The sequence below is a fragment of the Nyctereutes procyonoides genome, unplaced genomic scaffold (genome assembly GCF_905146905.1).
Source record: "Nyctereutes procyonoides isolate TBG_1078 unplaced genomic scaffold, NYPRO_anot_genome, whole genome shotgun sequence".
In the NCBI taxonomy this organism is placed as follows: Eukaryota; Metazoa; Chordata; class Mammalia; order Carnivora; family Canidae; genus Nyctereutes; species Nyctereutes procyonoides.
The window spans coordinates 71818123-72102742 of NW_026575051.1; the positions used below are offsets into that span (position 1 = coordinate 71818123).

Here is a 284620-nt window from a genome sequence, read left to right on the forward strand (position 1 = left end):
GCCCCACGGCCCGGGAGCCCCCCCGCACTTCCTGGTTCCCCCCCCCGTCGGGGATCCGCAGGGGCCCCCCACCTGCCCACCCCAGGGACACCCGCGCCCCCGCCGGGAGCCAGACCCCCAGGCAGCCCCACCGCTGCACAAGCTGGCTCCCCGGGGACCCTGCTCGCCCCACCTGCCCAGCACAGATTTCCTCTGTGGAGTGGGGTCATTTTGCCCCCACTAGGGGCAGTTAACAGGGGACCTAAAGTGGCCGGATATCTGCTCCTGGACCAACGGCACCTGGGGAAGAACCCCTGGGCTCCTTTTTTCATCACTACACATGATTTTTTTTTAATGGCTTCAAAATATATTTACGGTCTGGAGAAATACGAGAGCAGCTGATGAAAACGCTGAGAACCTGAAATGCTGCTTTTTCCCAGAGACATTTCGTTTCCCATCTCTCCCGGACTATTCCTGAGGCGCGCACAGGGACACAGACCAGGGGACTGTGCGGAGGACAGGAAGGGCTCCTTGGCTCCCTCTGGCCTCCAGGTCTAGGGGATGCTCATGACCCCACCCTAGGACCTCAGGAGCTTGGCTCTCCTCGCCCCACTTGCCACCGCTGTCTCCCACAAATGTGCACTCTGGACCCCAAGAGCCACCAGGCCCAGGTTTGGACAGACCCACAGGCTGCCGCTTTCCCTCGTAGAGACGGCTCCCGGCCCGTGTACGAGGTGTCACTTGTTTCTGTAGAAGACATTTATTATTACAACTCCCCTTCCTAAACCCGACCTCCCTGTGTGTTGGTGGAGGCATGAACCCGGCTAACCAAGCCCCAGCACAACATCCAAATTCCCGTTCTCTGACAAACAGTAAGGCCTTTTTAGCGGTCAGAATAATCAAACTGAAGGAAAGGGGGCAAAAACCCCCAGAGAACCGTGGCTTTAGCCCCATCCGCTCCCTCCTACCTTGTACTAAAATCAGTTATTTACAGTGGACAGATGACTTGGCTGGAACAAGATCTCGTGCCAAATTCCCAGGTTTTTCCACTGTCTTCGGAGTTAGAGCAGAAGTACCAATTTAGCAGGAAAAGAAAAGCCAAAAGCCGAGCCAGTTTTGGACGTCTGTTTGTCTGTGACATGGGACCTAAAATAGAATTCTCTACATAAGAGATAAATGGCAATTATATAATATTGAGAAGCCATAAGAATATTTTGTTTCAGACACAGTATTAATTGTAAAACTGTGGGATTCTATTAACACCCCTGCACAGACATGTAGGCTGCTAGTCTTTCCAGAAACAGCTACAGGATATAAAGATGAAAGGAAATTTGGGAGCAACTGGAGACATGGATTCAAGGCCAATTTGTCAGGGCACCTGAGTGGCTCAGGAGGTGAGTTCCAGGTGTGACCCCGGGGTCCTGGGATCGAGTCCCGTGTTGGGCTCCCTGCGTGGAGCCTGCTTCTCCCTCTGCCTGGGTCTCTGCCTCTCTCTCTCTCTCTCTCTCTCTCTCTCTCTCTCTCTGTGTGTGTGTGTGTGTGTGTCTCATGAATAAATAAATACAATCTTTAAAAAAACAAAAAGACCCATTTGTAAGTGGAGCTTGGGACTTCAAGAATTCAAGGTCTTTAAATTCAAATACGCCTCCATTATGGTCACGACAGGCATTCCAGAAAAAGACAGTGGCCGACGTGCCCAGCACATCACCAAGCTAGTGAGTGACACTGAGGGAGCGGGGGACTGTGTCGGTCTGAGAGCTGAGCCACGGACGGGAGGGAAAGGGCTTCTCTGTGTCACCAGCCCCAGAACTGCGCAGCCACCCAAGCTTGAAGGCTTGAACACGTCTTTTACTCTCCCCCTGCTTCCTCTGAGCTAATCAATCACTAAATTCTGCTCACTCTTCCTTTTCATTTATTCCACAAACATTTTTTTTTATTCCTTCTGAATGACAGCTGGGCACTGGGCCAAAAAATTAAAATAGAATATCCTTCCCTAGATTATTCCAGAGGCGTCCTGAGCAGTCTCCCTTCCTCCAGCTTACCCCCCGCTCCCCAAAGCCACTTTCACAATAGTAATAAGGATGCACCTGCTGGTAAAGAGTAGCCGTCAGGCGTGGAGGGCTTTCTACGTGCCGGGCCCCGTGTTAAGAATGTCACAGATGGAATTCATTTAATTCTCAGAAAATAAAAACAGTAATACCTATGAGGAAGGTAGGGGTTTTGTTTTCAATTTCAAAGAAGAAACCAAGGTTTAGGGAGATTGAGTAACTTGTCACACAGCCACCATGTGGCTGAGCCGTGAGTAACACCCTGGTCTCATTCCAGCTCCAGAGCCCGAGATGGTTGACTTCTTAGCTTTGAGGCCTCTCAAAAGAAGCTGATGTCATTTTCCTGGGCGATACCCTTCAGGATCGTCCCAAGTATTTGGAATCAAATCTAAATTCTTTATCAGGACACATAAGGCCCTGCTCACCTCTGAACACAAGGCCCTTCCCTGTTGCACACACGGCCTTGATGCAGCTTCCCCAAGCAACAGAAGCAAAGCAAAGAAGCCCCCCTCCTGCCCATTTGCTTCCCCCCTCCCCGCGCTCCCACCCCACCCTATGACTTCCTTGTGATTTTTCCAGGCTGAGTTCAATTGATACTTTCTCTGTCATAGATCAGAGGCCCCTGCTCTGGGTGCCCTAAAACCTAACACACACTTCTACTCGGTCACCTGTTGAATGGCACTTGGTTCTCTTACTTGTTTCCTTTCCCCACAAGAATCAAATTTCCTCCTCTGAATCTTCAGTGCTTTGTACAACACCCAGTAGGTAGGCGGTAACACTCCACAAGTATTGAGGAAGGGAGGGAGGGAGGGAAGGTAGGGAGGGAAGAACGAAGGAAGGAAGGGAGGGAGGGAGGGAGGGAGGGAGGAAGGAAGGAAGGAAGGAAGGAAGGAAGGAAGGAAGGAAGGAAGGAAGGGGCGGGAGGGAGGGAGGGAAGGAAAGGAAGGAAGAAAGGATGGAAGGAAAGAAGGAGAGAAGAGAGAAAAGAGAAAAGGAAAAAGAAAGGAAAAGAGGGGGCCCGGGGGCCCCGGTGGCTCAAGTGTCCCACCCTTGATTTCAACTCAGGTCATGATCCCAGGGTTGGGAGGCAGAGCCCCTCGTCAGGCTCCATGGCCGGAAGCCTGCTGGACAGTCTCTCTTTTTCTCTCTGCCCCTCCCCATCTTGTGTGCTCCCCCTTCCCCCCACCCGAGGGAGGAAGGGAGGAGGAAGGAAGGAAGGAAGGAAGGAAGGAAGGAAGGAAGGAAGGAAGGAAGGAAGGAAGGAACCTCCGGGGTGAGAGCACCGTACTCACACTTGAGAGCAGGGGTTGTGCAGGGGAGAAGCAGGGCTTTGTGGCTCGGGCCCTGCCCTCTGGCCCTTCCCTGCGTTTCCTGAGCCTGGGACCCGCCAGCCTCCTGGAGCAGCTTCCCTGCCGGCAGTAGCCCACTGTCCCTCTCCCACGGGAGCCATCAGATCCCCGCTGCCTGGAGGACTCGAGGCTGCAGAACTCGTGCCCTGCGGACCTTCATCAGATGGGTCCTTCCACGACGGCCGGGAGCCCCGGCTCAGCCCGATTGCTTTCCCGAGCCTCTGACATGCTTTGTCCGCCCCCACCTCGGCCCTGTGGCCTCGTCATCCCTCTGCCTCACAGCCCCTCCTCTCCCTACAGACCCCCCCTCCTCTCCCTACAGACCCCTGCTCGCATTCTGAGCCCTGAATACACCCCACACCTCCGGAGGCCTTCCTTGTCCATCTCTGCCAAAGCAGTTCCCCCTCCGGTGAGTATGTCTAGCCCATGTACCCCAACACCCCGCACATACACCCCACAGTCCGTACCCTATTTGCTGAAGCTGCAGCAGAAAACCCCACAGCTATTCCGTTTTATATCAAGATGAATTAATGACCTCCTACTCCGGCTAGGCCTTAGCCCTGCCCAACATTCCTTCATCTGCCAGTCCAGGCGGCTGCTGCTCTCGTCGTTTCCTCGTGACACTACTGCAGATTGTCCACCACTCTCCTCAGCGTCCCCGTGGAGACCTCTCCCGCCAGTGATGACCCTGCTGCAGACCTTCACAGAAATTCCCAATCTGTGCAACATTAACCGATTCAATTTCCTTTTCTTGCATCAAAAAGATGTATCCATATCTGTACATCCTTGTACTTTATTTCCTTTTGGGACAAAAACTTCTGCTTCTCTACCTGACACACAGTTTCTTCTTCCTAACAGAACCTTGCTTTTATGGAAGCAAAATCTAGAGACTACGTTTCTCAGTCCTCCTTACAGCTAGACGTGGCCAGTAAAAAAAGTAAGCAGAAGTCGTTAGGTGGGGTTTCAGGAACAGTGCCTTCAAGCAGCTGGACTTAGCTGGGAGGTCAATTCTTTTTTTTTTTTCTTTCTTTCTGCTTCCCTGGAACTTGGTTGAGATGGCTGGACCTCCAACAGACACCTTGAGCCATAAGGTGACCTTAAAAATGTAAAGAGCAAAAGATGAAAAGGAACTTGTGTCTCAGGAGTGCCTACCTTCAGACTTGTTTGCAATATGGGAGAAAAATGATCTGCTGTCTATGTAAGGTATTATTATTTGGACTTTTCATTATAGGTGCCTAAGACTAATTCTAACGGACATGCTTTCAATGACAAAAAAAAAAAGGTGGTTAAATCTCATGTCTTGTGCTCTTGGTATTAATTCCTTTGTCGGATCTGATCTCATCAATTAGCTCTCTTCTTGCCTTTCTTGGTGAGTACCTTCCTCAAAGCCTATAATCAAGTTAAATGTCCCAAGCATTAAAAAGAAAAGAAAAAAAAGGAGAAAAAAAGAAAACATTATTAAATCCTTTATCCCACTGGAGGGACCATCCTGCCTCTCTTCTTCCTTCAGCCACATCTCTCAGAGAAATAGTGAATGTTCCCTCTTTCCCATTTTTCTCTTCCTTTCCCACTCATAGACTGCAGTCTGGCTTCACCTCGTGCCACATCAATGAACTTGGTCCACTTGACATCACCGATATCTTGCCGTGTGTCAAATCAAATCACTCCTTTTCCATCCTCATTCCATTTGACCACTCTTCGCTGACAAAGACTGTTGTTTTAAGCATCTTACAAGGTTTTCTTCTTGATTTTCTCCTTTATTTAACAATTCTTTCTAGTAACTTGCTGGTTGCTCTTCTCCGCCTAGCCCTTGGACTGAATGTTAACTGGGCACCTGGGCTAGAACCCTTCGCTGGGTGTACACACTATTGGGTGGCCCTGCCCTCTGCATCTGTGGCATCAGTTACTGATAACTCTCAAACCTCCACCTCCATCCCCACCTGATCTGTTGAGATACCAAACTATATAGTCATGGTCTGTATAAAATGTTCCAAAGGCACCTCAATTTTAAATTCAACAGATCCGAAATAACCATTCATTATGATTTTCTCAAAACCTTTCATTTTTATGTATTCTCCGCCTCAGTCAAAGTCATGTCAAATCAGAACCTGAAGAAGCACCCTAAATTCCTCTTTTTTCCTTATCCCCCTAGCTGATCAGTGAACAAATCCTGGGAATTCAAACTGTTTAACATCTGCTCTCACTATCGACTTCCTCTCCACCCCGCTGATACTGCCTTAACTCAAGACATCCTTGGCTCTTTCTTTTTTTGTTTTTTTTAATAAATTTATTTGTTGGGGATCCCTGGGTGGCGCAGCAGTTTGGCGCCTGCCTTTGGCCCAGGGCGCGATCCTGGAGACCCGGGATCGAATCCCACGTCGGGCTCCCAGTGCATGGAGCCTGCTTCTCCCTCTGCCTGTGTCTCTGCCTCTCTCTCTCCCTGTGTGACTATCATAAATAAATAAAAATTAAAAAAAATAAATTTATTTGTTATTGGTGTTCAATTTACCAACATACAGAATAACACCCAGTGCTCATCCCGTCAAGTGCCCCCCTCAGTGCCCGTCACCCATTCACCCCCACCCCCCGCCCTCCTCCCCCTCCACCACCCCTAGTTCATTTCCCAGAGTTAGGAGTCTTTATGTTCTGTCTCCCTTTCTGATATTTCCCACACATTTCTTCTTCCTTCCCTCATATTCCCTTTCACTATTATTTATATTCCCCAAATGAATGAGAACATACACTGTTTGTCCTTCTCCGATTGACTTACTTCACTCAGCATCATACCCTCAAGTTCCATCCACGTTGAAGCAAATGGTGGGTATTTGTCATTTCTAATGGCTGAGGAATATTCCATTGTATACATAGACCACATCTTCACATCCTTGGCTCTTTCCGTCTCTCTAATAATCTTCCTCTTTCCAATCCCACGTCCCCCAGCCATCCTCCACTCTGTAAGCAGAGCGATCTTACTAGAGTATAAACCTGCTCATATTGTACCCTTTCAAAAATGCTTTGATGGAAAGAAGAATAAAGTAGGAGTAATCAGTCTACCTGATATTCAACATATTACATAACTACAGTAATCAAGACTGTAAAGAAGATGTGGTCTATGTATACAATGGAATATTCCTCAGCCATTAGAAATGACAAATATGGGGATCCCTGGGTGGCTCAGCGGTTTCGCGCCTGCCTTTGGCCCAGGGCGCGATCCTGGAGTCCCGCGATCGAGTCCCGCGTCAGGCTCCCGGCATGGAGCCTGCTTCTCCTTCTCCTCTGCCTGTGTCTCTGCCTCTCTTTCTCTCTATGTCTATCATAAATAAATAAAAAATAAATTAAAAAAAAAGAAATGTCAAATACCCACTATTTGCTTCGACGTGGATGGACCTGGAGAGTATGACGCTGAGTGAGGTAAGTCAGTCGGAGAAGGACAAACATTATATGGTCTCATTCATTTGGGGAATATAAAAAATAGTGAAAGGGAATAAAGGGGAAAGGAGAAAAAATGAGTGAGAAATATCAGAAAGGGAGACAGAACATGAGAGACCCCTAACTCTGGGAAACAAACTAGGGGTAGTGGAAGGGGAGGAGGGCGGGGGGTGGGGTGACTGGGTGACGGGCCCTGAGGGGGGCACTTGACGGGATGAGCACTGGGGGTTATGCTATATGTTGGCAAATTGAACTCCAAGTAAATATATATATATATATATATATATATATATATAATAAAAATAAAAAATTGAAGTGAAAAAAAAAAAGACTGTGGAATCGTCAGAAGAACAGACACATAGATAAGTGAAACAGAATACAGAACCCAGAAAGAGACCCCCATAAATATGCACAACGGATTTCGGACAAAGAAAGAAAAGTAAAAATAAATAAATAAATAAATAAATAAATAAATAAATAAATAATAAGAAAGAAAGAAAAGTAATTCAATTGAGGAAAGACAGCTTTTCCAACAAATGGTGCTGGACCAATTGAATATGCCCAGACCAAAAAAAAAAAAAAAAAGAACTTTGACCTAAGTCTTATATCTGACACAAAAATTAATGTAAAGGATCATAAACATGAATGTAAAATGTGCAGCTATCAAACTTACAGAAAAAATATCAGAGAAAATCTTGAGGATAAATAAAACTTTATTTATCAGAAATAAAGTTCGTAGACTTAACCTCCAAAGTACTGTCCATCAAAGGAAAACTCATAAACTAGATTTTATCAAAAGTAAAATTTTTGTTCTCAAAGGATCCTGTTCTTAAGAGGAGGCAAATGTATGCTATAGACTGAGAAAAGATAAAGTATTTGCAGATCACATGTCAGACGGAGGCCTAATCTCTAGAATATATAAAAGGAACATTTCAAATTTAACAGTAATAAAACAAACAATCCAATTTAAAAATGGGTACAAGTTATGAAGTAGACGGCTAACCAAAGAAAACATGCAGACGGAGAGTGAGCACAGAGAGAGATGTTCAACATCGTTTGCCATCAGAAAAGGCCAATCAAAACCACGATGAGACCAGCACACACCGACCACAATAGCTAAAATAAAAAATAAGGCGACACCCAGTGAGCATGGCGAGGATGGGGAGAAGCAGCTCGCTCCTACGTGGCCGGTGGGGGTGCAAAAAGCCACCGTCCCTCTGCGTAACAGCTGGGCAGTTTCTCGTAAAGCCGATCCTGCAACTGCCAGACGTTTCCTCCTGAGAAATGAAAACTCGTGTTCATACAAAAACCTGTACACAGATGTTTTTAGCAGCTTTATTCCTAACAGTTCCAAACTGGCACGGCTGAACACACGCGCTCCACGCCCCGCGGGACACCATCGGCAGTCAAGAGGCCGAAGGGCCGGTATGTGCAGCACCTGCGGGGAATTACGTTCAGGAGACAAAGCCCGTCTACAAAGATGACCTGCTGTACGATGCCCCTTATGGAACGACGAAAGACATCTTGAAAGAAAAAAGTTTGCAAATCTACAATGACGTCGAAACCAAAAACTTAATCAACAAAAAGAAGGGCTCTTGCGTGGCTGCTCGCGGCCTTGAGGATACAGGCGGTGCCTCAGAGGGCGCAGGCCCCACCCGGCCTCCCTCCGGCCTGCCTCAGTCTACCCTCAGTCTACCCCGCTCTATCTCACTCGGAGCCCTTAGGCCAAGGAGGGGAGCAGCTCTGGCGCAACGTCTGCTGAGAGGACTTGCTGAAATGGTTCCAGTTGGTCTTCAGAGTCAGCAGTGAGTCAGGGCAGAGAGTAAGGCCTGCGAAAGTCAGCGACGGCCGGCGGTGTGGCCTGGCCCAGGGCTGCACAGGAGCAGTCGGGGGCGACGAGCACCGCGGGGGCGTCGGGCCTGCCTCCGGCTCCAGCTCTGCACCACAGCACCGGTTCTGAGATGACACTGTCCCCCCCGCGGCCTCCCACCCAACCCAGCTGTCAGGCTTCAGGGGGAGCTTTCACAACGGAAGATAGGCCGTGGCCTCCCCAGCTCCACGGTGCAGGAGAGTCCCCCCGTGGAGGAGAACAAGACATCGAGCCATGAAAAACAGGAAGGAAAACCCGACCCCCCAAAAAATAAAAATATAAATAAATAAATAAATAAATAAATAAATAAATAAATAAAACCTTAACCCCCCCCCCCCCAGCTTCCTTCCAAGCTCTCAGCCTCATTAAGCCCCAGCCGTGCCTGCTCCCTCACACAGGCTGACCTGGGCCCGAGGCCCCTTGCGCCCCATGCCTTCCCCGTGCCTCTCCGCCGCGTAGCCTGCGCCCCCCAGCTGCCCCAGGTGAGCCCGGGGACCTGTCAGTACCTGTACCCGAGGCGGAGAAAGGGTCCGCCTCCTGAATCCTCTGCCGACCGCCGTAGACCCAGCATCGGCTCCGGCCTCCGTCGTGCGCCCACCACAACCTACGACCATTCCTGTCACGTACCTCTACCTGCCTCCCCCCATGGGCTCCAAGCTCTTTACACACTCCCCGTGGCCTTTGTGTGTGTCCGATACCCACATGGTGCCTGACACCTTGCAGGCACTGGGTGACGCACGCCGCGGGTGACCACCTCAGCCACACACAGTGGATCCGAGGGCATCTGATCCCCGCCTGCAGGTCACTGTCGTCCCCAAGCACATGGCTCTGCCCTTGAACTTAAGCGTGTGTCCCGCATTTCCTTGCATCTCAAGGAGGATCTGGAATGCCGGCCTGCGCACACGGGACCTCCCTGCTTCCACCCTTGCTCCGCCACAATCTGCTCTCCAAACAGAAGCTCGGATCATTTTTATAGATTTTTACTTTATTTTCCCACAGAGAGAGCGAGAGTGATGGGGAGGGGCGGTGGGAGAGGAAGAGAGAGAGAATCCCAAGCAGGCTCCGCTTCAGCACAGAGCCCAGTGCAGGGCTCGATCTCATGACCCCGAGATCATGACCTGAGCTGAAACCAAGAGTCGGACACTCAACCGAGGGAGCCACCACAGCTCCCCCAAAATAATCTTTAAAAGTGTAAGTCGGGGGCACCTGGGAGGTCCAGTTGGAAGCGCGTCTGGCTCTTGATCTCAGGGTTGCATCTGAGCCCCACATTGGGTGTAGAGATCACTGAAGTTCTTTAAACTTTCAAAAAATAAAAAATATAAACATAAGTCGGATCTGTGCTTGTCAACAGCTTTGGAAATAAATTCCAAAGGGCATATCTTTAGGGACAATGCCCCGCTGGCCTATGTGCAGCCCCGTCCCCTCCCACCTCCCAGCACCATCTCCCCTTTCTCCTCCTGGGACCCTGCGCTCCAGCCACTGCGGCCACATACCTGAGGCAACAGCCGAGGCCCTTTCCTGACAAGCGACCTTTCAGTCCCCTTTGTCCCCGTCGGGAGCGCTCTCGCTCACACCCTCCGCGCAGATGGATTCTGTAGTCCTCGGCCTGGCCCCTCAAGGATGTCACCCTCATCTCTGAACGGGGCTTCTCTCTTGCAGGGGCGTGCTGTTGCTTGAGTGCGTCCCTCCAGACGCATAATGCTGAAGGGCCACCGCCCAGCCCACCAGGAGATGACCTTCTTTTTTTTAAGATTTTATTTATTTATTCATGAGAGACACAGAGGCAGAGACACAGGCAGAGGGAGAAGCAGGCTCCATGCAGGGAGCCTGACGTGGGACTCGATCCCGGGTCTCCAGGATCACGCCCCGGGCTGCAGGTGGTGCTAAACCGCTAGGCCACCGGGGCTGCCCAGAAGATGACCTTCTTTGACAAAATTCAGCTCTTCCTTTGGCTCCAGTACAGCCTGGTACCCCGGGGCCTTTGATGGCTTCCATGGGCCGTCATTCAGCCAGCTTCGGGGGACCAGACACAGGCCTGGCACGGGGCAAAATGACCAGAGTCCCTTAGAAGCAAGTGCGCACCGTGACCTCTGTTACGGAGAGCTCACGCTAGCCAGGAAGACGAGGAGGAGGAGGAGGAGGAGGAGGAGGAGGAGGAGGAGGAGGAGGAAGGGCGGCATTAACACGTGAAGCACAGCAACACCTTCATGCTAAATCTCCGCTTTCTCAGCCAAGGAGTACGACGATCATCTCAGACCAGAGGCAGAGAACCTCCCACATTGGCCTGAGACTTGAAATTTAAGACAAAGTTGTGATGATCAGAAGCCAAAATGGACTCAAAAAAAAAAAAAAAAACAACAACAGATGCCAAATTAACCTCCATTTCTTCCTTCGTATAGAACTGCGATGACAGAGGGGGAGTGTTTCACTCGCAGCAGCACTTAGGAGACATCAAAGCAAACCTGAGGTTTTATTTCATTTCACCGCAACCGAGCGTCACCAGCTGACCCGTTGAGGGACAGTGAGGAGCCCGGCACCCCGATCCCCACTGCCCGTCCCCGAAGTGTCTCTCCGGCCGGTGACAAGGGACCCTGTGGGCGGGGTTTCATTCTGTCCCAGCTTCAGGGCGTGTTTTCGGCATTAAAGAGCAGGACCAGGACACCCCACTCCCCACAGTTCAGGAACCGTGACTTTTCCCTTCAGTGAACCCCTCCGTGGACTCCTTTCCTGACACGAGCTCCCCTGCTTGCTAGAAGATGAATTCAGCTTTGGAAAAGAACAACAACAAAAACCTCTTTAAAGCTCTTTGTTTCATTCTTTGGCTTATAAAAGACATGAAACGGGCATAGCACATCGAGATTTCAGCAAAATTCTGAAAAAATAGTCTAAAGAGATCTGTAAGAGGGGCTAGGTAGAGAACTTGCTTTCCAAATGAGCCGATCGCTCTTGCATATACTGTCCCCGAGCAGCAGCCGATGTGCCTTTTCTAACAGCAAGTAGGCCCCCGTGGCACCCGTGCCTGTCTTGCCTGCGACACCGAGACTTCATGAATCAAGGTTCTCATCTACTCAGCAGCCAAGTGCTCTCAGGACAGGCCCAGCTCGACGATATTGCAGGTTCAGTTCCAGACCACTGTCACCATGCAGCACTGCAATAAAGCAAGCCAAATTATTTGTTTGATTTCCCAGTGCATACAAAAGTTATGTTTACACGATGCTGCACTCTGTTACGTTTGCAAGAGCATTATCTCTTTTTTTAGTTTTTTTTTATTTATTTATGATAGTCACACAGAGAGAGAGAGAGGCAGAGACACAGGCAGAGGGAGAAGCAGGCTCCATGCACCGGGAGCCCGACGTGGGATTCGATCCCGGGTCTCCAGGATCGCGCCCTGGGCCAAAGGCAGGCGCCAAACCGCTGCACTACCCAGGGATCCCTCTCTTAAAAAAAAAAAAAAAAAAAAAAAAAGCAAAGCCAAAACCTTGATTTAGAAACACTTCATTGCTAAAAAATGCTAACCACCATCTGAGCCTTCAACGAGTCATAATCACTGATCACAGATCACCGTAACGAATGTAATAATAATGAAAAAGTCTGAAATGTCACAAGAATTACCAAAATGTGATACAGAGACACAAAGTGAGCAAATGCTGTTGGACAAACGGTGCCGACCGACTTGCTTGAGACAAGGGTGTCACAAACCTTCAATTAAAAATAAAGTCGGGGGGATCCCTGGGTGGCGCAGCAGTTTGGCGCCTGCCTTTGGCCCAGGGCGCGATCCTGGAGACCTGACGTCGGGCTCCCAGTGCATGGAGCTGCTTCTCCCTCTGCCTGTGTCTCTGCCTCTCTCTCTCTCTCTCTCTCTGTCTGTGACTATCATAAATAAATAAAAAAATAAAAATAAAAAAATAAAGTCAGGTCCTGGGCATGGAGGCTTCTGGGAGCATAAAAGATGACAGCAGCTAGGCCAACTTTTGAACCTGCGAGAGGTGGGAGAGGAAAAGGAGGAGGTGATTTGAGTCAATTCTCACAGCAGTACTCAAGTAGAGACCTACCTTCTCATACAAAGATAAAATATAGACCAAGTACTCAGGATGCCCCTGAAGAGGTTCACAACCGTGACTTCAGGAGGGAGCTGGAAGAGAGAGAACGAGCTGCTGCAAGAGAAAAAAATAGAAAATAGAGACCGTTCAACAAGAGAACATACAACCTCCTCGTCGGTGTCAAAGAAGCCTCGGTTAGACCAGATCCCTCTGCCAACCTTGATGCAGATGATCCTCTAACAGATGAGGAAGACAAGGATGAAGGTTTTGTTTTTTTTTTAATTTTTATTTATTTATGATAGTCACAGAGAGAGAAAGAGAGAGGCAGAGACATAGGCAGAGGGAGAAGCAGGCTCCATGCACCGGGAGCCCGACGTGGGATTCGATCCCGGGTCTCCAGGATCGCGCCCTGGGCCAAAGGCAGGCGCCAAACCGCTGCGCCACCCAGGGATCCCAGGATGAAGGTTGTGAAGAGGAGAGTGATGATGATGATGACACCGCGGCTCTTCTTGCAGAACTAGAAAAAATTAAAAAAGAAAGAGCTGAAGAGCAGGCCAGGAAGGAACAAGAACAGAAAGCTGAAGAAGAAAGAATCCGTATGGAAAACATTTTGAGTGGAAACCCTCTCCTTAATCTCACTGGTCCATCCCAGCCTCAGGCCAACTTCAAAGTTAAACGAAGGTGGGACGATGATGTTTTCAAGAACTGTGCAAAAGGTGTCGATGATCAGAAGAAAGACAAAGATCTGTAAATGATACGTTGCGATCTGAATTTCACAAAAAGTTCATGGAGAAATATATTAAATAGTGCAGTTTTATGTGCTTAATTAAAGACTGTAAGGTGTAAAAAAATAAGTAAAATGAATAAAAATAAAAATAAAGTCGTATCTGCAACCACAATAACGTGAAGCACAGTGAAACGAGGTCTGCCTATAGCCGCAAAATCCCGATAGTGTTAACAAAATCCTAACCCAGGGTCAGGGTACAATATTGTCAACTGTCTAATCAGTATTTTCCAATTAAAAGAGATGCGCAAGAGGTTTATTTCTGTTATCCAAGCTGTAAAAATTTTGAGTCATTACCAATAACGATAAATGTACTGGCTCCAACTTATACATACATGATTTTATACAGAAACAAAAAAAATCCTTATAATAAACTTCCCAGATTTAGAATTTTCCAATGTTCGTGCCAAGTAATTGGGCAGAAATTCAAGAATTTCCTGTTCATCTAGGCCTTTTTTTTTTTTTTTTGGTCTCTTGATAAATAAGCAGTACACTTGGTATTCTTTTTCAATTTTTTTGGCTTCAGACTATCACTAAGAAACCACATTCAGGTTTCTACTGTCCACACTAATGATTAAAATTCAATTGTCCTCATGTTTTTAAGCACTTTTTTTTCATTTGTTTCTTAACTCAAAAAAGAAAAAAAACTACTGTCCTCATAAATTCCTACTATTTTGTTTTTGTTTTTGTTTTTTTGTATTCATGAGAGACAGAGAGAGAGAGGCAGAGACAAAGGCAGAGGGAGAAGCAGGCTCCATGCAGGGAGCCCGACGTGGGACTCGATCCCGGGTCTCCAGGATCAGGCCCTGGGCTGAAGGCAGCGCTAAAACCGCTGAGCCACCCAGGCTGCCCATAAATTCCTACTATTAATTAGTTAATATATTTATTTATTTTTAAAGTTTTTATTTATTTGTTTGAGAGAGAGAGAGCATGAGTATGACGGGGAGGGAGCTGAGGAAGATGGAGAAGCAGACTCCCCGCTGAGCAGGTGGGGCTGGATCCCAGGACTCCAGGATCCTAACCTGAGGTCAAGGCAGGTGCTCAACCAACTGAGCCACCCTGGTGTCCCAAATACCTACTATTTAAAGTCAAGTTTAAAGAAATATTTTAGTTAACTTCCGATGAAAACCCCCAATAATTTTTCAAAAATAACAGAAGACTTTTAGGAAAGTTAGATTTTCTTTTTTCAAGTGTTTGGCACTTCAACAAGTAAGTTCATAATAATTGTGTTGTAGCAACGTTTATATTGAAAATCTCCTTTAAAACATCTATATGTATAATTGTATATGGCATGGCAATTTACAGACTTGTGATTGGTGTAATTGGTGTCTGGGTCCTTAAAATATAATTTTGGGAATTTAAGCAAGTCTCAGGGGCTTAATGTTTCTTGGAGAATCATCAGAGTAAATGTATTTATACAGTTAAAGCCTATTAGAAAGTGGCTCTCTGGGACCTCTGGGTGGCTCAGCAGTCGAGCGCCTCCCTTTGGCCCAGGGCATGACCCTGGGGTCCTGGGATCGAGTCCCTGCAAGGGAGCCTGCTTCTCCCTCTGGCCGTGTCTCTGCCTCTCTCTCTGTGTCTCTCATGAATAAATAAATAAAATCGTTAAAAAAGTGGCTTTCTTTTCCTCAGTTGAAGCTCGACCATGAGTCATACCTTGTTCCCTGTATTTACAGGATGGCACAGTTACAGGAACCATACATGTATATTTGGTTCACTTTAACACCAAAAGCCTATGATCTGTATGCTATGCTCATCCTTCGAAAGGAGCATTACAGGGGGATCCCTGGGTGGCGCAGCGGTTTGGCGCCTGCCTTTGGCCCAGGGCGTGATCCTGGAGACCCGGGATCGAATCCCACATCGGGCTCCCGGTACGTGGAGCCTGCTTCTCCCTCTGCCTGTGTCTCTGCCTCTCTCTCTCCGTGACTATCATAAATAAATAAAAAATTAAAAAAAAAAAGAAAGGAGCATTACAGTATGGCTAATTGTACATATTTTTACATCTTCTTAACTGATCCTCAACCTCCTTAAGCAATGGAAATTTCAGAATACCAACCTAAACGAGTATATATGAAGCAGGTTACAATTCCATTCTATAAGCCTAGCCCCAAATACGTAGAATGTGAGACAAACCTTCCCTCTTCTTCTCTACGTGGGCCTCCAGCAGAGGATCTGTCTTCAGCCCCTGGAGGTCATCTGCTGAATCTCTGCTAACCAGTTCATGTCAAAGGCAATCAGAATTTTGTCCAATTACAAAAACACTCATCCTCTAATCTATCAAAAGCAACTGTGTATAACACTCATGCTTTAGAAGATTAAATCACATGCTATTAATGGGCCACCCGAGGGAAGCATACTTTAGTGACTTACAAAACAGTAGCCTATCAAGTTATTTATTTCACTAGTCCTTGGAGCTTCTCTCTTCTGCGTCCCTGAATCAACAAGTACTTACTGAGCTCCTACCATGCGTCAGGCGCTGGGTTAGTGCTTGGGGATATAAAATTAAACAAAACAAGCATAGCCTTTCCTGTGTAAGGACATTATTGCAACCAAAAACTGTGACCACATTAATATAGTCGAGGTAGAAGGAGGTAGAGATCTAAGTAAGATATAAATTCTTTTGGAAAGAATGTCTCCCTCTTTGAACACCAATAAAAAATAAATTTATTATTTAAAAAAAACAGAACATAAAGACTCCTAACTCTGGGAAGTGAACTAGGGTGGTGGAAGGGGAGGAGGGCAGGGGGTGGAGGGTGAATGGGTGACGGGCACTGAGGGGGGCACTTGACGGGATGAGCACTGGGTGTTATTCTGTATGTTGGTAAATTGAACACCAATAAAAAATAAATTTATTATTAAAAAAAAGAATGTCTCCCTCTTTGACTTCCACTGTAGTTTTCTTCTTCTATAATTTATTCAAAAACATATACTCACTGAACATTGCCCACAAGGCAGCAGGCGTGGTGGGTTGCTCTGGAGAATGCCGACATAAAAACAGATACAGAATTTGTAAACTAGTAGAGGAGACAGTATTAGACAAAAACTTACAGAAATAATTAATAGATAATGCTTGTTTACTAAGAGTCATGAAGCAGAAATACAAGCACTAAAGAGGACTATTGTACTCTATTCCAGACCAGAGTCTTGATCTATGCTTGTTCATCTCTGAACCATCCACAAAGCTTGGAAAAGGACACTGAAAAAACTGGCACTTAAATGAATATTTGTTGAGCGATTGAGCCCTGGATTTAAGAACTAGGTCAGAAAATATCCCTCTTGAAAAGTGAAAACATTAATCAAAATGACTAGGCGTGGTATTTATTATCCTATTCAAGACTATTTCCAGTTCTCCTCTTCTAAGCATGTTGTAGAACTGTCCTTTCCTATCCTTTTGAGGACATGCATGACCATACGACTTGCTTTTAAGATTTTTTTTTAGTCTATTTATTCATGAGAGACACACAGAGAGAGGCAGAGACACATGCAGAGGGAGAAGCAGGCTCCTGCGGGGAGCCTGATGCGGGGACTCGATCCTGGGACCCCGGGGTCACGCTCTGGGTGGAAGGGAGGCGCTCAACCCTTGAGCCCCCCAGGGGCCCATATGACTTGCTTTAACCAAGGAAATGTTATTAGAATTGATGTGTATCACTTCCAAGGAAAAGCCCGGAAGAGGAAGTGTCCAGTTAAATGCATTTCCTTTCCTTACGACAGCAATGTTCTAGCCGAGGGATGATCTACTAGCCCCGTCCTCTGGCTGAGCACGCCATGGAGCAGAGCCTCACCCACCAGGCAGATGCGTATAAGCTAATGGAGACATAATCTTGATTGTTTTAGGCCTCGGAGATTTTAAGGATTGTTAAGGATCGTAGCCTTTCGCCTAGCCCTAACTGACGGACAACCCAGATGAAGTTAGACATCTATAGGAAGTGTGTGTAATGGGGGTGGGGGCAGGGAGGAGACACAGCTACAGGAATATAAAACAAACTGCTGGTAAGATTAGAGAGCTGCCCGGTCCTCAGCAGAAGACGTGCGGTGCTCCTTTCGAAGGGATCCTAGAAAATGTAATATGTCTGGCATGAGAAAGTTGATTAGCATTCGTGTGTATGCGACCGATGACTCTCAAAAGAGCGGACGAAAAAAGAATGTTGTCAATGTGTCTCTCTACTCTGATTTTAATTACCACTTATCATTACAGAATTTCGGTAAGCATGAAAAAGGCTCCCACGCTGGAACCTGTTAGATGAAGTTACCTGCTGAGTAAACACTCAATTTCCTTGTCCAGATTCTGTATTCACGGAGCAACTTGTCTCTGTTTTGGATTCTGGAATAGATCTTATTAGCCCTGCCAAATATACCTGTTACTAGGAACTAATAACATATAATTGATAAGTCATTCTCCTGTGAATATAATTTGATAAGTCATTCTCCTGTGAATATAATTTGTATATATTTTATAAACCTGACCATTTGGGGATAATTTGATTTTTAAAGTTTCTAAATATACATTATTGAGAATGAGGCCCTACATCAGAGTCACTTCTACTAAGGTACCGATGCCCCAAAACACTCAGTCTGAAATGGCTGTCAGCCTTATGTGATGCGACATTTGGTGCTGGAACACAACACTGTCATTGTCTTAACTAAAATAGCAGCCATGACTGGAAAGAGTTTTATAGGTTGAAGTTACAAGAAATAAGAGGCATTTAAAATAATAATATTGAGCTTTAAGTTAGACATGATGCAGGAGTCAAACTATTAAATGTTAAATTGTTGAAAGGACGGCTGAATTTTTAAAAATAATCTTTTCAAACTAGACTATCTTTTAACATCTAATGTATTTATTTTTTGACATTTGTAAAATATTACCATTTTTTGACATTTGTAAAATATTGCCATCATGAATATTTTAAGAATTGGTACTAGTGTTATGTATTTTATGGGAAAGGTACTATTTTTCTATGTTATACGATTCATAAGCTCAACCAAATTCTTAAGTATAATTTTATTACTCTCAAAATCCCATTTTCTTCCAGTTAAATATATTCTTAATTTTATACAAAGGAATGTAAGAGTGAGGCAAAAATTCATGTAACAGATATTTGAAATGCAATGAACTTGACTACAGAATTATCTATTCCCTTAAGCAATGCGTTTCAATAATTTTTCTCAGGTAACGCCATATGTACTTACTGCACTGGACAAAATTCAATGGAGGAGAAGTATAGTCAATGATTTCGAAAACCGTAACTGGAACCAAAGAAATTGCATTGGACTTAACATGAAACAAGATGCCTCAATACAGTAAAAGTAATGAAAAATAAATTTAGCACAAATCATTGTTAACAACATTAAATAACAAAAACACTAAACTTATTAAAGATGAAAGGGTAAGTGGCAGTTAACTGATCACTTTTAAACTATTCCAAGAAAACCCTACAGTCTAGGGCTTATTTTCCTTCGTGCATAATATTATGTAGGAAACAATTTTTCAATTCATGCAATAATATTTATACTGCACTTTTCCATATAAATGTGCTCATAAATATTAATCAATTCCCACAACACTGTGAGAAAGCTAAGAATTATCCAGAGTTGACAGACTGAGAGCTTAAAATGATGTTGGGCTATGATGCCAAGCACTGCTGAGGGAATTAATAGGAGAGCTGACAACAGAGTCAAAATCCTGGCTCCTGGCTGCTGCCAGGGTGAAGGGAACTGTCACGAGCTTCCCTGTCCTGCCCTGACTCCCGCGCTCCGCGGTGACACCAGGCCTCACGGGCGCCTTCTCCTCTGTTACCCCGGCAAGGTCACAGTCTTCTAGCCTCGTTCTGAGGGTCAGTCCTCCACAGGGAACATAAAGAGCACTTTCAAATCCGTTTTTCAGAAACCCGCTTCAGTAGGTCATCCCTAAGTCCGAATGACACAGACTATTTAGAGCCAAGAAGGACTGTCGTTGCATTCTGCGAAGCTAAAACCAGGACACCCGGACTGACTTCTCTGAACGCTCAGCGATGAGTATCTTTGCACACTTTTAATCTGAGGAAGTTTGTATGCGGACGCTGGTGACCAACTGTCCCGGTGACACAAGACCTGAAGGTCTCTCGGTACAGAGGACTTGCTGTGTCAAAACTAGGGGGGTCCCAGGCAGACCCAACTGTTGGTTGTCTAACCTCTAAGTAGTGAAGTACGCTGATGCTTCTTCGTTTTATGTGACTGGTGAGATGAACGTTACCACATGTCTTATTTCTGCAGGTAATCAGATAAACATTCGGTAAAACGAAATTTGAGCAAAAATTTCCAAAGTATATCTTAAACATACCCGTTAGGGAGCTGTGGCCAAATCTTCATAGGTAGTAAAAATCTCACATACAGTAGTCAAATTGCCGCGGGGTAGGACTACCGGTGTACGTAAATCCCATACTGAGAACTCAAGATTCTATCCTCGCCCAGGGATCAGACGGGAGACGTCTAATTCCCGTGTCCCACCTCCAGGACTCTTCCCATCTGTGGCCCTGCCCTCAGCCATCCTAGTTTAGAGCCCTCAAGAGTCCTAAAGAGTCAGGGACATGGGAAACTGCGCAAGGTTCTCCAGGACACACAGGAGTCGGAATGGCTCCCCCGGTTCTCTGCCGTGGCTCCCCCACCTGTCGGGCCCTCTAGGTGAGATCCTCTCCTTGAGACTGTAGTCTGGCTGGCTGCGACCTGGGAAGCCGGAGGCGCTCCCCGCTCTGGGGTCTCTCATCATCCCCTCCTTCGTCAGTGCTCAGCCAGGAGGACAGAAGTAGACATCAGGCTCGTTTCAACCATCCAAGGAGGTCTCAGTGCTCACCTGGGCCCCTGTGGTGCTCTTCTTCCCACCTCCTTGTTGAACTCTTCCCTCCTTTTGGGAGAGACACCAGCTGTGATGTCATCAATCACCCACTTCTCGACCGTGGATGGAAGAGACTGCTGGGTCCCCTGGTCCCCTGGTTCTGGCTCTTCTACAGCTACTTCCTAGCCGTGTGACTAGGAGCAAGTTTGTTTGTTAATCTTGTTTTATCAACCTTTTTTTTTTTCTTTTTAAACTTTGTTTCCTCGTCTGGAAAAATGGGGATTTTTATAGGATTTGCAGATATAGGCTGTTCTGAGGTTTAAATAAGTTAATAGATGTGAGATGCTTATAAAAACGTTGACACAAAGTAAGCCTTCAGTGAGTTAGTTAATAATATTTTCAATTTTGTTGTGATTATTTAAACCCGAGCTTTGAATGATAAAAACAGTAATAGTAACTTTTTTTCTTTCTTTCTCAGAAGCTGGTCCTTACAACAGAAAGCCTTTCTTTTAAGATTCTTGTTTCTGGCAAAGACTCAAAAGTCTACTTTGAAACTCGGGTGAAAATAAATAAATAAATAAATAAATAAATAAATAAATAAATAAATAAACTCGGGTGAAAAAATAACTCTTCATTTAGGGTTCTTTTGTTTCCTTCTCTCCCTAGGGACCTAGATCTCAGTCTTTTGCTCCACCTCCAACTATGAGAGGAGTGTCCCTCAGCACCAAATTAAGGAGCAAAGAGAAGAAAAATTACTAGGTGGTTATTATTGCCCTTTGCCAGTTATGTGACCTTGGCAAGTGGCTTAAATCCTGAGCCCTGGGTTTCCTCGTCTATGAAATGGGATAATAACGATTCAGTGATCGAGTAAATCAGTCAACAAAAACTTGCTGAGTACTGTGTTTCAGAAACCTTGTCTGGTCCTGGAGATAAAACCATGAACCAGACCCAGTCCCTGCCCTCACGGAGTTTATAGCCTCGCATGAAAGAGATTAAACCAACCATCACAGACAAATCTAGTAAGTTCAATTGTCTTGAAAGCCGTGAAAGGGACCTCAGCCTGGTCAGGGTGTCCTCCTGAGGCAGGGACACGTAAGCTGAGACCAGGGGTGGGGAGTGAGGTGCGCCGGGGTAGGGGGCAGATGGATGGCGACAGAACTTAGCCAGCTGTCTTATTTCCATAGGTAATCACGCACACATGGGGCAAAGTTAAATTTCCGTAAAAAAATTTTGAATTTGTCATAGTAAAATAATGCCATGTGCAAAAGTGTGACACCGTAAGGAATCTTGGGACTTCCCAGAGGCTGAAAGAGGGCCGTCGCGACTGGAATGAACAAAGGGAGGAGCGGGACAAGAGGTAAGGAGGAAAGGTCGAGGGGCCAGACATGCGGCCTCTATGGACTCCAGACTGTGAAAATGTAATGAGATAATAATAATGAAGATAAAATTTTGGCACATAGTAACTTTTCACTCAACAGTGATTCCTTCCTGCAAACATAGAGTTCCTTACCTTCATCATTGTTTTTCTTAGTGCTCTTAATTTTTCAGTACAGGGATCCCTGGGTGGCGCAGCGGTTTGGCGCCTGCCTTTGGCCCAGGGCGCGATCCTGGAGACCCGGGATCGAATCCCACGTCGGGCTCCCGGTGCATGGAGCCTGCTTCTCCCTCTGCCTGTGTCTCTGTCTCTCTCTCTCTCTCTCTGTGACTATCACAAATAAATAAAAATTAAAAAAAATAAAAATAATAAAAAAATTTTTTCAGTACATTAAGCTGAGTCACTTCACTCACACATTCCCATCTTCCATGTGTCTCCTCCAGTCTATGACCGTTGCCAAATAATGCAAGATTTTTTTTGAAATTATTCATTTTTTCCTTACAGTATGTTATGATGGGGGTCCTATATATGAATATATACAGATTTATGTGTCCTACTCATATATACAAGTTTATAAATGTTAAACAGCAAAGGTCAAAATTACTTACCTTTAAGTTACTGAGTAGTCTGCTCTATTCCGGAGCATTCCGTATCACCTGTCATTCCACACTTCACATATTTTACTTACAACTGTGGTGTCTTTCTCTAGATTTTAAAAATGATTCCATTACTAGATTTTTAGGCTTTTTTTTTTTTAACAAATGAGAATGTTGATTTTTAAGATCTATTTCGGTCTTTGTACGACTACACTGATAAAGAAGCCCATGGTATGAGATAGCCCAGAAATACCCTGCTGAATTGTCCCGGATTGGTCTAAGGCCTTTGTTCCATTTCTTTAGAAGATGGAAGCTAGTAAGTGAACCTAACTGCTCAAAGGCCACGTTTCAGATGAACCTTTACGTGTGTTTTTCTCAGACTTAAGTGGTGCGGCAACGTGGCTGCACCGAATGTCCTGGCAGACACAGGCGCTAATCATGAATATGTTGTCATAAGAGTGCTCCGCGCACTGATTCTCGAAGTTAAAATAACAGCAGCAACAACAGCAATAAAATGTCTTTCACTCTACTGCCAATGTGAATCTGAACTTGTCAAAGGTGTTGATCAGAGCGAAAGAAGTAGGAAGACAATATTATAAATTACTTTGACGATACGCATCTGCATTCTCTTGAAAAATTCATCCCCCGAACAGTAAACGTGGTTCCAGCCTCCCAAGAATAATTCTACGTGGTTCATATGTCAGATCCACTTTCCAAAAAAATATAAGGAATGAAATCTAAAAAGTCTTCATGTTTACCACATTAGATTCATGAAGTAATTCACGTTGTACGTATGTGTTTTGACCTGTGATACAGGTGCTGTGTTTCACCTCCCCTACAAAACAGAGAGCTGAGGCTCAGAGAAGTTAAGTAACTTACCTGGATCACACAGTGTGGGTCAAGCCCAAAATTGTTGCCGAGGCATCTGATGCTGAAGGCCTGGTTTCTTTCCTGGCAGTGGAAGGATCATTTCCCGCAAGACTCACCCGACAGTAAAAATGCGGCCCTGAAACTCCAGTCCTCCTCACCCCGGAGCCCAGGGCTGCCGGCCTTTCATTTCACAAAGATTCCTGTCTCCTTCAACCAAACCCGCAGGCAAAGTGGTCTTGAAATCCCAGGACTTCCTGGCCACCCCATGCATAGCTGTCATTTGACCTTTGTACGTAGGCTCGCAGTGTGGATTTCATTTGATCCTTATTACGGCCTCTCTCTTCTCTGACTGAACTACGGTGGCCCCTGACTTCCTTCCTGACCCTTGTATTCACATGCACGTTCCCTTACTCAGTGAACAAACAGTTCCCGACTACTTCCTACACGCCAGGGACTCTGGGGCCACCACAGAAAGCCTGTGCTTCGTTCAGAGATGTGGAATCACCTTGCTTGGCCGCACATCTCCAGGCAAACCCTGCCCATGACCAAACACCTTCATTTGTTCCACCCACCAGATCAACCCTACTCGCAGCAGTTGCACAAAGCCGGACACTGGTGTGTCTTAACACTTATACAAGACAGTGTACATCAGACAATGCAAACTGCAGGGAACAGGCTTTCTGACCCAGGAGGAGAGTGTCACGTCTTCTGGATACCCTCAACCTTTGAGCGGTTATGAACATGGCATCCCAGGATTTGCTAAATTTTCAAGCTAGAGGTATTTAACTCATTGGGCAACACTGTTGTTCATGCTCAAGGTCAAAGACAATAAAACACTCCCATTAAGGACAGTGTTGTTCCATTTCTAAAGCCCCTTAGCCAATTAAAAAAAAAAATCTAACCAGCCTGAGTTCAGTTATTGGATACAAAAATATCCTAAAGAGTTTGGAAAGGATTCCTAATAAAAAATTAAAAAAAAAAAAACATTGGTTGTGAAACACGGGGAGTTATGGTGCCAGACTTTCTGTTAGGATTTAATCCCCACAACACCCCATAAATGAATACCTTATTTTGTTAGACTTTCAAATTTGTGAAATAGAGAAAACACAGGGGGAAAAAAGCACATGAAACTTAAATTTACAGCTTAACAAACTATTGCAAAATGAACACTCTGGTAACACCTACTCAGATAAAGAAATGGAATATTCCTGATGGAAATTCTGCAGGACCCTTCCACATCATAACACCATCCACTCCCCAGAGCCAAACACCTCCCCGGCTTTCATGGAATTTAACTTCCTTCCACTTCCTTATGGCTGCACAATCTAATTAACCATCCATCTCTAAAAATATCATTTAATTTTGACCATTTGTTGGGGGGGAGGTCATACAGTAGCTGTTCCATTCTGCTGGGCCTCTTCTGCTTGACATTATGTCATTAGGAGTCATCTGTTTTGTAACATGTGTCAGAGGGCCCTTCACATTCACCTCCATGGTATAAATTTGGTTGAATGCACCACAACTGTGTATTCCTCTGGGCTGCAACTTTTGGATTGTTTCCAGTTTGGGGCCATTTTGCACAAACAATGAACTGCTTCGCATATGCCCCTGCTATACAAGTGTACACGTTTTTCTCTCTAGTAGTGAAATTTCTGGGCTGTGGGTTCTGGGTTTCCTCACCTTCACTGGATATAACAGAGGTTGTGTGGATCGGTACCTCTACCAACAGCTCATGAGTTCCCGCGCTCCACATCCTCATCTGACTTGTATTATTAGGCTTTTAATTTTTGCCAGTCTGATGAAATGTAGTATCTCACTGAGGTTTTAGTTCTGATTTTTTCAAGTTTCTAATGATACCGAACATCTTTATTTATATTCCATGTGTGTGCCCTCTTTTCTGAAGTGTCTACTTGGGTATTTTGCCCAAAGAAGAAGAAATAATCATTCCTATAAACTAAGTAAAAAAAAAAAACTTCAGGAGAGAGTGATCAATAGGACAAGTGATGCTTATTGGTAAAATAAAACGAGGACTGAAGATTGACTATTGGGTTGAGCAAATGGATATCACTGACGACTTAGAAGATTGGTGGCATGTTGGGGGGAAAAGTTTGTGTGCTTAAGAGAGCATGAGAGGAGGGATCAGAGGCAATGAGACAAACTATTTCAATCAGTTTTCATGAAAGGGGGCCAGAGAAATGGAATAATCCGTCTTAAGATGAGAAAAGTAACAGCATGTTTGTATGATGGTGAAATGATTTAGGAGAAATGAAAAATGTAACAGGAAAGGACAGTAAAGTATTATTGCACAGCAGCATTAAGGACTCATTGAAATACATGTGCAACTGTTGTATGTATTTTCTTCTGCCGGGATTAGTTGCTCAGGCGTAAATACAGAGAACAAAAAAGAGTTGGATTTAACTCATGTATCTGTTACCCACTGCTGCATAACAAGTAACCCCAAAACTCAGTGACTTAAAACAATACTTATTATCATTCAGGAATCCTCAGTCAGCTAGGTAGTCTTACTGATATGAACCAGGCTTGGTTGATTATGGCTGGGCTCACACAGGGTCGACGGCCAGCACATGGTCGCTGGGGACTCAATGATTCTGGATGGCCTTGCTCACATGTCTGATAGTTTACTGGCTATAGGCTAGGAGGACTTGAGTGACTGAGATAAGGATTCATCATCCGTTTGGGTAACCAACTTTATTCACACGGCAGTAGCAGGGGTACCAAAATGAGTGTAGATTCCCTTAACACCTCTTGGGACTCAGGCTCAGAACCGACAAAATGCCCTCCCCTCCATGCTGCTGATCAAAGCAGCTCACGAGACTAGACCAAATTCAAGGAGAAATCAATTCTATTCCTTACGTGAGGGCTGCAGAGTCATACTGCAAAGGGTATAGATAGATACAGGGAAGGATTACGTTGTTTTTTAATATCTGCTACTACCAGAGCGTGAGTTTTCACTAGTTTGAAGAGATGAGAAAGCAATACGAGAATTAAGGATGTATCAATTAAGTGATTATAATGATACTCGATGATTATTCAGCTGGGAAAAAAAAAAAACAGAACATAATAGCAATGAAAGCAAAGGAGGTGGCAATCATTGGGTTGTAGATACCAGTGCAGCTCAAAGGACTGGAGTTGGAAACAAGGACATGAGCTAGAGGAACAGAAGAGGGTAGTAACTGTGTGAGTGAGAAGATCGTCATAGATGAGGAGTTAAAAAGAATTGAAAGGGGGATCCCTGGGTGGTGCAGCGGTTTGGCGTCTGCCTTTGGCCCAGGGCGCGATCCTGGAGATCCGGGATCAAATCCCACGTCGGGCTCCCAGTGCATGGAGCCTCCTTCTCCCTCTGCCTGTGTCTCTGCCTCTCTCTCTCTCTCTCTCTCTCTGTGTGACTATCATAGATAAATAAAAAAATTAAAATAAAAAATAAAATGTAAAAAAAAAGAATTGAAAGGCTCATCTATTATAATCATTAAAAAATAAGAAGTGGAGATGAAAAATTACAATGAGCCAAGAGCTAAAATCAAGGCATGGGAAATGTGAAGGGAGAGCTGAGACAGATTGATAAATATATATGAATATTTAAATATGCAAACATACGTGTGTAAATATATGTAATCTCACGCACACACACATGTGCAGGGGGCAGGGCAGGAGAGAGAGGGAGAGAGAGGTTCTTAGGCAGGATCCACGCCCAGCACGGAGCTTGACACAGGGCTTGATCTCATGACTTGGAGATCATGACCTGAGCTGAAATCAAGAGTCAGACACCTACCTACCTGCGTCACCCAGGAGCCCCTGGAAATATTTTTCGAAATTATGTATATACATCTCGTACTTTGGGACAGACCTGTAAGAACAACCGTCCAACTTACAGTCATTACTTCTCGGAAGACAAATAATGTATTGAGTAATGGTGAAAGGAAATTTTCACTTTCATTCTATTTGCTTCTTTTTTCTTTTTTTTTTTTGCTGTTTCATCACATGCGCATATTATGCATCAATAACTTTAGTCTAGAGGAAAAAATCTGAAAGGAAAGTGAGATAGAGCTTTAAGAAAAGCAGAAGTGCCTGGCTTCCTGTCACATAGATCAGGATTTGAATTTCATCTTGAAATGAGTATGTTCTTACCTACTTCTGTGTTTTGATGATCAAACGAGGTCATTATTTAACATCCTTAACACGGTATCTGGCACGTAGAAGAAGCTCAATAATGTCTGGTATTTATGCACCCACTGACCAGCCCCCACCCACATGCAGACGCAGCCCGTGCACGTGTGCCTGCTTGCACGCCCCAAAGAGAGAGGGTGGGATGGAGAAGGACACGTGAGGACCCAGAGACTCCGCAGCACGTGTGTACTCTCCTCAGAGTGCTTTCAGTTTGGGGGTGAAAAAGAAGAAAAATAAAAGGAGAAAATGGACATGTTTTTTATATTGCCTAGCTGGCTAATTTCCAGCAGGGACTAATAATAAATTATGCATTTATTGACAACTTCACTATCAGGAGCATTTAGTCCAACATTCTCATTAAGAACGCTTTGCATGTCCAAATGATATTTTAAAAATACGGCTCTAACAACAGGAATCAGTCACAGCGAATACTTTCCAAGGGTCAACAGTCATAACGAAGAGAGTTTAGTAGGCAGTGTTATCTCAGTACAGACAGAATCTATGAATAGAAACTAAGAGAATTCTGCGAACCTCATGATAAAAGATCAGTGTGATTAAAGTAAGTATTTTTCTAAATGATGTACTACTAAAAATTAAGTGTTGCTGGGTTAATTCCTAGGTTCCCAAAATGTTGGCTTAGGCCATTTTTACCCTGTGATTGTGTGGCCTGCACGTGAGTTCTTGGTGTGGAAAGCGAAGAGTCTACCAAAGGCCAAATGGAAAATTAGTGCCTGATACTTATACTAGTATTTGACAGAACTAAAAATGAATGGCTGTCAAAACACTGCCTGCAATTGTGGCTCCGAGAGATTAAAATCTTTATTATAAACCTGTGAAGTAGAAATTCTGATTTATTGACTACTGAGAACATGGGATCCAGAGTCCAACACAGTGCCTCCTGCCTCCAAGTTAAAGCTTCCCCGGCCTCATGCGAAATTTCACAATGAAAAAAACAAAACAAAACAAAACAAAAAAATTTCACAATGGAAGAAGATGTAGAAATTAGGAAATGGAAATTCATTCATTCATTCAATGGACATCACGTACCAGGTTGTGTGCTAGGAATTGAGATACAAAGACGAACAAGACATAGTCCCCAATTATAAAATAACTTACACCTACTAGAAAACAGATATAGGTATAGCAATAATTTATTAATCTTTTCACTTTGCCAAGAAAAGAAAAACTGTTAATAGTCAATGTCCAGGGGTTACCTGAGATTTTTCTGGGACAGAAATCCTAGATGCCTACAATTGGGTTAAATATGTCAACACATAATAAATCATTTCTAAGACTACTGATACTCTTTTCCACATTGCTTTTCAAAAGGGCTCGCGTGGAATATTTTTGTTAGAGGGAATAAAAAAAAAAACCAATAGTGGAAGAGGGTGGATGAGCAGGAGATATGCAATTTTTCATGCCTTTTTTTTTCTTTCTTTAAAGATTTTATTTATTTACTTGACACTTAGAGCACAAGCAGGGGGAGTGAGAGAAGGAAGGGAGAAGCAGGCTCCCCATTGAGCAGGGGGGGCTCCATCCCAGGACTCAGGGACAAGGACCTGAGCTGAAAGCAGGTGCTTAACTGACTAAGCCACCCCGGCGCTCATTCCTGTGCCCTTTTTTTCAAATATTAAATAAATATCATTACTTTTAAGAAAATTTTCAAACATCTAATTTTACAGATAAGAAAAATGAGACAAAGTAATCAAAGAATCAAAAAATACAAACTTGGAAGAGGTACTCGTGATTCATTTAATGACACTCCTGTACATCATGAGAAATACATAATTGGAGAAAGATCAAAAATGAAAATACACAGGTGAGATACAGTCATTTAAGTCAGAAAAGTAAACATCCTGCTCAAGAGCTCCGGAGACAAAGAATTTATGGGTCCTTACCAGAGCCACGAGGAACTCCACAATGACCGCGTCATGGTTTGTATGGAATTCCTGAAATATGTGCATATTTGGATGCCCTTGAGGACTGCAAAATTTAACACATTTAAATATCTGAAAATTTGGTATCAAAACATTAGTGAAAAAGAGGAAAGAAGGGCCATGGATGTAACCACCATTTCTCTACGCTCACATATTTTTTGCTACTGTTACCACCAAAATGCTAACCAGCCTCCAAAAATACCTCCTAGATTTCCCATAATCCCGTAGGAACACCAAACCCTAGATAAGAAGGCCTGACTTAAATGTACCCATTATCCTTTGTTTAGATATTTTGCCCATACTAGTATAGTATTAAGAGTAACAGATTTCTTTGTTTCCAACTTTCCCCACCACTTAAGAAAGTCGTGAAAGTTTTCTCTAAGACCCAGCCTGCAGAGGAAGATTTCCTGTAGCAGAAGAGACAATCTCTTGGTTTTGCAGTCCAGCATGGACTCCAGACTCTTCAGGTAGAAAAATAGTCTTGGATGCTGCATTAGTTTCCAGGGCTTCCATCACAGAATACTGCAGACTGAGTGGCTTAAGCAATGGAATTGCATCTCTCACGGTTCTGGAGGTTAGAAGTCCAAGATTAACGCCGGGACACCTGCACCCCGATGTTTCTAGCAGCTATGTCCACAATAGCCAAACTGTGGAAGGAGCCTCGGTGTCCATAGAAAGATGATGGATAAAGAAGATGTGGTTTGTGTATACAATGGAATATTCCTCAGCCATTAGAAACGACAAATACCCACCATTTGCTTCGACGTGGATGGAACTGGAGGGTATGATGCTGAGTGAAGTAAGTCAGTCGGAGAAGGACAAACAGTGTATGTTCTCATTCATTTGGGGAATATGAACAATAGTGAAAGGGAATAGAAGGGAAGGGAGAAGAAATGTGTGGGAAATATCAGAAAGGGAGACAGAACATGAAGACTCCTAACTCTGGGAAACGAACTAGGGGTGGTGGAGGGGGAGGAGGGCGGGGGGTGGGGGTGAATGGGTGACGGGCACTGAGGGGGACACTTGACGGGATGAGCACTGGGTGTTATTCTGTATGTTGGTAAATTGAACACCAATAAAAATTAATTTATAAAAAAAAAAAAAAAGAAGTCCAAGATTAAGGTGTCAGCAGGTCTGGTTTCTTCCGAGGCCTCTCTCCCTGGCTTGCAGACCACTGCCTTCTTGCTATGTCCTCACACCGTCTGTCTTCCTCTGTGCTTGGTGCCCCCCGGTATCTCTTTGTGGGTCCAAATTTCCTCTTCTTATGAGGACATCAGTCAAATTGGATCAGGGCCCACCCTAGAGCTTCATTTTAACTTAATGACCTCTTTATAGGCTTCTCCAAATACAGTCACCATAGGTACGGCGGGGGCGGGGTGGGGGGCAGAGTTTTAACACATTAGAGGGAGGCACAGCTCAGCCCATAACAAACACCAGGACGCATCCATTTTTCAAGTTCTGGGCTTTCTGCAAGAAAAAAGTTAATTAAAAAAAAAGTTAATTAAAAAAGTTAAAAGATTTTTTTTTAAGTTGGTTTCAGAATAGACATAAAATACATGTCTCAGGTAGCGTTGCCGAAACGTAACCAACAAAAATAAAGCACATCGATTGCAATTGGAGGCAGCTGTGGCTGACGCTGTGGGCCCCGGGCCGGAGGCGACCGAATGCCGACAGCGGTGGACGAGCAGGTGTGGACGCACCGGCCAAGCCCACAGGTCTGTTCCCAGACCCTCAGGCAATACGTGGGCCTGGCTGCCGTCTACAGCCCCCACCTCCCAGAAGGAGGCCGACAGCCCACGAGAAACTCGGTGTAAACTGAACTAGCTGCGTTCACCCCGAGTTTATCCATAATTTTTTTCCGACTTAACTGATGGGAAATCAAGATTTCCCATCATATGCTGCTAAAGTAGATTATTTGAACCTGACCCTGAAACTCGACATTTGTCCTAATTAATTAAATTTCAATCCACTGCTACATCCTTAAAGATCTTCCTGAATCATAAATCTGCCATTTAGTATTTGAGCTCTCTCTGCAGGAGCAGCTCATTTCATACTTTAAACATTTAGATATTTATTGAGATACCTTCATGAGAAGTTTCCTATCAAAGAACTTCATCCCACCACATTCTCTCCCTTCACCATCAAAAATAAACACACTCAGGACGCCTGGGTGGCTCAGCGGTTGAGCCTCTTTGTTGGGATCCAGTCCTGCATCGGGCTCCCCACAGGGAGCCTGCTTCTCCCTCTGCCTGGGTCTCTGCCTCTCTCTGTCTCTGTCTGTCATGAATAAATAAATAAAATCTTTAAAAAAAATAAAAAATAAAAAAATAAACACACACAAAAATAAATATATACACAGGAAAAAAACACAGTAAAATTTCTAAGTAGGTGTCTCTTCCTGTGGCAAGAACAGAAGGGGAGAGTAGAAAAATCACTTTTTTAAATTAAGAAACTTAAGGGATTTAAAATTCCTAAAGAAATCAAATAAAAATCTTCCTCATGCAGATCTACCGCCATCTTACGGCCACCGCCCAGTATTACAAATCAGCTTTTGGTTCTATTTAGCTAAATGACTAATATTTAAGGGCTACCGAGTTTAATGTTTAGGCATTTATGTATTTTATCTTTTTCAAGTTACTAAATAAACTCTGTTTTCCCTTAAGCAAATTAAAGGAAAGATGTGGAGAGCAGATCATATAAAAAGTTAACATTACAATGTTTACTTTGGGGTATTTAGAAAAACACATTTTTTAAAAAATGTTTTCTGGGGAGGGGGGAGAGAATCTTAAGCAGGCCCCATGCTCAGGGCCAAGCCCGACGAGGCCTTGATCTCATGACCCCTGAGATCATGATCTGAGCTGAAATTGTGAGTTGGAAGCTTTTATTTTTAAGATTTTATTTATCAGAGAGAGCAAGTGAGCACCAGCTGGCGGAAGGGGTAAAGCGAGAAGCAGGCTCCTCGCTGAGTACGGGCCCCGACGCGGGGCTCGACCCCAGGACCCCGGGATCATGACCTGAGCCGAAGGCAGATGCTTAACCGACTGAGCCACCCGGGTGCCCCAGAAAAACACATTTTAAACTAACGAAAGAATAAACAAACAGACCTCCCCCCGCCATTTAGGGATCTCTCAAATACAAACACAATCTGCCACATTTGACCCGACGACATCAGTCAGGGGCAAATCTCCTACCGACTGTACTAGTTGCTGAGACTCCTTAAGAGACCACCACGGACGCAGGGGCTGAGGTCCAGCATCAAGGTGCCAGCTGGGAAGGTTTCGGGTGAAACCCTTCTTTTTTTTTAATTGCATGTGCATATCCGGTGTCATTTCCTCTTTTTGTACGGACACCCTCATGTTAAATGAGGGCTCTACTCTGCTGACCTCATTTAACCAACCTCAAAGTCCCTATCTCTAAATATAGTCATATCGGGGCTTAGGGCTTTAGGGTATGAATGGTGGGGGGGAGGGGAGCCCTGCGACTCGGCCTGCGACACTGACATATTTACTGTATCACTCCAAGAACAGAAGTCAAGTGGCCGAGGAACACTGAACTCTTGGTTGATAACAGAACAGCTGTGGTACTTTATCAGCACACGTACAAAATTTTATCAGTACAGTATGAAAAATTCAACTTTTGCTTAATGTACAGGAAAAAAAGGAAATATTTTTAGTTGAAAATAAGCCTATGAAACAATAAAAGCCCTATTTTTAGTTGAAAATAAGCCCTATGAAACAAAATACAAGACATTTGTATTTAAGTGCAGGGTCAGGAAAGGAGTTGGGGAGGGAAAGGGGACCGTGGCACATGCTCTTAAAAGGACTCAGAATGAGGCTTGAGGTATAGGCCAGGAAAAGCGGATACAGCTCCAGGAGGGCTAAGAGCTCTCAGGATGCCTGGAGCGCACGGTTGGCTCAATTCTGGCCCAGAATGTGCACGTCTAGACTCCCTAGCACAGAGCTCTGGGACTGGACGTGAGGAGCGCAAGAAATGTAACCGCGGTCACGCCACAAGGAGAAATGTCTGTCAATGAGCCTGTCCCGGGGGAAGGGCCAAGTGCAGTCCCAGGGACACCCACATGATGAAAACCAATCCTTCTGTACTTTCCCCTCCGGCGACCGACGGATGCACCTGTTACTAAGGTTACAGGTTACTAAGGTGAGTCCCTAAAGAGCCTATTCGCCCGGTCAAACCAGATGCCCTTCAGGGAAACCTGTGGCCTCTACCTGGTGGTATGACCTTGGCAGGAATAGTCTGGGGGTCGAAGAAGAACACTAAGGTCCATGCTCCATGGACGAGACAGTCGTAAGAGGGGAATAGGGACAAGCTGTGAATCAATCCAGGTTCTTCTCTTTTGTTTTGTTTTGTTTTTTTTTAAGATTTTATTTATTTATTTGTGAAAGACCCAGACAGACAGAGAGAGGCAGAGACACAGGCAGAGGGAGAGGTTTTTCTCTTTTGATTCACAGACGTTAGGAGCTCGGTTGTTGGACTCTTATCAGTGAACAGCTCAATCTTCTTGCGGATTGTTTCCTCTTCCTGCTCCAGAGAGATCTGTTTGGGGCGTTTAAGAGTTAGAATGGAACAACTATACATTTTATTCAAATGGGTCCACTAGGTACAATAAGTGTCCTACCAAATTGAACTATTTATTGCACTAAATCAATCCCTTGATTGGCCTATTGGTCTCATAAGGATCCGTATTTCTGAGGGTTAAAAGTCATTCCCAATGAATTATATGTTCATTATGTCCTAACTATTGACATTTTCCCCCACTGGACAGTGTTCCTTCAGATTTAACCCAGAAATAGTACAAAGATAATAGACTTGCATTTTCTTTTTTTTTTTTTTTTAAAGATACTGTGTTTTCTCTTTTGAATAATTTTAAGGATCTCAAAGTCCTGGCCTTTCTTTCACATGGGTTCTCAAAATCAAATGGTTTAAGCATCCATCGTGACTTTCATCCTATGGGCCTAAATGGCACCCCGGAGACCAGGGGCCCGGGTGGCTTGGGGGCAGGGTCGGCGGGTGGGCCCGGGAGAGGGGCGCGGGGCTCGGCGGCCTGCGGGGCACGGGGGTGGGGGGGGCCGGGGGCGGGGGCGGGGGGAAGGGGCGGGGAGAACGTGCCCGGGTGGCCGCGGCCCCGCCCCCCGCCTCTGGCCACGCCCCGCTCCCTGGCCCCGCCCCCTCCCGCCGAGCTCCGCCCCGCCCCTCCGCCGGCGCCCAGTCCATGTCCACGCCCCGCTCCCTGGCTCCGCCCCTCCAAGGCTCCGCCCCGCCCCTCCGCGGGCGCCCAGTCCATGTCCACGCCCCGCTCCCTGGCCCCGCCCCCTCCCGCCAAGCTCCGCCCCGCCCCTCCGCGGGCGCCCAGTCCATGTCCACGCCCCGCTCCCTGGCCACGCCCTTCCGCCGAGCTCCGCCCCGCCCCGGCCCCGCCCCGGCCCCGGCCCGGCCCCGCCCCTCCCCTCCGCGGCGCCCCGCCCCCTCCCGCCCGCTCCCGCCCGCGCCCGCCGGGCTCGCCGCGCAGCCATGGCTCAGCACTTCTCGCTGGCCGCCTGCGACGCGGTGGGCTTCGACCTGGACCACACTCTGTGTCGCTACAACCTGCCCGAGAGCGCCCCGGTGAGTGGCGCGGGGCAGCTGGGTCCGCGGGGCCTCCCGCCGCCCCGCCTCTGCGCGGAGCCCGCCTCCCCCGCGGCCGCGCGGAAGTGAGCATCCCCGGCCCTGCGCGGTCGGCGGGGGGGGGGGGGGGGGGGGGGGAGGGGAGGGGGGGGGAGGGAGGGGGAGGGGAGGGGAGGGGGAGGGGGGCCCCTGGGGGAGCCGGCCGCAGGGGGCAGGGCCGGGCCGCAGGGGCAGGCTGCAGGGCGGCGGGCGGCGGGGTGCGCGCATCAGCTCGCAGCGCCCCCCTCCCCGGGCCCCGGCCGCGCCCCTGCTGTGCGCCCCCTCCGCGTCCCCGCGACCACCTGTCGGGGGCCGAGCCCTGCGGGGGGTCGGGGGCCGGGACCCCCGCGCCAAGCCCTGGCCTCTGGGCTCCAGCGCCGCCCGCCGCGGGGACCAGGTGAGCGCGCGCGTCCTGCGCCCGGGCCAGGTCCCCACAGGTCCCCACCGGTCCCCACCCCAGGGCCTCGGAGGACGGAGGGGGACAGAGGTGTGATTCCGCACCCGCCGGTGGATGGGCCTTCCTCCCCAGCCTTCTGGTTTCATTAGAAAACTGATTGTAAAGGAATTCGCAGGATTTTAGTCAAATATCTAAGCATCTCGGCCGAAAACCAGCTGCCCAGGAGCCGGCGGCCAGGGCCAGGGCGGGACCGCACCCGCACCCACAGGCACCGCCCTGGGGCCTCCATTACCCGCTCTGTGACCTTGGGCCACTTACTTAACTTCTTCACAATTCTCAGTTTCCCCATTTATAAAATGACACAAGGAACTGGATTTACGGCAACAGGCTGCGAGAATGACCTGGGCAGTAGAGCCGTAGGGCTTAGAGGGCTTAGAGCAGTGCCTGCCCGTCCGGGGGCTCCTCTGGGCACCTCCAGACCACTCCTAGGCCTCACGGTGGGAGGTGAGAGCTCCAGGCCCCAGGCACAGCCGTGACCGGTGCTGCTGCCCATCACGGGGAGGCCAGCGTCCCAGCCAGCACTTCAGGGACCCAAAGGTGGTCAAACGAACGAAAAGCCACAGACCCTGTGAAGCCGCTGATGCCCCGTCGGCCCTGGGCTTCGGGGTCCAGACAGCCTCACGGGACCCCCGCTGTCCTGGAGGCCCGGGTGGCCAGGCTGGGGCCTGTGGGTGCATCATGTCGCGCGGCATGAGCCATTAACGAGTGACCCAGGTCGGGTCAGCAGCATCGCCCGGGCCCACACGGCCGCGGGTTTTATTAGCTCTCAGACAACGGCCCTGCTGGCCACGGGGCTTTGGGTCCCTCTGCACCGGGACCTGAGGCGCACCCCCCCAGTCGGGGCATGTGTGGGCCCCCAGGGGTCTGGACTGGTGGCTCCCCTCCCTCTGGAGGGGTCAGGGGGACATGATGAGCCCACTCCCTTCACGGCGTCTCCACCATCTTCGCCCTTGTGCCATCTCACGCCCCAAAGCCTGTCACGGGCTCGCTTAGACCAGGGTGAGTTGCTCACGAATCCTCTTGGACGCCGCCCAGCCTGGGCCCAGCCAGATTCAAGGGCAGATGAGGTGGCCTGGGGACCCTCGTCGGACGGGTACGGGGTGTGGCCGGGATGAACCTTTTGCCTGGTTTTGCTTGGTGTATGCAGTTCTCTAAAAATTTGAGGGCAGCTCTTTACAGACCCCCCGCCACCATCCCCACCATCCCCACCCCCGTCAGTGACAAAACCGAAACAACCAAGGAACAGGTTTGTGTCCTTTATCCAGGAGGGGAATAGTCTGTGAACCGGGGAAGCACCATGCACTGAGGGTGGGCACAGGAGAGCCGTCGTGATAGGGCGCTGGGTGGGTTTAGCATGGGGTGGGGGGGTAGATACGTTTACAAAGCCTCGTCAAGTCTTGATCTCCAATCCTAAGAATTCAAGAGCAAGAATGATAATCAATCTCGGTTGTTTAACTGGATGTGGATGGTGTGATTCTGCGGCATCGAGACCGCAGCTGCCTGGGGCTCTCGGGGGCAGGTAAGTTGTAAAGGGGGGTCAACCTGCAGAACTTCACAATTATATAGATATTTCTCCCCCGTCTGCCCCATGAGTGACTCCAGTAGGTTTTCAGGTCTATGAAATTAGGAATGAATAGTGTATTTTATATTTAATCTTTATTTCTTCGCTCTTATTTGTAGCTCATTTACAACAGCTTTGCTCAGTTCCTGGTCAAAGAGAAAGGATATGACAAGGAGTTGCTAACTGTGACTCCCGAGGATTGGGATTTCTGGTAAGTTCTTTTTTTTTTTTTTAAGGTCTTCCTATTCTCTCTGGTTCTAAAACGCTGCTGATAAAATTTTAATGCCTCATCTCCTATAGAGATATAAAAGTGAAATGTGAAACTGAGTCAAAGGACAAAATGCCTTCTATATTGAAAGTTTCATGTTTCATGATGTGGAAGGTTCTCGGGAAGTTAAAAATAAAGCTGCACTATGACCCAGAAAGTGCCCTGCTGGGGATTTACCCCAAAGATGCAGATGCAGTGAGACACCGGGACACCTGCACCCCGAGGTTTATAGCAGCAACGTCCACAGTAGCCACACTGTGGGGGGAGCCTGGGTGCCCTGGGACAGATGATGGGTACAGAAGCTGTGGTCCTATAGATACAAAGGGACATGACTCAGCCCTCAGGAAGGACAAGTACCCACCATGGGCTTCGACGTGGGTGGAACTGGGAGGGGATAATGCTGAGTGAGGTAAGTCAATCGGAGAAGGACAAACCTGGTCTCACTCATACGGGGAATATAAGAAATGTATATTCTTATATTTTGCACTGAGTGGGGAAAATTAGAGCGGGAGACAAACCATGAGAGGCTCTTGACTCTTCGAAACAAAGGGTCACAGAAGGGGACGTGGCGGATGGTTGAGGTGACTGGGTGGCCGGCGCTGAGGAGGGCATACAATGTGATGAGTACTGGCTGTTATATGTTGGCAAATAGAATTTATTTATTTTACTTATTTGCTTTTTAAAGGTTTTATTTATCTATTCATGAGAGACACAGGCAGAGGGAGAAGCAGGTTCTATGCAGGGAGCCTGACGTGGGACTCGATCACGCCCTGGGCCGAAAGCAGGCGCTCAACCGCTGAGCCCCCAGGGGCCCCAGCAAATAGAATTTAAATCTAAAAAAAAAAAATGCAATGGGCAATCAAAAAAAAGTTTTATGTTTCATGAATTAAAGCCTTTTCTGCTTTAAATTTAGACTTAAATATGTAAATAAGCTAAAAGCTTACTGACTAATTTGGATATTTTTGTGTGGCTGAAGTTTGTCACAAGTTTCAGAGGTTATTAAGAACGATCTCTAAAATGTACATTTTTTTTTTTTTAAAAAAAAGTTTGCTTTATCGCCTTTCAAATACAGAACTGTGGAAGAGGAAGCGTCGTCGTGTTTTGGACGTGTGTCTGAGCTGGGACGTTGGGTTTTCTGTAATTTGGGTAGACGCCCCTACGGCTAAGTCACGGCTCACTCCTTTCCTGAGACGCTTGTCCACTTCCCAAGGCTTATTGAGTCCCTCTTCCTCATCTAAACAACAAAATGAAAATCCTACCCTGTGAAGTTGCTCAGTTCACAATGATAATTCTAAAACACACAAAAACATGCAGAAGTAATTCTAGAGCAATGATGTTCATCTCTACCTCTGCCGCGTTTGGTTGGCCCTTTTGTAAAAAGAAGAAACAAGCATTTGCCGTGTGGAACCGCCGACCCTGGGCAGTTTGCTGTGGACCCCAGTCCCTGATGCTTCTGACGTAGCCCCTCGTCTTTTGTTTGATTCTCTCGATATCCGGTGGCCGTTACACTTCCTTGCTTTTATTATTCACGATAACGGGCCTGTACCCACTTTTCTCCCCAAATCCCACAGGCCTTTTACAGCGAGGAACCCAAAACTCCGTTTTTTGACTTTGTTTTAATGGTTTTCAATGACATGCCCTGCCCAGAGGGCAAGTTTTTATGACCCGACCTAAATGGAGCCAATTTCTGAAGACTATAGGAGAGACGTGCCCAAGAACGTTTCTGGTGGAACCTAAACGTGTGCATGTGTGCCTTTTATTTAATGAGCGGCATTTGCACATTTTAACATACCTACGGACGTAGTGTGATGTTCCCTTTTTTGTTTTTTCAGTGTTGGATTCCTCTTTAAAAAAAAAAATTGTATTTATTTATTCATGAGAGACCCAGAGAGAGAGGCAGAGACACAGGCGGAGGGAGAAGCAGGCTCCATGCAGGGAGCCCGACGTGGGACTCGATCCTGGGACCCCGGGGTCACGCCCTGGGCCGAAGGCAGGTGCCCAGCTGCTGAGCCACCCGGGCGCCCCAGATTCCTCTTTTTTAGAAGCATGACGATTTTGCAGACTCAACATGCTGTCTTCCATTTCCTCACATGACAGTTTTCCTTCCTTACCTGCTCTGTGGATGCTGCTTAATTTTAGGATTCCTGGATTCTCTCACTTGTTTGACTGCCGTCCGGGTCACATGGGTGGGGAGTCCCTTTGCAGCACTGTTTGACTTTTTGAAAATGTAGCTGACTTCTTCTAGGGTTAGCTGCGTCTGTGCATTGATTGGTAATCGAACTTTTCTGTTTTAGCTGCAAGGGCTTGGCACTGGACCTGGAAGAAGGGAACTTCATTAAACTTGCAGATGATGGCACCGTGCTCAGGTAATGACCTTTACCTGTCAAGTCAGAACTTTTCCTCCAGGACACTGTGTAGCGTTTGCTTGTTAAGGTTCAGGTCAAACAAGATCATTTTTTTTTTTTATCACATGACAGACTGTGTGCCTGTGCTTCTTTGTACGAAGTGTTTGAACAGTTTGAATAGCGATCTCAAGGTCTAGTTGTTTCCAGGTTAGCTCGCCCGAAATATTTGCAGGAGGTGCAGTGGAATCCTAATGGCTTGCCCGTCTCGCTGCCCAGAGAACCTGGGGGTATGTTGGGTCAGAGAAGCACATGGTGGCCTGGAATAAAATTGGGTTTCTTTTATGGAGGAAGGAGGAGAGAACGGGTGTTGGGGAGGGTTGGCAGTCGGTGCACACCTGCCCTTTCTCCCTCCTCGTCCTAAGGGGCGGAGAGCGAGAGCGGGGCCGGCGCCGATTATTTGGTTGCTCGTTTGCACGCAGCTTGCCTTGGGCAGCTGGAGCTGGAGGGTCGGGATGCGTGGACGGGTGTCTGTGTGGGCGCGTGCCGCACACAGCGCAGCCGTGACCGTGACCTCGACCGCGACCTTAGGTCCTTCAGGTGCACTTCGCCGTCTTTGGTGGGAGTTGGAGGCCTGAAGCGAGTCTGTCCGTCCTCCCTGTCACCGTCCCTGCCCCGGGGCCGACCCTCTGCCTCCACCCTGTGGCTTGTCCGCAGCTTCGCAAGGCCCGGCTGGCCTCCGGTGCCTGTGTCCTGCCCCGAGCTGGTCCCGTGCGACCGCACGGTCCCCCGTCCCTCTAGCATCACAGCGGCCCCGCAGCGCTGTCTCCTTCGGAAGGAGCCCGCCCAGATTTCCCGTTTGTCCTTTCGGTCCTCGTGTCCCGGTTGTGTCCCTGCCGCAGCCCCGGGCCGGTGTCATGGGCTCATGTGGGTGCCCGTGGACCGCTCTTCCCCGCAGAGCTCAGCGCCGCGTCTTGGGAGGGGGCTGCGCCGCGGGGCGGGTCCAGGGCAGCGGGGACCCCAGGAGGAGCTGGGTCGCGCAGGGCCCGGGCAGGGGAGGCATCAGCTGGGGGCAGGGGCGCTCATGAGCACTGTCCTGTCTCCCGACACCAGGGCGAGCCACGGCACGAGGATGACGGCCCCCGAGGCGCTGGCCCACCAGTACGGCGGGAAGCCGTGGAAGCACTTCCCGGGCGACGTGGGACCGGCCGGCCGCTCAGGTAGGCGCAGCTCTGTGGCCTTCCCTGCCCGGGGCCCCCGCGCCACCCTGCTGCCCCGTCTCCCGCCCCGTCTTTTCTTTCCCTTCTGTTAAGTGACCTCACACGCTGTCCCGCTGTCGCACTGCGTCAGGAAGCTCTGCGGGTCACGGAAACATGCAGACCCCTCTCGGAACTGACCCGTAGGCACTGACGTCCGTGAGCCGACGCGTGCCTAGCACATTGTCCTAAACAAATGGGCCGGATTGTGACCGTCTGGTTTTCATTTGTTCTAAATCTCTGGGCCACTCCCCCACACTACGCTTTTGAAGCTCACCTGCTCTCCAGAAAGCGTAGGGACCCGAGGGGCGCCCGGCTGACCCGGTTGCTGGAGGGTGGCTCTTGATCTCAGGTTGTGAGTTCGAGCCCCATGTTGGGGGTAAAGATGGCTTAAAATAAAATCTTATAGGTCGCCTGGGGCGGGTCATGGTTTAGTGCCTGCTTTCTGCCCAGGGCATGACCCCAGGGTCCCGGGATCGAGTCCCACGTCGGGCTCCCTGCATGGAGCCTGCTTCTCCCTCTGCCTGGGTCTCTCATGGATCGATAAATAAAATCTTCAAAGAAAAAAGAAAAGAAAATGCAGTAACTTGAAAATAGTTGGCGTTACCCCTTGTTACAATTAGGTTTGCTTTGTCACATCCGCTGTCTTTTGAGAGTTTGTTTCGTTTTTGTTCTGAGATGAAACGGCAGGAAGCGAGTGCTCTTGGTGGAACACGTGGAGAGGAAGGCAGCCTCCACGTTGGGCGTCGGCCTTCACACACCGCAAGGTTAGGTGCATGTCTGGAGAGCGCTTTACTCAGCTCGGGACCGGGAGCGCTGTGGTCCTTCCAGAAGCAGGCAGGTGTCGACGACGGTTTCCCAGAAAGGCCAGGGCGCAGCGGAGTGCTTCACCCTGACATCCATTCACAAACGGCCGGCGCCTTGAAGAAGGCAGCAGGAGAAGAGCAGACCCAGGGGCCCCACAGGTTGCTCACCGCCCTGCCCGCCAGGAGGTGCCACCTCCCGGAATGAGCAGCCCCCTCTGGAGCTCAGCCTAACCCAGGAGGACCTTGGAGGCCACCTGCTCCTAACTGGGGTGCTTAGGGGGGCGTCTCCCACTCATGCTCTCAGCGGTCGGGTGGTGCTCAGCAGCTGGCCAAGTGGCGCTCAGCAGTCAGGTGGTGCTCAGCGGTCAGTGGCGCTCGGTGGTCGGCCAGGTGGCGCCCAGCGGTCGGTCAGGTGGCGCCCAGCGGCCGGGTGGCAGTGACACATAACAAAGGCCTGTTGTTCCTGCCAATTGGAAGGGAAAGCTGATACCTTTACAAAGAAATAGTGTTTTTCAAGGTAGAGACATAGAAAAGAAAAAAAAGCCTGCGATTCCACAGCCCGGTTAATCTTTGTTTACATTAAAAAAAAAATCATGTGAGCGAATGGTCAGAAAATTTAAATGTCATAGAAAAGAGGAGTCGGTTACGTGATAGAGGTTGTGTCCCGGGGGTTAAATGTTGGGACGCTGCGCTGCCCAGCCGTCCGTCCGTCCATCCATCCGTTCACACACCTCTGTCGTGCCTGCTGTCTGGCCGTTATGGGCGGGGCTGCGGGAATGCTTCTGTACCCATATGTCTTGCACTTTGGTGCAAATACATACATTTTTTTTTAAGATTTTATCTATTTATTCATGAGACGCACAGAGAAAGAGAGGCAGAGACACAGGCGGAGGGAGAAGCAGGCTCCATCCCGGGTCTTGGGGACCACGCCCTGAGCCGGAGGCAGACGCCCAAGCGCTGAGCCCCCAGGCAGTCCTGGTGCAAATATCTGGAGGGTAAATTCCTAGAGGTGCAGCTGCTGGAAGGACATGTAGGTTTGAGGTTTTGAGCCATGAGGCCAAGTGGGGCCTTCGTCCAGGAGAGCGTGCTGAGGCGCGCTCCCCCCAGGACACCGAGGGCTGGGCCGTGGGCAGACAGAGGCATTTTACTGGCTGGTGATTTGAGAACCCCATTTCGGCGCCGCTTTTCCTTAGCAGCCAGTTCCCAGGGAGCGAGTCCCTCCACCCGGTCCCCCATCCGGCCGAGACAGCTTGGCACAGCGGAAGGCACGGGGCAGGGGAGCCGGTGGGCTGGGCCCAGTTGAGTCTATTCCTTCTGGGTAAAGCATGTGTCCTGGCGTCGCTTTGCTCACCCTTCAGTGAAGCCAGTGTCCCCCAGCTGCAGGGGAGCAAGGACGCTGTGCCTGCCCCAGTGCTCGTCCCCCTCGGCCTCCCCGGTACCACAGTCCGTCACCCGTCAGGATGGGCCATGGTGTGGCCGGGGCTCCTGGGCACGGCCTGCGTGGGCAGCACCAATGCCTGGTGGGACTGGGGCTGATGTGCAGCCTGTTGTATTGAGCCGAGCTCACTGCCTTCCCGCCCAGGGAGCCTCCCGACCAGGAGCGGGGCAGTCGGAGCCCCCAGCCGCAGCCTTGTGCTCTGGGGGCAGTGGAGGCCTTGAGGGCCGCGGGGCCCGGCTCCAGGTCAGGACTGAATGGCCAGTGGGTGACACTGGGTGGTCCGGCCCTCGGTGGCAGGAGGCGTCCCCAGCCCCTGAAGCTCCTGGGTCACGCCCCAGCCAGCACCCGACTGGTGTCTCAGCTCTGCCTGGAGCTCCGTGTTGGTGGCCATGGAGGGAGCAACACAGGAGGGGAGGGGAAGCAGGGGTGTGAGCGGGACGACCACATGCCTCCTGCTCCCGGGCGCCCGAGCAGCTGCCTCTGCGGGTCCCAGCCCAGGAGGTCCGAGGACGTGCAGGCCGGTGCACCTCGGGCCGCAGCCGTGGCCGCCGGGTGCTGAGTGGCCTCACGTCCCCCGGGGACGCCCGGCTCCTCACACCGACAGAGCCCTGCTCACCTTGTGCAGGAAGGGAAAACCGTCTAAGAGGTCCTGCCAGTAATTTCAGCTGCGAAGGAGGATAACCCAGAGCGTGATGCCAACCATAGTATTTTTAGCAGAGGGAAAGGGCACCCAAACCCGCCCAGCCACCCTGTGAGTGCACAGAAGGAGAACTTTGGACTTGGTTTCTTAAACGTTAATGATTTGCTATGAAGACGTGAAGGGCGTTGAGTGATATGTAAAGGGATGGACATCGGGCCCCTGCACAGGGTTTTCCCCTGATTTGCCTGCGACACCTTTGTTCCAGAAACCCATTCTGCTGTTAGATCATCCATTTGTCGTTCATTCGTTCCCAGACGTTCATGGCGTGCCTGCGGGATGCTGGGTATTGTGCTCCGTGGACACTGAGGAGCAAGGCAGCGGTGTCCCCAACCTCCCGTGTGGCCTGCAGGGGCAGGAAGGGAGGACTTGAAATGAGGCGCTTACATGCAGGCAATAATCACGACCGATCGAAGCCCAGACCTCTGGTTCTCTCCGATTCCTCTTTGTACACAGGCACCCCAGGGCCTCTACGACGTTGGGGCCCCCCCGAGGCGGAGTGGTTGGCCCTGACCCTGGTAAACGGGAGCGAGGTAGTGGAAGGAAGGAACGGGCGGGCTGGATTCCACAGGGACCCTGGAAGCCCCGAGAACACGGCCCCATGCGACCCCAGGGACAGGAGACTTCCTTGGCGCCCACCCACCGGCTCCTGGGTGACGCTTGCCACCGGAGACGCGGGGATGACTCAGGGACGACTCGGGGACTCCACGGGCTTCGGGGGAAGCGAATGGCACTCGCGTTTGGGGTGGGACGACGCCGTTGAGCGCAGTGGCTGGGATCACCCGGAGCCAGAGGGATGCGACACGGGTCATCGGGTGTCTGCCCGGGGCGGCGGATCCAGGGGTGGCATCTGCCCCCAGGGAGGGCTCCAGATTAACGCTGTCCCGGGGCCAAACAGCGTAAATAAATCCCTCTGCTCCGCGAGATCCTGGGGTGGCGTCCTGTGCGCCCAAGTCTTTCCAAGATAAGTACACCATGTCCTTACATGACGTGATGCCTGCCTGCCTTTCTTTCTTTTTTTTTTTTAAATTCTTCTCATCCCCCCGGTTCTCCCATTAAACTAAGGTGGCCCAACCGCACAGACGTGGAAAGGCGCCACTGCGCGGGTTACGTCCTGGAGCTGCCCTGCTGGGCTGATAGTTCTGAAATTCAGTGACGCTGATGACCTAAATTGTGGCTTTTTCATCGTGTGCTTTAGATTTGGGGCGTGGTCTCTTTTGACGGAAATTTCTCTCCGTTAGACCCTTATGTAACAGACATCACGTTATAAGTTCCTTGTAGCTTGAGCCTTTAAAGGCAGGAGTAGCCTGTAACAGAGCCATTCGGAGTTAACGTCGAGGCCCCTTTACAACCAAACCAAAATCCAGCGTCTCTTGGGCCAGTTTCTGTGTCACGTACATGAGGTGCTGATTCGTTCCCGGTTCAAAATCTTGCTCTTCCAACGCCTGGGGGCTCAGTGGTTGCACATCCGCCTTCGGCTCAGGGTGTGACCCCAGGGTCCCGAGATCGAGTCCCGCATCAGGCTCCCTGCATGGAGCCTGCTTCTCCCTCTGCCTGGGTCTCTGCCTCTCTCCCTGGGTCTCTCCTGTATAAATAAATAAAATCTTGAAAATAATAATAAAATAAAATTTTGTCCTTTCTTTTAGGAAAATATTATTTTTATGATAACTACTTTGACCTGCCAGGAGCTCTGCTGTGTGCCAGAGTGGTGGACTCTCTGACAAAGGTGAGCAGGGACTCGTTTCTCAGGAATTATGACCGGTGTCCAGTCATATGTCGGAGGACTTAATCATGGATGTCTTTTGAGTTGGAATGGAGCTCAGTCTCCTCTTTGTGATACTAGAAGTGACCGAGGAAGAAACACGTGGAGAATTTGGTCACGTGTTTTGGGAAAATTAAATAGCCGGGACCGTTTCCCCAGGAAGGATGATAAACCTCTTCCCCAGCAGAGGGTGCACGTGTCTAAAAAGAAAATACAGACCTCACAGCTGGAAAGGGTATTTTCTTGGTTTCATTAGCAGATTAAAAAAAAAAAAGAAAGAAAGAAAAATGATCGAGAGACTTCCACCTGTCCTTACGCATTCTACATAAGGCAAAATTCTTAAAAATTAGATGAAGTTTTCAAATGCATCATTTTGACCAGTTTGACGCATGTAGACGTTCCGTCTATAGAATTTGCGTGTCCTTAGGTCTGAGGACCTGGGAACAGACACCAGTTTTATGTCAGAATTATTCTTCTGTTTTGCACATGTTGTCATTTAAAATCCTAACGATCAAAAAAAATAATAATAATAAAATAAATAAAATAAAATAAATCCTAACGATCGTGTCGGTAATAGAACACGCACGATCGATTACTCTTGAACCAGAATCGGTCGTGTGTTCATGGAAGTCTCCACGGAGCTGTAATTTCCGTACGTTTGTAGAAGTCGTTATTAACGTGAGATGGGGACGGTTTTTCATCCATAGCGACTTCAGGCGAGCGTATTAGTCTTTGAATAACTCGGCGCTGGTACAGGTGCACGTACCTGGTAGTCTGTTTAGGTGGGATGCTGGTTAGCGATTACATTTCCAAGGAAGCAAGGCATTGTGGGGTTACGTGTTTCAACGTAATGTTTGTTTGCACCCCGGTTTAAAGAAATCTAAATAGAAACGGTTAATGTTTTGGATCTGGAACCTCCATCATCTCTTCTAGAGAGATTTGCTGCTCTTTTTTATTGAGATCAGGTGAATGTGCGCTGAATTCTAAAGAGCCAGCTTTTGGGGCTTCAGGGCTTGCGGCTTCGTAGCCCCACGGATGCCGTAGTACAGGAGGTGGCACATTCTGAGATCTCAAAAGCTGTGACACTGTAAATTCAGTCCTGTGTTTAATATATATAACTTTTTAAAAATAATAATGATATATATAATTTTGACTTTATAAGCAGAAATTTCTATTTTATTTGGGCTAAATGAGCTGTATTACCATTTAGTTGTGTGTGTGTGTGTATATATACGTATAGCAGTGATTTTCTTAAAGATTTCTCTGTTTAAAGTCGCATTCAAGCACTGAGTTTTTTCACCTGTTATCTTTTCTACAATGTGAGTCCCGATTTTAGGTTACAGTAATATTGCAGTCGCTTGCTGTGTTTTTAGCTGTGCTCAAAAGCAGAAGTATTATATGTGTTGACATTTGGGATTTTCTTTTCTTTTTTTTTTTTTTAGCAGAACAATGGTCAGAAAACATTTGACTTTTGGAAGGACATAGTTGCTGGTATACAACACAATTATAAAATGTCAGCTTTTAAGGGTGAGTCCTATGAGGGGGGCCTTCTCATGTTCGTTAAACGCCGTGCGCCTGTGAGTTACTTGGAAGTTGCCTGTTTTGTCATGTTCCTCGACTGGGACTTGATTTCATCAAAATTTCGCTGCGAGGTTGGTACTGCTTACGTTTTAAGGGGCTCTTTTATTCGCGTCGGCCTCGTGGCCACAATGGCCAGCGCTGTGGGCTTTGCTGTTTTACGTGCCTGCCGCCGGGGGGTGGCGGGTGCCCCGGAGCTGAGGTCCCCGTCTGCCGCGTCCGGCCTGGGAGTGGGGCTTGCGCACACCTGGAAGCGTTGGTGCAGCAGCTGGAGACGGAAGGGGGAGTGAGAGAAGCGGGACGGGGGACTCCGAAGGGACAGGGGTCGGGCCAGGCTGCACGTCGGGTGTCCCAGCTGCGGTGCGGGCTTGCTGGGGCCCCTCGGAGGCTACGTCTGAGGAGTAGGGGGACGGGGCGCCTCCATCGGGGGTACCCCGGGCGCCCGAACCAGGCTGCAGCCGTCCAGCCCGTGGACCGAGGGGTGCTGAGAGCGGCGTTTCTCGGCTCTTGACTGACATAAACCCGCCTGCCTCCCTTTAACATAATTCATCAGAATAATCCTAAATATTATGACTAAAAACACGTCAAGGCAATAAATAGTAACTGCAGAATATTTTTTTCAAGTTACCTATTTCTCTGCTGCCTGCTTCTGTCCTTCCCTGAAGAGATCACTGCTTTGGGGACATGACGGGACTTTTCTGTCCCCGGTCGCCGGCCCTGGACCGGGGCTGGCAGGTACCCTGTGGTCCGGCCGATCGATGCCTGTGTGCTGGGGGTGTGTGGCACTGCCGTCCCCAGTAGACGGCCGTGAACGTGACCGCTCTAAGAGCCACCCCCCCACCCCCCGACCCCCCGCTTCGCTGTCTTACTTCTGTTAGCTTCGTAGAACGAAAAGCCTTAAAAGAACGGTTGAGAATAGCAAATCGCTGTTCTCGAATAAACTCAGCACAAAAATCTGTTGATGTGATTTTATTGCATCGTAAATAAGGTAAAAACAGTTCATGCTTTAGTAAGTGAGGCACAGCTTCAAAGTCTTAAGCAGCAATATAAAAATACAGTACAGGGCATAAATAAGTTACATCTTTTCCTTCCTAGCCAGATTCTGAAACCCTCGGCAGTAGCTATGATTTCACGAGGACGGGAGACTCGAGGTCCGTAGGGCAATGGTCTGTAAACCCACAAGATCCTGTTCCGTAAGACTCGACAGGGAGTCAGATTAATCACACTCATATTAAATAAAGAAGATAGGTCAGACACCGATTTCCAAGTTGTGACGGGCACTTGGAGAGCTTTTCTACAGTCACAGGAAAGCGTGAAAAGGTTCGTGGCTGAAGCACCCTGCCTCCCGGATCAATGGTGACATCACCTTTTGGCTCCTCGTCCGGGCTCTAACAAGTCCTAGGCACCTGTGTCCTCGAACAGATCTTGACGAAGGGCCGGGTAACGCACCATCGGAAGGATCTTGGGGCCTACGGTGTCTTTTACATTTGAATATTCAAGTATTTGAGTTCTACAAAGATAGGATACCCTCTGAATGGTTCCTACAAGGTTTCCTGTTAATCGGCAGAAACAGGCTTTTTTTTTTTAAGTGCTGAATTTCTGATACCGAATTTAATGACGTAACTTAGCGTCACATTTTAGGGTTCCTTGGTGATCATTTTACTTTTTTTTTTTTTTACCCTACTAGGACTTTGAGGGTGAAATGTTTAAATACTGAAGGAGTTCACAGAAAACTTTATAGAGTCTTGGGACCACTGACTAGAAATTCAAGAGGGTCTTCACATATTCTTTGCCGTTGCTGCCCGCTTTTCCAGCAGGAGAATGGGTTGGTCTGAAAGCTCACATCTGTATTTGGAAAGTTAAAACGGGTCACTCTTTTTGGCCTACGTCCATATGCATTTTGTGGGGCGCAGCGGAATTGGGGAATGCCTCGTCAAGCAGATTTACGTGAGCTCGGTTGGGAATACGCTCACATTGGTGCCACCAGGAACCCTGAGAAAGAGGAGTGGACGTACTGGGAGGAGTACAGCCCGCTCGATCCCGTGTTGGGCAGCTGGAGCCACACCTGGTCGTTCTCCGTGAGCTCGAGCACGGCGCTCCCCGAAGCCTGATCCAGGTAGCCCTTGGTGTATTCGTCGTAGGTGTACATCACAGGGGTGCCGTTCTTATAGAGGCCCACCCAAACATGGGTGCTTTTCACATGCATGTGGTAGGAGAAATAGTATGTTCCTGGGATCTGACAGGTGAAGATTCCAGTTCTTGGGTCATAATGCTGTTGCTTGTTATACAAGATCTTATCAAATGGGATGGGAATACCCACGGCCGGGTAAGCTTTGGAGAGGATGACAGTGAACGCAGACATCGGCATTCCTGTTACTCCCTGGTGGGCGCTAACGAAAGGCTGTTGGCCTGCCTTTATGAAGCCCTCAGACGAGGCCGCTTGGCCCGGGGGGCCCGGGGGGCCTGGGGGACCTGGGAGGCCAGGCTCTCCAGCGTGGCCTCTCGGACCCGGAGGCCCTGGTGGCCCAGTGGGACCATTAAGCCCCTTAGTTGCCACGCCAGCTGGGCCAGGAGGACCTGGAATTCCTGGATCCCCCTTAGATCCAGGGAATCCGGGAATGCCTGGCGGCCCAATGGGGCCTCTGGTTCCTGGGATTCCAGGAGCACCTCTTGGACCAGTCTCACCATTGTGTCCAGGCGTTCCCTTAGCGCCTGCCGGGCCCACGGGGCCTGGAAGACCAGGAGACCCTCTGAGTCCAGCATCACCTTTAGGGCCCGGTAACCCTGAGTTTCCCTTAGGACCACTGCTGCCTGGTTCTCCTGGGTACCCCGGTTTTCCATCTAACCCAGAGGAACCCCTTTCTCCCTTAGCCCCAGGGTGTCCTGCAGGCCCCACTGGCCCCATCTCACCTTTAGGGCCTGGAATCCCTTGGTTGCCTGGGATGCCTTTTGGTCCTTGGGGTCCCATATTTCCGGGAGGTCCAGTCAGACCTGGTTCCCCGGGATGACCTGCCGGGCCTTGTTCCCCTTTAGCACCTGGACTTCCTGGAAGGCCAATGGGTCCTCTTTGTCCCTTTAGGCCTGGCAGCCCTGGTTTCCCGAAGCCAGGAGCCCCTGGGGCCCCAGCTATTCCGGGAGCGCCAGGGTGACCTTTTGTCCCAGGAATCCCTGGCTGGCCTGGGGCTCCTGGGGCCCCTGGCTTCCCAGTGCCTTCTGGTCCTCGTTCCCCGGGAGGACCTTGGGGGCCTGGTGGGCCAGCTGCCCCCCTCTCTCCTGGAAAGCCCCGATCACCTTTGATGCCTGGCTGTCCTGGAAAGCCATTTTCACCTCTTTTTCCCACTCCAGGTGGGCCCGGGGGTCCCAGGGGACCCTGAGGGCCAGGAGGGCCTCTCTCACCTGGGCGTCCAGGAGCGCCATATCCTGTTTCCCCTTTCTGTCCATGCACACCAGGGACTCCTGGTGCCCCCTTTTCTCCTGGAAAGCCCCTGGGTCCTGGGGCTCCCGTAGGTCCCTGTTGTCCAGGTTTTCCTGGAATAGTAATTCCAGCTGGGCCGGGGCTTCCAGGTGGCCCTGGTGGGCCCCGTGGTCCCGGTAAACCAGCTGGTCCAATATCTCCTTTTGGTCCAGATGGTCCTTTCGACCCTGGTTTTCCTGGCAGTCCTGGCAAACCTGGCTTCCCAGTGGCCGATGGTCCCGGTGGGCCAGGCAACCCCGGCTCTCCTTGGGGTCCAGGACTTCCGTGGCCTGGTTTCCCTGGTGGTCCTGATGGCCCTGGGTGCCCTCGAGGTCCAGCGGGGCCTTGTGGACCAGGAATACCTTGCTCTCCTCTTACTGATACACCTAAAAGACATCCCCGATAGAGAGAGAGAGAGGGAGAGAGAGATGATTAGTAATGACATCACACCGTCAACCAGTCCATTTTGGCACACTAGTCTGAAATGGTTTCAGATCATACATTTTAGCGTATTTAAAAACACTGCTAGCGGGGATGGTTTCAAAAGACCACGGCTTCCGTGATACTTGCATTACATCCTATTATCCATGACAATAAACCAGGCTTGAAGAATTCATCTAGAATAGTGGCCCAGTGGAGGTATTTACCCCATTCATATTTGGAAAATCATCTACCTTGAGAGGAAAGGGGAAAAAAGGTATATGACAGGAAAGGAACAAAAAGACAAATGCAGAATAAATGGGAAGATATTTAAGAACTATAGTATTTTTCTCTCAAAAGCTGTCCTATAAGACCTCAGTGAGGAATGCAGTTGATTCTAATGCACGTCTGCCCCAGCCCTGCCGAACGCAGTGTAGACTGAGGCTGATTTTTTTCACCCTCAGGACATGCCATGAGCTCCTACGTTCTCCTGTAAGTGACTTAACATTGAAACAGAGAGCGGGTTAGAAGCAATGGGCAAGGTATATAAAATAGTATTGAGACGCTTATCTAAAGCCGTCTTTGGTTAACACACATAGATGCTGTTGATTTCAGAGAGCTGTGGGTTCATGAGTTTTTTTGGGTTTTGGGGGGGGGGATTTGTGGTTTAATATTTTATTGAGGGGTGAGAGGCAGGGAGAGGTGGGGGGCAGCTACAGCGGCCCCAGCCCCACCAGGGGGAACAGACCTCCTCCCCACCCCCTGCGCCCCTGTGGGTTCATTTGAACCAAATACTTCTACTGATGTTATGTATTCAGTTCAGAAATCACTTATTTGCTGCCTGTGATGTAAAAGGGCTCTTGGGCACAAGTGTGGGGGATGCACAAGACCCATCTTAGGGGAGCTTCAGTCTCAAAGGGAGTAAAACAAGGGTCTGTGCGTTAAGAGGTGTCCAGTGTCTTGGTTGTAGTCATTCAAAGGCAGGATTTACCGGAACACTCTGGTATTAGGATGTATAATCGGGGGAATATTACCATGTCAGTCTTCAGGCAGCAATCATCATAAGCATCTCTTAGAAGCTACTTTCTTTCTCAGAGAAATTCTTTAATTGCTAGCAAAAATGGTAATAATTGTGATTTAAATGTCTGCAGAAATCATATTAAAATCATGCTCTATTTAATAGGTTTCAGGAAGATAGATGAAATCCCTGCGTATACTACTTAGGTTTTGTTGGAAAATGGTTCTCCGTTACAGTAGTTTTAGCAAATGGCCTAAGTATTGAATGATTTGGTCAAAACCTTGAAAATGACTTAATGGCTATGACTTGAGCCACATCTTTTTTGTACAAAAGTGATCAGTGTATTTAAAATTTGTCTAAATCTTTAATGGCTTTAGAAATCAGAATGAACTCTAAATGAATCAGAATGAATTCTAGTTCTATTGGAATTAATATTAAATGAATGGTAAATTGCCTTTGAAAACATATGCTTATGGGTATAGTTCACAGTTACTATTAATTGTTGGTACATTATTATATTTAAAAAAATCTTTCAGGTTAACTGGCATGTAAGTAGTAGTCAGCCAACAGTAGTTGCTAATATTATTCTCTTGGGTAGAGATATTCCTGATATTTAAAATACATTTGGTGACAAATGAAATATAAAATACACAGGAGAATCATTAGTAGATATGCTAAAATAGGAAAATCATTTTAGACTGAATATTTATATTTTATACTAATTAGAGTTATATTTCATACTGTAAATATTCAAACATATGGAGCTTTATTCACCCATGGATTTTCAGTAAGAAAATCTGGAAGTCAGGAAGAAGACTATGAGAAAAATTAATTTATGGAAAAGATCTCAGTATACTCATCTACATCACTGATGTTTTAGTGTACATGTATTACATATCTACAAGTTGTAAAGGGTTGTAATATATTACAAATAGAATAAATGAATAAATAGGATATAAAACAGCACTTTTTTTTTCAAATGCAAACTATGTTAGATTGGGGTTTGCCTCAACATCGGGCTCCCTGCATGGAGCCTGCTTCTCCCTGTGCCTGTGTCTCTGCCTCCCTCTCTGTCTCATGAATAAATAAATAAAATCTTTTTTAAAAAAATAGCCAAGATTATGCAGTTAAGTAAGGTGGGAAAATAGAAATATTTTTAACCTTCTACGAGTGGTACATGTGATTTTTTAATTCAAGACTGTTTCATATGATCTTGGTAAACCATAAAAAGTCTGAATTTGTGATCATAGAGAGTGTAGCCGGTGATGCATGTCCTAGCATTTCACATTGCCATTCATCACTTCAAGGAAAGTAGTAGTTTTCCTTATATCTTTTATTCTTTCTTTCAGAACTTTCCTTTTTTCTCATATTTTACTTGTATTCTGAAGCATTCAAGAGTTTTCATTACGTGCCCATGTGTTTATTTTTAAACATTAAGCTGCCTTTCATGAAATGTTTTAAATTTCATCTTTCTTTTTAAGGAGATAATTTGCTGAAAAGGATGGTCTCCAGAAGCAGTCTTTATATAAAGTCTATAGCAAATATCCTTAGCATCATTGGCAAAGTAAAACATGTGACCATAATGCAAAAATACTAAGGGAAGGAAATTTGAATCCTACAATCCATTCAGATGATTCAGGCTAATCCAGTAGACGTTTTACAGGTAGTTTGCGTCAGGTGTCATTCAAATGTGAGATCTAGGGATCCCTGGGTGGCGCAGCGGTTTAGCGCCTGCCTTTGGCCCAGGGCGCGATCCTGGAGACCCGGGATCGAGTCCCACGTCGGGCTCCCTGCATGGAGCCTGCTTCTCCCTCTGCCTGTGTCTCTGCCCCTCTCTCTTTCTCTCTCTCTCTGTGTGACTATCATAAATAAATAAAAATTAAAAAAAAAACTTTTCAAATGTGAGATCTAATCATGGCCCCGCTTTGAGGATCTGTTAGTCGTGTACATACATCCTCTCAGTTCTCTTCACAATATCTGAGAAAGCTGAACAGCTGGGGAATAGACTCAAGAACAAAGCTGAAACGTCTCCAAGGCTGCCCCACCCGTCGTACCCCAATGTGAGGAGGTGGAGAAGCCCCAGGAGCACAGCCAACACCTGAGTACCTTACAGTATTAGTTCACTTAAACTTCGTACCGGCCCTTTGAGATAGCTGCTGCTGCTTTTAGGAGGGAGGAAACTAAGGCCCAGAGAGGACCAGTGACTTACTGAGGCCCCACAGGTAGTACAAGGCAGTGAAGCGTGCGTACTTGACTAAACCATATAAACCGTATAAAAATGTAGAAATCATTAGGAAAGCTGGTGCTTCCTTGGCCTATTAAATTTCTTGGAAAGGCATTAGATTTTATTTAATAACTAAGACTCAATTTTGGATATATTTGTGGGCCAGCCGAATCGGCTGTACAAGTAAACAGTGGCGAAGCATTTAGGTATCTAAAGCTGCTACTCTCTTTGTGTAATTGGCAGTTATTCCTAGTTAAGACATTGTAAGCTTCATTAATCTGTATTGGATTAATATCTTCTAGATTATGGGTAGTTATTTGTGCAAAAGCGTCATTTCAGGGAAAAGTTTTCCCCACACAAAAGTTCTTAATGTTCTCCAGGCACATCCTTATACCCTACTCACTATGTAAAGGACACCAGTGTTCTTGAGTGGACCTACTTTTTCCATAAATCGTTTTAATATTTTTGGGCAAACTCAGGAGTTTGAAAATGATTTAGCACCCAACAGTTAAAAAGCATTTTGCTAAAGAGACCATTAAGATTGTAGAAAGCAATAACCAGTTAGTTAGTACAGCAAAATATATAAAGTTTACCTTTACTCTTTATGGCATAGGGAATGAAGAACTGTGTCTTGGTGTTGGGTGGTGGTGGACCTTTTATGCCCGTAGGTGTTTGGTATCGCTCAGCATAAAATTCTCCATGAACCAGGTTCAAGGACATTAGCAGCAAAAGGGCTGTTTGTGGCAGCATGTTCTCAGATGGATTCTGAAAAGGAAAAGAATAATTTCTTGTCAGTGACCTGTTTCATTTGTCTGATGTTGGACAGATGAAATTCTTAATTTTATTGACTACCTTTTTTTACTTTGTCCTGTTTTTAATATATTTCACAAACCAGAATTAAAAATTTTTCTTTACATGGATATATGACTTAGGTCTTAGTGGAAACCACATTGCAAGTAATCAAATAAAACTGAAGTGACTTTTAGAGAAGAAACACAGAAACCACAATTGGATGCCTGTATTAATAACTCAAGATCTTTAACATAGGTTGAAATATCCAGTAGTTTCAAAATAAACTAGGACATGATTTTACAGATATGGTTTTATTAGGACTCTTTTTGTATAGACTAACACAGATTAGACTTTCTGAGTACACTTCAGTGGAAACCCATTTTTTTTAAATGACAAAAAAAAAATTAGTTACTTTATCAAGGCTTCTTCTGAAACAAGCTAACATGGAAGTCCAGCAGAGCGTCAAGTCCTAGACTTACCGGGGTGCTGGGAGTTCCTGGAGGTGGTTTCCTGACAGCTCTCGGAGCCCTCCTGTGTCCAGGTGAGCAGAAGGTACCTCTCCACAGCTGTCCTGCAGTATTTATACTGTTTCTCCCTTACTTCATGAGGTTGCCCTGAGCTTAAGCTCCTCCCCCGAGAGGTGGAGAGTACTAATTATAGTGGAAAGTTCTATTGGGCAGGCAGACAAGATCAGGTTGGGCTCTCTTTCCTTGTTTTCTTATGGAAAAATAAACTCTTTGTCTTAAATACATATTAATAGTTTTAACCATGCACCATCTTTTTCTGAGATTTTATTTTGGAAGTTATTACTCCGATGTTTAGGTTGGTTCATGATGAGATGACAATACACCCTTTGTATATCTGAAAGGAGATTCTTGTGTTATTTGGTTGAAAATATTTGTTTGTATATAAAAGTAGGAAAGGAAGTCTTTTTTTTTGGGGGGGGGGGAGAGTGTGGATTTAAACCATCATCTAAATTCTTCACTTAGGACGTAAAGCCAACAATGTGTCCTATTAATGTTCCTAGATTTTTATGCAAATAGCTTACCCCAATTCTTACTTATTTTTGAGCTTGAAAAGAACAATTAAAATATAGTTATGTTGTTTTATACCTTAGACTTTAGTGTAAGTCCTCAGACATTAATAAGAGAAATTTTAAATATCTTAGTATCTATTTCAGTTTTTACATATTAAATGTTTTAAAGTGTTCAGGCAGAGGCAAGATATCCATGAATTTGACAGTCAAGTTAGCAATGTAATTACCCCGAAGGATTTAGATTCTTTATTTACAACACTACAGTATGTTCAGTAAATCGCTTCAAGTTTTATTGCTTAATTTTGGATTTTACTTTAAAGTTGCGGCAGGAGTACAAAAGCCTTAATAACTGATAATGTCATATCATGTCTAATTAAATAAGATTGTTGTGTTCATTTCAGAAGAAAAAAATTCCCCAAACTTTGCTTTCAGCTTTTTAAAAATACCAGTGGCTTACCTTACAGTTTCCTTCAGGAATCTTGATTCAGCTCAATTAGAAGCACAGATGAAAGTAAACATTATCATGGTCATTTTCAATGGTTAGAATTCTTAACAATATTAGGACTCTTAAAGTCAGTTTTCAGGATCGTAAAAAATTTAATGTAACAGAAAGTCAAGAGACCAAATTCTGTATCTTATTTAATTCCATTGTTTTGGAGCCAAATTAAATCAACTGTGCAGGTAAAGTAGGTGAGAAGGAAAATTCTGTAACAGGCATAGATACAACATTTTTAAAACCTCTGCAGAATTAGAGGGGAATGGTTTCGGGACTGATTGATAACTGAAATAATTCAGTGTTTCACCAGTGGATGAAATAAAGGTTTGTTCTTTTTCTTATCCTTTCTCTTCCCTGCATATAATTTTCGGTATTTTTTTAGACTAAGCCTTTATAGAAATATAAATGGATAGCTCACCTTGCTGACGGCCTTTCTCCTAACTCTTTTATTTTTTTTTAAAGATTTTATTTATACATGAGAGACACACACACGGGGGGGGGGGGCGGGGGACGGAGACACAGGCAGAGGGAGAAGCAGGCCCCACGCAAGGAGCCTGATGCGGGACTCGATCCCGGGACCCCGGGGTCAGGCCCTGGGCCAAAGGCGGGCGCTAAACCGCTGAGCCACCCAGGGATTCCCTAACTCTCTTTTATTTTTTTTTTCCTAACTCTCTCTTTTATTTGAACCTTTCATTGGTGCCATGTGTTAAAATCTGTAACGTCCTATATGTCTATGTGAATATTCATAGATACTCATGAAATACGACTTTTGTGTCAGTTGAGATTAACAGGAGAATTCAAAAATTTATATTCTAATCACTCTTTCATCATTTGGGGAATGTCTGTGGAACAGCTTTTGTGATTGTATCGTGTGCTGTGCTATGTCTAAGATCCCGCAAAAGATCAGTGAGAGAAATGCCTACCCTCCATCTGGTTGTGGCTCATTTGGTGAGGTAACCTCCATCTATTTGACAGGTGAGGTAACATGGATGCTCTTGAAGGCTAAGCTGTAGAATTTTGTTTTGTTTTGTTTTGAATCTATTTTAAAAGGAATTATTACCCTTACATATTCTAGTAGTTTTGTGTGGGTATATGGATACACCCCCCCACACCCACACCCTATTTGTTCGTGATTGAGACTGTTCCCCTGTTAGATACCCCTCGTGTGCAAGCACAGAAGGCTAAGTCTCAGCTCCTCGCACTGTGCACCTGTGTCGCCCGTTTGCCCACCTGTGGCTACGCTGGCTGTTTTCAGAGCTTCGCACCTCAAACTCTAGGTGTCTGTTGCACAATGAAAAGGTTGGGCTAGGTTTCGAAGCTCCTCTCACCTTTAAAATTAGATCATTCTTGTGTTTGAGGTATTTTGCTGTTCCCCGCGGTGAGACCGCGGGCTTGGCTCCGCTGAGTATCTATTAGAGACAAAGTCCATACCAGGAGGTCATATGCCTTCTTTTGGGGACATGTAAATACGTGTGGGTATTTGTCAATCTATATCCCCCTGTAACTTTGGAAAATGTGGTTGGTGTCTTTGTTGGATAAGGCTTGGACATTCAACCCTTTTCGCAAATAGCATACTTATTTCAGCACAGGGAATCTGACTGCTGTTTGCTTTGTTAGTCACATAGGAGCACTGTCTGGTCCAAAGCAGATTGTAGAATCAGAGTATTTGCTAGCCACACCCCGCCCAATTGTGTATTTAAAACTATTTTTATCCGGGGAGTTTACTTGTAGCTGTTTGAACCAACTCCTCTGTGGCTTTCTGATGAAAACCTATTCCACTTAAAGCAGAAAGCCACGTTCTTGGAACTCAGTAACCTAAGTGAATTTTTATAATATCAAGTATGAATTTTTTTGCACTTCTGCCATTTAGCCGCTCTGAGCTTCCCTATTCACTTTCACTACCCAGGGTCAGTCATTAATTCGCCGAATTCTTTTTGAGTGCCTCTGTGTGTCCAGCATGGGGATGAAAAGTGGGTGAATAACGTGCAGCCCCCACCCTTGCTGGGTTTGAACACTGGGCCGCTGTCCGCCCCCACCCCGTCCTGCAATCCTGAGGAACAGGACACAACCCTTCAGTCCTCCAGGTTCGGTGACATGGTAGTAGTTCAGAGACTCTGTCGTGCAAAAGCTCTTCAGTTGATCATGATGGACGCCTAAGTTGGAATGTCTTGGTCTGATACCAGTGTTCTGTTACCAGCTTGTTAATGCTACCTACGTAATTTTTTGGTGGTTTTGTGCATATAGTTTTTGACTTTATTATAGAAAATTTTGGTCTTATTTAGAAGTAGAGATTAGGGGCAGCCGGGTGGCTCCCCGGTTTAGCGCCGCCTTCATCCCAGGGCATGATCCCGGAGACCCAGGATCAAGTCCCGTGTCGGGCTCCCGGTGCATGGAGCCTGCTTCTCCCTCTGCCTGTGTCTCTGCCTCTCTCTCTCTCTCTCTCTCTCTCTCTCTCTGACTGTGTCTCTCATGAATAAATAAATAAAAATCTTAAAAAAAAAAAGTAGAGATTAGGTATAGGGAGGGCCTAGGTACCCCTCACCCCATTTAAACTAATTTCAACTCCCTGTCACTCAGCTCTTCCATTCACCATACCTCAGAATTGTAGACAAATATACATGGTCTCAGTTCACCTGTAAATATTTCAGTATACTGAAATGAGTCATTTTTCTCTAAAACAAAATCTTCATCATACCTAAAAAATCAACCATTACTTAATATTATCAAATCTTTTAGTCCATGTTCAGATTTTCCCAGTTATCTTCATGTATGTACACACACATATGCGTCTATATGTAAGCGCATACGTATTTACACATGAACATGTATAGAAACGTACCCACATATGTGTAGTGTGTGCGTGTATGTACATACTCATATGTTTTTATTGATCCGTGTACTGTTTGTTCAAATTCGGCTCATGAATTATCCCTAATTTATATGTTCCTGTTAATGTCATTTTCTCTTCATGTCTCTTTTTTTTTTTTTTAAGATGTTATTCATGAGTGACACAGAGAGAGAGAGAGGCAGAGACACAGGCAGAGGGAGAAGCAGGCTCCATGTAGGGAGCCCGACGCGGGACTCGATCCCGGGTCTCCAGGATCACGCCCCAGGCCGAAGGCGGCGCTAAACCGCTGAGCCACCGGGGCTGCCCTCTTCATGTCTCTTTATTTCCTTTGTAGTCTATTTGTTGAAAAACGGGGTCATCTGTTCTGTACAATTTCCCACAATTTGGATTTTATTGTCACTCAAAATACTTTTCTGTACCCTGTATTTCCTGTAGATTGGTAGTTAGAGCTAGAGGTTTGATCTCCTTCAGGTATGAGACACACACACACACACACACACAAATACTTTTTTCAGTGAGTGCCCTTCACAGACCGCGGTATGTGGTGTGCTTCCCTCAGGAGGCCCTTCCACTGCTGGTTGTCTCTTGTTTTGTGGTGTTGCTAGGCCTGCATCATTACCTAGATCCATTATTTCATTGGAGGTTACGAAAGGGTGGTATTTGAATTCTGTCGTTCTTCCTCTGTTCATTAGCTAGGATGCTTCCATAAAGAGAAACACTCCTTCACTGACTACTTGGTTACCTCCAGGTGCAGAGAAAAAGGCAGGAGAAGTGCCTTATCAGTGTGCGACCTAATAAGCTTATTTTTCCAGCATCCTCCGGAGGTGACCCCACGAGGTGTTTGAGTATCATCATACACTCATGGATTTAAATATCGCATGTGTTTAAAATCCAAGGCAGTTATTATTCTTATTATTGCTCAGATTTGCCCCGTCTTTGGTTAGCCATATACTGACCGATATACTACACTAAAATTCCCAATTCTCATGACAGTAACAGAGTTATTCATTTGCTTTGTTCCATAACGCTCACAGTTTCTCAGTAACAAAACCAACATTCGCACCACATTATTGAAAAGAGTCTAAAATTATTTTTGCTGTTCTTTTAGTATTTCTACTAAAGCTATATAGTCAAATTACTATGCTTTAGAGTCAAAACAGCTCTTCATGTTACCCATTCAGTTTACTGTTAGGTTTATTTGTTTCGTCTTGCTTTCAACTTTTAGAAGTATTCTTTTTAAATTTAATTTTGTCTTATACTTTCCTAAAATACTTACATTTCCAATGGTATGCTGATGAATGTTAAACAACTGGCTTGGGGGTTCGGAGCTATGTTTGCTGATACCCATGATGTAAAGACTCCCACCATGGCCAGTTTCAGGCCACCAAGGCAAAGACAAGTGGCTCACAAAATACCTGAACGTTTATCAAGAACCAGTACAAGCCAGCCTCAGTATATATTGCATATTTCTCAAGTCAAAATTTATAAAGCCAGGAATATTCAGAGAAGCCTGGCTTCTATTACTGATCTATCCACCCCGTTTTTACTCTCTTTCTATAATCTCTTTTTTATTTTTTTAAATCTTATTTATTTATTCATGATAGACATAGAGAGAGAGAGGCAGAGACACAGGCAGAGGGAGAAGCAGGCTCCACGCAGGGAGCCCGATGTAGGACTCAATCCCAGGACTCCAGGATCACGCCCTGGGCTGAAGGCAGCGCTAAACCACTGAGCCACCCAGGGATCCCTATAATCTTTTTTAAAAAAAATCTGACTTGGTTTATACTTTTATTATTTTTTAAAATAGATATTCATTCATATCCCCTTCCAATTTCTTAGATAAATGGCATCATAAAATACATACTATATGCTACCACTTTTTAATGTAATAGTTTGTCTTGGAGACCCTCGCATAGCATTAGGTAAAGGGTGGCCCACATTTCCTTTTTACAGCTGCATAGTACTCCAGTGTATGGAGTACTAAACTATGTACTAAAGCTCCGTAGTTTTACACACATGTCCCTGTGGTGGACGTGTGTTATTTCCTCTTTCACTAATACAGATATTTCGACAGTGAATTATTTTGTATGTGTGTATTTTTTGGCCAGAATATCTTTGGCAGAGATTTTTAGAACTGGGAATTACAGGTCAAAAGGTAGACTCGTGTGTAATTTTGTGACATACCATTGAACCCCCCTCATAGGTCTTGTGTCATTTTGCATTTCCACCAGCAAAATAAGAGAGTGCTTGTTTCCTCACGGCCTCACCAACAGGATAGGTTGTTTAGACTTTGTTGAATTTTTATATTTTTGCCCATTTTGGAGCTGAAAACTGGAATCTTGATCTCATGGTACTTTTGATTCCTCTCCCTGAGCATATGGTTGGGCATCTTTTCCTGTAGTTAAGACCATACTTCTAGCTCGAGCTTCCTGGAAGTGTTCTCTGTCTTAGGAACATAAACCTCTTTTCTGTGATACAGTTTACACATATCCTTCCCAGTTTGTCCTCTGGTTTTTTTGCTTATGTTTTTTTAACATTTGAAATTTTCTTTTAAGACCTGTACACTTTTAAGTCAGAATATTATTGTTCTTTCATAGACTCAGAGCTGTAAGGAACATGAGAGGTCATCTAGATCAATCATCTTATTCTTCACACGAGGAAACTGGCTCCTGTGTTAGGATGTCTCCTTCCCTAATGTTCAATTGAGTTACATTTCTGAAATGAAGAGCTGTTGTCGAGAGAACCCATTGAAAGAAAATGCCACCGACTAAGCTAATATGCTCATCTCCTTACCCAAGCAGGACACTGATTTTCCTGAGTCCCTAATTCTTCAGTGTTTTAGCAGGGGAGCTGGGAAAGGTTCCCAGAAGTGTCATGAGGGCACTTAGAGACCCAAAACATCCACCACCTCACTGTACCTCATTCCTCTTGAAAATAACTTAAAAGAACATTCGTAGGTGCTATTACAGAGCCCAGGAGCTAAAAATGCTCTATTTGTGTAAATAGTCTAATGTGGCTTAGTGGTTAGATACCTGCTGAAGGCTTGAAAGGAGAAATTCATGCATAAAAACAGGTGTTTATGAAATCCCTGAAACTTCAGGCCAGGTCAAGAAAAACAGAGTCATTTAAGAAGTTTGAACAAGGGTTTTATATTCTATTTTCTATTACACATAAATGGCTATATTACTTAAAGAACTCATGGTTCTGCGCCATACATGCTTCATGACATCACCATCTTTCCATAATAACCTGCTGAATTTAAAAAAAAAAAAACAGAGCTTCGTGGCTCCTTGACCTCCGATCTCGTTGGCCACCCAAGAGACTCTCAGCTATTCAAACATGTTCTTCTCTATTTATGAGTTCAGCTTCACGTGCAGTCTCTGCTAAGTTGGAAGGAGAAATTAGGCAGAAAGTTAAAGTGCAGAAAATTAAAATTTCAATTGGGAAGACACTTTCTATTTGAATCTTTTTACTCCCCTGCTTATTATCCTACTTTGAACAACTCCACAGTCACCACGTACCCGTAAATACAAAGTACTTGGAGGTACCGGGTACCTACAGGTGCAAAGTACTTGGAGGTACCCGAGAGCCTACAGGTACAAAGCAAGGTATTTGCAAGTGGCAGCACAGACCATCGAGAACCCCACCCTCACTGTTGCTCATGCAGCTCTTTAACTTACCTGTAACAACTGAAATACACTCCAGATTTTTCAGTTTAGGTACTGCTGGGCCCTATTGTACTTATTAGCCTTTGAGCAGATAACTTTGTTCCGTGGGTGGCAGGCCTCTGCCCCTAACTGTGAGCTGGTGCTAAGGGACCCCTCTTCCTGCCATCTCTGGCCCATCGGTTACCCTGGCCAGGTCACCTGGCCTTCTTGCCCCTGGTTTCCTCATCCATAAAAGCCCGAACATCTGCTTACCTGCTTTCAGATTTTCAAGGTAATCACTGTTTAGAGAAAATGTAGGAAATAGAAAGTAAAATAAAACGTATACACTGTAGAGATATAATGACTGTTAATAGTGGTGTTTTTCCCCCCCCAGTGACCTTTTTGAAGCTAAAACTCTATCAATTATCTTTAATCACCTGTGAGTCAAAATAACTCCTGCCGCTTCTGATGGACAGTAAGGCTGAAATGTAGAAGGCTACAGTCCTATCCTGTTTTGGTTGTTTTTAATATTTTGTTTAAATTCAATTTGCCACCATACAGTATAACACCCAGTGTTCATCCCATCAGGTGCCCTCCTCGGTGCCCATCACCCCATCCCTATCCTGTTTTCTGCTATTTCTCTTAGGAAACTTGGAAGGAGAGTTAAGATATATGTGGGGTGGTGGACAGTGCCTGAGAATGATCAACAGGTGTGAGCGATGACGATGTCAAAGAAGTTATTGTCTCTCATTACCTGGGACCCTTTATAGCATCACTCTTCTCAAGTGTTCGCCAAACTTTTTTTGAGCCTCTGCTGTGTCGCATTTGCTAGGTTAGGTTCTGCTGCTACTGATGCCCTTAGTCTCCTGGGGAGGCAGATAGCAAACACAGCCTCTCACGGCCATTGCTTTGGCTTCTTTTAGAATCTAGAATACACAGATTTGGGCGTGAAAGGAAATCAGGTGCCGATCGTCACACAGCGTGCTCTCATCACACTCCGTACTCCTTTCTGAACGTCACTCCAGGACTATTGGTCATTTATCACTGAAACTCCACCTGAACAGGTAGTGCCTGGTACAGAGCATGAACTTCATAAATATTTGTAGGATGGGGCACCTGGGTGGCTCCGTGGTGGAGCATCTGCCTTTGGCCCAGGGTGTGACCCCAGGGTCCCGGGATCGAGTCCGCATCGGGCTCCCTGCAGGGAGCCTGCTTCTCCCTCTGCCTGGGTCTCTGCCTCTCTCTCTGTGTCTCTCATTAATAAATAAATAAATAAAACCCTTAAAAGAAAAAAAGAAAGAGAAAAGGGTTTTTTCACTATGCTTCAGATGCTACTGCAGCTTGTGGATCAATATACCCATCCCTGGTCGTGTTTTTAAAAACCTTCTTATCTGCTAAACCAAGATGCCTGCAGTACGTGCAAGTTCGTGTGCAAAACCAGATGCCTTTTAGGGTTGTGAAATGTGTCAGGCAGTGTCCGGCTGAGTAACTAACCTATCTTAAGTTCTTCCCGGGTGCTCAGAGGTACAATTCGAAGCACTTTTCATATCTTTATTTCACGAAAATAGGTACTGTTACCCCATCTTTAGACATGAAGAACTGAGGCCCTGAGAAGCATCCTAGCCAACATCACATAGTAGGTGATGGTAGTTACAGTGTTCTGTGGCTCTATGGTAAGGATTTAGGTGGGATCCAATGTAATTCTGAGCATATGACTTTAATTCGGACTATTTAACTTAATTGTGTGCAAGTACGATTCCACTATGCTCACTCTCCAGATCATCCTCTCAACATTGGTGGAAACGGTTTTTCATTAATTCAGATTTGCTAATTAAAAAAGAAACTGCAATGAGTGCTGAGGGTGCTTATCCTGAAGAAATGTCAGTATGCTTAATTCATAGCACATCATAGCCTCTTACAATGACTGAAAGGAGGGTGAGTTTACTAAAAAAAAATTCTCAATGTTTGGGAGACATTTGACTTCTTACTAATTTTTTAATCCTAACAATGGATAAACTGTAGTAAAAGTTGAAAGATTATTTGTTCTAAAAAAAGAGATCCCATTTAAGAAACCTTTATGTGGGGTTCTCAGCTTCAGAGAGTTTGATGGTTTTTTGTTTTTTGTTTTAAAAAGCTGCTTATGAATTGATTTATAATTTGAACTCTCTTGCTAGTGTGTTTTAGTAAACTTTCAGATGTTTTTTCAAATGCTAGTATTTCTTTAGAAACTCAATTTTGAGCTAATGATTGATTCCTGTGTTTAAATCACTCCTGCCCTGCAAATGGAAAATCTGGCACCAGAAACCTTAAAGACACTTACAATTTAGTATTATCTCGTATCGAACTGGGACTGGCACACTATCAAAGAATCCTTTTTCCTCCAAATTTAGGTAAGTTCAGCAGTATGTATAATATTGAAAGTTGTGTTCCAATGTAAAGTTTCATTGGTGTAACACCACCTCTTAGCTTTGAGATCATTGCAATTTCATTAGTTAGAATTCGTTTTTAGACATAATTTATAAGTGGAGTTGATCAGGTTGGCATTAGAATCTATATTGGATTTTGCAAGACGTGCTACTGACTTACAAATGCTAATGAGGTACACAGATCTAGAATTTCATTTTTGGATCCCGATTTTTAATAGAATTTTATAATTAGCACAAGTTAAAAATGACAAAGAATATTTATTTTAGAGAGAGATAGGGAAGAGGGCAGAGGGAGAGGGGAAGAGAGAACCTCACCCAGACTCTGCACTGAGCACAGAGCCTGACATGGGGCTTGATCTCACGACCCTGAGATCGTGACCTGAGCCAAAACCAAGTCAGAGGCTTAACCGACTGAGCCACCCAGGTGCCCCAGGATTGTTCTTGATTGCAGGTTTGATGTTTAAGAGAATAGGAATAGCTACTTGGATGTTTTCCATTTTGTCTCCAGTCCTGCTTTTGGTTTTATTTTCCCTAAGCCATGGTTTCTCACATTGGTAAATAATGCTTTTTGATTTTGCAACCAGTAGGGTTTATATAATTGTAGCCAAGAAAAGCTTAAAAGCTTAATTTAGGAAAAGGCATATTGATCATATATGACATAAAATAGTAAGTTACAAAAGATAGATGTATGTTTCTAGTATATAGCACAACTATAGAAAAAATGCAGATGTGGGATCCCTGGGTGGCGCAGCGGTTTGGCGCCTGCCTTTGGCTCAGGGCGCGATCCTGGAGACCCGGGATCAAATCCCATATCGGGCTTCCGGTGCATGGAGCCTGCTTCTCCCTCTGCCTGTGTCTCTGCCTCTCTCTCTCTCTCTCTCTCTCTCTCTCTCTGTGACTATCATAAATAAATAAATTTAAAAAAATTTTTTTTAAAAATGCAGATGTAATGAGAAAAGAATTAGACAAAATATTAGTAGGAGAATTTAGGGGGTAAAACTGACCTTACTTATTACCAAATGTATGTTTTAGGGGGTGAAAGCTCTCAATCTGTTAAGTAGCAGTTTGTGGGCAATTAAGTTAAAGGCTCAGAATTCTATGTTATTTGGTACAGATGTTAAACTCGTATAGATTTTAGGTGATAAAAGTACTATGTTTAGGGTCATGTGGGTGGCTCAGTTGAGTTAAGCACTGGACTGTTGATTTCAGCTCAGGTCATGAGCTCAGGGACATGGGATCAAGCCCCAAGTGGGGCTCTGCACTTAGCGGAGAGTCTGCTTCCGATTCTCCCCCTTTCCCTTTGCCAGCGCCCCCCCAGCGCCTGTGCACACACACCCCCTCTAAAATAAATAAGCTGTAAAAAGTTAACATTCAAAAAATAATAAAATAAAATTATTATATTTAAAGGATTCTATTTAAAAGCTGACCTCACTATAATATTGAAAAATATTGTATTTGAAAACCATTTATTCTTAGATCTTATGTTACCCTTAGTATTGATACAAAAATTCCTGGACATTCACATGCCTATTATATGCTATAGTGTAACAGTATTGAACTGCATTTATTTATTTATTTATTTATTTATTTATTTATTTATTTATTTATTTATTTTTTATGATAGTCACAGAGAGAAAGAGAGAGAGAGGAGAGAGAGAGGTAGAGACACAGGCAGAGGGAGAAGCAGGCTCCATGCACCGGGAGCCCGACATGGGATTCGATCCCGGGTCTCCAGGATCGCGCCCTGGGCCAAAGGCAGGCACCAAACCGCTGCGCCACCCAGGGATCCCTTGAACTGCTTTTAAACCACACTTGACTGTGTTAATGCAATGGTAGTAAATTTATAAGAATTTTAAAAAACATCTCAGCTGACGATAAAGAGCACTTCCATATTTTTAAATTTAACTTTATGGCACTTTAGGGCCCTATTTTTCAATTGAGATGTGTACATGGGAGCCACGTATATGAGCTATGTGGTTCTTTAGCTATTTCTTGACTTGGGAGGAAAGAAGGAAATAAAGAATTAGACTTTGTTTTGCTTAAGAGACTTATAAATATTGTTGTCTTCTTCCATTTATATAAAGGTTACCTGCCTGTGAGACCCTCGGAAAGCACTTGAGTCTTCTCTTGGTCACTTTTAAATGTCATTCTGTGATTATCACTGTAATTAGATCTGATTCGACTTTGTCTTCCTATTGGGTTTGTATTCATTGACACATCTTCTCAGTGTTGGGTACTTTCCTTTTCTCATTTGACTCCCAAGAACCTCGTATGACAGATGTCAGCCTTATGTTGTGTGTAAGGAAACCGAAGCCCGAGAGGAGTTCCAGAGGGTCACTAAACCAGTAGGTGCAGAGCAGAGTCTGGATGCCGGGTTCAGAGGCTACAGTGGCATTTTCCACAAGAGCATGCATCCAGGTATTTTTAAATACTCTCCTTTTGAGGCACCCAGGTGGCTCAGTCGGTTAAGCATCTGCCTTCGGCTCCAGTCACGTTCCCGGGTCCCGGGATCGAGCCCTGCATCGGGCTCCCTGCGCCGCAGAGAGTCTGCGTCTCCCTCTCCCCGTTCCCTCTGCTTGTACTCTCCCTCTGTCTCTCTGTCAGATAAGTAAACACAATCTTTAAAAAAATAATAAATACTCTTCCTTTGTTTAATTTTCTGTGATTGTTACTTAAATCAGTCAACTCTTGCCCAGGTTCCGCGCCTTATAAACTGTAGCTGAAACGCTAACCTAGCAGTTCACATGGCTAATAGAGTAGAAGCAACTCCTTTGCTCTTCTGGCCACGTTGTGCCTCTTCCCTCCTCTGCCAACATTGCTTTCCACTGTTTTGAGAACAAAGACCCCTTTTTTCGGTGTATACAATTGAGGAAGCTTTGATACACGCATAGTATACGTGACTTTCTTATACAGAAAGCAATAATACTAACACAGCGAACATACAGACACCTGCTGCCCCCCTAAAGACACACCCATTACCTCTGCTTTTTTTTAAAGATTCTATTTATTTATTTGAGACAGATTGAGAGAGAAGGAGCCCAGAAGGAGAGGGAGAAGCAGGGGCCTCCCCCTGAGCAGGGGGCTCCATCTGATGCGGGGCTCGATCCCAGGACCCCGAGATCATGACTTGATGCTTAGCCAATTGAGCCACCCAGGCGGCCCCATGACTCCTGCTTTCCTGCGTCCCCCGTGTAGGGAACTCTGCAGAATTGTGTGTCTGTCATTCCCTGTCTTCATAGGAAATCTATCCTCCCACATCCCATGCCCCAAAAACACACATACACATATCCCACAATAATTTTTTGTCACATGTTTTCAAAGTGTATTTAAAGGTATTACACTGTGTGTGTGCTTTCACAACTTGTTTGTTTGATATGACGTTACGTTTTTGAGATCCATCCGTATTAACGTGTGTAGCTGTTGGTTATTCATTTTTCACGGCGATATACGTATTCAGATTATGAGTAATCAGAATTTATTTTTGTTCATTTGATGATGGATATTTTAGCTAAGTTTTATTTCTTTGCTATTAAAATAATGCTGCTTTAAACATTCTTATACATGGTCCCTGGCTACCCACCAAAGAATTTTTCTTGTGATTATTACCTAGGAATAGCATACTGAATATATATATTTTCTGTTCCACTGGCAAATGCCAAATTGTTTGCTAAAGCCATTTTATGTTTTACCAGCAGGGCATGAGTTACAACCACCTGGTATTATTTAAATTTTAAAGGTTGCCAATCAGTAGTTGTAAAATGCCATCTCATTAGATTTTTATTTGTATATTCCAGATTTCTAAGGAGGGTAAGAATAGTTTCATGTATTGGTTGGTTGTATTTTCTCTCAATGCCACTTTATACCTTTGCTCATTTTTAATCAGCTTATCTTTTATTATTATTGTTTTTTAACATTCCTTACATATTTTAGATATTAATTTTCATTAGTTATGTGTGTTGTGGATATATGGCACCTTTTGTGTTATCTGAAGCTATCATCTAGCCAAAAAAAGACTATTTTTAAAATGACTCCTTGAGACCCAATAAGTTCTTATATTACCCTTTTCCCAACTTACCAGTGGGACTTCAAGCTCTTATTTATTCAGGATTTGACATCTCTGTGAAAGATGGTGGAGAAAAAAATTTTTTTCAATGAATTTTCTTTCTCTAAAAGATCATTCCTTTTTATAGAATTTGCAATTCTAACATAACTTGTAAAGGTTCTGTATAAATCACTAACAAGTTTATATTCAACATTTGAAGTCAAGTAAAAGGTAGATTGCTCCTTGTGCAATAGTAACTAGCATCACATTCTCTGGATGGGAGTCCTGATTATTTCAGTGAGTGATTTTCTGAGAAAAACACTGTACATGTGAGATGTTTCTAGCCTAGAAAATGTATAAGAATTACTTTTTCAGGAAAATATTCAAGTTACTTGGATGAAAACTCAAAAAAGATTTGTTACCTCTAATTTTCATTTAATAGTTGATTTGTAGTACATGATACAAATGGAATTGATGCTGTTGATGACATTATTATATTTTACTTTTACATTTGCACAACCTTTTGTGGGGGCTAAATGGATACCATTTCTAAAATATGAAACTAATATTCACAGGTGTTCTATTTTATGTTTAGAATTTGTGGGACCAATTTTAGTAATTTAATTTTAAAAGACAAGAATATTGCAAACTTTGTTTTATTAATACCATTTTGGGTTTTTTTTTAACCTGAAAAAAAAGAAACCTGGCATATTCTTAGAAGAAAGTAGAGGTTGCATTGAGTTGAAAAAAAAAACCATTTTTTTGATACCATAAAAACCAAAACCACATGCAACCTAAATTGGCTACTAAAAAAAGCATCTCTTTAGTTTCAGGTTTCATATTTTATATTTAATGACATATTTTATGTGTAATGATGTATTTTATATATGTCAATGCCAGTTTTATTCAAACTCATTTTTTACGCTTAAAACGTTAAATGAGCTTGCAACTTCTGATAAATTTGTTGAAATTTTTTGGAATCTGAAAATAAACCTGTACAGGAAAAGGAGATCCTTTGTTTATAGTGTGTGGTAAAAATTAAGGTTTGTGCTTATAGTGAGAAATGTCTTAAGTGACCTAGGCACGTTGATCGAATGGTAGCTCAAAGCAGTTCGTGGCAGTGGCTTGGAGTTCAGCAGGAAGGAAGCAGTGAAGCAGGTTTATAGTGTCATTTGGCACAGCTTGTCTCATTTCTTCTCCTTTCTTGCTGACCTGCCTTCAGACTGCAGAAGATGCAAACTCCTGCATTTATCAGCTCTAAGAGAGATTTTCTCGTTGTAAAGGGCTTTGTTCGTAGCCCACGTCTTTACACGGATTAGTCTGAATACATGGGAATCAAGCAAATGCCCCCAAATATCTGGATTAACTGTTCTCTGTACGTTATGATGAGAAAGCCTGGTGAATGAAAACAGACATTATGATTTATATCTTATTTGGAAAAAACTATGGTTTTTTTAATACACATTTTGCTATTATTGTGAAATTTCTGGAGACAGGATTTTGTTATGTTGAATAATTTTTAGGAGTAATATCAAAATGCCTGATACTTACGCAAATCTGGCATGGAGAATATTTGAAGGAGTTTCCATCAATACAGATAACATCAGAAGGAATAGTCATGTTACATTTTCCCACATTCTTATTTTCACTTTTTGTTTCAGAATGAATTAGTTCTACTACTTACAGATCTTTTTTCCCTATGAAAACTGCCACAAGTCACACTATCCTTGTTAGCTATGGTTAAGCAATGGGAATGTGCCATTTTGTTATGGCTGTACGTGCCGGATTTTGCTGTGCTGTGTATTTGGGTATCTGATTATGTATATTTTTAAAGACAAATTGATCATCTTATGGATAAGCCTAGGAAATAAATTATTTACTGAAAAAATTCATTTCATTAAAATCAAATCAAGAAAGATTATTATTACTACTACATGGTTGAATTTGTAATAGTGTTTGATTACGTAGATGGGACTAGAATGCCTTAGACCTTCTCACAACTTGGGGAAAAATTCAAGAGGTTGGGAGCCTTTTCTTTATGATTTTTCACATAATGTCAATAAATATGGTCATTGATTTTTTTTTTTTTTGGAGTGAGAGTATCCAGAGCTCATTTATTACTGGCCATTCTGGATTTGGATATTTGGATTTCTAGAGTTTTGTATAATTGGGATCTCTTTTCGTAACAGAAAGTATGAAAGCGAACCCTTATTCTTGTTACGACATTGAAATATGAACTCAAAGGAGAGCACTAACTATGATTCATATACTGAGCTGCTAAATATGCTTATTGAACTTGTTTTTCTTAGTTTTCTATATTACTTTAAGTATAAGATTCTAAGTGAAAACCTTAAGCATTTGGATATATTTAATTTAAATAAACTTTGAGGGCAGCCTGGGTGGCTCAGCGGTTTAGCACCTGCCTTCAGCCCAGGGCGTGACCCCGGGGTCCCAGGATTGAGTCCCACATCGGGCTCCTTGCAGGGAGTCTGCTTCCCCTCTGCCTGTGTGTCTCTGCCTCTCTCCGTGTCTCTTATAAATAAATAAAATCTTTTAAAAAAATAAAATAGGTAAATAAATAAATAAACAAACTTTGACTTCCAATAAACTAGTAAGTGGACTCCTAGAGTTTATTTGTAATCCACGCCAGACTTCGGGACAAGTATTTCTTAGACTTCACCACAGTAATATAATCTTTCAGAGGACTGGGTGTGATAGCAGGAAGTAAACCGTGGGTGGTGCGCCAGGGGCCTTAGTCCCTGATGGCCTTCAGCTGGTTCACCGTATCCCGGTCACAAGTACGTATGATAGGAGGATGGGACCTGTGTCTGGCTTGTAGTTCACAACGAGATTTTTTAAACAAGCAATCTTAGACCGACAGTACGGACTGTTCTCTGCAAAACTTTGTGGAAAGTTATGGGATTTATTTCAAGATGTGCTGGTTGCCAGCAGTGGAGACAAGATCTGTGGGGAAGGATTCCGTTAGAGTACGATGTTGAAATATCCTCAGAGGGAATGAATGAAGCAATCCTAGATTCGGTTCATGCATTAGACTGACACGTGAGAAGCGGCATGCCTTTCAGATCTATTACGTGGGCAAAGTTATGGGCATAAAAGCTTCCAAGGGGTTTAACGCTTTAGAATAGACCGGAAGCTTCTTTGGAATCTTCCCCTCCCTCTGCAAAGTGTATTGTTATATTACAGAGGACCGTTGGTACCTGCTTACTATTAAATGTCTCCAAATAAATTTCTCTTGAAAGATGAAACTGATGAAATGAATTGGCAACAAAATATTTGGATTATGCACGTTGTCAGATTTGAGCTCAATCACTCTTGACTGTAAATTCCTTAAAAATTAATAACATTAAATTCCTGGTGAAAAAGGAATGCTGATTTTCAAAATGCAAGGTTTTCTCTTTTGTTTATTATCTCTTAGTAGGGAGATTGGTTACATCATTGCTTCAGGATAAATCTACAAGATTCCCACTTACTTAAAATAGTAAAATGGATCCTACGTTATTTTATTAGAAACCCCAGTCAGTATTATCTTATTATTTTCTCTTCATCTCTAACCTAATATTTATGTATATACTATGTTATAATCTATCTACTTTTTTTTTCTTTTCAAGTTTTTATTTAAAATCTAGTTAGTTAACATATATGGTAAAATTGGTTTCGGGTATAGAATTTAGTGATTCATCACTTATGTATAACACCAAGTGCTCATCGCAAGTGCCCTCCTTAATGCCTCTCACCCGTTTAGCTCCCCCCACCATCCACCACCCCTACAGCAGCCCTCAGTTTGTTCTCTACAGTTAAGAGTCTCTTATGGTTTGCTTCCCCCTCTCTTTTTTTCCTTCCCAACATTCATCCATTTGGTGTTTTAAATTCCACATATGAGTGAAATCATGTGGTATTTGTCTTTCTCTAATTGGTTTACTTTGCTTAGTATAATACACTCTAGATCCAACCCTGTTGCCAATGGCAAGATTTCTTTCTTTTTGATGGCTGAGTAATATTCCATTGAACATATACACCACATCTTCTTTATCCATTCATCAATCTATGTTATAATCCTCTATTCTTACTATTTCAGAGCTTTCTTTTAGATGTTGTCAATGACCTAAAAATCAGATTTGCATTTTCTATCCAATAAAATGTGAAATGGATTGGTTTTTTTCTGTATCTTACTATTTATATTTAGATGTTAGCAGTTCATCTTACTGATTAGAGTATGATTTCATTTTTAGCAATAGTTGTGTTGCAGAGTTGAAAATTGTATTTGTAAAGTAATCAAATAGAGTTTTTGGCTACCTTCTCACCTCTTAACATTTACATACCAATATTTAGGAGTAGCAAACACTTGTCCAGAATTTTGTGTCTGGTAATTATTTAATTTTAGTATATAGTCTAGCTTTCTCGCAGAGCAATGTACCAGGAAAAGTCTTCCCTTCTTTATTTCTGGAGCGCAGCATGGACGTGGAGAGAAGACACGGGGAGAAGGCCTCCACCTCCTAACTCCACACAGATACCAGCCACATGTCACACAGCCCACTTGTTGATCATGATTACAATTAATACTGATCAGAAAACCTTCCATACTTTGTGGGGTGGGCAGAATTTGAGGCAGAGAGAGCCCCTGGGAAATGATAAAGGAATGTAGATATTCAGAGGTTCGAGTCCAGTATATCATTAAAAGGGAATCCAGCCGATAAATAGTTATGCAGGCTGCACAAAAACTGGTTTGTACCTTTTGAATATGTGGCATCAACCTGTGATGCTAAATAGCTTTCTACATAGACTTGGTCATACCTTGGCCTCTCAATTTCAAAAAAAAAAGGGGAGAGGAACTTCTCTGAAGCTACATGGCTTAAGTAAATAACTGGGAGTTGCTTCATTCAAAATGGGGGAAAGAAATCCCTTTGTGTTAAAGCCAGGAAAATTCTCATCTGGCCGCTTGGAAACTTCCTCCTTGAGGGAAGTGTGTGCCAAGGGTGAGAAAAAGGATAAATGAATTAACAAGTAGCATTTAATGCTAGAGAAATACTTCTTTCATCTGTATCTTATAGTTTTCTATAATTATGATACAACATATTTCTTAAGCTTCTTTGAATTTTCTATGAATTCTTTCTGATGTATGTTTAAAAATCAGTATTAAAATTGGCCAAAAAGTCCAGAAATAGATACCAAGGCACTATATGTATATAGTATATTTAGTGTATAGCATATTTAGTAATATATAGTATACGATAAAGATACCATTTTAGTCAGTAGAAATGGATTACTCATGGATAGTCACCTTACAAAATAAAGTTGTGCCCTAACTTCATACCTAACACCAAAATAAATTGCACAGACATCAAAGATCTGAGCATTAAGAAAGATAATTACCATTAGAGGATGCAAGAAAAATATATATTTGTTTAATCTTGGAGTCAGAAAACCTTTCTAAGTATAACCCTAAACCCAGAAACCATAAAATAAAAAAAGATTATGAATCTGATAACTTTAAAAAACATTCTGCATACGAAAAAAATACAAGCAAAATTAAAGCCAAAGAAAAACTGGAAGAAAAATTTTCAGCTCATGTAATGAATAAGATACCAATAGTCTTAATAAATAAAAGAGTTTCCTTAAAAATGTATTAAAAACAAATCAACTCATAAATAAAATCTTTTAAAAAAAAGAATAAAGCAACTCAGTTGAATAATGGACAAAGGAGGTAAACATTTAACAGGAAAGGAATGTAAATAAATGGCTTTAAGCTTATGCAAGGATGTACACTCTCATTCATGATAAATTGCAGATAGACACTGCTGCCCGAAGTACAAATTAATGTAAATTTTTAAATATTCATAGTTTCTACCCAAGAATTTCATCTCTACAGATTGATCCTTCAGAGATAATTGCATGTGTTCAGAGAACGTGCATACAGGATTTTTCATTGCACCGTTGTTTGTAACAGCAAAAGAAGGAACCCGCTCAAATATTCATTCATAAGTACTAGGTACATTCCCGTACATCTGTACAGTGGAACGTTAAATAGTAAAAGGATGGACACACCTTGTTATGAACTGATATGGAAGGACCTTGAGGATATATTTAGTAGAAAAAATATGTGTAAAATTGAGTATATGTAAACAGTATAATATAAAAATACACATAGCTGTATATGTCACACAGTATCTCATAGAGTTTATGTAGGATAGACAAGGAACCATTAGGAGCAGTTGCTTTTGGGGAGAGAAGAAGGGTGGGTTCGTGGATGGGATGGGAACGAAACTGATTTTTCATGTCTGCCTGTCTTTATGTGCAAGTATAATCTGTTCCAAAGTACAGCATATAAAAAGACCGAGAGCAAAAGAGAAAAGAATATAGCATTTGTTTTCATTGCCGTCTACTGTACCTGCCATCCAAATCCGAGGCTTTTCTGAGCACTTGAATATAGTGATAGATAACTGCAATCCTTAACTTAGTTTTTTGTTTATTTTTCTGTGTTTTTTAGGTGTGTTTGGTTTGCTACAGCTGCCACTACAAGATCTTTCGTTGTCTTAGGAATATTAGTATGAATATCAATTTTCATTATCTTCTCAAAATCTGGACATGTTAATTAATCTTAATGTATTTTTTTAGTACATCACTTTTTTTGTAATAAAGTAATGGCTAAGGGGTACGTGGTGGCTCAGTGGTTGAGCATCTGCCTTCGGCCCAGGGCGTAACCCCGGGGTCCTGGGATCGAGTCCCACGTCGGGCTCCCCACGTGGAGCCTGCTTCTCCCTCTGCCTGTGTCTCTGCCTCTGTCTCTGTGTCTCTCATGAATAAATAAATACAATTTTTTTAAAAAATAGAAAAGAAAGTAATGGCTAAATAGTTGACATAGCAAAACCATTACTAACTGAGATTTGAGAAATTTTGTTTTTCTCAATGATACAGAAACAAATGAGAGAAATAATGGCAAACATTCAGGTATAGTTAGGGCCGACTTCATTTTTAACCATATTTTGAGTGGTTAACTCTACAGGCAGTCATTTCTATAATTAAATCACAATGAAAGCTTAACAGGAGAAATAAGAATATAGCCAAATAAATATTTTCGATAAGTATGTATTACATGGCACTGTTTTCTAAATTACAGCTTATTCTAAGTAGCCAATCCTTTGTTTTTTACCACTAGCACACACTAAAAATTGAAGTGATGGAAATTTCCCATGCTGCTCAGGCTCTCATAGACATTTGGATTTTTAGCCCATTTTATGTGTTTATTAATTTTCCTTTTTCTTTATTATAAGACAGGTACATAATCCATGGATAAACACAAGTGGACAGTAAACCAACAAATTTCTCAATATATTTTGTCCGGTGGAATATTTTGGGGTAATTAACACATTTGGTTCAGAATTTGAAGGTTGTAGATGATCCTGTTGAGCAAATTCACACAATTTATATTTCTCATTGACTTTTAAATATTAAATTAAGAACTTTTTCATAGTCAGTGGCTTACGTAATTGTTCTCATCATCGCGATATGTCAGAGCAGTAGGAGGCCTTTCTATACTAACCGGCCTCTTCCTACTGTGCATGGCAGGAAATTGAATAGACAGTGTGTTTCTTTGCTAGACTGATGCTGCATTCTTGGGATTATAATTTTCTAAATTATTTCCTTGCCAGTATTAACAGAACACTGACCTATTCAAAGGTCACTCCAGTAGGGTAAATAGTTGGGTTTGAGATGGAGCTTTCCAAACAGTGGTGTTTGAATAGTGAAGTATATGGCACTTTTGGTTTTAACAAAGGTAAACCAAAGGACAACTGTAGCTCGATTTGAAATTGGAGAAATAGTTATTTTCCAAAAGAGCCCCTATGCCTAGTGCAGATGCTGAATTAAAAATAGTTGAGGGCCTCCTGGGTGACTCAGGCGGCTGAGCGTCCGACTCTGCGTTTCAGCTCAGGTCATGATCTGGGTGGGGGTCGTGAGATCAAGCCCTGTGTCAGGCTCGTGCTCAGTGAGCAGTCTGTTTGGGATTCTCTCTCCCTCTCCCTCTGCCCCTCACCACCCCCCTCAAATAAAGAACTTTAAAAAAATAGTGCATTTAATACTGATGCACTGCATCAGGGTAGAGATTGGGGTAGAATTTCTGAATCTGGAATCTCCATATAAAATAACTGGGGATCCCTGGGTGGCGCAGCGGTTTGGCGCCTGCCTTTGGCCCAGGGTGTGATCCTGGAGACCCGGGATCGAATCCCAAGTCGGCCTCCCGGTGCATGGAGCCTGCTTCTCCCCCTGCCTATGTCTCTGCCTCTCTCTCTCTCTCTCTGTGACTATCATAAATAAAAATCAAAAAAACTTAAAAAAAATAATTATAACTGGTAAAAGAATTCTAAAACCAGAGAGCCTTAAGAGAGCTTTTGGGCCAATTCTGTTTCTACAGAGATGAGGAAATTAAGAAAAAATTTGATTTACGTAAAGAATCAGGATTGGGACTCACAGCTTTTTATATAAAACCTAGTATTCCCCCTCACAGATGGGTACAGTTGAATGTGTTGGTACAGTATTTTACCTTTATTTCCTATGATAGCTCCCTTTGAGGACTGACCCAAAAATTTTGTAGAGGGTCTGAAAGAAGGCTTGCAGGCCATGAATGAGGAGGCTGAAAGCATAGCAGCTAGGTCATCCCTGGTCTGGTCTTTTATAAGGGCAAGTAGAAGCCTAGGCTTGAAGGATTTTCACAGTCGAGTGACCTAATTAGTGTGTTTTTAAAAGATTTCTCTGGCTGCAATATGCACACTTTGGGGAATCAGTAGTCGTTGGGAGATCAGTTAAGAAAATCCCTACAGATGTTCAGCAGACATCTGAAAACATTATAGTTTCACTAATCATCAGAGAATTGCAAATCAAAACCACAGTGATGAAGTAATCACCTTTCACATGTCAGAATGGCTAAAATCAAAAGGACAAATAACAAGTGTTGGCAAGGATGTAGAGAAAAAGGAACCCTCGTACATCGTTGGTGAGAATGTGAAATTGGTACGGCCGCTATGGAAAACAGTATGGAGGTTCCTCAAACAATTAAAAATAGAAATACCATATCATCCAGTAATTCCACTACTGGGTGTTTACCCAAAGACAATGAAAGCACTAATCCATGCACCTCTGCGTTTATTGCAGCATTGTTTACAGTAGTCGAGTTATGGAAGCAACAGTAGACGAATGGATAAGGAAGATGTTTTTTATATGTATACGTATATGTGTATTATATATATCTTATTTATATATATAAACATAAATGGAATATTACACATAAAAAAGGATGTGTAATATTTTATTGCCATTTGCAACAACATGGATGGGCCCTAAAGGATATGATGTTAAGTGAGGTAAGTCAGATTGAGAAAAATATGCCATATGATTTCACTCATATGTAGAATCTAAAAAAAACAAATGAATAAATAAGCAAAAAGCAGATCCAGACCTATAAATACAGAGAACAAACTGATGGTTGACAGAGGGGAGAATGGGGGTTAGGCAACATAGGTGAAGGGGAGTGGGAGATACAGGCTTCCAGTTATGGAATGAGTAGGTCCTGGGAATAAAAGGCAGAGCATAGAGTATGGCCGAGGATGCTGTGTGGTGCCACAACGGCGACGTGAGGAGCACAACATCAAGGCCCAGAGAGATGGAATCACTGGGTGCACGTCACTAGGTTACTAGCGTAACCTTCTGTGTCAACTGTATTCAGATAAAAAACTTTTTTTTTAAGGGGAAAGAAAAAAAGAAAATGGTGTCTGCACTAGAATGGTGTGATGTAGATGAAGTGAGAGGGATGGATAAGAGTGATATTCAAATACGAGCTTTTAGAGATTGGGGCATTAATCTTGCAATATTTGGTAAGCTTACGTTCATTCGACGTTGCCTGCCGTTGCTGCTCTCCGTCATATAACCTTGTCATGTAATGTAACATCTGAATGTGAGGGGGCTGGAGAGCCGTGGAGTATTACACATAGTAAACATCAAATGTGAGTTTGGGAGGATCACTTAAAATTATGTGTAATGAATGCAGTGTTCATACTTAAATATTACATAAACTGATTTAAGAACTGATTTATGATTGGTATTTAAGTTTTATAGGTAGAAACAATTGCAAGTTATATGTGATATTATAGGTTTTTTAAAGATTTATCTATGTGGGGGAGAGAGCGAGCGTGCGGGTGCCGGGAGGAGGGGCCGAGGGAGAGACTCAGCAAGCAGATCCCCACTGAGCCTGAGCTTGGAGCCGGAAGCAGGGCTTGATCCCAGCTCGCATGAGACCATGACCTGAGCGGAAACCGAGAATTGGACACTCGATAGACTGAACCACCCAAGTGCCTTATGATTTTATAGTTTCTGACAATCGAGGGAAGGAAATGATGCTTACAACTTTTTGTGGCACTTAAAAATGTTCCCTTTTGTTGGCCGAAGTCTTGCCGCCTCTAGATTTACGCCTCTTTCTAAATTTGTTCAGGAATTAGAATTTGCAGCTCCTAATAAGAATTTGTATCACCTGCTTAGTCCTTTTCTTTTCCTCTTCTGCGCAGTTACCCAGCCCACCTTCCCACGGCCTTCGGGGCCTGCAGCGTCCACTCCGCTCTCCTCCTCTCCCCCACCTCGTTAGGTGCTCTGATCGGAGTGGCCTGCCTTCCGCTGAGCCTGTCAGCTGTCTTCCACTCACGCGTGCAAATACGTTTTTACTACATATCATTTGCTTGGCTAACTTTTTTTAAAATAACACAGGAAGAAAAATCCTAAATGTTTATAACTTAGACTGTTTTTTGGCTTATGCCCTGCAAAGTACTGTATGACTAAAAGTTATTTGTAGCGTTTTATTCTGTTCATTTATATATTCATTTGAACTTTTTTTGAGATTTTATTTATTTATCCATGAGAGACTCAGAGGCAGAGATACAGGCAGAGGGAGAAGCAGGCTCCCTGCGGGAAACCCGATTCAGGACTCGATCCCGGGACCCCGGGGTCACGCCCTGAGCCCAAGGCCGATGCTCAGCCACTGAGCCACCCAGGCATCCCTCGCTTGAAATATTGAGTATTTGCATGGTGTTCCTTACTTAAGTTTGTTATATAGCACTATTCAACTCAAATAATTTATGTGTGGTCTTTTGGTATGCTTTTAAAATTCACAATGTTACCAAGAAAATAGTATGTATTGAAAAATGTGATAGTCAATATTGAGTTGTTAAATTTAGGGTTAGGTTTATAGGTGGTATGTTAGAAATTATCACTTTGCATTCCCACTTCTGATTTAGAACGGGAATAAAGTCTGTCTATTTTAGCTTTTCTATAATAAATCACACCTTTAAATAATACTTTAAATTAAAACTTTAAATTTAAAAAAAATGCAGCAACAACATAATAATTCAGTATAGCCTATAAATAATAGCAGCTCTTTTCCTGATTATTGAGACATTTATAAACTGGTAATTTTGTCTCCTCAAATATTCTTTTGTTTTTGCAGCACCCAGACATTTATTTTAGATTCTGAAGCTTTATAAGGACATGTTATTTAGAGAGTAATTGATGCCAACTTCATTGAAAACACCTATTTTATTTTACTAAGATAATACTTCTTTGACTGAGATGCAGGATCACAGTGACCTAGTTGATTCCAGTACACCACTCCTTACAAAGGAGAAGGAGAGAAATGGAAATTTTGGAGGAGATGGGGTTTGCATTTCATAGTCTACTTTAAAAGGACGCACTGTCTTCATTTTCATTATACGTTCAGTACAGTTGACTTCTGAAACGCAAATGTTAAAACGGGCTTGAAGATTAAGAATTTGAATTGGGAATATATCGTGGGAAAATACAGGAGGTAGCTGCTTGATTCTTCTTCATCTGTTAATGATCAGAGTTTTGACACCTCCAACTTGCTCACAGTGTTTGATTATTCAGCTTCTTTACGGTGAACTTTCATCCCTTTCATCCTGCTCCCTGCTTCCTCGCCAGGAGGTAGATCTCTTTGCCATTTGTTTCAAACTTAAGAGAAAACACTAGATGAATCTTAACTGGTCTCTCTTCTCTCCCTTTAATTTCACCTGTTACGGTGATTATCCATCCACACTGCCTCGTCCGAATGAGCTGCCTTGCTCTTTCCCCCGGGCAGTCCATCTCCTCCATACTGGAGTCATCCTCCTCTTTCTCACATGGGTCTTCCGTTCCGCCATCTACTCTCCATCATATCCTTGGGTAAGCCTTTGAACACATTCAAGACTTTGGGGGATGTATACTAAAAAGAGAAGCCTTCTCACAGCCCTGTACTTCTTTCTCTCCTCCTCTTTGCTCTCCTCCTTCACAGCGATACTTCTTGGGATAATCGTTCCGTATTTCTCTGTCTCCTTTCACAGCTGTAATAGAATTCTCGGCACCATTCTGTTGTTCTCAGCGAGGTCAGCCAGAAACTCCCACTGGCCAAGTCCAGGGATCGGTTCTCAGTAGTCTCTATTACCAGTCTTGTAAACATCTAACTTTATAAATCATGCTCTCTCAAAACTCACTCTTCTCTTGGCTTCCTTACTACTTCTCTCCCTGGTTTCCTTCTCAACTCGAACTTTGTCTTATGCCTTGACTTCTTCTGCTTTGCTCATCCCTTGAATGTTGAGATTCCTCAAGATCCTGTGTTTGGTCCTCTTCTCTTTGGTACTTCAGGGGCTACTTTCATGTTCATAGTCATTGTCATAACTTCATTCACCATTTATTTATATGTTGATTTCTCCTCAAACCCATTGGAAACTAACTAACTACCAGGAGTTAGGATTCAGGAGACTATGGAAATCATTCTCATGAAAGATGATATGGAACTGAACTCAGGAGGGTCAGAGGAGATAGAGAAGTTAGGTGTTGACAACGTATAATAAGGAGGCAGGATTTCACGACCATATATTTATATTCCCTTTTATTGATGGAGTAGAAGCAAAGGAATGAATTTGAGGTTTTAGGCTTGGTCACTTAAAGGTTTGGGGCTCCATCCATTTAAAGATTCAGAGCATAAAAAAATGAGCAGGACTTTCAAAGATGATGATTATATCTTTGAACATGTAAGCTTGGAAGTATCTGTTGAACTTCAGTTGTTCCTTTCACTTGTGTGAGAACAGAGTGCCAGGGAGAGATCTGGTATGGGAATAATGGACGTAGAAGGAACCCATCTGCAGTGGGCATGGAGGACGGGAGGATGTGGAGCACAGAAGGTGAGACGGGCCAGTATCACAGCTTGTCTTCAGCGCTCCGCACACTCCCACCCCTTGTCCGGCTGTCTCGCGTCTCCACCGTGACCTTTGTCATAACTGCGGCAGACTACTTGATGTTCTCTTAATGGGCATGTTCTTTTTTACTTTGTGTTAATTAATACTCATTGATCAGTGTCTGAAAACCCTCTGCTCATCTATGAATTCCCTCTTTTATCTCCAGAATTTAGCTCAAGTAACATCTCCAGGAAGCAGTAACTGGGCTTGAGTATTTCTCGCTCTCTGCTCCCGTGGCCCGTACAGTAGCGCCTGTACGTCTCCCTGTGACTTACACGTGTGGTTCATTCCCACTAGACTATATCTGCTTTTGGCTTCAGACTTGGGTGAGCGAGTTGAGGAGCCAGATTTACTTCTTTGTGAAGGTAATAGAATTTTTGGTAGAATGTTTTATAATTACATGGCTCATTAAAGTATAATAAAAAATAACTTAAAAATTAGTGGTTGGCCACCTTAATATTTAAACATGGCTTTTTGAAAGTCCACTAATAAAATACTTCTGAGTCCTTGATTAGGCTCTGTGAACTTACCAGAGAAAAACAGGAAATCTTAAAAACCTGTAATTTCCCTCCATACTTCTTGTCCTGTTTTTATGGCATAATGAAATACAGAAAAATACATTGCTTTATACTTTACCACTAGATGGCTGAATTACATCACTTTTGGTAAAGAAGTAAAAAATCTCTTGAAGTAGCCTACTAGGTAAAATTTAACAAAATGTCTGATATATAAGCATGAATATACCCATGTTTATATATACATATATTTATACACAAGTATAAATATACACACATGCACACACATGAATAACTTTCTCTCTGAATAGTCAGGTTAATTGGAATTAAAAATTCTTTCTTAAAAACTTATAAAAAAAATTATCGCCTCGTATGATTTCAGCTCTAATTTTGATGAGATGTATGAAAGATCAGTATATTCTAAAATCATGTCCTTGGATGGAATTTCCACAAACATCAGTTAACTAAAAATTTCACAAACCCCTTGAGGGTGAACTTAGCTGTGTTAGAGAACCGGTATCTGTTGTCAGATGAGTACGTTCACTTTCTCTTTAAACAGTGTTTCGTAGTTTCTGTTCAACTGGAGTTTAAAGTGATAGAAAAGGTGCTGTGCTACTTCTTCATTTAAATTTCAAGTGTAAAGCATTTTGGTCCAATTTTTTAAGTCTCAAATCAAATCTTGGTCTTAAGTGCCTCTGTTTTTGGTCAAGATTCAGGAATGCTCTAGGAAGTTGAACCATATGCAGTTACCATTTCTGAATTTCAGAAACTCAAACATGAGCAGTCTCATTTGGTCCAACCTAATAACCATCTTGTTTCAGTCATTTTCATTTCTTACAGTTCATACAGTGACCTGAATAATTGCTATTATTTGGGGCTTTTAAGCTTTGGCCAGCCAAAAGCTTAAGGTCAGTCGACCTTGAGAGGACGACTTCTTTACCTTCTCTGTGAGATGCGGGGGAAGGCACAGACTCAGAAATGCATTGGGCACTATGACAGGGTATTAGCAGGCCCTCCTGAACACCAGGAGGTTTTCCAAGTACCGTTTCAGTGGAAAGTCACGTAAGTATTGTGCTCAGAACGTGCAGGGTGCATCTTTGGAAATAGGACATACAGTGTCTAAAGGGAATATTCCTAGGGTTATTTTGGTTATGTACTAGTTGAAGTGATTGACCCAAAATATGTTAAAGTGTGGGTCTCGGGCACCCAGGTGGCTCAGTCGGTTAAGCATCTGACCAGCTCAGGGTGTTATCTCAGTGTCCTGGGACGGAGCCCAACAGGGTCAGGTCTCCAGGCGCAGTGGAGAGTCTGCTCATCCCTCACCCTCCGTTCCTCCCCCTGCTCATGCTCTCTCTCAAATAAATAAAATCTTTTCAAAAGAATGTGGCCCTCAAATGAACACCAACTTGTAATGTATTTTTTTTCCCCCTTGGAATAGCATTAACATAATAGTCTATTGATTTTATTTTTGGTTACTTAGTGGTAGTGTTAACATTAAACTATGATGTGAAATTTTAAAATTGTGGATAAACACATTTAGTATTTCAACAAAACAGCAAAGTATCTGAAGTGATATTTTTGGCTAAGTTAAGACTTACTGGGGCACCCGGGTGGCTCAGTCAGTTAAGCGTCTGCCTTCAGCTCAGGTCGTGATCCCAGAGTCCGGGATCGAGCCCCACATCAGGCTCCCGGCTCACTGGGGGTCTCCGTCGCCCTCTGCCTCTGCCCCTCCTCCCTGCTTCTGCTCTCCGCACTCTCTCTCTCTCTCTCTCTCTCTCTCTCTCTCTCTCTCTGTCTCTCTCTCTCTCTCAAAAAGTAAAATCTCTAAGACTTGCTGTCGGTGAGGCCTTCATCTTCCTTTCCATTCCTATATCCTAACACCTTCCATGATAATCCACTTTCTTCTTGGGCAGACCTGGTTTTCACTTTTTTTTTTCCTGACCTCTGACAACAGATTCACCCAAACATGTTGTACTCCTTGTTACAGGTGATCATGCTAGTGTTTTGGAACTTTTATGTCAACCTTATTTTAAGTCTTCCAGCAAAATGTTGATTCAAAAATACGTAAAACCTTGTATTTGCTCTTTTAAAAAAAAATGCTGGGACAGTGAGGTAGTGTTAAAATAGTTTGAAAGTACTGTTCGTGTTGTTTATTTGGTAAACTTACAGGTTAATTTAATTATGAAAGGGAGAGGTCCTCTTTGAGAAATATTTGAGTGTTTTGATGGAATCAAGCAATTCCTTATTTGTCCTGTTTTATTTCACCCATCAGACTAAAAACAAAGCAATGTTTGACTCTGTATGCTTCAGGATTATTAATTAGGAGGTACTTCTCGGCAGAGGCAATTACATTTCTTGACTCGGTTATAACGTCTTGTAGATGAAAAACAATGAATTGTTTTGAGAATAAAATAGATCATTTTTTGCAAAGTAAAAGTAGAAAACATTGTTCAGGATTTAAAAAAAAAAAAACAAAAACCCACAACCACATCGTCTTTATCTGTTTTGTTTATACTCCTTGTGCAGATTTGAAATGAGGCTGTTAAAAGAGAACTTCATTTTGATGGGAGTGTATAGACTTTATCCGTAGCCAGCTGGACACAATACGGCATTGGAATATCTCTCACTTCGGGTTTACTAAGGATACATATATTTAACATGATTCTAGTGCTCCTGAGCCGATAGAAAACATAACAGTCATGAGAGTCAGACATCACACCAGTTAGGAACTTCTCCAAAGTGCTCCAAGGTTCTGGGACCATCCGAGAGAGATAACAGTCTTCCTTATTAGGAACAATTCATTCAATTAGCACTTCACGGTAGTAGTTTTCTGTTCTTTTTTTTTTTTTCTTAAGGCCTTGTCACTCACCTGCACTAACACGTCTTCTGGAAATCAGTGCTACTTGCTAGGTCACACAAGGAAATAATACGCTTCTCCTTAAAAGGGAGAGGGTGAGAGAGAGACAAAGAAAGTGAAGGAGGGAGGGAGGGAAGAACTGCTACATGTACTGAAATAGAAAGATTTGGGGATATATGAATTTTTTAAAAGATGCAGAACTGTATATATTTTATAATATCTTTCATGGGGATGGAAATGGATAAGTACACAAAGAAACACTGGAATCATATACAAGAAATTAATATTAAGTAGTTATCTAAAGGCATTCGGGGCTGAGAATAAACTAGAAGAAAATTACATTGCCTTTAATCAAGTTCAGCGGTAGCTTTTATCTTTTATAATGAAATCTCATCATAGCCAGTATGCTTTTCTGATTATGCCATCACACAAAAATCTTGAAGTTATGTTAGAGTCAGTAATACTTCTTAACTGAAAAAAATAATACTGTTATCCTCTTTTCCCATTATCCTTTATTTTGAGGAGAAATAAGCAAAATAATGAAATTTCGATTTGCCCCTTGTTTTCCTACTTTTAGCATTTCCCCTCAGGTCCTGCCCCTCTGATTTTCTAACAAAATTAATGAGCTTTGATTTTAGGCGGGTTCTTTTGTTTGTTTTGGGTTTTGGTTTTTGGTTTTAGGTTGTAGATCTCATTTAACTAGATGCTCTTCTGTTTGTTTAAATATTTGGGGATTGAAAAGATGTATTATGTTGTCTCTGCCTTTCAGTCGCAAAGTATTAAAATTAGTTGGCCGTACCCTACCTGTTAAAGGATTCCTGAGCTCTGTATAGTACAGAGGGGGAGGGACGAGGTCCCGAGGAGGACACAGAGGCAGTGAGGGGAGGGACGCGGGGAGTCTCTGGAGCCTTCCCAGACGTGGTGGTAATTTAAAGTTGCCTTGAAGGATGACTTTGACCAGGTGGAGACAAGAGAGAGAGCTGCGGTGGGATGACACTGCAGCTATCCTTATCCTGCTTTTATAAATTTGCTTTTAAAGTTCCTTGTATCGGGCGCCCGAGTGGCTCGGCGGCTGAGCCCTGCCTTCGGCGCGGGGCCTGCCCCCGGGGTCCTGGGTCCCTGCTCGCCGAGCCTGCCCCTCTCCCCCTCTCCCTCTCTGCCCGCCACTCCCCCTGCTTGTGCTCTCTCTCTCTTTCAACTACATAAATAAAAGCTTCAAAGAAAAGTCCTGTCTGAGGATTACATGGACCATCTCCCTGGGTCCTCCCTGGGTGCGGGACCGTAGGGCTCGGGTCCTGCGGCCGGGACTCCGGGAGGAGCCGTGACAGTTTGCTGTTCTGCAAAGTGTGCTCGCTCCGGGAGGCCGCCTCCCCTCTGCCCTCTACCCCGACGGCCTGCGGCCTGCTGGCTGCCTGGGGCTGGGGCTGGGGCGGGAATAGGGGCGACAAAACTACGTCACTTATGTGCACTGCGGCTACTTGCCTCGTTTCCCCGTAGCTCGTGTTTTCTGGACTAGTGTGGTCCGAGAATGGGGACCCCCCCCCATCTTCGAGCTAGGCCCAGGGCTGTCAGCTTCCAGAGCAAGTCAGACCGCGTCGGTCGGTCTGTGGGCGCACCTGTCGCTCCTTCCTGCCACCTGAGCCGCTCAGAGTGCGGCCGAGGTCACAGGGTCGAAGCTGCTTGACAGCCGGCGGCGGAGCCCTGATCCCTTGTTTTCTGGTGATTCGAAAATACTGGCCCGACCTGCTGAAGAGATGGGAGTCCCGAGGAAGATCAAATGTGCGTGTGAAACGGCATTTTTTTAAGTTGCACTTTTCCAGCAGAGCGTGCCCGGGGGGCAGCTGACCCCCCGGGAGAGGCACAGCCCCGCCCTCCCCCAGCTCGGGCCCAGGTTGGGGGCTGCTGCGGACGCTCCATCCAGCCATTGCCCCAGGGGAGGCCGAGGGACAGCCCGACCCTCCTGCGAGACACAGGCCAGCAGCGTGGCGCTTGCGGGGTCGCGGGCGGCCCGAGGGAGCCGAGCCGGTGCCGCTGCGGGGCTGCGCGGGGCGCTCGGGCCCGACCCCGGGGCGGCAGGGAAAGCTCCTCGGCCCGGCCCGGCCCGGCCCGGGCGCCTTGGTGAACCTGCGCTCTTCCCGCCAAGCCCCGCCGGACCGCGTGGGGCCCCCGACCTCGGCCTGCCTCCGGCCTCGTCGCCAAGGAGGATCGGCTTCTGCCGTTTCCCCAGTCGGTGACTCCTTGCCACGCGGGTGGGAAGTGGGGAATCCGCGTGAATGCCCGAGTGGGCGGCGGTGGGCCCCGGGCCCTGGGGCGGCGGCCCGGTGCGTTGGGAGCCAGAGGAGTCTAGCTACCTGCTCCCTAACCTGGCCAGCGGGGTTAGGGACTTCACACAGAAGGGCGTCTTCTTAATGCCAGCCTTTCAGGATCCGTGATATTTTAAAAAATACACAGTGTATTTATTGATTTTTACTTTTTTAAAATTGACTGAGCTACGGGTTTATTCTTACCAAAAGCAGAGAAACTTAACCTTCTTTTTCTATAAAGACAGAGGAGAGACTTCATACCAAATCTTCAGTCTTGTTCCCCTTTTTGCTCACACCTTTTTCCAAATTATCCATATTTGACAATTTACACATGTAGGATTATTCATTTTTTTTTTGCCCACTTTTCCGTTCTTTATTTTCCCCAAGCCAAGCTGTAGTATGAATGATAGGATGTCCTAATTGGTGGAGACCCTTTTTTCAACATGGTGACTGTTAGGTTTTCTTGACATGATGTAAATAATTAATTTACCAACTTACTGAATCTTCGTGCTTGTAGCTGTGAGCTGTGTTTTTTGTTATGCTCCCCAGAGCCACACTACACTGATGACCTTTTCTACATGGCAATAAATGGAAAACTTTTGTTTTGGGGGGAGGTTTTTTTGGGTTTTTTAGAGTGAGAGAACGAAAAGGGGCAGCAGGAGAGGCAGAGGAAGAATCCTAAGCAGACTCCACACCCGGCAGGGCGCCCGACGAGGGGCTCAGCCTCCTACCCTGAGGTCACGAGCTGAGCTCCAATCAAGAGTCAGACACCCGACCGTCCGAGCCACCCAGGCACCCCTGGAAAAACTTCTTAAAACCAGATGAACAATATATTGGGAAAGCAGTTCTGTTATCCTCTAAATCTATAGGAAACTTGTAAATTTTCAAAAGGACCTCCTTTCATGTTATATCTAGTGGTTACTTAAATCTCTGTAAAAGAAGAAAATGATTCCATGAAGTCAATTTCATCAGAGTCATTTCTATTTAAAGATGGAAGGGCTGAAATTATTAAATATGCCAGTTCTGACTTTGAAATGAGAACGATTTCTCAATAGGAATTGAGCTGATGGAAGTACCTTGCTTGTCTTTCTCAATCTTGTTCAGCAGGTAAATTATTTTGAGAGGCCGACCACGTACAGGGGTAGTGTAGCTAGGCTTGCTGTCGGAGTCATAAAGATGGTTAACGCGTAGCTCTTGCCCTCAAGAAAATGAAATCACAGACAATTTAGAACATTCAGTGACTTTAGAAAGATCTTTTATAGGCTTTTATCACGATGGTCTGTGTGCCTGTAATAAATGCGTCCTGTGTATACTTGACATACTTTATAAGGGGATCCCTGGGTGGCTCAGCGGTTTAGCGCCTACCTTTGGCCCAGGGCACAATCCTGGAGTCCTGGGATCGGGTCCCGCATCAGGCTCCCTGCATGGAGCCTGCTTCTCCCTCTGCCTGTGTCTCTGCCCCATTCTCTCTCTCTCGCTCTCTCTCTCTCTCTCTATCATAAATAAATAAATCTTTAAAAAATTTGTTTAAAAAAAAGCATTTATAAAATTAGTTCAAACAGAACAATGTTCTAAGGCAAATAAAAATAAATATTTTTGACATCGACTAATAATTGTACTGATTTCATCTGGTGAAATTTGAACATTTTATAAATTTACAAGCGTTGTTTCCTTCTTTTTCTTAATCCTTCTACCTCCCACAGGTTTCTATATTGAATTGTTTGTAAACAATTTTTGTCCTCATTGTCTTGGGAAGTAGAGCTTTCTTAGAAAGGATGGCAGCTGTGGCCATTGTTGAGTAATTACCTTGGCTCCCAAGTGGTAATGAATAGATATGATCATTTAGCTCAACTGAAATGTAAAATAACCTTGTACTTTTCTCTAGTGTTTTTATTTTGCCTTCTGTTCTTGAAGATATTTTCTCTGAGGTTAGAAGTCTAGGTTAGTGGTTGTTTTCTACCAAATGTTCTCCTTTCTGTTGTTTTGTGTTGGGAAGTCAGTTGTCCAGCTGTCCTTTAAAGAGTAATCTGTTTTGCTCAAACCACTCTGAAAGATTTCTCTATTTTCAGTTTTTAGCATTTGGTTATGATGTTCCTTTGTAGAGTCTTCTTTTTCTTTATCCTTCTTGGGATTTGCAGGACTGTTCTCAGACGTGTGTTTCATACCATTTGTTGGTTTGGGGAAATTCTGAATCTTTATCTCCGAAAATATTACTTCAGCTCTTTTTCTTCTCTCTTTCTGGAAATTCACTTACATGTAGATACTTTAAGAAGTACTTTAACGGGTGCTTTATATCTCTTAACTTTTTTTCAATATTTTCTCTTCTGTTTGTCAGTTTTCTGTCTTCTGACCTCTTTTCTAATTCTCTTTAACTGTCTAAACTGCATATCCATTTAAACTTTAATTTTGGTTACTGTATTTTTCAGATCTAGAATTCCATTTTGTCTCTTTAATATTTTGCAGCTCCCTGACAAATCTTGATTTTTATCTTGTAGCTCCTTGCATTATTAGGCATTTTTTTAAAGTCCATCTCCTTGTACCACAGGACCCCCTGTGGATCTGCTTTTATCATCTGTTTTTCGGGGGGGGGTTGTTTTCATCTTATATTGTTGTCTCTGTATCTGATAAATATTTTTTATTGATACCAGCTATTTTTTAACAGTCATAGAAGAAAACCGTGGCCTCGGATGGTGATGTCAACTTTCTACAGAGAACTTGCCTTTGCTTCTGGCACGTAGCCAAGGCACTGGCTGCCCTGCAGTACTTTTAATTCATTTTTCAAAGACTGAGATGATTTGAAGCTGTGCTTCAGGCCGATGAGAACTGTATTATGTCTGGTTCACACTTATACAGCATAGTCCTTTGAGTTCCCACAAATCGTGGAGGGTTTGTTAGCCTCCAATCATGGGAGGGACTGGACTCGGTTTTTTAGTGCCCAGACTTCTTGGGCTTTTTTTTTTTTTTTTTTTTTTTTTACCTCTCCTGGAATCGCTGTTGCCCCTGATTCCAAGAAGCAGCCCCATATTTCAGGCTCACATCTGTTTCTGTCTTGCTCATCTTGTCCCCTTAAATCCTCACTGACGTTTTGGCTCTCCAGTGCTTTTCAGCATATGTTTTCTTAAACTGCCCAGTTTTCCTAGTTGCCTTTTTTTTTTTTCTTTTGAGCAAGTGAGTGAACGAGCACATACTTGATCAGCGGGAAGGGGCAGAGCGAGAGGAAGAGAGTTGTTTTTTTTTTTTTTTAGATTTCATTTATTTCTGAGAGACATAGAGAGAGAGAGGCAGAGACACAGGCTGAGGGAGAAGCAGGCTCCCTGCGGGGAGCCCAATGTGGGACTCGATCCCAAGACCCTGGGGTCACACCCTGAGCCAAAGGCAGATGCTCAACCACTGAGCCACCCGGGTGCCCCAAGAAGAGAGAATTTTAAACAGACTCCACACTCTGCATAGAGCCTGACTTGGGGCTCCATCCCATGACCCTGAGATCATGACCTGAACCACAATCAAGAGTCACATGCTCAACTCACTGAGCCACCCCGGCGCCCCTCTAGTCATCCTCTTGATTCAAACTGTAGAGTCCTCCCAGAACAGAAGAAAAGCCCACGGCTGACAGAGAGACAGCTGGACATTTTGAGTTGCATCAGGCACAACAGGAGCAGAGAAGGTCAGATAAAGAAAGGAGAAAAGGAAAAAAAAAATAAAATTAAAATTAAAAAAAATAAAATTAAAGTAATTTAAAAATGTTTTTAAAAAAGGAGAAAAGGAAAACAACAAAAGTAGGGGAGAATAATGTCTGGGGCTAAAGGAAAAGAGCAGTGACCTGTTGAGCTCTCAGGTAACAAGGGCAGTTAGTTGGCCCCTGGATTAGGGCTGCGGGGCCACAGCTGACCTTGTCCGTGGCAGATTCCTATTCACTTTAGTAAGAAGACTAGTTTGAGAGAAGAATGGGAAGTGAGGGAGTGGATGTGATCAGTGTAGACAACTCTGTTGGTTTTGCTCTGACGCAGAGAGCAGGGCAGTGGGGGCTGCAGGAGGCTGTGGAATCAGAGGAGATAACCCCGTCCTCCCCCCACCACTGGAGGTGTGATCGGAATGAAAAGAAGAAAATAATGGTGTATGTGTATATACTTTTTTTTCTTTTTTTTTCTTTCTTTTTTTTTTTTTTTTTTTATGAAAAGAGAGTGTCCCTAGGTCGCAGGCTTAAGTTAAAGTGAGTTTGAATTTCGTCCTGCCACTTAATTGGTGTTTTGGGGAGAAAACTACCTAGCTGCCATTCTCTGATAAAAATAATTCCTATTCCTACAATTGTTGTGGATATAAACTTAAATAAGAAACATGTAGTGCTTGATTCTTAGTCATAAATACACTGCAGTTACTGATTTTGTTGTTACCTTTAAATTCTGAAGTCTGTGTTCAGAAACAATTACGATGATTTATTTATATACTTATTTTTCTTGAGAACTCTTTATGCAGGGGCCCCTGGGGGGCAGGTCTCACTGGGCAAATAATGACTCTGCCTTCGGCCCAGGGCGTGACCCCGGGGTCCCGGGATCGAGTCCCACATCGGGCTCCCTGCGTGGAGCCTGCTTCTCCCTCTGCCTGGGTCTCTGCCTCTCTCTCGGGGTCTCTCATGAATAAAGTAAAATCTTTAAGAAGAAAAAAAATACTAACTTTCATCTTTGGCTCTCATCCCTTGGACAGTACTTGACCCATAGTAGGGATTCAATAAACTGTTGTTGGATAAATTAATACAAGTGTGAGTGAACAGTTAATATAATCGTCACCACTGTTACAGCTTTGCATATTTTAATGCTTTAACCACTTTATTTAATTGTTAACTACTTTCCTAGATTATTATTTTACAAAGAATACAAATAATAAAATCAAATAAATATGTGAGGTTCAGGCTTGTTGGGTTTTTTTTTTTTTTTTTTTTTTTTTTTTGGAGGATTGGGGTTTTTTTGTTGTTTTTCTGCTTTGGCCTAGAAGGACATTATTTTGTGAAAGAGGTTTGAGACAGAAATTACAAATAGATACTGTTCCAAAAGGCCACTTATACTCAAGATAGTAGAAATTTGGAATACACTCTCTAAAACAAGTCATGCTTTGTAAGTGTTAGTGGTGGTAAAGATGAGTTTTGAAATAAGAATAATCAGATTTCAGATCTGAACTTGAATAATGCTTGTTTAAATCATAATGTCATATAACTTGAGAACTAGTCTGGGAGGGCAGGGGTGGGACAGTGATGACCCAGGAGAACAGCATATTCCACCTTCCATATGGCTGAGGTTGCCCATAGAGATCCTCTGTACCCCTGCTTTTCTCTTTTCTCTGCTACTTTATATTCTATTTTGGATTTTAAAGATTATTCCAGATTGCTAAATTTCTAACTTTGCTCCCGTGGTAGGAACAGTGGGGATGCGTTGGGTAATTGGGATGCAGTGAGGAGCGCTGGGACAACCATTTGTACGAATGTGTAATTTCTCCGACTTGTGTTTTGGTGTTAGAGATGGGCTTAAAGAGCTGTCTTTAAATCCAGTTCCTGTACCCAGGGAAGTCCAAGGATGAGAGTCTCTGACTTACTTTGCATAGTGGGAAGGATTTTGTGGATGGAGAGCCACCCAGATGAAGGTTCCAGTATCTCAAAGGAGAAATTATGTTGTGGAAAGATTATGAAGTGGGATCCCTGGGTGGCTCAGCAGGTGAGCGTCTGCCTTGGGCTCAGGGTGTGACCCGGGGTCCAGGGATGAGTCCCGGTTGGGTTCCCTGCAGGGAGCCTGCTCCTCCCTCTGCCTGTGTCTCTGCCTCTTTCTGTCTCTCATGAATAAATAAATAAAATCTTTAAATCTTTTTAAAAAAAAATGAAAGATGAAGAAGGAAGAGAACTAAGTTCTTATCCTAATGCTGTCACTTTCATCCAAACAGTGTAGGAGTCTAAACAAATTTTGGGCTTCTGTTTTTTCCGTCTGTAAATCAAAGTGATTGAGCATTTCCCGACCTTTGTAAATTTGTGAACCCTTTCCTAAACATGATCCATGATTCCCTCATTGAAATTTTGAAAATTAGTTTTTCATCTTTATATGGTCTATGATGTGATATGATGTTACATATTAAAAACTATTATGTTAAAGATTACATAAGGTTTGTTTTAGTATAATCCTTACTAATTCATATTATAAAGAAAAATTCCCTTTTCTCTGTGTAACAGGTAATATATTCTGTCAGATTATATAAAAAATTATTGGTAGAGGAAAACTTTAAATGTTTATTGTATTTCTTTATTGTGTTAAGGCATCAAAAATAGTAAAAAACTATTTTCATGTCTGGATGTTTGGAATTCTTGAATTTTGACTGTTAGGAAAGTCTACGCTCTTTGTTCTGTTTGATTTCTTTTTTCTTTTTCGTTCTTTTTTTTTTTTTTTTTTAATTTTGTTTATTCATGAGAGACCCAGAGAGAGAGGCAGAGACACGGGCAGAGGGAGAAGCAGGCTCCGTGCAGGGAGCCCAACACAGGACTCGATCCCGGGACCCCAGGGTCATGCCCTGAGCTGAGAGCAGACGCTCAACCACTGAGCCCCCCGGTGGTTCCCCCCTGTTTGATTTCTAAGGAATAAGATAAGAAAGAATGTTTCAGGTTTTGATTTGCGGGCACTTTGCTACAATCTCTCATTGCAGGTGTGGATTACCACTTAGGAGAAAATGATCTTTACATTGTTTCTTTTAACTTTTTTTTTCCTAAAATACCAGAAATCTCTTGATCTGTTGCATAAGAAATTTGATCAGATAAATGCAGTTCGCAGAAGAGTTCAGAACTTGTCATCCTTCCTGTCTTTTTCCATTGTCCATCACGTGAATAAGTTAGCACAATATACTAAAAAAAAAAACAAAAACACTCTAAAGTGTCAAAACGACAGCCCCTAGCAACGTCCATGTGAGTATAACCTGCTGCGTACCTGTCGTCTAGGAGGCAGCGTCCTGCCACTCACTTGAAATACACAGCAGGGCTCTCAGAATTTTGTTTTAAAGGGCTGCACAAAAAAAATAATAATAATAAAATAAAATAAAAATATAAAGGGCCACACAATTGGAACATTTAAAAATAAGTTTAAACATGGGCAGGATACTGGTACTTTTGTCTCTTAACAGCCTGAAATCGAAATGCCTGTGCCCATCTCGGGGGGTGGTCAGATGGTGCAGAAAAATAGTGAAACACTGAGGTGTCGCGTCGCTGCTTGCTTTCTGGCCGGCAGGAAGGAATGGGCCGGTGCCGTGGGGTGAGGGCGCGCACAGTCTGGTGCACCTGCGTGCGCGTGGCGAGTTCACCTGAGCAACAGTGACGGGGAGAGCGTGATGGCAAGTGCTCCTCAAAACCACACGCAGGTCGGAGGACCCTCTTGGCCGCCTCTCTTCCTGGACACGTTACTTTAAGAAAAAAAAATGTTGTCGTTGTTGACGTATCAACTTTTTGTTTTGGAATAATCCCTATAAATTTACAGATAAGGATCACGGGTAATATGGAGAGAGAGACCCTGCGTAGCCTTGACCCAGTCTTTTCCGACGTTACCATCGTACCGTGCCGCGTGAATGATTTGCCGAAACCGGGCCTCGGCCTTGGTACGTTACGGTGACCTAAGCTCTAGTCTTCAGGTGGGTTTCACCAGTTTCCCGCCTTCCCAGGGTCCCATCCGGACGCCACTTGGCACGCGGTCTTCGATGCATCTTCTCAGTCTTGCCCTCATTCCCTGACCCCGACAGTGTGGAGGAGGAGGCGTGCTGCTTGCCAGGTATCCCTTCCGCACAGCGTCCCTGCATCTGGCGCGTCTGTTTTCTGACGTAGCTGGGGCTGGCGTTGAGCCCCACAGAGGTGAGAAGCTGTTCTTTTGCATCGTACCAGGGCTGTAGGTGCCGTCCCCCTGATGCCAGTGGCAGCATCGACCTTGACCTAACTCACCAACGCAGCAGTTGCCGGGTTTCTCGAGCGGGAAGTGACTGTCTCCCCGTCTCATACCCTGCTGCGTGGAAGCGAGTCACTGGTCCAGCCCACCCTCGAGGTTGGGGTTGAGAAGTAACCCCCCTCCTGGGACGGGGAGCGATCCCATCCTGTGGGAAACCCTGCAGGGAGACCCGCTCACAGGACCGCCTTCGTCTTCCTCTCTCCCGAAGCCGCACGTGGCTCGCGTGTTCACGGAAATATCAGGCCCGGGTCATGCCTGGGACTAGATTGACTGTAGTTTCACTGCTGATTATGAAATTCAGACGGCAGGGGGGCCTGGGGGGCTCGGGGGTCGGGTGTCCGCCTGGGGCTCAGGCTGTGACCCCGGGGTCCCGGGATCGAGTCCCGCGTCGGGCTCCCTGCGTGGAGCCTGCTTGTCCCTCTGCCTGTGTGTCTGCCTCTCCCTCTGTGTCTCGTGAATAAATAAATAAAATCTGTTTTAGGAAATTTTTTTAAATAACGTAAAATTCAGACTGTAGGTGTGAGTACAGTATTCCTTATTGTTTGTTTTCATGCTACAAGTAACGAAAGAATAACTTGAGTCCGCACGCTACAGGATTCTGGAATCTTCCCTTTTGCTATCTTAATAAAGTTCTTTTGTTTTTGTTTTTTAATGAAAACCGTCTTGAATTTTTATCCAGATAAAACTTGGACTGCTTCCAACTCCCATAACTTTTTTTGTTTCTGTTGTGTCCTTGACATGCTGTCGTAGGGAGGCTTCGGCCGTCAGGCCTACCACCCGCGCGGTGGCCTGTTGACGACGCAGGACCCGGTTAATGCGGCCTGGCAGCGTCGTGAGCACTGTCGCCTCTAATTTCTACAGAAGCCGCGTTAGCAGAGCAGAGGTTCCCTGTAGTTTAAGGCACATTAGGGGCTTATGTTGGCCTAGACTGTTCTGGTCTCCTCGTCCTGGTCCGACCGTGCAACAGCCGCCGTGACTGTAGGACGTGTAGAATATTCCAAGAGCAACATTACCTGTTTGTTGGAAAAATCAGTGAATCGGTTTCGCGTGTAGCCGTGGGTGCTGCCGGCGCAGTGAGGCCGGACTCCAGTGGAGGGGGAGTGGGCCTCGGGACCCCGCGCCTTCCCCGGTCCCGCCAGGGGTCCCCGTGGAGGCCCGAGCGGAGACCCGTGCAGATGCCGCCCCTGCCCCGTGTCCTCAGCCCCGCCGTGGCCGCCGTGGGAGCTGCCGTGGGAGCCGGGTCCTGCAGCGCGGCCACCGGGGAGCCAGCTCCACGTCCTCCTGCCCGGGCCCCGGCGGGTCTCAGAGCCCACGCGTGCGACACTCACGTGCCAGAGACCGTGCCCTTGCACAGGAGCCCCCGATGTCAGCGCGACGCGGGCCTGTCCGCTCCCGTCCTGCCCCACAGACCATCCCCCGCCGTTCTCCGGGGCCAGCCAGGGTGCCAGGGTCGGAGCCTGAGCTCTCCCTGCTTGACCCTGCGCCCCCGAGTGTCCGCCGCCGTCCCCGTGCGTCGTCTCCCCAGCAGTGGGGCGGGTGGTGCTCTCGCTGACAGTGAAGCCCTTCCCCGGCCTTCCACGGCCTTCCACGGCCTTCCCCGGCCAGGCCCAAAGCAGCACGGCTTGCTCCCTCTCCAGCTGTTCCACATGCCGCCTACACTTGTTCTCCTACATAGAGACACTCCTTTGCAGATTACGTGAATTCTTAGAAAATGCCGCCTTAGTGATTACGGTGCAAAGTAAAATCGGTTTTCCTGTAAAAATTGAGTAGTTCTCAAAAGAATGAGCAGTACAGGATTTAGTGTTTCCAGGAAGAGCAAGAATTTTACAGATTTAAGCACAGTAGGCTCAGTGAACGGAGAGCATTTCATCCTTACTGCTGCTATGTTTTGTTTTGTTTTTTTGTTTTTGTTTTTGTTTTGTTTTGCAACTTCCCTGTTGTTTCTGCCTCCATATTTTACTGATCATCAGTAGCTCTCGGGTCATAAGGAAAATTAATTTCTTATACTGTACTTATTGTAAAATAAATAGTTGGTTAAGTGTCTGCTTTCAGCCCAGGTCATGATCCCAGGATCATGGGCTCCCGGCTCAGCGAGGCGCCTGCTTCTCCTTCTGCTCCTGCCTGCACTCCCCCTGCTTGTTCTCTCGCTCTCTCTCTTTCTCTGACAAATAAATTAAATCTTTAAAAAAAATGTTTTTAGATTTTGCTTTTTATTAACCTATATAGTACGTAGCAGGTAGTTTTGTTTTTTAAAGGCAGATCCCCTTTTTTCTAGTCACTTTATTCTTAAGCTTTAGAAATGAACAGAATTTTATTTTCATCCTTCCTTGGACATTTTCTTTCTTTTTTTTTTTTTTTAAAGATTCATTTATTGATTCGTGAGAAACACAGGGCCGGGGGGTGGGCAGAGACACAGGCAGAGGGAGAAGCAGGCTCCCTCCATGCAGGGAGCCCGACGTGGGACTCGATCCCAGGACTCCGGGGTCACGCCCTGGGCCAAAGGCAGACGCTCAACCCCTGAGCCACCCGGGCGTCCCTGGATATTTTCTTAAGAACTACTTATAGGAAAATCATGTACGTTAGAATCTTCTTAGAACCAAAAAAAAAAAAAAGAATCTTCTTAGAACCTTACTAAACGTCATTATGATACAGCTATAAAATGGAACTTTTGCCCCAAAGTTCTGTCAAAAAATATAATAAAATAAAGTGTTTCTTTTGTTAACAAGTTCTCATAGTGTTAATGGATTTCTCAAGCATTTAATAATGTGGGTTTTTTTTTTAACATATCTTAGTATTCTTGGGATTTCTTTTTGGGAATATAAATGTAATTACAAGTGTAGAAAAGTGACATCTCTTTTGGAGGAAGAATTTGTTATAACAAAAAAGTCATAACCATAATTTAATTCACATAACCAAATTAAGACGTGTGGTATACTTTGAACAAAGCACATTCTTAACTAGAAACTTTGGCTCCATATTTGATTTCTTGAACTAACTGTTAAAACAGAACTAGATTAAAGACTATAATAATCTTCCAGTGCTTATTTAAAACAAGATTATACCTTTGGGGCTGTTTTGACTTTTTAAATAGGGGCACTTCTCTAAGAAAAGAGAGACTGTTCTATTTAGTGATGTGTTTTACTCTCTGTAGATATCTGAAAATTCTTCTGAGGGCTTATGATTAACACTGTCCCTGAGGAATCCTGTAGCTGTTTAGTACTGATGCTTTGGGAATGGAAGTATTGGAAACAGTTACAGTAGCAGATGCATATTATTCTCATATATAGTAAACTTTTAGGAAAGGAAATTTAAAGAAACTGAAATAGAGAATGAAGATAACATTGCCACAGTTGTTTTAGAAATAGAGAGTAGCGACGCCTATCGACGTCCCTACTGGCTCAGCGGTTGGGCCCCTGCCTTGGGCTCAGGCTGCGATCCTGGGGTCTTGGGATCGAGTCCCACATCCTCCCCGCGGGGGGAGCCTGCTTCTCCCTCTGCCTGTGTCTCTGCCTCTCTCTCTATGTCTCTCATGAATAAATAAATAAAATCTTTTTAAAAATAGAGTAATCAAGATCTTGACTTTTTGTTTGATTGACTTGTTATACATTCTGACACTCTGTCGAGACACTAATACGCAGTGTCATCAGTACCACCGTGATACTTGGGGCCTGCTAAGCACGGTGCAGAAGACAATTCTGCATAATAACATTTGAGCCCACAAGAGCTTAAAATGTAGATGACAACACTGGCAGTCATCTGAGTACATGGCTTACAAACAGATGAAGAAAAAACAATAACCCAGTTTCTGGGAAAAGAGGGAAATTGAATGTCTAGCTGGATATACTGGAAAGAACTACCCAGGTTTTGGTGAGATAAACATAGTATTTTTTTTAATAGATTGGAAAGTCTGGCGTTAGAATATCAGATGCTGCTTTTTTTCTAGCTTATTCTTGGAATTCATATTTTGATGAGAACTAATCAAAACTATGCCTGTCTTCTGTTTCCACTTTCTGTCTGGAAACTTTCATCTTTCACTTGCTACTACTTCCCCTGGAATGGAAATACTGAAATGTTTCTTGGAAATGGTAATTTAGTGGTTAACGTGTGTGTGTGTTAATTTGTATGATAACACTTTTTTAAAAAAAGATGTAATAAGATATATTGAAAATTTTGTTTGCGAAGGAGACTGTACATATGCTACAGAATTCTTCCCCCATCCCATTAACTATTCTCAACCAGTCTGGTAAAAAAAATACCAGTCTTCAACAGCTACTTGGTTTGCTTCTTCACTGGTTCTGATAATTCTTTTTCTCCCTGTCAATTCATATATGATAGATTCTCTGAATTGCAGAGAATTGCCAGTGCTTTTTAGAGCTTTTCACTTTAAATAATAACATGCAAGGGAAAAAAAGCCCAGAAGAGTGAAAACTTTTTATATAATATACAAGCTTCCTTCAACCGATGCTTTTTAGCTTAATTTAAAACCATAACCAACCTTTTTCCCCACATTTCTTTTCAACTTTGTTTGAAAATATCAATATCCTAAAAAGTAAATACATAAGCAAAAAGTTTCTGTTAGAAATTTGAGTCAAAAAAAAAAAATAGAAATTTGAGTCATTAACTTTCCTGTAGTGGTTGGCTAATAACTAACGGTAGTACAAATTTCTTTTTGTATTTTTCTGTTTTTCATATTTCCCCTTTTAAAACACCTTTTTCTTCCCTGATTTAATTTTTGAAGTTAATGGAGACCTCAGATACAATTTCATATAATTTTTTATCTTACTGAATCGAATCCTGGGACCCATGTGTGCTTAGAAAATGTTTAGAGTACCACAACTAAAATCTGAATTCTCAATTATAATGCAGTTTCTTAATGATGTAGTATGTAAAATAGTTTAAATACAGATATTCAGTAGTGTTTTACAGGATGAGTTCATGCACAAGGTCATAAAAATTAAGTCTTATTACATAAACTCTCCATTTCCAACAAATGCTCAATACCAATAAATTAAAGTTAGCTTCAGATTATGTTCTTTTGCTACTTCCCTTGACTGTTTATAACATTCATGACACATTTTTCAGTTAACTATGTTTTTCATTCACGGGTGTTACAGACTTTAAGAAGCTGAGTAGAACATATCCAGTGATAGGTGCCACCGGGAGATCTAGACTTTATTATATCGGTGATTGAAACTCACCACTTTCTAGATACTGTGCATGGCTTCCATCAGTTTCATCGTAAAGTGGGTTAAAAATATATTCATGAACTTTCCTCTCTTTAATAACACGGATTTTTAAAATATGAGCTTTATTGCTACACTTAAAATGCTGCGACTTCTTTATATAAGTTATCACAGACAAGAATGTTTGCTATTTTTTGCTAGATATACTTTCAGGATTAAAAGAAGTATATATACTATGACATGTCCTACCATGCTACACCTCACAGTGTCACATCACATATTCCTCCCATAAAGAACATAAAGTCTTTGAGACTGAGATTTCCTTTGCATAGACAGTTTTATCTGCTTTACAAAATTCAAGCCTTGTGCTTTTTGGTGCCGTTAGACTTTTTAATTCAAAGAATTTATCCAAATATTTACAGGAAAAGAAATATAATACATTAAAATACAGTCGGCTCTTTAAGGTTAATTAAATAATAATGTTCTAAATGTTTTCTAGTGGTCTAAGATATAACCATGTGAAAGGGCATTAAAGTTCCATTTGTGTATTTTCTACTGAGAAAAGAGATGGACCTTTTCCTGTGTTTTTTACTAGAAAAGACCTGGCTCCTTACTGGAGATTGGTTTTATAGTCAATATAAAAATACTACTTTTTCATGACAGTGAATTTACTTAATGGAACATTTTTTATAGTAAATATCTAGTTTCTATAAATTGTTTCATAGATAATGAAAGAGTGTGTGTGTGTATGTTGTACAGTAGGAACCTGGCCTGGATTTATGAGATCTAAGTGAAAGTGCATTTGCTTGAAACTCCTCATTCTGTAACAAGCTGAGTACAGACTGAGGACACGTTCCTTACTTAACCCTTAACTTGAAGTCTTCCTTTCTTGATTCATGGAGGGGATAGAATGAATCCGCAGCCATCTCTGTTTTAATGTCCACACGCAAAAATTCTGACATTGAATGGTGAAAACCTTAGTCAGCTTTATAAAAAGTGATTAATGAAGTAGAAAGCCAACTACTTCGAGTCTTTGGCACGTAAAGCACCAGGTCCACACAGAAGGCAAATTACCAAGTGCCCCCACCGCTAATGACTGAACTTTTCAAACCCGGTGCAAACAACTGTGGTATTGCTAAAGACAATTTCGTTGAGCAGTCTAAAACTTTATCTCAGTGCAGAGTCTACTTAAGACTCTCTCCCTCTGTTCTACCCCCCAAAATAAATAAATAAAATATTTTTTTAATGGAAAAGGGATAAAATTGACACCATATTTTGCAATCTCTAATAAAAAATAGTGGATCTAGGCAGTGCCCATCAGTAACTGCTAAAACTCTTAGAAGGCTGATGGAGAAGGTGATAACACCTGAACCTACTGATCACTCCTACTATACAAAAAAAAGAAACAATCAGGTATGTATCATATACCTCCCGATTTGATGCAACAGGAAATATGAACATCATCTATAAAATTTTCTTGCCAAAATATCAAACCCAGATTGTACTAAACTTCTTGAATTACCAGTTGATAGGAAATAGAACTAAAGTAATCAGATAACGGACACTGTAGAAATGGCAATAGCAGTGTCCGGGATGGGAGAAATTCTATGGGGGAAATGACTGAATTTCATCAATAGATAAATGGAAAGGAATAAGAGGCAAGGCTGCAGATTAGGAGAAATTTAATTAAATTTAAATGCAATTTTTGGGTGTTTGTATCTTGATTCAAATAAGCCAATTATAAAAACAAACTATATAGGAGACACTGATGACATTCTCAACACTGGAATAGGGTCGTATTAAAGAATTATTGTTACATCTGTCACATGTCAAATGGTTAAATAAGAGTCCTTATCTTTTCGACATACATACTGAAGAATACCTTGCATTTATTGTAAGATAATCCAACTAAGGTGTAGGAGAGCTATGTAGATGAGAAGATTGACAGGGGCGCCTGGGGGGCTCAGCAGTTGAGCGCCTCCCTTCGGCTCAGGGCATGACCCCGGGGTGCTGGGATCAAGTCCTACGTCGGGCTCCCCATAGGGAGCCTGCTTCTCCCTCTGCCTGTGTTTCTGCCTCTCTCTTTGGTGTCTCAGGAATAAATAAATAAAATCTTTTAAAAGGGGGGGGGCAGCCCCAGTGACGCAGCGGTTTAGCACCGCCTGCAGCCTGGGGCGTGATCCTGGAGACCTGGGATCGAGTCTCACATTGGGCTCCCTGCAAGGAGCCTGCGTCTCCCTCTGCCTGTGTCTCTGCCTCTCTCTCTCTCTGTGTCTCTCGTGAATAATAAAATAAAATAATAAAATAAAATAAAATAAAATGGATGTTTATGCTCATTAATAATCAGGAAAGTGCTAATTAAAATGTCAGTGAGAGAGCACCAGATACCCATTTGAGTGGTTGGTATTGTTTTCATTTATTTTTATTTATTTCCTTGAGAGAAACAGCATAAGCAGGGAGGAGCAGAGGGAGAGAGAGAAGCAGAGTCTCCACTGAGCAGGGAGTCTGAGGACCACAGTCGAGACTCAGGGCTGGATCCCAGGACCCTGATATCATGACCTGAGCCCAAGGCAGACGCTCAGCCGACTGGCTACCCAGGCGCCCCTGAAGTGGTTGGTACCGGAGAGTCTGGTGGTATCCGTGGCTGGTGAGGATATAGCAACGTGGACCCTCCAAACTGCTGTTGAGATTGCAGAGCGGTCGAGCTAGTTTTGAAAATTGTCGGGTGCTGTCCTGCAAAGTGGAAAGTGAGCTTTTTCTGTGACCCAGTCGTTCCATGCCACAACATATACCATGCAGAACGTTCTTGCTGGCGTTCACAGGAGCCCTTAAGTAGAGAGAACCCAAATGTCCATCAACAGTGCAGTCGACAAGTCATGTATCACAGAGTGGGTTCTACTCACAAATGAAACTGAAGAAAGTCTAGCCATTCTAACAATATGAGTGAATCTTAAAAATACAGTGAGAGAAAGGAGGAGCTCGATACAAGAAGTATATATTCTCATGTAATTTTATGTGATAAATTGTAGAATGGGCTAAACTAGAGCATAGGTAGCTGACGGAACTAGAAAAGCAAAGACCTGAGTACCCTACAGATCAGGGCAAGTTACCTTTGGGCGGGGGTGTTAGGGCGGTCTCAGGCCCTGGAAGCCTTTTATTTCTTGACCTCGTCGGTGATCACGTGAGTGTTTGTGATATTTCGCTGAAGTATAGTCTAATGGGCTTTTTGCTTTACGCGTGTATTTTTCACGGTGATTCCTTTCAAGAAACACCCATGAATTCTGAGGTCAGGGCGTGAGGCCCACCGCTGGTCCCTGGGGACGCGCCTGCGGGGAGGAGGCCCCACGGCTGCCTGCCAGCACCGCCGCGCCGGCCCCAGGGCGGCCTGCGCCTCCTCCAGCGTCCAGCGGCCTCACTTTTCTAGGAAAAGAGCAGGATTCCACATGGTAATAAAAGGAAAATAAGTTTTCAAGGCCCTGTTGCCTCAGGGGAGGCCGACCTTGTGCTGAGGGGGCGGTGGCGACAGGGAAGGCCCACCCCGGACCCCGGCCCGCCGCGCTGCACCCCGGCTCCTCCCGCGCCCTGTCCCACCCTGTCGCACCTGCCGCCGAGCCCTGTGCCCGAGCCCAGGCCGCGGCCGCCACTGCAAACTGCGGAGAGCGCTGCTGCGTCTCCGTCCGTCCCATCAGAGGTCCCGCTTCCACAGAGCTCCCGGCCGCCCCGCGGGACCGGAGGCCCCAGGGCCGCGCACAGGCCCCCCCCCCCGGGATCACGCCCTGGGCCAAAGGCAGGCACCAAACCACTGAGCCACCCAGGGATCCCCACTATCTAGAATTTGAGCATTCCTCCTAATGCCAAGTCCTTAAAGTATGTACATCGCGATTCACAGTATTTGTATATTTGTATTTCCTGAACCTTCGGGCTGCCGGGCTCCTATCGTTCGTTACTGTCCTCACCAGCAAGGGAGCAGGAACACTCTCAGAGGTGAATTCAGATCGGTTTTGCTACTTATAAGGTATGTTGATTGCCCTACTTTTTTTTTTTTTTTGGACAATAAAAATGAGGTAAAAAATCAAAGGAGGATGAGAATTCGGGCTTGAAATGCATCTAATTAATCTCCCTCTACCCATTAGTCAGATGAAAACTTCTAATCATGGAAAAAATTTGTCATATGGACTTTCAGTCCTTAATTAGGTACATCGAACGGATCCCTGGGTGGCGCAGCAGTTTGGCGCCTGCCTTTGGCCCAGGGCCTGATCCTGGAGACCCGGGATCGAATCCCACGTCGGGCTCCCTGCATGGAGCCTGCTTCTCCCTCTGCCTGGGTCTCTGCTTCTCTCTCTCTCTCTCTGTGTCTATCATGAATAAATAAATAAATCTTTAAAAAAAATTATGTACATCGAGTAGGGGCATATGTGATATTTAAGAGATGAACATGAATTTGGACTTAACTGTGCGACTTTGGCAATTTAATTAACCCCTATAAATTTTTACCCGCTGGTATTTATCATTGGGACACTGGTGTAAGGCGCTGTGTGGAATATGTTAAGCAGACTGCCTACCACGTAGTGAGCTCTGAATAAATATCAGATGATATTATTTAGGAAAAGGCAGTATTCTCTTTTTTTGTATAGAATCACGTATTCTTACAAAATGCATTTCTACTTGACAGACTTGAACACGTTCCCCCCCCCCCCGCTCACCCCAACATCATTTGAGAAAGGGGAAGTTGGGACTAGAGCTCAAGCACAGACCAACAAAACACTGGAAATAGACGTTTCTTGTTGCTCAAATTGGATTCTGTATTTCTGTCAGTAATTAAGTACATAAAAACTTTTTTCCTGATCTTTTTTTCTTTTCAATGTAAAGTCAAAAATAAAATTTTAACATCAAGGAGTATCTTGTGCATTACAGAAGTAAATCTGGGGGCACCCGGGTGGCTCAGTCAGTTAAGCACCTGCCTTCAGGTCGGGTCATGCCCCTGGTCCTGGGATCTAGCCCCCCGTTGGGCTCCTGCTCAGTGAGGAGTCTGCTTCTCCCCCTCCGCCTCCCCCTGCCTCTCCCCTGCTCATGCTCACACGCTCACTGTCTCTCTATATCTCTTTGTCTCAAATGAATAAATAAAATATTTTTTAAAAAAAGTAAATATGAAATTCAGAATTCTGAAATTTAATTTTCAGATTTTGCCTCATATCTGTGTTGAGAGAGCAGAGCTCCGACCGGAATGTGTCCTGTCCAGACACTAGCGTTAGTGCTTCTCAGAGCCAGTTCCTCCCGGTGTTCCATGGGCACCTGCTGCTTTGTGCTCACGGGCTCCTCGCAGCATCCTGGGCCTCGGTTCTCCTCCGCAGTGGTCCCTGGTTGCACTTGACCCGTGACAGTCAGTACGTGCACGTGGAGGTGTCCCTAAGAAGCTGTTTGTGAGATGCGTCGCCGGAGTAGGGATGGTTCCCTGGCCCCTCCTGCATGAACGTTGTCGGGGTGAGCGTCGTAACCCCGGGGCCTCCCAGCCCGCGTGTACTACTTGGGAAAGCTCGTGCTCCTGAATCTGTGGCCCTGACTATTCAGTTTGCTGTCGTAGCAGCCCTTCGTGCAATGGCTTTCGGTTTATTTGTGTTTTTCTCCAAGATCGGCCAGCTCGTCCAGTGGCTTATTTACAAAGACCTGCCCCGAGCATCTAGTAGTGAGGAGTGAACGTGCCGTCTCACTTTCCATAGGCGCCTTGTAATCGATAACAACACCTCAAAAAAAAAAAAAAAAAGCAAGGTGTTTTATTTCTAAACAAAAGGCAGAAAGAGCTCTGTGTTATGCTGGCTTTTGAAAAACAAAAACTTGGTTTCAAATCTGAAACTCGTAACCTACTTGCCGTCTGATCTTGGCGAAGTCTCCCAGTCTGTCTAATCTGAAATTGTTGCCTTCGTGAAATGGAGGAGGTGCTGCGTCCTTCCCGGAATGAGCATAAAAGAATATGCGGAGCAGAGTTTTACTGACTCCGAGTACCGAGTAACTGGAGCTAGCTCATCAGCACGCGTGGGATACACCGCATCTCTGTGCTGAAGGACACCAGGGCCAAAGGTTGTCCTCGTTCAGCCATTTAACAACAGAACAGCGTTTTCAGGAGTTTGCTTATTTTGAGAGCGAGAAGGAGCGCGTGAGCGGAGGGGGTGCAGAGAGAGAGAGAATCCCCATCAGGCTCCGTATCCCGCACCCAGCCCACCGAGCGGTTCGATCTTCGGACCCTGAGATCACGACCTGGGCTGAAATCAAGAGTCAGACTGAGCCACCCGAGCGCCCCTCAAAAGTTAAACTTTAACTCTACTACAATAAGCCTTGAAGTTTTCATCTGTATGTGTTGGACCCAAATATAAAATTTTGCTATAAAAATTTGAGGATTTGATGAATAATAAAAAAGCAAAGGCAACTTGAAACTCCGGATAAAAAAGGTGTATACTGTTGTCACAGTCCAATCAGAGTGCAACAAAAATGTGGCATGATTTTGAGCATTTATGAAAACTAAGAGAAGGAAATCTATTTCCTTCATTCTAGTAATGTGCTATTTTGAAGACAGGTCATAAAAATGGACCCTGTAGAAATAGAAATGTAATGCTGACACATTACTTCTCTCTGCTGTGAACAATATCAATATCTATATATCATAATACGGTAAACAGATTATTTGCCTTTAATTTTTGGAAACAACTTACGAACAGAGCATAGAAAGGTGAGTCCATGATTTGAAGACAAAAAGTAAGATAATGGTCAGAAGTTAGGATGCAGGAGGAGATTGGAGACTTGGTGGGAGGAGAGGGTCACTGATTGCCTGGGTTTTGTGGCAGGGAGGTAAAAATTGATATAAAAACAGGTAGAGCTTGAAGTGCCTTATTTAAAATTAAAAGTGACCAGTAAAAGAATAAAAGGAGGGGCACCTGGGGGGCTTAGTTGGTTAGGCATCCAACTCTTGGTTTCAGCTCAGGTCAGGATCTCAGGGTTGCGAGTTCGAGCCCTGCGTTGCGCTCCACGCTGGGCATAGAGCCTGTTTAGATTCTCTACCCCTTCCTCTTCCTCCTCCCCACCCTCCTCCGCTAAGAAAAAATAGAAGAATAAAGCTAAATATAACTATAAAAATTACAAGCAAGGAGAAGAACAATAAAGGGTAATGTGAGTTAAGTTAATCCTCATTCTTAGTTGGAAGTCGGTGGGTGTTGCCTGAAGTTTATGAACTATGACTGTGTGATTTAGATCCCTGAACCTAAACTATCAGGAAAGTCGAAAACAAATGGCCAAAGACGATGACCTTAGAGAGCAGCCCTGAAGAGGGGCAGGTAGGGGCTAGAGCCGGTGCTTTTCATTATAAGTCACTCTATGTAATTGTAGTAATATTTTTTACTAAGTACACATATTAACTCCGATGCAAACATTTAAAAAAATGGTACTAAAAAAAATAAAAAAAATTTTTAAAAATGGTACTGAGAGCAAAAAGTCCATTGGATGGACACTGGTGCATGTTACCCCATCCCCCAATCTAGAAGACATAGGCTGATTCTCTGCGCCTGAAGTCATCTCCTGGCCCTGTCACCCCCTCACCAGTCCCTCCAGACTTTTTTTGTCCTACTTTTAAACGAGGCAGCACAGAGTGTTTTTCCTTCCAGCCTAGGGTCGGCCTATGTTTTCTATCACCTTTTCTAACTTTTCTATCACCAGTGGAAACTCTTAGTTTCTTGCACTGAAATGTCAAGATAGCAAATTTCTATAAAACAAAACAGACTCAATGTACAGTGCAGGTGTGTGTTAGTAAGTAAAACAATATACCTGCTGTTTAGAAAATGGCTTGTCTTATACCAGGATTTTATACGAAGATTTCACTCATATGTGGAAATTAAGAAATGAAACAGATGAACATAGAGGAAGGGAAAGAAAAATAAGATGAAAACAGAGGGAGGCAAACCATAAGAGACTCTTAGCTTTAGAAAACAGGGATGAAAAAAAGATTAAAAGATTAAAAAATTTAAAAAATAAAAAAACAGGGGTGCCTGGGGGGCTCAGCAGTCAGCCCTTCGGCTCAGGGCGTGACCCCAGGGTCCTGGGATCGAGTCCCACATCGGGCTCCCCGCGGGGAGCCTGCTTCTCCCTCTGCCTGTGTCTCTGCCTCTCTCTGTGTGTCTCATGAATAAATAAATAAAATCCTTTAAAAAAAAACACTTTAGAAAACAAACTGAGGGCCTCTGGAGGGGCAGTGGGTGGGGGACAGGGTAACTGGGCATTAAGGAGGGCACGTGATGCAATGAGCACTGGGTGTTATATGCAACTGACAAATCACTAAATTCTACCCCTGAAACTAAACTATATTTTAACTAAATTGCATTTATATTTTTGTTTTTTTTTAAAAAAAGACTTCACTATAAAAACCATGTAGAAGAGGAGAGTGTTGATTGTCCGAAACATTAGAGATTTTAAGGGCTGCTATGTTATTTCCTGTGTATTTCTATTAATTTACCTTAAATTTTTATTAACATTTTTTCCTATTGAAGAGGTAACAGTGTACTAGACATTTAGTCACCAGATTGTGACCAAGTCATTCCTAAAATACTCATTTTTAAGAATAGTTCATTACAGGGGTGCCAACAATAACTCCAATATCCTGCCTTTAAATACTGCTGCTTTTGAAATGAGCACTCTGGTAGTTCCTTGCCCCCTCCCCCAATGCACATAATTAAGGGCTAGAAAGATGGCTTCCAAACCTCTTCCCAATTTCTGGATAAAAAAAGCAGATTCTCGGGATCCCTGGGTGGCTCAGAGGTTAGCGCCTGCCTTTGGCCCAGGGCGTGATCCTGGGGTCCTGGGATCGAGTCCCGCGTCGGGCTCCCTGCAGGGAGCCTGCTTCTCCCTCTGCCTGGGTCTCTGCCTCTCTCTCTCTCTCTCTGTGTCTCTCATGAATAAATAAAATCTTTTTTTTTTTTTAAAAAAAAGGCAGATTCTGTAGGAAACAGTCGATTCCCTTGTTAACCCGCCAGCTGTTCATCGGCAAAGATCCAAAGTGTAGATCGATTTGGGTCAGTAGCAGCTGATGGAGTCAGGCGGGTTCGGTGCGCACAGAGCAGTCGCGGGCGTCGTGGGCGAGGACTGAGGATGCAGGACAAGTTCTTCTCTAGCACCGACTGCGGGAGGCACCAAAGAGCTGCGCGGAGCCCCAATCTGGGCCGGAGGACAGTGGAGCTGGGGGCGCTCGGCTACAGGCCCTTGGTCACCTGCTTGTCATCTGTGCGCCAGCAGCCCTGAGCTTGTTCGGGCCCTGCCGTGAGCCCGTGGGTGTAGTTCGGGTGCTGAGGGGCTGAGCTGGACACTGTCACCCCGTGACCCCCGATCTCGTGCTGTGACCTCTAGTCCACAAAAGGGGAGTCTTTCTTCGCTTGCCCGGTACATACTCTATGAAGTGCCTGACGTCTTCGATGGCTTAGACCCCAGATGACCCAGCAACAGCTTCCAGGGAACAACAGTTTCTGGGTTACGCCGTCTGCCGGGGCAGCTCCCCAGCCCCCCGCCTCCTGGCCCCGCGGGGCCCTGAGCCAGGACACGGCCCACGCGGAGCCAGGCCTTCCCGTCGGGCCGACGACGCGAGCCTCCGCTCTCACTGAGGACAGCCCTCGCTCGGCCGTGCCCTCCTGCACCCCGGTAACTTACCGCGAGGGGCGCCCCTTTGTCCCCCGCGTGAGAACCTGGGGGGCCTCCCGTAACCGATGGTGAGCAGCGCTCCTCAGCCAGCACGGAGGGCTCTCCCGATTGGCTACCCCGGACGGCTGCGGAATCAGTTCTCCAGTACTGTCCCTCACAGCCACCGAGAGAAGAATAGTTCAGCACGACTAGAAACACTAAAAATCACGATGAAGCTCCTGTAGCGGTCATCCCATGGGGCACAGGGCCTCATTCTTAGCCCTGGTGTCATTTTGAACTGGAAATTCTTTGTCATGGGAGCTCCTGTGTGCATTGCAGGGTATTTGTCAACATCCTTGGCCTTTGTCCACTAGATGCCAGTAGAGCACACCCCGACCCAACAAAAACGTCCCTAGACGGTGCCAAATGTCCAGGAGCTGGGAGGTGGGATAACGAAATCAACCCCGCTTGAGAACCACTGCCGGAATGTGATTAAAGACTTCTCTCTATATGGGACGGAGTCTCCAGTGAGTTCTTCTAGATACGTAGGGGAGTCTCTCAGATATCCCTGCCCAGTTTTTCTTCCTAAAAGGACTGTCTTCTTTCCTTTTTCCAACAAGTTGTGAATCTCGTCTTCAGGCCCCGTCCTTGTCAACAAGGCATCAGGTAGTGGAAAGGACCCTGAACCAGCATCAAAAGACGGCATTTTTCCCAACAATGCCGTTATTAGCCTTGATCTTAAGCAGAGCCTTTATTACTCTGAACCTTAGTTTATCCATCAGTCAAAAAGGCTGTGGGGGTGCCTCGGTGGCTCAGTCGATTGAGCATCTTACTCAGTTTCAGCTCAGGTCATGATCTTCGGGTCATGGGATTGAGCTCCAAGTTGGGCTCTGTGGTGGGCGTGCAGGGAGCCTGCTTACGATTATCTCTGTCCCTCTCCCTCTGCCCCTCCCACCCCCACTCGCGCTCACTCTCCAAAAAAAAAAAAAAGAAGAAGAAAGATAGATTGTGGAAATGAGAGAAGTATATATTTGAAAGCACTTTTAAAATCAAAGAAAGCATCCCGCACCCGGATCTTGGTTCCTAATACCATTCTCCAATAAAGGGAGCCAGGGCTCTTCGGAGAAATGTCAGACTCTAGGACCGCGGCAGGCAGTGCGCACGACAACGAGCCTGCCACATCTTACAGCCTTGGAGCCAGAAAGTAAAGAAGTGCTCAAAAAATGATGATGATGATGAGGGGGTACGTCAAAGGGACACCGGAATCAAATAACAGCTCCCCATGGCAAAAGCTGGAACAATTTGAGGACAGAATAGATGAAGTACTATTGGATTATAACCCAGAGACCCGAGTATAAATCAAATACCGGTGAGTCATGCCGATGCAAATGATTGAACAAATAAATAAATGGGGAGAAGGGACTACTTTCCTATGCAAAAGAATTTCAAATAATTTATGCAGACACTTTGCCCTCAAGGTGGTGAAACATAACTCCTTACTCCTTAATCACAGGCTGCGCATAGTGAATTCCCCCAAAGAGTACAGTATGGAAAGAGGGCCAACGCGTAACCCCCCAGCGAGCGACCTGACAAGCACGGCCTCAGCCGGTGATCGGGTTCAACTCATATGGGTAGGACGGCCCCTTGACGTGGTGTGCTGAGAAAGGCATCTTCCCCGGTGTGGTCTTCCTCCTAAAAACCCATAACTAACCCCCATCTCACCATGAAAATATCAGATACGTCTCATTTGAGGGACATTCTATAAAATACCTGACCAGTATTCTTCAAAACAGCCAAGGTCATCCAAAACCAGGAAAGTCTGAGAAACTGTCACAGCCAACAGGAGCCTAAATAGACGTGACAGCTAAACGTAATATGGCATCCTGGAACAGGATAGAGTCCTGGAAGAGAAAAGGGACATCAGGGGGATCCCTGGGTGGCTCAGCGGTTGAACGTCTGCCTTCGGCCCAGGGCGTGACCCGAGTCCCGGGATCGAGTCCCCATCGGGCTCCCTGCATGGAGCCTGCGCCTCCCTCTGCCTGGGAGAGGCAGAGGCCTCTGTCTCTCTCTCTCTGTGTCTCATGAATAAATAAATAAATAAAATATTTTTTTAAAAAAAGGACATTAGGTTAAAACTAAGGGGAAATAGGAATAAAGTGTGAACTTTAGTTAATGCATTAATATTGGCTCATTAATTGTGACAAATATAATATTGTAAGATGTTAATAATAACAGAAGTAGTTGTAAGATACACGGGAATGCCCTGTACTATCTTTGCAAGTTTTCCATAAATCTGAAATTCGTCAAAAGCTAAAAGTATATTTAAAAAGCCACAGCTAAACCAAGACAGCTAATTCAGTGGTCATTTTATCCAGAAGCTATACCATAAGCTCTCGTACGTGTCCTCCTTAGTTTTAAGGGCCATTCACGGAGCCTGTCTCTGGTTTCACTCTCATGATGATGTTTAACATCCTTTATCAATCACGCTTCATCTCTCCTCCTACTAGCTTGGAATAGCTTTAGGTTTCCACGGCGGAGGCTCAAGAGTATCACATACTCATATTCTCCTCCTTGTTGGCATGGCTCCCATGGCAGACCAGGTGTACGTACTCGCGTGAGGAAATCCACCCTTGGCTCCCTTTTCTTCCTCCACCTGGTCAGAACAGTGTCCTTTACAGCGCACAGGTGCTTTCTTCTAACCAAGGTTTGGAAATTTCCCTGTTTGGTTTCTCTTCTCTTGGGTGAGAATGAAAAAACAGTGAGGAGGTACTCGGGCAGCACCGTCTAGAGTTGTGGAAGGAAACCCAGATCCACCCAACAAGTAATGCAACTGAGTACGTGCAGGATGGGAACGGAGAGGGAGGGACCCTTCAGAATGGTAAAACCCGATGAAAAAATGTAAGGTAAGTAACAGAACCGTTTCCACCTTTCTGGCTTTAGCCGTGATGCTTAACCATATAATTGGAGGTTGCTCCCACCACCTTTATTTCAGGAAACAGTATTGCTTTATGCATTCTGTGCATATGGCACCGAACCTAAGGACATATGTGAACACGGTCTCTTACAGAAACTGGAGTCAGAATTACTGTGTTGCCTAGAGAGCGGTGTTCTGTAATCTCTGAAGTGGTAATTATCGCTTAGTGATAGCAGATTAACCGGTCAAGGTTCCCTAATATGACCAGCAGCTACGGAATCAACTCAGTAGCGCTTTTCAACTGGAGCCGAGCATTTCCCTTAGTCAGGTTTACTGATGATGCCCAAAGTGGGTGTTTGACATAAAAAATAATAACGTAGATGGCATGTGCTTTAATGACTCCCCAAAGCCTTCTCATTTAGACTTGGATGTGGTCCATCCCGCCCATGAAGTGGGGAAGGTAACGGATGGCCACCCTCTGACCAGAGAGGACAAGGACACACAGGTGTAAAGCCTGAGCCACCTGATTCTGGGCAGTGTTTCCCCTTCTAGCCCACACTGCAGCCTTGGCATGGTTTCATGATTCTAATTATTACTTTTAAAAAGGCACTTTCTGGACCAAATCATGTTTGCTTGCTATTTTGATCCAAGGCCACACTGTCGCCGTATACAGCCATGGCTGATAATTTTAGGAACGGTGGACCGAAGTTAGCCTAGAGGAGCTCTGCCCAATAGAACTTCCTCGGTGATGGCATGTTCTATATCTGTGCTGCCCCCGCGGTGACCAGTAGCCACACGTGGCTGTCGAGCACTTGAAATGTGGCCAGGGCGGTGCAGGAACTGACTTTAAATTTTTATTTAATTTCGGCTAATTTAACTTTAAATAGCTACATGTGGCTAATGACCACCGGGTTAGCGTGGGTCTAGACAGGGTCGGGACCCTCCATTATGACGCAGGTTCCTCTTACACGTAACCTCTCAGCATTGCCTGGGCACGCCGGACCATTCTTTGCCATTCTTTTAGAGAATTAATATTCTTGAGAACCTTATTTTCTTAGGCTCAGGATATTTGGGATATATGAATAGGCAGCGCAACGTTTCTTCTAAATTACGACCCACTTAAATTTGAAGCTGTGAGATCCTAGACCAGGACTCTAAAGTAAAATTCACTGAGTTTAGGGACTTCTGGGTGACTCCGTTGACTCTTGATCTCAGCTCAGGTCTTGATCTCAGGGTCGTGAGCTCAAGCTCTGCACTGGGCTTCACACTGGGTGTGGAGCCTACTTAGAAAAGAAAAATCCACTGAGTTTATAGTTCACCACGCTCTTTTTGGTGGAAATGAGAGAAGACAGTGATCTGTATGCCGTCGATAACACCTTTAAGAGATTGAACCTTTAGAAAATTATTATTGGCAAGAGGTTTATTTCTTGGAAAAACAAAGGGCTGTTTTCTTTCACAGATACAAATCTGTTATTTGATGCCTGCAAAGTTCAGTGACACTTTAAATCACAATTGGGAGGTATTTACAGAGCCAGACATAAACGTAGCCCACATGATGTTTCCACGAGATTCAGTGGAATTTTGAGTTTATAGTCAGGGAGAAGGGGAACGTGGTTTATAAATTCATAATGCATTGCAGAGAAACCGTATAATATTAAAACAACAGCTGTTTTCATTACTATTGTTGTTAAACTGAACAACTAAATTTAGAAGCGCCGTGGAAGAAATTAGAGAGTTCTTAGTTATCCAGCAGTCCCTTGACTGGAAAATCTCAAGGAATGAGGAAAAGACCAAAGTAACATATTATCAGGAGTAATATAACAATTCAGAAAAGAGGGCTGCTATCTCATTAGACACTTTTTTTCCTTCTAACATGACTTTTGACTTTTTTTTAAGATTTTATTTATTTATTCATGAGAGACACAGAGCGGTGGTAAGGGAGGGAGAAGCAGGCTCCCTGCGGGGAGGCCGATGCAGGACTCGATCCCAGGACCCCAGGATCACGCCCTGAGCCAAAGGCAGATGCTCAGCCTCTGAGACACCCAGGAGTCCCTTCATGGCTTTTGACTTCTTAAAACAAATGCTTTTCAGTTACGTTTAAGAGACAACTATCTCAAAAAAAAAAAAAAAAGAGAGAGAGAGAGAGACAACTATCTTCCACAGATTATGATATTGGAAAAACACTTTTTAAGCTGCGAGACAGAAAATAGTAAAATTGATCTAAAATGTTATTCGCTGTAAATTTGAACAAACTAAATTACCAAATGCTTGCTTTTAATAGTGAACGGTTTTTGATGTTGCACTACATGGATCCTCTTTTGATGTGACTCTTTAATTTCTAACATCACAACTTGTTTCTACTTAGTGTCTTGAATTCATCATTACGGTCATGAAAATATTGTGTCAGTTCTCTATAATTACTGTTGTCAAATACTGGTAAACATGAACATATTTTTAGCTAATAGAATATTTTCGGTCCCCATAAGCCCTCCTTATGCTCCCTTCCAGCTAATATCCCTTGCCTCTGGGAACATCTAACACCAAAGACTAATTTTGTCTGATTTTTTACTTTATTTAAGTAGAAGTAGGCTGTGTGTGCTCTTATGTCTGGCTCCTTCGACATGGTGTCTCTATACTTCATCTATGTTGTTGAATGTAACAGTAAGTTCTTGATTTTCACTACATTATACCATTATAGCTGTACCACAACTCATGTAATCATTCTGGACAATTTATGTAATCATTGATAGACATTTGGGTAAGTTTAAATTGGGGGCTTTTACAAATAATGCTTGTGTAGCTGTTTTCACGTTCCTCTCAGACCTGTACCTAAAAGTAGAATCACTGCATTTTAGAGTAAATGCGTGTATGTTTAGTTTTGGTAAAAAATATTGCCAAACAGTTTCACAAAGTACTCGTACAGTATAGGAGAGTTCCCAATACTTTATATTTTCAGTATCTCGCCAGTACTTGAGATTGTCAGGATATTTTTGTGGGGCAGGGGGAACCGCTGAACATCTATAATAATCATACTTTAGCTTTTGGAAAAAGCTACTAGGGAGCAGCCGGCTTAGCAGTTTTAGGCTGTGGACACCCCTACGCACACACACACACTGGGAACATCAAATGTTCCCACTCCCAACTTGCCCTAGACCCAGACAGAAAGCACCTTGAAGAGCAACCTTCGACCCAGTTCGCTTTGGGCAATGATGGCAGTTGTCCTGCAGAGAGACAGTTGGGTGAGAGAGAATGAAGCGCTGCTGTGAGCCCGAAGGCTTTTGACGGGGTAAGAAATACTTGAGGAGTCAATAATACCAGAATTTGCCAGGCGCTCTCAGAGTGTGTCTGGTGATTTTCATTGTAAGTGATCTGACACAAATAGCTGTCAGTTCACCCAACTGAATTCAACAAACATTATTTTGGCGAATGCTTCACTCCTAGCTTGTATATTATAGAGATGCAAAAGGAGTGAAAGATGACGACTAAAAAAAAATGAGTCAGGAAAATGCAAGGTATAATAAATGGATCCCGTCTTGTATCTAGTATCTAGTGGATTGGCAAAAACTACGCCCGGTAACACGCTCCAGGGAGAGTAGTGTGAGGCTGTACACGTACTGTACTGCCAACGCGCTGTAACCACGCCGGAAGGACACTTGGTGTATCTACTAAAATTAGAAGTGTACAGGGGCAGCTGGCTGGCTCAGAAGAGCGTCCAACTCCTGATCTCGAGGTTGTGAGTTCCAGCCCATGTTGGGTATAGAGATGATTTAAATAAATAAAAGTCAAAAAAAAAATTAGAAGTGCACCTCTGCAATGACCCAGCAGTCTCATTTGTAGGAATAAGCCCTGGAGAGATACTCATCTGTGCATAAGAAATCATACCCAGTGGTGTTTACCCTGAAAATTTTAGACATGAAAAAAACTCTTCAATAAAGGACGGGCAAAGCCATCTGTGGTATGTTCATACATGGATCACTCTGCCATGGTTAAAAAGAATGAAGCGTCTCTAGAATGTAAGCTCTGGGAGGGCTGGAGCTTGGCTTTTGTTCGTTCCCATGTCTCCAGCCACTAGAACAATGCACAGCAGCCATGTAGTACGTGCTCAGGAATTATTAAACGCATCTGTAAGTATACGGCTGACCTCCAAGTCATGCTGCTGCATGGAAAAGCAAATTATGGGAAATCTGTTTTATAAAATACATATATGCGTGTATGTAAGTTCATAAAAACTTACTGGAAAAGTGTACATCAGCATGTGAAATACATACGTGCGATTGCACATCTATAAAAACTTATCTGGAAAGACATACAGCAAATGACAACATGTTACCCCTTAAGGGCAAACAAAGGGAAGGGACACAATTTGGGAATAGTATTCAGAGAAGACTTCAGACTTCTCTGCAGTGTTTCAAATTTGGAGAAAGGTTATGTTTTCTTATATTAGGTAATTACAAGATATTTTTAAAATGACATTTTACTACGGAAAGATAATTTCCGTGTTGCCTGGCAGGTTGAAATAATCTGGGCAAAGAGCTCCTCCCTCCAGAGTCCCCCAGGCTACGCGCGGCCATACAGAGTGTCCAGGCGTGCCGGATCTAGTTTCCCAAACGAATTCCTCAAATATATGGAATAAATTGGGAAAAAGGCTACAGTGATTCTGCATACTTAGGAATCAGCCAGCTGTGTGTGTTTTCATCTTTGTTCTGATTCTTTTTACATTTGAAAAATACATTAAAAAGTGTTTATTTGAAAAGTGAAGTATTTATTCACATCTTTACAAAAAGACTTTTTTTTTTTCTCCTTAATAAGGGAATAAAGAAGGTTAATAGGAGTAAATAGTGAGGGATGTGGGGTGAAAGGATCAGGAAAGCAGGATTTCCATTGCACGGGGGTTCGCCGGCTCTCTGATGGGCGAGTCCGCCTCCCTAGCTCTGCTGTCCCGCCTGGGGCCGGGGGCCGGGGCTGTGCGGTCTCCGGGCGCTGCCCACTGCTCTGCGAGGAAGCCCACGCGATGGAGCAGGAGGCCGCCCAGCTCGTGTTTTGCCCTGGAAGACGCAAAAGGGACAGCTGTGCCTCCTCAGTAGCACCTCTGGGTTTTCGACCTGTTTTGGAGGTGGGTGACTCGGCCTCTGGGCCCCATGGGGCCGTCCTGTGATGCAGCGTAGCTCACCGCCCGTAAGCCGCGTGCCAGGCACTGTACTGAGGGCTTCGTGTACGTCGTCGTGTTTGACGCACGTGCTAACGGTATGGGACGGCTTCTCTCCTCATTTCATCCAACAAACAACCAAGGGTGCAGCCGAGACTGAATCGGGACTGTGCAGCGTGGCCCCGGGCCCCAGGACCACATCCCGTAGTGTGCGCGCGGGTCTGCTCCACGCGGAACTGCTCTGGCCTCCGAAGACTTTCCAGCAGGAGTGGAATCGCCCTTCTTCTTAAATCAAGGGCAGTAGCCAGGGCTTAGTGAAGTTACCTGTAAATCATGAATTCTTTTCTCCCTTCCCTCCCATTGTGTTCTATAATGATTTTATTTGCTGACATGAGACGTTAAATTAAACTCCTCTTTAGGTTTTAAATGGAGTTCTCTGGAAGGAGGGACATTTGCCGTAGCTTTCGGAGAACTTGAGCTGTGCCTGGTCACCTGAGAGGTCTAGTGAGGGTTCCATCCGTTCACGCTTTCTTCATTGGGTGCACATAGTTCTTTTAGTTTTTATCACTAGCATTTATTTGCCGGACGCTTAGTAAAATGTTTACCTTATTTAAATTGAATCTTGAAAGTTTCCTTCTTGGTTATTGAGTAATTCCAGGCTTTTGGGTTTTCCGGATTTAGGTTGGCAGTGCCTTTCCTTTCAAAAAGAAATAGTCTGATCACTGATGTCATGTGCTTGCTTTTTTTTTTTTTTTTTTTGTCATATGCTTTCTTAACAAAATTCTTCTCGGCCAAAAGAAAGTCGGAATGTAGTATTTCATCGGTGAATAGTTTGATTATTGCAGTGTGCTTTTATTCGGGTCTTCTGGGAACCTGTAGTAGCTCTGCCTTGGTAACTAGACCCGTTTTCTGCTGAGAGCAGGTGTGTCGTACCTTGTTCTCCCCAAGACTGACGACGCACACTAAATACGCACCCGCATTTATACTCCTGCTGAGACGTTTTAGCCTTGGGATTCCACTGAACTAAAATCCATGATGAGGAGGGCTCAGAAATAGACGTTTGCCTCTGAGTACAGAAGTGGTGTGTCCTACCAGAGCACATAACACTGCATTCCCCCCACTTCAGGGGAGTCCGCCCGACCCCTTAGGAGAGGTTTCGTTGTGTTACCCTTACCGAGTGCGCGGCGCGTCCTGGAATCTGTAACTGGCGCTGACCTCCATGGCACGGGGAGGGCCGCGGTACGAGCGGGCGGCGGGGCGGGTGGCAGCGCTGCGGGGAACCGGCGGCCCGGGGCGGAGCGGATGCAGGGAAGCAGGGCAGGGGCTCCTCGCTGCGCCGCCCGCGGGGCGGGAGTTGGGGTCGGCGCTCGGCCCAGGCCCGCGCTTGGCGCTCCGGCCCCTGCCCCTCGGCTTCCCCAGGCCCCCCCAGCCCTGCCCTCCCAGATCCCCCCCGCTGGCCCTCCCGGGAAGGGGGGGCCCACTGCTTGCTGGACGGCCGCCCGGGAGGCACACCTGCCGCCGTGTCCCCAGGCCCCCTCCGGCCCACGTGGGTCAGCGGAGCCTGGGCGCCGTCCCGTGCCGCCCTGACCGTCTGTTCCCCTGGAGCCGGGGTGCAGTGGGTGGACCCCGAAGTGCTGTCTGCGCTCCTGGCGCTGCACCCTCGGAGGCCCGGGTTACGGGAAGCAGTGGGGTCCTGTCTGAGCACTTGCTCCCTGGGGGCACCCTGGGGGCAGGCAGGCTTTTGGTTTCTAGGACGTCTGTCCCCGCCGCCTCTAGTATCTCCCTTCTGAGCCTGTTCCTCCTGTCCCTGCTCCCCGCGTGCCTCGGAGCCAGACAATCAACCGAGACTCTTTTAGCGGGAGAGAAAGTGGAAGCAGGGGAGGGGGGGCCAGGGCCGAAGGAGAGGCGCCCCGGGCGGGGTCCGCGCCCCCTCGCAAGCCCGAGCGGCCTGGGCCCCGTCCAGAGTCGGTGCTTACCGACTGAGCCACCGCCCTGAGCCCGCCTTGTCCCGGCCGCCCGGTGTGAGGGCCCCTATCTTCCAGCTTTCTGGAGGAGGCAAAGCTTTCAAATCAGGGTCACCAGTGGGCCGGCTTCCCCCGGGGAAAACAAAACCTCTTAGGAGGAGGCTTGGTGCCTGGCAAGTACGTTTAAGACCAGTTGAGACGAAAGTGACCGCTGTCCCTTTGAAGCCAGCGCCCAGCACCGGTGCCAGGTTGTCCCTGGCGGCGTGTTTACGCGGCTGCACCAAAGAAGACGCTCCGCTCCCTGCAGCTGATCTGGAAGGCTGTGCTTCGGCAGCGCTGCCTCTGCTCACCGCAGGCCGCGAGCCCTGGGTCCCCGGATGGCGTCATCGTGTCATCATGTGCGATTCTTGGATCTTTCTGCTTCCTCTGACCTTAACCAGCCGTTAGCTTTCAGCCGAGGGCCTGCGGCGTCTCGCTGTGACCCCTGCTGTTGCTCCATCAACAAGCCGGCCGCCGGATGGGCCTGGAAACATTTGATTCAGAGACAAAAATAAAGTCTCCCAGAATCGTAAAGACCGCGGCAAAGGCATATTTACATTCACTTAGCGAGGAGAACAGTCTTCTGGCTCAGCAGGATGGACGCTGGGAGGACGCGGCCAGGGGGTGATGGAGGGGCAAGTACGTCACGCCCGGGGACCCGCTGTGATGAAAAAATACGTAAAGCCTTTCTTTTTAAAAGATTTTATTTATGTATTCATGAGAGACTCAGAGCGAGAGGCAGAGACCAGGCAGAGGGAGAAGCAGGCTCCATGCAGGGAGCCCGACGTGGGACTCGATCCCGGGTCTCCAGGACCACATCCCGGGCTGAAGGCGGCGCGAAACCGCTGAGCCACCCGGGCTGCCCCGTAAAGCCATTTAGATTGTCTTTCAAGAAGCAGCTTTACCACCAAGGATTTTTGAAGGTTCATTCTGCTTGGGAGACCATGTTACCTTAAAACAGTCGCTCAAATTAATACATTTACTAATTATTATTCTCAATGCTAAGTTATAATTACTTGTTTATTGTTCCTATTCTATAATTATGAAATACCATAGTTACATCAGGAATCAGCAAATGTTTTCTCAAAGGCCCAGAAAATAAAAATTACAGGCTTTGTGGTTTGCCAACCCTGGTCTTTGTGATCACCCGGTAAGTTTTGTCCAAGAGCTCTCTCCTCACACACACACTTGTGCAATTATTAATCCTCTACTGTTTGCCTGACATCAAGAATGTAAAAAACTTAGAGACAGTTCCTTTTCCGAAAGATCTCATAGTCACGGGAGGAAGAACAATACACAGACACACTTGCCACAAGCGTTCACTATCGTGCAGTGCAAGGGTGTCGTCAGTGGTGTTCAGAGGCGTGTGCCTGGGGAGGGCTGTGTGGACAACACGGCCTGAGGATGAGCCACAGACATTCCTAATCAACAAACGGAGGACAGTGCATTCCAGGAAGGGAAATAATATTTATTCCTTGATGTAACATACTATTTTGTTTTGTTTTCTATCTCAACATAAAATCCCTGTTGCAGGATGATTGCATAGATAACTCCAGCTCAGTAACGGCCAAGTGCTCCCGCAGTAGTGCTGAGGAAGAGCCCATTGATTGAGTAATTACACAGCAAAATAGGATGCCGTTTAAGCAACTTGACCTCTAAAAAAAAAAGAAGAAAAGAAAAATTAATTTAAAAAGGGAACTTGACTTCTGCTTTTTTTAATTATTTTTAAGTGGGGGAGGGGCCGAAGGGGAGAGAGAATCTTTTTTTTTTTTTAAGATTTATCTACTTATTCATGAGAAAGAGAGAGAGAGAGAGAGAGGCAGAGACACAGGCAGAGGGAGAAGCAGGCCCCATGCAGGGAGCCTGATGTGGGACTCGATTCCGGGACCCCAGGCTCACGGCCTGGGCTGAGGGCAGACCCTCAACTGCTGAGCCACCTGGGTGTCCCAAGGGGAGAGAGCATCTTAAGCAAGTTGCACGCTCAGCGTGGAGCCCAAGGCGGGACTCGGTCTCACCTGAACCAAACCCAAGAGTCGACGCTCCCCAGACTGAGCCACCCACCTGCCCATATGCTTTTTCTGAATGTAATGTTTTACTTTCCTAGACCCTGGGCGCAAGACCCCGGGCCATACCACAGCTTTAGACATGTAGGCAGCGAGCTTACATCCCGTGAGTGAGGCGGCTACATAAGGTTTAGTCCCTCTGATTCTTACAGACACTGTGGCCGTTCCCAGATTTGCCACTGACCAGTTTTGAGCGAAATCTGTAGCCTGTGCTCATCTTTACTAATTAGAATCTGCTACTCGTCTGCAACAGGACGGGGTTGAAGTCGGTGATTTCCAAGGCCCCTTCCAGGTCTCGGTGCTGGAGCTAAACTAGACAGAGTGTATGTCAGTAGACACCTTTCTCCTGCAGAAACCCACCTTGGTGTGTTCACATCTCAACCTCTCACTTACTTGCATCACCATCAATCCCAAAGGCCTTGAACTGTGATAAGTGCGCAACAGCGTACGGTCTGGGAGACACGGGAAGGGGGTTTATGGCGGCCTTGAAGTTACCTGGTGGCCAAACGCCGTAGCACCCAAGAGGCGGTGTTGCTCGGTTCTGAGAGTAGGCTCGCTGCCTCCGCGTCCTGGCTCTGCCGCACTCTGGCCTCGAACCTTGGGGCAGCTTCCTTAGCCTCTCTGTCCCTCAGTTTCCTCAGCTGCAAACTGGGAATAATATAGGTCCCATCCCACAGGATTGTTATTCTAAGTATTAAAGACATTCGTGGTTGTAAACGCCTTGGGCTTGTGTCTGCAGAAATAAGCACTCAGGGCATGTTGGTTATTGTAAGTAGCTACGTATAGATCCCTTTATAAAATATGGTACCAAAACTATTAAAATGTTTTAAAATAATGATGACGCCCTTGGAAATTGTTCAAATATGATGGTGAACAAGACAACACGGGTAAAAAATTTACGTGGTTGCTTAAAATTGCCGTAAAGTTCCTATGAATAGAGCGTGTCCTGGCGGCGGTCACACCAAAATATTGGTGTATCTGGCAGCTGGTCTGAAAGGAGAGCCCCTAATGAATTATGCCTCCCAGAGTTTACACCCTTCTGTTTTCTCTTAAAAATGAGCTGCCCCCGTATAATCAGTAAAATGCAGCCGAAATGAGCCCGTAAGACTTCCAAGGCTGTGTCTGAGAGTCCTTGCGGCTCCTCCTCGTGTACCGGGGCCACGTCCGGCTCACCCTGCGACGGGCGTGCTGCGCTGAAGCCCGGGCCAGCTAAGGACAAAGGTGTTTGACCAGCCCTCCCCGTTCCCGCCACCCCTGCCCAGGTGCCACACAGCAAGTGAAGAATTCCTTAAATGATTCCAGAGCCAGTGACATCCGACCGACAGACCTCAAATGAGAGCCACCCGCCGAATGCTGAACTCCAGCAAGCCTCAAAACCATGAAATGGGGTAACATGCTGCTATTTTAAGGCGCTACGTGTGAGGTGTTTTTTTGATACAGCAGTAGAAAACCCAGTGCAGTGAATTTTCTATAACAAGAGTGTGTCATTTGATAAAAGCAATAATTTAGTCTCTTTAAATAATGTTATTTTTTTTTAAAGATTTTATTTATTTATTCATGAGAGACACAGGGAGGGAGGCAGAGACACAGGCAGAGGGAGAGGCAGGCTCCCTGCAGGGAGTGAGACCCGATCCCAGGACCCCGGGGTCACGCCCTGAGCCCCAGGCAGACACTCAACCGCTGAGCCCCCCGGGCGTCCCTAAATAATGTTATTTTCGACATCAGTGTAGTGTCGACGCTAAGAGTATTATGCTTTATATGTGTCTTTAAGTTGTGTATTTGGTCATTTTCAACCTATAAATTCACAAGAATAATACCTTAGCTACCCTAGATCAGGGTAAGCTTATTGGACTTTATACAGGTAACAAAGTACAGGGTGGTCAAGGAATTATGTTTATTTGTGTGGAAACTCTCTAATCAACTCTTACAGAGAATCTCCTTTTTTCCGAGACATAGGTATAGGATTTCTCTTGACAATGACAAACAGAGCATATTGAACGCTTTTTTTTCTTTTTTTTTTTTTTTTTTAATTGGACCGCTCCTGTCTGGGAAATCTAAATGTGTGGTCCTCACCTCTCGGGAGTCCCATGTTCAGCCCCCGGGAATCTGGTGTGGACTGGAGCACCTGCTGTGCTCCCTCCGACACCCACAGACGCGGTGAGGAGCGCAACGCGGAATGTCGTTCACCCACTGAGGCCCGTGTGTGTACTACGGGTAAAGAATTCTGGTCCGGGGGCCCTGAGTGGCTCAGGTCATGATCTCGGGGTCCTGGGCCGGGGCCCCACATCGACCCCCTGCTCAGCAGTGAGTCCGCTTGTCTCCCTCTGCCCCTCCCCCACTCGTGCACGTTCTCTCTCTCAAATGAATAAATAGAACTTAAAAAAAAAAACCAAAGAATCCTGGGCTAGGGCATTATTACTCCTCAAGACTCCTCACGCAGTTTTGCAGAGCGTTACACATAGACTCTCTGTAGTTGTGCGCTTGCTCTGCTAAAGAGAGAGCAACGCTTTTCTATGTTACCAAGTCCATAATTTCAAATTCTATATCACAAAAATAAAACCCTTGCCAGAATGATCATCTGAACTAAAATGGCTCACTAATTTAAAATTTTAGAGTTTTCCCCCTTTCTGTTTTCTTTTTTCTTTTTCTTTTCTTTTTTTTTTTTTTAAATTGACTTGGAGTAACTGACTAGGTGGCATTTTATGGAAACCTGGAGGATACAACTGACGCAGTCCAGATTTGGGTGGAACGTGTGGTGGAAACCGAGCTGCTTCTGGGTTCTGGGTGTCCTGGTACAGACGTGGCGCAGACCTAGCACCTATTCGGGCCTTTCCTGTTTGCATCAGACCCTGTGAGACCCAGTAGTGGATAAGTGGTCCTTTGTGACTCTGCTCTCAAGTGTGTCCTCAAGTTCAGCTCCTCCTACTTAGTCATAGTTCTGCATACTTTGGGCTTTATTAGTAAGAAAGTATATTTCTGAAGACAAGAAGGATGTCTCAAGTAAATAAGGAGACAGTGCACCCTTGTGATAAAATATAATCTTTACAACGCACGTTTCTTTGAAGATCAGTCTGTTTTTTGGAGAAACCTCGAATGCTTTTGACTTGAGGTTAATGGGGGATAAACATCCCAAAAGACTTAATTTTTTTTCTGTTGTGATCCCTATGAATTTTAGCAACTGGTTTTCACTGTTTCAGTTTCTAAGTAGCTCACATTTGCAGTATGTGAGAATTCAGGAGTGCTATCCAGAATTTGCCTTACATACTTGGTAATTTTAGTTTTATTTAAACTGTTCAAAAGATCGAGGTTTACCTGAGCTATACATGTATTTACATTTTGTAAATATATATACAACAGAAACCTTCTGAAGTATTCTTTGGAGGTGAACAAAAACAATTTAGAACCTGTTTCGTTTTATTTTGGATGTTTCTAGAAAAATTTGTGATTTTTTTTTTATCTTTTTTTTTTTAAAGATTTTCTTTATTTATTCATGGGAATACACAGAGAGGAGAGAGAGAGGCAGAGACACAGGCAGAGGGAGAAGCAGGCTCCGTGCAGGGAGCCTGACGTGGGGCTCGATCCCGGGTCTCCGGGACCACGCCCTGAGCTGTAGGCGGCGCTAAACCGCTGAGCCACCGGGGCTGCCCTTCTTTATGTATCTTGAATTGCATAGACCTGGTAATTGGAATTGTGGCACTATTCCAAAGCATCTCCTTCTGGTTCTCTGTTGCTCCACGAGAAACCACCACAAAACGTAGTAGACTAAAGCCACCGTTTGTTATTGTCCCTGATGTTCTGGGCCAAGTTGGGTGCTTCGCGTGTGGGGTCTCCCAGGGGCTTGCAGTCAGGAGTCAGCAGGGATGTCGTCAAACGAAGGCTTGACGCCGCTGACTATCCAGGAGGGCGAGGGCGCGCTCTTAGTTCTGGGAGTTGGAGCACCTACAGTTAAGTTCATCTGACCTGCTCCGCACAGCTCGGTGGTCTCAGATTGGTTGCACTTTTTACATGGCACTGGCTTCCAGTTAGGGAGCCGTTCAGCTCAGATAATGGTAGAGGTTTTACTTTTATGATGTAAAACTTGAAATTATGGGCTTGATGAGTTAGAAAAGTGTTAATACCTCCGTCAAGTGCAAACGCAACTACCACTACGAAGGATCTATGTGCCTCACTCCCCCGCCCCCCCGGCGCCTCCTCCCATTCGTGCACATTCTCTCTCTCTCTCTCTCTCTCTCTCTCTCTCTCTCTCTAAGGTGAAAGCGGTCCATCTGTGCCACCTCGTTGACTGGTTTGCAGATTGGCCAGGTGTGAATCTTCGGAGCCTATCCTCAGAGGTCTCTAGGGTGGCGCACAGGAACGGAGGTTTGCTCCAGGTTCTGCGCAGGCTTCGTTGTGCTCCCGGGTTGGGGGAGCACAGGCTCGGGCAGCATGACTTACCAGCTCCTCTGTTCCCGTCAGCTCAAGTGGACCAAGCCAGTCTCCCTGAGCGTTGCCTGTGTCCTTGCTTTCAGCGTTCAGCCCTCGTATCCCCTTCCTTCTCTTCACTCGTCTGCAGCACAGGCTTTCTCTTCATCAAACAAGGTCCTTCATTCAGCGCTCATGCCTGCATGTGACATCACACATCAACAGCAGTTAACACGTAGTGGTCGCCTCCTACGTACAAGGCCCTACGTAAGCGATGAAGTAAAGTAAAATCAAGAAACCCTTGTCCTAACAGTGTATGTTCTCACTCATTTGGGGAATATGAATAATAGTGAAGGGGAATATAAGGGAAGGGAGAAGAAATGTGTGGGAAATATCAGAAAGGGAGACAGAACATAAAGACTCCTAACTCTGGGAAACGAACTAGGGGTGGTGGAAGGGGAGGAGGGCGGGGGGTGGGGGTGAATGGGTGACGGGCACTGAGGGGGGCACTGGACGGGATGAGCACTGGGTATTATTCTGTATGTTGGTAAATTGAACACCAATAAAAATTAATTTATATATATAAAAAAAAAAGAAACCCTTGTCCTCTGAGAGCCTGTGATACAGGCGGAGGCGGGCAGGATATACAGGTACTAATCACAAGAGTTCTAGTTCCTAAATGTCAGAGCAGTAACCCTTAAAATTACTTGGGGAGTCTTTAAAATTACCAGCGTCATCACCCCAGCGCAGAGCAGTTAAATCAGAATCCTTTGAGTAGGGCACAGATACAGAGATAGAAGTCAAATACTGTTAAAATATAAATTTTCTGAATTATGTTTTTCAATATATACTTCATTTTCCAATTCTTAGGCGTTGTCCTTTTTCTGAGCATTATGTTTAGCATGTAGATTTTTACTTTTCTTATTCTAGATACTCTGGATTTCCTTATTTATGAGTATATTAGCTAGAAGCAAATATATTTATTTACTCTTAGATTAGATAGATCTCATACATAGGAAACCTGTCGTAATATTAAATTTGTTTCATCTTTTGCCCTCTGCAAACAGAAATAATTTAGAGCATACTTAACCCATTGCTTATATCTCATCCTTCAAAAAAATTTTTAGTATCTCTTGGCCCAAAATAAAATATACGTGTGTATATTTCAGAAAATTCGTTCTGTCACCTCCTACAGCAAGTACGTGTAACCAGTTCAGAACTAAGCCTTTTAGCTGCTCACCAGCATGCTCTTCTATCACCGTGAAGGTCGTAAACGCCTCCGTCTCTCCTGTGTTAGGTTCTGCTGTAGAAACACCAGACCTTACGTGGAGGCTGACGGTGGAAGTGCTGGCGTCCTGGCATCTCTGATCCCCTTGGCCTAGAGCTTCGAAAGCTCCAGCCGCAAAACAGTGGTGACACAGTTGACAAGAAAAATGCTTCCTTATTCCGTGATGATAGAAACCGAGATGTGGTGCAGTTGTCCGCTTAAAAAAAAAAAAAAAAAAAAAAAGTTATTTTTAATATTCAAATTGTACTTTTTTTTTTAGCCACCAGAGGTCACTACGTCCTCAGTCACATTCGGTGCTTGCAGCCTAGGCCGGGGCAACACTTGCAATAGGATGACCTGGACGGGGCATGAATAGTACAGTTTTTTGTTTTTGTTTTTTGAATAGTACAGTTTTTTGCCACTCACAGGTTATGTTACAAATCACCTGACTTCATTTTTAAATTATTTATTCATTCATCCATCCATCTATTCACTCATTCATTCATTTATGGCGTGGAGAGAATCCCAAGCAGGCCACATGCCCAATGCAGAGTCTGACGCGGGGCTTGGTCTCATGACGTTGGGATCATGGCCTGAGCTGAAGTTAAGAGTCGGACGCTTGACTGGTTGAGCCACCAGCCAGGAGGCCCTTCCATTGACTTTAAATAAACATAAATACTCTTGTGTCTGCCCCGCGCTAACTGAAGTAGTCGCTCACTGAACCTCTGCTCCCTGCCACGCAGAAAGGCTCCCTACCCTTAGGAGGGTACGGTCACTTCAGGGACATAATTTAATGGACAATTATAATCCAGTATAATATGTTCGACCTAACTCCTTGGGTTTCGTAGCTTGATTTATTTCAGTAGAAACATGAGTGTGTATTATAGGCACCAATACTGTATTATAAAGTTCAGAATTGCTAAAAGACTCAATCTTTATTGTTCCCACCACAAAAAAAAAAAAAAAAAAAGATAATTATGGGGAATCCCTGGGTGGCTCAGCGGTTTAGCACCACCTTCAGTCCCGGGGTCCCGGGATCGAGTCCCGCATCGGGCTCCCTACATGGGGCCTGCTTCTCCCTCTGCCTGTGTCTCTGCCTCTCTCTCTCTCTGTCTCTCATGAATAAGTAAATAAAATAATTTTTAAAAAGATGATTATGTGACACGATAAAGGTGTTAGCTAACACTAGGGTGGTAATCCTGTCGCATTATATAAATATAGCAAATCAACACGTCGTGCATCTTGAACTCACACGATGCTGCGTGTCAGGTATATCTAAAAGGAGATTTTTTAAGAAGATGAGTGTGTACTTGGCTAATTAGATCTGCTCCTTGGATGATTGGAGGTTACAGGAGAAGGCAGACGCGTTCCCCAGCCAGTCAGCGGTCATCTCTAATAAGAGCACCCGTGTGTCGCGCCGGGCGTGTGTACAGGAGTTGGCGCTTTTCGTTCGTTCATTTCAGTCTGGCTTGGGAACGAAGTGAGGACAGGCGTGTTACTCCTCGGGGAATCGTGTTCTCCTACTCAAGTCTTGCATTTGCACTCTTGTGGTTTACTAAGGGCAACCACTAAAACTAATTTGGGCAAGAATTTCCAAATACAGGGATCCCTGGGTGGCGCAGCGGTTTGGTGCCTGCCTTTGGCCCAGGGCGCGATCCTGGAGACCCGGGATCGAGTCCCACGTCGGGCTCCCGGTGCATGGAGCCTGCTTCTCCCTCTGCCTGTGTCTCTGCCTCTCTCTCTCTCTCTCTCTCTGACTATCATAAATAAATAAATAAAAATTAAACTTGTTAAAAAAAAAAGAATTTCTAAATACAGTATTTAAATGTATTGCTTTATTTTTTTTATTCATTTGGAAACGGAGTGGTCTGCACAGCAATCTACGTTTGGGTCACAGGAAGGCCCGAGGCACGCACACGCGGAACAGCCGTTTTCTCGGCTGTGGGGTCTGGTACAGGCTCGAGGGTGGAGATGTTTCCCGCATCATATACCACAAAGGCCATGTTATCCACCCCCTACTATCCCTATTGCTACAAAAGCCTTGTTTTTCTGGAGGAATCTCGGAGACCCCCTTGGGTGTGATGGGCCCGAAGCCCAGCGGCGCCGCCGACTGAGTCCCTCCGCAGACGGTTCTGTGCTTGCTCTTGGATCTCACGGTTTTCTCCCCGGATTCGCCCTGCTCACCGGCGCCGTCTCTTCCCTGAAACAGACTTTTTAAGGGTCGCTCCACGGTCGGAGGCTACGGAGGGGCCGTGGGGCCGCACGCGGTGCTCCTGTGGGGCACACCCGGGAGGAGCGGGCTTCGCTGTGTTCTGGGCCCCGGGCCCTGAGTGTCGCCGCCGCCGCTGGGCCGTGGTCCCCCTGGGGCGCATGGGCCCTGCGGCCGCCCGGTGGGGCCTGCGGTGACCTGAGGCCGCCTCGGGCACCGCCGCGTGCTCGACACTCGCATTCGCAAATGCTTGTTGGCCGCCGACGGAAGGAGCAGTTACGCGGACATTGCCGGCGCGCCGCGGCGTCCTGCCTCGGGACCGACGGGGTCCGGTCCGCTGCTGCCGCGGGCGCCCGGGCGCTGGGCGGGAGGCGCGTGGCGCAGCGTCGCGGCCGCGTCGCAGCCACGGTCCCGTCCTCCTCGTTTTACCTGTGGCTTTGGGACGTGAGCCTCCTGGGGACACAGTGAGCCAAAAGAAGTTCTTAAAGAAAAATCTCCTTGACATTTTTGTTTTTCAGAAAACTGCGGAATATACTTTCCAGAAATCAAGAGGGACCCGGGCAGGTACGTGCACACGTGTCCCGAGCCTGTGAAGAAGTGGCTCCGGCAGCTCAAGAGCGCCGGGAAGGTCCTGCTGCTCATCACCAGCTCTCACAGCGACTACTGCCGGCTTCTGTGCGAGCACATCCTCGGGTGAGCGGGCGCGGGGCTGCGGCCGCGCGTCCCTGCCCCGTCCCTGCCCCGTCCCTGCCCCGTCCCTGCCAACGCTGGGTGGCCGCCGAGGGGCCCTGGGCCGCGCTGTCGTCCCGGAACGTCCCGGAACGCCCGGGCGGTCCAGGTGCACAGGCCTCAGGCACGCGGCCGCGAGCCCGCCCGGCCACCCCCCGAGCCCGACGCCTGTGCCCCGACGGCTCTCGCCCTCCTTGGCATCCCTTGAAGATGGGGCCGTAAGGCTCACGCGCATGAGCGGGGCTCCGAGGGCAGCTCAGGGAGCTGCTGGTCACGTGTTCATCCTCGGTTCCGCCACCCCCGCGAGTGACGCCAGGCCCCGCCTGGCCACAGCCGGACCCTAAACGGGGCTGCTGGCCCCCCGGGTGCCCCTGCACTTTCAGCACGTACCGAAGTGCTGAGCGTGAAGCACATTTCCCCCTCCCAAGTGACCTGAGGCTGCCGCCCTTAGCCCCTAGCGTCCACGCTCCTCAGCGCGTGTGGCGTTAGGTCGGCCGGTGGCATATCCGTCACCTTCTGAACACAGAGGCCCGGGAACCTCGAGGTGAATTAAGGCGCGCGTCCCGGACGCCCCGCCTGGTGCCTCGTAGACCATGGAGCCCGCGAGCCGTCCCGACGCCGGGAGCAGGCTGCAGCCCTCTGACCTCCTCCTTCGTTAGCATGGACAACCCAAGCTTGTCTCCCCGTCCCAGCCTCTAGCGCAGCTGAGCCCGGTAACTGTCGTCCCCCCAGTGCCAGAGTCCCAGCTTTCCTTCGCCGTCCCAGGGGATCCCAGGCGGAAAAACTATTAGTCTTGTTATCTAAAAACACCACATCCTAAGATTTCACCGATTTCCAGAATAAGGTATCTTCTCCACATTTGAACACCCTGAAAGATGTCACTTGAATGGATACGATGCTCGCTTTCCGTAGGACCCGCGTGGCGCCCTGGATCAGTCGTGACTCCATGCTAACAGACGCAGAGCTCAGGCCCCACATTTGAAGACCCAGCTCGCGAATATTTTTGTTGTTAGAGCTCTTGAGTCCCTTCACTGTCGCTGTGAGCGTCAGGAGGCCGGCTTGGCACGCTTCCTGACTGCTTCTACTTAACGGTACATTTCAGGAAAGAATGGCGCTCGACCGCCTTCCGTTTCTACACGTGAAATACATAGAAAGTGCGTAAAAGTTAATCAAAAGACAAGAAATGGTTCTGTGGTCAGACAGGTAAAGATTAAGTTCTGTTTTATATGGACTTTCTCTAATTCTTTAAGTTCATGAAAAACATTCTTGCTTCTTTAGGAACGACTTTACAGACCTTTTTGACATTGTGATCACAAATGCACTGAAGCCTGGTTTCTTCTCCCATTTACCAAGTCAAAGACCTTTCTGGACACTTGGTAAGTTAACATTGTGCTTCTTCCTTCCTTCTCTTATTTAAGATTTGTTCTTTCAGTTACTTAACTACCCGTTGGCCGACACGTGTGTGCAGAGTCCCGTGTGAAACAACCCGGGGGGTGAAGGGATGCCAGGTCTTCCCCCACAGGCACACGTAAGCAGGCACATTACATACGTGCGGGTGACGATGGGCCACAGACCGTGTTGCCTGTCATGACTGCCTGTTGGGGTCAACCAGGAGGGCGCCTGAGCGTGCTTGACCCGGGGAGGCCTGTCCAGAAAGCTCAGGAGGGAGGACTTGCCAGGCAGGACCTGGGGGGCAGGCCTTGAGAAGAGCAGAGGAAGAGTGTCCCTGGCAGCGGGACACGCAGACGCACACGCCCGGGTGGCGGTGGTTTAGGCGAGTTCCAGTGACAGAGGATGCTGGTGATTCGGGGGGGGGGGGGGGGGCAGCCCCATAGGTGGAAGCGGGTTGGAATTTTATTCCACAAGCTGCGTGAAGCTATTCAGTTGAGGTGTAAGCGTGCCGTGGAGAGCTCTGGCTGCGGGGCGGGGAGCGGGGCGGGGAACGGGGAACGCGGCGGGCGGCAAGGACAGAGAAGGAGGGAGAGCAGACGCGCCCCGACCAGGGCTGTGCTCGTTCCGCGTGAGGAGCTCGTACTGGAGGCAATAGACAGTGAGGCACGTGGTGGAGATGGAACACCAGGACTTGTGATGTTCTCAGAAACGGAGGATGAAAAGAACAACCAAAATGACTTGGTGATTTTTCTTTTTTTCTGCATTGAGCAAATGGGTGAATGTGGTACCATCTACAGCCGTGAGGGAAAATACAGAGGGAGAGGTTTTCTAGGGTCGGGGTTCAAGCTATTAAGGAATCATTTTTTGACATATTAATCTTGAAATGCCTGGGAGCTACTCAACTGGGACTAACAATTAGGAAATTGTATAGAGGAGGGCAGCCTGGGTGGCGCAGCGGTTTAGCGCCGCCTTCAGCCCGGGCTGTGATCCTGGAGTCCCGGGATCGAGTCCCGCGTCGGGCTCCCTGCATGGAGCCTGCTTCTCCCTCTGTCTATGTCTCTGCCCCTCTCTCTATCTCTCTGTGTCTCTCATGAATAAATAAACAAAATCTCTAAAAAAAAAAAAAGGAACAAAGAAAGAACGTGTACAGATGAGCATGGAGTCCAAGGGAACAGCTTTAGGCTCGAGGTATAAATTTGGGAGAGTCCTCTTGATGCTCAGGGGATGTTTTAAAGCCGCGGGGCTTGTGTGAGGTCGCATGCGGAGAGAATGATGGGGTAGAAGCCAGACTGCAGATGGTACTTCTGCATAATAGATCTTAAACAGGTCATCCTCTCTCTTGATACTCTTCAAGTAAACAGATACAGTGCGAAAAATGCGGTAAAAGTCAATGCATTTGTGGTCTCCAATATGGTAAAAATAAATTTGGAATATTTTTAATGTGCACTGTTTTCCATTACCGGTATGTGTGTGAAATTTTAGTAAGAATCTCTGTGGAACGTGGGGCGCCTGGCTGGCTCTGTCCGTGGAGCTTGGGACTCTCAGTCGCGGAGCTTATGAGCTGGAGCTCCAAACTGGGTCTAGAGATTACTTGAAAATAAGATCTTAAAAAAAAAAGAAAAACCCTCTGAGGAATAGTCTAAGTACTACTCCAGATAGGGAACAGGTGTAGATTTTCTCATCACTCTGTCCTTTTCCCCTAGACCAGATTCTCTTTAGCACTTCTGGGGCTTGGAGCCACATACTTGTTCGTTAGTGGAGGTAGGAGGTGCTGTCCCGTGTGTTAGGGCGACTCGGCAGCATCACTAGCCTCTGATCACTCGATGCCAGTAGCATCCCGCATTCCAAGTCGTAAAATCCAAAAATGTCTACAGACACTGCCGATTTGCCCTGGCGAGCAAAGTTGGCACAGCTGGGAACGGCTGTACCAGGCCGTTCTCATTGACGTATATGCATATTCTCGTACCTTCAGTTTAAAAAAAAAAAAAACCATAAAATATGCCCTGATCCTACATTGTCTTCTGGCTAAAACCTCAATTCTCTGAGTACCTCCACAGCTCAAATTCTAGAAAGAGTTGTCTACACTCGCTGGTTCCACTCCCTCCAGGGACCTCTTCAGACCCTGTACACCTGCCACTGGCCACTGTGTGTTGTGTCTTCGTTCCTGGACTGCACAGAACTGCCCCCCCCCCCAAACCTCCCGGCCCTTTGCCCCTCCCCACCCCACATGCTCTGCATCGTCTGGTTGAGGCTGCGTCTCTGCGCTCTGCTCAGAGTTTGTGGGATCTCGTGCTTTTCCGGGGGACGATGGCCAAGCTGGCCTCTGGGGTCTCACATCCAGGAATGATTAGACTAGAAGATCTCTAAGGTGCTTTCCAGCTCTAACTTCCTGGGCCTCCGATTTAAAATATTCCTGTGGACAAGGCAAGGACTCCTGCAGTTTGTGGAGTTAACGCAAACGTGAGGGCAGTAAGGTTGCCCGGCAGAGGAGGCAGAGGACGGCTGGGGGGGGGGGTGCTAAAGAATGTCCGGTTCCTGACGTTCCTGGTGCTTGTTTTGCTGCTGGTGCTGCTTCAGTCCCCACTGCCCGTCCCCCTCCACCTCTCTCTCTACTAAAATATTCGGTCGCTGTGGAATATTCATTGTGCTCAAGATCAATACAAAGTAAGTCATTAAAGCTATTTTCATACAAATGCAACCAGTTAAATCGTGGCTGTGAGTAAACAGCATCGAAGCAGTTTCAGCCTCTAAATCAAGGGATTTTCTAAGGATTGTGAACTACGGCAAAGGAGGACCTTGCTCTCCTGTTGAATCCACTGGTCTCCCCAGAGGGCGAGGCTTCCGCCTGTCGCCTGTCGCTGTCGCGCTCATTCACTCCGCCCACGAGGACCCGACGGGACCTGGCGCAGTCCTGTGGGCCGCAGCGCAGTGGACGGCATTAAACGGGTATTTTCCGGGCTTCACACCAGTTTCTCAGACAGACTTTCCCTCAGCATGAGTGTCCAGGTGCACGACGTCTCGCCGTCGGTGCGCAGTTTGGAGCCAACATCCGTCAAGTCGCCCTCCCGAGGACTCCTGCAGCCTCCCCTGCGCCGCCTCCCTCAGCTCCCCGGAGGGCCGCCCCGGCCTGCGCTGCTCCTGCGCCCCCTACAACCTTCTTCCCCCCAGACCTCTCTCCCCACCACCTCTGCCCCCACCCCGTGGCCTCACTTCCCCTAAGATCTACCCCCAGACCTCTGCCCCATGACCTCTCCCCCACCTCCCCCCATCCTTCCCCTGTGACCTCTCTCCCCGTGACCTCTCCCTCCATGACCCCTCTACCCCCATGACCCCTCTACCCCCAGGATCTCCCCCCCCCCCTCCCCCCACCTCTGCCCCTGTGACCCCTCTCCTAGGGCGTCCTCCCGCCCCCCTCCCACACACCAGGCCTGCGCAGTATTGGGCTCGGCTCCAGTCTCCTTCCCGCACCTGCTGCCCGCCCACCGCGGCCGACCCCGCGCGCACCTGCGCCTCCTGCCCTTTCCCACCCAGATGCTGTGCGAGCCGCAGCTGCCTCACGCCTGCCCCCCACCCCAGCTCCTTGACACCGTCCCCTCCTTCCCTGCGTCTCGTGCCCACGGCCCGCGCACACTTGGCCCCGATTTCCATCTCCACGTCCTTTAAATCCGTTCTCCATGACTCCCTGCCGGGCGGACAGTGTGGCTGGACACGCAGGCCTCTTGGGGGGCCCACCTGGGCCGCCTCCGGGCCATCCACGCCCAGCGAGCACCTGCTATTCTCCTGGCGGTTTCCGTCGCCGCTCTCCGTCCACATCAGTGTTTTCTCCGACCTTAGCGCACAGTCACCCCGGCGGGGGCCCTTTTGTTAACATTTTATTTCTTAGAGACAGAGAGAGAGCAAGTGAGCATGAGCAGGGGAAGCGGGACGAGCGGGTCGCCCTGTCGGGGCCCATCCCAGGACCCCGGGATCAGGACCTGAGCCCCAGGCAGACAGACGCTTGACCCTGCCGGACTGCGAGGACTCTCATGTTTCTAACCTTTCCTGGTAACAGCTCCAGATCGGCGACGTCGCGCGCGTCTCCAGTAGGGACTGTCGATTATACTGAAAACGCATCTACCTTAAAAGCTCAGCGATTGCAGTGTATTGGCTAGAGTTTAAAAGAAATGAAATTGCAGAACTGCGTGCCAACATTCACACTTCGGTGGGAGGACTCGCGGGTGCTGTTACCTGCCAGGACTGCTGTGGCCACAGAGTGCACTTTCCCTCAGTTCCGGGGGCTGGAAATCTGAGGCCAAGGTGTCCGCAGGATGGTTTCTCGGAGGCCTCTCAGCTTGTAGATGTGCATCTTCTCCCTGTTATCGTCACACGGTCTTTCTTCTGTGGCCTTTTCTTTTTTATATAAATATTTGTTTTAATTCATTAGAGGGACCCCAGCGGTTGAGCGTCTGCCTTCCGCCCAGGGTGTGACCCTGGGGTCCCGGGATCAAGTCCCGCATCGGGCTCCCCGCAGGGAGCCTGCTTCTCCCTCTGCCTGTGTCTCTGCCTCTCTCTCTCTCTCTCTGTGTGTCTCTCATGAATAAATAAAATCTTCATTTAAAAAAATTTCATTAGAGCACAAGCAGGGGGGAGAGTCAGAGGGAAGCAGAATCACCGCTGAGCAGGAGCCTAACGTGGGGCTCGGTCCTAGGACCTGGAGATCATGACCTGAGCCCAAGGCAGATGCTTCACCGACTGAGCCCCCAGGCGCCCCTTTCCTCTGTGTCCTGATTACCTAATCATCTGTGTCTTAATCGGTTCTTATGAGGACACCAGTCATGTTGGGGTTAGGCCCACCCTAGTGGCCGTATGGGGGCCAGTGTTACCCTCTGCGTGCGTGGCAGAAAGGCTCCCCTCAGGTTGGCCACTGGGTCTGAGACGCCAGGGGTATTCTGGAAGAACAGCTCAATTTAGTGTTCCTTTGGTTAATTTCCAGCACCCTAACGCGGTTCCTTTTTGACAGTCTTGTCTAGTTTTGTCATTGTATTTTAACGTAATCACCTCAAAGGCCCTGCTTCAAATATTCTGAGAGACTGGGGGTGAGGACTTCAACATATAAATCTGAGGGGAACACAGCTCAGCTCGTAACGGGTCATACATCCGCCAGGACTCACCACGTTGTGTGTCGCGGTACGTGCGGTCTGTTGTATGACAGTTGACTTCAGCGAACATGTCCTTAAGAGGGAGAGGACAAGAGGATGCGTAAAAGAGTGGTTACCTTTTGTAGAAGAGGTACGTGGATAGCAGATGGCGTCAAAAATGGGACTTTTGAGGGATCCCTGGGTGGCGCAGCGGTTTGGCGCCTGCCTTTGGCCCAGGGCGCGATCCTGGAGACCCGGGATCGAATCCCACGTCGGGCTCCCGGTGCATGGAGCCTGCTTCTCCCTCTGCCTGGGTCTCTGCCTCTCTCTCTCCCTCTCCCTGTGTCTCTCATGAATAAATAAATAAAATCTTAAAAAAAAAAAAGAAATAGACGATTGTCCCACTCTATTTTCAGAAAACGATGAGGAGCAGGAGGCGCTACCGTCTCTTGAGAAACCTGGCTGGTACTCCCAAGGGAACGCCGTCCACCTCTACGAGCTTCTGAAGAAAATGACTGGCAGAGATGAGCCCAAGGTACTGTGTGGTGCGGGGATCCGAGGCCGCGGCGGACGCGCCCCGTGATACGCCCGCGGTTCTAACCGCGCGCGCGGCCTCCGTTCCCACGGGGAAATCCCGTGCCGCCGCCTGCCTTCTGCTTAGATAAGCCGTTGCTCTGCTGCTCTAGACGGGGTCTGTGTCCGAAACAGAAGAGCAGCGGTTCCAAGCGGGGCGGCCCGGTTCTGGGGGATAAGCTGGGTTAGCGTGTAGGACACTGAGCAATAAGATTCTGCTAACAGCTCAGCAGACAAGTTCTATGTGCAAAACCATTAGCTGAACTCAGGCCACAGACAGCCTGAAGGGACGCTTGCTCTCCATATCCTGGTCGCATTGTTGCTGTTGGACCCGGGGCCGTTCTTACGGCAAGGACGCTTTGTTCTAAAAATGTTTTCTGGACAGATGAGTGGGTACCGATAGTGCCCCTCGTCCCCCATTGCCACAGCCCCCTGGGAACCCTTAGGGGTTTAATGGAGCATCCTGACGTGGAGGTTCTGGTTTTATTCCTTTAACCTCATTAAATGCAAATTGAGGGATACGGATTAGATGGGGGGAGCCTCCCAGGTCCACTTGCCCAGCGCCCCATCAGCGATTCTGCTTCAGCAGGCCTGGGCAGGTCCCAGAAACCCTCGGAAAAGCGGCCGTGGTGTGCGCTCCTGCTAATCTAACCAACCGTAACAAGTCATCTCATCCTCCACCAGTTCTTCTTATTCTAAGGGCAGGCCTACCTGGAAACACGTGGACTCTGACTTCTTCAGAAAATGGAATAAAATCAGTTAGCCTTTGCCTTTCTTCTGCCTGCAAATGCATTGTGTAATGTGGTAAGGGGGCAAAGTTGAGGCAAGTTGACCAAGGTCACCTATGATGCTGTTCAAGGACATTTAAGGTGTTTATGGAACTTTTGTCCTACTCTGAGAGCTGGTGAGGAATTTTTTTCCGCTTCACTGAAGCAACCGCTTTCTTTCACGGTTCTCACGCCCCAAACAGAATTTGCTGTCTGACTTACAGGTCGTTTACTTTGGTGACAGCATGCACTCAGACATTTTCCCAGCCCGTCATTATAGTAACTGGGAGACAGTCCTCATCCTGGAAGAGCTCAGAGGGGACAGAGACGGGAAGCCTGAAGAGTCCGAGCCTCTAGAGAAGAAAGGAAAATACGAGGTAAGGGTTTCTTTGAGCTCTTTCCTGGAAAGAAAAACCTTTCTGTTTGACATGTCGTAAAAAGTACTTGTTTGTGCAGAGTGATGGAATCTCTTGGCCCCTTGCTGATCTTCTTGATATCTCAGCTCTATTGTTGATCTTGTTGATAATTTTTAAAATATGCCAAGATGACCCTGACCATCGGTCTTCCCAGCCCTCTGCTTTCGTCCGGTGCTATGACACCATGGATGCCTTTTGGCTAATGCTGAGGCAGCCAGATCCCGACTCCCTGTACTCACACCCTATGTCTCTTTTGCTTGGCCATGGAAGGTATTCTCCTCTTTCTTTATGAATTTAAGTTAAAAAATTGGTAGCTCCTTTAGAATTGCTCCTGAAGCTGCCAAGAATAAAATCTGGGTGAAGACTTGAGGTAAAGAAGAGTAAAATATGTCATAAATCTAGAAAGGGAGAATAGTATATAAAAGCAAAAAATTAGAAAAGAAGAAAGATCAGAAAATAACATGCATTTGTCTAAATTCACCCCAGTGGAACAGTTGTAAAGAAGGAAAAACTCAAAAAAGAAAAAATAAAATAAAATAAAAAAATAAATAAACAATAAAGAAAAAAGAAAAAGAAAAAATAAAGAAATGAGCCATTAAACCACACAAGACATGGAGGACCCGAAAGAGCATACTACTGAGTGAAAGAAGGCAATGCAAAAAGGCTGTGTATTGTATGATTGCAGCTATGTGACTTTCTAGAAAAGGCAAAACTACAAGAAAAGAAAAAGACCAGTGGGACCGGGGGTTCAGGAGGAAGAAAGGAGGTGACTACATGGAGCATTAGGGATTTTTATGATGGTAAAAGTCCCCTGTATGACATTGTAATGGTGGGAACATGACATTGTGCATTTGTCAGAGCCCAGGGAACTATGCGACATAAAGTGTTAGCCCTGATGTAAACTGTAGACTTTCACTAATAATAAGGTTTTAAGAATGGTTAATTAGTGAGCAACAAATGTGCCACATCAATTAATGCGAAATGTTATTAATAGGAGAGACAGTGCGGAGAAGGGGAGGCAGACAGATGTAGGAGAACTCTCTGTACTATCTGCTCTATTTATCTGTAAACCTAAAATCTATTAAAAATAATAACTATAAGTAAACCCAATAAAATGTTAGAATAAGGGATTCAGGTTTTTATGTGGTTTCCATTGAGTAGGATTTAGCCTTCAATGTGATGTTGGAAGTTCTTTGGACTATTTGACTTAAGACCTTTAAAACCGTCTTTTATCTTTTTTAAAAGATTTAATTTATTTATTTGTGAGAGACACGGGGCAGGGGTGGGGGGAAGGGCAGAGAGAGAGGCAGAGACCCAGGCAGAGGGAGAAGCAGCCTCCACGCAGGGAGCCCGACGCGGGACTCGATCCCGGGACCCTGGGCCGACGGCGGCGCTGAACCGCTGAGCCCCCCGGGCTGCCCGTCTTTAAAACAGCTGGTAGGCCTTCTACCCTGAGCGACTTTGGAGAAGGTTTTCACTAAAGAGAAATTAGGAGATTGGGTTTCTTCAGAACGATCTGAAAATACAGGTACTGTATTAAGGAGGTGAAGAATCCCTGGGAAAGTTCCTTCAGTGTTCTATTGACCAGTAGCCCTCCCCCTCGGATCCCTTTCCTCCTGTTAATTAGTCACAAACCCATGAACAGAGCTCGTAACTGGTTTTTCGACATGATCGAAAAGGACCTGGTCAGTCAACAGCTTGAAAATTTTATTTCCTAAGAAGCTCGCAGTACTGTTCCCCTCTATCAGGCTCTGCCTCCCCAGCCCGCCCTGCTGCACTGAACGTGGGTGAGGAAGCAAGGAGTGGGAGGGGTTGGCCCAGTGACAGGGTCAGAATAAAGCCCTGAGAAGGTTCCAGTTTTAGCCCTGAACTCTTCTCCAGCTCGCAGTGTTAAGCAGAGTTGTGGGAGATGGACTCCCCTGGCCTGCAGGGTCTGGGGCAGGTGCTTTGCCGCAGATTCCCAGCTTTGGGCCGACACTTCATGTTGAAAAAGCAAAACCTCCCCAAGCCACTTGACCCCAGAGCTGTCCCGGCCCGACTGCACCCCACCGGGTCTCGGGTCTCGGTCTCGGTCTCGGGTCTCGGTCTCGAGGCGTGTTTGTATGATGGGCGCATCCTCAGCAGGGGCCGCAGGCCAACCTAGTTTTCTCTAGATGGAGGAGGAGCCTCTAGGAGACACCTTTCTGTTTGTATTTAAAGGCAGCTTAAAAAGTGTAAAACAGGGATCCCCGGGTGGCGAAAGTTTAAAACAATTGGGTGAGGTTTTTTTTTTTTTTTAATTATCTCGTAACACAAACTAGGACCACAAATTCTCAACACCAGCCTGCTCTCGTGGTTAAGCTCGTCTGCTTTCCTCTACACGGACGCTTCTCGGCGCATCAAAGCTCGGTGTAAGCACAGCATGTCCTGAGAATTCAGATTCTTTCCTGCTGTTTCTAGTTGGCTTTATTCAGCTAAAGTGAACTTTTAACGGTATAATTTGAAAACAAAGCAACCAGATCACTTCAGGATTAATGTACTCATTGAACAAAAACATTCACATCTACTACATTCTGTAGAGATTAGCATTTTGTCTCACTTAGGCTTGAATTCGATTTTTCAGATATTTCCAGTAATTTCACCCTGCGTAAACCGTCTGGAATGTAAAGATTACTTTCTACTTCCCTTCGTTTGTGACAGGAAGCTCAAGATAAGGGCAGAGAACATCTCAAATGGTACTTGAAAGGCTTATGTAAGAGATTGTTTTCTAGAATCCTACTGTGTCTGTTGATTATCCACTCAACTTTACTAGAGCGCGACAGATAAGCAAAAATGGCCCGTTTTAATGATTAAAGTAAACCTAGTTAAGGAGACTAAGAAAGACTAATTTGTCTTTATTTATCTTTGTTTTGGGAAATAAATCAAAAGTCACCTCGTTAATCTTGTAATTACTTGGACAGACTTAAATCTCATAAGATTAGCCTCCAAAAGGAGCTCCCCTCTGTAGCTTCCTTCATTACTGTTCTCATCTGTTTCTTCATTTTAAATCAAAACAAATAAAAATGTATCCTTTACCTTTTTAGAATGACATATTATGAAATTTAGGTGCCAAAATAATTCATTTTAACGATGAGAATTCTCAGCACACAGGAAAGGGCCAGCCTTTTATTAGAGAAAGGCTACCCAATGAAACCCAGTGAGGATATAATCTGTGATGGAAAAATTTAATGGGGAAAAAGCCATACTTAATGGAAACACATGCTCTTTAAAGTTCTGAGCTAGACAAAGGATATCTGTCATTAACTATATTGTGTAACACGGAAATGACTGACACCACAAGAAAAAGAACTATGGAATTAGGGTCAGAAGACGCCAGATGTGGTTATTTCAGAGTCATGTGGTAATTAGCATAGACCACCAGAGGGAATCAACGCTCATGATGAAGAAGAGAGCTGTGAAAATGCTGGGTCCACATCAGCAATCAGAAATCAATAGTTGGGGCGCCTGGGGGCTCAGTCAGGTGAGTGTCGGACTCCTGATTTCAGCTGAGGTCATGCCCTCAGGGTCGTGGGGGGAGCCCCGTGTCAGGCCCCCACCTGGCTGTGGAGGTGCTTCAGCCTCCCTCTCCCTCTGCCCCTCCCTGCTTACCCTGTCTCCCTCTCTTAAAAAGAAAAACAGTAGCTTTTCTCTGTGCCACCGGCAAGCACTTAAAAATGTGATGAGAAATAAATCATTTACAAAAGCAAAGAAAATAATCACTGTATCACCGTCTAGGAATTAATTTAATACATCTCATGAGACCTTGATAGAGAAGTTTTTAAGTCTCTATTACAGATTCTGAACGGGTAAAAGGAATCAAAAGTACAAATCTCCAGTTATAAAATAAATGAGTCTTGGCAACTTAGTGGTAACTATAGTTAATAATACTATACTTCATAATTGAGCGTTGCTAGGAGAGTAGATTTTTAAAGCTCCAACCATAAGAAAAAAATTATGATTTTTGTATGATGGCAGATGTTAACTAGACTCACTGTGATCATTTTGCAATGCGTAGAGATACCAAATTATGTTGTTCTGCACCTAAAACTAAAATCTTTAAAAGATCCTAAATACAAATGGAAAAATGGAGAGATAGACCATATTTTAAGATAATGCTGATACCTATTTTCCTCAGATTTATTTATAAGGCAACGTAATGTCAGAATCCCAGAAGATTTTGTTGGACCTTCTCAAATTGATCTTGCATTTAGCCAAAACCTGAAGGCCCACAAATAGCTAAGATAATCTTGTGAAAAAGGATAATAAAGGGGAGGAATCTCACCCTATTAGATAACTAACCATGTTAGGAAGCTACAGTAATTTCTTAGTACAGTACTAATAACAAAATAGATAAAAAGGTCAATGAGGAGAGGAAAAAGAACCCAGACATAGGACCCTGTATCACATTGCAAGTTACCGTGTAAGTGTGATGCATGATAGAGGATCATCAATCAGCCGGAAAAGATAGTTTAGTAAGCAGCACTGAGTAAGTAGTCCCGATATATGGAGAAAAATGAGTCCCTTTTTCCCCCTTAAATAAATTCTAAATGGATTATAGACCTGAATATAAGAAATTCGTCTCTAAAATTAATTGGGGAAAATCATGCGGATATTTTTGTGGCCTTAGAGTAAGGAAGAATTTCTCAAGTTCAAATCCCAATGAGCAACAATAAGTACCAAAAATGATGACTTTGTATCAATAGTAGATATTTTTGTTCAAGACACCTGGATATGTTAGCCAGGTGGGTCCTCCCCTCTTTGATCCACCCCTGTGAAATCTCCTTCCCTGTAGTTGGGGATAAGATTGGGTAGTTGTGTGTATGTGTGTACATACACGTCCACATTTTCCAGAGCAGCACGCACAATCCTCATCACAAGTGCCAAACGTTAGAGTTTATCGGATGAGCAGAGAGAAACCTTAACAAGACCGTTCGTTCAGCATCAAGCAGCCGGTCTAGGGACCCCTGCGGGGCTCAGGGGTTGAGCGTCTCCCTTCGGCCCAGGGCGCGATCCTGGAGATGGAGACCCGGGATCGAGTCCCACGTCGGGCTCCCTGCGTGGAGCCTGCTCCTCCCTCTGCCCGGGTCTCTGCCTCTCTCATGAATAAATAAATAAAATCTTAAGAAAAAAAAAAAAGCCAGCCTAACAGCGTTGTCGGGTTCAGCGTGTACATGTGCTGAGTCTTCAGCTCAGGCCTCCTGCTCAGGGATCCGAGGTGGGTTGAGCCACACACGGCGCCCCCTTAGGGATGCGTTAGAGGCCGAGGGCACGGGACGAGGGGAGCTTGAGTAGGCGGACGAGGCCCGGCTGCTGGACGAAGTCGTACAGAGAAGGTCAGGCAGGCGGGGGCGCGCTCCGAGGACGGTCCCCGAGCCCCTCATCAGGGCCGCGGGCTCTGCCGTGAGCAGGAAAGCGCCAGGACGTTTTCACCGACGGAAGCAGTGACGCGTCCTCGGGCCCTGTGGCCGGCCTGGTGGACGCGAGGCTCAGGGCTCGCAGCCGCCGTGTCCGCAAAACACGGAGAAGCGTTTCCTTAACGAGTCCCTCGCCCGGTCCGGGAGTTTGCCTCTCGGCCCGGCGGGCACCGAGCCCTGAGGGCGCACTGAGAGGCGAGGAAGGTCTGACCTGTGGTCCGTGCTCTGTGGGAAGTGGACCGCGGGGCGCCTGGGCCCGACGGCCAAGCAGCTGCCCGTGGCTCCGGCCCGATCCGGGTCCCTGCTCCGCGCCAGCCGCTGCGGCCGCGGCCTCGGCCCTGCCCCGTGTTCTCTCTCTCTCTCTCTCTCTCTCTCTCCAATAAATAAAATGTTTTTTAAAAGACTGAAAAGTACATAGTACGATAAAGGTGACGTGCCGAGTAGTAGGTCAGGGACAAACCCGGGGGGAACGGAGAAGAGCTAATCTAACGTAAGGGTGGGAGGTCAAGGACAGTGTCCTAGATGGCACCCAGGCCAGATCCCAGAGGATGAGGAGGGTCCCCAAACAAAACTGGGGGGATACTTCTTTTTCCTTTTTTCTTAGGGAGAGACAGCAGCTCGGGGGAAGGGGCAGAGGGAGAAGGAGAGAGAGGACCTTAAGCAGCGCCTGTGCTCAGCGCAGAGCCCGACCGGGCTCCATCTCAGACCTTGAGATCATGACCTGAGCCAAACCCCAGAGTCAGACGCTTCACCCCGAGCCACCCAGGTGCCCCCGGGGGAGGAAAGAACTTCTAGCTCTGTTTTCCTTTTTATATAGGATACGGTTTGAAATTCCTACAGCTTTTCTATTTTGATTAACTTACCGAGGGAAAAACTGGTGACGTTGGAGATTAATGATAGTTTTCATTGTTCTGTTCTCTTGTTTCAGGGACCAAAGGCAAAGCCTCTAAACACATTATCTAAGAAGTGGGGCTCTTTTTTTATTGATTCAGTGTCGGGACTGGAAAACACAGAAGACTCACTGGTCTACACCTGGTCTTGTAAGAGAATCAGTACTTACAGCACAATCGCAATTCCAAGTATTGAAGCAATAGCAGGTAAGCAGGAAAATACTTATGAACTTTAGCTGTTACACAGCAATGATGTAAATACTAGAATTCTTGCCTTTCAAACAAGAAAATCTTCCCATGGCATTTGTTTTTCTTCAGATACACCTAGGTCACGGCAACCCGGGTAGTTAGGACCTGCCTGTCTCCCGGAGCCAACCACAGACTACAAAAGCTGGGCCTCTTTTTTTTTTTTTTTCTTTTCTTTTTTTTTTTTTTTTAAGTCTGCTTGGAGTCCTAGGATAAAAGGAAAAATTACCAGGATAAGATGCAAAAGAAGCCAAGTAAGGTGAACCCGACTTTGGGAGCTGCTTTTCCCTTAGTGTTTGCTAATCCTAGGGAGGGTCCCGGAGCAAGTGCGTGGGACTTGCATTAGCTTCCTGAGCCTCCAGACTGGGGAAGTGGAAGGTGGGATCTGCCTGAGGACCGGTGGGCCTGATGGACTCTCTTCATCTGTGTTGCGACCCTGAATTTACCTTAAGGATAACTAAAGCTCAGTGTTAGGTCAGCTAAATCCCTAAAACTAGATTGAGAATATTCTCTTTAAAGGAAGATAACATCATTCTGGGACTCAAATTACTAATAATATGGTATATGTTAATTAAGTTGAATTTAAATTTTATTTTTTTTTAATTTTTTTTTTATTATTATTTATGATAGCTACACAGAGAGAGAGAGAGATGCAGAGACATAGGCAGAGGGAGAAGCAGGCTCCATGCACCGGGAGCCTGACGTGGGATTCGATCCCGGGTCTCCAGGATCGCGCCCCGGGCCAAAGGCAGGCGCCAAACCGCTGCGCCACCCAGAGATCCCCTGAATTTAAATCTTAAAAAAGTTTTAACGATGTCAATCCTTTTATTTTTTATTTTTTTTAATTTTTATTTATTTATGATAGTCACACAGAGAGAGAGAGAGAGGCAGAGACACAGGCAGAGGGAGAAGCAGGCTCCATGCACCGGGAGCCCGACGTGGGATTCGATCCCGGGTCTCCAGGATCGCGCCCTGGGCCAAAGGCAGGCGCCAAACCGCTGCGCCACCCAGGGATCCCTCAATCCTTTTATTATACGGTTAGATAATGATAAGTCAAAAATGCATGTTGCAATCTCTAGGGTAACTACCAAAGAAACCGTAATGAGATACATCCTGGGCTAATTATGTAAAATAATCTTAAAATCTAAAAGAAAACTACAATGGGAAGAAAAGAGTATGAAAAACAAGACAAATGGAGAGTATTCAGTGAGATGCCAGATTTAAAGCTGAGTAATCACATTAAGTATAGAGGGCAAAAATGAAACGACGGAACCCAACTCTGAGCTGTTCAGAAAAGACCTCTCGGAAACATCAGGACACGGGCAGTTTGAATATCAAAAGGTGGCAAGAGGCGATACCATGTCAGTGATAACAAAAGAAAGAGTTCGCTGTATTGAGTGAAGCAAAGTAGACATGAAGGAAGGAATCCATTACTAGCATGAAAGAGAACGACTTCCTGACAGTAAATTCAGTTTTCAGAAATAGATCTGAGAGTCTGAGGTCTTCATAGGGCCCCTGATTAAGGTCAGAGCTTCGTCCCTCCGTTTTCTTAAAAAGACGAGACTGCTGAAAAACCCACTGTGCTTGCAGAGGTTTGTGCTTCTGCTCGCTCATTAATTTCCTGCAGTTCCGCCCCAGACCTTAGCAACATTCCTGGGGAGAAGCCAGCAGAGTCCAGCAGCCGTCCCCCCGCGGCAGACTCCTGGCACGAGTCCCCCTGCCCCCTCGCCACTGCCCCTGCTCGGCGCCTGCCTCCCGAGCTCGGGTGGCCCAGGCCCCGGGTCCTGGCGGCCTCTCCAGGGGCTTCGCCCTGATGCTTGTATTTATTCGGCTTTGCTAGCTGTCCTAGCTCCAGGTCCTAAGCGGAGGTCTACTTAGGTTTTTTGAACCTTAGATTCTTTTCTTAAATCAGGAATAATACACCAAGCTGTGTTTCCGCCCTCACGAGATGGATGTGCAAGGAAGTAAAGCAAGATGCTCATCTGAGTCATTGATCGGGTCGTGGTGGTGACGTGATGATAATGACGACCCTGAAGCACATATACCCTTCCCACAAGGCCACTCCCTATGCCGGCATACAAACCCGGGATGTCAGCATATCCTGCTCATTAAAATAAGATCTCCTAGTTCATTTCAAAAGAATAGTCTGATTTTCACTTTGTTCCATGCTTGTACACATAAAATTAAAGAAAGATCACCTAAATATATGTCTTCCTTTTACAAACAATTTTCCTGTCAAAGAAATGGAACTTGTGATTTGAAAACAGGGGCTAGCCCAGAATCAAACCTATTATTTTTAATTTTTATATTTTACTCTTCCTTTATTTCAAATTGATTCAAATTCATAGAGAGAATAAAGTAATGTGATAATGGAAGGCAATGAATTACTGTATAGTACGTGGATCAACCCTGGTCCAATGGGATGCAGTTATGAAACAGTAAGAAAGTCAAAGTAAAGTGCATCTTCATTATTCCAGGCTTTAAATATTTCTCTGAAGAACTGGAAAATGACCCCCTCCATCTTCTGGGGTAATCACTTTCCCAGAAAGAAGCAGTGATAACATTAGTGCAGCTTCCATCTTCATTTCCCAAAAGCTTTCTTCCTCGGCCTCCTGGAAAAGACCCTGGCGCTGAGCTTTTGTCTTTCTGACTTTTCTCAGGAGAAAATAGTAAGAAGGAAAAAGAAAAAAAAAAAAAAAAAAAAAAAAAGGCCTTAACGGTAGTCAGACAAAGCTAAACAGGTACCGATTTTTTGTGGGGAAAGAAGGAGAGGGAGGCCCTGCCATACTGGCTTGCTGATTTTGCTGCCCAGGGCAGAGGCAGGTGTTGGTCTCTAATTAGCGCCCTGCCGTGTCCATGTTCTCAGAGAGGAGAGATCGGGCATTGCAGGAACAGTCAGTAGGGCCGATGCTCCTGGGTGCCGGACCTCCCCTCTCCAGGAGGAAGACGGCTGAAGCAAAGCACCATGGCCGTGGCCTCACCTGTTGACGACAGAATAGAATCTTTATATACGTGTTATCCTGCTAACATCTCTTTTAAAAAAAGTTCCAAGAGTTGTTCTGTTTCTAATATATTTTACATAGAACTTACTGTTCAAGAATATTTGTTCCTTTTGGCTCAATTAATTTAATTGGTAGGTAATATTGTTGATATTAGAGTGTATTTAATACACAGGGTTTAATAGAATATTGTGGTAAATAAAAATTCGGGTTTTGTCTGCCCGTCTCTCTTCTTCCAAATAGCACCAGAAATGACTTTCCTAAAACCGAGGTGCCACTCTTTCCCTCCTGTTGAATCCCCAGCGTGCAGAGCCTTGTTTTTGACAAAAGAGTCATCTGTTCTCACCTGGTCATAAAATGCCCATATTTCTTAACAGTGATGGGTCTTTTCTGCTACCTGGAAGAGAAAATCAGATGTTTGCTTTAAATGAGATAAGATAAGATAAGAGGTGAAAAATAAACAAATACTCCCTCTTTGCCTCTGAGAACCTTTTTGCATTCATGAAATGTTTCTTTCTAGATAGATGCCTCCTTAGAGTGGGTTATCTCATTGACAGTTAAATACAAATACTCATTTTTACAGACTTTATAAGTTTGTACTTATATACATTACAGTAATGATTGGTTTACAAGCACTGTGATGATGTGACCGTTTTTAACCTTATAATAATAGTTACGCAGAGACCTAAACATTCACTTCAGGCAATTGTAGGAAAGACAAACAGACGGCTGGTTGACCTGTTAGCCTGTATTGTCTTCGTGGCTTATCAGAAATCCAAGAGCTCAGATATATAATTTTAGACACTCAGTATTAGCAATTGCCTTTCCAATGCCTTTTTAATGTGTGGCTCAAAACATACCACAGCCAAGTGAGCAATCGAGACCAATGAAATTCTGTAATATTGAACGTTTTTCTGTTTACAGCATCTTAGGTTTCTCCGGCATCAGAAAGGCAGTATTCCTTGTTCCCGATCTCAGCACTGGTTTTTTCCCCAGGATTAACTCCTTGAGCTTGAGGATTCTCACTGGCATTTAAAATACAGAATAATCTTTATGCTAGTGTCATTTTCAAAGTACTCAGGACTTATGAAATTTTTGAAATAAGGATTATTGCCCAGTATCTGCATATGAAATGAGTATCGTAACATGACACACATCACCGTGTTTGAAGAAATGTAGGAAGAAGATATCTGAAGGCCAGCTTTTGAGAAACTTATATAAAGTTGTCACAATTCCTCGCCATCAATAAAGTATGCGTTTTATGTTCTCTCTCCCAGTTTCCTTGTGGCTGTGTGCACATGCGTGTGTGCGTGTGTGTGCGTGTTGCTTCTCATATGGAGAAAGCTGCCACATTATGTATATTAAAATACTTATTTATCTAAGTATTCAAAAATTATTCTTAGTAACTCTCTTACAGCTTCGGGCCATGAAGATTATTAGTTCTCACTTATCAGTTACATGATGCTCTGAGTAGAGCCTGAGAGACTTTTAAATTAAAAAAAATCATGGGATCCCTGGGTGGCGCAGCGGTTTGGCACCTGCCTTTGGCCCAGGGCGCGATCCTGGAGACCCGGGATCGAATCCCACGTCGGGCTCCCGGTGCATGGAGCCTGCTTCTCCCTCTGCCTATGTGTCTGCCTCTCTCTCTAGCTCTGTCTCTGTGTGACTATCGTAAATAAATAAAAATTAAAAAAAAAAAATTTAAAAAAAATAAAAAAAAATTTAAAAAAACATCTAAATATATTTTGACTTAAATATTATTGTAAATTTTATAGAGAAAAACATTTATACTCTTCATCTTACGTGCAACCTATCCAAGCGACAAAAGAAATACTGAAATTGTTAAACTCTAAAAATTAAGTTTTTATTATCAATGACTCAAATTTTGATATGTTTATAAACAGCCTTTTAAGACTTGCAGAATAATAAAAAAATTTTTTTTTCCAGAATTACCCCTGGACTACAAATTCTCAAGGTTCTCTTCAAGCAATTCAAAAACAGCTGGCTACTATCCAAAGCCTCCGTTGATTCTATCAAATAATGAGACACTGACAACCAAATAGACTGTCTTTACTGAAAAATGAAGAACCATATATGCAGCAAATGTACTGTAAAATGTTACTTTTTAAAAAATATGTGAAATGCTTTATAGGAACATATTCTGAATGATAATTGACCAAGAAATCGATAATGTTTTTCCATAGGTCTCCTTTCTGTATAGAACATCTTGATGCCCAGCAACTCTCATTATACTGAAATCTCAGTATCTTAGAACTGAAAAGAACCTTATTAATATTTTCTACACCAATAGTTCTGAGATTAGGACTCACCTGGGAGGATATATACATACATATTCACACACACACACACACACACATTTACACATATGCTAGACCAGTGGTCCTCAAAGTGTGGTCCCCAAGCTATTAGCACAGCATCACCTGAGAACCTGGTAAAATTCAAATTTGCAGGCCCCACCCAAGACCTGCATAATCAGAAACTCTGGGGATGCAGCCCAGCAACCTGTGTTTAATATTAGTGTGAATCATATACTAAGGTTCAAGAATCACTAGCTACACCGTAACCTCCAGACATTGGTTTAATTGGTCTGGAAATAAGAGATGAGCACAGACATTTACCTGCCCCAGGAAAATGCAGCCAGAATTGAGAATAACTGATCTATATCTGTTCCTTCCACTTACAGCCAAAAACACTGAGTCTAGTGAGAATAAATGATATTTCCAAGTTATCAGGTTTTATGCTATTTTTATGTTTTCCGAAACAAGAAGATAAAGAGGATTTCTTTGAGACACACAGCCAGTATGGGACAGAAATGAGAAGCCAACTATTTCAACCTTCAATGTTACTCATAAGGATTTTCCCCCTACTAGTGTTGAAGGCTGTATAATTAATTTTCATTCACTTTTTAAGGCATATATTCTCAATGGTACAAAAATTGGTTCTTGGGGTGAAGAAAATATCAGATACTGCAATGAATTGTGGCCCTCCAAAGCTCCACCCTGCCCAGTAAATCTTATTCTTTGGTATTAATTTCTCTCATTAGGGAAAAATATAAATCTACTAGTTAAATTTAATTTGGTTGAATTTAATTTTCCACTGGGAGGGGATAATAATGAGAAAAAGGTCGATAAAAACACTTTCAGAGGTTTTATAGTTATACCACAATCCAGGATTATTGTGTTCCACGTGCTTTATGTAGGACTGACAGTAGCTACTTGTGGCAAGATGTCAGAAGCCAGATGTTTACAGTAAATTCTCGGCCACTCTTTATGCTCTAATTTCACTCTGTCCATTAGGACAGTGTCAGAAAACACAACAGTCACTATCATTATTTCACCTGGATTGTAGTGGAGAACTTCACATATTGACACATGCAATGAAAAGATAAATTATTTCATTGAATTTTTAAGTGCTCAAATAATCCCAAATGTATTGTGAGAATGAGTATCTCAGGGTGGGCAGATAGTTACTGAAATTTTTTCCTCAACGTCAGTAGCTCTGTGTGATACCTACTAAGTATATGCTAATGTACTTGAAATTGCTTTCCAGACTCTTACTGGAATATGGTAACACACAGTCAGCTTAGGGCTAAATCAAAGATGATGTCTCATGTATACAAAGAGAGATTTAATTTCTTTAAAAATAAAGCTATTTTTCCTTATGTGGATTTATTTTGTCAATGGCAAAGAATAATGTATCTGTAAATGCTTATAAACTGCTACTGTTAATAAGAAAAATGAGAAGCCCAAAATAAGTTAGTTGTACTTTTTTGGTCACTGAGTGAAAAAAAAAAAAGAAAAAAGGACTCAATTCAGAACTTCTCATCCTACTTTTACCAGTAGTCACCAAAGGAATCCGAACAAGTTACCACCTACCTAATCTGACCTCCGTTTCTTCCATCTTGTCAAGACAAGGTTAGAGTTTATTTCCAAGTTTCCTTCTACCCTTGTAGCAGAGTCTCTGCTTCTAATGAATGTTGTTTTTCTGTTAGACTATAATTAGACTTTTAAATTTTTTGTGTCTAAAAACTGCCGGGATTGCTAAATGAACATGAAAAGTAAAAATAATCCAAAAATGGCACTATAAAAATTAAAAAGAGGGGTCCCTGGCTGGCTCAGCAGTTGAGTATCTGCCTTTGGCTCAGCGCATGATCGCAGGGTCCTGGGATCGAGTCCCGCGTCGGGCTCCCTGCGGGAAGCCTGCTTCTCCCTCTGCCTGTGTCTCTGCCTCTGTCTCTCTCTGTGTCTCTCATGAATAAATAAAATCTTTTAAAAAATTAAAAAAGAAATCAAAGAAGAAAAGCTGTATATTCTTCAATAAAGTTAAATGAAGCAAGAAGGCAAGAGAAATTATGTAAATGGACAGAGGACTTAGTTTGGTATTAGCATACAAGCAAACTCATCATCTAAAAGATAACTGCAAATAAATGCAAGGGATTTGAGATTTACTTTTTGGCCACTCTTGGTCTCAGCAGAGGAAAGATCTGCATGTCACAATGGTAGTAACAAGTCTGTCAGAATTTGGTTTTTGGACTATTGAGGTAGCAGAAACTTCAGCTCAACCATGAATTGCAATCTAAAATCAACTGAAGTTGACTCCTAAAGTTCAAGGCTCTGAACTGCACGGATCTGCTTATGTGCAGATTTTTCTTGATACAATTCTGAAAATGTATTTTCCTTATGATTTTAACATTTTTTTTCTAGCTTACCATATTATAAAAATACAGCATGTAACACATACACAAAATATGTGTTGTTCTCAGTAAAGCTTTCAGTTAACAACAGTAGGGTGTTCCTCAGGTGTGGCAGGGGAGTTACATGGTACACATGTATTTTTGACTATGCGTGGGGAGGAGGCCCTAATTCCCAGATTATTCAAGGATCAACTGTACTTCTGAGTTTGTTAAACTTCAAATCAGGTTCTCTTTCCCCACCAATTTTCATATCCAACAACTTTATGTGTATTTAAAGCAAATATATGTATACACATATATACACACACACACATATGTGTGTGCACACACACTTGTTGAACTGGTTTGAATGAAAATCAAATCTATGTGATTATGCTGTACGTAACAAACCAGCATAGAGTGGAATGTCAAACCATCTCTGGATATGATAACCTTGACTCCGTATTAGAATCACATGGATAGCTTTTTCTTAAATGTGATGTTTCAGGAACATTCCCTTATGTCTTCTCAGGCTCTTGAGAAAAAGGTTTAAGAGCTGATTTCCAGATTAGTGCAAGACTAGGATAGATTCAAAAGTTAACTCACCTAGTGTGAGGCCCTTGAAAATCTTTGCGTCCAGTTCATATAGGGTAAATCTAAAAAGGTGTCTGTTGTTGGTCTCTAGAATCATCCTCAGAAATAATGGTGGTAAGTGCTAACTCTACTAGGCTACTTCATGTTCCTTATTTCCTACAGTATCCCTATGAGGTGTGTATAATTATTAAAATTTTACAGATAGGGATGCTGGGTGGCTCAGTGGTTGAGTGTCTGCCTTCGGGCTCAGGGCGTGACCCCGGGGTCCCAGGATCGAGTCCTGCATCGGGATCCCTCCACGGAGCCTGCTTCTCCCTCTGCCTGTGTCTCTGCCTCTCCCTGTCTCTCATGAAAAAATAAATAAAATCTTTAAAAAATAAAATAGAATCTTACAGATAAGGACACTGAAATTGACAGAGGTTAAATAACATACCTGCTAAGAATTGTACTGTTACTAAGGAACAGAGTCTGTACATGAGCCCAAGTTTCGCCCCAAAACTCATGCCCTTAGTTGACTGACGCCTAAGTCTTCCAACATTGGAAGTAGATTGGGGCAAATTCTCAGTGTAAGACCACATTTCAATTTAACAGTCACACCGTGCTAGGACATGTGAGGGATTAGAAATAAACAGGCTCTGTCCTAAGGTAACACAATTCGGTAAAAAATATTAAAGCAAAGTTCTATACCATAGAACTTACCTGTTAGGGTCAAACAGAATCAAGAACCATGGGAGTAAAACGTATGATGAGCTCTACTCTTCTTGGGAGCCGCATACACTAAAGCCCTCGGTAAGCAGGTCTACTCTTCCTTCATATTCAGGTTCCATTGTTCACCTTGAATATTGAGCAAATCTCCCTCTTTGGTGCTGAGGAAACCAAAATGGAAAAGGAATAATGAAAACTGCTCCAAACTTAATGGGAGGTGGGATATCTGAGTCTATTGAGAGAAGTTAGGTCATTACTTAGAATGACAACTACAGCATCACATAGATTGCCTGACAGGTTCTCATACCATGCACCTGTTCTCAGTCTTAAAAAAAAAACAAAAAAAACTTTATTTTACTGTATTAGTGCTTCGACCTTGGCACTTTCTTGGTAAAGACTAAAGCTTAACAAAGAGATTGGGGCACCTGGCTGGCGCAGTCGGTAGAGCACGAGACTCTTGATCTTGGTTGTGAGTTTACCCTCACACTGAGCGGGGGAGATTGTACTTAAAAAAATTTTTTTAATCTTTAAAAAAATGATTAAAATAAAGAAATAAATTACTAAGTGCCTATTAAAAGCAATCAGCACGTTGAATCAATTTAAAAATACTCAAATTCTCTAATACAAATGTCAACATGTCCTTACAGTTCCTAGCAACTAAATATCGTAAGTATAAGATTTAAAGTCCTTTTGGTGCATTTACCCCCTTTGATGAAGACAACAAACTTCTATTTTCATTCATGTTTGCAGCAATCAAGATCGCATATGGAAATCTCAGTAGCGTTTTCATCTGCAGACTGTATGGAACCCTGAACTAAGTGATAAAAGTGCCCCTTTCAAAGACCAATCATGAATGAATGAAAAATAACCTTCAGCTGAGTCCTGATTATTCACATAGTTTTTGTTTTATGCCAAATTTCGTACAAATGTTTATGATAGTAGTGGAAGATAATCTAGGCTTGAAATTAAAAAATACACGTCTCTGTGACTTGCATCTTAGGCACATCTACTTCAACTTTCAGAGCCTGTTTTCTTTAAAAAAAAAAGATTTTATTTATTTGTTCATGAGACACACACACAGAGAGAGAGAGAGGCAGAGACCCAGGCAGAGGGAGAAGCAGGCTCCGTGCAGGGAGCCCGACGTGACACTAGATCCCGGGACCCCGGGGTCACGCCCTGGGCGGAAGGCAGGCGCTAAACCGCTGAGCCACCGGGGCTGCCCTCTGAGCCTGTTTCCTTAACTATTTAAACGGAGATAGTAAAGCTTGTGTGGGGATTGTGAAAGTAACAGGAGAACATAAACGGACGTGCCTGACCCCTCAGATTTCTTAGGACTGTCAAACCAGAGACGGTGTCTCTGATGCGAACAGATATCCAAGGCTCAAATTGTGACTCTATAGAGCAAGGAATTTTTTTTTTTAAGATTTTATTTATTTATTCATGCGAGATACAGAGAGAGAGCCAGAGGGAGAAGCAGGCTCCATGCAGGGAGCCCGATGTGGGACTAGATCTCAGGACTTCAGGGTTACGCTGTGGGCCGAAGGCAGGCCCTAAACCGCTGAGCCACCCAGGGATCCCGTAGAACAAGGAATTTAATAAGAATACAGATAATTTTGGTTTTTATGACACACACATTACAGAAACTTGAGTCAACTCGAGAAAAAGAAGCAGGAGCTGCAAGAGGAGTAACTGGGAGAAGGGACCTTGAGCAAGGGAGGTTAGACAAGACTTTCGTCATCGTCTGGTCTAATACCCAGAAATGGAAGAATGCCCAAGGAGATTCTGTTATGTGGGCACTAGGGAAATTATGAAGTATGACCCTGCTAACAGGGCAATAGGCCTGTGCAGACCAAATGATACTTGTTTGGTGATCAGAGGATGCGAGAACCTCATAACTGATTTGGAGGTCTTCGTAAGGAATAATTTGGGTCCAGAATTGAGAAGAAAAAAGGCAATGAAAAGAAATGGGGCAGGGACATAGGAGTATACCAATGGGTAAGTGAAACCTACAGAATGTCTAATTTAGTATAATTTTATTCAACAGAACAGAAACCATCGTAATCTAACAAAAGAGTAGCACCAACCTACTAGGAAAATGAATACTATTGGTTAAAGCTGATAATAAACCAACGACAATAAAAATGACATTTTTCTGACCATGTCCAGAAAAGGATAAGAGAGACAATGCAGGAGAAAAAAATCACTGAATTGAAAAGGTAAAATGAACACTACAAGTATAATTTACGATCAAGATAGGTATAGAGGTTGCAATGAGAACGTAGTTCTCTAAAATTTAAAATTTTCCAGGTCTAGGGCAGCCCTGGTGTGTCAGCAGTTTAGCTCCGCCTTCGGCCCAGGGCCTGATCCTGGAGACCAGGGGATTGAGTCCCACGTTGGGCTCCCTGCGTGGAGCCTGCTTCTCCCTCTGTCTCTCTTTTGGTGTCTCTAATAACTAAATAAAATCTTAAAAAAAAAAAAATTATCCAGGCCTAGAAAAATTATACTTAGGCAAGTAAAACTTGCAAGAATGCACTGCACCAAGAGTCAGCAGGTCTGTTTAGTAATAATTTGGGGCCATTTATGTAAAATTTTTGTTTAGATGGCTACAAATACCATTCATTTTCACAGATCTTGCAGTAGCCAGAGCCCTCCCAACTCCTAACCCTTCATGTGACAGCTGCTGACCAGCAAAACAGGACTTAGTCATTGAGATTGGGATGTGTGGGATCTGGTTTCTAGGTATTATGTCAGTCACAATTTGTTATTCTTTCTTTTTAAAGCACTGCACCTTGTAGGAAAAGAAATTAAGAAGCACTTGTAGAATATACAATGATTAACTCCTTCCAAAAATCTATCTTCTGCTGAGGAAAGAGTAAGATCACGGTTAACACAAATGTAGTAAACAACGATGGTGCATTAACAATAGTTTTCCACTAAGTCAGTCAAAGCCAAATACCATTCGGTCTTCATTCATATGTGGAATTTAAGAAACGGGGGGGGGGGGGGGGGGGAGAGACCAATCAAGAAACAGTCAATTATAGAGAACAAACTGATGGCTCAGACCGGAGGTGGTGGGGGATGCTGGGGGATACCTTCAATGCCTGATGGGGATTTAGGAGCGCACTTGCTAAAATGAGCACCAGGGGACATATAAAATCGTTGAAATCACTGTATTGTAGACCTGAAACTAATAGAACAGTGTAGGTAGATTACCTGGAATCAAAACATAAAAAGCCAAAAATGTTTTCCACTGTAAATATTTTAAGTAAGTGACCAAAAACAAGAAATGGTGCTTTAATTACCTTCAAAAACTATACTGGTTGAATAGAAAAATTATGTTCATGAGCATGTAGTTAGGCCTCTTATTTACCATTTTCTAAGCAAAAAAGCACCTTAGAAATTTGGTGGCTTTTTTTTTTTTTTTTTTTGGAAACTTCAGGACAAATGTTTACTGTGATAATTTGATAACTTTAATGATCTCTCAATCTTTTATTGGACTAGACAACACAGAACTTCATTTTTATTTTTTGGTGAAAACAAGAAATACAGCAGACTGACAGACTTTATTTTTCCTCTGAGCACACAGAATACTAAAGTACTTAACGACCCTGTTTAGTTTGACAGAGCAATTCTACTAGTACTTACACTGGTTAGGGACATAAGATGTCGGGTACCACGTTACTATCAGGGCAAGAAATATCGCGACAATACGAGTTATGGGGGGTTTTCAGGGCTTTACTTTCACAAGACATGGCAACAACTTGCAAAATCTCAAAGATCACATTCAGATCATATTTCTAAGAACAGAACTACGCGTGAAGACACCAGGACAAGCTGATATATGAATGAGTGTTCACAGGTTTCAGAGTGCACAGGAAACAAGTTCGATACTTTTGCACACGTTCTCAATTACGAGCAAAAAGCAGGCCTCCAAGTGTCGATTTTGCCGGCAAGCAAAGGTAGAGAAAGGAATGAACAGGACCTCACTCAAACACAGAGAAACAAGGAGCGTACACCACCGATACTCCAGAGAAGATCACTCCTGTAGTAACAGAGAGAAGACATCCAGACTTGCATTTCTGTGTACAAAAATCTACTGGTGAATTCAAGGGAATTCGGGAAAAGTCCTCCAAGCATCCTGTTTAAACATCAAGCACATCAAGTCCCCCTGGGCTCCCGGACAAGCTTCACCCCCCCACCCCCACCCCCCGGGCTCCAGCTTCCCGGGGCCCTTCGGAGACCACTTCGCAGCAGTCGGGGAACGGGCGGGGCGAGGGGGTCGCCGCGGCCCCGACGCCACGGCCACGGCTGCCACCAGTCGCCCACAGGTCTCGGTCGGAGACTTTCGGAGCTGGGGGGCGGGGGCGGACGAGCGCGGGAAGGGCCGGGGCCGGCTCTCGGGGCTCTCGTCCTCCCCCCGACACTGCAGGGCGGGAGCGGGCGAAGCACAAAGGCCGCTCTGGCCCACGTGGCTCTGCACTTCGGAGCTCGAGCTGTTCTAGAGGGGGGGGAGGGGGAGGGGGAGGGACGGCCCCACGGAGCGCAAACGGGTCCTCCGGGTCCCCGGGGGGGGGAGGGAGGGGGCGGCTGCCCAGGTCCAGGGGCCGCGGCGGCTCCAGGCGCAGGCACACAGCGCTGCCCACCTGCCCGCAGCCACGGGGCCCCCGGCAGAGGAGCCACGCAGCTGCACCGGGCGCTCGCCGGCGGCCTCATTCCCGCCTCAGCCGCCTCAGCCGCGCGGCGGCCGGTGAGCAGCTGCACTGAGGGCGGGGCCGGGCGGGGCCGGGCCGGGCCGGGCCGGGCCGAGGCGGCGCGTGCACGCGGGACGTGGACCAGGGCGCGGGGCCCGAGGGCCGGGGGCGGACGCGAGCATCCAAGGGTCGACCTTGCAAGCGACTGAGGGGCGAGGAGAAGCAGGGCCGCGGCGGGGCCGCGCCAAGACGGGCGGACAGACGGCGGCTGCGGGCCAGGCGCAGGTTCGGGGCGCGGGGGCGCGGGGGCGCGGGCGGCCGGGGCGCCGCTAGCCGGACTGGAACCGGAAGGACCTGGGGCTCTCGGCCGGCTGCCTCGCGGGGTCCCGGATGCCCCGGCGCGGCCCGTCGCCCATCAGGTAGTACTGCAGGGGGTTGGGCCACAGCTCGGCCTTGATGATCTCCGCGATCCTGTCGAATTCCAGGAGGCTGTGGTCCGAGAACCAGCTGAAGAAACTGGGGATGGTGTCTCCTCCCCGGTTCCTGTGGACGTGGGCCTGGGGGTCCTGGCCCCGGTGCCAGCGGATCGGCGTGGACAGGGACACGACCCGGCCCGAGGACCGGCGCTCGTACTCTTTGACGAGCCCCTCGTTGCGGAAGTAGGGGTTGCCCTGGAAGGTGAACTTGAATTTGCAGCCGGCCCTGGGGTGCTTGAGCTCCTCCACCTCCAGATTGATCATGTACCTCATCACGTCCTCATCCCGGCCGCTGATCATGGGCGCCAGCTGCGGGTGGTTGCGGAAGGCCGTGACCCAGAAGCCCGGGATGTTCTGGATGATGAAGCTCCTGCGCTGCATGTGGAGCCTGCGCATGCGGCCGAACTTGCGCTCCAGCTGCAGGAAGGCCCGGTCGGCCTGGGCGTTGACGTTCGACAGCTCCTGGTCGATGGCCTCCAGCGAGTCCACGCAGCTGCCGACCTTCGGGGCCTCGGCCCGCGCCGCCTCCGCCTCCTCGGGCATCGCCGGCCCGCCCTCCGCCGCCCCCGCGGCTGCTCCCTCCCGCTCCGCGGCGGCCGGCGCGGCGCACTTCGTCGGCAGCTCCTTGGCCTTCGCCCCCGGCGCCCCCGGCGCCCCCGCCGCCCCCGCGCCGCAGGCTTCTAGGGCTTTCTCCGCAGCAGGGCCCCGCGGCTCTCTCCGCGGACAGCCGTGCCCCTGGGCACCGGCGGCGGCCGAGCCTTCCGCGGGCAGCAGGCGCTCTCGGGGGCCCGCTCTGCCCGCCCCGCGGCCGCGACTCCCGAACACTCGAACGCGGAGCGCCGGGGCGCCGCCAGCCGGGCTCCGGCCGGGGCGCCCCCCGCGGCCGTCTGCACGCCGCCCTCACCCGCGTCCGCCATCCCCTCGGCCCGGCCCGGGGTCGCGTCCGGCGGGCCCGGGGCGGGCTCGGCCGCCGCCGCCGCCGCCGCCGCCGCCGCCGCGCCGCAGTCTCGGGCGGCAGGGAGGTGCCTGCCCTCGGCCGGCGCGCTCATCTCGGGGCAGGGGCCCGCAGCGCGACGGCGTCCCGGTCCCCGCCGCTCGCGCACTGCCGGAGGATGCTGCTATGGCAACCGCTGACGTCACGGCGGCCGGAGGCGCGCGTCCTCACGTCGCGCGAGAGTTCGCGGGGCCTTGGGATTCCGGGTTTCCGGGGTCTGGGCGCGCGGGCGTGGGTTCGCGGGCCGCGGCGGCGGGCGCTTCCGGGGCGCTGCGTGAGTGTCCGCGCCGCTGCGCCGCCCGCGCTCCCCTCCCTCAGGCGAGGCCGCTGAGGGGCCCCCGAGGCTGGAGGTGAGCAGAGCGGCGGCCCCGCGGCGGAGGGCGGGACCCGCGGCGGGCCCGCAGGCCTCTCCCTCGCCCGGGTCTCTCCCTCCCTCTCTCTCTCTCTCTCTCTCTCTCTCTCTCTCTCTCTCTCTCTCTCCCCCTCCCTCATGAATAATTAATTAGGATCTTTAAAAAAAAAAAAGTGGTGACTTGCGCACCTCGGCGCGGTGGAGACGGAAGCCTCGTCCTTCCCGACCCGACAGCGCGGAGGCTGCGCCCGTCGGCCGACACCCGGGGGCGACCGGACGCCGTGCCCGCTGCGCGCTGAAGTGATACAAGCGGTCAAGGTACGCTCCTCCCTGGCGTCGACCCGCACACGCGCGAGCGCGCACACCCGGCCTCGAAGCATCACGGAGGAAGGCGTGATCTCAGGAGATCGTAATTTCCGAAATGGCACGGGCCGTGGACGTGGCCCCGCCCTGAGCCAGGAGGAGCTCCTGCTGCGGGATCCGCGCGAGCTCGAGGCCCAGGAGGAGGAGTTGCCGGGATTCGCCCCTGTGGTAGCCTCCTGCGGGGCGGGAGCTGTTCGCAGCCGCTGCGACTCTTAATCGTCCAACCAAAAATATTTCGAGTGGCGTTTAAGACGTCAGGGTCAAAATAGCTACCTAAAATGTGAGATGTGCCTTTTCAAGTCCGTGCATCCAGTTCATCTAGCAGTGGTGTTGATTCCGTGCCACGTGCTGTTTGCTGCAGTGTGGGAATACTGGTGTTGATCCTCAGACAAACGCCGGAGTGAAGGAAAACTCGAATTTTGCACGTTTTGGTTCCGCATCTTAGATTCATATTAGAAAAATGCCTGTGACTCTTTGCGATAGAGACTACTACGCTACAGAGCACCCCAGATCATGATCGCTTTTAAATTAGGACTCGGGAGAGGATCCCGTGAAAAGTCAGGGTGTAGGGGAAACAGTTACGGCAAAGTAGCAGGCGTATTGGGGGAGGCAGTGCAGACCCTGTGCAACTAAGAAGGAGGTGCGGAGAGAGACACTGGCAGGTGGCACGGAGGAGCAGCCTGTCCCGCAGCTTCATGGGGTAGCTCACAAAGGTTTACCAGACAGTGCAGAAACATTCAAGATATTTTTGTGCCCCTAGTCCGCCTACTTACGGACAGACTGTCCAGACTGACTGCTCCCAGCTAATCAGATAACCCATAAAAACTGTACAAACAGGGATGCCTGGGTGGCTCCGCGGTTGAGCACCTGCCTTTGGCTCGGGGCGTGGTCCTGGAGTCCCGGGATCGAGTCCCACATCAGGCTCCCTGCCTGGAGCCTGCTTCTCCCTCACCTGTGTCTCTGCCTCTCTCTGTATCTCTCATGAATAAATAAGATTTTTTTTAAAAAAAAATTTTAAAGAACTGTACAAACAAGATGCACTCTTCTCAGACTACAATTATTTTTCTCTCCTTTTTCCCCCCGTTTTAATAAATCCCGTTTTGCCTCTGTGGGGTGAAATCCATTTACTGATTTATCCTCTTTGTAAATAAGTAAACATTGTGCTATAATTTAGTGTGTTTGTGACTTTGGGTTATACCTGACACTGCTCTGCCTTGCTTCCTTTCTTAAAGAATCCATACAAGAAAGGTAGCATTTGCTATTTGCAACAGAAAATTAGAAAGTTACTTAAAACTACTGCTACCTATGAACCTTTTTTCTTTTGTTGCATATACAAAGGACTCTTATCTCCACTGCTTGAAACATCCCCATCCCTAGTTTTGATTATTCCTGTCAAGGGGATCATTTTCCACCAATAATAACCTGCCCATCCTTGAAACTCCATTCAAGCTTACCTCATGTACATTACATTAGCATTTTAATGCATTTAATATCCTAAACAAGGACCCAGGATCACAGGGTTGACTCCCTCATGATGGAGACCTATATTAATTGCCAAACTGCCTCCTCCCATCTCCTATGCATGACCTTCCCTTATCACCTTACCGTTCTAACAGTCCTCAATTTCTATAGCTCTTATGACCTTTACCATGCAAATTAGAATTTACCTTCTATATCTTTAACTTTCTTGATTGTTTTATGCAGATTAGTCTCCTCATGCCAACTAGGCAAGGATGGCTGCATTCCTTGGCATCTACTATAGTATAGCCCAGTGACTATCACATTGGAGATTGTAATGAATTTGATTACTTGAGTTAAATGAAAAATGTAAAAGGTTTAACCAAAATGAATAGTATGACTATGCTAGTATTTCGAGTTGAGTGGATATGTATTATAGGTATGAATCATTTTGTTTGCAATATTAGAATATAGGATTTGGAGTACATGACAAAGCCTGTTCTGTTGGCAGTTGACAAGCGGCCTCACTACAGAGCAAAAGGTATGTCAGTAACATGACCATATGGAAAAATACTCGCAGGAAATGCCATGAAAATCCAGGAGGGGGCAGCCCAGGTGGCTCAGCAGTTTAGTGCTGCTTTCAGCCCAGGGCCAGATCCTGGAGACCCGGGATCGAGTCCCATGTCCGGCTCCCTGCGTGGAGCCTGCTTCTCCCTCTGCCTATGTCTCTGCCTCTCTCTGTGTGTCTCTCATGAATAAATAAATAAAATCTTTAAAAAAAGAAAATCCAGGAGGTAATCTTCATTTGCCACGGGACAAGGAGTTTAACAAAAGTTCAAAAATAAATTAGTATATAGTCAAATAGGAACGATTTTACTAAAGTGTATAGTAAGTACTGGAAAATTTAGGAAATACCCACTGTTGTTACTCTTGAACAACAAGGTGGCTTTTGGTGGAGCCAGGCTACTCATGCTGTTTGACAAAGTCCAGGCATGGGAGTTAATCCTGAAAATCAGGAGAAGCCACAGCTGGCTCCCACGGATTCCTTTCACTTTGTTTTTGGCCATCTTTAGCATCATTATAATACTATTGGGGAATTTCCATTAAATAAAATAAAATAAATATGGAGTCTAAAAATAATTAAAATTTCCAACATGCTTCTTGGAATAAAACCCAATGCCCCCCACCCCCCACTCTGAAATTCCTCTAATATGAGAAATGCTGAGTTTTTTTTTATCAGTTAAGGGTAAAAGAAATCTGGGAACCTAGCCCAGTTAAAGCTGTCATGGAAGAAGTCCTTCAGGCACCTCTTAAGCGTCAAGTTAAAGAGACGACAGTTAACCAGTGGAACACATGATAAAATAGGTTGTGGGTACTGTAAACTGATAGAAGAAAGTTAAACATTTCTGTATATAACCTTTAAAATAATAACCCCTTTCATGTAACCATATTACCATAGACTAGTTTTTCCACGCAGGCCACGCTCTGTCTAGCACTTTTGTCTTTTACATCACACTCACTGCTTTCTCAAGAAATCAATAAAGGTCATGTTCATTATAGCAGTCGAAACTGAAAAGAAAAATATTTCGTATGAAAAAGATGTTTCGGGTGGGGGTGAATAGGTGACGGGCACTGAGGGGTACACTTGACGGGATGAGCACTGGGTGTTATTCTGTATGTTGGTAAATTGAACACCAATAAAAATTAATTCATAAAAATAAAAAAAAAAGATGTTTCTTAATCTTTAGAATGATTAAGATGTTTGCGATAAAATGTAAAATGTAATTATTTACTAGAAAAGAAACTGGAAAAACAAGGCAATGTAAAATGGTATAAATATAAAGCCCCTCCGAAATGATCAGGAGATGTCTGCACCCTGACTCTGTGCGTCCCCTCATTCGCCGACGCCGGCCTTTCCTTCGAGAGACCCACCCCAGCTGGAGCCGGAGCCCAGCGTGTTTTTTCAGAATGATAGGGTTTCTGGTTATATATTCATTAGGGCCTACATTTACTTAGTGTTTTCTAAATGTGTTATCTCATTTAATCCTCAGAATAACCCTGTGAGGTAATCATTATGACTTCATGCTACGTTACCTTAGAAGGAACTGCAGCAAAGAGGAACCGAATTGCTTATCCACACAAAAGTGATAGAGCCGTAATCTGACTCAGGAACCTGTACACTCATTTATTATATTTTTCTGCAATTCCACCCAACATGTAAAATGTAAAGGTGCTTTCTTAGAAGTAAGACTGTATGACCATCCCAATTTAATGTTATATCTTACTGTCCTGTTCCCCTCTGCCCATCCAGAAAGATACTAACAGTCGTTGGGGAAGTGCCTGAACACTAAAAGAAGCAGGAATTCATGATCCTGGATTCAAGGCTTAAAGTCAATAGTTCTCAATCCATCAGAGAGAACATTCCCTTTGTTCATTTGTTTTTTCTTTATTGGTATTTGTAGACCCAGTCTTACTGGAGGAGGGCAAAAGACATGGGCTGGAGTTCGTTTCTGCCTTCGTGAGCAGTGGGAATTTGGGCAAGTGGTTTAACTTTTTTTATCTCCATTTCCACATTTTATAAAATAGGAATCCTCAGGGGCACCCGGCTGGCTCAGTCAATGGAGCATGTGACTTTTGATCTCTGGGTTGTGAGTTTGAGCCCCATGTTGAGCACAGAGCCTACTTTAAAAAAAAAAAAAAATGGGAATAGTAAGCTCACCCAACCTGTCTTTACCCTCTTCTCAGAGTAACAGGTCAATATTGTAATGTAGGTGACCCTTCTCCGTAAGTTGCTTTCCTCCTTCCTCTCCCCCGTTTCCATCTTTCCTTTTTTTCTTCTTTAAAATGTATTTCATGGACCATTACAGCCAAAAGATACTGAATTTTCAAACAATTTCCCCTACTAAATTACCCTTAACATATGGAAGGAGTTCTGTCCCTATGACTAAATGAGTCACCACTCCAGGGCTCCAAAGCCCAGAATTAAGTTGAGCAGCAACAGAAGCATTCGATGGAAACTTTTATCTTCCTCACACAGGACAAAGGCATCTTTAGCAGACAGAGCCTGTGTGTCCAGGCCCACACAAAATTGGCATTTCCAGTAGAAAGCCGTCCTGCTTTTTGAGAAAGCAATGGCTGAAGAACAACTTCCTTCACATTCAAAGAGGATGCTGGGCTAATTGAATTTCTTAAAGGTATGAGTCAAGGATGGATCTGGCTTTGGCACCAATGTAGTGTGAAGTTTCATGTGGTAGCCATGAAAATGCACCTTCCAGCCTTCCTAATACAAGGAGAGTAATTGTTCAAGGGCCTGAATGCTGCACCCTGAAATCTCTAGTCTCCTTTGCATTCCGGCCATACCTCCTATGAGCCCTCCAGCCAATGGCTGAGTGTGGCTAGGGTACGAAGGCAAAACCATTCCTAGAGGATGTGGGACTCAGCCAACAGCTGACTCTGGTTGCCTCAAGGACTCCCTGGTGGCCTTGCTGAATCTTCCTTGGATGGCACAGGAGTCTAGGACACTTCCACCCAACTTTCTCTTGCTCCCCTTTTCACTCAGTCAGATTTGTTTTCTGGACAGATGGCTCTCCTGTCTTTTTTTTCTGGCTCTCTCCCCATCTCACTCACATGGTCATTTTCCCCTAATAAGACCTTTGTATATTTAATCCCAGCTTGACTTCTGCTTTTCAGAGGATCCAGAATAACATGTTTAATAGATCATTTAAACCCCTTAGTTTCAATTTTTTTTTATCTTGCGAATTGGGAGTCGGGAGACAGAATAGCTGGAAGTGGGGAAAGACTTAGTGCAATAAAAAGAAGTCATGCCTGCATTAAATGACATGATGAGGGGGGGCCCTGGGTGACTCAGCGGTTTAGCACCTGCCTTCAGCCCAGGGCATGACCTTGGGGTCCCAGGATTGAGTCCCACGTCAGGCTCCCTGCAAGGAGGCTGTTTCTTCCTCTGCCTGTGTCTCTGCCTCTCTCTGTGTATCTCATGAATAAATAAATAAAATCTTTAAAAAAAAAATGACATGATATAGTAGTTAGATGGCTGTACCTTAGAATCACTAGTTCCTTACATATTTTGGAGATTAACCTTTTCAGATATATGATTTGCAAATGTTTTCTCCCATTCTGTAGGTTCCTTTTTACTCTGTTGATTGTTGGTAACACAAAAATTGTAAATGTTTGAAAGTTTTGCGTCAGAATTTGATTAGCATTTGTTTTCATTCTTAGTGCTAGATAATGGTGTATCTTACAGTGTTTTACAGTAGATGAAATAAATTGCTTTCAAAAAATAGTGTTTAAAACACTGCAGGAAGAAAGGAGGGCCTGGCTTGCTCATTTGGTAGAGCATATGACTCTTTTTTGTTTCAAGTTTTTTTTTTTTTTTTTTTTAAGATTTTATTTATTCATCAGAGAGAGAGAGAAAGAGAGACACAGGCAGAGGGAGAAGCAGGCTCCATGCAGGGAGCCCGACATGGGTCGATCCTGGGACTCCAGGATCAGCCCTGGACTGAAGGTGGCGCTAAACTGCTGAGCCACCCAGGCTGCCCTGTTGCAAGTTTTTATTTAAATTCCAGTTAGTTAACACAGAGTGTAATACTGGTTTTAGGAATAGAATTTAGTGATTTATCACTTACGTATAGCAGCCAGGAGCATGTGACTCTTGAGTCATCCCCAAGTCGGGGGTGGAGCTTACTTAAAAAACAATAAATAACAGTGCAAAATATTTTTATATGTAAAATGGTATTAGGTTCTAGGCTTAAATACTAGATTTTGTCATCTATATATTTAGCACTGGATGATTAATCTGTATGGGACACTGTCCCTCACATTGCAGGATATCTAGCTTCCCTAATGTCCCTAATGAATACCAGTAATACCTGTATTCATTGTAAAAAAAAAAACCAAAATAACTGCCAGACTTCCCAAACACCATTGGGAGAAGCCCACATATACCTTGAGAGTCAGGTTTGTAAATGTTTGTGACTACGATACGGTATTCTCGTTCCTGGTCACTAGAGGGAGGAAGTCGTCTCTACCACAGACCTAGGTCACCGCGTACTGGACCATCTCAACACAGCCCTTTATTGTGCTAAGGGAAGTTAGAGCTTAGCCTGGTGAAGAGGATGACAATGAAGTTTCAAGTGCTGTTCTAAGTTATCACCCAGTTGACTCAAGCCTCCATAACACATTCTCTACATTTCACAGTGATACACTGAGTTCTGTGCCGTTCGGCAGCCGAATTCCAGAAGGATATAAAACATTTGAACTACTTTGGCTAATTCTGTTCTTTTTTTTTTTTTTTTAAGATTATAGTTACTTATCTGACAGAGCATGTGTGTACATGCGGGCTGGGAGGCAGAAGGAGAGGGACCAAGCAGACTCCCCGCTGAGCAGGGGCTCCATCCCAGGCAGTAAGAAACCTCTGCCTGGGTCTCTGCCTCTCTCTCTTGTGTCTCTCGTGAATAAATAAAATCTTAAAAAAAGAGATGAAGCAGGAGCAGCAATAGGGTTTAGGGCAGATGATCCCCAAACATTAGCACGTATCACAATCACCTGTAGTGCTGGTTAAAATACAGTTGCTAGATTCCACTCAGGTTAGATTCCACAGGGCAGTAATGGGGTTCTCAAGATTGCATTTCTAACAAGATTTAAGTGAACCTCACGCTGCTGGTCTGGGGACCACCCTTTGCAACCTACGACATTAGGGTAATGGAGAGTAGTAGGTTGAAGCTGAAGAGTCAGAGAAAAAAGGTCCAAATAAGATCAGAGAATCGTCATGTAGCATCTGAACGTGCAGAAGTGAAAAGGGAAACCCAGCAAGAATGTTGAGTATATCAGCACTACCTATGGTTATATGTCCTGAGCAGATCAACATCTTCAGTGATGAGAGGATAACAGAACTTCTTAGCTTGTAAATTAAGGAAATCTCTAGAGAGCAACTTCTACCTAGAATTGAAGGAGGAAAGTAACCAAAGGAAAAAAAGTATTTCCAAAATTGGGATTATAAATGAAATTATACAGCAAGAAGAAGAACTTGCAAACAGAGTCAGCAGCTTTTTGTTTTTAAAGATTTATTCACGTGAGAGAGAGCGTGGTGGGGGGTGGAGTCAGAGGGAGAGGCAGATTCCCTGCTGAGCAGGGAGCCCGACTGGGGCTAGACCCCAAGACGTGGAGGTCCCAACATGAGCCAAATGCAAATGCTTAACCATCTGAGCCACTCGGGCACCCCAGAGTCAACAGCTTTTATTTAAGCACAGAAGAAAAGTCAAAATAGTGGAAATGGGCAAATAGAATTCCAATTTTTGAATTCATGACAGTATTTTTAAATTTATGGTTATAATTTACATTCACTAAAATGCATGACTCTTAATTGTACAACTTGACAGGTTTTAACAAATGGGTACGTCTGTGTTATCATCGCCCAAATCAAGATAATGGTGCCTCACTATCACCCCTGAAAGTTTGCTCATGCTTCTTTCCAGTTACTCTACAGCCCTGAGGCAACCATTCTTTGGATTTCTATCACCATGGTTAAGTTTCCCAAACCACTGAACTTCACATATATGGAGTTATGTAGTATGTACTCTTTTTTATTGACTGATAGCACACAGCGAGGTGGGGGGCAGAGGGAGAAAATTTTAAGCAGACTCCGCACTAGGGGTGGACCCAAGTTTGGGGTTCAATCTCACAACCCTGAGACCATGACCTGAGCCAAACTCAAGAGTCAAACACTTAACGGACTGAGCCACCCAGGCGCCCCTAGAATGTACTCTCTTCTCTGGCATCCTTCACTTAAAGTTTTTGAGGAATCCCTGGGTGGCTCAGCGGTTTGGCGCCACCTTCAGCCCGGGGCGTGATCCTGGGGTCCCGGGATGGAGTCCTGCGTCGGGCTCCCTGCATGGAGCCTGCTTCTCCCTCTGCCTGTGTCTCTCATGAATAAATAAATAAAATATTTTTAAAAAATAATAAATAAAAATGTTTTTGAGATGCATCCATGTTGTTACATGATCAGTAGTTTGTTCCTTCTTGTTGCTGAGTCATGTGCCGTTTATGAATACATCATGATGTACACATTCACCTTTGGTAGACCTTGATTTGATACTAGCTTTCAACTATGACAAAACTGCTATGAACATTCTTATGCTGCAAATAAATTATACTTTAATAAAGAAAACAATGACAAATCCCAAAAACAAAAGAATATCTATTTTTAGTAACATCTTTGGTCACTTAAATGACCAAAGAAAGGGCTACCACACAACAGTGAGGTGGTAGGGATCACATATTTATCACTCAACGTTAGCTACTATCGATATGATCAAGAAAATGTAAATGGATTCAAACTGGGTAAGTACACGGACTAGAAAGCAAGTGGAGAACATACTCATTTCCCAATACTAAGCTGCCGTGCTAGAATCCGACTCTGAAGCTTAAAGAAATGAAGACTTGGAAATGAAGTTACTACGAGGTCAGAAGACATGCATAGGCTTAACGTGAATCAGTTAATGGCTTAACGTCCATTCAGTTGCTGTGGCTGGTTCTGCAATGCAAACCTCTGCTCGATTAGTAGACATCATCCTCCAGAAATGTGTGCTGTAATAAAGCCCTTAATGAGAAGACCCATATTTCTAGAACTTTGTAGAGGAGTACATGAATCTGAAGATTCTATGTATGTGGTCAATTTGGGGTAATGTCCCAACTGGGTCTATCTAGAACTGTAGGAAATAACATCACTGGCAACTCTTCACCATAATATGTGCTTCCTACTTACTTCCTAAAGTCTCCAGTTACAGAACAATCTTTTAAATATGAGTATTATTGTTACCTTGATAGAAGTTGACCAAAATTATTAATTATTCCTTTATCTGTGTACTTTTGTATTTTCTATTTTTTTTTAATTTTTTTTTATTTATTTATGACAGTCACAGAGAGAGAGAGGGGGGCAGAGAGAGAAGCAGGCTCCATGCACCGGGAGCCCGACGTGGGACTCGATCCCGGGTCTCCAGGATCGCGCCCTGGGCCAAAGGCAGGCGCCAAACCGCTGCGCCACCCAGGGATCCCTGTATTTTCTATTTTTGGTGACTGATAAAAATAAGCTATATAACATTTTAAATATTTCTCCAACTTTTTGTTCAGAAAAATTTCAGACCACAGTTGAAGTAATATTAAAATATTAATACTGCCGTTAAAAAAAAAAGACTCTCAACTATGTAAAAATATTACTAAGAAGTTGTTCCCTTTTTCGACAAGGGAAATTGAAAGTACATCAGGTACGGACTGCATCTAGGAGGAATTGGCACACTTTCTAATCCCTCAGCCTAAAGGGGACATCATTCCTCATTTATAAAGAGGTACCAACTTTGTTTGCTGATGCCTGAGGACAAAGTTAAACTGAGGGTGGGAGTGAGGAGAATAGGTGGATCCATATTACAGAAAGATCCTAAAGAGGCTGTGTTACTCTGAAAGGAAGCTTCCTGGGAGAACTTAAGCAATGACCTGGCTACAGACCAGATTTGCAAATGACATGAAATTAGGGATGTAAAATTACTCATTAGGAGTAATTGATCATCCAAACACAAATAATTAAAGTAAATTTAATTTAATAAAAATTAATATAGATACATGTAAAGTGTTGGACACAAACTTCAATGAAGTAGAACATAAAGGAACCTAATTCAGCATCACGTGAATACCTCAAAATTTAACGGTTTGGGCAGCCCCGGTGGCTCAGAAGTTTAGCACTGCCTTTCGCCCAGGATGTGATCCTGGAGACCTGGGATCAAGACCCATGTCGGGCTCCCTGCGTGGAGCCTGCTTCTCCCTCTGCCTGTGCCTCTCTCTCTCTCTGTCTCTCATGAAGAAATAAACTCTTTAAAAAAAAAATTAAGGGTTTGGTAAAACTTAATCTTACTAGACGTGGAAAGGGTAATATTGCTGCCCCAAAAGCTAATGTTCTCACAAGATCCGTTTAAGGAAATACACTTTGTAAAGTATAGGTGGTAAGAATTCCGATCTTACTTTGGATGTTACTTTGTTCGGTTCAGGGCACTTGACTTTAGGAAAAACACTGACATAATGAATCCTGTTTATTAGCATACACCATGGATGAGGAACATTGAAGGATTTTTTTATCTAGCCAAGTTTGTGGTGATGGTGGTGGAGGGGGCAGGGAGCTGTTAGGAGGACGGGATTATCTGGGATGATCTTTAAGGACTTAACTCTGTGGAACCAGGGTAATTACATTCTGCAAGACTGCATGGGTCAAAAAATATGGGTGCTGAGAGCCTGCTTGGCAATAGCTGGATGTTACAAGGCAGGGCATTTCTAAGTAAATTTAACAAAACTGGGAAGGGAGTAAGGTTCCCTCACTTGAGGAGTCCAAGGAAAGGTTATCCATGGTTCTCAAATCTGTACCTTTGTATCTAATTCAACTGGTTTGAGCGTAGAGCCTAGATAGCAGAATTTTTTCAAAACTCACCAGCTATTTTTTTTTAAAAAGACTTTATTTATTTATGAGAGAGAGGGCAGGGGAGGAGCAGAGGGAGAGTAACAAGTAGACTGTGCTGAGCATGGAGTCTGACGTGGGGCCTGATCTCAGGACCCGGAGATCATGACCTGACCCGAAACCAAGAGTCAGATGCTTAACCAACTGAGCCACCCAGGTGCCACACTCGCCAGCTATTAATAATGGGCAGTTGGGTTTGAGAAATACTAGGCTAGATAACTATGTAAATTAAATGTGAAATTAAAATGGAGAGGAAGGTAAATGGAAATTAACATTTAATATTACATGCCAGCCATTGTCCTTGGCATTTTCACACTCTGACCTTAGCACAGTGCCTGGCACCTAGTAAACTCTCAAATGTGTTTTCTACAACCTTATAATGGCATTCTCTAAATAATCCTGGGAGATTATTAGTTTATAATACAGGTATCGTCATCCCTGTATTGTGGACAAGGAAACCACAGCTCAGAAAAGGTATTTATTTCGGCTAATGCGTTAGGTAGTAGACTGTAAAACTGTGACTTAATCCCAATTTAAAGCTAGTGTGCCCTGGTCTCTGACCGGCTCACTCAGTAGAGCGTGCATCTCTTGATCTCAAAGAGTTTTAAGTTCCAGCCCCATGTTGGGTACAGAAATTACTAATAAAATCTTTAAATAAATAAAATAAAGCTAGCGTGTCTTCCCTGTCTCTTCAGGCCACTAATAAGACATGTTGGTATTTGTAAAAATTAGCAGCTTAAGTGGCCCTTTTTAATAGAACACTTCTTCCTGACCTATTCTCAAAAAACATTACATTAAATGCAAATCATGAAAAAGTGAAAGCCAAAAAGTAGACATTTTCCTAACGTGGCCTGTCAGGCCTGCAGAAGCTCCCCTGCAAGTCTGGAGAACCCCAGAGGGCAGAGGAAATGGATTAGAGTGGCCCTTCAGAGCTCAAACAAAGCCCTTCAAGCAAACATGCAGAAAGCACTGCTCACAAGTACATCACATCCACAATCCAGGACTTCAGCTCTCTGCTGGGGGGGGGGGGGGGGGGAGGTTGGCCCTGAAGGGACAGGCCCGATCTTCTCTGGCACCTTTGCTGAAGAGGAAACATTCAAGGAAAGATACCTCAGTGAGACAGAGAGTTCCTCAAGAGCAAGGACAACCTTAATAACCAAGGCGAAATAATAATTGCTGCAAGACTGCACTGCAAGGCCACACTACTTTTCAAAAATAAAATATACTTCAAGTGGTAAGCATTGAATTGACAATGAAATGCTAGATTCAGATTTTTTTCTGGTGTCTGGCCAATTGTTAAATTTTAGAGCCTATGCTAACACACACAAAATGGTAATTTGATGACTGAAATTTTCTTTTCTGAGCTTCATGTACTATTATAAACCAAATATACATTAAAATTTATTCTAGAAAAACATGAAGATACAGGTTCTAAATATTGTTAAGAGACTCCTTTAAATAACCAATATAATAACGATCAGGGCCAATTTGGGACCCAGATATACTTATATCCATAATTTTACACATTATGTTTTCCAAAGTATTGAGTATGTTGTCTTAGGTACTCAAGGAGAAGCTGTTAAGAGACCTTCCATTTGTAGCCTTTTTTTATCCATTGGCCTCTAGCTATACATTACCCATCTTAAATTTTAGCTAGATAACCCTTGTCTTAAAGTCACAAAAAAATTCATAGGGAGAAAGTTTAATACTCATGTGTATTTTATACACTCCGAGATATTCAAGAAGCCTAAAACCATGCTGTGCGATGTAATTTAAAATTTACCAGTAGCCACAAAAAATGGTAAATATTTTTTAGTATTAATCAGTATATCAACAGCATTATTTCAATATGTAATCAATATACAAAATTAAGGTATTTTACATTTTTTCCCATACTAAGTCTTTGAAATTCAGTGTGTATTTTATACTTATACAGCAGATCTCAATTTGGACTAGACATATTTTAAGTGCTTCGTAGCCACTGGTGGCTAATGGTTACCGTACTGGAAGCACATGTCTAGAGTCTAACTCTCTTCTATCTCCAGTGTAAGTCACCTTAAAATATACAAAAACCAAGCACATAGAAGTTGATCCAAAGTTACGTAATGCTCTGGTAAAATGGCAAGGGAGATTTTAAATGTATAGGGTTTAGACTTTTCTAATCACTTAAACAAAAAATTTGCTTTTAAGGGCTTTGTAAGATTTTTTACACCAATTTTACAAGTGCCTTGAAAACCATCTTTTGGGACACCTGGGTGACTCAGTGGTTGAGCATCTGCGGTTGAGCGTCTGCCTTCAGCTCAGAGAGTGACCCCGGAGTCCTGGGATCAAGTCTCACATTGCGCAGGGAGCCATCTTCTCCCTCTGCCTGTGTCTCTGCCTCTCTCTCTCATGAATAAATAAATAAAATGTTTAAAAAAAAAAGAAAAAAGAAAAAAACATCTTCTTCCCATTACCTCATCAAGTCTTTCTGGGTACTAGGATATTTTGTTCTTTTTTTCCATTTGAGTTGTTCACTTTGTCATTCAGTATCTGGTAACAACTATGTGCAAAACATGCTAGAAGCAGTGAGAGACACAAAGGATATCCCATCATCTCTTTGCCTTCACAAACTTCCAAACTAGCTAGAAAGGGAAAGAGTGAAAAACCTGTAAAAATGTATTTGCATTTTTTACTGTATCACCGTTCCCCAATTCTTTAACAATAAAAGGAATGACTTTATCTTCTTATTCTTGTTATCTTCCCAAGGCCTGACAAAATGCCTTATTGATAAATATTTGTGGAATTCACTGTTCATGAATTATATATTATTTTCTGGAACAGGAGTCCCTGTAAGTACACCAAGTACTTGAAAAGACATTTCTAAAATAAATAAATAGAATAGAATAGGACAAGACATTTCATCTTCTTTAAGGGGAACAGAAAAACTGGAAGGCAGACAAATTATCTCTCAGGCCTTGAAAAATCTGACACAACAGAAGGCAGGGAGGTTTGAAGAAAACAATAAACAAGTTTTTACAGCTGAGAAAGTATGATAGAAGAATTTGCAACTTATGATAGAAACTGCTTATTAAATGAGCAAGTGAATAAAAAAAAAAAGAACTGAATGACCTTAGAATATCACTTAACAGAGACAGAAATGGAAGCTTTAAGGAATTAAAGTGGTGGTGCTACACAAGCTATATGGAAAAAAAGTGACATCATGAGTAAGCACTTATAATTGTTAACATTTTAAAGCCAAACCCGTAGCAACAACCCTCCCAACCTTGCAAGGTACAGCAGTGTGCCCTAGTTTCTTACTTTTGTAAGAATGTCTTAATGTCTGTTTAGCTATGTTTAGAACTTTAATAATCCTATAATCTGTTGTTATTGTGAACAATTACTTCATGCATTATTTGTGGGCAGAGTGAAGAATAAGAAATCTAGCAGAGTAACATGCTTTTATTTTACAACAACACATATAAGGAAAAACAAATATGCCAATGGTACATTTCCAGTTTGACAGAGCAGTCTCACAAAGTATATTTAGGAAAAAAGACACATCAATTACTAAGTTGTTACCAGGGTAAATGATCAAGTAAGACACTCAAACCAAACATCTCTTGTAGGTTATTTTTTCCATGAAGACAATTCCCAGTCTTCAGAATCTGACAAAACCAACTTATTCAAATTATATTTCTAAGGATACAGTTTAAACAGAAACAAGAAGTCAAAAAATCTCATTTTCATGTAAATCTCTGTATCTTACCAGAAAGTAAAATTGTTATTTTTTCAACCATTCCCAATTGAAAGCAAAAAGAAAGCCCGTACAGCTCAAATTTCCCCAGTAAGCAGAAAGTCATTTTACTAAACACTAGAGAAATAACAACACAGTATTAATCTTCTGCATAAATTAAATCAAATGAAAACAAGAGAAGGCACTCAAAGTTGCTTTGTTTCTTTAAAGAACTCTTATCTACGCAATACATTTAACACTCCCAATCTCCTTCCATTCTCCCATGAAAATCCTGAGAAAGGGATGCCTGGGTGGCTCAGCGGTTGAGCATCTGCCTGCGGCTCAGGTCATGATCCCACGGTCTCGGATCAAGTCCCACATCAGGCTCCCCGCAGGGAGCCTGCTTCTCCCTCTGCCTCTGTCTATGCCCCCCCCCTCTCTGTGTGTGTCTCATGAATAAATAAAAATCTTTAAAAAAAAGAAAAAGAAAATCCTGAGAAAAAGTGTTTCTCCTCCCATTACTACTGACAGAAAAAAACCTCTAATTTGAAGGCTCTGTCAGCCAGTCTTACTTAATCTTAGCCCAATTTTTATCTTGCTCATTTTTGACTGTGGTCTTCTGTTTCCCTCGCACAGGTTACCCATCAAAACTACTACTTCCATCCACCACGTACTAGGTATCCTTTTTCCTTTCATTTAGATGTGTCTCCCTTTAAGCCCTCTAGGTGTCGCTGAAGGGGGCTGAGGGTTGGGAAGAGAGCAGAGGGAAGAGCTTCCAGCGGACTATTTTACAGGACACCTGTCCCTAGATAATGAAGAGCTAAAGCCAAATTAAAAGGCTTGCTTTTGCAGATGCTTTTGAAATATAACTTTTTTTTTTCCTAAAGAGACAGGAGACAGATGGAGGAAAAGTGTACAGCCATCCTGGCATTTAATCACATTCAGGGTAAGGAGAAGAGGCACAAGAGGTATACCTAGGTGTTGTGTGAATTTAATAGTTGAGGCTGAGAAAGCCTGGTACTTAGAATGGACATCATCATCCTTGCTCCTGCCACGAGAATAAGGTCTAACTTGTCACTTTAACCACTAGCTTGACATTGTTCTAGATCATGAAAGTGGAGGGAAGAGGGGCTGAGGAATCAAGGAGTTCTTTCGGGGGGAGGAACAGAAGGGTCTTTTGTATGCTGGCAGGAACCCTGGGTCCACCAGCAGTTCTAGGGGTTCCTGTTGACCAGAAACAGCATAATGGGGCCAACAATAATCTGCAAGGTATTCCCCAGTAGGTCGCAGCCCAAGGTGGGCGGGCATGGCCAGTAGTGGGCAGTAGGAGGTGACCACAGGTGCAAGAAGAGCAGTGGAGTCGCATAAATCAGAGACCAAGTGGCGCGTCTGGCGCGTCGCTGCCCCCTCCGCCCCACAAGTGTGCATAGGCTCCATGCCTGCACTACAGAGCAAGGTGGGTAGAATGAGCTCCTAGGCAAAGCTAGAATTCCAGACGGTCAAGAGCCAGACCAAAGGCCCTGGAAACAAACGGTCCATGCAGCGCGCAAAAGGGAATGCAAGTTACAGCATCATTTGCTTGGCTGAGGAGCGACGGGAATCATGGCCACGCAGCGCGACGGCCAGTGGAAAGGACGGAGGGCGGCCTTCAAAGTCCCAGTCTTAGGTTGCGAAAACTCAATGTCCGGAGGAAAAAGGTCGTGGCGACGTCAGGAAGGCCTGTGCTTGGCCGTGTGTGTCGGCCAAGCACAGGCCCAGCAGGAGCCGGCAGGGGGCCTCGGCACACTTCCACGTGCCACGGCAGAGCTCAGCCGGACTGGAATCCGAAGGGCCTGGGGATCTCTACGGGCTCTCTGATCGGGCGACGCCTGGCCCTGCGGACTCCTTCGCGCAGCAGGTAATACTGCAGTGGATTCGGCCACAGATCCTCCTTGATGATCTCAGCGATCTTGTCGGCCTCTGGGAGGCTGTGGTCTGAAAACCAGGTGAAGAAACTGCAGACGACGTCTTGGCTCCTGCGAATGAAGGACTGGGGCTCGCGGCCGCGGCGCCAGGCGATGGGCGTGGACAGAGACACCACGCGGCCAGAGGCCCTCACCTCATACTCCTTGACGAGGAGCTTGTTTCTGAAGTAGGGGTTTCTTCGGAAGAAGAACTTGAATTTGCAGCCGGCCCTGGGGTGTCTGAGCTCCTTCACCTCCAGACTGGTCACGTATCTCAGCATCTCTGCGTCCCGGCCGCGGATCATGGGCGCCAGCTGCGGGTGGTTGCGGAAGGCCGTGGCCCAGAAGCCCGGGATGTTCTGGATGATGTAGTTTCTCCTCTCCAGGTAGTGGCGACGCATCCGCCCAAACTTATGCTCCAGCTGCTGGAAGGCCCTGTCGGCCTGCGCGTTCACCGTGTCCAGCTCCAGCTGGATGGCTTCCAGGGGGTTCATGCGCGCATCCGGGCTCGAGCGTCGGGGCCCCGCGGCCGCCCCGGCACCCTCCCGCCCGGCCAGCTCTTCCTCTCGCTGCGGGTCTGTCTCCATCCTGGGCCGCTCCTCCTCCTCCTCCTCCTCCTCCTCCGCCGCCGCCGCCGCCGCCGCCGCCGCCGAAGCGAGGCCCTCGCGGGCCGGCAGCTCCGGGGCCGTCTCCTCGGCCCGCACGTCCGACGCCCCCGGAGGGCCCCCCCGGCCCGGCCCGCGCGCCCCGGCGCTCCCACACCCATTTTCCAGGCCGCCGTCCGTCGCCACCGACACCCGCGCCGCTGCCAGGCCTTCGCTAGGGGGCGGGGCCTCCGCCCGCCCCGCTCCGGTCGCTACGGAACCGCGACGCCCGCCGCCTCCCACCGGGGCTGGGGGGCCGCTGTCCGCGGGGGCGGGGGCGGGGGCGGGGGCGGAGGCGGCGGGGGCTCCCCGCTCCTCCGAGAGCCCAGGCGGGGCGGGCGCGGCTGCGGCTGCGGGCCCGTCTGCCGCCGCCGGCCCCGCCGTCACCCCGGGCTCCGCCATCACCTGTGACGACGCCTCGGCTTCCTCACGGAGCCGCCTCACGGAGCTTCCTCACGGAGTCTCGTCACGGAGCCTCGTCACGGAGTCGCCTCACGGAGCCTCGTCACGGAGCCTCTCACGGAGCCGCGTCACGGAGCCTCCGTCACGGAGCCTCGTCACGGACTGCCGCGGGTCCGGCTCCCCGCGGGCGCGGTCGGGAGTCGGGAGGCTGCAGGCTCGGGGGAAGGGGCCCCGCCGCCCTGTCAGGCCGCTCCGGTCACGAGCAGCCCGCCCAACCACGGGCGGACGTAGGCGCTCCTCACCGCAACCGCCCCCCGCCCCCCGCCCCCCGCCGGCGTCTGGGGCGCCCGCCCACCCGTCCGCTCGCGAGCGCCTCCGCGCGGTTGACGTCAGGGCCGCAGATCTCGCGAGAGCGCACGGATGCGGCGGGCGGCGCGCGCGGCTGCGGCCTCGGCGGCTCCGGGGTGCCCCGAGCTCGGCGCGGCGCTGCCCCCCGGAAGCGTGTGGTGCCGGCGTTGCGGTGTATTTTCCGGGCGGGAAGGTAGTTTTTCCCTTAAGGAAGAATCTTTGCATGAAGAAGGAACTCCCGGATTTCAGTCGACGCCAAGTCTCATGTGCTCAGGAAGTTATTTTGTCACGTAGGGAAAAAAGGAAGGTTGCTGTTTTCCACAGATACAGTAGTATTCCTTGTGGCTACTGATTGGGGAAGTTTTTCCTTATCTTTTTGAACCTAAAGTCTTAAGAAGAATATGTGTCTCTCCCACATGACACAGTTCTCTTGCTGTCTAGAACGTTCTCTTTTTAGGCAGATACTGTTCATCCTCTGAGACACTTGTCATAAAACTATCTTGCTGTAGGATGTGCTAGACATTTTAGTTTTTTAAGATTTCTAATCTATTTATTCATGAGAGACACAGAGAGAGGCAGAGACACAAGCAGACTCCATGCAGGGAGCCCGATGCGGGACTCGATCCCAGGACCACGACCTGGGCTGAGGGCAGGTCCCAAACCGCTGAGCCCCCCAGGCGTCGCAACATTTTAGTTCTTATAAAGAACTCTGCTATGACTTTGATTTTACTCACTGGGGAACTGAGGCAAAGAGACACTGGGCCACTTAACTCAAAATGACATAATAGTCAACCTGGGGCACCTGGGAGGCTCAGTTGGTTAAGTATCTGACTCTTGATTTTGGCTCAGGTCATGGTCTGGGGTCATGGGGCTCTGTAATCAGCGTGGAGTCTGCTTGAGATTCTCTCTTGCTCTCCCTCTGCCCCTCTCCGATTCGTGCTCTCTCTCTAAACAAATAGGGGTACCTGGGAGGCTCAGTGGTTGAGCATCTGCCTTGGGCTCAGGGTGTGACCCCAGGGTCCTGGGATCGAGTCCCATATCGGGCTCTCCGTGGGGAGCCGGCTTCTCCCTCTGCCCGTCTCGGAAATAAAATCTTTATAAATAAATAAAAACTTTTTTTTTTAATTTTTTTATTTATTTATGATAGTCACAGAGAGAGAGCGAGGCGCAGAGACATAGGCAGAGGGAGAGGGAGAAGCAGGCTCCATGCACCGGGAGCCCGACGTGGGATTCGATCCCGGGTCTCCAGGATCACGCCCTGGGCCAAAGGCAGGTGCCAAACTGCTGCGCCACCCAGGGATCCCTAAATAAAAACTTTTTTTAAAAAAAGGTAGATCCTGGGATCCCTGGGTGGCGCAGCGGTTTAGCGCCTGCCTTTCGCCCAGGGCGCGATCCTGGAGACCCGGGATCGAATCCCACATCGGGCTCCCGGTGCATGGAGCCTGCTTCTCCATCTGCATGTGTCTCTGCCTCTCTCTCTGTCTCTCTGTGACTATCGTAAATAAATAAAAAAATTTAAAAAAAAAAAAAAAAAAAAAAAAAAAAGGTAGATCCGGGATTCCCAGGTGGCGCAGCGGTTTGGCACCGCCTTCAGCCCAGGGCCTGATCCTGCAGACCCGGGATCGAGTCCCGCGTCAGGCTCCCTGCAGGGAGCCTGCTTCTCCCTCTGCCTGTGTCTCTGCCTCTCTCTTTCTGTGTGTCTATCATGAATAAATAAATAAAATCTTAAAAAAAAAGGTAGATCCATGATCTGAATCAAGTAGTTTAATTCAAGAGCTTGTGTTCTCTGTACAAAATGTAAAGTTACACCCTAAAAAACATAAAACTATCCTCACTTAACGTCAAATTATTACACAATTATCTCCCTCCTATCCACTTCCCTCTCTACAAGCATATTAATATTTGTTAGGAAAGCGCACCAGGATTTTCTTTGTTTAGAGGAAAATCAGTTATTCCTACTACCTAAATTCAGTATTTTGTAAACCCTATCAGACCTGTTATCACCTTTTTATAGCATGCATTTTCTGAAATAGTCTTTACTTTTTAAAAATTTATTATTTTTTTATTCATGAGAGACACAGACAGGCAGTGACACAGGCAGAGGGAGAAGCTCCACTAAGGGAGCCCGATGCAGGACTCCATCCTGCGACCCTAGGATCACACCCTGAGCAGAAGGCAGACACTCAACCACTGAGCCATCCAGGCATTCCAAGTCTTTATTTTCTTGATATGAAATTCTTGGATAATATAACCCACCTACACACATTAATAAAAAATAAATAAAATGATTCTGATAGAGAAGAGTAACTTATAATAGTGTCTGTTTCAACATGTAAAGGCATTAACATGCCCACATTATAAGAAATGACAAAGTAGTTAGAAAGTTACACCTATTGGTATAATCACAATGGATGGAGACTAATACAGGTAGGTTTTACTTGTGACTCAGATACCCTGAGTAGCATTCTTCATGGTGACCAAATCTCGGCTAAGCTTTGGAAAAGAAAAAGGAAGAGGTCCCCTAGATACATTTCTGTTATCAGAATGTGTCCTCTAAGCACTATCAGCCAGGTGTCAGTCATGACATCGTTGTTAGTGCCTGAGCACGTTGGGAACTTGGTGGTGGTTACTGATTTCATTCCAGACAAACCTCGTTTTTTAAAGATATTTTATTTATTCATGAGAGACACTGAGAAAGAGGCAGAAACACAGGCAGATTGAGAAGCAGGCTCCATGCAGGGAGCCCGATGTGGGACTCGACCCCAGGACTCCAGGATCATGCCCCGGGCCGAAGGCAGGCGCACTTAATTGCTGAGCTACCCAGGAGTCTCCTGGACAAACTTTAAAGAACATCTGAAGAAGGGATACAGCCTGTAATTTGAAAATTTTCCATCAAGATCTTTGGAAAAGATCTTTGAAAAAGTGCCAACATCAAAATTTAAATAATTAGTGTCTGTGTCTTTGAAGAAAATCATAGATACACATAGTTGAACACCATTTTAAGAAATATAGCATCATTGGGATCCCTGGGTGGCGCAGCGGTTTGGCGCCTGCCTTTGGCCCAGGGCGCGATCCTGGAGACCCACGATCGAATCCCACGTCGGGCTCCCGGTGCATGGAGCCTGCTTCTCCCTCTGCCTGTGTCTCTGCCTTTCTCTCTCTCTCTGTGACTATCATAAATAAATAAAAATTAAAAAAAAAAAAAAAGAAATATAGCATCATCAAAATAATTGAGGCAGAGAGGATAATATTGTTTGGAAACTGTTGCAGAAAATTTTCTGAATATGTAGAAGTTTTAGAAATACCTTAACAATTTGTTTTGCTTTTGTTTTTCCTTTTATATATATCCAAGTATGATATTTGATTTACATCTAAATAACTATAAAAGAGCTTTTGAAAGATAAAAAAATACATTGTGTCATAGTTCAAAGTCTTTTTCTTTTTTGCTCTCTTTTCTTGGTGATTTTTAAATAATACTATGTTTTAGAACTGACGGGGGGGGGGGGGGGCAGCCCTGGTGGCGTAGCGGTTTAGCGCCACCTGCAGCCCAGGGTGTGATCCTGGAGACCTGGGATCGAGTCCCGCGTCGGGCTCCTGCATGGAGCCTGCTTCTCCCTCCTTCTGTGTCTCTGCCTCTCTCTCTCTCTATCATAAACAAATAAATAAATAAATCTTAAAAAAAAAAACTGACGGGGTCTTAAATTACATGAAATGCCATAGTTTCCTTCCTGGAAAATTTATTTCACAGTAAAACCTTGGAAACATATTTTCTTTTTACATGTAAAATGATGTTAAATTCCAGGCTCAGATAAATAGAAGTGTTTTTCCCTTTCTGGAGTGGGACAATTTTGTTGTTGAGGACTCACTGTCGGTATATAGCATTCCTGACAAATAACTTTCTTTTTAATAACCAAAATATACCTCTGCAAACTTCTAAGACACGCCAAAGGAAGGTACGTCTACTGAGAATCTGTTACCTAGCAGGCATGGTCTTCATACTGAGTTTCACTAGAGGAAGCAACTGGTCTTTAAGAAAGTGACATGAACTTTGGAATAGTCCTTCATTTTAAATGAAATAGTCTTGTAATTTAAATTGAACCACAATCTTTTACTCCCATTAAGCTATAATTGTTACAAACTAGTCTTCTTAAATGGGGCTTAGAATTGTTACAGTGGCTCCCAATAATCAAATCAGACCAAAATATCTCAAAAGACCCTGCCTACTCCAAGTTCTTTAGCTATGTGGACTAGTTAGTCATGGACCTGGTTTCAGGTTCTAGCTCTGTCAGTCACTATCTGTTTAACCCAGGAAGGTCCTTTCATCTCTCTGAGCCAGTGGATCTCTGTGTTAAATAGAGATTGTAATACATACTTTACCGGCCTGTTAAGAAGATGAAATAAGACACGTATAAAGACTTTAACACTGTAAGCTTTCAATGAATAAAAGCTAGCAGTATTATTTGTATCGTTTTATGCTAATAAAGCTTACATACATTAAACCAGTGTGCAAGGTACAATCAGGCACTAAATTCCACTATAAAAATTGTATTTAGAATTCAGACAAGACAGACATCCATGTGTACTAGGGCGGTCAGTGAAAACTTCATCCAGGAAATGAGACTTGAATTGTACTCTGCTATAGGTAAGAACTGAAAAACATGAAAAAGAGGTGGGGATGAGGGCATAATCACACTTGTTTACTGTTCCAGCTTTCAGCATGCATTCTAGACCTGCACTGTCCATTATAGTAGCCACTGGCCATGTCTGCCTATTTAATTTTAAATTAATTAAAATTAAAAATTCAGTTTATCAGTCACACTAACCACACTGTAAGAACCCAGGAGTAACATCTGACGAGTGGCCACACTATTGGAAAGCATGCATGGCAGAGCTCTATTTGACAATCCCGTTTTAAACATACAGTATCTTCGGGCAGCCCCAGTGGCACAGCGATTTAGCGCTGCCTGTAGCCCAGGGCGTGATCCTGGAGACCCTGGATCAGGTCCCGCTTCGGGCTCTCTGCATGGAGCCTGCTTCTCCCTCTGCCTGTGTCTCTGCTACTTCTCTCTCTCTCTCTGCATCTCTATGAATAAATAAATAAGTAAATAAAACATACAGTATCTTCAAGTTGTAGAAAAAAGGTGGCTTGTTATAATTTGTTGCGTGCTCTGCGGCAACACAAACAGGGTCCTGAGGGAAAGGGGATGAGGAAATAAAAGTAAAGAGATAGGGACAGGAGGGACACAGTGGATGATGTCCAAGCAGTGTCAGCTTTATTTAAGGTTCTACAACATTATATAGCATAAGCAAAACAAAGCTAAGGAGGTATCTATTTTTAGCATGTTTGTGAAACCCTCCAAGGTTCCCCTTTATCAGTATGTAAGACAGACTCACAGGTGCCAGAAGACCTTGGCTAATAGATAAGCTTGTTGCTCCAGATGTACATACTTCAAAGGAGTATTAGATATGGTTAACAGACCAGCAAGCACAGCACAGACCCTTATTTAAATTTATGACCAGGCCAGAATAAATTTTATCTATTGTGTTATGTGGGCGATCTCGTACAAGCGAGCCCTGAGAACCATTGCTCAAGCCCTTTCTCAAGCGTCAACCAACTATTCACCCTTTAGGCTCCCGAGCCTTTTGAGTGAATGAGGGACACAAGTCCGGACCTGGTTTGATTTAGTTACTCCAGCTAGTCCATGGCCGCCCACAAGAATTAAAATGCCATTCCACAGATATAAAGTCTTTTTTTTTTTAATTTTTATTTATTTATGATAGTCACACAGAGAGAGAGAGACAGAGAGAGAGAGAGGCAGAGACACAGGCAGAGGGAGAAGCAGGCTCCATGCACCGGGAGCCCGACTTGGGATTCGATCCCGGGCCTCCAGGATCGCGCCCTGGGCCAAAGGCAGGCGCCAAACCGCTGCGCCACCCAGGGATCCCAGATATAAAGTCTTAAGGAAAAAAAAAATCACTTATTAAAATTTGTGCTTTCAGTTAGCATTTTTTGAAACAAAATCATGTATTTATAGTGGGAATATTTTCACTAGAAATATGTTTCTCATAATATGAAAAAGACATCTAAATATTATGCTCCTTCACTATAAAACTTACCAATTTAAAATAATTTACAAAAGTGAGCCATTACTTTAGAGGGAAGAATGAAGCTAAACAAATCAAATTCAGGAAGCATTAGTTAAAAAATTTATATAACTAGGTTAATCATTTAAGCAGCCAATAAAATGTATGCTTAGTGGGACAAGCCCCCAACTGTACTTTTAGTAAAGTGAAATAATGCAAAAGAAAATAATGAATGTGAAACAATGAGAATAATTATGTGGAATTTTACATCCACGTGAGTCACAGTGATCTGTTTGGTACAATACCAAAAATGGACAGTCAAGCCATTTAATAAACATGACTTTCTTATTTGAAAGCATCTCAAAATCCTACGGTTAAGAAATGTCATCCAAGGGAAAATACTTCCATGCACTTTCTAGATACCATGAAGTTTAGGTAAGTAGCTAAATCCCATAAATGCTGTAGCCCTGAATTCGTGTTGCCCTGTTCATTAAAACTCCAAAGCCTCAGATGTAATCTTACAAAAATAATGTGATTTTGTTGTAGAGTCCCACGGTCAAAAACCTTTCTTACAACAGTCAGACTTTGATGATTTAAAAAAAGTCTTGTTTTAGAACAAGTTTCATCTAAGTCATTTACTACTTTCCACGTAAAAATTATAGTATGAGAAGTTCATAGTATGGTCTCTAACTTGATACTTCGGTTGTTATAACGCTTCATCTGTCAGCTGAGAACTCTGACTTGTGAATTCTTTGGCTCTAACACTATATTACAACTTCCTTCAGTTCGTAAGCAAACCATTCTACGCACATCTGATTTTAAAATGTGCAAAGTTGATTTGGAAAGAGACCGTCATCCATCGTTTGGCCACTAATACCGATCTTCCCAAGGTGAAGGTCGAATTCACCTTCATGATCAGGTGTCCGGTGTCTGCTCACCGCCCCTCACCGCCCCCCACCCCCGCTCACCGCCCCTCACCCCCTCTCACGGTCCCTCACCCCCCTCACCGTCCCTCACCCCCGCTCACTCCCGCTCACCCCCGCTCACCGCCCCTCACCCCCCACCGTCCCTCACCCCCGCTCACTCCCGCTCACCCCCGCTCACCGCCCCTCACCCCCCCACTCCCCCTCACCGCCCCTCACCCCCGCTCACCCCTGCACACCCCCGCTCACCGCCCCTCACCCCCCACCGTCCCTCACCGCCGCTCACCCCTGCACACCCCCGCTCACCGCCCCTCACCCCCCACCGTCCCTCACCCCCGCTCACTCCCGCTCACCCCCGTTCACCGCCCCTCACCCCCCCACTCCCCCTCACCGTCCCTCACCCCCGCTCACCCCTGCACACCCCCGCTCACCCCCCACCGTCCCTCACCGCCGCTCACCACCCCCCCAGGAGTGACCCTCACCCCCCCAGGCCCCCGGCAGGCCGCCCCCCCCACAGCCCCAGTTACACAGGCAGGGCAAGGCACGAGGTTCCCACACCCGGACACCCGGGTCCACGACCCGCGGGGCCCCTCCCCTCCAGGTTCCAACAAGCCCGCACCCCGAAGAGACTCACTACTGCATTCCGAAGCCCTTCGGGAGCCGGGCAGGAACTCCGCGTCCTCGCAGGGGCAGAGATGGGTCACCGGGCCGGACCGCCGAGTCCCACTGGGCCGCCGCCCGCCCGCCCGCCCGCGAGGTGCCCGCTCCGGCACCCCGGCCCCGCCCCCGTCGCCCTGGTGACAGGCCGCCGCGGCTCCGCGCCCACTGCCCGTCGTCAGGTCGGCCAGAGGCCAAAGGCCTTCCGTTTCCGGGTCTCGCCTCACTTCCGGGCCTCGCCTCACGTCCGGGCGCCGCCTCACTTCCGGCTGCTGCGGCGCGGCGGCGGCGGCCCGGCAGCGGCACCGATGTCCCAGACGCGGCGCCCGGCGGGGAGCGGGGGTGAGTAGGGCCGGGGCTCCTCCGCCGCACAGCCGCCCCTCCGCTCGGCCCCGCCCTCCGCTGCCCCCACCCCCCCTCCCCGCGGCCTCCCCGCCCCCCCTGCAGCGCTCCGGCCCCTCCTCCCCCCTCGCCTCCCCGCACCGCTGCGCTCTCCCCTCCCTCCCCCCCCCCCGCTCCGTGCATCTCTCCGTCCCCCCTCCCCCCGCAGCGCTCCCTGTCTCTCCCCCCTCCTCCCCTGCACCTCCCCAGGGGACCGCCCCTGAGCCCCGCCCTGCCCCGCCCGCCCGCCGCGCTGAGGGTGCCCTCTGGTCCTCCGGCAGCAGCGCGACCGCAAGGCGGCAGGTGACCGGCCGGCGTCGGGCATGGCCGCCGCCTGGAAGCGCGCCCTGCTGGTCCTGCTGGCCTGGCAGGTGGTGTCCTCGCTGAGCTCGGGGGACGAGGACGAAGTCCCCGAGGACTGGGTCCTGCTGCACGTGGTGCAGGGCCAGATAGGAGCCGGGAACTACAGCTACCTGCGGCTCAACCACGAGGGGAAGATCGTCCTGAGGATGCAGAGCCTGAGGGGCGACGCGGACCTGTACGTGTCCGACAGCACGCTGCACCCCAGCTTCGACGACTACGAGCTGCAGTCCGTCACGTGCGGCCAGGACGTGGTGGCCGTCCCCGCGCACTTCCAGCGGCCCGTGGGCATCGGCATCTACGGGCACCCGTCCCACCACGAGAGCGAGTTCGAGATGAAGGTGTACTACGACCGGAGGCTCGAGCCGTCCCCGTTCTCCGAGGTCGCCACCTCCGAGGCGCGGGACGCGGCTCACAGGCAGGCGCGGGCCCCGGAGGACGCGTCCCAGGAGGAGGAGTCCGTGCTCTGGACCATAGTGATCAGCGTCCTCAAGCTGGTCCTGGAGATTCTGTTCTGACGCTCTGGCGCCCTGGCGCGCCCTGGCGCCTGCTCCCTGAGTCTGCGAGCCCCGCTACGACCCAGACCCCAGACCCAGCTGCGTGCTCTGGTGGAAACTGTGGCTGCCGATTGGGGGATGGAAAATAAAGCCATACGCTTGCTTGTGTTACCTCATACACCCCAAAGGGAGGGAAAGCAGCAGGAACGAGGTTAGTATTTCCTCAGAGGTCAAAATTCCTGTAAAAGGAATGCGCACAATAAAATGTTCAGACTCCGGTTGATAGCTTGCTTGTCAGGTGGCCCAAACAGGGCAGTAGCCTAGGAATATAGAAGATAAATCGAAACAGAGCATCAGATGAAACGGCTGGTAGCTAGAATTGTGTTCTCCCTAGAGTTTCTGAATGAGGTTACAACGTGTTTAGGACTTTGAAGCTGCTGCTGAAGTCAAGCCTGAAACGTACGTTTTTGCGCTTTTGCGTGGCTGCGGGGCTAAAGCGCTGGGCCTGCCCCCGGGCGGAGTGGGCGCCCCTGCGCCCCTGTCCAGACAGGAAACCCAGCTGCACCAACTCTCATCAGATCGTTTGTATTTATCATCCTGGGCTACCTATTAGTTAAAATTCTTCCATCACTAAATAACTTTGTTATGCTGCCAGTGGTAGGCCAGAGACCATATAGATTAGGAGAATTTCATGCAACTACTATACACTTTCTGGTCAATGAAGGAATAGTTGAGTATTTCGATTACGTTGCCTAATATTTCCACTGAACTTCTGAATAGAGCCAAAGTACTAAAGATTTAAAAAAAGCTTTTGGAAAATGAACTATTACTTCTCTATCTAAGATTGGTTTCAAAGGTAAAAGTAGCTTATAATAAATAAAGTAGCAGATTTTAAGCACATAGTTAATTTCAGAAATCTTTTATTGGCATAAAGTTGAGAATGTAAATAAATTGGCACCAAATATTTCATTTAAATCCATATTACAATATTGGGGTCAGAAAGCTATTTTATCTTATCCCTCTTTGCTGTTTTTCCCCCTTCTGCCCACTTTCCTGGGAGTTGGGGGGGCTCGCTGACAACAGTCACAAATCCAGCGACCTAGGAGAAAAATTGTTAGTTAATATACTATGAAATTTAATTCTTTAGGACTGAATTTTAAACCCATTTGGCTCTCCTTTAGCTATCGCTAGTAATTTCTCTGTGGATTTGTGTTGTGAAGGGCACTTAGTTCTAATTTAAGGAGAAAAATAAACTCCCTTAAAATAATCAGTGTAATCAATACCATGTGAAATTCAGTGCAAGTGGAGGGGGCAGGAGGCAACTGTGTGTAATGATGGGGACCTTTGAAAACTGCCACCCTTTCTATAACCCAAACACTATCATACTTTGAGTTCAATAATACAAATTCTAATATAAAACTTGTTACAGAGTTTGGCTCACTTTCAGCCGTTTCCCTGCTGCTCAGTGGCAAGTGCGAGTCTAAACGTCCTCCCAAGGCCGGTGTACCAGACTCAGCACTTTAAACTTATCACTGATAAACTGCACCATGTACTCCATCTGAGTTACTACAGAACTTCAAGTTGCCTGCTTCTTAATGATTCCCAGGAAACTTAGTTCTAGGCATACATTTTATAAAGTATTATACAGTGTTAACTATGCAAATAAGTTCTAAATTTACACAATTATGTGTAATATTTTAGTCCAATTACTGTGATTTATCCGACTCTGTGTTCATTCCAAAGTTATCTGGAATTGTCATGCTGTCTCATTTTATAGAAATCTGGTTTAATATTTATAAAGGCATAGCAGTCATTTTGTTAAGTTTCTGAATAGATGACATAAAAATAAAATCAAGGCTTTGAAACAAACTGATGCTCTTGCTTTAGTTCTTTCAGTAGAAAGACATGAGTTCTCTCTATGTATTAAGCTGTACCTCTACCACTTACATCCCACTTGTGATTCAGTTGGGTTACCTAAGGATGAAAAGCAGGTGGACATTTTCTGGGTAATCACAGCTCTGGTCACTTCTTGTGAACAGAAGGATCTTTATGGTGTTTATGTGAGCCTTTAAGAAAAAAAGGCTGGGAGAGTCCCTTCACTCAGAGATAATGTTCCTCCTTTTTTTCAGTCTTTACCTGATGGAATAGCACCAAGGCCCACACAAAAAGTATGATAACCTCTGTCACACACATCACAGAACATCATTTCTTCTTCGTGGTGGGGCTGTCCACATATAATGCAAGTCTTACACTCCATACATTGCCATGGGTAGGTCTTAATCATAGAAACAAGCTCCATTGTCATATCCAGGCAAGAAGGATGGCCTAAACCAAAACCAGCATTAGTATTTCACATAAGAATTTTGAACTTACTATGGCATAATCAAATGCTAATTTGCTTCGGGAGTTCTTGAGAATGGCTACAATGTTTAATCACCAAAGAAATGACAATACAAAGTAGAGAATACACGGGCTGCTTTTCTATGCCTCATAGGTCACCCTGTATATTTGATGATTCTTTGACTCAGGTCTAGCTGACAACTAGAAATCCTGGTTTCTGAAGCAACAAATAGGGTGGTTAAAATGTTAAGAAGACATGTCAGTACTTACCACTGTTATCACACTGGGAGCAGTGTATAAGTGATTCAGCCTTCCCTTTCTTGTTGGACTCCTTACCCTTCAGACAAATTCCACATAGAGCATTTGGAATGACCTTTGGCTGGAAGGGTAGAAGAGGGCTATAAATTCATGCCAGAAGAACTTACTATGGGTTCATAAGGAATTGTAACTGCCTTATCTTTACTTCTGGTATCTTGCTAATGAGGACCTTTTTGAAAGACCTAACTTGAGAGCCAGCTTTCAAATACAATGGCCTACCGGCTAAAGCCTTAGATGTGGTTTTAAAATTTTGTCAGCAGCATGATCTCATGTTAGGATTAAATGTGGCATTCTACACTGCCTACGTGCACAGTAAGATCTGTATAATGAACTGGAAGGGCAGGCTACAATGTCAAATTGCACTTTTAACTGGAAGAGAAAAAAAAATCCAGGTACCGAATGACCATTACCTAGAAGTCTGGCTTACTGTACAATGGAAGGCTCCATGTTAAGCAGCTTATATACCGATTTTGTTTAAAACCTGATTATTTTACAAAGTTGTAAAAATAGATCTATAAAATCTAAGTCACAAAACCAATATTTTAACAGTTTTAGTTGAAAGAGGTCTCATCCATACATTGTCATGTGCATAAATGTTTCTGGAAACCAAGCTATGATTATTCCCTTAGCATATCTAAGAATAAAAAAGCCTATGCTTAGGGGAAAAGCATTCAGTATAAGACACAAAACATAAAAGAAGAAAAAGTAAGTTTTCAGACACGCAAAAAAAAAAAAAAAAAAAAAAAGCTATCACTTAAAAAAGTTACAATACCCTCATATTCTTGAGTACTGTTTGTTTTTTAGGTTAAAGATTTGCTCAATCAAATGAAGGTATTTGGGATTTAAAAAAACACCAACACATGGAAAAGGAAGAAGAAAAGATTCATGGCACCTACAATTATCATCAGGGGAGGGAGAATGTACACATCATGGTTTTGACCATCATAAAATGGTGTTCGTACTACTTGAATACCTAAGTAACGGTGGCAGAAAAAGAAGGGCAAGCATGGGCCAAGTAGGAGCTGGGCCGGGGGCATGTGTGTATACATAAACTAGGGGGGAGAGTATCTTCAACAGGATTGTTGTATTTGTTTTATTCCAACCCAGCCAAGTATATCTTCTATTTCTCTCTCCTAAGCTACTAAACCAAAAGAGGAGCCTAAAGGAAACTCCAACTTTGTATACAGCATTCCAGCTTTGAAATGTCTCACTGCCACCTTCAAAACCTGTTAGGCCTAAACAATTTGTTCTTAATTATTTAAATTCTTTATGTCTTGTCTTTCTTTGCAAAAGATGACAGAGGCATTCAAAAATAATTTTTGGCTTATTTATTTAAAAAAAAGTCAACCTTATACATAAATATAATAAAAACAATAACTCTAAACAATCACAAATGTCTCTACAAAATAATAAATACCATGGAAGTTAAAACATACATATAAAACTTTACCGTGAGCTATTCTACATCTCCTGTATGTGTATCTGTATACCCTGCTCCCCCAACAAAAGGATAGTGTCACATGCTCACACCATGTGCAGTGTGCAGTTACCCTACGTTGTTGCTGCTACATTCTAAGCAGGAGGTTCTTGCTGTGTCTCCTACACCTAAATACGAAATAGCTAGAAGTATACTTCTATGATCCAAGTTCTGGCCCGGTGACGTCCACATCTGTAACTGCCATCATATACAGCAGAAAACTACCTCTCAATAGACCAAAATAAGAGCTCTCTTTTGGTTATGGCACCTGCACCGAATGTAAAAGATATACTTATTTAATACTTGTAGTTGAAGTTAGATACTGACATACCAAGTATTCGAACATCTTTCACTAAAGTCAGGGAAGTAACTACACAGTATTAAATTCTAAAAGAACTCCTCACAGGAGATCCTTTACAAAAGTCAAAAAGGAATAAAACACAAGGCTAGTCATTCACATTCTAGAGCAATTCAAGTTCTACAGCCATTAAAATATACATTCAACACCTATGATAAAAAGGAACACCAAGAAAATTCTAGGTTTACTTCTAAGCTTCACATAATATTTTGTTAAATCACTTAAAATTTTTCTTACCCAATAGTCTTCATCTTGATGAAAAGAGGGAATGACAGGGGTGGAGAATGGAGGGAGGGAGGGAGGGAGGGGGGGGGGGGGAGGGAGAGAGGGAGAGAGAGAGAGAGAGAGAGAGCTTTGTAGCATTTTCTATGGCAATTCTTTGTTCACTGAAGCACTCTGAGCTCTCTGAGAAGCACCCTGCTCAAACCCAGGCCTGCCAGCTGGGAAGCTAGTCTGGGAAGGAGACTCCTCTGATGGAGGAGGAAGGGAGCAGTGCACAGAACTCCCGCAAAGATGACAGAACAGAACCCTACATCTGACAGAGACAGTTCTACCTCTAGTAACTGCAACAACATCCAAGTTTCACTATTGACAAGAAAATTGAAATTCTCCTCCTAATGGTTCTCAGCATCTCAAATAGAAGGCTCACAATACACTGACTTTCCTGTGTGAAAAATAACCAAAGATAAGTGAGACTTTCACGGTAGCACTAATATAGTATAGATTTTAATTATAAACTTGTCACATAGGCCTGAATCCTAACAATTATGCTTTAATTGCAGGTTAATGTAACCTAAACAATACTGTCCTACAAATTAAGGGCAAGCACTAGAGAATCTTACTAAGCAAGACATCAGATACATCATTTTTCTTAACTCCAACATATCTATATATATGACCTTCAGCTTGAAGTACCCTAATATTTAGGCACATCTTGGCTTATTAATATTTTTCATAGAGAGGTTACTTTTAATAAGCATGTTCACATTAATGTGTTAAGTCTAGGTACTGGTTGTTCCAAACTTTGAAATACCTGAAACATTTTTAGGTACTAAAAATGTTCACAGAAATTATAAAATGTGTATTTTGCATATTACACTCCCTTGAGTAATATCAATTGAGATTAATCTATAGGATTTCTTCTCTATTAAATCAATGATACTGTGGAACAATTCTTCATTTTCAGCCTCTATAAAAACATCTACTTCAACATTCTCTCCTCCGAACCCACAATGAATCCAGGCTTATTGTGAAAGATCTCCTCAATGCTGACAGAGTACTTTGAGCTGCCACCCCCATTTGAAGACCAGCAACACACTCTGCAGCACACATACCAGGCTAACTTTCCAAGATTTAATCTTTGGAGTCCATTTGCTTTCAATTATAAGCATTAATTAAATCTTTCATTTTAAAACTTAGGTAAGCTACATATGTAAAAACAAGTATAAAAATCACATAGCTGCAGCCTACTGAAGCCATCCTTGGAAAGCCAACCCTTGCCGAAAGAAGCTTAAGATTTGCTTGTCGTAGGCTGAAAAAATATGCTTTTTTAAAATTGATTATGTAAAAGCATTTTCAAATTAAATATGGATTAAATACACTAATAACACTAATTTGTTAAGTTGCTTTGCTTACTACAGGAAAAGAAAGGTAAGTGGACTGCTAGAAGGGTCCGTCTGGGGAAGGGAAGTTGGCTGGCAGCCCGCATGCACCTGTTCTTCTAGATCGTCCACCGCCATCCCAGTCGTGACACACAATAAGCTGTTTAAAAAGTCCACTCGGCAAAACTACTCGATCACCTTACTCGAAAACATTCCTTCAAACACCTTCATAACCACAGTAAGAATCATACTCGGATACATTCCAGGCCGTAGGAACGGTCCATTTCACTATTACTATCCAGAACATAAAAGTGTACAGCTGATTTCACTCCTTGTAGGACACTCCTATCCCCCACTCCTATCCCCCTATCCCCTATAAGGCAACTCACCTCTCACCAAGCCCTCTGAAGGGGAAAGGACAGACTGCAGGAGGAGCAGTAACAATACTGCTGAGAGCATACTATCTTACTCTGAGAGCATCCAGACCAGAAGTTAACAAGTACACGTATGTAAGCCAAACTACATCACTAAATATGCTTAGATCCTGGTTGTAGAATTAGAGAGGCTATTTGCTGAGGTTAGGCTAAAAATCACCACAGTGTAAATAACAGGTTTTACTATTTTCGGTTACAGAATTAGCTAGATTTGGCAAATGGATCAAATAATCTTTAGATTAAACCCAGTTCTTTCTCCAGGAGAGGAAGCTTATTCCAAGAGCCTCTCCACCCTTACTTTACAGCTTAGCATGCTCAGCTATACTAAATACTAGGATATTTTAAATGTCAGATAATTATGACCTTTACTCCAAGGAAACAAAGGATAAAGTTCTGTCTATGAAATAAATTTTTAAAAACCCATACTTGCCTGGTTATTGTTTAAAAGACAAAAAAAGATTTTCTTATAAATTGTACATATACAGAAAACAGAAGCTGAACCATAGGCAAAAGTGACAGAAAAGCCACCAGGAAAATAAAGCAAAAAAGAAGGAAGCTGACAGAGGGCACACGCCACAGAAGAGCAGCTAGTCAAGTGCAGCAGGCAGAGCTCCGCAACTCTGAAAGTCAAAGTTAAATTATGTCGGGGAGAGAGGCTGGTCAGGGAAGAAGCGGAGTCAGGGGCTTTTTTCTTCTACCTTGTACCCAGGGACTGACTTGGACAGTACAGAACGTTTGGAAGCATCTTTTCTTGGAGTAGCAGCTTTGTCCTTGGATCTCTGTCTTCCCTGGAATGGCTCCTCCTGGCCGTCGGGAAGGCCTTCTCCTTCAGACACGTTGCCGGAGGAGCTGTCCTGGAGGTCAAAAGCACACACAGATTCCTTGGAATAGACACAGATTGAGAGTGACTCTGCATGCTACAGCAAGGATTTTGTTTAAGTTTTGAAGTTCCATCAAAGTAAAAATAAAAAAATAACTATAAATATAAAAAAAAGTTTTCTAGTGCAAACTGAAAGAAGTCATGTTAAAAATCACCTACCTGTCTTAGAAATATGACAGCACAAAGCTGATTCCATTTATACCAGCAAGTACCTTAAGCCATTGTTTTCTGACTTAACATGAACAGAACTGTCTGCTTCAACTGCTACTACTCCAAGACAGCTTCGACACCATTTGCCGTGTCACAAGGGGGCATTATTTGTTTCGTAAAAAGTTGTTTAAAAATTAAATGGTCTTTTTGAACTTGGACACAGCAACTTATTGCAAGATACATCCATGAAGGCAAGAGAAACAAAAGCAAAAATGAACTATTGGGACTTCATCAAGATAAGAAGCTTTTGCACAGCAAAGGACACAGTCAACAAAACTACAAGACAGCCTACAGAATGGGAGAAGATATTTGCAAACGACCTATCAGATAAAGGGCTAGTTTCCAAGGTCTATAAAGAACTTATTAAACTCAACAGCAAAGAAACAAACGATCCAATCATGAAATGGGCAAAATACATGAAGAGAAATCTCACAGAGGAAGACATAGACATGGCCAACAAGCACATGAGAAAATGCTCTGCGTCACCTGCCATCAGGGAAATACAAATCAAAACCACAATGAGATCCCACCTCACCCCAGTGAGAATGAGGAAAATTATCAAGGCAGGAAACCACAAATGTTGGAGAGGATGTGGAACAAGGGGAACCCTCCTGCACTGTGGGTGGGAATGTGAACTGGTGCAGCCACTCTGGAAAACTGTGTGGAAGTTCCTCAAAGAGTTAAAAATAGACCTGCCCTACGACCCAGCAATTGCACTGCTGGGGATTTACCCCAAAGATACAGATGCAGGGAAACGTCGGGACACCTGCACCCCGATGTTTCTAGCAGCAATGTCCACAATAGCCAAACTGTGGAAGGAGCCTCGGTGTCCATCGAAAGATGATGGATAAAGAAGCTGTGGTCTCTGTATACAGTGGGATATTCCTCAGCCATCAGAAACGACAAATACCCACCATTTGCTTCGACGTGGATGGACCTGGAGGGTATGATGCTGAGTAAAATAAGTCAATTGGAGAAGGACAAACATTATAGGGTTTCATTCATTTGGGGAATATAAAAAATAGTGAAAGGAAATAAAGGGGAAAGGAGAAAAAACTGAGTGGGAAATATCAGAAAGGGAAACAGAACATGAGAGACTCCTAACTCTGGGAAACGAACTAGGGGTGGTGGAAGGGGAGGTGGGCGGGGGGTGGGGGTGACTGGGTGACGGGCACTGAGGGGGGTACTTGACGGGATGAATGAGCAGTGGGTGTTATTCTATATGTTGGCAAATTGAACACCAATAAAAAATAAAAAATAAAAAAAAAAAAAAACCTAAATGGTCTTAAGTATCTGTGGGTATTGGGCAGCCCGGGGGTGGCTCAGCGGTTTAGCACTGCCTTCAGCCCAGGGCGTGATCCTGGAGACCCGGGATCGAGTCCCACGTCGGGCTCCCTGCATGGAGCCTGCTTCTCCCTCTGCCTGTGTCTCTGCCTCTGTTTCTCATGAATAAATAAAATCCCTAAAAAAAAAAAAAGGGCAGCCCGCGTGGCTCAGTGGTTTAGCGCAGCCTTCAGTGCAGGGCATGATCCCGGAGACCTGGGATCAAGTCCCACGTCAGGCTCCCTGCTTGAAGACTGCTTCTCCCTCTGCCTCTCTCTCTCTCTCTCTGTCTCTATGAATAAATAAATAAAATCTTTAAAAAAAAAAATCTAAAAAAAAAAGTAACTATGGGTATTTTTACTGAGTAATAAATGTCATTTAAGAAGTTCTTCATGCACTCACTTGTACTCCATGTAAGCGCCAATATCGTCAAGCCTTTATGACAGTATCTGACATGTTTTAAATGTCGAAATTTAGGAGTTCAACATCTGATCATTTAATACTTCATTTGTTAATTTTAAATTTTCTAACTAAAATTAAAATGCTATATATTCATATAAATTATGAAAATTATAAATCAAAATATTTGGTTATCTGTAACTACTATAAATATCCTGAGAACTACTGGGAACATGAATGCATGTCTACATACAAAAAACCCAGATTCACACATTCACACGTTCACACATACCCTATCAATTCATATCCCTCATTTTTTTAAAAAACCACAAAACTGGTGGAGCACCTGGATATCTTAGTCTGTTAAGCATCTGACTCTTGGTTTCAGCTCAGGTCCTGATCTCAGGGTCGGGGATGGAGCCACAGTGTCCGGCTCTGCTCAGCAGGGAGTCGGCTGGAGATTCTCTCCCTCTGCCGGTCCCCTACTCCTCTAAATTAAATAATCTTTAAATATGTTCTTGAAAAAAAACCATACACACACAAAACTGGATTATGCTGTGTGTGTATGCATGTGTTTTTTAATGGTTTAAAGCATTATGTGGGGCAGCCTGGGTGGCTCAGCGGTGGAGCACCTGCCTTCAGCCCAGGGAGTGACCCTGGGGTCCCGGGATCGAGTCCCACATCAGGCTCCCTTCATGGAGCCTGCTTCTCCCTCTGCCTGTGTCTCTGCCTCTCTTTCTGTCTCTCATGAATAAATAAATAAAATCTTAAAAAAAAAAAAAAGCATTATGTGGATTTTATCACATCATTAGATATTCTTTGTGGATTTTATCACATCATTAGATTTTTTTTAAGATTTTATTTATTTATTCATAGAGACAGAGAGAGAGAGATCGAGGCAGAGACACAGGCAGAGGGAGAAGCAGGCTCCATGCAGAGAGCCCGATGTGGGACTCGATCCAGGGTATCCAGGATCATGCCCTGGGCCGAAGGTGGCGCTAAACCGCTGCACCACCGGGGCTGCCTTTTTTTTTTTTTTAAGATTTTATTTATTTATTCATGATAGACAGAGAGAGAGAGAGAGGCAGAGACACAGGCAGAGGGAGAAGCAGGCTCCATGCCAGGAGCCTGACACGAGACTCGATTCTGGGACTCCAGGATTGCGCTCCGGGCCAAAGGCAGGCACTAAACTGCTGAGCCACTCAGGGATCCCCTAGATATTCTTTGAATTTCATTTCTATCATGTAATAGATCACCTACTGTGGACATTAAACTTTTATATATATATATATATATATTTATTTATTTATTCATTGAGAGAGAGAGACAGAGAGAGAGAGAGAGAGAGAGGCAGAGACACAGGCAGAGGGAGAAGCAGGCTGTGCATAGGGAGCCCGATGTGGGACCGGATCCCGAGACTCCAGGGCCATGCCCTGGGCCGAAGGCAGGCACCAAACCGATGAGCCATCCAGGGATCCCCTATGGACATTAAACTTATTCCTAATTTCCATTATAAAAAATACCGTTAACACTCCAATGGCAGGACACCTGGGTGGCTCAGTGTTTGGGCGTCTGCCTTTGGCTCAGGTGGTGATCCTGGAGTCCTGGGATCGAGTTCCGTGTCCCACGTCGGGCACCCCCAAGGAGCCTGCTTCTCCCTCTGCCTATGTCTCTGCCTCTCTCTGTATCTCTCATAAATAAATAAATAAAATCTTTAAAAAGAAAACCAAAAACTCCAATGGCCATTTTTTTCCTAATTAAATTTTGTCCTTCAGATAAACTCTATTAGTGCATTTGCTAGGTCAAATTCTGTGCAAGTTAAAAATCTTGGTATATGCTGTTAAATGCTCTCCTGGAATGTTGGGTTACTTTTTACTTCTACAGGCAGAGTGAGGGAAAAGTCAACTATAACATCATGCCCACACCACAGCTCCCCCTTTTACCAATAAAAAAGGAGCGAAGTGGTACCATCACTTTAACACTTGAAAAGCATCTTATTTTATGTAACATGTACCATTAAATAGGTTTTACAAATTTTGGGGGACAAAAAAAATAAACTGCCCTTTTAATAGTAGCACATTCTCATGTTCAGGTTGGCTATAATTACATTTAAAAATGGCCAATTGCTAAATACATTATGCTAAATGAAATAAGAATCCTCTAGCAACACGTTTTTGCTCTCCTTCCCTTCCACAGAGCACACCAACTCTCCCCAGTCATGCAACTAAAGTTTGCAAAAAAAAAGAAAGAAAAAGGCATGCAAGAAAATGTACCTAATAATAGCACAACATACCAGTCACCTTCACCTTTTCCTATAGGAAATCTAAATTACTAATTAAGCAATAGGAACACATGTTAATGTGCTCCCGAAACTAAGCCAGTTCAATAGGATTGCAAACTAGTGTCCATGACCTTTCCTAACCTATTTGTGATAACTTTAAAAACAACTTTATTTTTTTAAAGATTTGTTTATTTATTTATTCTTAGAGACACACACAGAGAGAGAGAGAGAGAGAGAGGCAAAGACACAGGCAGAGGGAGAAGCAAGCTCCGGCAGGAGGCCTGACGTGGGACTCGATCCCAGGTCTCCAGGACTACGCCCTGGGCTGCAGGCGGTGCTAAACCACTGCACCACCGGGGCTGCCCTAAGGACAACTTTAAATACAAAACTCACCAAAGGCTACCCACAGCCTGTCTGCATCAATGCACATAATAAATAATTTTCTCAATGAAAGCGCTCAGGAAATTATATGCAACTGTCCTTTTTCAAAAAGGGTGGTGGTACAATTTTAATTCCACATTCTGGGAAAAAATTAGCAAAAACTCAAGGGGAAGGAGACAGCTCCTAGTAAAGATCAATGTTCCTACCGAAGTGCCTTTATGTTTCCGTTTCTCATCGCCTCGACCATCCTCAGCATCATCAGAATCCCCGTCGCTGTCAAGGGCTGGGAGCTCAGGATCCAGAGGGGGCTCATAAAGCGCGGTGTTTAATGGCAGATACCGCAGCTCATCTGGTGAGTATCTGAGGATCAGAGAGATGATTGTCACTTGTCTTTTTACGATTAATACGAATGATCTAATTTGTGAGCTTTAAAGGTAGCCTTAACCTTCTCAATTAACCCCAAATACTTTTGGAAAATGACTACAAATGTAACAAAAGTTTTCATTTTGTATCAAGTAAGGAAAATAAATGAGAAGCCTAAACGTTTTTTACACCAGGCTAAGAGTGTATCATATGCATTTGATTATTATCAAAAAGAGGAAGTCTCCCTCCTTTATCTTCAACCCAAAATAGAAAAAAAAGTCAGCAGACTAAGGCAGAACTGTGGCAATTCAAGACTGTGCACAAAACCCATGCCTCCGGATCACTCCCACCCTCCCCTCACCCCGTATCACTGCTTGTGGGTCCCCCGTGGACTGCAGGACAATGCGTCCACCTCACAGGTGGATGTGATGATGACATCAGTCAACACACATGATGCACAGCAGTGGGTGGTACATGACATTAAGAAATTTTTCAAAAAAACTTGTGATGCATGTACTCTAACAAATGTAATCATCACTTTTAATAATTTGCTGACCCCAAAGCGAAATTAAGATCTGCAACCCATGATTTAAATTGGACTTTCAAATAGTATGATCCTATAGTCTATTTTAAACACTGTTCTCTAAAGACCAGTCTCTATCCTCAAGAACATAAAGCTTAAAGGTGAGAGTTTTCAAACAAAAGGACCCTGTTAGCCTTATTTTCAGTTACACCCAGGTTGGGAATGATAGAGAAGCAGCCATCTCGTGACAGAGTGGAAGCAGCAGCCAGGCCAGGGCAGTGACATGGCCGGCACAACCAGGTGGCCCAGCCCGCCCTGCAGCCATTCTGCTTCCTCCTCAACATCCTCTGCAGACTGAGCCAGTGCTTCCCGGTCGGCAGGTCTGGGGTTGTGCCTGAGAGTCTGCACTCCCAATCAGCTTTCAAATGACACGGGTGCTGCTGGGCCATGAAGCACGATGTAAGGACCGAAGCGCTGGTCCACCTGCATCTGCCACGGACACACGAACAGGTGCGGGCAGGGAGATGGGCAGCTCCAGCTTTGTCCGCAGATGTTTACGTTCTGGCTGAAGGGTGTTCTTCACTGATGAACCACAGAAAACAGGATACTGGCCCAGATCTCACACAACGTCTCCAGGTGGTACACACAGAGCTCAAGTCTTTTGAGGCAAGTACACAAGACTCTGCAGTCCCCCAGCAACACCCAATAACAATGGTAATAAAACCAATGGATACCTTTTGTAGTATTCCTGGAACTGTCCGGGGATGAGGGCCACTGGGTAAGAACTGACCTTGGTTCGCTCAGTTGGTAACACTTTGTACTTCCCCTGAGGCACCTGGATGACCTGGGTTGACGTGAAGAGAAATACGTAAGTGATTCTATGCTGGGAATTCAGGTCCTAGGAACACAATCCTTCCTGTTCTCCACATGCTCCTTCCCACAAAAGGCTAAAAACACAGGAGACATTAGGAACTAAAACCTAAGGGGACAGTGGGGATGTTTCTAGCCACACAGGTGAAGTTTATCTGGCCCTTCACCACAGCCAGCACTTCTGAGGGAAAGGTAGCCTGCTTCTGCTCACCACTGGCAGGAGCAGCGGGAGCTGAGCAGCACATACAACATTTCATCTATGAAATGAGAACAATACTAGTTTCAACCTCACACGGCAACTGTGAGAATTAAGTGAATTAATATGAAAAAATTTCTTAAAACGACCCTTGGGACAAGCAGCCACTATGATATACACCTATTAGTCTCATTCAGGAGAAATGTCAACCACAGAGCAAAAGACACCACCCTCACATTTATACACACACACACAGAAGTGAACAGAGCGCTACTAGCACATCATTAAAAATTATATCCTAAATTGTGGAGCAGGAAAGGACACATCACAGGTACAAAAAAACAAAACAAAAAACAAAAAACAAACAAAAAAAAAAAAACACACCACAATGGCTAAATAAAATAAAGGAGATACTGAGCACTCTACCATGACAAGCATTTAAGTGAGGTTCGGGAACTAATAAAGTTAAGCAATCCTACGTGTGTCTGTAAGTCAAAATATGCTCTTCTTTCTTCCATACGTTCCCGGTTTAAGTTGCTGTTAAATTCAGCTGCTTTTTTGGCAGCTTTCTTAATATACTCAGGCACTTTGCTGGCTTCAACTTTCTGAGTATTCTGTTGTTGCATTTGCTGAAATAAAAATATTACAGTTGGAAGTCACATGTAACTTTACAAAATGTCATTCTCCCCAAACCAAATAAAAGATGCTAGTCACCTCAATACTTACAGAATACTCTTTATAATGATCTGTAATTCGCTGACGTTCTTTTTCTTGCAAAATAACAGAATATTCAGCATGTTTGGCCGGATATTCTTTTATCATTAAATCAATCACTTCATCACTACGCAATGCTGTTAAACCTATTTCAGACAAAAGAAAAAAATAGTAAAAATAAAAAGCTCTTTTAAGGCTAAGTGAACAAAACTACTTATCAAAATTTGCTTTTCCTCCAAACTACTCTACATTTAGAGATCCCTGGGTTTAGCACCTGTCTTCGACTCAGGGCATGACCCCGTGGTCCCAGATCGAGTCCCGCATCGGGTTCCCTGCATGGAGCCTGCTTCTCCCTCTGCCTGTGTCTCTGCCTCTCTGTGTCTCTCATGAATAAATAAATAAAATCTTAAAAAAAAAAGAAAACCCACAAACCACTCTACATTTAAAGTTTTCTAGTAGTCAAAGGAAAATATATTAGAAAATAATAAAAAACAATATTCATAATATAAGTCAAACAACTTTTTAAAAAGCTCATAAAATTTGCAAAGGAAAAAAAAATTTGCAAAGGAAAATAAATCAATCTTTCAACCAAAATTTTTTTTAAGATTCAATGTACTATAACATATATCCCCCCTTTATTAAAAACAATGGCTAAATAATGATGCATACTAACTATAGGCAGTTGAGACATAAGGATTATTCTTAATCTAATATCCTTAGTTAAGTATATTAGAAGAAAAAGAGAGCTTTTCAATATATTGCAGTAGTCTTCAAATTCAATACGCCAGAAATATTAGAGTCCAAATTCCAACAAAAGCATCAGCACACATACAAGTCATACAGCCATTTTCAAAACTCAGAGCATCAGAACACCCATGGTTTTATGTTAAAAAATAACCGAGCTGCATTAAAATGTTTATGAAAGAAAAACTGCAAAGCATGTAAATAATCATACAGAACTAAAAATAGAGCAAAATGTGCCGTTTAAGCGATAAAGACCAACACTTTTAAAAACTACTAATACCAATTTTGCACACACACACATGCTGACACTTCTGTGAAATAATATAAAAGGCCATTCTCTTATGTATTTTGTTTTAAAGATTTTATTTATTTATTCATGAGAGACAGAGAGAGAGAGGGGCAGAGACACAGGCAGAGGGAGAAGCAGGCTCCATGCAGGGAGCCCGACATGGGACTCGATCGCAGGACCCTGGGGTCACGGCTTGAGCCGAAGGCAGACGCTCAAGGCTGGGTCACCCAGACGTCCCTCTTTTGTGTTTTTTAAAGATTTATTCAAGATAGATATATATGTAGGGGGGGGGATCCACAAGCAGGGGGAGGGGCAGAGGGAGAAGCAGGCTCCCCGCTGAGCAAGAAGCCCCATGCAGGTTTCAACCCCAGGACCCTGGGATCAGGACCCGAGGTGCAGGAAGATGCTTTACCGACAGAGCCACACAGGTGCCTGTTTTGTATTTTTTTTTTTTTTTGCCTGTTTTGTATTTTAACAAAAACCAAAAGTAAACAATTTAGCCCTTAAATAATTCGATTTATCTTATTCATTTTGTAAAATACTTCAAGAAAAAGGACAAATTCCCTTCCAACATCACCTCATCAACGTCTGTTCAAGCCCCCATTACCTAGAGTGCACTGTGTCTCCGTGATGACGTTTAGCTCCCGCAGGTAGAGTTTCTCCTTATGGGACAAATCTCGTCGCTCTAAATCTCCAAAAAAAAGAACAAAAGACTATTAAAAATAGTCTTTTACATTTGTAACATTATTCATTTGTAAAACTTTCAAAAACTTAAGATTTTTAAAAAGTTTAAACTTCGTGGATTCAAAAAAGTACTGCATGTTACATATTCCACAGATTATTAAAAGAGACCACGCAATCTTACAAAGTCAAGGAATAAAAGCTAAATTAAAGTCGAAAACAGAAAAACCCAAAGCAAGAATAACTTAGTTGCACAGACAGCTTTTCTCCAACGCAGACGTGGCCCCATGTAGCTGCCCCCGTCGCTTAGGTCAGGGAGCAACGGTAAGGAATGGGACCCCTCTGCATACGGCCATAACATATGACTGTTTCTAAAACTTTCCCCAGGAAATTCACCTTCCTCATTTTGCTTTTTAAGTCCGTTTTTAAGGCATAAGAGCAAACAGAGTGGAGAGAGATGTTGGGTGAGAGCAGAAAGGAAAATCAGCCAGCAGGAGAATATACAGTTTATTAAAAATGATCTATACTCAAGTACTCAGAAGTTGAGAACCTATCAAAAAGAATTACTATTAGTTAAAAGTTAGACTTAATCTGTTACATAAACTAAGACTTAATACCTGGATATTTCCGTTTAAAGGAGGTCACACCCAAATATTCACTGACTTGTTCTTGAAGCATATAGTATTCTCCTGTTTCATCAGGTGGCCATTTGTACTCTATCAAATTTTCTGCTGGATAGTAGCTAAAGCTAAGCACAAAAATATGTATTATGCCTTAAATGTGGCTTGTATTAAATTTTAACCATTTTTATTTTAAGGATTTATTTTTGAGGGGTTTTATTTTTAAGAATTTTGTAGAACTACTTTATTTAAATTCCCAGTCTTCTGACTCTGCCATACAAACAACTTCCCAATTGTCCAAGAACACCCAAAAACAGGCAGAGGGAAAGGAAGCAAGGGTGTGCGATACCAAGCAAAACAGTAGCAGGAACACGTGCACACAACCCAAAGAACCAAGACTCACAACTGTCCGCAGTAAAGGAATCCGGTAGTGTACGAGATCTAGAAGGCCAGAACAGGGTGGGGATATCCTTTCTGAATCCCCTCTCTTGGGCTTCACGCGCATACACACTAGTTCATCCGCCTGAGGTACCAACTCACTTCCCATCTGCTGTTCAGTGAGTCAAAACAGCTAAGAAAGCAGAACTTCAAAAACCTGTTTCTCATTGAGCTGAACTACAAACCACAGTTATTTGTTCTCATAGACTACCCAAGGCCAGAGGAGAGAACAGAACTAGTCTGATGGAGCCAGTGTACTGCCGACCAATCCCAATCCTGAGAAGCTGACTACGCATTTCTGGACCTGGACAATTCAACCTCTAAATCTCATCAGTGGACAGCACAGGCAAGAACGTGACATTACTTAATACGTCCAATTAAAAATAACAACCAAAAAGAGTTTTCTCAAAAACAGTGGTGGGAAATTAGATAGATATCCCAAAGCAAAAATAAGAAGTTGGACCCTCACTTCCTATCACATTCAAAAATAGATCAACAACCTCAATGCAAGAACCAAACCAGAAAAGTCTTAGAAAACACAGGAGTAACTCTTCAGGATCTCAGATTTGGCAACTGTAGACATGACACCAAAAGCATGAGCAACAAAAGAAAAACAGATTATTTGAATTTCAACAAAATTAAAAATTTTGTTTACCAAAGGACTCTATCAATCAGATACTTTTACTCTATCGGAGTAAAAAGGCAACCCACAGAATAGGAAGAAAAAATGGCAAATCCTGTACTTTAAGTGGTTAGTAAGTAGAATGCATACAAAAACTCCTACAACTCAAAAACAACACCCAACTTAAAAATGGCGAAAACACTTGAAGAGACATTTCCCCCAGAGATTCACAAATAAGTCTGACAAGATGGTCAACACATCACTAGTCATTATGGAAAGTCAAATGGAAAGGACAGTGAGATGCCACCTCACACCCCTTAGGACGGCTCTTACCAAAAAGACTGGGGCACAAGCACCGGGGAAGGACATGACCCAGTGGACACCGTGTCCCACTGGCAGGAAGGGAAACCGCTGCGACCACCGCGAAAGGTCCCCAAAGCGCGACACGCAGAGAGTCCTGTCAGATCCAGCTGCTACTCTCCGAGGGACACACCCAAAGGAACTGAAACCAGGGACTGACCAGACATCCACACACCTACGTCACCGCAACCCTGTTCCCAACAGCCCAAAGCGGGAAACAACCCAGGCCCGTCCCCAGAGGGAAGGACATACGAGAGCTGCTATGTCCCCCCCACAGAGCACAGTTCAGCCCTGAAGAGAAATTCTGACATACACTACAACATGGATGAGCTTTCAAGGAATCATGTGGAAAGAGGCCAGACATGGAAGGGCAAATACTGTAGGACTCCACCTACGTGAGGTGCCCTACGTCACACGGAGAGGGGGACAGGGGCTGCCAGCCGTGGGGAAGGAGGGAATTGGCAACTGTCACTGCTTCATGGCTAAGACCTTTCCACACAGTAGTGAAGCGTTCCGGAAGGGTGCAGGTGGCAGCTGAAGTGCCGGGGAGGAGGGAGGTATCGCAGAGGAGAGAAATATACCACAACTACTATTAAGCAATAAAATGACAGTACCCAAGATCTTGACTTGAAGTCTCACAACTCCTAGAGCTATCTCCTGAGCCCATTCGCCTCCTTTTGGATGGTTGGGTCCCATCATTTGAATTATCTTCATTATCATCCTATACATTCAAAAAATTCAAAACATAAGAAGAGAAACAATAAAAAATAAGAATGATTATGTATCTTCCCAGGCTTGCTACAAGGCTCCACTTAAAGGTTCTTTAATGACAAATGATTATACAAATGTTAACTTTCTATTATAACTAAGAAGGGCCAAGATTTTGGCATGGCAAGCCCTGAAAAAAAAATCTAAAAAAAACTAAAAAGTGATCTTTTATACAATCAAAATAAGAAAAATCACAATTAACCTGTAAATGTAAATCTACTTTTCCTTTCTTAGCAACTAGTTAAAATGCCATGTACTTTAAAAACAAACATGTAAAATTGCTGTTAACACTCTTAATATTAAAGCAAACCCTCCTAACCCAGTTAGGAAAAAAACGTGTAGATCATTTCATGTTTAACTCAACTGCTAGGGAGTTGATAGGACTATTCTAAAGGAGTCCTATATACTTCTATTTCCATGAAAAAAGAAAATACAAAGACTAAAAACAGGTTACCAACCCTGTTAGTTTTTTTCTTACATCGCAAAAATTGAGCAAAAATATTCCCTAGTAAGATTCATCAATCGATACAGCAAGAGACGCGCATCCCCACCAAAAGAGGAATGGCTTAAGCAGTTTTAGGTGACATTATCTGTGGTGAGGCATTAATACCAAGACTCTAGTTGGGCCATTCCATTCAGAACATAAGTGAGCCATCTCAGATGTTAGCAAATTGACTTATTCACATTACTAGCTAACGCTTAATGACCATAAGGTGTACGAAAATAACTGAAACAAAAAAAAAATCAATTAAATGTAGATTTGTAAGGTGAATACAATTTTGTTAAATAGCACGGTCTTCTTGCTACATGTTAAAACGAACCCAATCCAGCAGAGTACAAGGCTGGCCCGGCACCGTCCTGGGCGCTGGCCTCCACCAGCTGAGCCTGTGCTGAGCCTCCTCCCCTTCGTAACATTGAGGCGATAACGCGGCCTCATGACGTGGCTAACGCAAGGATTAAAGGAGTTAGACACGCGGGAAGCGCTCAGAGCAGGGCCTAGCGGGTCATGGACCCGTGACGACAACCAGAAAGTCCCAAACGGCTCCGCTACTAGGAACTGACTCCGATTCTTTCTCAAATTGTGTGTGTGTGTGTGTATGTATGGCCTGTTGTCCTTTTTAGCTCCTGTATAATAATCAAAAAACTGCCTATTCCCATTAAGAAAGGCAACCAGGGGGATCCCCGGGTGGCTCAGTGGTTTAGCGCCTGCCTTCGGCCCAGGGCGTGATCCTGGAGACCCGGGATCGAGTCCCACATCGGGCTCCCTGCATGGAGCCTGCTTCTCCCTCTGTCTGGGTCTCTGCTTCTCTCTCTCTCTGTATCTCTCATGAATAAATAAATAAAATCTTAAAAAAGAAAGAAAGAAAGAAAGAAAGGCAACCAGGTAGGAGATGGAGAAGAGAATAAATGTTATTCTCCAAAAATGTGCATTTAACAGTAAGAATCAGAATGGCGACAATACGATTTCGGGAATAACTCCCTTTAATAAGCAAATTCAGGTATTACGGTTTTGTTTTGCTTTTTGTTTGTTTTTTGGTTTTTGCCGTTTTACTCACGACTAAGCATTTTAAGGACTTTTAGGTTTATATATTTCCTTTGCTTTAAAAGTTGAAATACCCCCAAAAAAGGTAACGTGCAAAGTCCTGAGAAATAGTCGCTGGGACGAGGGCGGGGGCCCGCACAGGTGCGCGGGGGGGGCCGTCCCGCCGCGGCCACAGGTGGGCTCCCGCCGCAGGTGCGACCCCGCGACCCCGCGCCCCCGCGCCCGCTTCCGGGGCCCCTGGGCCCAAGCCCCGACTGCCCGCACGCGGCCGCTCCCCCCGCGCAGCCGCCCCCGCCGCCCCGGGACCCAGTTTCCAACTAAGTTCCCGGGGCTGCCGGGCGGCAACGCGGGGTCCCGGCCGCCCCGGGGTCACCCCCGCCCCGCCCCGCCCCGCCCCGGGGCCGGTCTCCCCGCCGCTGCCCGGACGCCGCCGCCGCGAGGCGCGCTCCGAACCCCCGCGGCCGCCCCGCCGCCCCAGAGCCCGGGCCTCGGCGGCCGCGGCCTCCGCTCCCCCCGCGGGAGCCCCGCCCCGCCCCGCCCGGCCCCGCTCCTCACCTTCGGGGACGGCGCTCCGGGGGTGGCCGGGTCGCTGTCGCACGGCCGCGGGGACAGCGCCGCCCCGGGCCCGGCCGCCGCCGCCATCAGCCCGAGCGCCCCGCGCCGCCGCCGCCGCCGTCGCCGCCGCCTCGTCCCGGCCGCCGCCGCCGCCGCCGCCGCCGCCGCGCGGGCCGCCCGCCGCCCGGGCCCCGCCCCCTCCGCCCGCCCGCCGCCCGGGGGCCGGCCCCTGCCTCCGCGCGCCCCGCGGCCCGCCAGCGCCGCCGCCACCGCCATGGCCGCCGCCAGCGCGCCTCCCGGGCGCCGCGGCTCAGGGGGCGGAAGGAGGCCGCCGGCCGCCCGCGCGCGTCAGCCCCGCCGCCCGCCCCGCTGCGGCGCCGGCCCCGGCCTCGGCTGGCCCAGCGCCCCGCGCCCCCGCCGGCCCTCAGCCCCCGCCGCCGGCCCTCAGCCGCCCGGTCCTCAGCCCCCGCCGCCCGGCCCTCAGCCCCGCCGCCCGGCCCTCAGCCCCCGCCGCCCGGTCCTCAGCCCCCGCCGCCCGGCCCTCAGCCCCGCCGCCCGGCCCTCAGCCCCCGCTGCCCGGCCCTCAGCCCCCGCCGCCCGGCCCTCAGCCCCCGCCCGCCCACCGCCCGCCTCAGCCTCAGCCGCCCGGCCCTCAGCCCCCGCTGCCCGGCCCTCAGCCGCTCCCGCCCCGCCGCCCGGCCCCGCGCCCCGCGCCGTCCTCCGGCCGCCGCCGCCGCCGCCGCCGCCACCCCACCTCCCGGCCCGCCGCAGCCCGGCGCGCTCCGCGGCCCCACCTCCCGCCGTCCCCTCAGCCCCCAGCCCCGCCCCGGCCCGCCGCCACTTGGCGCGCTCGCAGCCGCCCCCTCCCCGCGCCCCCGGCCCGGCCCCGCCGCGCGTCAGCCCTCTCCTCCCACCGCGCCCGCGCCGCCCCGCCCCCGCCCCGGGGTCCCCGCGGTCCCCGCGGTCCCCGCCGCCCCGCCCCAAGCCCTGGGCCCCCCGCCCCCTGCTCCCGAGGGTCTCCGCCGACACGCCCTCCGGCCAGGGGCCCGCCCCCCGCCCGGGGGTCCCCGCGTCCCCGCGTCCCCGCGTCCCCGCGCCGCCCGGAGCGCCCTGCGGCGGGGGGCTGTCGCGGCGCCGGCCCATTTCCTGGCGCTCGGCCGGGCCCCCGCCCCTCGGGCGCCTTTGTTCTCCGCGGCTCCCGAGCCACCTGCCGGGGGGCGGGCGCGCGCCAACGACGCCCCGGGCTCCCCCGGGAGGCTGGGGCGGGGCACCCCCGACGTCCGACGGTGTGGCCGGGCCGGGACCAGCCCGCGCGCGGGGAATGTGCGCGGAACGTGCTCCGTGCGGCCGCCCGCGACCCCCTGGGAGGCGGCCCGGCGCCCTCCCGACCCCCGCGGCCTCGGGCTGCTCGGCGCGGGCGGCCAGACCCCGCTCCTCAGGGCGCAGGGCGCAGGGCGCAGGACGCAGGACGCCGGTCGGCCGTGCGGGACACGACCTGAGGGCGCGAGTTCTGTTGGGACTGACTTCGTGGTCGTAGTTCCCAGACTCCTGCCGCCCACGCTAGGATTCGTCACGCGGGAGGAAGGGAGCCTGCGAGGACCCGGCCCCTCGCTGTGACAGGAGGCCGCGGCCCGACGTGACCTCTGGCCCCGAGGTGGCGGAGCGGGACGGCGGAGCGGGGCCTGGTCACCGCGGGCCGCGCGCCTTCCCTCGCGTGACTCCCGCTTACGCTCAGCCCGCGAACGTTCGCTCGGGCGGGGACGGGGACGGGGACGGGGACGGGGACGGGCGACCCCAAGGGGTAAAGCACCTACTTTGCGGCGCCCGCCCACCCGCTCCCGACGCCCCCTCGCCGCTCGCCGCTCGCCGCTCGCCGCTCGCGAAGGCCGCCTGCCCCTCGGCTTTCACTCACCTCCGTCAGAGCGGCCGCCCGTTTCCCTGCTCACGGGAGCCAACGGCCTGGACCCACCGAAAAGAAACCAACAACGATCGTCCTCGCTGATCAGGGCCCTCGCTCGGACTCCAGACGGAGCGCACCGCTACGCGTACCCGCGTGTTCGGGAAGAGACCGAAGGCGCGACGCGTCCTACGACGGAACATCTGCGTTCGCTCGTTGCCGGCGCCTTTCTCCCCCGCGCACTCGGTCTCCGGGTCGGACACGCGTCTGGACTCTTCGTTCCAAGCCACAAACCCTGGCGGAGCCCTTCAACGGCCACGGCAAGCCACGCCGCGCACTGCGGAGGCACCCGGCGGACACAGGCCCGGCCCGGGGCACCCGGCGGACACAGGCCCGGCCCGGGCACCCGCGGACACAGGCCCGGCCCGGGGCACCCCGCGGATACAGGCCCGGCCCGGGGCACCCGGCGGACACAGGCCCGGCCCGGGGCACCCCGCGGACACAGGCCCGGCCCGGGGCACCCCGCGGGTACAGGCCCGGCCCGGGGCACCCCGCGGGTACAGGCCCGGCCCGGGGGCACCCCGCGGGTACAGGCCCGGCCCGGGGCACCCCGCGGGTACAGGCCCGGCCCGGGGGCACCCCGCGGGTACAGGCCCGGCCCGGGGCACCCGGCGGACACAGGCCCGGCCCGGGCACCCGGCGGACACAGGCCCGGCCCGGGCACCCGGCGGACACAGGCCCGGCCCGGGGCACCCCGCGGGTACAGGCCCGGCCCGGGGCACCCCGCGGACACAGGCCCGGCCCGGGGCACCCCGCGGATACAGGCCCGGCCCGGGGCACCCCGCGGATACAGGCCCGGCCCAGGGGTCGCTTCAACGCCAAAAGAACAGGATGCGATTATACGTGTTCAGAGGCAGTGTAGGGGCGCCCGGGGGCTGGGCGGCTGAGCATCTGCCCTGGGCTCGGGCGTGATCCCGGGGTCCGGATAGAGCCCCGTGTCCACGTCAGGCTCCCTGTGAGGAGCCTGTTTCTCCTCCGGCCTCTGTCTCTGCCTCTCCGTGTCTCCCATGAATAAATAAATAAGATCTTTAAAAATAAAAAGGCAATTTAGGTGGGAAAAACTTACTTGCAAGTACATTCAGATTTTAAAGTTGACCTAGAACTGGAAAGTATCTTAAGAGACTGATAGGAAAATTACAGGTAAATGTACAACTGGAAGTGGAAAAAGGATTTCAAGCCTGAAAAAGACTGAGAGGTGGAAAAGTAGGAAGTATGATTAGGCACATCAGCTATTCCACTGTGGCTTGAGGATAGGGTAAATGAAGGCAGATTCCAGGAGTTGGGGGTGAGATATACAGGCTGGTGGTACGATGCAATGGGGAGAACAAAGATCAAGAGTTAGGATTTTGGGGGCTCCTGAGTGGCTCAGTCGCCTGAGCATCCAACTTGCTTGTTCGTTCTTTCTTTCTTTCTTTCTTTCTTTCTTTCTTTCTTTCTTTCTTTCTTTCTTTCTTTTTCTTTCAAGATCATATCCATTTATTCATGAGAGACACAGAGAGGCAGAGGGAGAAGGAAGCTTCCCGTGGGGACCCCAATGTGGGACTCAATCCTGGAACTCCAGGATGAGGCCCTGAGCCGAAGGCAGATACTCAACCACTAAGCCACCCAGGCGTCCCAGCTTCCAACTCTTGATCTCAGGATGGTGAGATGGAGCTCTGTGTAGGGCTCTGTACTCAGTGTGGCACCTGCTTAGGAGTCTCCCTCAGCCTCTGCTCCCCCCACCCCCCTCAACTCTCTCTTAAAAAAAAAAAAAGTTGAGATACTTGGGTGGCTCAGTGGTTGAGCATCTGCTTAGGTCGTGATCCCAGTCCAGGGATGGAGTCCCGCATTGGGTTCTCTGTGAGGAGCCTGCTTCTCCCTCTGCCTTTGTCTCTGCCTCTCTCCGTGTCTCTCATGAATAAATAAAGAAAATCTTTAAAAAATAAAAAAAGTTAGGATTATGATCAGTACCAACTATGCCACTTGATAGCCATGTGATCCATAATCGGTAAATTTTTAATCTCTGAAACTCCATTTCCTCGTTTGTAGGATTAAAATAACAATGTCCATCCGATTATTTCACAAATATTTTGTGGAAAGCTACTATGAAGTAAGAATTATGTTAGGTGATAGAAGGAAGAATCCATCAAGTACTACCTTACTACGTGCTAGGTTGGAAATGGGTAGGAAAGGAGCAGAACACTAAGTGGCAGCTATCGTAAACTGAGAGCATAGAGTGTTTCTAAAAGGGACTGGTCAACTACGTCAATTGAGAAGTTCAGTAAGATGAGGACAGAAAAATGTCTTTAGCAATCTGGGGGTAGTTAGCAAACTTGATCATTTTGAGGTGTTTCATAGGAATGGCAGCTTCAAAAGCTAGACTGAAGTCCCTCGAGGAGGGAATGAGAGGCCAGGATGTCAAGCGGTTTGTGCCAGGTACCAAGTACCGGAGAAGGAAGGTAGCTTGGGAGGTGGGTTGCTGTCTTTAGGGTGGGACACAGGTCAGGGAGCTTGAATGCTGAAGAGGGGGAGGCGAGGGGGATCATGGTGCAGGAACAGGGGGAGGCAGTTCTTGGAAGACCATGAACCGGTGCAGGCGCAGGGCAAATCCTTGACAGCAAGAAGCACCTTCCATCCACTGTGACAAGACAGAAAACTGAGCATGGCTGCAGGTGCAAGTAGGATTTGAGACTTGGTAGAGGAAGACTTGATTTTCCTCTGATACTTCTTTTCCTGAATGAAATAGGCGGTGAAACTACCCATGAGAAGTGAGGAGAGGAGGGGAATAAGGAGGTAGGAGTGGAGGTAGGAGGGCAAAGTTGCTAGGATGCCAAGCCGTTTGCCTGCTACAGATTTGTGGTGGACACCTCCAAGGGAAACCAGTTGGGCCGGTTCTTGCATGCTCTCGGTCAGATTTAGCTACTTGAATTCAGGCTATGAATATGCATTTCCTTCAGAAAGGGGTTTTCCCAGATGAGTAAGAGAGGGAAAGGAATTTGTGTGTGTGTGTGTGTGTGTAAGGTTTTATTTATTCATTCATGAGAGACACAGAGAGAGAGGCAGAGACCCAGGCAGAGGGAGAAGCAGGCTCCCTTCAGGGAGCCCGATGGGGACTCGATCCCAGGGTCACGACCTGAGCCGGAGGAAGGCCCTCAACCACTGAGCCAACCTGGGGTCCCAAATTTGCATATGTTATAAGGGAGCAATTATAACGATGGGCTCTTAAACAGCGGAGAAGGGAGTCATGGAGATTTCAGTGAGATTCTACAGGTGCTGAGCGCTAAGGACAGGAAATGATTGCATAAAAAGTAACCTGCTTGAGTCCAAGATTTCAGAGGTCACACTAATATTGATGATGGCAAAGTCTACAGGATGCACCAAGGAGTAGATGACCAAGGTGGACTAGAGGAAAATATCACCAGACGTGAGTTGGTCAAGGAATCAGGAAGCTAGAGTACAGACTTCCTAGTTTTCATGAGAGCACAGGACTGTAAAAATGTCACAGAAGCTGAAACCATACAAAGTGATCTTATTTATTTATTTATTTATTTATTTATTTATTTATTTATTTATTTACAAAGTGATCTTAATAGAGAAAAACTAATTGCCCAATCAATGACTTTACAAAAACTTTTGGTAAAACATTTACAACTACCTTACTGCCAATTATAAACGAGAATTTTTAAATTGTAAAACTAATATTTAGCACACTGTAATTTAAAACAAGAAACACCGAGATTTAGTGCTTTATTTCTTTGTAAAACGTTTACCAAGGGTAGTTTGAACAGCGTTTGCCTTTTCTGTGCCTTGATAAATTGTCATACTCCTTCCAACACTTTATGTTTTGCATTTTCAGTGTTGTAAAATATCTCCGAGTGTCTCTAAAGTGAAGTAACAATCAGTGCGGCTTCCTGGGGACATCTTTATCCTTTGTCACAACCACCTGCTCTAAGGGTTCTGTGCAATCCGGGTGGAGGTTTCCCAGCAGCACCCCGGGCCGGCGCAGCAGCTGAACCAGGGCGCAACGCTAACCAACTCTGTGGGCCTCCAAAAGGACGCAACCCGACTTAACTGCAGTAAAAGCTTGCTTTTCAGTCTCTCTGTAATTACAGCTTCCTTTTGACGGGACAACGTCAACACTTAGCCCAAATGCCAGCCGGACCCACTGGAATGTTATTATTATTAGAGTCTTCTATCCTGAGTGGAAGGAAGTCTTCACCACAGCAGTTTTCTGTTCCTAGAGCAGTTTAACCTAAAAGACAGTGATCCAGTGTTACCAGACTTAGATCTCATCCTCTCGGCTTTACTCATCACTTTCAAATTTCCTAATCAGGTCCAATTTCGTTTTCAGCCCCTCATTTCTTATTTCTTTGGATGCACTTTCAACTGTTTGGAAATGTTGTTAAACAAAATTCTAATGTAAAATGAAATTTTCTTTTGATGGTCCCCTTCTGTAAAACGTCCGTCATGTGGGTCTGTCACTGGGAGACAAGGAGGCACTGTGCTGTGGCCCGAAGCGCTGACTAGCTGGGGAGCAGTGACCAGTCCCTGACGGGCCTTGCGCGGGGGACCGGGATGCAGGTCGGCCACCTGCACCTGTGCTGCGCAGGCTGGGCACTGGCGGGAGGTCTGGGGGTTGTTCTTCCTCCGTCAGTGTCACTGCCGCAGGGTCATTGACATCTGCACCCGGCCGCTGGCGGGGTGGGGTTCCTTACCTGGACTGTGGCGATCAGAGTCGGGCGTCCCAGCACCAGGCCACAGGGGACTGCCTTACCGCAGGCCATCTGTGTGGACAGCGATGTCCCGCAGAGCGGGCTCGGGGCAGTGGAGAGGAGGGGGGACTCCCCCGCTCACATCCTCAAGGTAGAGAAGGAGCACGGTGGGCTGCGGGCAGCGGCGGTGCCGGCGGGGAGGCCGCGTGGGTAGCTCCCCCTGTCCCTGGCTCCCAGGCGTTAGGCCTGGATGGGAAGGCAGCTTTTGCTCCAGGGGCAACGGTGGGGCTGACCCCTCCCGGGCAGAGCCGCCAGGGTGGCCCGGCTGTGCCCTTCTGGAGCCCGGCCCCGCACCCTTACCTGGGCTCTCGGGCCTACCCGGCTTGCTGGGCCCTGGAGATGGGACGATGGCCGACGCCATCTGAGCCCTTGTCGCTGCCTCCAGGGCCGACAGAGCAGGCGGGAAGGAAGGTGGGGCGGTGGAGACCCGTGCATCACCACCGCCCGAGACACGATTTGCTTCTGTCCGTGAGTCCCCTTGACAAGTCATTTCTCCTCACGCTGGCCTTGGCCTTTTATCTATTTGTTTATAGTTTTGGGTTTTCTGTCTTCTCCTCCTTTGGAGGCTGCTCTGCACATGCCCTCCTGTCACACGGGTCTCCGCCTTGGGAGCAAGAGCAAGGCAGGCCCTAGTCAAGGGAAGACTCCAACCCCCACTGGAGTCCTGAGTTGTTCCCGGAGCCTGTTCGGAGGAGGCTGGAGAAGCCGACAGTGGGCAGTGGGGTCCGGTTGCGCTGCTCTCTGACCAGACCACGACCGATGCTCCGGCTGGGGTGCCGGGAGGGGTCTGGGGCTCGGGCTGCGGCCTGCTGCGGCCTGCTGTGGCCTCCTGCGGCCTCCTGCGGCCTGCTGTGGCCTCCTGCGGCCTGCCTGCTGTGGCCTCCTGCGGCCTGCTGTGGCCTCCTGCGGCCTCCTGCATCCTGCTGTGGCCTCCTGCGTCCTGCTGTGGCCTCCTGCGGCCTGCTGTGGCCTCCTGCGGCCTCCTGCATCCGCTGTGGCCTCCTGCGCCTGCTGTGGCCTCCTGCCCTGCTGTGGCCTGCCTGCTGGCCTCCTGCGTCCTGCTGTGGCCTCCTGCGGCCTGCTGTGGCCTCCTGCCCTGCTTGGCCTCCTGCGTCCTGCTGTGGCCTCCTGCGGCCTCCTGCTGTGGCCTCCTGCGTCCTGCTGTGGCCTCCTGCGTCCTGCTGCAGCCTCCTGCTGTGGCCTCCTGCGTCCTGCTGCGGCCTCCTGCAGCCTGCTGTGGCCTCCTGAGGCCTCCTGCGTCCTGCTGTGGCCTCCTGCGGCCTCCTGCTGTGGCCTCCTGCGTCCTGCTGTGGCCTCCTGCGTCGCTCGCTGCTGCGGCCCTCCCTCCTGCTGTGGCCTCCTGCGTCCTGCTGTGGCCTCCTGCATCCTGCTGCGGCCTCCTGCTGTGGCCTCCTGCGTCCTGCTGCGGCCTCCTGCAGCCTGCTGCCGGCGGCCCGGGCACAGGCCTGGCTAACCGTAGGGCCGCGCGACGGAAGGACAAAGGAGGGCAGCGGAGGCGGCCCGAGAGTGGAGGCCGAGCGGACGGCAGCAGAGCCGCGCACAGGCCCGGGGCCCCCGAGGAGTCGCACCCGACGGTGGGCAGAGGAGCCCAGCTCGGAAGGCCGCGGAGGAGAGCCGAGGCCGGGCCGGCGGGCACAGGACGGCCGCCCCGCCACGGTCCGCGGGAAGCCGAGGATCCCCAGGCTCTCGCGGCGACGCAAGCCCTTGGCGGCGGATGGAGCCCGCACGCGGCACCTCCCCGGATGCGGCGCCCCCGGGGGCGGCTCCACCCCGCCCCCCCCCCAGGAGGGCCCCGGGGGGCGTGGAGGGGCGGGGCTGCGGACGGGGAGGCGGTTAGTTGGTCGCGGGCGGGGAAGGGGGAGCGAGGGCAGAGCGGAGGGGACCCCGAGGCCCAGCGCAGGCGGCGGCAGGCACGGCGCGGCCGCGGGAAGGCCCGGGGCTCCAGGGAGGCCGCCGAGCGCCTGGTTGTTCATCACCCCCGTGAGTCACACCCTGGCCTCAGGAGGAAGGTAGGATCCCACTTTACAAACAGCCCCTGAGGCCGTGAGCTCTACCCCCAGGGAATCCGGCAAGTCAGGAAGGTCGCGCTTCCCCCGAGCACGGGCTTGTCATCCCTTCTGTGGGCCCGGTTCACGGCTGTGAACTCCCAAATTGAAGACAATTTAGGCGACGAAGATCATGTCTGCACTGTGTGGCCCAGAACTGCTAGTCCTGGATCACCCGACTCATTACGACACGTTAGTGAGAAGAACACTCTCCTCTACCTTTCAACCTCCCAGTGTTGGCTGTTTTTACCATCCTTTAAGCTGGACAAGGTTTTTCAAGTTCCAATTACGACCCTGAAAGTCACATGATCACAGGCTGGTCGCCTCCTCCAAGCCCACCCCCCCCTTCCCTGCTGGAAGAGCTCTGAAGGTGGGGTGTGCTCCTGCCACACGGCCCTGTGCTCCCAGGGGGATGCAGCCCCAGCCCCAAGGAGCCAACCATGACCCGTCTATTCATAGACAGGAACATGGTTAAATTATATCAAGTTAAACAAATGTATGTAAAAGTCTGGGGGAGAGAGGGAGAGGGACAGAAAAAACCTGGATCCTTGGCCAAATGCCTGGAAAATAAAATTTTCCTTTTTTTAAAAACTGGATTAGGTTTTTCAGTTCTTGCATCTAAAAAGAGCTTAACTGACAGATTAATGAAAAGAATGACCACACACTCTTAAGCATTTTGATTGGTTAGGAATGTGTTAAATACATGAATATCTTTCTTTCAAACTTGGTAATTTCTTTCCAAAGAATGCCTACAATGTATTAAAATACCATTCAAAAATACAACTGCCTTTAGAAGTTTTCCAATATTTGTTTTAACATTTAATGTGATACTTTACAAGGCTGTCATAATGGCTACATTTCCTGTAGCAAATTCTAATTGTCTCAAATCTAAAAAGAATAAATAATTTCCCTATATTAGAATCTACTTAGAAGTATTTATATACTCATACCTGTCTATCCCCGTATGTATCATTCGTACTTTTATACTTTGGGGTAATAGAACTTTAATAAATATGATAACAAGTAAGTATGAAGGTAAAAATCTGGCCTTGTTTGTTGTTACAAGAATACAATGAAGCTTCAACTGGAGGCAAAAGTATAGCTAATCAAAGCTACTGTGAAGTTGGCAAATCTTCAAAGTCACATATCTCGGAAAAGTTGAGAAGCAAGCACTCCCGTACATGTAATGAGCTATTCACAATAGAGAGCAAACACCAGGGCCAAGGCAACATACGTTTCCGTTTCATGTTTTGCCCCAACCCAGCTGTCCCATGCAACATCCCAGATCCATCTGCTGGCGATCTGTGACACACAAATTTCAAAAGACCAACATTAGGTAGAACATGTTAAGAAGTAATCGTCAAGTTTATACGGTATCTTAGATAGTGATATTTTTAAAGTAATTTGTCCAATTTCCCTTTTCCAGAAGGGGCCCCTCGTCTCTTCCTGGAACGGTCCTTATCTGACATGGAGACTGGACCTTAGCAGAGCATCTGGTTGGGGGATGAAAGCCCTCTGTAACTGGGTTAAGAGTTCTGCATACATATAACTCTGCTGTGTTATAGTTCATGGTATGGAATTTTCCTTTCCATCCTTAAGGTATTTTCAAGGGAAAGTTTATTAGAACATTATTTTGAAATAAAGAAATGGCATTGATTATACAAGCAGGCTGTTAGAGAAAATTCTGAATCTTTTGCTTTGCTCACAAAGCCACACGATTTGACTACAGCCTACTTTTCCGTGGTGGATCCACATGGCCACAAACTTTCATGGCTTCTATATCTCCACCCCTTGAGTATGAATTAACCTTGGGACTTGCTCTGAGCAAAAGAATGTGACAGTGTAACTTCCAAGCAAGGCTGTCAGAGGTCGTCTGCTCCTACCTGCTCAGAACATTTCCCACATAAGGAAACCCACTCAGCCAGTACGGTACCGTTGTGCAATATACATCCTACCCGTGTGCGCTACCCAAATATACCACAAGCACACAGGTTATTAACCAAGCACACAGGGCCCCCATGGCCTTGGTGTCTTTGCTCTCCCGTGTTCTCTGGGGGCAGGTCTCCAGCACAGCTGGTTTCTTCTTGATGTTCAGCTTACCAGAGGGCCTTTCCCATCTCCAGACAGGCCCAGCAGTCATTCTGCCACTCTGGCACATTGTCCTACCTTACCCTCCTCCGTGGAGCACCTGCCACCAACTAGACCTATGTGCCAGTGCTCTCCTCTCCAGGATCCAAGGCACCTCTGTGTCACTGACTCTCATGTGGCTACAACTCCTCTGCCTGCTTCCACGTGCACGTCACTCATCCACAAAGACTGCAAACTGTGTCCAGCTGCCACACATTCACGGGCAGCTCACAAGAACCTCATGTGGCCTAGTGGTGTGCAATCATATTTGTAAATGACAACAATCCCCTTGCTGCTTACTGAGGACTCTGTGCCAGAGACCACGTAGAGGGCTTTCTTACCATCTCATTTGATCCTCAGGGCAGCTGCAGCCAGGGTCACCATCCCCATCTTACAGATGAAAAGAGCGATTAGGCCCAGGCTGCAGGCTCTGACTGCAGCTGCCAATGTTTGTATCTAGGCCAACCAGACTCGAACACGGGCTGTCCCACCATCCACCCTATCCCATTTCTTAAACTCCGACCTGCGTTGTTTTCTGCCCTCAAGTATGGTAAAAAATCCTGGAGAATCACGGTCTGCGTCTCTCCATTTTCTGTATTTTTCTCAGTACCTAATTCCCATTAGTCCTCAAAATAAATTTACTTGTTAATTATCAAATGACACTAAATTGTCAAAATTAGTATGATCAAGGAACAGGATAGCTACAGTTTAATAAATTATCAGTAGAAAATCGCCATCTCTGGGTTAGTACTTTTCAAATAATAGGTAGTGAAGGCAGACAGAGCTAACAAAATTGTCATTTGTCAGAGAGGCACCTTAGAACCTTGAAGTGCCCTGCAGGTGGATGGCACAGGAAGGGTCAGGTCACTAGAGGGGAGAACTCAGAGAACTGGCTGATAGATGCTGGGTCAGTGTGGTACTCACATTTATAGCCTGACCAGTCTTTTGAATAAATAATACTTTTATAATGAACTTGTAACGGTGGTACCCAAATTCTTTCACTGCTGACAAGATGCGGTCTGCTAATTCAAGTGACAAACGAGAGAAGACTTTATCATCATATTTGACATCCTTAAGACTCTCCTTTAAAAGAACAGGAAAAACATTTTAATTTTCAAACCAAATATTTTCTACATAAAAACTCAAGAAAACATGTGTCTACATAATACATATAACTTAAAAAAAATACATGCATTCCCAACCAAATAACATTAAATGACTGTTTTACCAATCGATTTCAATAATAATATTGAATAAAGTTTATTTTGGCTTTTAGCTACATTCAATTTCTCTTCATTACCAACCCTTAACCTGTAAGTTTTCCTTAACTAGATCACCCCATCATACAGCTGTTAGGGAGACATGGGAATTTTAAAAGAATGCTTCTGGGGATTCTTAAGTAGATGAAGGAAATTTTTCTATAATTTCCATATTAGCTAAAACTCAGACTTGAGTTTTCCTAAAGCCTGAATTTCCTGGACAGGAGTTTGTATCATGTGACTCCTGTCTTCCCCAGTCTTCCTGAATTAAGCCACTTCTCTAGCCCTCTCCCCATGGCTTTGCACTCTACTGCTCTCTCTCAGGTCTCCAGGTGGACGCCGAGGAGATCCCAGGTTTTCCACCACATCGGCTGTGGATTAATTACAGCTGGGGAGACACATGTGCATTATGAAGTACGAAGCTTTCCCACAGCCCATAAGCAGACTGGGCCACCTAGTGAGCTAGCCAACTGCAAGTGCCTTTGACTGACCTGGGCAGTGATGAATGAACCATGGTTCTGGGTCCTGTGATAACAAAGGAGCTCCTACTAGCTAAATTTATAGGCATGTAACAGCAAATATGTTGCTCTTTTTTTGTTTGTTTGTTTCCCTTCTAGAATGGTGCTGGATCTAAAACTCTGCCTAGAAGCATTTGTTTCCCTCAGGCATTGGCTATGGTTCGTCATCTTTCAGGCACTTAGCAACATCTAATCTCTCTTCTGAATCTGCCTAACAGACCTCAGGTTTCCCCAACGTGCTCTTTTTTTTTTTTTTTTAAAGATTTATTTATTCATGAAAGACAGACAGAGAGAGAGTTAGAGACACAGGTAGAGGGAGAAGCAGGCTCCATGCAGGAAGCCCGATGTGGGACCCAATCTCGGAACTCCAGGATTATACCCCCTGCCAAAGGCAGACACTCAACCACTGAGCCACCCAGGGGGCCCACTCCCACTTGCTCTTATTTAACAAACAATGAGTGCTTGCTATAGGAAGATTCCCTCCAGCCCCAGCAGTGTATACTATTTCTCTAGAACTATGTCGAATGTTCTGTGAACCCAAGGGAAAAGCCCTGCCCTCTTGATGACATCTAGCTATCCACCTTCATATCCAATCAGCTGTTCCAGGCGCCGTCTTGCTCAACACAATTCTGTAAATTATGGCATGTAGATACAATTTGAAATCCTATTATGTTCAATAAATCTGAACTCAGTCTATGTGGTAAGGCCAAGCAAGAGACACACCAAAATGTGTACTCTCATGTCACATTATGTCTGCTGTTAATGTTTAGATAAGAAGGTAATCAGTAATTACTTTATTGTATTAAATTGAGTTGACATTCTTTATTTCCTTAAATCATACTATCATTGCCAAATATCATCCAACAATTAATAGTTCAGCTTAGAAATGTACTTGTCGGGATCCCTGGGTGGCGCAGCGGTTTAGCGCCTGCCTTTGGCCCAGGGCGCGATCCTGGAGACCCGGGATCGAATCCCACGTCGGGCTCCCGGTGCATGGAGCCTGCTTCTCCCTCTGCCTGTGTCTCTGCCTCTCTCTCTCTATCTGTGTGATTGTCATAAAATAAAATAAAAATTAAAAAAAAAAAAAAGAAATGTACTTGTCTATGGTAGTTGAGGGAGGCTAGAGTAGCCCTCTTAAATATTCTTCTGTATTAATAAAAGTTAATTCATTTAGATAATTAACTTTGATATGATTAAAAAGCTATTAATCATTTATACAAAATAAATTAAATAGATACTTTCTTCCCAACAGCTAGCTCACATCAGTTGTTACTGAGGGAATTCACCTTGTGAACTGACAGAGGAGGTAAGTTTGAAACAGGGAACATATGTCGGGTAGACTCAGGCTTGGTGGAGTCCCTGAGGGGAATCCAGCCATCAGAAAATTTTGCCTGGGTGCCTGGTGCCCAGAAATGAAGACCACAGACGAAAAGGGGATTCCTCAAACTTTCTATAAAAATTTTAAAAGATTTGGTCCTTTATTATGAAAGATGGAATTCTTCCTGTCTGAACAACATAGCCCTCAGATACCAACACTCATTTAAATAATGCTGGTATTAATATTAGTATTACAGTATTATTTTATAAAATTGAAGAAGCTTTTTTGGACTAGCCTGGAAACAACCGCCTTAAATGACCTTTAGATTCCACTCAGTTTAAAAAAGGGAACCTGTGCGTGTGTTGGCAGCCACTTGTCCTTAGACGTTTTAGTGTACAGGAACCAACTGTTCATACCCATTTACAGATTCAGTGTGTCTTGTTTAACTCATTTCTCCAAATATGGGAAAACATGAAACCTGAGGGATAAATAATTTATGGATAATTAAAAGTTGAAATAACAAGAGTTAAATCTAGCTCAAGCATCGATGTGAAGATTCTTGAGTATGACTACAAAATACTGTCATTTTCAGAAATAAGTGCTGCAAAAAAAATCAATCAAATATACGCCATAGATCTTAATAAAGTTTATCAAACCCCCAAAGCTAAGATACTGCTGTCATATGTATTTATCAACCTACCTTTAATATCTGCTGGACTTTAGTTTCTACTGAATGAGCTTGGAATTTTTTCAATGGTTCCATTCTATATGAATTAGCAAACTTCAGTTTTGCCAGGACACTCTTCCATTCTTTACCTAGATCAGCAATTGATTCATCAAATGGAGGCTCTACATACTGAACATCATGAAATGATTCTCTCAGTCTGTCTCTTAAAATCTGTGCATACTGAAAGAGCAGGGAAGGAGAAGAGAAATAGATTACTTTTTTAATCGTACAATGAAATTTAAGATTTAAGAACCCTGGCATAATGGGACAAAATTGGCACAAAATTTGGAATTCCATTCTACTTGACTTCTGTGATAAAGGAGTTGCTGAATCCTAGATTCACTGATTCACTCCTAGCTATCAGTTGGGTTAAAGAAAAAAAAAAAAAGAATCTAACTAGCTAGCTATCATCTATTTATCTATAAACACAAATTTGCATACGTATATTTAAAATATCCATGGAAGATACAAAAGAACCAGAAACAAGACAGGCCTCCAGAGAGGAGAACTGGGGGGGCTAGGAGACAGGCATGTTAAGAAAACTTTCTGGTTCTCTACCCTGAGGTTATGAAAATATTATCCTTCATAGTCTTACAATTTTAATTTACTTTTACTTGTCTTCAAATAAATACCATTATTTATGTAAGTCTTTACATAACATTTACATAAATAAGTTTAAAGTTGAAAAGATAACAAAAGTGTATTGATTTGGGGATCCCTGGGTGGCGCAGCAGTTTGGCGCCTGTCTTTGGCCCAGGGCGCGATCCTGGAGACCCGGGATCGAATCCCACGCCGGGCATCCGGTGCATGGAGCCTGCTTCTCCCTCTGCCTATGTCTCTGCCCCTCTCTCTCTCTGTGTGTGACTATCATAAAAAAAAAAGTGAATTGATTTGGTACAGACATCATTCTGCTTTTGACATTCAACATTCATTCTCTGCCATTCAACACTCCTTAAAGAAAAGGAGTTTATTGGTGCCTAATATGGTCCAGATAAATGGTCTAGGCTCTGAAGTTACAGTGGTGAGCTTCATTGTAATAGGGATTAATTGTTTGGTTTATGTTAACTTATAATCAAGTAGTCTGCATTCATGGAGGGATCATTCTAGGAGAGAGGAGGGCTGATTAACAATTAAAAAGCAAGGCAGCCCAGGTGGCTCAGCGGTTTAGCACCTGCCTTGGCCCAGGGTGTGATCCTGGAGTCCCGGGATCGAGTCCCATGTTGGGCTCCTTGCGTGGAGCCTCTGCCTGTGTCTCTGCCTCTCTCTTTCTCTGTCTCACAAGAATAAATAAAATCTTTAAAAAAAATTAAAAGGCACATAGGAAAATGAGTAAGTGAATTTAAATAGTAGCAATTGCTATAAAAATAAAATTACATGACTTGGTAGAACTCATTGTAATTTGGACCGAACAATCAGAGAAGGCCTCTCTGAATGAAGTTAGGTTTGGGCTGAAGCCCAAAAAGAACAAAGGCTTTAAGGCAAACTATTCTAGAAGCAGGTTTGCAGTCAGTGTGAGTCCAGTGTTCTGAGTAACGCAGAGTGGTGACATTTGATTTGCTACTATTTTCCTGAGAATTTTTGAACTACATTCATCAGGTTTATTGACCTGTAGTTCTCTTTTCTTTGGTGTCCTTGTACAGTTTTGGTGTCCAAGTAATGTCAGCCTCATATAATTAGTTTGGAAGTTATAGAAGAAGTTCCTCTTCTATTCTTTTGAAGAGTTTGAGAAAGATTGGTATTAATCCTTCTTTGAATGTTTAATAGAATTCACCAGTGAAGCCATCTGGTCCTGGACTATTGTTTGTTGGGAGGTTTTTGATTGCTGATTTGATCTCCTTACTACTAATTGGTCTGTTCAACTTTTCTATTTTATGAATTTACACATTTTTTCTGAGCTGTCCAAATTTTTGGCATATAATTGCTAGTAATCTCTTATGATCCTTTGTATGTCTGTGGTATCAGTTGCAATGTCTTTTCTTTCATGTGTTTTTCTTCTTTCATTTCTGGTTTTATTTGAGCCCTCTCCTTTTCCTTGGTGAAATCTAGATAAAAGTTTGTCAATTTTATCTTTTCAATGAACCAGCTCTTAATTTCACTCTCATTCCTGGTATTGAGAATTGATCTTTTTCTTTCCTGATTAGTCTCGCTTCAGGAAGGGCTGGCAAACTTTCTCTGTAAAGAGCCAGCTAGTAAATATTTTAGACACTGTGGACCAACTGTGGTAATTGCACTGCTTCTTCTCCTCCAACTCTCCTTTTGTCCTCTTCTTTCACCATCTCCATCTATTTATTTATTTATTTATTTATTTATTTATTTATTTATTTATTTATGACAGTCACAGAGAGAGAGAGAGAGAGGCAGAGACACAGGCAGAGGGAGAAGCAGGCTCCATGCACTGGGAGCCTGACGTGGGATTCGATCCCGGGTCTCCAGGATCGCGCCCTGGGCCAAAGACCGGCGCTAAACCACTGCGCCACCCAGGGATCCCTCCATCTATTTTTTTAAAATAACCCTTTAAAAATATACAAACCATTAGCTCATAGGCTGTGCAAAGATAGGCAGCAAGTCACATTTGACCCCCAGGCTGCTGTTTGCCAACTCTTAGGCGGGAAGTTTATCAACTTTATCTTTTCAAAATATCTTTGGTTTCATTAATCTTGTTTTTCAGTTCACTATTTCATTGACTTTTACTCTTGTTTTTATTATCTCCTTCCTTTTGCTTACTTTGAATTTACATGGTTCTTTTTCTAATTTGAACTGATAGTTGAAATACTGATTCAAAATGTATCTAATATAGATGTTTAGGGCTATAAATTTCCCCACCTACTTCAATAGCTATTACCTATAGTTTTTGAAATATATGTTCATTTTCAGTTGAAAATATTTTCTCTTTTACTTTATCTCAAGTTATTCAGAACCGTCATTTAATTTTCAGACAATTTGTACTTTTCTATATATTTTTCTGTTAATGATTTTTAATTTATTCCATTATGGCCAAAGAACATATTTTGTATGATCTGAATACTTTTAAAGTTATTGGGACTTGTTCTATGTCCCAGGACATAATCTTAGTGATGCTTCATGTGCACTTCTAAAGAACATTCATTCAGTTGTGGTTGCATGGAGTATGCAATAAAAGTGCACTAGTTCAAGTTAATTATTGTTCACATATTTTATATCTTTATTAGATTTTTGTCTATTCTATAAATTATCGATATAGAGATGTATTGAAATTTCCAACTGTAATTATGGATGTCTATTTCTGTAAGAACACATGAATTTTTTGTGTCCTGTATTTCAAAGCTCTGACTTTAGGTACATAAACAGGATTGTTGGGCCTTTCTGATAAATTGACTTAGTATTATTAAATGACTCTCTTTATCTAATATTGTTTAGAAATGTATCTTGTCTTATACTAATGTATGTACTCCAGCTTCCTATTAGTGATCACATGGTAGATCTTTTCCCATTCTTCCCATTTATGTTTAATGTAATTGTCATGATTGTGTTTAAATCCTTCATATTTTTTGTTTCCTATTTGTCACATGTGTTCTTTGTTCCTTTTATCCATTTTTTTAAAAAAATATTTTATTTATTTATTCATGAGAGACAGAGAGAGAGAGGCAGAGACACAGGCAGAGGGAGAAGCAGGCTCCCGATGGGGAGCCCGATGTGGGACTCGATCCCAGGACCCCGGGGTCACTCCCTAAGCCAAAGGCAGATGCTCAACCACTGAGCCATCCAGGTGCCCCACCAGCATTTTGACATGTCCTCATATGGTCATCCCTCTGTTTGTCCTGTGTTCTAATCTCTCGTCATGGGTTCCCTGGGTGGCGCAGCGGTTTAGCGCCTGCCTTTGGCCCAGGGCGCGATCCTGGAGACCCGGGATCGAATCCCACGCCGGGCTCCCGGTGCATGGAGCCTGCTTCTCCCTCTGCCTGTGTCTCTGCCTCTCTCTCTCTCTCTCTCTCTCTGTGTGTGTGTGTGACTATCATAAATAAATAATTTAAAAAATTTTTAAAAAAGGATACTTAAAAAGTCTTTATACTTGGGGATAAACTTTTGTATAACAGAATTTTAAAAAGAAATGAGAAGTTTAAAAGTGCTCTTTTAAATAGTTTTTATAAATTAAAAAAAATAAATAATTTACTGGTTAATGTATAATCCATATAAGTCATTCTTCTTTTTAATTTTTTTTTTAAAAATTCTGGGTAGTTAACATACAGTGTTATATTAGTTTCAGGGGTACAATATAGTCACTCAACACTTTTGTAGATGACTCAGTGCTCATCATGATATGTGTAATCCTAATCCCCATCACCTATTTCTCCCATCATTCCACCCACTACCCTGCTGGTGATCACCAGTGGGTTCTCTATACTTAAGAGTCTGTTTCAAAAAAAAAAAAAAGAGTCTGTTTCTTGGTTCCTAATGACTCCATTTTAACTTAATTATCTCTTTAAAGGTTCTGTCTGCAGGAGCCCCTGGGTGGCTCAGTCGTTGAACCTCTGCCTTTGGCTCAGATCATGATCCCTGGGTCCCGGGATCAAGTCCCATCTTGGGCTCCTTGCAGGGACCCTGCTTCTCCCTCTGCCTGTGTCTCTGCCTCTCTCTCTGTGTGTCTCTCATGAATAAATAAATAAAATCTTTAAAAAATAAATAAAGGCTCTGTCTCCAAATACAGTCACATCCTGAGGTACCAGGGATTAGGACTTCAACATAGGCATTTTGAGGGGACATGATGAGACATAATAGTCTGCCCTCTGACCCCCCAAACTTATTTCCTTCTCACATGCAAAATACTTTCAATAGTTTCCGGTAGGAGTTACTCCATGTTGTCTGCTAGTTGAAGTCCATCAAAACTCTGTTTTATTCACCAGACTGCATTATGTTTTAGTTAGAGAAAAGAGGTATTATTTGCTCCTTAAACCTCTTAAAAACAAACTTTATTATGTTCTATTCAGAGAATGCCTCTCTAGAGTAATTGCCACCTCCCCCCCCCCAAACACACACAATATACTCAAGGGATACAGCTACAATGTATTTGTAACTACAGTGGCTTCCAACTCTAATGAGTCCCTTGGGGATAGAGCATGCATGCATGGTTTGAAAATAACAGATTCTAACATACTGAAACCTCACAACTTACCATTTCTTCCTTATATATAATTTTGATCCTCTTTTTAAGAATTATTTATTTATTAATGAGACACACATAGAGAGACACACACAGAGAGAGGCAGAGACACAGGCAGAGGGAGAAGCAGGCTCCATGCAGGAAGCCCGACGTGGAACTCGATCCCAGGTCTCCAGAATTACTACCTGAGCCGAAGGCAGGAGTCCAACTGCTGAGTTACCCAGGCATCCCATAATTTTGGCCTTTTGATTCAGTTTTCCTTTTATTCATTATTTTATCTCTTCATTACAGAAAAATCTAATTCTAAAAATGAGGAATGCCTTAAATATGATCAACTTTTTTAAAAATTTATTCATGAGAGACAGAGAGAGAGGCAGAGACACAGGCAGAGGGAGAAGCAGACTCCCTATGAGGAGCCCGATGTGGGACTGGATCCCAGGACCCCTGGATTGTGACCTGAGCCAAAGGCAGACCCTCAACCACTGAGCCACCCAGGTGCCTCTGATCAACATTTTCACATCTACTAAAATAACCTGACTTTAACCCAGTGATACAGCATTTCCTCATGTTGAGCCTGCTTATAATCCTAAAATAAACGGAATTCAGTTATAAGATGCCACTATATTAGTAACAATTACTATTATATTAATATACTAATTAAAGGCTATTTGGAGTGCCTGAGCGGCTCGATTGGTTAACCATCTACCTTCATCTCATGTCATGATCCCAGGGTCCTGGGATCAAGCCCCAAGTCAGGCTCTCTGCTCAGTGGGGAGTCTGCTTTTTCCCTCTTTCTCTGCCCCTTCCCTCAGTTCATGCACACACACACTCTGTCTTAAATAAATTTTAAAAAATCTAATTAAAGGCTGTTTGCTTGTATTTAAGACTTTAAAATGTACGCAAGTGAAACTAAGCAAGTCTTCATTTTTTTGGTCATCTGTTTAAGGTTTTGGGATCTTTGGTTAGAGTTTACAGAATGGGAGAGAAGGTTACAGAACCAGACACAACGCACATCAGTATTCTGTCCCCAATTTGAATTTATCTCAATCATTTTATTACAGTATTCCATGAAGTGTTCATCTAATTAGCCATATTTGGTTCTCATCTATAACACAAAGAGAGTGATAGTTCATCAAAACTCTATCCAATGAGGAATGGATTAATCCTCCAAAAGAAAATGGAGATGTTATTACTAGAAGAAGAAAAAAATGGATACAGCTTATATAACATTAAAATACATTTATATTGATTAAATTGTGTGGTGTATCTTCACGTTTCCAATGAACACAGGAATTGTCTACTACCCAAAAGTTAGAAATTACACATCGGTGCACTTACTGTCCTCAGGTATATTTAGTGAGCATATGTGGCATGCATTCTCAGTTTCCTCACAATTTCTGGTCTATTAAAATTTCTGACTCCTAGAAGCCTAGGTCTTTAAGACAGCCCTATCAAATAAGCAACAATGACCTTGGTCCATGTCCCTTTACTCCTAGACTTTGGTCTACGTAACATCTCTCTCTATCTCTATCTGTATATATATCTTTTAGGATTCAGTCTTACTCATTTTTCAAGACCACTTCTGACCTTTAGCAGGCAGTAATTCCTAAAAGTCACCTTTGTCTGCCTCAAAATACAGAAATTTTTCTTTGTTGCTAGTGATCTATGTATGAGACAGATTTATTACCAGGCAACACCACTGATCCTTGAGCTCGAAGGTTAGGACTGACCACTGCCTCCAGTAAAAGAAAAAAAAAAAATCTCTAACTTTTGACTCCTCCAAAACTTAATGTATTGTCTACTGCTGACCAGAAGCCTTGCCAATAATACAAATAGCTAGTTAACACACGTTATATATTATATTCTTACGATAAAGTCAGCTAGAGAAATGTTTTTCCAAATTGTTACAAATACCCCTCCAATTTTTAAACTTATTTATTGAAAAAATCTGTAAGTAGATCCGTGTGGTTGGAGTTCATGTTGCTCAGGGGCCAAACTGCCCAGCTTAGCTTTTGGGAGCATGAAACTCCAGCTCCAACAGAGTAAGGTTTCTGGCCTCGCTCTCCTCGTGCTCTTCATTTTGTGAACTTGCTTTATTTTTCCTCCTCTCATCTGTTTTTCCCTTTGTAAAATGGTGTCATTAGAACCTAAATTGTTGGGATGCCTGAGTGGCTCAGCGGGTGTCCGTCTGCCTTTGGCTCAGGTCACAATCCTGGGTCCGAGGATCGAGGGTCGAGTCCCCGCATCCGGCTCCCCGTAGACAGCCTGCTTCTCCCTCTGCCTGTGTCTCTGCCCCCTCTCTCCTGTCTCTCAGGAATAAATAATATAATATTTAAAAAATAAAAAGAACCTAAAATATTGCTGTGATATGTTCTGATTCCTGTTTCATTACTTGAAATATTTAGGCTCTGCTCTCCTTCAGCCTGGAGTATGGGTCCCACGAAGTAGGTGGGAAAGGAAACCACGGGAGGAGCAGGCGAGTTGCCCCGCAGGGGGCCAGTCTCCCTCTGACCTTATGGTTCCGTCCCCTTGAACAAATTCCTTCCTCACTTAATATCTCAGCAAGAGGAGGAGTCTCGACTGCAGTCATGGTTTCCGGACTAGGATCCCACACAAAACCTGGTGTCATCCCACCCGGGAAAGTGAGTGGCATCCTCCATTAATTCCAGACAGTAAGTCCTGCATTTATTTTTTTCTCCTGCAGGTCCCTCAAATACGGGGACTGCAGCTGCTTCTGAAAGCTCCACATATCGGACGCTTGTCCTCGAAACGCAGCACATGTGCGCTGCTGTCCACGCCTGCGCGGGTCGCCCGGAGCGCGAGGCTCGGGTCATGGCACGACGTCCTGGTGATGGCACGAGGCCCCGTCAGGGGCGCGAGGTCCCATCAGGAGCGTGGGTCTGCCCCATCAGGAGCACGAGGTCCCGTGGGGAGCGCGAGGTCCCGTGGGGAGCGCGAGGCCCCGTCGGGAGCGCGAGGCCCCTCGAGAGCACGAGGTCCCGTGGGGAGCGCGAGGCCCCGTCGGGAGCGCGAGGCCCGTCGGGAGCGCGAGGCCCCGTGGGGAGCGCGAGGTCCCGTCGGGAGCGCGAGGCCCCCCAGGCGCGCGCTGGGGGCACGAGGGCAGCGGGCCGCTCACCGAGGCCCTCCCCGCCCCCGCACTCACTGCCTCCTTCTCGAACATGCTGGGCCTCCTCTCCTTCCGGGGCTGCGGCGGCGTCAGCGGCGGCTGAGGGGCCGGGCTCGAGGCCGGCTTCCCGCCCCGCCCGCGCCTGTCCATGTGCCTCCTCTCGCCGCCACGCCCAGCGGCCCGCCTCCACCCGCCCCTAACGTCCGGGCCGCTTCCCGCGAGAGCTCAAGTCCCGCGCGTGCGCCGCGCCAGCCGCAAGTGCGGGCCCCCGGGGGGGGGGGGGCGAGGCGAGGCGCGCGTCATCCCTCCGCGCCGGCCGCCAGGAACCGGAAGTGACGGCGGCGGGCGGCGGTCGTCGGGGCTGCGCCCGAGCGCGGCCGGCGCGACACCGGCTGCAGGAGGCGCAGCGCCCGCGCCGCGGCGGAAGCGGGTGGTCTGGCCGGCGCGGGTCTGCGGCTGCGCAGAAGCCGGTCCTGCCCCGAGGCTGCCCCCGGATCGCGCCTGCGGCGCTGTTCCCCGCCCCCCGAGGACGAGCGTCCAGCGTCTGCGTGCAGACTGAGGCGCGGGGCTCCGTGCCCTCGTGCTCCGGAGGGCGCGTCCCCTGCGTCGTGCACTGAGCAAACTGAAGCTCCGTGGCCGTGACCCCCGCGCGGGAAGTGGGACGTTTCTAGGCCACTTGGGGAGCAAAACCACATCACGGGCTCGGGCTGTAGGTCGGGCGAGACGGGGTTGCCTCACGTTCCATCTCCTTTCTGCCCTCACGCGGTCGAGCGGAAGCCCTGGGCCGCTCTGCGTCGGAGCCTTCGAGCCCTCTCCGTGCTGCCCCCTGGCAGCCAACGCGGAGGCTCGGCGGACGGGCCCTGGAAGCAGGGGGTGCCCCGGTCAGGGAAGGGCTCAGAGGGCGGCGCCTCCGCGCAGGTCACTAGCAGCACCGCGCGCGGTCCTGGACGGGAAACTGACGCACGGAGGAGGAAAGGTGAGGGCGGGCGCAGGTGCACACGGGGTGGCAGGGGCACACGGGGCGCGCAGGTGCACACGGGGGGCGGGTACACGGGGGCGCACAGGCGCACACGGGGGGGGCGGGTGCACACGGTGGCGCGCAGGTGCACACGGGGGGGCGGGTGCACACGGAGGCGCACAGGTGCACACGGGGGCGCGCAGGTGCACACGGGGGCGCAGGGTACACGGGGGCGTGCAGGTGCACACGGGGGGGGCGGTACACGGGGCGCACAGGCGCACGGGGGGCGGGTGCACACGGGGGGGCAGGTGCACACAGGGGCGCGCAGCTCCACACGGGGGGGGGGCGACACGGGTGCACACGGGAGGCGCGTGTGCGCAGGGACGGCGCGGGTGCATACGGGCAGGCTGGCGGGTTCCTGGCTCCCAGACGGAGGATGCAGGAAATACACCAGTGGCAGCGCTGCAGCTTATCTAGGATTTCTGTGTGCCAGGGGCTCGTGGTGTCCTGGGGAACCTGACCTTGGTGCCCCAGGATCTCCCAGTTTGGTGAAGGCTGAGCAGCAACTCTATCGATGGGGCAAATACAACCAAAAAAAAAAAAAAGGCATTTCTTGAAGCCTCTGTTGCCATATCCAGGGGCTGCAGTAGTAGAGTAGATGGGCTTTTGTGCAGACACAGCTCCTTGCTTTAGAGTTCAATGCTTTTTAAAAATGCAAGGAGTCCCTTTTTGTTATCAAAGTAGCCCTTTGGGGTTATGTTTCTGTATCAGTTGGAGGACAAACCACACTAGTTTCTGAAGGGAGATAATTGTTACAAAAGAATAAGGAGCGGCCTGTACAGGCGGCTGCTGCAGGAAGCGGATCCTACCTGCAGGACTGAGAACCAGGGAAGTGCTTGGAATTTGACAACCTGGAGACTGAGTGGAAGGTCCCGTGTTGTTGGAACCTGGATCTCTAAGGAGGAGGTGGCTATGTGGTTGGGCCTGGCATTTCTGGGAGGCAGACGTTTGAAGGGCAGGCACTGGACAGCTGGTGGGGAGGACGCCGGGCCTGCAGGTGCTGGGAAAACTGTGGCCTGGACTCAGCTACTGTGGTCGGAGGCTCTGCTGCTGCCAGGGAGGAGCTCGAGGAACAGAAGGTGGGGAGGAAGGCCAGGCTGCAGCGTGGGGTTGTAGGGTCACAGCATCACTGGTTATTCGGTGCACGTTTCTGGGGCAATATCTGCATTGCTTGGGTCTGTGGAAGAACGGTTGACAGCAGGGCTGAGTGGGGAGTGAGGCTTCTAGGGGACGGGAGGAGTGGATGGTGTCACGGTGATACTGAGTGGGGTGCAAAAACTCTAAGTGGCCAGCTTCCAAAATAGGAACTGCTGGGGCTTAATCTGTAATGTTAAAGCAGACTCCCCTTGACTTGATCAGATGAAGACCCCATAAGTTTAGTCCCAGAGAGTGACTCCTTTGCAGGTTTATAAGATGATGTTAGTGTGATGTGGGGCTAATTATGAGGATTTGAGTATTATTGAATCCTTCACATGGAAGCAGTGTGGCACTTCTGACACCACATAAAGAGTCAGAAGTATGCTTTTCATTGACATTTTAGTTCATGATGCTTGATTTTCTGCCTTTCCATTCCACATTTAAAAAAATTACTCATTTTGATAGCTTTGAGACAGTACAGGAACACTGACTGAAAGGAACGATGCACTATCTGTAAGACGTGCCAAGCTTCTGTAAACTCCTAACATATTATTAATGATTTCACATCTTCAACATTTATTTGAAAAAGTTTCTGTAAACTATCTGTAATTAATAATCACAGTATTTTGAACACAGCTCTCATGGTAGTTAGAAAGTGTGTTAGCAGTAGCTATACCCGAGTATATTCTGTCCTAAAGATGAAACAGGACTTTCTTATGACTTGAATGTATAATTGATACCCCTCTGTTTTCATTTCTTTTAAATAGTGTCTTCTATGTTTTATATTTCAGATGCTGATAGAGGATCCAATTACCACTTGTCTTTCTCCCTCTGTCTATGATATGATCTGTAAACTCGGGTTTGAAGTCAAAGACAGTTGTGATATCAACAGCATTGTGACTCAGAGGGGTGAAGTATGCTGGCAGACAATCACAGCCTGTGTGGTTTATACAGAATCAGGTCTGTATGTTCTCTGCACCCCAAGCATCTGTCTGCCTGTTCCGTTTAAAATGTGTCTTGAGTGAGGGAACCTGGCTGGCTCAGCGGTTGAGCGTCTGCCTTTGGCCCAGGGCGTGATCCTGGGGTCCTGGGTTCGAGTCCCACATCGGGCTCCGGCATGGAGCTTGCTTCTCCCTCTGCCTGTGTCTCTGCCTCTCTCTCTGTGTGTCTCATGAATAAATAAATACAATTTTTAAAATAAATGTTTTGACTGTAAAATTTTCCTTTCTGACCATTGCTTCTCTTAGTTCTAGGTTGTTGTAATACAGACCTAGCTCAGAAGAGGAGGAGGATCAGGTGACAAGGGAGGGACTGAGGCCGGGGAAGCCACGTGTAGGAGGGCTGCAGGTGGCTCAGTCTAGCTCTTGCTCTAGGCCGGCAGTCCAGGTGGGAAACAGAAGAAAGTAGGAATCCAATGAATTGGGGGTAGGAAATGACCAGTAATACACTGTACAGCTGTTGTAAATATTCCAGGCATTATTGTACATTTTTTAGAGCAGGGATGTGGATTGAGAAATTTATTAATAGTTACAAAAGTTACAGACGAATGTGGTCTTGCCCAGCGATTTCATCCCAGGGATTTATGAGACTGGCACACTCAGAGGTGTGAAATGAAAGAGCGTTTGGGTAATGCTACTCTTGGTGCCGTTTTGTAGGCAAAAATGAAAAAAAAAAAAAAAAGCCCAAAACATTGGAAACAGCAAAATATACAGCAGTAGGGGAACAGTAGAGTAAATATGAACGTCATGTGGTTACGGGAAAGAATGAGCCCATCTCTCAGAGCTACGTGGCTAAGTGAAAAAATTGGAACAGCATGTAATTGTATTTACTTGTATGCACATGAATATTTCTAAATATGCCCGAGGAATTGATAACAGCAGTTGCTATAGGAAAGAGAACTGGATGGCCAAGGGAGACCTTCACATTTTCATATGTTTTGGGTGTGAACTGTGTGAATGTTCAGTTTCAAATTTATCAGAAAATTAAAATTCAAATGTTTTAAAATAATTGTCATTGAAATCTTACCGTCTAACAATATCAAGTATAAAGAATCAGGTTAAAATATCATATATACAGTATAAACCTGAGTACGTATAAACTAATGAACAAGTAAAGAAAACATTTTCTCTTGATTAACCTTTTTGGATTTTCCAAACCCTACGGATGTGTATATTTTTTCTTTATCATCAGATAAGCACCATGTAATTTACTTCCAACAATATCTGAGTATCCAACAATATCTTTACTGTAATTTCAACAATAAACCTGTTGTTGATTTTGTGGAAACTTCATAATTAAAGTACTTTTTCTTTGATGCTTTAGGCATTTTCATCCCATGATAGGGAGCTGTGGCACTAACACTTGTCCTCTTACCCCTGAAGCGCAGAGTCTGGATTACCGGGGAAGCGTGATGCTGCTGGGCCCCGTGTGTGCGGCTGTCCACTCACACTTGTTATCTCTGACCAAGGGGCAGTTTGAAATTCGATACATGCCGTGGCTGCAGTGGACAGATTTTCCAGAGGTTTGGCTTGTGAACAACCTTGAGAAATAAGAGACCCTGCAAAGTCCGCTTTGAGGCCCTCATTACCTGCTAATCTTAAAGGGTCTCCTCCATCCACCAAGGCCTCCACCTGTGAAATGGCTCAGGTTGCGAGGGAAACAGACTGTTACGCAGTCTCCATGGCCTGAGCTGAGAATCTTGGAGCAAAGGAAGGTTTTTGCTGCACTGTCCAAACTGGAGGTTGGGGAGGTAGCTGGGTGTGTGGGCACTGGCCCGGGGACAGATGAGAACGTGCTGCTCCAGGGAAAAGCGGACACATTATGGACAGACAGAAAGGTGTTCTTGAGATGGTGGGACAAGGAAATAAGGTGGGGAGCTTGGCTTGTGGAGGGCAAATGGGGACGGGGGAGGAGTAGCAGCGCGAGGCCACCTAAGCTGGTTGGTCGGTTGGTGCACTTGGCGCATTTAATGACCACAATAGAGCAGTAACCATACACGCTCTAAGTCTAAAATACTTTGAATTTCCTGACATGGAGAAGAAGGGTCATCGCTTCTCCCCTTGTAACGGCTCTCAGGACTGCCTCACACTTATCTACTTCTACGAGCTAATCAAAATGGGAAACAAGATTTAGGTCAAAATGTTTACGGTTATGTCAGATTTATTGCTTTCAATAAATCTAATGAAAAAAATTTTAAAGGAAGAAAAAACTTTCAAAATTCCTTAGATATTAAACATTTTTAAGATTCTTTATGTACTGTTACAGTTGAGTCTTGAACCACACAGGGGTTAAGGATGCCTACCCCCTTGCAGTCAGAAATCTGCATGTAAGTTTTGACTCCCGCAGAGCTGAACGGCTAAGAGCCTAGTCTTGACCACAAGCCTAACGTAGGCAGTCCCATTAACGTGTGTTTTGTATGTCTGATGTTTTATATACTGTATTTTGACGATAAAGTTAGCCAGAGAAAAGTCATTAAGAAAATCATAAGGAAGAGAAAAATATAATTGTGTACTCTATTTACAGAAAAAATCCACATATAAGCCGACCTGTGGAGTTCAAACCCGTGTTCAGGGGTCAACTGTATATTTATACAGAAATTGTTTACCTATACCAAAAAGTCATGAAAATATACTGGTTGAGGCCTTTAGAAGTTTGAATTTCATCAAGAGTACTGCTATTCTCGGAGATATTTCTTGCTGAGCACACATTCTAAGGTGTGTCTTATTCCCCACAGTTATTTCCTGAACTGATTGATGCTCTGGAAACCCCTGGGGCTCCGGCTCTTCCTCTCGGCTTGATGAAGCTGACGGCGTGTCTGGAACGGGCTCTGGGCGATGTAAGTGTGCGAAGTCTTCCTTTGTTGCTTTATTAAAGCGTCTGAATGAACATAACGCTGCTACAGCTGTACCCAAATTTCTTGATTTTTAGTTATCGTTTCCCTGTGAAATGTATTCATTTGGCACAGATGTTTAATATTTTTCTTTGTGAACGATCACAAAATCAAAACTCTGGTGTCTCCAGTGCTGTTCTCCCTCATTTGTACAAACAGTGGCTTTATGGGTGAGTTTTTTCTTCATATTGTTGGGCTCATCGTCATCAACTCTGATACAATCCTTGTTTGAATTTTAGGTATTTTTACTGAACGGGAAGGAATGCCCCTTTCTTTTGAGAGATCTTCTCGCATCTGAGGAGCTTGCTGAGGTCTTTGGACGGCCTGTGGTAAGCTCGTCCCTCTGAAGCTGATGGACACAACACAGCTAGGCTTTCGTTCCTCCAACACGGGTTTGGCATTAGGAAGAACTAACTATAGCTGTAACTCAAGCACGTTCTCCTTTCAGAATTGCCGCTTTTCCAGCCACAAGACAGGCCTTCCCTACATTGAGTGAACGTGGTGGCGTGGCCTCTGCGCTGCCGCCGCGTGCTCTGGGGATGCCAGATGGACCATTTGAGCTCTAGTGCTTTCAAGAATTACGCATTAGTAATTCTAATGATAACAACTCATTCTAGAATAAAACTTTAACCATTTAGGGAGTGATATAGTTTTATCATAAAATCTCAATTTTTTTAAAATGTGGGAATTTATGCCCTTGTGCAACTGTTCAGACTTAACGGCAGAGAAAATTAGATGTCAGTTTAAAAACATGCAGAGCTGTGTACTTTTCCAAACTCTTCTACAGGCCACGTGACCAAGGTTGTTTAAGACTAATGAACAACCCTTGGGCACTGGGTGAGGGGGGTCAAGGTGCGGAAGGAAGCCAGGGTAGCACCCTGCCCCAGGTGAGCTCGCCGAGCCCGGGGGTGTTTATGATGCTCGTGTAATATGTTACCAGCTAGACTCCTTGTTCTTGGATAAGAAGTCTCTTTAGTGCCTGAATCTGGTTCGTGGTCAGCTTCAAGGTCCCTTCCGTAGTGGAGAACACGGAGAGAGATCAGGCCCAGAATTCCCGTTGTTTGGAGCTGCTCTGCGCTGTCCGCCTGGCTGCTCTTAGCCTTTTGCCGACTTTCAGCCACATTCAGCCCCCGATAGTTCTCTAGCTCATCGGCCTGTGTACTTCTGATTGCTCACATGGCATGAACGGGAATTAAAGTAGTAAATGAGAATAAATGTAATTAAAAGAGTATTATTATGACTATCAATACTAGATAATTACTCTCCAAGTCTTAAAAATTGGTGTGAGCGTGAAGAGTTTCTGGAGTTGCTGAGGGTTCTGATGCTCGGTTGAGACCCCTCTCTGTAGCTTCCGCTCTGGCTTGTCCTGCCCTTTGGGAGAAATTCAGAATGCATCTGTTTCCTCCGCTCAGCGAGAGTCCTTCAGGCAGCTGAACACCGCTCCCGTCCCTTCCCTGCACCTTCTGGAGGCTCACTGTTCTCATCGTGTGACTTGGTTTCGAGTTTCTTTAGTTTCTGCTATCTTACATTTTTCCTGTATCCGTTCCAAAGTGTGGCCCCAAACCCAGAGATCGTGCATGGCTCTTGCCGTCTGATGAGCAGGATCCCATACTGGGCATCTTTCCTTCGTAGCAGAGTCTGGGAGTTTCCAGGGGTGCTCGCCCGTTGGGCTGGGGTGTCAGTGGGCCACGGGCCCGCCACTTGGGGCCACCTTCCGGGTCTGCCCACGCAGGCACGCTGCCCTCCCCGCACCTCTGCCCACCTGGGGAGCAGGTTCGCAGACAGGATGAAGGCAGTGGAGCTGGCATGCACATCCCCGTTGGTAGCTCGGGGCCCTGAGGCCGGCTTGCAGCTCTCCGTGCTTGGACGCTGCTCTGCAGAGCGGGGCGGGAGTAGTGCCCCCGGGGCTGGTCCTGAGGATAGTGGGTGTGAGACACACACAAGCTGCGTCTGACACACAAAGTGCCCAGCAAAGGTCGCTTGAGTGCTGTCACCATGAGTGCCGTGTGCCAGGCAGGGCGTCGAAGAGGAACGCAGACGTTTTTGCGCTACTCTATCGGTTTATCCGCCTGTCAGTGATGATTTCACTGTTCAGTACCCTGTTCTTGACCTGGTCAGATGGACGTGCTCAAAGTCTTCATCGGATCTCCCTGTGGCCTGAACCTGCGGAACATCCTATGGCATGGCTTCGCGTCCCCTCATGAAATCCCCCCAAAGTACGTTATGGGGAAAGTAATTCTCTCTTCGACCTACTTAAGAGTTTGTTTTATCTTGAATTTTCTTTTGGGGAAAAGCGTGTTTGGGGAAAGATGAGAGAGTTTGAGGCAGGAATGTGAAGATCAGACTGAGGTTGATGAACACCTGGAGTGGTGATGAGGTCGGTCACCACTGACTTCCACGCAGAGGCAGCTGTGAGGCTGAGCCTCGTGGAGGTGCAGGGGTGGGGGGTGGGGAGTGGGGGACCCCGAGACCCGCACTGGCGAGTGCCCAGCCCTTGTGCAGCTCAGGGCCACAGCGGGGCCCTCCTGCAGTTCACTGCTGGTGTAGCCTCTTATCTTAAACTTGTTTTCTGGAAGGCAGACCTTTTTATCTGTATGTCAGTTCATTTCCCTAACAGATCCTGCGCGTTTTGCACTAGATACTGTTCAGTGATGATACTGTTGACGGCGGGACTGGGCCAGCTGCTGGAGAGGTACTTGCAGCGAACGGAGGCTGTGCTGGCGTGCCGACCTCTCGTAGCCCTTACAGGCCTGGAGGAGTGGGCCGTTTTCCCCGGCAAGTACCACATGCACCTTGTGCCGGACTGTGTCCTCATAGGGAGAGGTGCACGGTCAGGGAGTAGCAGATGGCCCCGGGCGCCCTGGGCGCACTGCTGCTGCTCCAGACGCCAGAAGATGCGTGAGGAGCCTCTTCCGCTTTGCTCCACGGAACCTGCGTCCCCCGCAGCGCCCCGGGGTGGGGGTCGTGGTGCGGGAGTACTTGCTAGTGTCCGGGTAGTTCTGCCTCCAGCGCGTTGAGGGAGGCTGGCTCCGGACCTTTGTGTAACGTGCATTCCCTGCTCCTTTGTGCGCGGTCCTGGTGCCGGAAGCGCCGACAGCACAGGTGGTCTCCTCTGCTGTCTCTTTTATTTTCATGACAAAGCCATTTACCAGATTTTTTTTTTAAAGTTTTTTTAAATTTTTATTTATTTATGATAGTCACACAGAGAGAGAGAGAGGCAGAGACATAGGCAGAGGGAGAAGCAGGCTCCATGCACCGGGAGCCCGACGTGGGATTCGATCCTGGGTCTCCAGGATCGCGCCCTGGGCCAAAGGCAGGCGCTAAACCGCTGCGCCACCCAGGGATCCCATCCATTTACCAGATTAATGGGGGTGGGGACACGACACTTTGAAAGTGCCGTCAAACCGTGTTTGCTCCGAGCCCATTCCTTGTCCGCTGCAGCAGCAGAGCCGTGGGAGCTGAGTTTCTGATGTAAATCCTGGTGGGAATAGCCCAGATCCTAGGGTCCCGAGGCCCTAGTCTTTTTGTGCCATGGACCCTTTGGCTGCTGACTGCCAATAATACATACTTTTTAAGACCTTGTTTCTTAGAGCAGTTTTAAGTTTGGAACAAAATGGACACAGTGGAGAGGGAGGCGCAGAGATTCCGCGCCCCAACCGGCACCTGCACAGCTGCATATCCTCTCATCCACACCCCCTCCAGAGGCATCTTCATTAGCAAGGACACGCAGAGTCCGTAGTTTGCCCCAGGGGTCACTGTCGCTCCTCTGTATCTTCCCCCTCTTGGTCAGTGTGGTCAGCAGGTCAGCCCTGACGTCCTGTGCTCACAGCTGTGGCGTCTTGTGCGTCCCCTTGCCCTGGGGGGTGCTGTGCTCACCTCCGACTCTGGCCCTGGCCGGGTGGTCTGATGGCATGGGCGCCGGCCCCGGGGGCCCTGGGTCATCCACTGCAGGGGTCGGCTCATGGGCATCCCACCCGACTCTGCTTACATCGATGTGCTCTTCCACGGATTAGGGTGACTGTGCTTAAAAATACTTGTTATTTTGCAGATGTCACTTCTGAGGTACTTTCCGTGTTAGAAGAGGTGGTGAAGAAATCCACTTTCGTATCGAAGGTCATGTTGCCGTACTGGGAAGCTGCATTAATCAGGTTCAGATCACACAGGTAAGCCTGGGTTCCCGACGGCACGGAGGCCGCTCGCTCTCAGGAGGGTTGCGTGCTACGCGTCAGCCTGCTGCTGCCCTCGCCCCTGACAATCACTGCTGGGAATCAACTTTTCAGTATCTGTTGAGTTTTTACTCTGAGAGAACCGTGTGTCCCACCTTAAAGAATCCTGAAACAGGGGCGTCCGGGGGGCTCAGCGGTTGAGCATCTGCCTTCGGCTCAGGGCGTGATCCTAGGGTCCTGGGATCGCATCCCACATTGGGCTCCCTGCTCATTGAGGAGTCTGCGTCATCCTCTCCCTCCGCCCCTGCTTGTGCTCTCTCTCTCTCTCTCCCCACTCTCTCGTTCGCTCTCATTCTCTCTCCCAAATGAATAAATGAAATCTTAACCCTGAAACGAGGAGGTACATTCGATTCTGTTTCCTGGGGAGCAGAGCAGATGCACGAGTTGTTCAGAAGGCCCGTGGCCTTTCTCTTCCTCCAGGTCCTGTTGTCTACATTTGTTCGTACCCTGAAAACCCACCGAAATCCTGGTATTTGAGCATTTCTTGCAAGTGATGAGAAGACTTAGGCAGGTCTTTGATGACGTTTTATTCCCTTGGAGCTTCTATTTTTTTTTTTAAAGATTTTATTTATTTATTTATTTATTTATTTATTCATTCATTCATTCATTCATTCATTCATGAGACACACAGAGAGAGGCAGAGATTCAGGCAGGGGGAGAAGCAGGCCCCATGCGGGGAACCTGACACGGGACTTGATCCTGGGTCTCCAGGACCACACCCTGGGCTGTAGGCGGCGCCAAACCACTGCACCACGGGGGCTGCCCTACCTTGGAGCTTCTAAGCGTGTTCCATCTTACGTCACAACAGTGAAAAATAGATTTAAAAATCCCGAGTCTAAGGAGACTGTGATTCCATGTTGTTTCCCATGCCAGTGAGTACTGTCACCCCCCACCCCCCGGCTTTGTGCACACACGGTAATATCTGGAATAAAGCTCCGTTATTTGGGGTTGGTGCCAGTGTTCACTTTTAAAGCCTGAGATTTTCCTTTCATTTCACAGGTTTGCTGACTGCGCCATGTTGTTACTGACTCAGCTGGAGACGGGACTCAGGAGAGTTTTTGCCACCGTTAACGAGTGTCCGGAAAGACTTCTGACCGCTGAGGTACACGTGCTTTAGTGATTGACGGTGGTTGCCGCTGTGCTGACGGTTTCTGTGCCTAATTAAAAGTCTATAATATCTCATTTTTGTTTACCGTTAAATGAATTTTTTAGCTAAGAATTTGCTTTGGAAGGTTTAAGTGTCATGTTTGGTGGCTTCCTGTTATAATGATTTTATATGGCATAATTGCTTTTTGTGACTGTTTTGCTGGTTGTGTAGTATTTCCAAGTATTCCAAGCTCACTGCCATAAAGGGAGAGAGCACTTATTTCCTCTCTGTAGCCATTCCCGCCGGCGTCCCCTTGTAGCCCCGTGAGGTGGCTCTGCTGAAGGACACACCTTCCTCTGGGCCAGCAGGGCTGGGAGGCGTGCAGAAGCTTCTGGGGGGCCGTCCACCCGGTTACCTGTCAGAAGTGGAGGGAAGAGGCCTGGGGGCTGTGCCGGGCCAACAGCAGTGGCCGCCGTACCTTTCACTAGGTCAGCTTCCTCTTTCTGCCCCTTTCCAGAGGCATTCCTCAAAATTCTGTTCCCAACCCTGCGCTCCCTGGATCGGCCCTGGGAGATCTTAGTCCCATGGGAACAACTGGAAAATCCTGGGAGCCTGACGAAAGTGAAAGTCCCGCACACGGAGCTGGTGATGGGGCCAGAGCAGCGCCAGGACAGCTGTGTGTGGCGGGAAAGGGCAGCGCGTCCCCGGGATGGCCCCCTCGGACTCAGCTCTTCCACCCCCGAGGTGGGCTCACACCTGCCTGCACAGGGGCGATGGGGGTGTTCCCCAGGCCTCAAACCACTTGGTTTCTAAGGAGCTCACTTTTTCTTCCACAACTGTGTTCTCTGGTATTCCTTCAATTCCTTGCTGCTCAGGCGCTGGGCAGTGGCCTCTACCCGGGCCAGGTCCCCTCCGTCCACTCAGTGTCCCACCGTGCCCGCCCGCTCTCCTGGCGTCCCTCCTGATGCTCTTCCTTCTCTGATCTGTCCTCATGGCCACAGATTGTTTTATAAACTGACAAAACGTCTCCATTTGCTGGGGGCTCATCCACTTAAAGCATTTTCACGGCCCCCAGGACCCACGGGAGCTTCGCCCTTGCCTGGGGCGTGCCTGACTCGGCGTGGCCCAGCATGCGGGCTGTTCCCTTCAGATTCCTCCGGCGCCACCCAGCCCACCCCAGACCTGCATGTGTGTGTCTTTCTCCAGCTTTGCCCCTTCAGGCCACATTAGTGACCCCGGGAGCCTCAAGGACCCAGGTTCAGCACCTCCTCTTCCTGCATCCACCTTACCTCGAGTGCTTTTCTGCCTGATGTACATTCCTGTCGGGACAGGCACGTTCCTGTTCGGGTTCCTGTGGAGCGGGGTGCGCGGCCGTGTCCCCCGGTGCGTGCCTGTCCGTGGCTGTGCCCAGTGTGGTGTGGGCAGTGGTGTGGAGAGCACCCTCACCCGAGCGCTGGCTGGTGGGCCGTTACCTGCAGCTGTGCGGTGGGGACACATTTCCTTACTCGTTGGCTGACCACACAAGCTCATAGCAGGACCGTTTCCACATGGGAAGTAATTTAACAAAGAATGTCTGAAATTGTAGGCCAGGCTCTCATTCAGAATAAACGTGGCATCAGTTTATTTATAAGGCAGCACACATGGAAATGCTTTATTTATAAAGCTGTGAAGGCTGTGCACACGCTGCTACCGTTGACTGAATACTTCCAGCATAAGGTCTCTGAGATCAGGGGAAGATCGGGATGAGTAAGACGTTGTGACTTTTAAGGAGCTTATGTACGAAGAGTGAGGAATAAGACGTGTATACCAATTCCATAAAACGAGGTAGACGTTAGTGCACGCAGTTTGTGAAGATAATGAAAAGTTCAGCTCTTTTGAGGAAGTACTGGGGGTATTTCGTAGAAATTAGATATTAAGAGCTCAGGAAGAATTTTAGGGTCAGTACTGTAGGTTTGGGAGCTAAAGATGCAGACTTTATAAGTATCCTATACCATAATAAATGTTGAAAGAAATTTCATAATGTTAAATTGAAAAAACTAACAAGTGTGAATATGTGAGAGGTTTTTCTTGAGAGCTGGCTTCCGCAAAATGCTGATTTCATCATAATGTGTGTAAAAACTTACAGAATTCCCCAGCAGTCTTCCGAGGTGGGCATCACTCGTGTCCCATTCTGCAGAGAAACCTGCATATGCAGGTGCTCAGGGTCTCGCTGCTGGGAGGCGCGGAAGCCAGGAGTGGATGTTGAGGCAGCCAGCTCCAGAGCCCGTGTCTGTAGACGAGACCTGTGACACCAGGAAGCATGTGACACCACCCAGTTGTGCTCACTCGTGTGCCGTCAGCCAAAATGCCGCGTGGGTGGGGCGTGCCTGTGAGGTGATGGGCATCCCTGAGCTGAAGCACCTGTGAGAGCAGCTGTGACCAGGCTCCCACACCCATTCACCATATTTTCTTGTCTTTAGTGATGTTTTAGGTCAATGACATTCTTCCCAGACCGTTGCTAAGTGAACATTTATTTTCAGAAGAAGGTTTCATGTTTGTGGCCATCTACTGGAATTGTCTTTCCTCCTTTGGATAATGTCATTTACTTACATTTTGTTTTCATTGTTTCTTTTCTTTCCTTTTCTGAAGTCAACGGCTCTTTATACCACCTTCGATGAAGTAAGTAAGCTTATGGAGTATCTGGAAACAAACAAAACATTGTTTTTTATTACACAGAGAATGTTGATAGCTGTATATGCAGAAAAAAAAAACTTTATTATAGAGTTAAGTGTTGTTTTCAGGCTAATTTTGAGATTCAGTGATTGATTAACCTGGTTTCTAAAGTCATAGAAAGAGCAACGTTGGAAAATGCCAAGAGATATTAATATTATATGCTGTAATTGTTTAGAGGTTACATTTAGATTTAAGATTGACATTTGTTTTGCACGTGAAATATGCATGAACTACTATTGTAAATGCACAGTATACACGGATGCATTTAATCTGTGAAGTGGGTGTGGGATCCTGAAACTAAAAATCTGGAATACTAAAAATTGCCATTGAAAATATCTTTTACCACTTTAGAGTGTAGAGGCTTTTGTGTGTGTGTAATCCTGGTTAAGAATTCTTTTTTTTTTTTTTTTAAGATTTTATTTATTCATTCATGGGAGACAGAGAGAGAGAGAGAGAGAGAGAGAGAGGCAGAGACCCAGGCAGAGGGAAAAGCAGGCTCCATGCAGGGAGCCTGACATGGGACTCGATCCCAGGACCTCCGGATCACACCCTGGGCCCGAAGGCAGACGCTCAACCACTGACCCACCCAGGCGTCCTGTGGATAAGAATTCTTACATAGCCTCAAGTGTGACTTCACAGAGTTGGCCTACAGGAGGAAACAAAGCTTTGTGGAGTGATTGGAGCCTTTAAGATAACTCTTAGATTCCTTAGTGAATGGTTGGCAGGAGGCATTAAGCACATGCCTGTTTACCTACAGACTTTATTCCATTAGGTAAATAACTTCTTATAATTTAATTCATAATATGTTTGATCCTATGAGGATCAAATTATATAGTGTAGTCATATCTGTATAGGATTAGGGTCGATAGGGCAGCCCAGGTGGCTCAGTGGTTTAGTGCCGCCTTCAGCCCAGGGCCTGATCCTGGAGACCTGGGATCGAGTCCCACGTCAGGGAGCATGGAGCCTGCTTCTCCCTCTGCCTGTGTCTCTGCTTCTCTCTCTCTGTCTCTCATGAATAAATAAATAAAATCTTAAAAAAAAAAAAAAGGATTAGGGTCTATAGGGTTGGATTGGGTGGTTGGGCTCCGAGCTCTGTGGGGAGTTAAGAAGCGCCTATAAAGTAACTCCGATGTATACTTATATCCACACATACAGAACACACATGCGCATGCATGCACACACATTCCTGTGAAGGTACATGAACGCATACAAATATAAACACATGCAAGTACACATAAATACACATATACACACCCACACTTACACACGAACACATGCAGACACAAATGTGTATATGCACATACCTATGAATATACATACAACACAGAAATGTGCACAGATATATACACACACCCACATAAGTACATATACACACACGTGTAAGTACACGTCAACATATGTATGTGCAAATAAACACCCATGCACCTATACACAGGAACATACCTATAAATACACACATGCACATTTATACACAAATACACATGATCACACACATATATGTGCATGTAAGTACACATAAGGACCCATATACACACACAACTAAGAAGACATGTATATTCACATTTATTCCTGAAATCATTATACTGGTTAAGAAAAGTTTTCTTGAGCGAGTGGCTGCTGTGTGCTTAAGGCTGTCCGTGTTTCATGTGCTTCGGGCTTCTATGTATGTCATACCAAGATGCTACGTCCTTGGCTCTGAAGGTTCTGTATGTGATGTGTGCATACTAATTATTTATTTTCGGTGTTTTAGATATTGGCAAAACACTTGAGTGATGGCAAAATCAATCAACTCCCTCTTTTCCTAGGAGAGCCTACAATGGTAAAGTACTAGCCCTTTCCTGATCTGACATCCTTCTGTTTATGGAGGTGATCAGCACTTCTCCAAAATGAAATTAATCTTGGCCTGTGATATGCTCACAAGAGTGCCCCTGAGCCACTCCCGCGCTGTCTCAGTGCCACGCACGCGGCCCACGCAGCTCGGGTACCAGGCTGCCTGCTGCCCATTTAAATGTCCTGTTCTGAGTCCTGCTGATACGGCTGCCCTGTTCCCAAAGTGCACGTTGGGTTCCTTGTGGAGTGTGGTGCTGGAGGAGCCGGGTTCGCCCTGTGAGCAGCCGCAGAAGTCCGATGTGACCAGGAGCTGAGTGTGTTGGATGAACGTGGATAGAGACGCAGAGCCATTCCCCATTTCCTCCCAAAGATACTACTGGGGCTCCTTAGGACCATAAGGAGAATTTTTACATTTATTCCTCTGAACTGAGACTTACTAGCAGCCTAGACTTTAGTCCCTGTGTGACATTAGTGGGATTCTGTGGACTCTTGGCGTGTCATTTTTGGCATCAGGAAGTTAGGATGATGGAGCCAGTGTGTGTGTCCATCCTGAATCTCCAGGACAGTCTGTCCACGGGCAGCTTGCCTGTGTCCTCACTTCTCTTCCTGCTCCAGCCAGTGGTGTTAGGGGAGAAGCAGCTGTCTGTGTCGGCTTCATAGAGAATGTGATCTGAGAGGGGGTGCAGAGGGAGGCCCCCGGACAGGGAGAGGCCACGGCTGTGAGGACAGCGGTGCTTTCTCTATAGAAGGGAGGTCAGCTTCCAGGCCTGGACACCTCAGCCTCTTCCTTCAGAGGGATGTGGGTAAGACAGTGTGAGGATTCCTAAAACACTGGAGCTCCCATGGACACTCCTGCCCCGCGCAATGGGGAACAGCTAGAACCAGGGCTCCCAGGGACAGTCCTGCCCCAGGCTGTGGGGGGGGCAGTTAGAGACCAGGGCTCCCAGGGACAGTCCTGCCCCAGGCTGTGGGGGGGCAGTTAGAGACCAGGGCTCCCAGGGACAGTCCTGCCCCAGGCGATGGGGGGACAGTGAGAGACCAAGGCTCCCAGGGACAGTCCTGCCCCAGGCTGTGGGGGGGGCAGTTAGAGACCAGGGCTCCCAGGGACAGTCCTGCCCCAGGCTGTGGGGGGGGGCAGTGAGAGACCAGGGCTCCCAGGGACAGTCCTGCCCCAGGGTGTGGGGGGGCAGTTAGAGACCAGGGCTCCCAGGGACAGTCCTGCCCCAGGCTGTGGGGGGGGCAGTTAGAGACCAGGGCTCCCAGGGACAGTCCTGCCCCAGGCTGTGGGGGGGACAGTGAGAGACCAGGGCTCCCAGAGATAGTCCTGCCCCAGGCTGTGGGGGGGGGCAGTTAGAGACCAGGGCTCCCAGGGACAGTCCTGCCCCAGTCTGTGGGGGGGGCAGTTAGAGACCAGGGCTCCCAGGGACAGTCCTGCCCCAGGCGATGGGGGGACAGTGAGGGACCAGGGCAGTGGCCACAGTTAGGACAGTTCCCAGTGAGATCCCAGCATGATCCGGGGCTGTATTACCTACACTAACTGTCTCTGAAGCTCCGTGTCCTCGCGTCTGTCATCCGACCCTGCTGCTCCTCCGATATGCGAGGCATGGCCGGCCGGTTCTTTCTTCCCTCAGTTGAGAAAACTAACATCATATTTTCTGTGTTTATATTCCGACAGGAGTTTCTGTGGGATTTCCTGAACCATCAGGAGGGTCCCCGTCTGAGAGACCATCTAAGCCACGGGGAATTCAACTTACATGAATTTCCTAGAGAGGCAACAACCCAGTTGCTTGCGTTCTCTGTTGTGCTGTTACTCAGATTCACCGATGAAGATGTGTCAACGGCCTTTAAGGTAACATATAGGGAAGAGAGGCCTTAGGGGCGCTCTTGCTCAGCTGTGACCAAATACAGTTTATTTTGAAAGGTAATTAACCCTTAATCGCCCTTCCTTTGAATATATCGGAGTGAGAGTGTGCCTCTGTCAGAACACATCATTGTGACTTGATTACGCACATGTATTTGCTGTGACAGGTGAGCGGATGATGTGCCGTCTGATTCCCTTCAACGGGGACAGGACACCACAAACCAAAGAACCAGCATAAAAGATTAACTAAATGTATCACAAAATTTTACGAATGATTCAATTGGTTGGGTGGAATAGTTGCATCGATCAATAAACTAATTCTTTTTATTATTTTCAAGCAAATCATCCAGGGTAGTTATTGACTTTAATCTTTTTTTTTTTTCGAACGATACATGTAACGATTGCTGTAAAACACGTTCAGAGGTTCAGACAAAACACAGACCATGATAGGAGAAGTGACAGCCCTCAGGGACGCCTCCTCGTGGGGGTGGGCGCTGCTTCCACGCCCTCCCAGGAGCACGCTGTGCAGCCACGGGGGCCGTACCTGTTCTGGAGGTAGCACTTGTTCTACCTTGGTTTATCAGCTGCTCGACATGCGCATCAGTGTACCCTCATTTATGGTTTACATAAGCTGCCCTCACGGGGGGTGGGTCCCGGTGTTCCCGGGTGCGCAGCTCTCCTGGCTGGTGTCGGACTACACACCCTTGTTCACTCAGGTGCCCGTGAACTGGTAAAACTGAGTCCTGAAGCAAAGCGAAGATGTGTTTTTATCTGTTTGTTTTGAGTTACTCTGCTTTTATTGTGTTTGCTGGAAATGTACTATTATTTCGTGTACTATTAATGTCTTTTGCTCCATTTCGTGCATGTTATGTGCCTCGTTGGTTTATTTTCCGTACTTGCCCCCCAGTGTGCGTGTTGCTTACTTGTCTTGAAGTTCTGAAGCCTTTTCGTTTTGACTTATGCACTTGGAATTATTTTTAAGAGACACTTTGCTTTCTAAAATTATAAATATAAAAAAAAATTATAAATATAGTCATGCATTTCCTTGGTAGCTTCATAGGGTTTTTTTTCACCCCAATTAACATCCTTTGGTCCATCATCAGCCTAGCGTTTTGCCAGCAATGGTCTGGACAGGCCTGGGAGACTCCAGGCATTAGCCCAGGCCTCCAGCATGGCTCAACTGCTGAATTTTTCCTTGAGGCTCTTTGATGGCCATCCCAGCAAGGATCCTGTGTAGGCGGCAGGAGGGAAAGCATCAGGTGGCCTTAGCAGAAGGGGGACAAAGAGGGCATTTCGAGAACCATCTCAGGCACTTCTGCATTACGAAGGCCCCATCCCGCCTGGCCCTTCTGCAGATGCCCAGGGACAGGCAGAGGCAGAGGGGGTGGGCCACACTCAGGGGTCAGGAGTGGGAACATGCAGGAAATGGAGCAGGCAAGCCCAGATAGGGGACAGTGACCCCGGTCAAGGTTGGCCATGCTGCTGGCCAATGCCCCAGCAGGCACCATCTCCTCTGAGCTTTGCACAAACCTGAATTTCCCACCAGAGAGGATGTGTGTGAGGAGCAAGAAACACCAAATCCAATTAAGAAAGAAAAGTAATAATAAAAAAATTTCTCTTGGGGAAAAAAAAAAAAAAACATCCTTTGGTCCAGCTGGAATTTATTTCACCTGGGAGGGAGTTAGAAAATTTAGGTGCGCTTGTTCTTCTTCTTATTTTTTTTTTTTTTTGACATATGTCTTGCAAGTTGGCCCAAGAGTGTTTAGAAGACCGACATCAGTGTACTGTGTGCAGTGGCTTGTGACTCCGTAGTGACCTTCAGGACAGTTCAATGTCTGTAGGGGAACTTTCCCATCTGTTGTCTCTTCCCAAATCTCCTGCCTCCTCCCGATGAGGATCGTAGGCAAACCTGTGTAGTTAAAAATAAACACGAAGCCCAAGATTAACCCAGCAACAAACAGGAATGGGCTCTGGACGGATTAATTTAGGGATAATTGATGGTTCTTACAATATTGAACATTACTCCCGAATGTGTGTCTCCATGTCCTCGGCCTTCCCTCCCTGAGCCTCTCCCGAGGGGCTGCACCATCCAAAGGCCAGACCCCTCCTCTCCTTGCTTGTCCACGTTCTTGTTCCGTCGTCCACCTTAGACTTTGTCTCTGGCGCTCCTGTGCCACGTGCTGGGCCGAGCTGCCCCAGCTTTCGCCTGGGCTCCCTGCGGGTGGTCCTTTGTCCTGTTGTTGGCCCAGCAACCGGGGGATCCCTCGGGCCCCCCTCCTCATCCTCCGCCCTCCCATGGCCTCGGTCTCAGAGGAGCCATGTGTCCCGGCGGCTGCGGGGCTTCATCACTGACCTGCACCCGTGCGAGGTGTGGCTGCCCCACGTGGAGCTCGCCCGCCGCCTTGTGCACAGAACCCTCCGCTGGGCTGTAGGACTCGGGGCCTTGAGCGGATGAGAGGCTTAGTGTCTGGACGTTTAGAGACTCGCTCGGTGCTGTTGAGAGTCGTAGGGAGGGCTCCGGCTGGCAGGGGTGTACCGAGGCCATCAGCTGTCAACTCGCCACCTCTCCTGTTCCCGATAGTTGTTACTCAGCCGGCTTGGGCTTTCCAGCCACAGAGTTACATCAGCTGTAAAGAATCATTTTTACTCTTTCTTTCAGTATTTTCAGGTTTAGCAATTATGTGGTTATACCTGTATGACTCTTTTGGTTGTATTGTTTTTTTTTTTTGTTTTTTAATTTATGATAGTCACAGAGAGAGAGAGGCAGAGACATAGGCAGAGGGAGAAGCAGGCTCCATGCACTGGGAGCCCGACGTGGGATTCGATCCCGGGTCTCCAGGATCGTGCCCTGGGCCAAAGGCAGGCGCTAAACCGCTGCGCCACCCAGGGATCCCGGTTGTATTGGTTTTTAAATTTAAATTTTCGTTCTAGTTTTTTAGGAGATGTTCTTATATTTTCTAGTTGTTATGAGGTTTTTTTCTTCTTATGTGTTTCTGGTGTCACTGATGGTGGACAAAGAGCACACACGGCCTTTGTCTTCATTGTTAATTGGCTTCATTTAGAAAACTTGTATTGGTTATGATTTGACCACAGTCTGAAACCTGTTCCATGAGGAGTCCTGCTCTGTTACAGCTGATGGGGGTTTGGTGAAGGAAGTTGGTGAGACTGGGGCACTGTCGTGTGACTCACACTCAGCGGGAGAAACCAGGGCCAGACCACACGTCACAGTAACCCTTGTCTGTTTTCTCTGAACCAGGAAAAGGCAGCAATAAAGTCATTGGTCGCTCTTGCAGAGGGCTACACTGCTCACTTCCACCCAATTTCTCAGCTTAAAAAACAGGTGAGCCGCACATGGGCCATCGGGAGGGGCACATGGGGCTCCTGCGGCAGAGACACCCACGGGTCTGGCAAGCGGGACCTCAGGGTTGCCACCGAGGCTGGCTCCGTCCCTCCGTCCCTCTGAGCCTCACGCCCCTCATCCCGCAGTGGCAGTCGCGGCAGCATTTGTTGTTTCTCGTGATGTTAGCACGGGAGGAGTGGTGACTGGGTCACGCGGTACGGCCTTGACTCGGGACTGCTCCCGCTCCGTGTGCCGTGGTGAAGGATGGCACGTGAGACCAGCGCTTGTTCACTTGTGAATGAGAACAAGCAGAACACGGACTTTCAGGTTCCAGGGTGGAAATTAGCTTGGGTCCTTTATTCTCCACGTAGCAGGATGTGAACGTGCAAGGGCCAAGATGGGGTCGTCTCCAAGAACAGAATAATCAGGATACCTGCCAACATAGACGTTTATCAGTGAGCGTGCCCTCTAGACGGAAGCCGTCGCATCCACACATCAGGGTTTAGGAAGAGATCTGCAGCTGCAGCTGGAAGAATGGCCCGAGAGGATGGGGTCTGACGGTGTCACATGGCTAGAAGGGGTCGTCAGCAGTCGAGGTGCAGAGGCCCGGAGGTGTTCTAGTCTCCTGGCGCTATGTGAGAGGAGGTCGACCTGAATACCTCCGGGTCAGCAGCGGGGCACTGGGTACGTCATCTGCCTGTCGTGACTCTGAGCTTCCCGGGAACCAGTCATTGGAAGGGAGGACCAGGACTCTGCCCTACAGAGAGGACGGAGGGGGGCACGTGGCAAGGAAGGGGGCACGTCCCAGAAGGAAGAGAAGCTTCTGGAAGGGAGGCTTTGCCCGTAGACCTCCGCAGCTGAGTCTGGTCTCACGAGGCCCCCTGTTCCTCGGCTGCTGCTTCCACGGCCTGGTTGAGGCCCCTCCATGCCCCACGGGGGTATTTCCCACAGGGGGTCTTTCAGACCATCACCCTCTCCTGCAGCCTTATTCCCGCCATGGGATTCAGTTCTCATTCGGCAGCCTTGCATCCCGTTCTTCTTAAGGTCATTGCTCTGCTTATTGCTGCTGCATAAATTACCTGCTGTCAGTGGTGTCATCAGTGTTTCATGAGTCAGAAACTTGGGGTGGGCTCCCTGGCTTGGTGCTTCATCTGTGGAGAGAGGTGGAGCAGGGCCTCCCGGGCCGTCCTACCTGGCTTCCAGAGTCCCGCACCCTCACGTCCACCGTGTCGTCCGGGTGAAGGCCGCTCCCGACAGGACGGGCCACGTGGTAACATCCTCCTAATCTCCTGTCAGTGTCCCAGGGAATAACTGGGGTTTCAAATGTTGTAAGATGTGTAACGATTTTACCCAGAGTGTCTTCTGGAGAGTGGTTGCTGCTAACGGTTTGCGAACATTGTTTCCAGACTTGCTGTAAAGTCTGTAACACCAGTAGGACATCTCCCTCTCAGGTGCTGAGCTGTGAGAAGAGCATCAGGGTGTGGCCCCTCCTGCCTTTGCCCCAGGAGGCCGGGGAGGCAGCCAGGTGAGTTCTGTGGGGGGTCGTGTAGACCTCACGGTCCCTGGTGAACCTCCGAGTGAGGCCTCGGCCAGGTCACGGGCGGCCCAGGCACAGGGGTCTAGGCCGCGGTGCCGGTGCGGACGGAGCCGTCTCCCTGCTGGCAGCCCAGCCGAGTGGTGGGCCGTTGCGGAGACCGGGCCCACAGAGATGAGAGGCAGGCCTTGTGGGAAGGGGAGGGGTCCTCTAGAAATATTTAGTGGATGGTTAGAAATAGGATCTAAAGGTTGGAGAGAAGGGGGCATAGAGAGATTTTGGAATCAGGATATAGCAGATTCATCCCAAAGGAATAATAATTCGGTGATTTGTTGCTTGTCTTTTGTCAACAATTTATTGCTTTTAATATATCCTATAGTTTATTTTTACCACTGCCCCGACAGTGGTTTTTTCTTTTCATATTTGGGGAAAACAAAGTTGTAGATTAAGTGCGTTGCTCAGTGAACCCTTAAACACGTGCACAGGCCCCGAATGGGCATGTGCCTCATGGTCATGTGTCTACATATCTTCTGTTTTTTTTTTTTTAAATTTTTATTTATTAATGATAGTCACACAGAGAGAGGAGAGAGAGAGAGAGGCAGAGACACAGGCAGAGGGAGAAGCAGGCTCCATGCACCAGGAGCCCGACGTGGGATTCGATCCCGGGTCTCCAGGTTTGCGCCCTGGGCCAAAGGCAGGCGCTAAACTGCTGCGCCACCCAGGGATCCCCGTATCTTCTGTTTTTCAGATTAGAAGGTACTTCCGAAGCATGTGCCTGTAAGTCTCTAATCACAGAAATCCTGCGAGAGCTGTACCACCACCTGCCTGAGAGCCACGGTGCTGTCAGTGACGGGGACGGTCTTCCTGCTGAGACGTGAGTCTCTGAGAACTGCCCCAGACTCCCCTTTTCTGTGTCAAAGCTGGCGAGCTTGGGGCAGCACTCGATCCAACGGTGGCTGTGCCTCGAGGGCGGGGAGGTGGCCTCCATCGCTTGGGTGGTGCTGGTGGGCCTGAGGTGCCCCCTGCACACTCGAACCCGCAGGGAACGACGCGGCGTGTTACCTGCCGCTGCTCCCCACAAGCGGACTGTGGAGGGGCCCAGCAGTGAACACGCCCCTGAGAACCCACGCTCTCATCCCCAGGTGGCCCCAGCTGATCCGGGAACTCTGCGGCACCCCCGTCCCCACTCTGTTCTGTCCCAGAACCGTTGTGGAAGTGCTGACCGTGCTTCGAAACATCAGTGCACAGTGTGCCCGTGTGTCCGGCCAGGTGGTGGCCTCTGCGGGGCTGAGACACCAGCAGTGGGTGGAAAGAAGGCTGCGCTCCCGGCAGCGGCAGACCTACCTGCACATGCTTGGCAGGTGCGTGGCTCCCTGTTCTGGTCCGGAACAGGCCCCACTGGGCAGTCCTTCCCTTGGGAGGCCGTTCTAATTCTTCCTTGCAGGGGAACTTACGGCACATCCTGTTTTAAATACTGTTGTGATTTTGGTGCATGAGAACATGGGTGCTACCGACCCTGTGAATATTTGGATTTAAAATATTACCAGGTTACCTCGGGTGTGCCAGCATTCTTACCTGTTGTGTTCTTAGGATGTTCTACATCTTTAGGAAATCACCATTTTGGACAAATTCCTGTAACTCTGGGTTGAGAGGTATCTGTGTCTATAAAGCTTTTAACGGGTTTTCCTTGGCTTCTTCTGGAAGGTACACTCCTACCAGCAGTCTAGAAATGATGCCTGTTAGGTCACATCCTTCCCCAAACAGGGTATATTTTTCTAAAGAGTCTCTACCGGTTTCATGGGAAAGATAGTATCTTCCTCTGACTGGAATATCTTTGTGTCCTGGAGACACCGAACATGTTCTCATGTTTGAGCCCTTTCTATGTGTCTTCTTGTGAGAGTCGGACAGCACGGTCCGTATAGACATCAGGCTGCAGAAAGGATGCTGGCAGCAGGCACGGCGACCCGGAGCCCGCGGCGGCGTCCTGCTGCCGGAGGGCTGGGCTGGGGCTGGCGGGCTCCTGGGGGGCAGGGAGCGGGTAGGGCAGGCGGGCCACGGCGCGGCGGGGGCCCCGGGAGACCACCACGCAGGCAGCCTTCTCTTGCGTAGTTTGAATTTAAGCCCCCTTGGAAAAAGGATTTTTGAGAAAGAATGTTCACTGATGAAAGTGCGAAATACTGAGCGTTTGTCAAATTTTAACTTCATCTTTTTTTAGTATTAAGCTGCTGTCTCCCGTGCTTTACCTGATTTTATTACTGATTGCACTGGAATTGGTCAACATTCACGCAGTTTGTGGAAAGAATACTTCGGAATATCAACAGTATCTAAAGTAAGTGTGTCGTCCTTATAAGACTTGAAACTATATTTTGGCGAATTAAGTGGTTTTCACTTGCAGTGGTTTCTTTTCTTTGACTTTTCTTGTTTGTTTTTAAAAACCCCACAGTCTTGGTTGGCTCTTCACTCGTTTTTCTCTGTGGGTTTTGGTGCAAGTGTGTGAACCTTTAAAACTAGCACCCGTGGTAGCCTCATTTCAGAAAATTAAATGTGATGCACTTGCCAAGGCTTTTAGGATCTGTCACCTTGTGTGATGACACCACCGCCCAGGGAGCGATACCTCCTGTGCCTCCTGCTTAGAATGAACATGAAAACACGATGCATTTTCTTCAAGAAACGTAGGACCCAGGTGAGAACCAGGGTGGCCGAAGCCGATGTGCAGAGGCTTGCGGATCCGTGGTTCCAGATGGGGCCCCCCCGCCCCTGGCACTGTTGGCACTCTGACCGGGGGTCCTCCGAGCATGCAGGGTGGGAGCAGCGCCCGGCCTCCAGCACGGCGTGCCTACAGCTCCGCACGGCGACGGCCCAAAGTGATGTTGCCAGACAGAGTCCTCCCCGGCTGAGGAGCTCTCCACAGGAAGCATCTGGGGACTTTTGTTATATTCAGAATTAGAAGTTGGAAAAACAAAACAAAAAAAAAGAATTAGAAGTTGGGGCACATTTTAAACTACTTGGCAGATGGGGAAAACCTAGGAGCACGATGTGCCCCCCACCAGTAGGAGGGTCCCCGGGAACAGCTGGTGAACGCCTGCAAGCACGGCTGGGTCAGAGCATGCAGAGGGCGGGTGCCAGGGGTCGGACAGCGGCCCCCCCACCGCGGGGCTGCAGGGCTCGCAGGCGCCCCGCCCAGCGCATCGCGTGCTCACGTGGCATTCAGTCCAGACGGTCTCCTACCGTTTCCGGGAGCGCGGTCCGCTACGTACAGCCGTCTACCTGACCTGAGAGTAAGTTGAAGCCGGCACTCGGGCGTGCAGCCCATCTCTCCAGAGACGCTTACGACGCAGCTTCTGTGTTCCGTGCATTTCTTTTTCTCGAATTTGCAGACAGAAATTAAGTGTAGTCCTTTAGTTTTAATTCCGAAAGGAGAAGAGTGCATTTAAATCGTTGTTGCATTTTATAATACAGTAACGAAATTAATTTCTTCTTGTTAAAACAGGTTCTTAAAGTCGATCTTGCAGTACATGGAGAACCTGGTGGCTTACACCAGCCAACAGAAGAACAAGTGGAGCGAAACCATCGCTCTTACCCGCACAGCTCTGCTGAAAATTTGGGCTTTCAGTGAGAAGAAACAAATGTTAGTACATTTAGCCAAGAAATCCACGAGCAAAGGAGTCTTATGAGAACGCATACCGTCAGGATGCTTTCGGCTACATCTGGAAACCCAGCCCAGAGAGGCTTTACCAGCACGGAAATTGAAAAGCCGAAGGTAGGGTGGCTTCCAGGGTGTGTTTGATCAGGGATCAAGTTCCGTTTCCCTGCAGCTATTCCGTGTATGTGTGAACCTCAGGCTGGGCCCCCCCCAGAACCAAATGGCTGCAGCACCTTGGCGCCCACCATGGCACAGTGTCCACAGGAGAGGGAGCTTTTCCCCCGCATTCCAGACACTTTTGGAAACAGTCAGTGTGGGCAGGACCCTGCCTCCTGCTCCCCCTGGCCCAGCTGCATAGATGCCGCTCCTGAGCCACCACCGGGGCACGGAGAGAGAGCCTGGGCCAGCGCAGCCTCATCCCTGGAGCTGAGAGTGAGGTTGGACGGTCCAGATGCCACGGGACAGCTTGGGGAGGGTGTGCTGGGCAGACATGGGTGCCAGGCAGCAGGTTTGCCCTTCGGTGTGTGGCCAGGGGAGCAGGGGCCCTGGCATGTGTCTGGGTCTGAGGCTTTCGCCCGGCGCAGGGAGAGCTGGAGGACTGGGGGTCGGGTGCAGTCGCCTCCATCCCGCTCGGAGAGCCAGAATCTGCGATTCTCGGCTCTCGGAGCCGCTGCAGTTGCCTGGAACATCTGGGAAGCACGTGCCGTCGTCTCGGGGGTGGCAGCCCTCAGGACCCCATGAGGCTGCCTCAGACCTCAGGTGTGCTTGTGCACTAGGCCATGCACAGCAAGTTGTGGCCTCCCTCCACCGTCCAGACCTGCCTCGCGGGTTCCAGCCCACATCCGGTCCCAGGAACGGCTCCACCGTGTGTGTTTCTGGCTTCTCTGCTGTCGGAGAGCAGGGCCAAGGAGACCTCAAGGGGAAGGGGTGGTGCTGCGGGACGACACACTCCAGCACGTCCCATCTATCGCTTTGCCAACTCCACCCCTCACCCCCTTGTAAACCAAGCTCCTGGGTAAGGACGGGGCACCGAGCCTCCACCCCCTCTGTGCAGCCTCCCCTGGGGCAGGAAGCGGCCCCAAACCCCACGTGTCCAAGCCGCTGCTCCTGGGACACGTTCTTTTGCAGTGTGGTCACGACCTCCCTTGGACAGACTAATCTCGGTGATAGTTTATGGGCTTAGCCTCTCTACCCTCCTGCTGTTGGAGCTAGGATGGAAAAGGGGAAATAAAGAATGGGTGCACTTACGAGCACGTGAAGAGCCTGGAGCTCCTGGGGCCTGCCGAGCGGGCGGGGTCGGTATTAAACCCCCTTCTGCTGCTCATTCTCTTCCTCTGCCCTCAGACGCTCACCTCTGGTGGTGGTCGCTCCGCACCTGGCAGGGTGACCCAGACTTCGTTCCTGAAAGGGCTCTGTCCGGAACATCTTTCTGGTTTGAGCAGCTAGTTTTCTTCTGGCTCTGATCACTGGAGCAGGGAGTAGTGGGGGGTTCCCCAGGGCCAGCTGCGTCCCAGCACACTCGTCCCCGCCCCCGACTGCTGCCGACCTGTCCCTGAGGGTGTGGGAGCTGTGACCCGGGCGGTACAGTCAGCCCCGCTTTGCCTTGTGGTTCTCGGGCAGGAGGCGCGCGGTGCGGCCCGGGGCTCTCGGTGCACAGGCTGGTGGGACACGCGTCCCTCCGTGGGGCAGTTGCTCCTCAGGAGCAGATGCTCAAACCAGCAGAGTTCAGGGTTGTGAGACATGCTAGCGGCTGCCTTAGGGGGAGGGACGCCACCCTCAGGCGTCCTCCGGCTGGCGAGCCGGCATCGGCATCCGGGCCTCCACTTCCAAGGTGGGCATCGTCCATGGCCCGCACTGCCGGGGGAGCAGGGGCCCTGGCACTTCCGTCTGCGGGAGGCGCACCTCTTGGAAGCATCGCTGTCAGAACCAGGGCGAGTGAGGCTTTGTGATGCCAGGGGTGAGCGCCCTGGGGTACGACGCCTGCACACCGCTCGTCTCAGGAGGTCCAGCTGCTGACCTCTTCCTTGGCCCTCGCCCACCACTCAGACGCCACTTGCCATTCCTGGCCTTGCCCCTGCTGAGACCCTGACTGCCCTTGCCGGCTTCCTGCCAGGCCCACCGTCCTGCAGAGTGAACAAGTACAGGGGGCGCTCGGCCTGCCATGGCCCCTCCCTCCCGCAGTTGGAGGGTCACCCTTGGGCCCTCATGCTACCTGCCATCAGCCCTACATGGGGCCAGCGGCATTTTCCAGAAATCAGACAGAGCTTCGTTACTGGCAGCAGACCACAGGAGCCTCTGGGAGCCTGGGTGCTCAAGGAGGGCCATTGCAGGTGCAGCTTGACCAGGAGCCGCTCCAGGTCTGTGCGGGGGCCTGGAGGGCAGCCAGGGGGCAGAAGGAGCATAGCTACATGCAATGTAGTCGCCGTGGTTCTGTCCCCGAGCCCTAGGGGCCTGTGCGGGGCCCAGCTTGCGGCTCCGTGTGGCATCTCCCCTGCCACGGGCACCTTTTGTGCCTCGGGGTCTGAGGGGAACAGCCTTCGCCTCAACCTGCTATCCAGTGTTTTCACATTCCCGACCTCGTGCAAACTGGTGGTGGTACGGGTTCGCTGGCACGGGTCCGGGTGGCGTGCCCACATCAGAGCCCAATCTCGTGGCAGGGGGTATGGGTGGTCCCTGACCGCCTGGTCCCTGCAAACTTGAAGGCAGCCCCTCCCCTCGGCATTTGTGTATCATCCAGGCATCGAGGGTGCCCTCTTCCTGTGACACACACCATCAGTGGCTGAGCTGTCAGCATGTCCCACAGGATGTCCCACAACGAACGGAAGAACCGAGGGTGACCACTGTCCCTGACAGGCGAACACACGCTGCTCTGGCGGGTTTTGTGGCAGGTGTTCACGGATGTGCACCAGAGCAGTAGCTGCAGGCCATCTGTTCCCCTGGAGGAACCACATCTGGGGCAGCGCCTGCAGTGGGGGCCGTGACCTGGTTAGGTTTGCGGCAGCCCGTGGCCACTCACGAGACCCAGCTGCCTTCCTCACAGGTCACTTGGGCACAGGTCATACGAGTAGCATGTGCAGTTCCCACGGAAGCAGTATTGCTTTGGGTTTTTCACCCTCTTGGAGGAAAGAGGTCATTCTGTAGGTTTCTGCTCTGCCCTCCCCACTGGGCTGGACCTTGTTGGAGGGTCAGGGGACCCTGCCATCACTCTGCGAAAGAGGCTCTGGGTTAGAACCGGCTCAGTCCTGGGAGTTTGGAGAGAGGGATGTGGTTCTGTAGTGATGCCTCCGTCAACCAGCCAAAGGGACAGATTTGCTGATAGAGGGTGATGTCAGGGACGGCCCACGTATTGCTGTCCGAGGGGCTCCGTGGTTAACTGGCTCCCACCAAAGTCTCTGTAGGTCTGACCTTCCCACGTAGTTACAGGAGCCACGTGCACCCCTGTTTTTCAGTCTATTCTAGGACCTGATACCAAGTCCCAACCTTTCCAGTGAAGTTGAGTAATTTAATTTAGATGGTGGCAGTTCCCTCTGTCACCCTCCTAAAGGGCACAGTCACGATGCACCTGCCAGGGGCCCCGGGTCCCCTACCAGTGTGCTTTTTCAGTGCCTACTGCTTGTAGACGTTGTCGGGCACCAAGTAAGCCACTCATTACAGACCAACAAAACTAGGGAGCCTGGGTGACTCCGTCGGGGCAGCATTGCCTTTGGCTCAGGGCGTGACCCCAGGGTTCTGGGATCGAGTCCCACATCGGGTTCCCTGCATGGAGCCTGCTTCTCCCTCTGCCTGTGTCTTTGCCTCTCTCTCTCTGTGTCTCTCATGAATAAATAAAGTCTTTAAGAAACATTTTAAATATTTTATTTTTAAAGTAAAAAAAAAAAAACAACCCAAATATTCCTACATTCCAAAGCTTTTGGGTCTCTTCCTCTGAAGTATGTCAGGGAAGCTGGGCCAACTCAGTGACCTCGGCGTGCCCATCGTGAGGCCCAGAATGCGGTACGCTTTACGTGAGCCAGGACTGTCGCGTCTTCCTTTATCATCCAGCACCTGAGCAGTGATCATCACTCCCCAGAATTCTACCAATATAATTTGGAGAAGTTTAACAGTTATTTTCTTGGGTGAAACCGTACTTTTGTCTCTGCCTGCTGGGGCCGACCCCATCACCAGCGTGGATGCCAGAAGAGGCAGAGGTGTTGATTCTGGAGGGTTCCTGGCAGCAGCTTGGGTGAAGCTGTTTCCACGTCTTCCTGCGGGAGTGGCCAGCCTCGGGCGGTGTAGGAGGTCGTCCCTGTGCTCAGGGGACTCTCTGGGACTCGGGGTGAAGGCCAGGAGAGCTGTGTGCCTGTGCCAGACCCGGGCCTGCTCCGTCTGACGTCCGGACAGAGACAGGGGTTCAGTTTGTGTCTCATCCGGGCACCGTCTGGGCCAGACTTCACACGTTCCCACAGACCCCGCCGGTGTTCCCAGTGCTCTGCACACACAAGCCACAGCTCCCTCTTGAACCTGGGCGGGGGGGGTGGTCCTTGACGTCCACAGGACTCCTCTTCCTCCGGCCCTGCATCCCCTCCCTGACGGGTATCTAGACCCGCCATGTGCTGTCCACTCCTCAGATGCTGGGATCTGGGCAGACCACCCGGGGGACACAGTGCTGAGTGTTTCTGGAAAGCAGCTGACTCAGGCAGAATGAGACCCCCGGACATCGGGTTCACTCCCGCATTCTGGGTTTGGCCCCGTGTATGGCCTTCGTCGTGCAGGCACAGAAGTTTGATTAATGTCAACACACCAGAAGCAGAATCTTTCCCATTCACCAAGTTTGAGGTCACAAAACTAATTATTAACCATGCTGATTTGTTATTTTAACAATTAGAAATATTGTTCACAAAACCAGATAGTTCAAGTTTGCGTGGATGGCAAACGCTACCCTGTCACTAGAGGCAAGGGCACTCGGCTGCAAACAAGCGTGTTTCTCACCCAGAAGTGCTCAGGAGTCAGTCGGCAGAAGAGGGGCTGACGTAGAAATAACATGAGAAGGAGACCAGAGGAGGCAGGTGTTTGTGGAAGCAGATGCTGTGCACAGTGTACGTGCATCCCCTCCTGGGGAGATCTGGGAGTACTCCACAGAGGTGGCATTTGTGTTGGTTTGGGGGAAACCAAGGGTTTCAACAGATTCAGGCAGATTGATTACAAAAAGAGTCACTAAAGCTCAAGGTGGCTTGGAGGGTTTGCATGTCTCCTGAGCCAGCCCTTCCCCTGCTGATCCCTGGAGGGGCCCTCCTGGGCCTGGCGCTGGTGCCCAAGTGCCCCAGCACGAGGCTGATGGTGGGGCCACCTGTGGAAGCCCTAGAGGTCACACAGGGCAAGTACTGCACAGAGAAGGAAGCCACTTCCATCCGAGTATCAGTCCCCCCTCCTGAAAAATAGACCTATCGTTGCTCCTCATTGGGGTCCCTCCTCATCGGGATCCCTAATCAGGGCTCCTCGTCATCGGGGTCCCTCCTCATCGAGGTCCCCCGTCGGGGTCCTTCCTCCTCATTGGGGTCCCTCATTGGCTGTGTCTGCCCTTAGGACGCTGGCCCTGGTTCCCTAGTACTCCTCAAGTCCCCTTTTTCTCCCACTTGGCTGGCTTCTCACCAGCTCCATCCAAAGCTCCAATGGGATTCAGAATCTCTCACTTTATTATACCAAGTGATTAACTTTTCTCTGTTGTTCCCTCCCATTAAGGTATTCCAGGGGAAAGTCTTATTTTTCTTAAACTAGATGTCCAACCAAATTGCGTTCCCCAACAAAGGCATTCTCTACCCAGGAGATCAATGCCCTGACACTTCTGAGGCACTAAAAGCTGCAGTAGGATTTTGCTCTACATGCAAATTATTTCCCCCTCTTACTTTTATGCCGATGATTCCCAACTACCTCCAGCCCTGGCCTTAAGACTCAGCCTTCTGCCTCCTGGACAGCTTAGCACCAACACCCCACAGGCCACGTCCCTTCACTTAACATCCTCTTCCACTCAAGCCTTCCCGTGGGTGCTCTGCCTTGAAAGGCAACAAGGGGATCCCAGACTCTAGAAACTTGAGGGGCACCTGCCAGCACTCACAATTTCCCATCCGTTGCACTACCTCCCGTGCTGCCCATGCCTGCCCTGTTACCCCCCGAGGACGTGCTGGAGACCGTCTTCCTCTCGCCTCTCCAGCGCATCCTCTGAGCCGGAGAACTGTGTTCCCCAACCACTGGTCAGGTCATGTTATTCCTCTAAATAAGCACCTTCCATGCAAAGCATTCTGGTTCCTCCGCACGGTGTCCAGGGCCCTCCCCGTACCCGCCAAATGTGGGAATGTGCCTCCCACATCATCTCCTCGTGCATAGGAGTTTCCGCACGTGAGAACAAGAGTTGGCGCCGTGTGAAGTAGGGAACAACTTTGTCTTGCTCCTGCTTCTCATGTTCATCACTAAGCCGTGTATTCTTGTTGACTTCCTAAGGTTTATTTATTCCTTTTAGAGAGAGAGGAGAGCACAGAGGGGGAGGGAGAGAGAGTCCCAAGCAGACTCCGTGCTCAGCCTAACCCTGAGATATGAGCTGAGCAGAAACCGAGTCAGACCCTCCCCCGGCTGCTCCCCCCACCCCCACCCCGGGCGCTGCTCCTTGCTGACTTCTCACGGATATCTTCTAGTCGTTAAGGACGTTTTCTTTGGACACTGCTCTGGCTGTGTGGCAAACTAAATATCCGGAGAACTAGTCCTCCCTGCAAACCCCTGGACGCATACCCTGAATTGCCAGGCCGGGAACCAAGGCGTCCATGTGGGACAAAATGAAGAAAGAGCAGGAATGCAGAGATTTATTTGGGGAGATGAAGCCTTGGGCTGCCCCTGTTGGGAGATGGGAGCCCTGAGGAACTGGGTCATGGAGGGGTGACCTCTGAGAGGGCTGGGTGACAAAGGACACGGGGCTGCCCACAGCAGTGAGACCGGTGCAGTCCCAAGGGACCCTGTGCTCAGGAGGACCAGGTCCCATGTGTCATTTCTGACACTAGTTTTACCTTTGAAGTTACACTTTGTAAGTGAAGTCTGATGGGACAGTGGGGTCTGTGTGAGTGGAGGAGGCACGTGTGTGCCCTCCCACGGAGGGGGAGGAGGAGCGGGAGGGGAAGAGAAGCGGGAGCGGGAGGAGGAGCGGGAGGAGGAGTGGGAGCGGGAGGAGGAGCGGGAGGGTGAGCAGGAAGAGCGGGAGCAGGAGGAGGAGCGGAAGTGGGAGAAGGAGCGGGAGCTGGAGGAGGATTGGGAGCGGGAAGAGGAGTGGGAGGAGAAGCGGGAAGAGGAGCGGGAGCGGGAGGAGGAGCAGGAGTGGGAGGAGGCGCGGGAGGAGAATTGGGAGCGGGAAGAGGAGCAGGAGGAGGAGCGGGAGGAGGATTAGGAGCAGGAAGAGGAGCGGGAGGAGAAGCGGGAAGAGGAGCGGGAGGAGAAGCGGGTAGAGGAGCGGGAGCGGGAGGAGGAGCAGGAGTGGGAGGAGAATTGGGAGCGGGAAGAGGAGGAGGAGGAGGAGCGGGAGCGGGAGGAGGATTAGGAGCAGGAAGAGGAGCGGGAGGAGTAGCGGGAGCGGGAGGAGGAGCAGGAGCGGGAGGAGGAGCGGGAGTAGGAGCGGGAGGAGGATTGGGAGCGGGAGGAGAATTGGAGTGGGAAGAGGAGCAGGAGGAGGAGCGGGAGCGGGAGGAGGATTAGGAGCAGGAAGAGGAGCGGGAGGAGTAGCGGGAGCGGGAGGAGGAGCAGGAGCGGGAGGAGGAGCGGGAGCGGGAGTAGGAGCGGGAGGAGGATTGGGAGCGGGAAGAGGAGCGGGAGGAGGAGGAGGAGCGGGAGGAGGATTGGGAGCGGGAGGAGGATGGGAGCGGGAGGAGGATTGGGAGCGGGAAGAGGAGCAGGAGGAGGAGCGGGAGGAGGAGCAGGAGCGGGAGGAGTAGCGGGAGCGGGAGGAGGATGGGAGCGGGAGGAGGAGCGGGAGGAGGAGCGGGAGCGGGAGGAGGAGCGGGAGGAGGGAGCGGAAGGAGGATGGGAGCGGGAAGAGGAGCGGGAGCGGGAGGAGCGGAGCGGGAGGAGGAGCGGGAGGAGAAGCGGGAGCGGGAGGAGTAGCGGGAGCGGGAGGAGGAGCAGGAGCGGGAGGAGGAGCGGGAGGAGGAGCGGGAGGAGGAGCGGGAGGAGGAGCGGGAGCGGAAGAGGAGCGGGAGGAGTAGCGGGAGCGGGAGGAGGAGCAGGAGCGGGAGGAGGAGCGGGAAGAGGAGCAGGAGCGGGAGGAGGAGCGGGAGCGGAAGAGGAGCGGGAGGAGGAGCTCAGCCTCCGCTCAGGCCCCCCGGACCACACGCCTGCCTCGTGGAGGGTCGTGGAGGCCGTGCGCTCCGCCCAGAGCCGCACCCCAGACACCTTGTTGGCGTCCAGCCCCGCGTGTGACCGGGCGGCGGGACGCTGCGGCCGGGCCGGGGACGCCCGATGCACCGTCGGGGGCGCGGCCGGGGCGGGTGGGCCCCACGGATCGGAAGCTCCTGCGGGGTGACGGGCGGCGGGAGGTCCGGCCTCGAGTGCCGAGTGCCGAGTGCCGGGGCGAGGCAGGCTGCTGGGCTCGCGGGGGAGCCGGGCCCGAGCCCACGGGGAGGGCGGGCAGGCGGGCCGGCGGGGCGCCGCAGCCTCGCGAAGGAGCAGGGCCCGGCGTCGCGGTCTTAGCCGCGCCTCGGTGCTGTCTTCGGCCCCGAAGACCCCGCTGCCTGGTTTCAGCAGAGACAGGAGGGCGCGGGGCTCCCCGCGGGCGGCCGCTGCGGCTGCAGGAAGGGCGCGGGGGCGGCGCACCCGAGGCGGGAGGTGCCGAGCGGCCTCCGAGAACGTCGGTGCTCGCGCTCGTGCTCGGTGCCCCGGGGCGGCCGCGGGCGCAGACGCCGGCGGGCGGGGCTGCAGCCGCCGAGGGCCGGGCGCGCTCCCGGAGGGGCCCGTGGGCCGTCTGCGTGCCGGCGAGGTGCAGCGGTGCGGGGGGCGCGGCGGGGGGCGCGGCGGACCCTCTGCTCCTCGGCCCCGGCCCGCCCCCGCGCTTGCCCGCACACCCTCCTGCACGGGGTCGGGCGCCACCGCACACCCACCCCCTCCGGGTCAGGCGCCCCCGACTCCGCGCTCGGCTTCTCCCACGGGACTGACGGGCTCGCGGCGCGCGTTCGACGCCCTCCCCCGTCCCCCGACGCAGGCCGCCCGCGGGCCCTCGTGCGCAGGAGGCAGGAGCCGCCGTCGCGTCCCGGCAGAGTCCGCGGGGGCCGGGCGGGGGCGTCCTCTGTCCGCGGGAGCGCAGCCGAGGCCCCGGAGCGCGCACCCGCCCGCCGCCCGCGCACCCGGACACCCGCGCACCCGGACACCCGCGCACCCGGCCGGGCCACGTGCTCGGTCGCGTCTCGGCGCCCCCGGTTGTGCTTCCAGCGACTCGCTCGCTCGGGACGAACTTGGGCTCCGGGGAGCCGCGGCGGACGCGGGGGAGGGGTCGCCGGGGGCGGGCGTTGCGTCCGCGGGGCGCGTGGTGGCGCTGCTCGGCAGAGCAAGTCGTGGGGGCGCGGCGGCGGCGGCGGCGGCGGCGGCGGGGGCGTCAGGTGCCACGGTGGGGGGAGGGGATCAGGTGCCACGGCGGGGGGGGATCAGGTGCCACGGGGGGGTCAGGTGCCACGGCGGGGGGGGTCAGGTGCCACGGTGGGGGGAGGGGATCAGGTGCCACGGCGGGGGGGGATCGGGTGCCACGGGGGGGTCAGGTGCCACGGCGGGGGGGGATCAGGTGCCACGGGGGGGTCAGGTGCCACGGCGGGGGGGGTCAGGTGCCACGGTGGGGGGAGGGGATCAGGTGCCACGGCGGGGGGGATCGGGTGCCACGGGGGGTCAGGTGCCACGGCGGGGGGGGGGTCAGGTGCCACGGCGGGCGGGGGGGATCAGGTGCCACGGCGGGGGGGGATCAGGTGCCACGGGGGGGGATCAGGTGCCACGGCGGGCGGGGGGGATCAGTTGCCACGGCGGGGGGGGTTTGTGGGTGGTCAGGTGCCCGTGTGCTCCCGCCCGCAGTGCTCAGGGGCGCAGAGGAGGAGCGGAGCTGCGGGACCCACCAGCGCTCACCGGGCTCCACCGGGCTCCACGGGCTCCACGGGCTCACCGAGGACAGCGAGGACGAGGGCAGTGACCGCCGGGCAGCGGGCCTCGGAGGCCAGGCCGCGGGTCTCCCCAGCGCTGTGCGACAAGGCTCTTTGTGTGAAGACGGGGATGGGCTTCCTCGGAGGGGGAGGGGGTGCGGGTGCAGGTGCGGGTGGCTGGGGAAGCCGCCCTCTGACTCAGCCTTTCGGGGCGCAGAGCCCACCTCCCCGGGAGTCCTGTGAACCTGCCCCGCGGCTGCCACCAAGGCTCTGGGCCGTGGGGCTCCCCCGCAGGCCTTGTAGAGGACGGGCCGCGGGTGAGGCGGTGGCAACCGCAGAACCGTGGGCCTCGGGTCAGACCTTGGCCTGTCCAAGGAGGCCCCAGATGCCCGCAGGACGCTCTTCCCACTCGTCATCTACTTACTCTAAAATAAGAGAACTGAAGTTCGACAAGCCAGTCGTGACACTGGGGCCCCACCAGCGGTTAGAGTCCGCGCGGCCAGCAGGCACAGACTTATTATAAATATTAGATGCCGCCCCTCGAGCAAGCTCATTCATTTTCAAAGTCCGTTGCAGTCGCTAATTGCTCACGTCTGCGCACACCCCTGAGCCAGATGGTGTTATTAACTCCATTTCAGAGCGAGGAAGCGAACGCACAGAAAACCTGATGCAGAAGGAGAAGCCGGGTGTCGGCTCGCCCTTTCCAGGCACCCACTTCCTGGCAGGTGGGCCCCACAGGGCTGTCCCCCCCCCCAGGGTGCCCGCAGCAGCTCTGAATCCACCGTGGGACACTCTGCAGGCGGTCACCCTGGTGGACAGCATCCAAGCCCACTTCGTAGCAGCCCCAGGAAGGAGGCAGTTTTGAGGAGCAGGGAGCCCCGAGGGCGAGGTCACCCAGGCAGCAGGGCCAGCCTGCGGTCTGCGTCCACCAGACACTCGGAAACCCGAGCCCGTTGGCGCCCGGGGCCGCTGGGCAGGAGAGCAGCCGTCTCACGGCCGTCAGCCCACCTGTGTCCGTCCTTCGTGTCATTGACAGGACGCGTCCCGTGGTGGCTCCCGCCCCGAGTGCACCTGCTTCACAGACCCCGCCCTCCCTGCCCCCTTCGAAGTCACACTATTGCTTCAGATGCTCAAACAGCAGAGAGCGAGTCAGACACGGGAACGAGTGTCAGGGCTGGTGGCCCCGGAGGGTCCAGCTTCTTCCCTTTCCTAGTTGGTAAGTCAGGCGTCTCCAGCTTGGGTGGAAGTCACGTGGTCCGTACGCTTAACAACTTGGGGGGCAAGTGTTCGGTCCGCTGGGGGAGCTACCTGCTTCCGTGGGGCAGGCTGAGGCATCCCAAGCCTTGAGACCAGCCCCCGACCTCACACGGGGGAGGCGGTAGCGGAGGGCTGGGGACCGAGGGCAGGGCTGCCACGTGGGGGCGCGGAGAGCAGCCCATGGCCCCGGGGCTGGTGGGAAGGCGGGCACAAGGAGGACCATGGGGACGGGAGCTGGCGGGCTGACCGCTGGACAAGCCAACAGGAGGGCGGCCAGGAGGTGCAGGGCTGAGGAGGGCGGTGTGGGGCGTCTCGGGGACTCCAGGAACTGTTGGCGATGCCAACACCCTGGAGCAAGGCGCTGGGGCCGAGCGAGAGGAGGGCACCGTGCCCATCGCAGGTGGTGGCAAAGCCAGGAAGCCTTTGAGCAATGGGCAGTACGTGAAGTAGTTAAATTCACAGTCTTCCCCAGGGAGCCAGGACGAGGGTGGGGGTTGGATGAGGGGGACAAACGGGGCCCCGCTCCTGAGCGGAGAAAGCTGTGTTTATGCATCTCGGGATGTGGGAGAAGCAGGTAGCGCCAGTGCCCGTCCCCTCCCCTGGGGTCCCCCCGGGGGACCCCACCTACAGATGGGAGAGACCCGGTCCTGCCATCACACCCCAGCCTGGGAAACAGGGCCGCCCCACGCCCGGGCACCTGGTGATCAAGAGGATGCCCATTTGCCTCTGTTGTGCAGGGCTCGGCCGCGGCACCCCACGTCGGGGAGGTGTCATTGCTGCAGACACCTGCGCAGGCAGCCGTGAGGTGCGACATCCAGCCGGCAGACAAATGGTGGGGGTATGGCCTGGTGTGAAGCCGTCCCGTCCAGATGGTGGCTGAACCTCCAGCCCCGTTGCCGCGTCTCTCCTGCCCGGGCTGGGGGACACCCGTCTTGCCGCCGGTGGGGGCTCCCGTGTGCCAGGTTCCAGCTGGCATGGGTCCCTACGGCATTCCCTGCCTTCCGCCCGTGTCTCATGAGCCGTCCCCCAGTGCCCGGCCTCTGAGGGCCCCACGCCGCAAGTTCCCCAGCACACCAGCGAGACAAAGGTGCAGGCATCCAGCCTGCATTCCCAAGGGGACCTTTAGGTTCCCCTGATTTCCTGGTTTTGCAGACGTTTCCCCAAGTCTCACCCCCAGCACTTCTTCCAGAATAGGTGTGGCCTCCAGGACCATGCAAAGTGGTGCATGGACACGAGGCCGCCCAGCCCTTCTTCGGCGCCCTGTCACCGGGGTCCATTAGGGATGCAGCAGACGGGACAGTTTTCATATCAGTTTTGCTTTGTGTTACCACGAACCAGCGGCGCCTCCTCGGACAGAATGCCAGGCCGCAGAGAGGACAGTCGTCCGCCCCGGGTGCTCGCGGAAGTGGTGGGAGGAACGGCTCAGGCCAGGCTGCTCCTGCCGCGTCGGGTCACAGCAGCGGGCGTGGCGGCTGGAGGGAGAGCCCACGGGGCAGGAGCAGGGACAGGGATGGGGACAGCCAGAGTGGCTGGGGTGGCCCAGGGCCAGGCCGAGCACACGTCACTGCGGGCGGGGTCCAGGGCCTGCCCCGGGATGGAGGTGAGGGAGATGGACCCCGAGTCCCCGCAGCGCCGTGCTTGTGCCTGGTGACACCTGCGCTCCGGTGCATCCTCGTCGCCACCGGCCCTGGTGATCACCCCGCGGGGCAGGTGCCATCCCACACAGCGGTCAGGACCTTGTCGAGTCACGGGGCTACCGGGTGGACCAAGGGACCGAGCCCCGTTTGAGCAACAAAGTGGGCAGGCTGGGTGGTCAGCAGGGGCCCCTGAGCGGGGATGGAGAAGGCCAGCGTGAGGGGACGCGGGCGGCGCAGCGGGCTCTGCAGCCGCCAAGGGAGTAACACAGATTTCCAAAATCCCCCGGGTCTGACTGATGGCTCTCCTCTCCTTCCTGGCTGGCCCCTCGCCGCTTCCAGGAAAGGCCTGGCAGGCTGCAAACATCTGGGCTAAATCGGCCCTGCTGGGACAGCGGGACAGAGAGGGACGGCCGGGAAGAAGCTGCCCCGGCGGAAATGTGCAGAGTCCGGCCCTCCTGGGCCACAGGGCTGACGTTCGTCCGACGCGAATTTCTGCGTCCCCAGGACTCGCCTCATTTCCATTCCTTCCCAGTGAAGCTTGTGGCTGTAATTCCTGTCGCGGCTCCAGGGTCATAACCAAAAAACGCCTGACTTCACCTGCCACACGCTTCGGCTGGGCTGCTAATCTTTGTCTTTCCTTTTGGGCTCCAGGAGTTCTTTGCGTATTAAGGATACAGGTTGTGACAGGAGATGAAATAGGTGTTTTTCTCATTGTCGGTGTTGGCTTCCTCGTATGCTGATGGCAGTTTTTCATGTAGAAGTTTTATTTTCATGTAGTTGGACTTATAAATTATCCTTTTACTGCATTTGGATTTTTAGTTTGAATTAACAAAGTCTTCCCTTGGTGACAAATTTATAAAGAAACCGGCCCATGATTTCCATCAGTGCTTTTCATGGTTGTATTTTTAACAGTTAAGTATTTGACTCTTAGGGAATTTATTTTGATGTATAACATGAGATTTGAGTGTGGCTTTTGTTTTTTATTATTTATTTGCCGGGTAGCCACTCAGCCATCCTGATGCCGTTTACCCATCAAGTTTTCGCTACTAATCTGAGATGTCACCTGTAGTGTATGCCAGTTTCTCACATATTTCTGTGTTTACCTGTACTTTCTGCAGTTTTACGTTGTGGGTGCCTGTTCATGAGCCAGCACAGCAGGGTTTTAATTATTGAGACTGTTATATGATTGAAGAGCAAATAGGGCTACTGATTTTTCTTAACTCTTCCTTTAAGGATTTTCCTGCCTATTCTTGTTGGTTTGTTGGTTTCTTTTTCTATTTAAACTTTAGGATCAGACTGTTTACTCCTCTCCCCACAATAAAAAAAAAAAAACAATGCAAAGATCCAGAAAAACCTTAAACCATCTTTATTTTTATTCATTTAGTGCATATTCAGTAATGCATTGATTTATAGAGTAAGTTGGGAAAGACAGAGGTTCTCCCCACTTGTTCAGACTTTCATATATGAATTTTTATATGAATGCTTTTAAACGTGTTTCTTACATAGATTTTAACTTTCTTAAGCTCATTCCTGATGCTGATCTTTGTTTTTTGGCTAATTAAATAGGGTTTTTTTTTTTCCTATTCTAGCTTATAAAGCTGTTCGTTTCTTTATGTTAATGTTACATTCTGATATCTTACTAAATTTTCTTACTATTTGGTTTTCACTTGATATTGTCTTTGGGTTGAGATAGATGTATTTTTTTTAAAGACTTTATTTATTTATTCATGAGAGGCACAGAGAGAGGGGCAGAGACACAGGCAAAGGGAGAAGCAGGCTCCATGCAGGGAGCCCAACGTGGTACTCGATCCCGGGTCTCCAGGATCACACCCCGGGCTGAAGATGGCGCTAAACCGCTGAGCCACCAGGGCTACCCGAGATAGATGTATCTTAACATGTTAAGAAAATATCGAATCCTGAATCCTATTTTACTAAAGTTTTTAATGCTTGATTTTATCAGATACTTTTTAAGCTTTGGTGAAGATGATCCCATTTTTTAAAATCCTCTGATCTGTTACAAGATAAAAGAAAGTACCCATAACCAGCTTTTGAAACCAAGTTTTTGAATTTTATTTTGACACATAATTATGTGTAGCTGCAGCCTGAAGCATGTGTCATTCAGAACCCAGTTTTCCATAAAGACATACTGCTGTCTTATGCAGCGAGAGTTCAACAGCTGCTTGAATTAATTCAACAAAATACGCTAGCAGAGGAAACTTAGAGCTAGTGCAATCATGCCATCATTTAAGAGCTTACATTTTCCTCTGAGTCTGAAACAGAATTTATGCATAAAATAAATACAGATATACTTGAATGAATAAAGCAATGTTCAGTGTGTCATCTTAAATTCTTCCCTGAATAAAGCAGGTGTGTATGGGTGGAAGGGCAGGGGTTGGTTTGTGGGCAGGTAGATGATAAAAAGATGAAGTCAGTAAATTTACACGGGCATGATGCACACTTTTCAAACCCTTTGTAAAAGTGAAATAAGCAAGAAAGCGAGTGAGTAGGAAAGTTGAGTGTGCAGATGCTACTGTGAAGACGGGCCTGCAGGAGCCCTCGTCTCCGTGGCAACCGCGCAGGGAGGGGCGGCGAGGAGATGCCCCAGCGCCCGCCCATTTCCATCTCTGAAACACCTTTGTGTCCTGAGCTCGTTTGTCAACCTCTCGATTCTGCAGAATCACATTACGGTTTTGTGGTGATTGCAAACCCAGAGTAGAAAAACATTTCTGCCTCCACGGCTCAGAGCGGGCACTTGCCATTAAAAGGAAGCAATCTTCAGGCTTTAAAAAATATCTATGTATCCCCTGGGATTCAGCGGGGGCACGAGGAGACGGATCCCCGCGTCTGGACTCATAAATCTCTGGCATCGCATCCAGCATCCAGGGTTTGACGTTACTTGGGCCCTGGCGGTGTCTTTCAGTGGTCTACCACGTGGACATCTGGGTTATTTGTGTCCTTTGCGATGAGGCTGGCAATAAATATATCACCTGGGCATCGGGGCAGCTGAGAAAGACCCATGGAATTGAGAGCTAGTCACCTGAGGGCACATGTCCCTCCTCCTGGGCCGCCTTCCATGGAACACCTGCCCAGTGATCGCACCCCCGCCCCAGTGGGGACCCTGGGGGCCTGGGGTTTGAGGGGGTGGCTGCGAACTGCGGTGGAGCTCTGCACCTGCTCAGCACGGCTCCCGGCTCGCCGCCGTACCCCAGCGGGGTTCACTCTTGTTCACACTCATCAACGATTCCTTACGATGGGATGGGTCTTGAGGCTTTGGTGCGGATGTGTCCCCCAAAGGGCAAACACCGCCACCAAGCCGGAACTCGTCAGCCCGGCACCGGTGGGAGGGTGTTTCTGGGTCTCCATCTGCTACTCCTTGATGTCAGTCCTTCAGGTGCCGTGAGGCCGAGGCCTGCGTGCTGCGAGGGGAGAGGAGGCCGCGGTGGCTGCAGGACAGCGGATCCCATTCAGAGGCTGCACGTCCAGATGAGCTGTGGGAAGTGAGGAGCCCAAGCCCGCTTCCAGCATGTTCCGGGGCGAGGGCGGTGGGGCACGGGAACGAGGTGGTCCAGGGCAGAGCTTCATGGGCGGTGTCCAGGAGCGCGTGATAAAGATGCAGCTGTAAGACCTGCGGGGCCTTTCTGCTCCTGGCCTGGTGGGCATCACCCAAGGCCTGTGCTCTCCGTGGCCTCCCACCGCACCCGGGGGGCCTGTGGTGCACACGGGGACTCTGCAGACCCAGCGACGTGGTCTACGTGCCCTGCGGCTCGGATGTGGGCAGTGCATTTTGCTCCTTTATTTCCCGCACTCTGAAAGGACCGGTGTCTGTAGGATTTACTGTCTGTATAATCAACCAAGCATTGGATAAGCGGAAACCCTCCAAGATGGTCCTGCGAGCCCGGCATGCGGGTGGGGAACCCATGATCTCAGGCAAGACGTCGTCTTCGCTTGGGCCTGGGTTGCCTGGAGGACAATCCAGATGCACGCAGCCCAGTCGGGAGACCTGTGTGGATCGGACGTATCCCCGGCGAGGAGCAGCTCCTTGGCGTGGGCCAACGGATTATGTAAAGTGAGTGTTATTTATTTATCTTTCCCAGAAAACAGAAAACTCGCTCTTACACACTTGCCATTCGACTTGGCAGAGGCTGAGATGAGGTGGTGACACTTCCATGTATACGGAAGGAGTTTGAAAACATTCACAGCAAATTGAAACTAATCTTGACAGATACGTGCCCAACAGAGGGCCGCAGCCAGGGATCCCTCGGGAGGTGCCAGGGGGGCGTGCGCAGGGCGGCCTCGCGGGAGCCCTTCCTCCGGGCGGCAACCCCGGGGCTCCCAGGCCGCAGACCAGCGCCCGCGGCAGGTGCACCCGCGGGAGGGGAAGCCGCTCCCGAGCGCGGGGCCTGAGTGCGGGGCCGCGGGGGCCGCGGGGGCCGTGGGGGCCGCGCGCCTCCGCCGGCTGGTGCCTGCGCCCCTCTCACCTGGCGCCCCAGCCAGGCGCCCAGCATCACACCTCATTAGTCTGCCGCCCCGCGCACGGCCCCTCCTGCCAGCCGCTGCCTCGGCTGCCAAAACACAATCTGTCCCGCCGGCCCAGCCAGGCGCCCGCCCCCCGCAGCTTCCGCGGTGCCTGCGCCTGGACTTTGGCAGCCCCCGGAGGGCCCTTAAGCCGCTTTTCCCTCCGAGGGGCGATTCTTCCGAGCGATCCGCCTTTGTGCCGCAGCTCCCGGGGGCACGGCTCCCGCCAGGCTCGCCCCGGCTGCGGTGACCTGGGGCGCGCGCCCCCTCGGCCCACGAGCGGCTGTGCCCCTGCCCCGGGCGCCCGGCACGAGTGGGCGGCGGAGGCGGCGCTGCGGGGTGGGAGGGTCCGCGCCCCCGCCCGTCGGGGTGAGTCCAGGGTCCGCGCCCCCACCCGTCGGGGTGGGTCCGGGGTCTATGCCTCCGCGTCGGGTGAGTCCGGGTCCGCGCCTCCGCCCGTCGGGGTGAGTCCGGGGGTTCAAGCCTCTGCCCGTCGGGGTGAGTCCGGGGGTTCGAGCCTCCGCCCGTCGGGGTGAGTCCGGGATCCAAGCCTCCGCCCTAGGGGGGAGTCCGGGGATCCGAGCCTCCGCCCGTCGGGGTGAGTCCGTGGTCGGCGCCTCCGCCCTAGGGGGGAGTCCGGGGGTTCGAGCCTCCATCCGTCGGGGTGAGTCCGGGGGTTCGAGCCTCCGCCCGTCGGGGTAAGTCCGGGATCCGCGCCTCCGCCCTAGGGGGGAGTCCGGGGTTCAAGGCTCCGCCCGTCGGGGTGAGTCCGGGGTCCGCGCCTCCATCCGTCGGGGTGAGTCCAGGGTCCGAGCCTCCGCCCGTCGGGGTGAGTCCGTGGTCGGCGCCTCCGCCCTAGGGGGGAGTCCGGGGGTTCGAGCCTCCACCCGTCGGGGTGAGTCCGGGGGTTCGAGCCTCCGCCCGTCGGGGCGAGTCCGGGATCCGCGCCTCCGCCCTAGGGGGGAGTCCGGGGATCCGAGCCTCCGCCCGTCGGGGTGAGTCCGGCGGCTCGAGCCTCCGCCTGTCGGGGTGAGTCCGCGGTCCACGCCTCCGCCCGTCGGGGTGAGTCCGGGGTCCGAGCCTCCATCCGTCGGGTGAGTCCGGGGGTTCAAGCCTCCGCCCGTCGGGGTGAGTCCGGGTCCACACCTCCGCCCGTCGGGGTGAGTCCGGGGGTTCGAGCCTCCGCCCGTCGGGGTGAGTCCCGGGGTCTACACCTCCACCCGTCGGGGCGAGTCCGGGGGTTCGAGCCTCCACCCGTCGGGGTGAGTCCGGGGTCTACGCCTCCACCCGTCGGGGTGAGTCCGGGGGTCCGAGCCTCCGCCCGTCCGGGTGAGTCCGCGGTCCACGCCTCCATCCGTCGGGGTGAGTCCGGGGTCCGAGCCTCCACCCGTCGGGGTGAGTCCGGGGTCGGCACATCCACCCGTCGGGGTGAGTCCGGGGTCGGCACATCCACCCGTCGGGATGAGTCCGGGGTCCGCGCCTCCATCCGTCAGGGTGAGTCCGGGTCTGCGCCTCCGCCCGTCGGGGAGCCCGGGCCGCGGAGCGCCTGCGTGTGGGAGCAGCACGTTCGGAGCAGCGAGGAGCCCGCGGGAGGCCGTGGGACGTCGTCGGGGGCGGGGGTGTCACCGGCCCCCCGGGTCCCCCTCCCCCCGCAGCAGGGTCGGGCCCGCCGCGGCTTCCGAGGGAACCTCCGTCCTGCCCAAGGGGAGGCCCGTGTGCGCCCGTGGGGGAGCCGCCGCACCCAGGCCGGGCTGTGGGCCGCCCCCGCCCCCTCGGAACGCGGGTTTGTGCTGCTCGGAGGCGGCGAGGGCCGTGTGCTCCGGGCCTGGCCCCTGAGGCAGGGCAGCGTCACTGCCCCCTGGAGACACCCCGGCCCGAGCCGCAGGCCTCTGACCCGGCCCCTGGGGACCCACTGCCGCGGGGGTGGGGGGGGGGCTCGAACACCCGCCGGGGGCAGGGGATCCCGCGGCCGGGCCTGTAGGCTACAACCTGTGGCTGTGCGCCTCCCTGTCGTGGGGAACCTGGGTTGACCCCCCCCTGCCCTGGCCCCCCCCCACCTTCCTGGGGCCTCCTGGGCCCTCAGGTCCCTCAGGTTTCCTGCCCAAGCGCCCCCTGCCCACCCCTAGCTCCACTGACCTCCGCCCTCACCGCCCAGAGCTGCAGCCAGATCCGCTGTGTCCACCTGCCAGTTGCCTTCGAGTGAAATTTCCACGCTGCCCCTGAAGCCTTCGGGCGGCCGAGTGCCCACTGCACCCACCACAGCATCACAGCCGCCCTCCCGTGGGTGGTGGCCCTGAGGGGACACGCAGCTCAGGGGCAGGAAGGGGGTGGACGGTCTGCACGGGGAGCCCTGGGCTGGGCGTCCCCGGAGCGTGACCCCAGAGCGTGACCCCGGCCACGTGCGCCCCACGGGAGATGCCCACCTGCGTGGGCAGCGGCGGGGCAGCACCTTGCAGAAGTGGCTCATCTGTCCCCATGTGCCCTGCGGAAGCCCATGCGTGAGGCCCACACGTGACGCCCACCGAGGCTAAGGGGCAGGGCGCAAGCCCCGCGGGACACCGCCCCGGGATGACCTTGCGCCTTGCAGCGGGCTGCATGTCCCTTTGCCTCTGCCCGGTTCGCCTTTGCAGATGAGAGAAGTAGCAGGCAGCCTGGAGGCCACATCAGGGCAGGGGCCGGTCAGACCCTGGGCCTGTCCCACCTCCACAGCACTGTTTCCTGGGGCCTGAGGGCAAGTCCTGCTCCCCACGCGGTGCTCCATGCCAGGCAGCCACATCCTCTCCGTGGGCAGGCCCTTACGGTTAGAAACGCAGTGTCTGACACGTCTGAAAAGTCAGCAGGTGCCCAGCGGGAACGTGGATGGGCCCCCAGGATCCCGAGAGCCACTCAGCCGGGTGCCACGTCCCCAAGCTGCAGGCTCCTTACCTACAAGACAGGGATGAAAACTGTTTTATGTCACTCCTGTGCTCAGACAGGCAGCGACTCCACGCAGTACATGGTCCAAGCAGGGACCCCCCACACCCCCTCCAGCCCCTGACTGCCCAAGCCTGCAAACCTCGAAGACACCAGTTTCTCCCACAAACCGCTGGCTGGTGGCCCTCGGGCGGGGCCCAAAAACGGGGCTGGGACTGACAGGTGGTGCAGCCTGGGGACGAGCCTGGAGCGCCAGCCTGCGAGGTACAGTGGCGGCCAGAGCGGGGCCTGGGCAGCTGCCCTCGGACGAGGGGCCTTAGATCGTGGGCTGAAGTGGGGGGCAAGCTGCTCACAACATGGGCTTGGGGCTCCCGACCTGGGGCCCCAGCACCCGGGACAGGAGGACCTGCCGGCCGGCTGCTGGGAGGGTGGTGCGGAGCCGGGCCTGGGGAAGGGAGCAGGGCCCGGGGTGGCTGCGAGCCCAGCGCGGCCTCCACACAATTGGAACCGTCAGAAACAGTCTGAGCACAAGAGGTTCAAGCTCAGGACCGCAAGGCTCCCCCAGGGCTGGCGTTCCCTGTCCACGCTGGTGGGCGCTCGCAGTGCGGCCGCAGCTACGGGCATCAGATATTCTGAGTATCTGCCTGGGTTTGGTTAGTCTCCTGTGTCGCCGGGTTGATGCCCATGGAGCGGCCACAGGATCTGGTTCAGGGTGTGCGGGCGCTTCGCCGACCTCCAGGCCCCAGCGAGAGCTCAGGGTCGGACCAGGCAGCGATCCGGGCCGGGCCTGTTCACCTGCCGGGGCCCCCAGCACCCCCAGCACAGCCCGCGCTGCTCCCCCTCCGTGCCCGCTGCAGACACCGGGCTTGAACCCGCGCCATCTCGAGGGTCTAGAGGACGCCCAGGACGCCTTCCTAGCTTGGCTTCCTGGTGAAGGCGAGGGGGGTCGGGCGGGTCAGCGGCCAGCTCCCCGTGACCGCCTGCGCCCGGGGAGCACTTCCCGTCGGGAGGTTACTCTTTAAGCCGTTTGGAAGGAATGCTTCAGACGGAGTATTAGTGCTTGTTGGGCGTGTGCGTTAAGTGTCCTCTCCTGTTCTGGTTCACAGAAGTGGTTTGACGAGGTCCTGTTTGCACCTGTTTGCACCTCTGATGCCCTCACACAGTCGTCAAAGTGGGAACCAGCGTTTGCACACAAACTGTTCACTTTACCGGGTCGGATTTATTCGTCTGCTGGGGGACATGTTTTGTGTATTTTTTTTTGTTTTGTGTATTTTAAAATAACTTTCCCCCTGTGATCTTAAAGATGTTTCCCTATATTTACTTCCAAAATCTTCCAAAATTAACATTTTGCTTTTTCCTTTTATGGCTTTATTCCCCCAGGAATGTATAAACAAGTCTGAGGAATGTAATTTTATCACAGCCGACTTGCCCAGTGTCTACTTTATCATGATCTTTATCACGCGTACCTGTGTAAGTGTGCGCTGCAGAGGCATTAAATACACTCACAACATTGTGTGACCGTCACCATGTTGTCCCCCAGACCCGTTTCCTCGTCTGCACTGTAACTCTGTCCCTGTGAAACGCTGACCCCCGACCTCCCCTCTGCCTTCCATCTCCGGGAGTTTGCTGTTCTGGGCGCCTCGCACACAGGCTGTCCCACGCACCTGCTTGTCGTGCTGAGCATCACGGGTTCAAGGCCCACCGATGTGGTACCGTCTCATCTTCCTTCCCTTGTGGGGCGGGATACTCCCTCCACGTAGGTCGTGGTCGTGCTCTGTTCATCAGGTCGCCTGCTGATGGACCTTTGGGTTGCTTACCTCTTGTGAAAAATGCTGCCGTGAGCATCTGTGCACACGCACCTGTGCAAGTCCCCGCTCTCAGGCATCCTAGGCCTACCTCGGGACGAGGGACAGTGGGTCAGACTGTAATTCTGTGTTTGACTTTTTGAGGAGCCATAGGCTGTTTTCTGCAGCAGCCACACTGCTTTGCACTCCTGCCCACTGCGCACGAAGGCTCCAAGTTCTCCACATCCTCTCCAACATTTGTTTTCTCTCCTAAAAATACTGTCTGCTAGCCATCCTGGCCGGGGTGGAGCAGTACGTCACAGGGGTCTTCGTTTGCGGTTCCCTGATGACTAATGATGGGGAGCAGTTTTGTGTGCTCGTTGGTCCTTTGTACGTCTCCTTTGGAGAAATCGTTCAAGTGCTCTGCCCGTGTTTTAATTTTCTTGTTTGTTTCTGTTGAGTTGTAGGAGTTCTTTATATACTCTGGATACTAATCCCTTATCAGATATATGTTTATAGATATATTCTTCTGTTTTGTAGGTTGTCTCTTTGCTTTCTTGGTAGTGTCCTTTGAGGAACAAAAGTGATTATTTTTGTCATAATTTATTTCTTTTTCCTTTCATTGCCTGTGCTTTTTAAAAATTTTTATTTTTATTTTTATTTTTTATTGCCTCTGCTTTTGATGTCATCTCAGAGGTTACCTTTTCACAGTGCTTTCTTCCTGTAGTCCTGGCCCTTGCTGTGTCGCATGCCCACATTCCGGAAACGTGTGCCCGTTTCTGGTTCCCCGCCGAGTCCTTGCGCCACCTGCTGTGGCTGCAGGGCAGGCCCGACGCCGCAAGGCTGGCACCACTGCCTTCCCTGTCCTCCCTCCTCCTCTCACCTGTTCTTTGCTGTTCTTCCGGTTTGTGCTAATGACATTCAGGATCAGCTCGTCAGGTTCCGTAATAAATCTTATGAGAATTCTGGTTGGAATGGTATTTATTTATTTGTTTGTTTGTTTATTTATTTATTTATTTATTTATTTAGAGGGATAGAGGAGGGTCACAGGGAGAGGGAGACAGAATTGCAAGCGGACTCTGTGCTGAGCGCGGATCTCGACACGGGGCTCCATGTCACGACCTCCAGATCACAACCGGACCTGAAACCAAGAAGCGGGTGCTCAACCGACGGCACCCCCCAGGCACCCCTAGAACGACATCTACCTTGTAGGCCCTTAAGGCGGAGAATTGCTACACTCACAACACTAGTCCTCGCGTCCATAAACGCAGCGTGACACCGTGCTCTGCTCCAACCTGCTTCGTATGCTCCGCGGTGTCTGGACTCCACGTCCCCAAAGATCCTGCGTGTTGTTTGCAGACTCACTGCGATTTTAAAAATGTCTTGCTACTGCTCGTGATGTATTCTTTTTCCTATTACATGTAATAATTGGTAACTAGTGGTTATAAGAATGCTACTAGTTCTGGTAAATAGATCTTAATGACTTCCTCCTCGCTTGTCCTCTGTTTCAATTTCTCTTAAAATTCACCCTAACATCTTAACATGCACATAATTTCATTTTTAACAAATGAGAATCTGTTCAGTATTCCTATCTTTCCAAACAGGAAAAAGATTTTGGCATTTAAACTACGTACATTTAAACATGAAGTTAGTCCCCCTCCTTCCCCTCTAATCCCCTTCACTATTTCTTCTATTCCCCGGGTGAGTGAGACCATGTGATGACTGTCCTCCCACGACTTCCCTCACTCAGCATCATGCCCTCCAGTTCCACCCACGTCAAAGCCCACGGTGGGTGCTCGTCCTTCCTGACGGCTGAGCGATACCCCACTGTAGCTATAGGACCTGTCTTCTGTACCCGTCATCTGTCGAAGGACACCGAGGCTCCTTCCACGGTTTCCTCTCGTTCTTAAATGACGTTTGATGGAGCATAACACCCAGGTTCGTGTTGATTTCCTCTCCCCTCTGGTGACGTCAGCGCGGTGTCCCTCCTGGCAGCTGACAAGTGTGCGGAGCTTCTAGGTGCTGTCTTCTCGCCCAGGGGTGGCTAGGAGCTGCCCTCTGTGTGACTGCGGGGGTGGACATGGGGGCGCACGGGGGGGCGCACGGGGAGTGGACGTGAGGCACATGGGGGCCGAGGTGGGGGCACATGAGGAGGCTCATGGGGGGAGCACGGCGGGGGGTACATGGGGGATGGGCGTGGGGGCACATGGGGTGAGGGGGTAAACATG

The 284620-nt window shown here is 47.5% G+C and overlaps 9 protein-coding genes and 1 pseudogene across 15 annotated transcripts; 5 read left to right on the top strand and 5 right to left on the bottom strand.

Annotated features, from left to right (window-relative positions):
- The first annotated feature begins 12624 nt into the window (after window positions 1-12624).
- Window positions 12625-13522, top strand: LOC129512437 (spliceosome-associated protein CWC15 homolog; annotated as a pseudogene).
- A 21241-nt stretch (window positions 13523-34763) lies between these two features.
- Window positions 34764-152562, top strand: NT5DC1 (5'-nucleotidase domain containing 1). 2 transcript variants are annotated; one of them, XM_055329763.1, is made up of 12 exons: window positions 34764-34895; window positions 37072-37163; window positions 39515-39586; window positions 40676-40782; window positions 45406-45485; window positions 46964-47048; window positions 131771-131945; window positions 133260-133357; window positions 138907-139025; window positions 140055-140207; window positions 146607-146775; window positions 151761-152562. In XM_055329763.1, the coding sequence occupies exons 1-12, from the start codon at window positions 34803-34805 to the stop codon at window positions 151874-151876; spliced, it is 1359 nt and encodes a 452-aa protein (XP_055185738.1). In that variant the 5' UTR covers window positions 34764-34802; the 3' UTR covers window positions 151877-152562. The 2 variants fall into 2 exon arrangements, with proteins under 2 accessions (XP_055185738.1, XP_055185739.1); XM_055329764.1 differs by having other exon boundaries at window positions 46967-47048.
- Window positions 48176-55648, bottom strand: COL10A1 (collagen type X alpha 1 chain). Its single transcript, XM_055329762.1, has 3 exons — window positions 55487-55648; window positions 54809-54980; window positions 48176-50939 (listed from the first exon to the last, which is right to left on the bottom strand). The coding sequence occupies exons 2-3, from the start codon at window positions 54963-54965 to the stop codon at window positions 49069-49071; spliced, it is 2028 nt and encodes a 675-aa protein (XP_055185737.1). The 5' UTR covers window positions 54966-54980; window positions 55487-55648; the 3' UTR covers window positions 48176-49068.
- A 6398-nt stretch (window positions 152563-158960) lies between the features above and the next one.
- Window positions 158961-165206, bottom strand: TSPYL4 (TSPY like 4). Its single transcript, XM_055329639.1, has 3 exons — window positions 165059-165206; window positions 162500-162892; window positions 158961-161871 (listed from the first exon to the last, which is right to left on the bottom strand). Exons 1-3 carry the CDS (start codon window positions 165204-165206, stop codon window positions 160826-160828), a joined length of 1587 nt encoding a protein of 528 aa, XP_055185614.1. The 3' UTR covers window positions 158961-160825.
- An 11868-nt stretch (window positions 165207-177074) lies between these two features.
- Window positions 177075-180491, bottom strand: TSPYL1 (TSPY like 1). Its single transcript, XM_055329765.1, has one exon. The coding sequence runs from the start codon at window positions 180355-180357 to the stop codon at window positions 179176-179178; it is 1182 nt and encodes a 393-aa protein (XP_055185740.1). The 5' UTR covers window positions 180358-180491; the 3' UTR covers window positions 177075-179175.
- Window positions 180492-188606: 8115 nt separating this feature from the next.
- On the top strand, window positions 188607-190372 carry CUNH6orf120 (chromosome unknown C6orf120 homolog). Of its 2 annotated transcripts, none has more exons than XM_055329770.1 (2): window positions 188607-188711; window positions 189035-190372. In XM_055329770.1, exon 2 carries the CDS (start codon window positions 189074-189076, stop codon window positions 189626-189628), a length of 555 nt encoding a protein of 184 aa, XP_055185745.1. In that variant the 5' UTR covers window positions 188607-188711; window positions 189035-189073; the 3' UTR covers window positions 189629-190372. The 2 variants fall into 2 exon arrangements, with proteins under 2 accessions (XP_055185745.1, XP_055185743.1); XM_055329768.1 differs by having other exon boundaries at window positions 188609-188711; window positions 189032-190372.
- A 138-nt stretch (window positions 190373-190510) lies between these two features.
- On the bottom strand, window positions 190511-211019 carry PHF10 (PHD finger protein 10). Of its 2 annotated transcripts, none has more exons than XM_055329767.1 (12): window positions 210896-211019; window positions 208644-208750; window positions 206607-206737; window positions 205916-205993; window positions 204288-204421; window positions 204041-204190; window positions 203230-203339; window positions 201816-201969; window positions 196834-196989; window positions 192218-192326; window positions 191744-191932; window positions 190511-190706 (listed from the first exon to the last, which is right to left on the bottom strand). In XM_055329767.1, exons 1-12 carry the CDS (start codon window positions 210980-210982, stop codon window positions 190621-190623), a joined length of 1491 nt encoding a protein of 496 aa, XP_055185742.1. In that variant the 5' UTR covers window positions 210983-211019; the 3' UTR covers window positions 190511-190620. The 2 variants fall into 2 exon arrangements, with proteins under 2 accessions (XP_055185742.1, XP_055185741.1); XM_055329766.1 differs by having other exon boundaries at window positions 205916-205999.
- A 150-nt stretch (window positions 211020-211169) lies between these two features.
- On the top strand, window positions 211170-219779 carry LOC129512439 (basic proline-rich protein-like). Its single transcript, XM_055329640.1, has 5 exons — window positions 211170-211593; window positions 211938-212508; window positions 212817-213552; window positions 218353-219604; window positions 219685-219779. The coding sequence occupies exons 1-5, from the start codon at window positions 211170-211172 to the stop codon at window positions 219777-219779; spliced, it is 3078 nt and encodes a 1025-aa protein (XP_055185615.1).
- A 691-nt stretch (window positions 219780-220470) lies between these two features.
- DYNLT2 (dynein light chain Tctex-type 2) lies at window positions 220471-234032 on the bottom strand. The gene is made up of 4 exons (XM_055329532.1): window positions 233919-234032; window positions 225592-225798; window positions 222721-222879; window positions 220471-220971 (listed from the first exon to the last, which is right to left on the bottom strand). The coding sequence occupies exons 1-4, from the start codon at window positions 234030-234032 to the stop codon at window positions 220861-220863; spliced, it is 591 nt and encodes a 196-aa protein (XP_055185507.1). The 3' UTR covers window positions 220471-220860.
- Window positions 234033-234215: 183 nt separating this feature from the next.
- ERMARD (ER membrane associated RNA degradation) lies at window positions 234216-261407 on the top strand. 4 transcript variants are annotated; one of them, XM_055329791.1, is made up of 18 exons: window positions 234216-234858; window positions 236829-236997; window positions 238419-238558; window positions 239771-239872; window positions 240166-240255; window positions 242045-242142; window positions 242544-242701; window positions 243975-244089; window positions 245152-245254; window positions 247868-247897; window positions 249702-249770; window positions 251457-251630; window positions 254899-254982; window positions 256389-256507; window positions 257265-257390; window positions 257659-257877; window positions 258732-258845; window positions 260007-261407. In XM_055329791.1, the coding sequence occupies exons 2-18, from the start codon at window positions 236829-236831 to the stop codon at window positions 260188-260190; spliced, it is 2094 nt and encodes a 697-aa protein (XP_055185766.1). In that variant the 5' UTR covers window positions 234216-234858; the 3' UTR covers window positions 260191-261407. The 4 variants fall into 4 exon arrangements, with proteins under 4 accessions (XP_055185766.1, XP_055185767.1, XP_055185768.1 ...); XM_055329792.1 differs by having other exon boundaries at window positions 256434-256507; XM_055329793.1 differs by having other exon boundaries at window positions 234217-234858; window positions 242565-242701; window positions 256434-256507.
- Window positions 261408-284620: the final 23213 nt, after the last annotated feature.

Bases quoted from the DNA above. Each gene is read 5' to 3' on its own strand.
- NT5DC1 (XM_055329763.1), top strand. From the start codon at position 34,803: ATGGCTCAGCACTTCTCGCTGGCCGCCTGCGACGCGGTGGGCTTCGAC. The intron at 47,049-131,770 runs GTGAGTCCTATG...TTTGTTTTTCAG, and splicing joins TAAAATGTCAGCTTTTAAGG to AAAACTGCGGAATATACTTT. The intron at 131,946-133,259 runs GTGAGCGGGCGC...TTGCTTCTTTAG, and splicing joins CTGTGCGAGCACATCCTCGG to GAACGACTTTACAGACCTTT.
- COL10A1 (XM_055329762.1), bottom strand. From the start codon at position 54,965: ATGCTGCCACAAACAGCCCTTTTGCTGCTAATGTCCTTGAACCTGGTT. The intron at 50,940-54,808 runs GTAAACTTTATA...GATGTCTTTTAG, and splicing joins CTATGCCATAAAGAGTAAAG to GTGTATCAGTAAGAGGAGAG.
- TSPYL4 (XM_055329639.1), bottom strand. From the start codon at position 165,206: ATGGCCAAAAACAAAGTGAAAGGAATCCGTGGGAGCCAGCTGTGGCTT. The intron at 162,893-165,058 runs GTGGGTATTTCC...TGGACGATTAAG, and splicing joins GTTGTTCAAGAGTAACAACA to AGTCGCAGCGGCTGCGAACA. The intron at 161,872-162,499 runs GTCACCACTTTT...GACGCGGGTGAG, and splicing joins CACCGCGCCGAGGTGCGCAA to GGCGGCGTGCAGACGGCCGC.
- TSPYL1 (XM_055329765.1), bottom strand. From the start codon at position 180,357: ATGGCGGAGCCCGGGGTGACGGCGGGGCCGGCGGCGGCAGACGGGCCC.
- CUNH6orf120 (XM_055329770.1), top strand. From the start codon at position 189,074: ATGGCCGCCGCCTGGAAGCGCGCCCTGCTGGTCCTGCTGGCCTGGCAG.
- PHF10 (XM_055329766.1), bottom strand. From the start codon at position 210,982: ATGGCGGCGGCGGCCGGGCCCGGGGCGGCGCTGTCCCCGCGGCCGTGC. The intron at 201,970-203,229 runs GTATCCATTGGT...TCTGATCCTCAG, and splicing joins TTCCAGGAATACTACAAAAG to ATACTCACCAGATGAGCTGC. The intron at 196,990-201,815 runs GTAGGAACATTG...TTTGACCTCCAG, and splicing joins GGAAACATAAAGGCACTTCG to GACAGCTCCTCCGGCAACGT.
- LOC129512439 (XM_055329640.1), top strand. From the start codon at position 211,170: ATGGCCGCCGCCAGCGCGCCTCCCGGGCGCCGCGGCTCAGGGGGCGGA. The intron at 211,594-211,937 runs GCCCCGCGCCCC...CCCTCCGGCCAG, and splicing joins CGCTCCCGCCCCGCCGCCCG to GGGCCCGCCCCCCGCCCGGG. The intron at 219,605-219,684 runs GTGAGTCACACC...CTCTACCCCCAG, and splicing joins CCTGGTTGTTCATCACCCCC to GGAATCCGGCAAGTCAGGAA.
- DYNLT2 (XM_055329532.1), bottom strand. From the start codon at position 234,032: ATGGACAGGCGCGGGCGGGGCGGGAAGCCGGCCTCGAGCCCGGCCCCT. The intron at 225,799-233,918 runs GTGAGTGCGGGG...CTGCTCTTTCAG, and splicing joins GCATGTTCGAGAAGGAGGCA to TATGCACAGATTTTAAGAGA. The intron at 220,972-222,720 runs GTGAGTACCACA...TGTGTGTCACAG, and splicing joins AGACTGGTCAGGCTATAAAT to ATCGCCAGCAGATGGATCTG.
- ERMARD (XM_055329791.1), top strand. From the start codon at position 236,829: ATGCTGATAGAGGATCCAATTACCACTTGTCTTTCTCCCTCTGTCTAT. The intron at 244,090-245,151 runs GTAAGCCTGGGT...TTCATTTCACAG, and splicing joins ATCAGGTTCAGATCACACAG to GTTTGCTGACTGCGCCATGT. The intron at 258,846-260,006 runs GTAAGTGTGTCG...TTGTTAAAACAG, and splicing joins GAATATCAACAGTATCTAAA to GTTCTTAAAGTCGATCTTGC.